General features: G+C 47.5%; 6 protein-coding genes and 2 pseudogenes across 11 annotated transcripts; 7 read left to right on the top strand and 1 right to left on the bottom strand.

Annotated features, from left to right (window-relative positions):
* Positions 1–30,687: 30,687 nt before the first annotated feature.
* Positions 30,688–39,728, bottom strand: SLC2A10 (solute carrier family 2 member 10; the record flags this gene model as incomplete). The annotated part of the gene is given in 5 exon segments (XM_082669984.1): positions 30,688–32,823; positions 36,441–36,576; positions 37,798–37,920; positions 38,356–39,685; positions 39,687–39,728. Coding segments are annotated over 5 exon segments (1,710 nt in total). The 3' UTR covers positions 30,688–32,744.
* Positions 39,729–51,027: 11,299 nt separating this feature from the next.
* On the top strand, positions 51,028–53,666 carry TP53RK (TP53 regulating kinase). The gene is made up of 2 exons (XM_082671242.1): positions 51,028–51,313; positions 52,904–53,666. Exons 1-2 carry the CDS (start codon positions 51,031–51,033, stop codon positions 53,380–53,382), a joined length of 762 nt encoding a protein of 253 aa, XP_082527368.1. The 5' UTR covers positions 51,028–51,030; the 3' UTR covers positions 53,383–53,666.
* Positions 53,667–71,949: 18,283 nt separating this feature from the next.
* SLC13A3 (solute carrier family 13 member 3) lies at positions 71,950–145,212 on the top strand (the record flags this gene model as incomplete). Of its 2 annotated transcripts, XM_082671240.1 has the most annotated exons (13): positions 71,950–72,060; positions 100,961–101,226; positions 103,898–104,058; positions 111,791–111,857; positions 114,562–114,747; positions 116,957–117,082; positions 121,602–121,697; positions 122,673–122,777; positions 127,123–127,220; positions 132,424–132,536; positions 140,938–141,099; positions 143,610–143,747; positions 145,036–145,212. In XM_082671240.1, 13 exons carry the CDS (start codon positions 71,950–71,952, stop codon positions 145,210–145,212), a joined length of 1,806 nt encoding a protein of 601 aa, XP_082527366.1. The 2 variants fall into 2 exon arrangements, with proteins under 2 accessions (XP_082527366.1, XP_082527367.1); XM_082671241.1 differs by lacking the exon at positions 111,791–111,857 and having other exon boundaries at positions 117,040–117,082.
* Positions 145,213–152,307: 7,095 nt separating this feature from the next.
* OCSTAMP (osteoclast stimulatory transmembrane protein) lies at positions 152,308–157,524 on the top strand (the record flags this gene model as incomplete). The annotated part of the gene is given in 4 exon segments (XM_082670745.1): positions 152,308–152,351; positions 155,035–156,037; positions 157,136–157,493; positions 157,496–157,524. Coding segments are annotated over 4 exon segments (1,434 nt in total).
* Positions 157,525–157,760: 236 nt separating this feature from the next.
* On the top strand, positions 157,761–203,365 carry LOC309832777 (thyrotropin-releasing hormone receptor-like; annotated as a pseudogene). Its single transcript has 5 exons — positions 157,761–157,883; positions 164,801–165,569; positions 191,652–191,778; positions 201,120–201,184; positions 203,330–203,365. The product of its transcript is annotated as a thyrotropin-releasing hormone receptor-like (transcript).
* A 3,785-nt stretch (positions 203,366–207,150) lies between these two features.
* LOC309833003 (methylsterol monooxygenase 1-like) lies at positions 207,151–208,045 on the top strand (annotated as a pseudogene). The gene has a single exon. The product of its transcript is annotated as a methylsterol monooxygenase 1-like (transcript).
* Positions 208,046–223,442: 15,397 nt separating this feature from the next.
* Positions 223,443–261,849, top strand: ELMO2 (engulfment and cell motility 2). Of its 3 annotated transcripts, none has more exons than XM_082670657.1 (21): positions 223,443–223,512; positions 234,555–234,678; positions 235,017–235,057; positions 235,517–235,589; positions 235,964–236,014; positions 239,619–239,800; positions 241,350–241,443; positions 242,549–242,700; positions 245,204–245,282; positions 248,452–248,502; positions 252,380–252,502; positions 252,818–252,952; positions 253,550–253,654; positions 253,745–253,853; positions 254,193–254,329; positions 255,741–255,904; positions 256,017–256,129; positions 256,318–256,425; positions 257,185–257,267; positions 259,106–259,183; positions 260,360–261,849. In XM_082670657.1, exons 2-21 carry the CDS (start codon positions 234,601–234,603, stop codon positions 260,558–260,560), a joined length of 2,157 nt encoding a protein of 718 aa, XP_082526783.1. In that variant the 5' UTR covers positions 223,443–223,512; positions 234,555–234,600; the 3' UTR covers positions 260,561–261,849. The 3 variants fall into 3 exon arrangements, with proteins under 3 accessions (XP_082526783.1, XP_082526781.1, XP_082526782.1); XM_082670655.1 differs by having other exon boundaries at positions 241,344–241,443; XM_082670656.1 differs by lacking the exon at positions 223,443–223,512 and adding an exon at positions 230,661–230,751 and having other exon boundaries at positions 241,344–241,443.
* Positions 261,850–263,515: 1,666 nt separating this feature from the next.
* SLC35H1 (solute carrier family 35 member H1) lies at positions 263,516–275,604 on the top strand. Its single transcript, XM_082669616.1, has 10 exons — positions 263,516–263,550; positions 267,208–267,589; positions 267,976–268,126; positions 268,993–269,056; positions 269,712–269,784; positions 270,313–270,481; positions 270,558–270,641; positions 272,939–273,114; positions 274,233–274,362; positions 274,695–275,604. The coding sequence occupies exons 2-10, from the start codon at positions 267,311–267,313 to the stop codon at positions 274,826–274,828; spliced, it is 1,260 nt and encodes a 419-aa protein (XP_082525742.1). The 5' UTR covers positions 263,516–263,550; positions 267,208–267,310; the 3' UTR covers positions 274,829–275,604.
* Positions 275,605–287,180: the final 11,576 nt, after the last annotated feature.

Below are 287,180 nucleotides of genomic sequence, written 5' to 3'. Positions count from 1 at the left end.
ACCTTTGCCTATGTCGTCCCTGCCTCACTTACCTGGTTAATTCCTAAACTGTACGCAGAGCTTACTTGGTTCATGCCCCTCTTCTCCTTAAAGTTCCTAGAAATTCAGAGAAAAAGAATTAGTGGAAAACTTGTTTTATGTGATTAGCTACCCAAGCACCCCCCAGGTTACTGGACCTTTCCTCTCATCCCCTCTACATACAGAAATGGGAACAGACATGTTTATATACAATGATTCTGCTTCCTGGTCACAGCTGATTGGTCCAAAGGTGGCCTTGGATCCAAACTGGACTAATCAGAGTTCTTCCCTGGGAATTTGGAATGTGACCTAAGGATTTGGAATGTGACATAAGGATTTCAATCTCAGCCTGGATGCATTTTTATGTCTTTCTCTTTTGCACCCTCTTTTTCTTTCTTTATCCTTTTGCTTAATTTCCTCTTTATAATTTTACATGGGTTAGTGTGCAGTTTTTAGTACAGTGCTTGGTTCCCTTGTTCCTATTTCTTCCCACTTTCACCTGCATCACCCCTGTAACCAAACATGAGATTAACCCAGGTTAACACCTCTTAATGTATCATTTCAAAATACCCTGATTTGTCCTTATATTTTTATCTATGTTTATATTTATGTGATACATGCAAATATATGCAAGTGGTTGGGATTTTTTCCAACTATTCTTTGTTGTACAAAAATGGGATCTGCACACTCTTTTCTGCACCTTGTTCTTTTCTCTTATTTAAGAATATCTCATAGAAATCTGTCCAGGTCAACTGATGAAGCTCTTCATTCTTGCAAATGGAGGCATGTTGGTCTGGTTTGAGGATACACCGTAAGGAATGGCTATTATTCTCTGAGTAGAAGCAGAGAAAGTGGATCTAAAGACAGAGAACGAAGCAGGGACTCAGAGAGAAACAGCAAGACAGATGCCTTCCGCGTCTGGGCTGGCATAGACCCGACCTGCCACGAGCCTTCAGATCCGGGAGACCCCACAGCTTCTTTATGAGAAAGTGGCCCTGTCTGGGTTTAAGCCAACTCAGTGGGTATCAATTGGTTGTAACAGAGTCTTAACTAATGCAGGTGAATTAGGCCTGATGCTTTATGACTATTTGGGGCTCGTTTGTTCCTTGGGTGGTGAGAGTGGGATTAGCCAACTCCTCAGTTAATGACATGTTATCATAATTGGTCCAGACCAGTCCCAGCCCTTGACTGACTTGTTCATTTCTGTGTCTATTCACTTTTAGTCCATCCTCCACTTTCACCTCCTACCACTGTCAGCTGTCAGCTGTGCTTTTGTCTTTTATTCTGTATTGATTGTGCCTAAAATATGTAAGCATTGCTTTGTGGGTATGAATTTTAAAATTATATATGTGGCATTATGGGATCGACTACTTTCCCTCTTTTCGTTCGTTTTGTTTTTCACCCCAGGCTCAGAACGCTGGATCAGTCATCCTCCTCAGCTCGTCACATTATCATCCTTGGTTATGCAAGGTCCAGGTCTTGTTCTAGAAATCCATTTAGTGCCTCTCATCTCCACCCTTTCCTCCCTTTAGCATGTTTGAATGTACCCTGTTTGTATGCGTGTTTTGGCAAAACATGTGTGATTGCTTCGTGTGCATCTATTTCCAACTTCTGTAAATGGTATTGCAGCGTGATTTTAGACCTCCCTGTGCTGTGTATGCACATCCGGGGCATTGTTTGTAACTGTCTCATCATCTTCCTTGGTGTGTATCTGGCATATTTTCCTTACTGTCAAAGAATAATTCAGAGACATTTAGTTAGTGAGTTGCCTGCTGTTTAATTCTCACATGAGGAAGACTCACATTCGTAGAGGGCTTCAAGGAACAAAGGCAAAAATGGAATTTGTAAGAGAGAGGAAAGAAAACAAACTGCAGGCAGACTGGAAACAGTGATTCTTGTTTATGAGAAAGAATCTCGCAAGAAACAGTGACTCTTGCTTTTGCAGGGGCAGTGAGACATGGATTATTATCTGGCATCTAGTGAAGGGGTTGGTTTGTTTTCCTTTTCTTTTTTTTTTTCGCTGTGCCACACGGCATATGGGATCTTAGTTCCCTGACTAGGGATCGAACCCGTGCCCCCTGCAGTGGAAGCATGGAGTCTTAACCACTGGACCGCCAGGGAAGTCCCGAGGTCGGTTTGAAATTGTCATTGAGTTGTCAACTAGAGGAAGCAAAGAGCCATTTTGGCTGCTCATGGATTTTCTGAAAACCTGGAGAGTATGATTGTGGAGCACCTGTGACAGGCTGTCTCTGACCTCGAGCATCTTTCCATCAGCACCTCCGTCCTGTACGGCAGGGCAGCCACCATCCTCCCACAGTCACGGGGGAGGAACACTCAGGTCCCATCTCCTCAAGCCATGCCGACACATATATACAAACATGTGTGTCCTGTACAAGAACCTCACTGGACTATGCATTCTCAATAGGTGTGATATTTCCCCATGGGGGCAAGAATTGATTCTTGGGGGGGCTGGAAAAATATAACTCTTTTAAAACTCTGTGCTAAAATATACATGGCACAAATTTACCATCTTAACCTTTTTTTTTTTTTTTTGCAGTACGCGGGCCTCTCACTGTTGTGGCCTCTCCCGCTGCGGAGCACAGGCTCCGGACGCGCAGGCTCAGCGGCCATGGCTCACGGGCCCAGCCGCTCCGCGGCATGTGGGATCTTCCCGGACCGGGGCACGAACCCGCGTCCCCTGCATCGGCAGGCGGACCCTCAACCACTGTGCCACCAGGGAAGCCCCCATCTTAACCATTTTTAAGCATACAGTTCAGTGGCATTAAGTACATCACATTATTGCCCTACCATCACCACCATCTCCAGAACCCTCTTTATTTGGTAAAACTGAAACTGAATTCCCTGGTGGTCCAGTGGTTAGAACTCCGCACTTCCACTGCAAGGGGGCACGGGTTCGATCCCTGGTTGGGGAACAAAGATCCAGCAAGTTGCACGGCACAGCCAAAAACAACCAACAACCCTGGAACTCTATCCCATTAAACAATAACTCCCCAGCTGCTCCCTGGCACCTACGCTTCTACTTCCTGTCTCTATGAGTTTGACAGCTCTAGGTACCTCCTATAAATGGAATCATACAGCATTTGATTTTTTGTGACTGGTTTATTTCACTTAGCATAATGTCCTCGAGGTTCATCCGTGTTGTAGCCTGTGTCCGAATTCCCTTCCTCTTTAAGGCTGAGTAACATTCCATTGTAGGTCTAGACCACATTTTGTTTATCCATTCATCTGTCAATGGATGCTTAAAAGTCTTAACTCTTTTTATGTATAAAGCACAGCTATACCTACAGCACATAAACTCATATAGTATATATAGTATCCCTGTGGTATTAAAATTTCACGGGGGTGGGCACTTAGGAAAAATGCCCCAAAAGGCTCCTTAGGGAATAATAATGACTATTGACATTTGGACCAGATAATTCTCTGACGTGGATGACTGTCCTATGCATTGTAGGATGTTTAGCAGCGTCCCTGGCCTCTATCCATTAGATGCCAGTAGCAGCCCCCTGCCCACAATTATCAGAGCCAAAAACATCTCCAGACATTGCCACGTGTCCCCTAGGGTACAAGACTGTCCTGGTTGAGGACCCCTGCTCTGGGCTTTCGCCACGGGGCAGGTTGCTCTGTCCGAGAGCATGTACACGCTTACGTTCTCGGAGTGCCGCCACGTGGCTCTCCGAGTGACCATCCTGCGGCCAGCAGAGCCGAGCATCGCTGTTGGGGAGAAAGCTTTGCAGAGGAGGCTGGCCAAGGCGTATGGTGGCCCCGAGGCTGGAGGGCAGAAGCCTCATCAAGTTGGGCACAAAAAGCCCGGACTTCTTGGCACAGAGTCCCTGTGGCCTCTGGGTCACCTTTCCCAGCCGTGTGACCAGGGCCGGCCAGGGCCCTCTTCCTGTTCCTGGGTGTCAGGCTCCAGAGTGCGCCTTGAATGGACAAAGCTCAGGTGTTTCCTTCTAACAATACCCGCCACTCCTCACCAGCCACTTTCTCACCCTTTCTGAGCACACCTGCCCTTCCACACCCCCAGGCCTTTGTAAATATACATTCATTCCTTTAACCAACAAGTATTTATTAAGCACCTCTTAGGTGCCAAGTACGGTGCTCAGCTCTGAGATATGATCGTGAATAAGACCGGCCAGCTCCCCACCCCAGCCCCACCCAAGAGATTTCAGAAGCCTGTCGGTGCTCGGAAGGCTGCACCCCATCCAACTTGGGCAGTCAGGGAAGGAATTCTAGAGAAGGGACGTTGAACCTGACATCTCTGGTGTGAGTCCAACCTGCTTCCACACCCTCTGAATAACGGCGACAATTATAACGACAATGGTGTCACCCTTGGTTGACTACTTACCATCTGCTGCCACTTCTTCTTCCACCTTCCAGTGGGTCCCTGCTCGCTGGAGGAGAAGCCAGGGTCCTTGGCGACTTCTAAAGTCGTACGTCATCTGCCGCTGACCTCGAGTTTCTCCTAACTCATCTTCTAGCACTTTCTTTTCAGTCACTCTGCTCTTTCAAAAAATCACTTGCTGATCTTTCGAACACGTGAAGCATACTTCTGCTGCAGCGTCTCTGCACGTACGTTTCAGGTCGCCCCTTTCCTCACCTCCATCAGCTGAGGTGCTCAATCGTCACCTTCTTGTCATTCTATCCGCCATCATAATCCTTCTTGCCAATTCCTGTCTGGGAGCACTGCTTTCTGCTCAACCCTCTCTATCATATCCCATGTTTTATGTATTTATGTGTGTATCTTGTCTGTTGGTCTCTCCCTGTAGAGATTAGATTCCAGAAGAGCCGGGATTTACGGATCACGTTCCCTGATGTACTCCCAGCATTTGCCACAAAGCCTGGCACCTAGTAAGTGCTCACGAAATGTGTCTAATCGATGAATTGCATGTCCTCTTCACAAAAGCCCTAGGAGTTCAATCAATACTTCTTAAAATTTAACATGCATACAAATCACTTGGAGATCTTGTGAAAACACAGATTCTGGATCGGTGGGTCTGGGCTGGGGTCCAAGGTCCTGCATTTCTTCAGACTCCCAGGCAGTGCTCTGCTGCTGGTCCTCTGCCACATTGTGAGCATCGAGGACTCAGCTACGATGACCGGCATCTATGCTACAGATGAGTAAAACCAGCTCAGAGAGGTTAATTACATCGCTAAAGGCGCCCAGCTTTGAGAGGTAGGCTGGGTTTGAAGTCTGTCTGACTCCCAGATGTTAATGGATCACCCTATCATACCGCAGACCCCAAGGTGGAAAAGTGTCCCCCAGGTGCTTTCAAAACTGAACTTTCCCTGAACACTGCACGTGAGAATATTGTGGGTACCAACTCAGGACCAGCACGGTGAGGCCTGTCACGTGGTGTGACCCCCAGCCTGAACTGGGATACTTTGCTCTCTCTCCATGCTCTCTGTAAGCTCTCACTTGTGCTGGGATTTGGGGTGTGTGTGTGTGTGTGTGTGTGTGTGTGTGTGTGTGTTGGGAACCTTCCAGAGAACTCTCTTGGCTTATTGATCATGAAGGGAGCTCTCTGCAGGCCTAACCTTGCACTTGGTTGAGTGTAAGCTGGTAAACTTGATAAGCAAATTGGGGAGGAGGGGGGAACTTGCAGCATCATCTCATCAGAAGGTCAAGGGCCCTGATCTTCTCCCTTTTACTGGTTCCCAGAGCTCCATCGGAAACCCCGGAGAGGAAGGCAAAGGTGACCTCTAGTGCAGAGCCTTCTGATGCTTTCGTGCTGTCTAAACTCAATATCGTAGAGACTTTTCAATGAGACGCTCTCACATTCTCGCTCAGCTCTTACTGCCGGCTGATTCCCGAGGCCGCTGATTCCCAAATCTATCTAGCTTCACCCACGATCAAAGCACAGTCTCTCTCGTTCGGTCAGATCTGTACCACAGCCCGCCTCCTGCCCTGGGACCCACCCCAGCCGCGAACTCCTGGGCCATCACTGCTTTTCCATTCCCTCCAATATCGACGCCAGCCGAGCTCTCCCCCCAAACCCGAGAACAGGATCCTGGTTCTGGTTTCTCTCACGAGCAGGCCCATGGTTAAAGGCAGGTGAAGTCTGGAAGATTTGAGAGGTCATAAACTCAATGCCTAACGGAGCCAGGCAGGTAATGTAAATAGCAAATGTGGCTTAGGTGGGAGGGTGGTCCTGGGAGAGCTCGGGTCAAGCTTCTAAAAAGGCAGCGGAGGCCAGAGCTCCACGTGAGGGGAAGCCCTGTGTGGCCAGATCTAAACTCCTGTGTGAACACATATTCACAGGAGCTCTCCCGATGTTTAAAGTTTGCAGGGGTCAAGTCAGCAGGCGTGACACCCAAGTTCAACCTACGAGGTCCACCAGTTTGCAGTCTGGGCTTAGAAAGCTGAGGATATGGAAGCTAAGAGAGATCTGTGTCAGTCAGGGTCTGAGGAAGAAATGGGGACATAATTAAAGAGGGTCCTTTGAAGGGAGGTTTCTATTATACAAAGCTGGGCAGGGTGGAGGGAAACCGGAAGGCATAGTGCCCCTGACATAGGGGTTCTCTTGTCACCCAAAGGCCTGGAGACATGAGGGGAAGAGAAGGGACGGGAACCTGGTTGGAGAGCCGTGTGCAGAGGCCACTTCCCAGGGCCATGACCTTGGGTAGGCGGAGGCAGAGTAGAGCTCCTGACCTCACTCTCACGTCTCCCTCCCATCCTGCTAAGCCTCCCTGTTGGCCAAATCCAACCGGATCCCACGCAGCTGTGGGAGCCCATTGGCAGAATCCATGCAGGTGGGCCTCTTGGGCAGAGAGTAGGGTGGACCAAGGTGACGTCATCTTAAGACCCCATGCCATGGTCACACCTGGCAATTACCATAGCCAAGGCCATGCCCTTTGACCAGAGGAATAGAGGCCTCTGTGTCAATGTCACCTCTCAGCATTTCTGTATCATTTAGGCTTGTGTTGCCAGCCTATTCTTGACCTTCAGATGTGGCCCATTCTGTGTCTTCCCAGCTGCCACCTTGGATCCTTTTGACCTGGACTCTGATTTTTAAGGTGCTACAGAAATAGAAATGAGCTTTGATGTCCAACATCCCGAGTTCAAACATTGGCTCTGCTGCTTACCAGCTGTGTGATGCTAAGTGAATCAGCCAGCTTCTCTGAGCCTCAATCTGACTTCTGTAATGATGCTAAGGGAAGAGAAGGAGCCCTTCCTTACTGGTCATTAAAGGCTTAGAGATGATGGTCAGATGGTACTAGTACAGTGCCTGCAACTTCACAGGAACTCAGTCAATTTAGATGCTATTATTTTTAACATTACTATTACTCCTCTTTATTTGCTCCAATGTATATCTTGGTTAATATCATCTCTCTGTGACCTATACTTCCACCTGGCTCCTCCCCAGTGCTCAGGTTGCCTTTCCTTCCAATTTACCCTGGGCTCCTTTCTCCCTGGAATGCCCTCCCAACTAGAGGGCATGGTTCCGAGCTGCAATCTCGAATCCCACTTCTAGGACAAAATCTTCTTTCTTGCAATTACTCACTTAGTCAGATTACTGACATCAATTCTCTCACTTGCAGAAATCTCCCTGATTTTGACCCAAGGAAAGAATCTGAAATCCAGCAAGAGTCTAGTACATGAAGCTGTTCATTTCTGTGTTATTCATCATTCTGAAAAATTAGAAACAACCGCAATGTACAGGCATATGGGATGGGCTGAGCAGGATACAGGATGAGGGCATATCTTGGTGGCAGACTATTTAGCCTTTAGAGGTAATATTCATGAAGAGTTTGTAATAACACAGAAAATGAATACAATATAATGAAGTGAAAAAGCATAATTTGAAATTGGAGTTGTATGTGAGGGAGCTGCATGTGCGCCCATTATATGCAAGTAAAGTCACCTATATTCTCTTAAAAAGGGGTCTCTTTCTGCTTTGCAAATAAGTTCATATGTATCTTATCTTTTTTAGATTCTACATATAAGCAATATCGTATGATATTTGTCTTTCTCTGTCTGACTTACTTCACTCAGTATGATAATCTCTAGGTCCATCCATGTTGCTGCAAATGGCATTATTTCATCCTTTTTTATGGCTGAGTAATATTCCATTGTATAAATACACCACACCTTCTTTATCCATTCATCTGTCAATGGACATTTAGGTTGCTTCCACGTCTTGGCTATTGTAATAGTGCTGCCATCAGCATTGGGGTGCATGTATCAGAAAGAGACTCACAGACATAGAAAACAAACTTTTGGTTACCAAGGGAAAGCGGGGGAGGGATAAACTAGGGGGTTGAGATTAACATATATACACTACTTCATATAAAATAACCAACGAGGACCTACTGTATAGCACAGGGAACTATATGCAATATTCTGTAATAACCTGGAAAGAATATGAAAAAGAGTATATATATACATATACACACACATATAGATAACTGAATCACTGTGTTGTATACCTGAAACTAACACAATACTCTAAATCAACTATACTTCAATAAATAAATAAATAAAAAGGAAAGAGAAAAAACTTATTTAAAGAGTGCAGGCAATTCCTCTAATTTAATGACAATTTGCCATTAACTGAGTGTGGAGTGAGAGGTGAAACTCTGGGGGGACAGCTTTCGGTCCCATTTCTCCTGAGAGCATCTCCCCCTGAATTAGCATCACAGTCTGGCAGCTCAAGATATGTAATTTCCAGGCAACATGCGTTTTAAAAGCAAGCCAGCTACTCCCTGTGTAGACAAAACCATTTGGGAGCAATTTAGCAGGTTTCATGGGCATTTTTGCAGTTTCTCTCCAGAGGCATTTTTCTTGATAACCTAACCCCTGTGTACAGGATGACTCCACTGCAGAAATGAAAACAAAAGCCAATATATACCAAAAAAATTTAAGCAAGTACACCAAAATACTATCAGTGGTTGACTATGAAGGAGAAGTGTGGCTGATTTTTTTCTACCTCCTTCTTTCATTCATTGACAAATATTTACTGAGCATCTACTGAGTGCCAGACCCTATTCCATGCACTGAAAAAAAAGCAGTGCATAAAAAATTGCAAAAATCCTTGATGGGTAGAGACAGTCAACGAACACCTAAGTTAAGTAAAATATAGAGCAGGTTGGGGCTTGGCACGTGCTTGGGAGAACCAAACAGAGCCAGACAGGGGGACAGGAAGTGCTAGGTTTGGGGTGGGGGGTTTGAAATCAGGTAGGGTGATGAGAAGCCTCATTGAGAAGGTGACCGCTGATGGGGAGGAGAGGAGGGAGTGAGGATATTTGGGGAAAGAAGGTTCCAGGTAGAAAGAGCAGCAAGTGCTCACATGTGTAAAAACCTGCCAGGGGCCAGTGGGACTGGAGCAGAGAGCATCAAAGCTCATTTCTTGGACCTTTGCACTTGCAGTTACCTCTGTGTGCGATGCCTTCTCCAATTGCCCTCCTCTGGCTTTCTCCTTCTCAGTCTTGAATTTCAAAAATCAACTGGCTTGCTGCACTTCCTATGTTCTCTCTAATGAGAGTATAGAACTTGTACCATGGAAATAAAAGCCCTTTATTATCTTTACAGGAAGTGAAAAAGAGAGAGGGAGGGAGAGAGGGAGGGAAGACACCTCTTTTCTGGTCCACGGACAGCTGATGGTTTTCTCTTCCTGATCAGTTCTGCATCTGCACAGTGGACCACTTGCCGCGAGACTTGAGCATCCCTTCGAGTCGGCCCTTCCCTGGGTTATCACGTGGTCAGTGTGGGAGATGCCTCCGGGCTCAGGACTGTGGGCTGCACCCCCTCCTTCTCTCAGCCCGTCGCCAGGAGGAGCAGCAGAGACGAATGTGAGCACCTCACACCCTCCAAGGGCACCTGGGGGTGATGCCAGCCCTGGGAAGAAATCACCAATAAAGATCTAAGGCGCTGGGCTTCCCTGGTGGCGTAGTGGTTGAGAGTCCACTTGCCGATGCAGGGGACACGGGTTCGTGCCCCGGTCCGGGAAGATCCCACATGCCGCGGAGCGGCTAGGCCCGTGAGCCATGGCCGCTGAGCCTGCGCATCCGGAGCCTGTGCTCCGCAACGGGAGAGGCCACAGCAGTGAGAGGCCCGCGAACCGCAAAAAAAAAAAAAAAAAAAAAGATCTAAGGTGCTGATAAAGGAGGGTTAATCCGTAAACTTCACCCGAAGGGAAGAAAAATTGTTTTCAATTACTGGTAGCAGAAAACAAAATAGTGGGAAATCACAAATGACAATCTTTTTAACGCAGCCCTGGGGCCACTTCCAGCTGACCCTGTGCATTATCCTGGCAGGGAAATTTTTTACTCTGCTGCTCCCTCCCGTGTCCTTAATAGCGTAAAATAAAAAGATTTTAGATAAGATTTCATTCTGTGAATCAGTTGGCAAACCACATGAGGCTTCCTGGGGCATTCTGGCCTCAACCTGATGGAAATTATTATTTTTTAAATGAGAAGATCGATACTGAATTGGATCCCATAGCAGAAAGCGCGTACAAAGGATTTCATTTCAACTGGAAATCTCTGGCTTCTTCTGTGCTTTGCTTAACCCAGTACCGGCCAGTGTCTCAAGCAAAGGATGGGAAACAAAATTCAAAATCCTTGTCATCGGGCTTCCCTGGTGGCGCAGTGGTTGAGAGTCCGCCTGCCGATGCAGGGGACGCGGGTTCGTGCCCCGGTCTGGGAAGATCCCACATGCCGCGGAGCAGCTGGGCCCGTGAGCCATGGCCGCTGGGCCTGCGCGTCCGGAGCCTGTGCTCTGCAATGGGAGAGGCCACAACAGTGAGAAGCCCGCGTACCGCAAAAAAAAAAAAAAAAAATCCTTGTCATCGCTGCACAGCCAGGAAGTTCTGGCCTCTCACTAGTTTTCCACATTGGCCTCTGTTCTGTTCCTTAAACCGAACTAGGGCAACCCTTGGACCTTTGCACTTGCAGTTACCTCTGTGTGCGATGCTTTCACCAATTGCCCTCCTCTGGCTTTCTCCTTCTCAGTCTTGAATTTCAAAAATCTTCAACTTCAAAAATCACTTACTCAGGGAAGCTGGACTTAACCACAACCTTCTCCCATTGTTCACCCTCTCAGGTCCTTCATGATGTATCACCAACCATAATTACATTAAAATGTGTTCAATGTTTCTGCTACTTCTGCAGAGTCGGGGCACATAAATGTATAGCCATCCCTCAGTATCCTGGGTGGGCTGGGAGTGGGGGAGCGTGGATTTGGTTCCAGGACCCGCTGTGGATACCAAAATCCCCAGATGCTCAAGTCCCATAGTGAGCCCTCCAGATTCACGGTTTCGCATCCGCAGATTCAACCAACCTTGGATCCGGTATTAAGTTTGCTATCGGCGGTTGGTTGAATCTGCGAATGCGGAACCGTAGATACCGAGGGCTGACTGTATTAGTTAATTTCAGTCTCCACTTTAGTGGCGGCCGGTTGTTCTAATCAAGAATTTATTCTCCACAGGTGATCCTCTATCGAGGCCTCAGAGACCACACTCCAGAGGCAATGACTTTGATCAATACCAGAGACTTTGCTAATTGACACCATGAATGTTAGACGTAAGCGGTCATGGGTGAAAGTCGTGGCTGATGATTAGCAAAGTGGATGTTAGAATGTGTGCTCTTCAGTGACTTCAGTGCTACTCAAGGTAAGCGCATTGGAGAAAATATTTTACAGTAGCTCCCTGAGCTTGTATGAACAGGGTTTAAGAATCCAGGGCTGTGCTGATACAATAGCTACGAGCCACACTGTGACTATTTCAGTTTCATTGCGAACTAACCGAAGTTTAAACAAAATCGAAAATTCAGTTCAGTTCAGTTACACCAGCTGAATTTCAAGTGCTCAGCCATGTGGCTGGGGACTAGTGTATTGGACAGCACAGAATAGAAGATTCCTTTGCTGCAGAGAGTACTATTGGACAGAGTTGATCTAGGGGGTGGTACCCTTTACCATCCTAAGTCTGATCCCTAAATGGCTTTGCTTCTGACCCCCATGGATGTTAGACAAACCTGCTGCTGGAATATTGTTGCCTTTGCCCCCGTGAGCCTTTTGTGCAAAGCACTTTCTGAGCCTCAAAAAGGACAAGGATCCGGCAGTCCATCAAGCTTCCAGACTGGCTTGTACGACTATTTTCTGCTGCCTGTTAATACACAATAATTTGTGTAAACTGGCTGTGGTCTGAGATTTACTTTTATCAAAACCTGGATGCCAGTTGCCAGCTGCTCCATTTATTCTTGTATTCATTCAGTAAAGATTTATTGAACATCTACTATGTGCCAGACACCTTTCTGGGTGTTGGAGACATGGCAGAGAACCATACAGTTAAGTCCTTGCTCTCATGCAGATTACATTTTTGGTACTGCAGGGGTGGTATAGACAACAAGGAAACCTACAAATGAATATCCTCTTGTCAGCTGGCGATAAGCATCTTGAAGACGGGCAGCCTGATGACGTAGGAGCTGGATTGCCAGGGCAGGGGTGGAGAGAGTATTTAGTGGAGCACACAGGACACTATAGCAAAATCGCTGTCCTTGATGCTGGATTTCCTCCACTTAAAAGCTCCCTGCTGTCCCCTGGACTCCCAGGCTCCCAGACATCCACTCTGGAAGGAAAGTGGAAGTTCCTTTCCCCTGAACTCTACCACTAACTTGCTGTTACCTTAGCAAGGTCACTGGCCCTCCTTGGGTCCCCCTGAGTTTCCCAGTCTGTAAATTGAAGGCGTTAGACCTGCTGACTTTGAAACTGTGAGCTGAGACCCATTGAATGAGTCACACGATCAAGTTGGGGGTTGTGACCATCATTTAAAAAAAGGAAATAGAAAATAGCGAGTGTGAATAGCAGAGCATGGAGAAGGATGAGTATAGTTTCCTATAACTTTCGTGTGCCCATGTGCTGGAGCAGGTACTGGGTCACCATGTAAATTTTAGCTCTTGTTGTGGGCCGCCGTCAAAGAATTTGGAAAGTTCTGCACTAGATCACCTCTCCTGGCCTTCTGATTCCAGCAGACTACGAATCCAGCGTTCTTAGCCCAGGGGACCAGACAATTTAACAACATGCTCACGGGCAGAGTGGAAATTGAATTGGGGAGTGTGTTCTGAGCAGACATCGCCTACACTTTTATGACTCCCAATATGCAAAAATCACATTAAGGCTGCATTTAAAAACCAGGACTATTGCAGGAGGCTCGGTATTTCCTGGGGATCTGTTCCTGCACTTCCACCCACCACGGTCTGAAACTCTGAAATCCCTCTCTTGGGGGTCCAGCCTCTCAGCCTCCCTTCCTCCCATGCTTTCTCTCCAGATGAGTTCTTTCCATTGTCCTCATTCATTCATTCACTCACTCACACACTCATTTATTCGGCCACTGAACTCCTGTTTCTTGAGTGCTGCTACGGGCCACACACCGTTTTAGGTGCTGGCGATTCAGGTGGAGAACAGAACGATGAGATCCCATTCTCGTGGGGTTTATGGTTGGGTTTGGTGGCGGGTGTGGCCGGTGGAGGGTGAGACAGACAATAATCAGGACAGCAAATCAATGACGCCCTTCAGGAGCTATGATAGAAATCAACAAGATGATGGAGGCAAGGGTGACAGGAGGGGAGGGGAGGCCACTTCTGACAGGGTGACCAGGGAAGACCTCCTTAGGGAGATGATATTTGACTTGAGACTTGAATGATCAGACGGAGTCAGGGGAGAGGGACAGTGCAACAGAGAGAGGGGACACAGAGTGCAAAGGCCGTGAAGCAACCCCCACTTCTCCCACCTGGCTCCCTGACTTCCCGGTAGCTTTGTACCGACTTCATCTGCCTTTCTGCCTAGACTAGATCCATGGTGAGTCATTTGAAAGATGGAACTCAATGGCCCTGATCCCTCTCCATCCCACGGCCTTTGGGACTCTTAATATATGTTATCTTGTTAATCCTCTCAATGACCCTGGGAGGCAGCTCTTATTTATCCCCATTTTCCAGATGTAGAAACTGAGGCTCAGAGAAGACATTTGATTTGCCCAAGATTATACAGTTTATATGGTGGTGGAACTGGGGTGGAAGCCAATTCAGCCTGATTTAGAAGCCCATAGAATAGGTTTCAGCTGGAACCTAGTTGCTGGTTGACAAATCCTTAGTCTCCTCTTATTGAACCCCTGTGCCTGTTGGGTTTATCTCCTTTGCCTGTTCTGATCAATTCCTCGTGGTTGCTGGAAGCTCACTGTTGACAAGAAATGGGAAGCTGCCCCTGAGTGCAACATTCATTCACTCAAGAAAGATTGTTAGGCCCCTACTGTGTGCCAGACCCTGTTTTAAGCATTGAGTGTTCCCTGGCAAACAAAACAGTCCTCGTGGAGCTGGCATTCCAACGAAAAGACATAAACAATAAATTAAATTAATAGGGAAATCATAATCTATGTTAGAAGGTAAGAAATGCAGCAAGCATGGAAAGGGGAATGCTTGTAGTTGTAGATAAAATAGTTAAACCCGATTCTTCCCATGGCCAGCTCCTCCTCAGCCTTTGAATCCCAGCTCAAGGATCACCTCCTCCAGAAAGCCTTCCTTGACTGCCTAACGTTGTCTGCTGCCTTCCCACACCATCTGCCTCCCCCAGTTTTATTTTCTTGCCCTTATCAGACACAATCTATGTATTTGTTTATCACGTGTGCTTACCCTCGTTAGAATGGAGACCCAGTGCCTAAGCTGTGCCTGGCACGTAGTATGCGCTCAATAAAAATATGCGGAAGGAAGGGAAGAGCTCTCAGACGAGGAGGAAACAGAGGCTCAGAGAGATGTTGTGATTTGTGTGCTCATACAGCCAATAGGCAGAGGAGCCAACTCAGCTGTGAACTTCAAGCTGTCTCAGTGACTTGAGGACAGAGGCGCTAAGGCGCTCAGCCTGGTCTGGCACACACAGCGTCTCCAAAGTGCACGCTTGGACTCAGCCTAGACCTCGGGAGCCCAGCAGATCCCAGCGCGGGGCTCAGGCTGATGATTCAGCTGCCTGTAATCCCACTTCCCTGCGTCCAGAGAAATGGTTAAGCCCATTTGAGAAGGGCTTAATGGTCCCTGCTAATCAGCAAACCAAGGAGTCGGCCCTCCTGGCCTCAGCACTAGCGGGAGGCCCAGCCAACAGCACAGGGAACCGAGGCATCTCTGCAGACAGACTGGCTGGAGGGCCTGGAACATCACAGATGGCTGGGCTCTGCCCCAGAGCTTAGAGTTCACTGGGGCCCAAGAACTCACCTTGCCAACAGGGGCCCCGGTTGATGCTAAAGCTGCCGTCTCGGGACCTGACTTGGAGCAACACTGGCCTGGAGGATGGATGAATTGAGGCAGGGCCTGTTCCCGAGCACAGGGGAGAGAACCGGGCAGGCTCAGACAAGGCCCGGCCCGGATGCCTCGGCCATTTTGCTGGGTCCCTCCTCTGCCGGCACTTTCTTTTTCTTTACCGTGAACAGTACCAACTGCCCTCCAGGGCTGGGAACCACTCCCTCTGGGGCCACTTGGGTTCCTGCTGATTCAAGGGAGTTTGAGACACATAAGGCTGCTAAGAAGGTCTCGTGGAGGACAAGCATCCTTGGTGGCCCAGCAGAGCCTCGTTCCTCCACGGAGGTGCAGCTTCTAGCAGGCCGCTAGCCTGGAACTGTCTCTGGAGCTGGGCCCTTTCGCAGATGGTCGCCATCCTTGGAAGAAGAAGAGAGGTGGGTCATGGGAGACAGGGTCACATACGGTGGTTAAGTTGATCCTTAAGCCTAAAAGATAGAGTTCAAAGAATCCCGATGCTCACACTTCCTGGTTGTGTGACCTTAGGAAGGTTACTTTATCTCTATGAGCCTCAGTTTCCTCATCTGTAAAGAAAGGCAATAAGAGCTATTTTCTGTGTTAATCATCCTGTTATAGAGCATCTACTCTGGGGCAGGCAGGGTGCTGGGCACACGGCACTGAGCGAGACAGACAAATATAGCTGCCCTTGAAATCCCACTTTCTAGTGGGAGAGAGGGCAATTTTTAAAAAGAATTAAAGTATAATATTACGATGTAAGGAGGAGAAAAATGCTATGAATGTGGGAAACACTAAAGGACAAACAGCTCATTTTCTTCAAGAGAAAAAAACAAGCACACACAAAAAAGAAGGGGGAACCTGTAGATTAAAAGATTTAAGGGGCAGATTAGCCATTCACAATATTTGTACTTTTTTGAATACTCCTTTGAACAAATAAACTGTAAAACTAATTTAGACTATCAGGAATATTTGAACACTGGATTTTTGGTGACACTACGGAATTATTCGTAATGTTTGAAGTCATGTTGATGGTCTCGAGGTGATATTTTAAAAAATTCTCATTTTGGTGATATTTACAAAATGTTTATGGGTGAAATGACATGATGTCTGTGGTTTGCTTCAAAATCACCCAGTGGGGTAGGTGAGGTGGGCCATCAATGAAGGCAGCTGGACCAGGAGTTGGGGCTCAGAGGTGGGTATGTGGGGTCGATCTTACTGTTCTCTCTACTTTGCTTGGGTTTATAAGAAAATGTTTACAGAGAAAGAAAAGTCCTGCTCTGGATAAAGCTGAGATCTGTCCTCTCCCCTGACCATGGTCGTCTCTTGCTGGGCGTCTGCAGCAGCCTTCTGGCTCGTCTCCTCCTGTCTCCACAAAGCTCCAAGGAAAAAACGTAAAGAGCACGTCACCGCTGTGCGAAGACCCCCAGAGACATCCCCCTGCTCTTAGAATGAAGCCGGGCCTCCCCTCTGCGGTCCCCCGGGGCTCCCCTGGTCTGGCTGCCGCCGGCTCTCTTCTCGCCAACGGGCCTCCAGCCCACTGCCCCTTCCCAGCCCGGTCTCCAAAGGTGCCAGGCGTGTTCCTGGCGGAAGCACTCATCTCACTGCTCCTTCTTCGCCAGCTGACTGCTTGTGGACATCCAGCTCAAGGTCCCATCCTCGGAGACGCCGTCCCCGGACATCGCCCTGGTTGTTCCCCTCCCCCTCCCGCACTGCTCCGGATATGAAGGGACCCTGGGTATCGTCTATCTTCCCAGACCTTGGCCTCCATTCCCCCCACTGTGCACAACACAGCCTGGCACACAGTAGGCGCTTAAAACCCGATGGTTGAGTGGACGCCTACATCCACCCCAACGCCGCCACTCAGCGCCTACAGGTGGTATGGGAGCTTGTTAGTGGAAAAACCTTCTGACATGACCTTAGGTGAAAATCCAGGCCACAGGGTCATGCCTCTGGGGTGATTACACCTGTGTTGGAAAACTAACAAAACAAAACAAAAAACGTAAACAACTTTGCTCGAGAAAAAGACAGAAGAAAGTACTCACTATTGAAATTTTAGCTGCTGCTGGAGGTGGGACTATGGATAGTTTAGATCTCTTTGTTCTTTTTTGTTTTGGCCGCATTTTCTTTAAGGCACGCCTATTTCCTTTATCAGGAAAAAGCTGTTAGTGGAGAGGCAGCAAAGGACCTCTTGCGCCCTCTGCTGCTCATCATTGGATACTGCCGTGCAGCTCGCGGGTTCTGCCCGAAGTGGCGCATTTGGGGGTGCTCCACCGAAGTTCGGAAGCAGGTAGAAGTGGATGAGAAGAGGGATCGTGACAGACTCGGCCATCCCCTGGGAATCTCTCCAAATTCCCTGGTGCCCTCACCGTCTGTGCAAGGTCCCCAGGACTCCACCCCCCACCTCTCACCCCTCCTTCAACCTGAATGAGCCCCTTCCTCCAATCTCCTCCACCTTCCATCCCCTGATGAGTCCAATGGCGGGAGGCACAGGAGGGTAGCAGGATCAGGCTTTCTGGGCTGAAATCTTGACGTGACCCGTCGTTCCTGTGTGTCACTGGACATATTAATTAACCGCTCTGGACCTCAGTCTCATCCATACAATGGGACAGTGATAAGTCAGGGTTTCTTGGCCTCAGCACTATTGACATTCTGGGCCAGATAATTCTCTCTTGCGGGCGCTGTCCTGTGCGCTGGAGGAAGTTTAGCAACATCCCTGGCCTCTACTCACTAGATGCCAGCGGCACCCCACCCCCTAGTCACAGCAACCCAAAGGGGTTCCAGATAGTAACAAATGTCTCCTGGGGCCACAGTTTCCCCTGGTTGAGAACCACTGCACTCTTGGTTTCTATTATTACACCCAACACCTTGCTACAGTTCTCTGCTGGTAGAAGGGGCTCAGAAAATACCAACATGAGTTACTAAAGAATAATTTGGGGATTATCTGCTCTAATAAGAAAAAGAGGGAAGAAAGCATCTAAGACTCCCTCCTCCCTGCCTGTATCCCCACCCACCCCAGCTGGCTGCTGCATGCATGCAAGGTGAGCTCACATTCCTGGTCCCCCAGAGATGTCCCCTGCCCCTGCCTGAGCCGGCCCCAGGCTGCAGAGGTGGGCTGGGCCTCCCAGACCCACTTCGCGCCGGGCCTGTTGTGCTTGGCGCCATCCGCGGGCCTCCATAGCAAGGAGAACGTATTCAATTAACCTAGAAAAACAATAGCAGAAAGGGTCAGAGTTATTGTGAAAAAGGAAAAGTGGTGAAAAGATTCTGGCGAACAGGTCCCCGGTGGGCGTGGGTGGATAAGAGAGGCCAAACAGCTTGACTAAACTGGGAGAGCCCTCAGAGGTGCGGAGGCATTGGTGTCCCCCTCCAGGGGACAGGGACAGCTAGGAAAACAAAGACTTGCTCCATTTCCTGGCCTGTGGGCCTCCCATCTTCGAGTGTGGAGGCAAGAAAAATACAGTGGGATCCAAGTCTCCCTGGGTTCCTCCCAGGCTGGAGCAGAGAAAGCCAGGAGATGGGCTCAGAGAGTGCTCGCAGGGTTGGGGGTCCCGCTAGGGGTCGGGGGAGTGGGATTCTTACCTCCGCAGTTCCTGGGGCGAGATCTTTCTTTTCTCAAAGCCTGGAACCAGAGATTCGAATAGAGGAGCGTTCTCACTGGAGCAGCCTCCTGCTGTGGGTGGAGGGGTGCAGGGACCCTGGCCCCAGGGAGGGTGGCCTCGGATGTTAACAATTAACAATGACTCTCAGGTCCTGAGTGCAGATTAAAGGGCCCGGTGCTGTGCCAAGTGCTTTACAAAATGATCCCATTCAATCCTCAAAACCCCTTGGTGTGATTGCCTCTAGTCATCCATTTATTCATTCGGCAAATATTGGTTGAGCACCTACTGTGTGCTGGGTTCTATGCTTGGAAGTAGAGATACAATAGTGAGAAGAAAACAGATGTAGGGATGCAGAGCACCTGTTTTGTCTCCCACACTGCTGGTGGGAATGCAAAATTGTGCAGCCACTCTGGGAAAAGTCTGATAGTCTCTTATAGCTAAACATACTCTTACCATACAGCCCAGCAATCCCACTCCTGGGAGTTTCACCTGAGAAATGAAAACCTATGTTCTTGCAAAAACCTGTACATGAACATTTGGAACAGCTTATTCATAATCACCCAAAACTGGAAACAACCCAAATGTCCCTCACCTGGGGAATGGATAAATAAACTGGCATATCCTGACCTTTGGCCAGTCTGCAGCCTTCTGCTCTAGACTAAGAAATAGCTGAGACCAAAAGCAACTCACAATAGGGTGCTCTGAGCTTGTTAGAGATGCAGTTCTTGGGCTCTGCCAAGGAAGCATCTGGCATGTGCCCCACTCGCTTCACACAAGGCTTGTATCTTCACATGTACTTTTGGCTGCAAGTAACGTATCATCTAGAAGAGGTGTGAACTGTATTTTATAGAAAGTGTGCACGTAACAAGTAGTCCTGAATTAGATGGTCCCAAGTTCAGTTAATTCAGCCTCAGTTTTGTCAGACAGGAGGATGGGGGCCCCTGCACTCCCCCTGGGCTTTTCCTTGTGGTCACAAGATGGCGGCCACAAATCCAGACATTCTATGTTCAAACGTAGGACAGATGAAGAGAAGGTTCTCAAGGGTCTCTCTCTTATCACACAGGAAAAACCTCTCCCAGAAGCCTCTGTGAGACGTGCACTTACATTTCATTGGCCAGAACCAGGGCATCTTCCCACCTATAAACCAATGGCTGGCAAAAGGGAATGATTTAGATCAATAACAATTGTCCCCCTGGGACTGGGGATAGAGCATCTCTCCCTTCAGCACACTGCCATCTGCTCTGTGCTGGAACAAAGTGGACGTTCGCTCAGCCAGGAAGAAGGGAGAACGACAGTCTGTCTGCTGCAGGTCCCAGCATCAGCGTTTATATGTGATCTTCATATAACGTTATACCCAAGTCACAGAGAAGTACTGCCAGAACTGATCCCAGAAGCGATCATAGAAAATCATCAAACTTGGGTCCCACTATCAGACCACGTGAATTACTGTTTTAAAATAAATCCCATCCTCTCTGTCTCTTCCCACTCCCGTTAGGTTGCTGTGTGTGTGCACGCACGTTAGAGGCTTGAGTTTTAAAATCTAACCTTGTAACTTCAATTTTGGTAACTCCATTTCGGACTTTTTTCCTTTTCTTTCTCTTTTTTCTTTCTAATTTTTCACTATAGAGAGAACTAGTTCAGGCTTCTTTTGATCTCTGAGAGTCCCTGCTTGATCCTCTCAACAGCCCTGCAAGGGATTTACTGTCCCCATTGCACAGATGAGAACACTGAGGTCCAGGGGTAGGAAGAGCTCCCGTGTGCAGCTCCAGCTTCGCCTGCTCTCCTCCCCACCACCTACGGAGAATGGACTCTCACCCTGATTTCCATCAGGAAAGCGCTCAGGAAATGAGCCCTTATATTCCATTGACAAGGCTGGTAGACTGGACCAAGATGGAGTCAAGAATCGCCCTTGTCACTTATAGGAGACCCCCAAGATGTTTTCCCACACCACGCCTGGTGGTCCAGTGGTTAAAGGGGGCGTGGGTTCAATTCCTGGTCGGGGAGCTATGATCCCACGTGCCACGCGGTGTGGCCAAAAAATAAAATAAAATAAAATTTAGAAAAAAATAAAATGGAAAAGCCAAGGGTGTGTGCATATGTGTATGTGTACACATATATTTTTAAAAAAACTTACAGCCTCCAAGGACTGTGGCTACAAAAACACTTCTTTAGTAGATGTCTGGCGCACCCTTGTGTGTCTCTATGGTGTAATAACATTGCAGGGTTTTCAAACAGTACATCTTTAAAAATAGTAACAACAATAATAATGGCTGATGTGCCGAGCAATGTATTAAGAAATTTAAACCCACCATCTCAGTTTTGACATAAAGTTCTTCGTTGGAATAAGTTTTTTTGGAGTAAGTTTTATATGACTATGATAAAAGGAAAAACTTCACACAATACACAAATGTAGACAGTGAAAAGTTATCTGCCTCTCACCCCCATCCTCCATGATGTGAAAAGTGCCCCCTAATGTCGGGCAGGGCACAACCTGCCCAGACTTGCACTGTGGCCCTGATATGGGTCTCTGTGCAAATGTATCTGTGGGATGAATTCTTAGACATAGAATTGCATGTGTATGCAGCTCTTTCCAGAGGCAATTTGCACCATTTTGAATCAGCACTGGCACGAGGTGCAGTGACAGACATTTTTCCTATTATTTCCTGCACTTGATAAACTATTACTGAGCACCTACTGGAGGCAAGGCATTGTGTTAAGTCCCATGAAAGATTCCAGGATGACTTGGACTCACTGAGTGACACGGGCATAATCTGAAGGCTATCCAAGCAGCAGAGAGGCTGCTGCCTACCCTGCCTTGCTGGCCTTGGTCAACTGCCCGGGGATTTCAAAGCCTGTGCCCTCCGGATCCAGAAGCTCATTTCTGAAATGTGATCCAATAAGCAGCCTCACAGAGCAGCCGGTGAAACCTGATGGGAAAGCACATGGGGTCAAGACCCAGCTCTGACATTCCAGTGTGTGACATCAGGCAAGTTTCATGTCCTTACTGACATTTGAATTTTCTTACCAAAAAAATATGGATAATAATACTTACCTTGGGTGAGGGAGGTGTCAGGGAAACCGAAGTCCTTCAGAAATATTTGTTGAATGAATGGACTGATGAGAATCTTGATGTGAGTTTTGCTAAGGAGACATTTAAGATGAGGTATGTCTCAGATTAAATGCTTAATCATTTCTCCTCCTGGAAGACAATTCCTCCTCTTTCTGTATCGGTCACGTCTCTTGACTGCAAGGGAAAGAAAAAATAACGTGAACCGGCTTAAAAGAACAAAAAGAAATTTACCAACTCACATATCTAAAAAGTTCATGGATGGGTCTGACTTCGGACATGAGATGCTCAAAAGATGTCATTAGGAATCTATTTCTCTCATCCTCACTATGCCAAATTCTGTCTTGGCCTCATCCTCAACCAGGCTCTCCTTGCTGGTAGCATGAAGGCAGAAACAGCTCTAGGCTTACCTCCTATTCCCTCAGAAATCCAGTTTAAAAAGAAAAGAAAAAAGTCTCTCTTACAGGATTTAAAAATTATTCCCAGTTTGCAGTATTGTTGGCTCTGATTGGCTTAAGCTTTGGTCACGTCCCCATTTTTCAACCAATCACTGTAGCCAGGAAGGTAGGGGACGGCATGCTCTCATTGGCCAGGCAGGAGATGGGATGGTCCCCAAGGAGATCATCCTCACGAGCCATCTATTGAGGGTGAGTAGAAGTGGACAGTGTCCAAACAACAGATGTCTGCTTCTGCTGCTGTATCCTTCACAAAAAATCTACTGGACTCTCTGCCTTCTTTGAGTGATACCGTCAAGAAGGGACAAGAGAATTAAAAGAAAATGTAGTTCTTTTCTGTATTGGAGTTGAGGCAGGCTGCAGAAAGCCACCAAAGCTTCAAGGCAGAGAGTGAGAAGTGGAACCTTAATATCCAGGCAAGTGTTGAAGGGATAAATGAATGCAACGGGGTGTGAGAACGGGATGTGAGAAAGGGTCTCTTTCTGCTTCCAGTTTGGTGGAAGCCGCAGAAGCCAAGGGTAAGCCAAGCGCCCACGGGCAGCACGTGTCCTCCCCTCCATCTTTGCAGGAATTGCAGAGGAGGTGGTCAAGACTGGTTTCCAGACCCTTCGCCCAGTCCCTACCCTGAGGAGGATGGAGAAGCTGACAGACAGAGAGGACTGGTTTTGGGGAGACGCTGCTTTGGAGAAAATGCTGTGGCATGTCCTTGCTGCCAGCACCCCAGCTCTGTGGTGGAAAAGAGGATGTACCAGCTCTTCACCCACAGCCAAGCCGGAGAGATGCGGGGGAACTACCTGGGGAGTCTGCTCCCGTCTCCTGGACAAACCAGTGCCAGACCCAGGCCTATAACAGTCTACAGGTTTCAGATGGTGGCCGCTCAGCCTCCGCAGGATGAGGGATTACTGCCACCTGCAACAGGAAGTGGCTCCGGAGTGGATCAAAGGTGTGAATTTCTTCCAGGGGACTGGTTCTGAGCCCCACAGAAGCAGCTGGTAATGGGATCGCTTGGGATTCTCAATGGCAGGCCCACCTGGAAAGGTGAGGGATCCAAGGGGAGGTGACAGACCACGGTGCCAAGGATCTGCGTCTGAGGAAGTGCATTCAGAGGTCCCCAGTGGGGGAATGGCCGAGAACCCACGCACGCTCCCCAGTAAGAGAAGGAATCATCTGCAAATGCCCACTGAGTCCAGAAAGCATGATGCCGCGTCCTGACAGCGCCAGCCAAGTAAGGCCTTTCCTGCCTCTTATCTTTTCGGAGTCCGGTGAGGGGGGATGGGGAGGTGAAGGAAGAGTCGGGGAGGGGAGAGATGTAATGTGAATGAAATTGGGAATTTTGACATTACTCGACGTTTTTTTAGTAAATTTATCTATTTTTGTCTGTGTTGGGTCTTCGTGGCTGCGCGCGGGCTTTCTCTAGTTGCGGCCAGAGCGGGCCACTCTTCGTTGCGGTGCGCGGGCTTCTCATGTGGTGGAGCATGGGTTCTAGGCGCACGGGCTTCAGCAGGTGTGGCACACGGGCTTAGTTACTCTGCGGCCTGTGAGATCTTCCCGGACCAGGGCTTGAACCTACGTCCCCTGCATTGGCAGGCGGATTCTTAACCACTGCGCCACCAGGGAAACCCTGGACATTTTAATTACTGAATTTAGACTGTTGTTACACTTGGAAATGACTAAAAGACATTTCATTGTTCTCATCATATTGTTATTTATCATTATCTAAGAGTGAGCAGAAAAGCTGTGGGATCTGCCCAGGTAAAGAACCCTCCCACTAACAGTGCGCGGTTTAAGTGTGCGGTGGGAGGGGAAATAGAGTTGATGGTTGCACTGCTGACTTCCCCATTTTCAATGTACCTGAACGTGTCCGCCCCACAAGCAAGTTCAAAGAGACAGTGGTGGCAGGTGGGATCATTATATGGAATGAGGCTTCAGATCCGGTGTGAGAAAGGGTGACCCCGGAAGCCTGGAAATCTCAGGTGCTACCATGGGGTCACATTGTAAATGTCCTCAAAATATGAACGCACGGTGGCATTAGAGAAGTTAGTATGGCTCTTGGTGCTTTAAATGCCCTTCAGATCTGAAGATATCAGTGAAGGGCAAAGAAGTGTTGATTTGGAGCAAAAATTTGCCAAGAGTTACCTGATCTGGTTCCAACTGTCAAGGATATAGTGAGAACTTATTTTGTGCCCAGCGTTGTGCCAGAAGCATTTCAGGGAGAAGGCAGTGAAAGCTGGCGTCCAAACGCAGTGGCACTGCCAAATTCTCCCACCTCGTGAGTTGACATCTGATTGAGAGATGACCTCAGAACGAGCTTTTTGGATTGTATCTCGGTAACCACCGACCCTGCCTGTCAAACCCAGAGACTTAGGATGGCATCGGACCCCAAATCTGGAAGAACTTAGCAACTTCACAGTGCCAGATCCAGGGAGAAAATATGCACACAGAGAAACCAGAAAAGCATAGGATGATGGGGAGAAAGAAAGAAAATGAAAACACTCTGTTTCCACTGGCAGAAATCAGTCTTTGCCAGGAAAACTGGAATGCTGACTTGGTACGCACATAATTCAATTTTCTACATGTTCAGAAGTAAAGAAAAAGCGAGACATTGGGAGAAATTGCTGATAAAATGTTTAACATTGGCAAAGGCAATATGTACATGAACTCAGCCCCATGTCAAATGCCTGATAATCTAAAAAGGTACATGCCACCACATTGACATACAGTATGATCTCAGTGATGTGAAAATACCTATCAAGATGTCTGTCTCCATTTTTAACTAGCTTGAGCTCTCATCATAGGCAAAAGATTCGATGAACATATGCCAAAATATTGTTAGTTACTAGCAGGGCATGGGCAGTTTTTATTTTTGATCTCTAGATGTTTCAGTGCTTTGCGATTTTGCTAACGTAAAAAAATTTTTTTAATGATTTTTTTTAACCTAACTAGTCCCTTCATTATTGAAACAAGACACATGTACCCGAACTCACATGAATATACATAAAGCATAAAAGGTTGAAAACAGGGGGATACTCTCCTCTCCCAACACTCCCAAGCCCCACTTCCTTGAGATAACTACTGTTAAATTTTTTTTTCTTTTTTTTTTTTTCTTTTACGTTGTTACCATGAAATATTTATACCAGGAATGAAAACCTGGATGGGGTGTGTAGCCAACTGCGGGTTCAAAGCCACATCTAAAGAGAATGGCTGCTGTTCTGTGCCACCTGGTGGCTGGACTTCAGAATGCAGGCCCATTGTGGCCAGATCTCTTTCAAGAAAAGGCAGAAGTATGGAGTTATATGTGAAACAACCCAAATTTCAAAAGTTGGCACTATCTCAAAAAATTTAAAAGCAATGTCTGGGCCAAATAGAGTACATGTGAGGACCAATTTTTAGAGCATTGAGGCCTCTGTTTTAAGAAATAAACATAGAGTGCTTTTCTTAAATTATTACCCCTAAACAATGTCTAGTGATGAGAGAGACGAGGAATTTTGTTCATCTGCATTCCCTCTGCTGCACCTTCTTCCTTTCATTTGCTTGTTTTTATTAGTATATTATGGCTTATATTATTATTCTATCAGTGACATTTATGACTTTATATATTATGCTCCATTAAAAAAATTGTATCAACTTTTTACAGCATCTATAATGTAAGGAGAAAAGCATTGTTCTTTAAGTCTCGGTGCTAAGAAACATCCTTTATTCTGTATCTGCAACATTCCAGGCACTTTACATTCACTTGTCCATTCACTCCTTCATTCATTCAGTCCATTCATTCCTTCAGTAAATATTGAGTGTCTACTTATGTGCTGTTCTAGACACAGGAAATGCAGAGGTAAACAAAACAGGCAAAATGCCTTGCCTTTGTGGAACTTACATTCTTGCAGGGGACATGGATAATAAATTAACAAATAAGTGAGCTACACAGTCTGCTGGAGAGTGACAAGGGCCAAGGGGAAATAAGGAAGCAGGGAAGGGAGAATGCGAAGTGTCAGTGTGTGCGTGTACATGTACGTGTGCATGTGTGTATATGCGTGTGTGCATGTGTGCGTGCACATGTAAGAGTGGAATTTTAGCTGTGGTAGCCAGGGAAGGCCTTCCAGAGAAGACGGCTTTAGAATAACACATGGAAAGGAACTGGGCCGTACAAGTATCTGTCGTGGGCACATTCCTACCACAGGGCACAGGAAGAGCCGAGGACGGGAGTCCGAGTGTACATGTGTTAGAAGTGATTGAGAAAAGATGAGGTCTGAGAGGAAAGGGTGGGCACCCCACAGAGGGCCTGAGAGGTGGTGGTAAGTGCTCCACTGAGTAAGAGGGGGAATCACGGGGAGATCAGATCAGAAGAGTGACGTGGACTGACTTAGGTTTTTCTTTTTAATAAATTTATTTTATTTATTTACTTTTGGCTGTGCGGGTCTTCGTTGTTACGCGCGGGCTTTTCCTAGTTGCGGCGAGCGGGGGCTACTCTTCGTTGTGGTGCGTGGGCTTCTCACTGTGGTGGCTTTTCTTGTTGTGGAACACAGGCTCTAAGTGTGTGGGCTCAGTAGTTGTGGCACACGGGCTCAGTAGTTGTGGCACGCAGGCTCAGTAGTTGTGGCGCACGGGCTTAGTTGCTCCGCGGCATATGGGATCCTCCCGGACCGGGGCACGAACCCGTGTCCCCTGCATCGGCAGGTGGACTCTCAACCACTGCACCACCAGGGAAGCTCATCACCCATTTTTTAATTGGATTATTTGCTTTCTTGCTATAGAGTTGTTTGAGTTCTTTATATATTTTGGAGATTAACTCCTTATCAGATTTATGGTTTACAAATATTTTCTTCCATTCTGTAGGTTGTCTTTTCAACTTATTGAGTATTTCCTTTGCTGTGAAGAAGGAGCATTTGGAGGGTGAGTATGAGGTTCGAGTTCCTGGGTTCCAAGTGAAACCTGTTTGTCAGGCTCTCTGACCTTTCTGCCTACGTGAAGCAGGTTTGTACATTAATCCAGCATTAGTGTGACTAATCTACAAGACGGTGTTTGCAGGGATTGATTCTAAGGTTGGGATATGGGATCTAGATTGGACAAGAAGGAGAATGAAGCCCATGAGCTTCTTGACGGATTTTGGAAAAGCAAAATCCCTGGGGTCAGGGATCTGCATTTAGAGGTGAAAGATCTCAGTGAGGTCAGAGAATTATTGCCTTGGGGAGCATTCGCGTATTAGGAGAAAAGTTATTACGTGGTGACCAGGAAGTGGGATGTTTGATATAAAATATTAAGGGTGAGTAGTGCTTGAGGTTGACCATGTTCAGGACGGAGCAGGTAAAGTGCAGCAGGAGGCCGCTGGGATGGCAGGTACAGAGCCTGGCAGAGCTGTGCTGATGAGGGGTCATCCAAGCAGATGCGGGAGCTGGAGAGGAGAGGGTCAGTCATCAGCCTTGTAAGCCTTGGTTTCCTAACCTGCAAAGTAGGGGTGGAGATTTCCTTTCCAGGTCTGATGACCCATGACCTCAGGCACAGGCTGTGTTTGGTTTCACATCTCGTCCCATGAAAGGCCAGCCCCTTGGAAGCAGCAGGCAGATGCTAAGTGGGTGTACACAGCCTGCTCCTCTCCTGCAGGAACCCATCCCCCCATCCCTTCACTCCTCCTTGAAGGACACATGTTGTGGGGACCTCGCTGGTGTCTCACTGGTTCCAGGCTGACACTGCCAGCGCTCCTCTCCAGGAGGGTCTGATGTGAGAGTAACTGAGGCCCCCTGTCTCTTTCTTGGTGCTTATGGCTTCCTTGATCATCTCACCGTAGCACTGCATTAACCAAAGACTGAGAAGCATGTCGCCCATGGCACTGGAAATGTCTTTAGATGGTTCACAAACATCACATAAATGTGCTGTATCACATCACTGTTCTTTCAATCCAGACACAATCTTAGGTCGGTGCTACACCTCGCTCACACTTGCGAAGCCCCCTTTTTCACCACAGAGGAGGCCTTAAGTTCAGAGCCCTCAGTAGATGACAGTATTTCGTAAGAATTCAGTGAAACTGGGTTTCTTTCTACTTCTGTTATTGACATTCATTTATTTTTTGGTACTCACCAACATCACCAACAAAGGGTATTTGACGGCATTAAGTCTGATCGTGTCAGTCCACTGTTCAAAGTTCTGTGGTGGCTTCCTGGTATGCTTAGAAGAAAGTCTGAAATGCTTCTGTTTTCTGGAAGCTTTTCATGACCTGACCCCTGCTGACTTCCCCCTTGTCTTCTGCCATCACTCTACCCTCCACTCGCTCCTCCTTGGCATTCCTCCAAGATGGAATCTCAGTCTTACCTCAGGGCCTTTGCACATGTTGGGCCAGCTGCCCAGGATACTCTTGCCCCTGATCCTTCCATGGCTTCCTCTAGATCATATAGATCTGTGCTCAGGCGCCACCACCTCAAAGGGGTTCTCTCTGATAAGCATCACTAACTGACGCGCATCTCTCTCTCTGTTTTTCTCTCCTTCCTTCCTTCCCCCTCCCCCTCCCCCTCCCTCCTTTCCTTCTTTCCTCATTCCCTCCCTCCTTCCCTCCCATCTCTCTCCACCCACCCCATTTCTAGCTCTTGTTTCCAATCTATCTCCCCCACTAACATGACCGCTCTTCGTCTTGTTCCCTGCTGTGCCCTCAGGGTCTAGAACAGTGTCCAGCACACAGCAGAAGCACAATAAATATGCATTTGAGTGAAAAAATAAATTAATATAGTTTCCTTTTAAAATCCGTCTATTTAAGTTGAAAAGCAAATCACTTTAGAGCGTTCAGTAAGTAGTCTGTGTAGTGCAATGTGAGAAACTACAGGAAGGTGCTAGGTGATGGACACACACGTGAAACGCTCTGCGTGAGAGTAGGATTTGGGAAAGGCTTCCCTGAAGTGATTCAGGGATTATCTGGGAGAAGGAGAGCTACCCAGTCCCCACCCTGCAGATCAACGAACAGATCACATCACTTTTCTGGTTGGTGCTCCCAATTTCTGACCACCTAGTAGGTACCCTCAAATTGTAGATTTCTCTGATGCTCTTCCCCTTTCTGAACTGCCCTCACTGTTCTCCCCACCCAGGGCCAGATGCCCCTGGAGGCTGCTGGGGCACTTACTCAGCCATTTTTGAGCACCTGCGATGAGCCCAGCCCTGAACTAGTGATTGACAGGTATCATCTCTGTATAGTGAGTAGTATCGTCCCCATTATACAGATGAGCAGTTACTCAAGTCACACACCTAGTTGTCCCAGGGTAATATGTTTGCGATTTCAACCATTTTCCCCTTCATGTCTCTTTCCCTTCATGTTCAGTAACACCCCTCCCACCTATTCAATTCAAGCTGCTTGGCTACTCGGCTACTTGGCTACTTGCTTTGCTCTGATTTAAGCTGGGATCCTCAAAAACCCAGAAGAAAAGAATATCTCACAGGACATCAAGGACTGAGGGACAAACTAAAGGCTGTGATTTAGCCACAGGTGTGTTGAGTTGAGCTTAAAAAATGATTTTTTCAATTAAGAATCAGTTGCCACTATTAAAAAATCAGGAAATTTTACACCAAAGTCTGAATTACTGGATTTTTTTTTTTTTAATTCAGATGGTCAGGCCACAATGGGCTCACATTCCTTCATGGCAGGCACCAGCTGCACTTGAGTGTCAGTCATCCCTGATAGAGAGGCCTGTGTTCACCTGTTTCCACAGACCTCACTACTTCCTATTGTCTTACCACAGTGGACTTCACTCACCTACATCCCCCACCTGATCTATGAGTTTATGACCCTGAACAAAAAAGAGGAGAAACCACCCTAAGACCAGAAGAGCATTCTCCTAGGCTGATAGGAAAGGAGAACTGAGAAGGTTTGGGGATCCCTGGGTAGAGAATTAGATCTGAAGGGGCCAAAAGGACAGCTGTAAGCAGTGATGGGCTGGTAAATGTTTAATCACTGCTCTCCAGGGAAAAAATGTGTGTGTGTGTGTGTGTGTGTGTGTGTGTGTGTGTGTGTGTGTAAATTTTACTGGAATAAAGGATGTGTTTGTTGCACAAAATTGACAATTTGGGCTTCCCTGGTGGCACAGTGCCTGGGAGTCCGCCTGCCGATGCAGGGGACGCGGGTTTGTGCCCCAGTCCGGGAAGATCCCACATGCCGCGGAGCGGCTGGGCCCGTGAGCCATGGCCACTGAGCCTGCGCGTCCAGAGCCTGTGCTCCACGACAGGAGAGGCCACAACAGTGAGAGGCCCGCGTACTGCAAAAAAAAAAAAAAAAAAAAAATTGAAAATTTACAAATAATAATACTTTATTGTAAATACTCTTTATTGTAAATGCCATCTAGCCAATTAATTCTCACAGAAATGTTTTTGTTGATTTTTCTGCCAACCTCTTGATTCCAAAGCCAACTGTCACTGCAATTTAGCCACGATTTAACAAAATTAGACCACGAAGAAATGCTTGACAACAATATGACTCAGCAAAGAAGTTGCTGACGTCACTGACGCATGAATGCAGTTCTGACATGAATGCTAGTTGAAATGTTTGTTCCTGTTAATGAATAAGACAAAAGTAAAACAACAAAGACTTGTGTCCAAACTCCTTCACCAGTGACATGAGTCACCTGTTGGCTGCACTGGATAATAATCCCCTCCATTTTTTGTGCCGTTCACAACGTATCAACTACAGGCAGAACACACTGTTAAGTTTAATTTACATTATTAACATTGTATCCATCACATTCTTAAGACTGGACAATCAACAAAACGACAAATCAAGCCCTGATCTGTGGTGTTCCCCAGTCCCTGCGGTGCAAATGCACTCCCCGTGGGTCACTGAAGGCAGACCCGGCAAGGGATGGGCAGTGCCCTTACCCCACGTTCCTCATGCGAGGCAATAGGTGTAAATTACCTTAAGAGCACAGATGAGAGCAAAATGGAGTAAAATAAGGAAGTGATGAGTTTTTAGTATGTATTACCTCGGTTTTAATATAATTTATTTAAGTATAAATTTAAATAATTTAATTTTTTAGCAGCTGTGTTTAACAACGAGCTTGCAAAACTCCTGAAAATTTAACAATCAGCTCTCACAAGCCAGCACAAGCCGGCTCCAACACACCACTGGATCTAAGGGAAGTAGCTAGAAATGAGAGACAAGGACTCAGGGGAGGCCAGAGTCCTGTGGGAGAGGAGCTACTTGCTCAGTCTCCGTCTGACTCACCCCTTGGCGGGGGTGGAGGGGGTGGCCCTTTACAACATCCCAAAGGTGGGGACCTGGGTATTGAGGGTGAGCAGAAATCCCGTCCATCCTGACCAGCTGAATGGGACCACATGAAGACCCTCCTGATGGGAGACAGAGGTTAATTACACCCCTGGGGGCATAGTCATACCCATTCTGTAGATGTGGAAACTGAGGCTTCAGGGAGTTGTTACTTATCCAGGGTCACTAGCTGCCGAGAGGTGGAGGCCACACCGACAACCAGGTTTGTTAGCTTCCGACCCACCTCCTTTCTGCAGAGTCCGCCAGCGCCATCCTGGAAGCAGCTCCTGGAGCTCGTGACCTGCACTAGGACGGTCCTTGGATTTTAGTGCACACAACTCTGGAATTCTGTTCACCGTTCCCCTAATTAAAACCTATGTCCCTGAAAGAGATGACTAGCAACTTGAGAGCAGGACCCATGCTGAATATCTGTGGTATTGCCGGCACTTAGAATTCCAGCTCATTGGCATCAGAAGAGATCTTAAGAACCCCCTGGGTCAGAGCTCCCATTGCACATACAGGGAAAGCTGAGATCCCCAGTCCGACAGCAAGAACACCAGCAGCCTCAGGCCTTGAACTCAGGACTAGAGCTCCTACCAACCATCTGAGTTGCTGGTGAATGACAAATATTCCAGGTAAGAGAATCAGAGGGGTTGAACAAAACGAGATCTGAGAGCCAAAAAGCAGGCTTCCCCCTCCCCAGAAAGTCCCAACCAGATGGAAAAAGAGAGCAGAGAATATGGTATCCTCAGCTGGATTTAGGGGTGATTCCAGGAGAGACTTCCTGCCAGGGTGGTACCCTCGAGATCCTTTGTGAAAGCCCATAGAGCAACGAAGTCTCCATAAGATGTTCTCATCATAAGTTCATTACTGCAGAGATGCGCAGAGTCAGTGGGGAAACTGAGGCAGGAAGGCAGAGCCTCAGGAACCCTCAGAGCCTGAGACTCCACCTGAAGACTTCTGAGTTCTCAGATTTTCATCCCTTTTGCCCCAGCAAAACAGACCTCTTCCGGAGCAGGGGTGCCTCTTGAAGGACCAACTAGGACTTATGCTCTGGCACCCAGGCAAGCAGGAAGCTGAAGGCTGTCTGCTAAAGCCATGGTTCCAGCATTTTCCAGATGGACTCCTCAGCAGGCCGCAGAGACCTCAATTCGGCTGTACTGGATGCCAGCCGAGCTCTGCCTGTGGCCAAAGCTCAGGGCGAACCTGGAGAGCAGAGAGTAAGTGGCGTCAGAGGGTGGCGGGGCCTGGTGGCCTTCCCTGGGGGGTGATGGGAGTGGACCACACCTGGGATCCCCATCCCATCCCCACCCCACTCCTACCTGACCCTCCCTGCTTCCTGCCTTAATGCGCATTTCCATCTTCTGGACCACCCAGCCGCTCCCCCCCCCCCACCATCTTCCTGTGTCCACCCACGCCTCCTACAGCCGGTTCTCCTAATCACAGGACTGACCTTTCTAAGCACAAGACCAACTCCTGTCACTCCTGCTGAGAAGTGACGTCACTCACAGCCTCATGTCCAAGCCCCTCTCTGCAGCTGGCCTCTCCCGTGTCACCGCCCTCCAGTCCCATCTTCCCATTCCACCCCGGCCACATGGGTCTCCTTCTTGCTCTTCAAAACCCCCAGCTTGTTCCCACCTCGGGGCCTTTGCTCTGGCTGTTCCCTCTGCCTAGGACACTCTCTTCCAGCTCTTGGAAAAGATGGCTTTTTCTCATTATTCAGGTCCAGCTCAATTGCCACCTCTTCGCAGAGGCCTTCGTTGAGCATCCTTTCATTCATTCACTAGAGCTAGAGTCACTGCTGGCCTGTCATGGGCCAAGCACTGTTCTAGGCCCTGGGAATAGACCAGTGAACATAACAGGTACACAAAAATGTCCTTCAATGTCATGAAGAGCTCACGATCAACTTGCGTCATTAATGTACCCATGGTACACTTGGACCCTAGCTGAAGAGATGGAAAGCTCCACACTGCCGCCAAATCCACTGTTCGCCCTCTGACAGTTAACCTGCCTTATTTTCCTCATGATATAAACCCCACTCTCATTTATCTTATTCCTGCATTTGGGTGTTCTGTAATCCATCTCTCCCCTTTGCATTAAAATGTAACTTCCTCCTCATTCCAGAGACACGGTTTCTCTTGGTCACAGGTTTGTCCCGTGAGCCTAGTACAGTGCCTGGCTCCTAGCTGGCACTTGGAAAATATTTGCTGAAAGTGAATGAATGGATTCCTGAGAAAGCTCTTTTGGTGATCATATCACCCTGGGAACGGAAAGGTCTCTTCTGAACCCAAGTACCCTGATGTGAAAGGGAAAGGAACATGCTTATGGCACTCAGTGGCCACTGATGGCAAGGGCGTCTGAGCCCCTCGGTTACTGATGTCTCTCTAAAGGAGCAGAGGAAATAGACCGTTAAGCTGCAGGTCCCCATTTCCAACAAGCGCATCTGCGGCATGAGGACACGAATAGAAGTAAACCCCACAGCAGCAGACGGTCGCTCCATCCAGCCTCCATCCTCTCGTCTCCTTGGGGATCTAGGTCTCCTCTGTTGCATGTGATCTTCGTAGGACTGTCAATAGAGGCGGCTTGCCCTATCCTGGCCAATTTGGGGGTTAGGGGGGTGGGCACATAAACCAGGCTTAGCCAATCAGACTTTCTCCTGGGGATGTGATTCTTGTAGGGAGCAACACAGCACTGAGAACAGTTGGTGCTGGAAGAAGGGTCCCATTAGTGCTTGCTTGCAAGATCTCTGGAGCTTCCCGTGTCCCCATGCTCCCCACGGGTGAGTTTCTTTCTCTCTCTGTGGCCTGTGATATCAGGGGCCCCCTGAACGGTAAGGGCTGGAGTGATGGCTCACCCAGCCAAAGTTGGCTCCGGACCCAGCCAAAGCCCCTAACTTCCTGTCTTTTCCTGAGGCTGGAGAAGATCCAGCCTGCTTTCCCCAAGGTCTGGCCCAGGCTCCTGAGTCCCCAGGTCCAGCTCAGTGTTCCCCTGAGCTGCAATTCCCTCCTGCCTCACCCTAAAGCTGGCTTCTGCCTGCCTTTCTGCCTCCTTAGCTTCTTATTCCAGAGGAGGGGTCTGGAATCTTCTCCCAAGAAAGCTGGTATAGCAGAGATTCCAGGTGGCTCCTAGTATCTGTCCCTCCTTTATGTCTAGTAACAGCACCCTCGATGTTTAGGTGAGCACATGGCACCCAGATTAAAGACCATGTTTTTCAGCCGCCCCTGCAGGTGGATGTGGCCAAGTTCCATCCAAAGGGCTGTAGGTGGAAGTGACGTGTGGATCTTTTAGGTTGTGTGTCCTTCTCTTCCCCTTCCCTCTTTCAGGGAGGTGGTGGCCCCCATGGGCCATGCGGAAAAGTTTATACTGAAGAGAAGGCAGAGCAACAAGAGAGAAGGAGCCTGGGACCCTGGATGACCCCTTGAAGCACAGCTTCAACGCCAGCCCCGGACCCCCTATATTCAGCCTATTCCAAGCAGCCAAATCTGTCTCCTAACTAATATGGCTGGACTGCTGAGGGCCCCGCAGGTGTCATGCAACAAACTGGGAGTGTGCGACTGGCAGAGAACACTCTGGGCGGGGGTGGACCAGGTTTGAAGTTTTACATGGACTCGTTCTGCATCCCTTTGGGGGCCAGGTTGGGGCTTGGCAGGAAGCTGCAGGGAGGCAAGTTCCAACTCACCATTAGAATGATTTACCGTTTTAATTTGTTAGGGCCTCCCAGGAATAGAACGGGCAGTCAGACGCTGGTGACTCCCTTTACGACAACAGGCAACCTGGGGCACTTGCCAAGGATGCTTAGGACTATGGTGGTTTCAGGTCCCTTCTGACACCCCCCCCCCCAGTACTCTTTATTTCAACAGCCCGAGGTCCCTGATGCTAAGGTTTTGAACCCCTGTCTAGGACCTACAGACCTTATGTGATCTAGCTCCTACCCACTTGGCCAATCTGATCTTCTCTCCTCCTCCCCTCCCTCCTTGCTCTCTCTGATCCAGCTACCCTGGCTTCCTTGTTGTTCCTTGCATATGCCAGATACACTCCCAACCTCAGGGTCTTTGCACCTGCTGCTCCCTCTACCTGGAAGCCTCGCCCTGCCTCATCTTTACGTGGCTGCCTCCTTCTCATTCACTTAAATGGTACCTACTCAGGGCATCCCTCTCTGACACCCACTCTGATTTAGCCACAACCCTGTGCCCCTCTGTCTCCCTCTCCACCAGCCAGACCCTCTCAATATATTTTGCTCAGTTTCCTTTTCTTCCAGCTACTCATCACTAACTGAAATGCTTTTGTTTCTGCATTCACTGGCTTATTTATTTTCTGTTCCCCTCCCCTACTAGAATGGAAGTTCCGTGAGGACAAGGACCTTCTCCATCTTATTTTCAGACACATTTCCTACGCCCCGAACACTGTGTGGCATATTAACACCCACTGAGTGAGTAGATTATGCTCAGAGTTCTTTGTGTGTGATTCAAAAGGCCATGATTATAATATTTTGTTTCTCTGAGCTTCCATGACTCTAAGATTCTGTGGTTTTAGGATCTAACTATTCTAACCTCCTATGAGTCCATAACGGCATGATTTTTAAATTCCTATGAGCTGAGCTCAAAGTCAAATAAAACTCTGCTGTAGGAAGACACAAAACAACTCAGGGAAAAGAGTTCATGTTTGAAGACAGGACAAAACTCACTGTATCCAGGCAGTAAGAACACCAGGAAGAGAAGAAAAACACTCTTTTGCAAAGGGAAAGTGTAATGGCTAAAATCCTGAAGCAAAGTGCTCAGGGTTTGATGCCACTCTTCCCCCTAGGCTAGCCCTGGCCCCCTTACCATCTCTTCTGGAATTGCTGGTCTATCTCTGTCAACGACTGGCCTTTTGTTTCAGGGACAAATAAATAGATGAAGCCCAGGCCGAAGACAGCAGTCAGCCCGTAGAGCAGGAAGGTCCAGGACAAGCCAACGGCACCTGGGAAAAACGGGGTGGGAGTGTGGACAGGGCACAGCCTGGGCCAACTCCTCGAACACTGAAAATCAGTTCACCCAAAGCAGATCCTCTAGATGGTAGATTTGCAGTATGCCTAACACGCTGTGAGATAAAAGTATCTTAAAGCAGGAGTAGGACTGGTTGTCCCAGAGGCAGGCAAAGGGCCGGGGCCCAAATCCACCAACATCTTGGCCATACACTAACCAGAGGTGCACCCTTGGCCCCTGAAAATGTGCATGGAGGGAAAATGACATCCACCTCAGCAGCACGACAGCTGCGGGGGCAGCCTTGGCAAAGCTCAGCTCCGAAAAACCATCCTCAGAAACTCCATGAATCGGTTTTTCAATGAATCAAGCATTCGGCCAATTTGGCGTGTGACTGGTTTGCGAGAGAAGGCAGAAGCCTCGGCTCCACCCAGAAGGCTGTGGAGGCAGAAGCACTAATGACGTTTCAGACACCATTCTCACCTCCAACAGCCAGGGCCACACCGCCTCCGAGCAGCCACCCTTCACCAGCTTGACCTCCACTTAATCCTTATTCCAGCAGGGAGAGTGCTGGGCTGGGAGGAGGAAGACTGGGTTCTAGTCTTCTAACTAACTGCCTGGCCAGACTTGGGAAGGACGTATTTCCCAGTCTGTGAGATGGGGATGATAGGGATATGATACAGTTCTAATAAGCCCTCCCTCCGTCCCTCCTCCCCTCTCTCCCTCCCTCCCTCCCTCCTCCCCTCTCTCCCTCCCTCCCTCCCTCTTTCCCTCCCTTCCTTCCTTCCCTCCTTCCTCTCTCTTTCTCACTCATTCATCCCACATAAAGGGGATGCTTGAAGACTGAGGCACCAGGGAGAAGCTTGGATTCCCAGAGACTGTGTATGGGAGACAGGCATGGTGGGTGGGTTCTTCTGCCAGTATCTCTCACAGTCCCCCAGGGCTCCTCCTTTGAAGAGGAAACACTTGGGTGCAGGAAATGGGAAAACAACTAAACCCTAAGAACTGTGCCTTGGGGCCCTGCAGGGAAGGAGCCCCGCCCACTCTGGCCTCGATGACCCCTGGCCTTGGGTCAGAAGCATCTCAGAGACCCTTCCCTGGTGCTCTGGGGTTTTCTGTGACTTATACCTGGACGATATGGAGGCCCAGGCTCTGTCTGGAGGCAGTTGTTTCTGGATCTTAAAGGAACCGGGCCAAGGGATTAGGTCAGAGGACTCACCAATGAGGTCGAGGAAGGAGAGGCTGATGAAGAGGTTGGCGGCCCAGTTGAAGCTGTTGCAGAAGGCAAAGGCTCGCCCTCGGATCTCCACGGGGTAAACCTCGCTGAGGACAAGCCAGGTCACTAGGACAGGAGAGCAGGGAGGACTCTTAGGCTGCAGCTGGGTCTGCCCAGAAAACTGAGGGGTTTCCCGGGACATCAGACTTTCAGTGTCCTGGGCAAACCGGGATGGTTGGTCACCCTATTCATTAAATTCCTTTCCAGCTAAAACCCTTCCGAGTGAGCTATCCAGGGGCACATTCTGGTTTTATGAGGCCTGAAGCTTAGGGGCCTTTATTTGGGGCCTTTATAAGAAAGAAAATATTACAAACATAACTTAGGCCTCTGCCCTCGGAAGAAGTACCTTCAGAGAAGCAAGGAGCCCTGAAATCTGAGTTCATTGTTCTCATGGTCAAGCCACCTCTAGTCCCTCTGAGACCCTGACGGATTCGGTCCCCAGCCTTCCCGCTAGGAGAGGTAGAAGGCTCCAGAGTTACCTGCAAGAGAACTTCCACTTACCTGGTCCAAAGCTAAAGGAGAAGGCGCTCACAAACAGCATCATGCAGACCAGTGCGGTCCAGTGCAGCAGGGCATGCTCAGGGGCAGGAGAAGGGCGTGCAGCGGGCATGATGCTTAAGGCTGGCAGAGGAAGGGCAGTGGGGTCCCCAGCTCCCGGATGAGGCTTGGTTTTCTCAGAGGTTGACAAGACTGGCCGCCCTGGGCTCTGGTCGGTCATTGGCCGCAGAGGCGGAGCCAAGCCACTGGGCAGGCCAGAGTCTCCAGGGAAGCCTGACAGCCGAGTGGCATTGGGCACGGCCAGGCAACTTGGGCCTGAGTCCATGGGCACAGCAAAGCTGACAAGGCCTATGCCGCTGACCGACAGGGCCATGAGCGCACAGCCAGCGATTAACAGGGCCCTGCGGCCCACTCGGTCCACCAGCCCCATGGCGGTCAGGGTGGCTGCCACCTTCACGGCGCCAAGCCCCACGGAGGCCAGCACAGCCGAGGAGGCCCCACGGAAGCCGACTGAATGGAAGATGGTGGAGGCGTAGCACAGCACGTTGGGCTGCCCTGTTAGCTGCTGGCAAAGCACCAGCCCCAGCCCCACCATGGTCCGGCCTCTCATGTTATCCCTGGTCCTGAAGAGGTCCAGGAAGGAGTATCTTGGCCTCCCCAGGCCCAGCTTCGTGGCCTCGCCTCCCTGGAGGGGGATGAGGTCCCTGTGGGCTGCAGCATCAACTGTACCAGGGGGGAGGAGGAGGAGGCTGAGGGACTGCAGGAGAGCAGGCGCAGTGGCCCAGCCGAACATATGCCTCCAGCCCCAGAGGGCACCGGCCAGCACGTAGTTGAGTGCATAGGAGAGCAGGATGCCCACGGTGATGCCTGCCTCGTAGAGGGACACCAGCACTCCCCGCTGCCGTGGCCCAACCAGCTCTGACACGTAGATACAGCAGGCCATGGAGGAGAGGGAGATGGCAAAGCCAGCCACTGAGCGGCCCAGGACCAGCCAGGCCAGGGAGCTGGCCAGGCTCAGGCTCAGGCTGCCCGCCAACAGCACCAAGTTGCTCCCGAGGATGGCTTGCTTCCTGCCATAGCGGTCGATGAGGAAGCCCCCTACCAGGGAGGCAAGGAGAGCCCCCAGGAGCAGACTGCCCACCAGGAGCTCCTGTTCCGAGCAGCTTAGCCCAAAGTCAAGCTGAAGTGGCAGTAGGGCACCCGATATGACTGCCAGTTCATAGCCAAAGGTCAGGCCGCCCAGCAAAGACACAGAGGCACACAGTGCCAGGAAGAGTGAGGGTCGGCCTGGAAAACAAAAGTAACAGGGACAGAGTCCAGAATGTTTCCTGCCAGAGCGTCCACCCAACCTCCTCTCCCTCTGTCCACCCCTCCATCTCTCCATCTATTCGCTCATCCATTCATGTATCCTTCTACTACATCCATCCATCTATTCATGTATTCATCCATCCATCCATCATCCTTTCAACCACTTCTTGCTTTGTCCGTCCATCCTTCCAACTGTCTAATCCATCCATTCACCCATTTATCCACGTACCCACGCATGCATGCATCCACCCATGCGTTCACTCCTTCCTTCATTCCATCCATCCATCTATTTATCCATTTATCCACATACCCACGCATGCATCCATCCATCCATTCATCCACTTCTTCCTTCATCCATTTCTCCCTCCATCCTTCCTTCTGTCCATCTACTTCACCCATTCATCCATCCATCCATCTACCCATCCACTTCTTTCTTCATCCATCCACTCCATTCATTCACCCATCTATTTACTAATCAATCTATCCACCCAGCCCTTCATCATTCACTCCTCCATCCATCTATCTACTCCATCCACCACATTTTCATCCATTCATTGGCCCATTTATCTTCCCCTTAATTCACCCAAACATCCATCCATTTTTTGATCCATCTATCCACCCATCTTTGTATTCCATCCCTTATTTACCCAGACACACACCCATCCATTCATGCATCCGTCCAATCACTCCAAAATTTATCTGGCATCTACAACACACCAGGCAGTGTTCTTGGGGCTGGCAATACAATGGTGTTTTCAAAGATCTGACATTCTAGTAGAAAAAGGCAAATGATAAATGAATTAATATATAATATAATTTCAGGTGATGATGGGTGTCGTTTAAAAAAAAAAAAAGGCAGAGAAGGGAATTCCCTGGCAGTCCAGTGTTTAAGACTCCACGCTCCCATTGCAAGGGGCCCGGGTTCGATCCCTGGTCAGGGAACTAGATCCCCCATACATGCTGCAACTAAGAGTTCGCCTGCCACAACTGAGGAGCCCCTGAGCTGCAACTAAGGAGCCCACATGCTACAACTAAGGAGGCGGTGAGCTGCAACTAAAGAGCCCTGGAGCCGCAACTAAGGAGCCCACCTGCCGCAACTAAGGAGCCCGTGTGCTACAACTAAGACCCGTGCAACCAAATAAATAAATATTAAAAAAATAAAACTACTTTCTGTGTATTCTTGGATTGAGTAAATGAAGAAATATATTAAGAATGATGGAAGCTACGTTTAAAAAAAGTAAAATAAAATGTGGCCAATGTGATTAAGGAACTGCGTTTTTAATTTATATTTAATTTTAATTGTGAAAATAGCCACATGTGGCCAGCAGCTACCATATTGGCAGAGCAGTTAAACGGGTTGCTCTTAATTTTTAATTCACATACATAAACAAATATTTCTGGAAGCGTCAGGAGTAATCCAGATGTATCTGTCTCACCCATCCCCACCTGGACCTGACAAGAACATTCATAACATTATAGCCAGATTTATGCAGTGTTTGATCTGGACCAGGCACTGCTTTGAGCACTTTTAGTGTAATAGCTCATTTAATTCTCACCACAACTTTATGAGGTGGGCTTTTGTATTATTTATGAATGAGTAAACTGATCATCAGAGACTTGCCTAAGGTCAAGAGTAGTGAGTAGCTGTGTCTAGATTCAAAGCCAGGTGGTCTGGCTCCACAATCCCTGCCCCTAACCACTCCGGTATTATACCTTGGCATAATAAGATTTCACCCTGTTCTCTTACTGCTGCCTCGCTCCATCTATGTTAGGCAATTTTTGTGCTGGGGGGAGGAGTTTCATGGGTGGAGGAATCACTCCCCACTTTCTGCTCACCTTTCTCCCCATCACCTCTGCCCCCCAGGGAATAGCCTCCTACCATTCCCTGGCTGGCCTTGCCCTTCCTCTTCACGACCATCAGTAAATACTCTGGGGAGATTATGCTGCCCAGGTCCTGCCCCTTCTTCACCTCCCTCTGCCCCACCTCCCTCGGTTTCTGGAGTTTACTGCCAGAAGGGAAGGTTCTTCCAGGCCATGTGAGGCAATCGAGTGAAAACACAGAATTTTCCTGCCATTTCCTGGGCTCTTCTTGAGGTGAATGGGAACCCAGCCAAAGGGCTCACAGGCAAAGCTGACTGTCCACGGGTTCTGCTGGAAAATGCAGCAGGACAGGTTCAGGTCACAGTGGTAAGAGCAGAACAGCAAAAATAAAAGTGAGATCAAACTGTAATAATAACAAGTGTCATTGATGGAGTATTTCCTCCCCGCAAAGACTTTAGGTGCCTTCTCTCAATTTATCTTCGTAACAACTCTAGGTGGTACTGCTACAATTATCCCCATTTGACAGATGGGAAAACGAAGGCTCAGGGTGTTCTCACAGCTGGGAAGCAACAGGATCAGAACTCAGACGCTGACCCATCTGATTCCCAAACCCATGCACTTAAGAGCTTTGCTGGATTGACTTCAAGCAAGAAGGGCCGATCAGAGATAGGTGGGGTGTGAGAGAGAGCAGGGGCGTAGGGGGCAGATGTGGAGGGGAAATAAAGTTCTCAGGAAAATCCCAAGTCACAAAGCATGGTGAAGTGCTACTGACCCATGGAGCTGTGAAGGACAGCCTCAGATGAGTCAGGGCCGCTAGAAAGATGGGGGAAGAGGATTCTCTTCCTTAAGCTTTCCAAAGCTCCCACCACGTGCTCCATTAAGTCCTAACTCCTTAGCATGACCTCCCAGGCCCTTCACGAGCTGGTGGCCCCAGCCCAACTCCTTGGTCACCTCTCCTCCCCACCCCTGTCCCCACCTCTCCAACACACCCTGCAAACACTGGTTCCCTGCACACACCGTAGATTTTCATGCCGCTCTGCCTCCGCATGTGCCTCCTCTCCCTCTCCTGCTCCACCCGTGTTTCCCAAATGCCCACTCATCCTCATCCCGGGGGGCTTCTGATAATACACGTCTGTTATTTGGCATGAGTCTCGCCGGCTCTGTGGGGAGCTGCCCTTCCCTGTCCCGTCTTCAACTCTGCCTCCGGATCGGGGGTAGAGATGACCTCCCTACTCCACCCCCACCATCCAGCTCCAGAGGTGTGTCCATGACCCAGATCTGATCAGCCAGCAGGTTCCCCGGCCTTGGACAGTGGTGAACGTCACGTGGCTGAACCTGAGCCAGTGAGAGCCAGTCCAGTCCAGGGTGTTTGCTTACTTGGGGTACTGAGCTGGTAGTTTACCTGCCTAGAGCAGGTGGGGGCCATCTCCCCTTGGGAGGGATTCCTGACAACCCTGCCTGAGCCCCTAGATCCAACCATGCCTGAAGCTGTGGACTTTTCAGTGACCAATAAATAACACCCCACCTTTTTTTTTTTTTTTTTGGTTAAGCTACTTTGAGGGAATCTCTAATTCCTGTACGTCTTCCTCAACTTTCCAAGTCATATTTTTCACTTCCAACCAACTCTGCTCTCTCCTGCATTTGCTCACACCAAGTAATTGAATAAGTGATGTTTACCTTATTGAACTGAGCAGGATGGGGACGGAGACTTACTGTCTCTGTGCCTCCAGGGCTCCAGCCCCACCCTGACACCCAAGATGGGCTCAATAAAGCTTCTACTGAGTGAACAAATGACTGAGTCAGGGTCCAGGGCGGTATCTCCACGTCCCATTCCAGGACTGTGTCAGATACATTTGAACTTAATCTACTGCTCTAGAGCAGCTGGAGGAATCCTACGATAGCCCAAGTCAGACCACATCATTCTGCTCAGAGCCCTCCAAGGCTCCCACTTCACCCTGAAAAAAAGCCAATGTCCTGAGAGTGGCCTTCAAGGCCCTGTAGGACCTGCCTCCCTTCACTGGGCTCCAGCCACACCAGCCTCCTTCCGGTTCCGCCTCACTCCAAGCCTGTCTCATCTCAAGGCTTTTTATCAGGTGTCACCTCTGCCGGGAAAGCCCTTTCCCTCCATCTCAGAGGCCCCAATCCCCCTTCCCTCTGGTCTCTGCTCAAACGTTGCCTTCTTATGAGAACTTCCCCGGCCCTCTACTTAGAACTGCAAACTCCCGTGGCACCCAGCACTTCGTATTCCCTTCCCTACTTGTTTTTCTCCGTGGTACTTTTCATCATCTGAAATAACTATATGTTTTACATATTATTGGGCTCCCCAAGCAGAATGTCAGCCCCAAAGGAGCAGGAATTGTTTGTTTGTTCTCAGTTGTCTCCTGATGCTGGGGACAGTTCCTGGCATACAGTAGGCACTCAGTAAGTACTGGTTGAGTAAACAGATGACTGAATGAATGAATGAACTCAGGACACAGGGAATCCAGAGAGAAAGGATCTTGGCTTTTGAGCATCCTGGGGTGGGGGGGCAGTAGGGTCCAGAGCCTGGAAGGGAAGTAAATCCTGGCCTCCAAATTAGAGTGGCCTAGCCTGGATTTCGGAACCACTCTTCCTTTCTATGGGTTGTCTGTCTAAATATAGTATATGAAGCTGTCCCACACTGGAGGAAACCCCTCAGTTCTCTAAGCCTCTCACTGTGGCAGGCAGAGCTGCCCAGGGAGAGAATCAAGGGGCAGGCGAAGCGGAAAGAACTCAGGTTTTGGGTGCCCATATCACCAGCTGCAAGTCCCAGGGCACCCTCAGTTGGTGACACTAGAGCAGCATTTCAACCAGAGTCACAATGTATTGGGTCCCTCCCCCACCAGAGACCTGCCATGTCTACCCCTGAAACTCCAGGGAAACACCAGGTTTGAAACTGAACCGTGCAAATATGCTCACCCAGAAGGCTGGCTTCCAAATATCCCAGCAACAGGTGATACTTACAGAGCAGCCACTATAGCCAACCTCACATCCTTTTCCAGAAGCCATACCTGTGTCAGCTGCCTTCATTCCTACAGCAACCCTGTAACACAGGCACTGGTACCATTCCCATTTTACAGATGAGGCAACTGAGTCACAGAGAGGTAAAGATGTTTGCCTATGGTTGTGACAGAGCACAGAGTGACAGAGCAGGCTCTGAACTCGGGCAGTCTGACTCCAGAATCCCAATGTTGGGTGTGATAAAAAAATAAAAGCTCATGTTAACTGACCATTTACCGTGGGCAAGTGGTATATGAAGTAATTAAGTTCATATTCTCATGTCATTCACATGGCTTCCCTGTGATAGGGTGTTTTATGGGGACCGTTTTGTAGATGAGGAAACTGAAGGTCAGAGAGCTTAACTACACTGTCCCAGGTCACGATGCACCTGGGAAGTGGGGGAAGGAGGGCTGGTACCCTGGTCTTTCTGACCCCAAAATCTATACACAGGGCCACTGAGTCCCCGAGCCCTAAACCAATGTCTGCCACGTAGTAGGTGGATGAATATTGACCCTTTGATGCTTCCGAATCCAGAGAGAAAAACAGAAACCTTAGTCCCCTGGAGCAACAAAGAAATTCCCTCCCCGCCTCCCCCCACCCCATCTCCCCTCTACTGAGTATCTGGAGAGTAGAGGTTTTGTCTGTTTTGCGTAGGCCAGCATCCCCGGGCCTAGAACGGTGCCTGGTGGGAAGCGCTCCGCGAGTGGATGAATAAATTTGCTCCCTTCGGAGCCTCCACTTCTTCATCTGCAGAATAGGAACAATTTCACTGGCCTGTTGGACGCTGTAAGGCTTAAAGCGGTCAGGAAAGGGTCTGGCCCCGAGTAAGCGCCCAGTATCAAGTAAGGAGCCCTCTCAGGTCACTTTTTTTCTGGGCAGAAAGGAGCATGGAAGGAAGTGGGCCCACGTCCCTTCCCAGCCACCAGCCAAGGCCTGCTGTCCCGGCTGCCACCCGAGTGGGCTGTATCTGGTCGGGGAGCTGCAGCTCAGGGCAAAGAGTGCGCGCGCAGGGATGGGGTCGCCGGCCTTCCCTGCCCGCAGCGCCGATCGCGACTTACCCATGCTGAGCAGGACTCCGAGGCGAGCTGGGGGCTCTGGGGACCCTGCCGCGCATCCCCCGGCCGAGTCCCCGCCTCCGCCGCCAAACTTTCCGGCCCGCCTCCAGCCTCCGTCCCTCCCTCCCCGCCTGCCCGCCGGCAGCGCAGCTGCCACGTCGGCCAGCCCTGGGCCCCTCTGCCTGGAGGCGGGACAGAGGTGCGCCCTGGACGTCCCCAGTCTGGCCCGGCCTGGCTGGCACCCCACCCACCGTCATCCCCACTGTGGGGAGGACCCCACAAGTTGTCTTTCCCTGTCCTCCCCGCGGGAAGGAGACTTCCCAATCACTGTGGTCCTCTAGTCCGGCCTCAGACTAGGCCACTAGTCTGGCCTCTTCAGCCAGCATGTGTACACACACACACTCATGCATCTACACTGACTCACACATACCCACTTCAGCCACTCACTCTCCCACATTCATCTTCCATTCACTGGACACTTAGGTTTGGACACGTCCCACCTGCGCTCAGGCAGGGTCCTAGGCCTGGAGGATGGGCTGGGAGAACCAGACAGATAATTAAGTTTGTTCCTCTGGAATTTACTTTCTGGTGGAGGAAGAAGAAAGATAAATAACCAAAGGAACCAGAGAAATACCAGCTAGTAGTGACAAAGGCCAAGCAGAGAATTAAGCTAGGATGCTGGGTTAGGCAAGCGCAGTGGCTGCTTTCGCTGGGGGTGGGCTTGGGAGGGGATCTCTGGGAAGGCTGCTCTGGGGAGGGGATATCTGAGCTGAGACCTCAGGCTCCAGACAGAAGGGAGACCAAAGGCAAAGGCCCTGCAGGAAGGAGCTTGGGGAGCATAAAAACAGAAATGAAGCCATAGTGTCTGGAGCACAGGGGTTGACAGGGAGGGTGGAGGGAGATGGGGCCCGAGGCAGGGGTTGGCAAAGCACAGACCATTTCAGTCCTTGGGAGGCCAGGGTTAGGATGGGATTTTATTCTAACTGACACAGAAATAATTGGGGAGTTCTAGCAGGTTATAGGGAGTAAGGGTGGAAACAGGGGACCACTTGGGAGGCTATTGCAAGGTGAGAGGTGAAGTTGATTTGGACTAAGGTGATAGCAGTGGGGCTGGAGAAAAGTTGGCAGATAGCAGATAGACTTGATAAGGGCTGACAGACTGAGAGAGGAGCAGTCTGGGGTGGGAAAGGAGATGTGAAGTTCTGTTTGGGCTGTGTGATGTTTAAGATGCTCATTAGGCATCCAAGTGGAAATAGATGAGCAGTTCCACATAAGAGCCTGGAGTTCTGGAAAGGAACCAGGCTGGGGACACGCCCACTAATTCTCACCATCAGGCAAAAGCACAAATGCAGGCTCAGCACTCAGATGGTCAGAGGCTTCTCCGGCCTCTCACTGCGTGTTCACACGTAAACATGTGTGTTCACATGTAAACACTTTTGTTCACATGCGTCAGTAGCCACACCCTCACCCAGCAGGAATCGGGTGCCACTGACACAGACAAGCATCTCGGCAAAGAAGACAGCATCGACATGACCTTCCGAGCCAAGGGACCCGTGTACAGTTCTGAAAATAGTAATAGCTGGGGCAGTTGGAAAATATGGCTCCAAAATTCTTTGTTCCTTCCCTTGAAATCCGGGTGTGCTTGTAACTGCTTTGGCCGGTAGGTTGCACAGAGTGGCATCGTGTGATTTCTGAGGCTGGGTCACTGTGACACTGGACACAGACCTGGAGCTCTGAGCCTCTGAGAAGTCTGACTACTCTGAGCCTGCCATGCTGTGAAGAAGCCCAAGGCACACAGAGAGGCCACGTGTGGATCCTCCTGTGATGGTCCTAGCCTTTGAGTCTTCCCAGCATGTGCTCCAGAGCCAGCCTTCAATGATTCTGGCTCCCAACCCTCAAGTCTGTCCAGCTAGGCCCCAGACGTGGTGGAGCAGAGACAAGCCATCCCTGTTGTTCCCAGTCTGGATTTCTGACCCACAGATTCCATGATTATAATAAAATGGTCGTTTTGAATTTGAAGTTTTGGAGTGAATTGTTATGCAGCAACGATAACCAGAAACAACAGTTTAAACTATTGAGGGGTAATTGATTTAAGCATCTTATGTGTATTTACAACTGCCTAATGAGTAGGGATTATTAAAATGAACCCCCGTTTTATGAGTGAGGCAAAGGGAAGTGAAGTAACTTGCTTGCATAATAAACAAATAAATAAAAGCAATAGGGCTGGGACTTCCCTGGAGGTCCAGTGGTTAAGACTTTGCCTTCCAGTGCAGACGGTGAGGGTTTGATCCCTGGTCGGGGAGCTAAGATCCCACGTGCCTTGTGGCCAAAAACCCAAAACATAAAACAGAAGCAATACAGTAACAAATTCAATAAAGACTTGAAAAATGGTCCACATCAAAAATAATCTTAAAAAAAAATCAATAGTGCTTAAGGACACACACTAGCATACATCTGATCCGGAAGTCAAACTTATGGGGAAAACTGGGCTCTTATCCATCACACTCTACTGCCTTTCTGGCATGGAGAAGAGCCCAAGGAGGCCCCTTGGCCATTGCCATGTGACAATTCCTCCTTCATATGAGTATCTGGAATTGTCACCAGGAGACCTGGTACAGAAAGGCCTGGGCTGTTCCATTCCTGAGATAACCTATAGAAATCATATGATGAAAAAGGGCATGAAGTCGTTGATCTTTGATTTCTATGGCTTGCATTAAGTCAGGAAGATGTTTGCATGCCTGCTGTCAGGTTCTATCTCTCCTAGAGAATAGAGAATCCCTCTTCACTGGTTGTCCCAAATGAGAAAGGAAAAGTTCTAATTGGGCATTTTGGTAGGCATCTTCAAAAATGGCTTCCCTTGAGGGTAGGCAGGACCTAGTGACCCACTTCTAACAAATAGAATACAGAAAAAATGATGATTGTTATTCTAGAGATCAGGTTATAAAAGCGATTTCCATCTTGCTCACCCTCTCCTGATCTCTTCTTACTCACTCAGTCTGATGAAGCCACCTGTGTGCTGTGAGCTGCCCAGTGGAGAGTCCCACGTGGCAAGAATTGAGGGTGGCCTCCAGGCAATAGCCAGGAAGGAACTAAGGCCCTCATATTAACAGTCTGTGAGGAACTAAATCCTGCCACTAATCAAATAGTCATACAAACAAACAAAAAGGCAATGCAAAAGAGGAGAGATTCACAGGGGCACCAGGAATTTTCAAGGTTGTTTTTTTCCCTCCTATGAGAAGTCAGGGAGGGCTTCCCTGAGGAAGTGGCATTTGAGCTGAGAATGGAAGGATGCCTAGATTGGTCTAGGCAACAAAGAGAGGGAAGAGCACTTCTGACATGGGAAATAGCAGGTGCAAAGACCCCATGGCAGGAGGGAGCCTAGCAAGAATGAGACTGAGAGAAAGCAAACGTGTGCCCTGGGACTTGCAGAGGGGAGTTTGGTGGGAGATGAGTCTGAAAGAGGGACATAGGGCCTCATGCACGACCTCATGGATCTTTATCTGAAGCACAACAAGGAACCACTGAAAGGTTTTAAATAGGCTTCCTACCACAGAAGCCAGAACCAGTCTGACCATAGCAAGCCTGGGACTTGTAAATATGTTTGCACAGTGGATTTTCCAAGGAGGGTGTTGGAGGTCGGAAGGAACGAAAAGTACCCACCAAACTGAGAAGGTTTCTGGAGAATAAAAAACGAGGTAGGCAGCTGCATATAATCAATAGATCAGTTTATTATAGGGTAACTTACAGGGTAGGAACTGGTGGACAGCAATCCACCCAGTGCATCTGCAGCTGCACTCTGAGCCTTCAAGGGGCCATTGGGACAACTTTATAGCTAACCTAGGGTATGGGGGCACATGCTTGGAAACAGGAAGTGTATTCCTAAGTCAAGATTTATGAATGGGTAACTAGTTCTGTAGGTACTAGGAGTACGTCAGCAAAGGTCTTCATCATTGTTTGGAGGCTAATGGAGCATAGAGGCCACCTGGACTTAAAGATCATTAAACAACATCTATTAACTACAAAGCCCTTGATGACAGAGAAAAGATTTACTATGCAGAACAGGCATAGGTAGGGTCAGTGGAAGGACAGCAGGAACTGTACGGACTCAAGATGGCATCAGTTATGCTAACAGCCATACAGAGGGGTTCAGACAGATTTGGTAACCGTGGAGATGATCATGTGGACACTAACAATTATGATAATGAAACTACAAACCTGGGAAACTGGGCACTATAAATAGAATTGTTTCTGGGTGAGCTTTAAATATGCTGGCTGATGAAAGGTGCTGGAAACCACATTATGTCAACACAAAGGGTCTGATGATGGAAAAGGTGACCTACCCTGTGCATGAATGAACGCAGGGACTGTGGAGCTGAGGGTTGGTGTCAGTCGTAGCAACCCTCAGACCCAAGGACCTTTCTTCAATATTTCAAACAGGGTCTCAGTGATGGGGGAAGGAAAATGCACACGTGAAGTGTATGCAATCCACCAGGTACCCTCATGAGCAATATCTTATTTAATTTTAATAAGCTATTGCTAAAGTAAAACTAATTATCTTCTTTCTAAAGATGATGGATCTGAAACTCAGAGAAATAATGTTTGTTGCTGCATCACACAGTGTGACAGGCACTTGAGGCTGCCTCCACTATGTGTGAGAGTGAACACATATACATTAAAAAAAAAAATCTGGGAAGAAACGTTATACAATAGTTGACGGGAGGGGCGCGGATTGATGACAGGGATAGGGGTTCTTCAATTTTTCTTGTGGACAAAACTGTGTATTGTAAGAATTTGTTATAGCCTGTATTAGGTTTGCAAATAAAATAAACAGTAAAAGTTTATTTGCTAATCACTCCCAGCTCGGCTTGGGTTCTGTCTCCTTTGAAAAACTCCGCAGCCTGATTATCCCCACCACCCTCTCTGACTCTCAATTACTATTATTATTTTTCTGTAAGATGGGCTTTCATCATTTAACTTTATTCCTCCTGAATGCACTCAATAAACACTAGTGTAAGCTGCTATTGGGGGGCAATTCAGGAGCCCAGGGACGAGGAGTTCCAAGAAGAGAACTCCTGGGGGTGCAGCTTTCCGGGATCCATAAAGACTCCTGAGGAGAGCAGATTCCGAAAAAGTTTTTCCTCGAGAAGCACCGAAGCTTTCCGAAAATAGCCGAAGAGCTGGGATGCAGGGGCCAACAAAGCCGACCGCGAGAGTCACCAAGGGCTTCCGGAAAGAGCCGAGGAGTGGAAAGAGCGGTTTACCGAGAGTTTACGGAGATAGCCGAAGAGCAGGGAGGCGGGGCCACTAGGCTTCGAAAAGAGCCGAAAGGTTGGGAGGAGGAACCAGTTCCACAAGGCGGAAGTGTCGGCGTTCGAGTGGCCGAAGAGCTCCGAGGATTTCCGGAGCTAGCCGAAGAAGCTCCGACAGTTTCCGGAGAGGGCCGAGGGTCTCCAAGCGGCTATGCCGAGGCGCAAACATGGCGGAGGTAGGTCGTGTTGACGGTGAGCTGAACGAGGGGCTGGCGCCCGCGGCCGAAGCACTGGTAGCGGCCCGGGAGCGGAGCAGACGCTTCTTAAGCGGCCTAGAGCTGGTGAAGCAGGGCGCCGAGGCGCGCGTGTTCCGCGGCCGCTTCCAGGGCCGCGCGGCCGTGGTGAAGTACCGCTTCCCCAAGGGCTACCGTCACCCGGCGCTGGAGGCGCGGCTCGGCCGGCGACGGACGGTGCAGGAGGCCCGGGCGCTGCTCCGCTGTCGCCGCGCAGGTGAGGCGGCCCGGCTTGGGGGCGTGGGGGACGCGGGTAAGGGGCTCCCCTGCGCTGCGGGCCGCGATTTGCCTCAGTTTCTCTGTTTGTACCTTCTGCATGGCTTTCCGTTAAGAAATGTGATCCTTTTATCCTTCTTTTCGTTCATTAACTCTTCAGAAGCCGCTTGGCCTTGCAGCGACTAGCATTTGTCCCGGAGCCATTGGCGCCTGGTTCAGTTCTGGCTCTGCCACTCTTGCTCAGCGTTGCGCATGTCATTTAACTGCCCTGAACCTCGGTTTCCCCATTTGTACCGTCTCAATTTTCGATCGTCATCTTTTTTTCCTTTTAAGAAGCAGACGTAATTACAGGTACTTGCCCAGGAGCCAGGCTCTCTGGGTTCAAATACTCCGCTGCTTCATATATAGCCTTTCAGCAAAGTTATATAACCTCAGCCTCAGTTTCCTCACATGTAAAGGGAAGTCATTGTAGCTATATCCATCTCATAGGGATGTTGTGGCCATTAGACGAGATGTGTATGCCATGTATTATGTTTGAACATAGGACTGACTTGTGGCGCTCAGTAAACATTAGATTTCATTCAACTGTTTATTTTTTCATTAAAACATCATTGCACCATGACCGTAAACCTTGTCCTCAGATGAGAAACGTAGGCTCAGAGGAGTAACTTGCCCAAGCGACCCAGCCAGGCTCTCAGCCCATATCCCTCTGACCCAGAAACACTGGCTTTTCACTTTTACACTTCCTACCTTTGTTTCTGTCATTGGTGTTTTTTAGGTGTCTGCTGTACTCCAAGACACTGTTAGGTGCAGGGAGATCTGGAGGAAATTCAGTAGCGGACAAGCAGATGCACCTCTGCCCTTGATCATATTTAACGACATTATTCACGTGTTCATATTTTCTGTTTTCACCCTCTCCAAGATCTAAGTTCTGTTAGGCAGGGATCATGCCTGCTTTGTTTTCTGCTGTATCCCAACAGATTTGTCTCCAGTATCTAGAAGTGTCTTGAGGGTGATTGACATTCAATGAAGATTCATTGAATCTTCAAATTCAGAGAAGTCATTGAATTATTGGAAGTATTGATCGCATGTTATAGAAGCAGAAATGGCAGCTTAGAGAAATTAATGTGACTTTAAAGTTATACGGCTAATAAGGAAGGGAGCAGGGATTTAAACTTGTCCTTCCTCTCTATAAAGATGAATCTCTAAGCCGGCACGTGGCTTGGCCTCCTGCTGGTGTCCTTGTCAGGTAGAAACGGCTCTGACTGGGCTGTGCTTACCCTTCTGGCTCTTTATTTTGTATTGTATTTTAGCGAATAAGTATGACAAATGAAGTCCAATCATAAAGGGTGGAAGGGAGGAGGGAGCTTTGGCTCTGCTCACCTTAGCTATGGGGTGGTCTTAGCACAGTCCTGCAGGGGAAACTTCCAGAGAAGTTAAGCTCTACCATTCTGCAGCATTCCTAAATCTTTTTCCCGAAATACGCAGATACACACTGTAAAAAACTGGCTCAGTCTTTGAAAATTAAGCTTACTATTTAAAAAAAAAAAAGAAGTATCTAATTCAATGACCCCTTATGTCTTGGTTGCAGGAATATGTGCCCCGGTTGTCTTTTTTGTGGACCATGCTTCCAACTGCTTATTCATGGAAGAAATTGAAGGCTCAGTGACTGTTCGAGATTATATCGAATCCACTATGGAGACTGAAAAATCTCCCCAAAGTCTCTTTGGCTTAGCCAAGGCAATCGGACAGGTTTTGGCTCGAATGCACGATGAAGACGTCATTCATGGTGATCTCACCACGTCCAACATGCTCCTGAAACCTCCCCTGGAACAGCTGAACATCGTGCTCATAGACTTTGGGCTGAGTTTCATTTCAGCACTTCCGGAAGATAAGGGAGTTGACCTGTACGTGCTAGAGAAAGCCTTCCTTAGTACCCATCCCAACACCGAGACTGTGTTTGAAGCCTTTCTGAAGAGCTACTCCGCTGCCTCCAAAAAGGCCAGGCCAGTGCTTAAAAAATTAGATGAGGTGCGCCTGAGAGGGAGAAAGAGGTCCATGGTGGGGTAGAAGAATTCTGTGGCGACCACAGACGGTCAAGCTGTTCACAGTAACTCTGAAGGAATGCTCTGAATGTGAGATTCGACCTAAATGAAGGCGGTGGGATATCTTTAGGTGCCGTCTGTGATCATGCTCCTTAGGCATTGTCGTCTGCGGTTGACTGTTCTCAAGAGCTTACTCTGTACATAAGACATGTCTGGCAGAACTGGGCATTCAGAATAAATCTCAGGCTTTCTCTGCAATTGTGCCGTGTACACCTCAGATCAAGGGCATGGCGTTACAAAACAGTGAACCACATACTGAGAACCTTATTCTGTTTTCAGTCCTGGTGAGGCAAGGACAGTCTCAGTTGGTGACAGTATGTCTTTATCAGCCCTCTAACCCAGCCTTTTTTGTTGTTGTGTTCATGACAGACTCCTCTTTGAAACCAGTACAGTGGGTTACAACCAGCATTTTAAGAAAGAAATGGAATCAGAGATTAGAAAATATCAGAGCACATTACATGTAGTATTGTAAGTATTGTTTTATGAAACTTGTTTGAAATGTGTATATAGACAATGGTATGTACTAGGTTTTGATGTAAAATACAGTTCTTTTTGAGGGTCATGGTAAAAAAAAATGATGAAAAATGCCGCTTAACTCCAATTTCTCCTTTTTAAAAAAAGCAGGCTCATAGCTTTCAGGCAACTGAAATTTATGTATTTCTGTACAAGACTTTTTTTTTTTTTTTTTTTGCGGTACGCGGGCCTCTCACTGTTGCGGCCTCTCCCGTTGCGGAGCACAGGCTCCGGATGCGCAGGCTCAGTGGCCACGGCTCATGGGCCCAGCCACTCCGTGGCATGTGGGATCTTCCCAGACCGGGCTCAGACCCGTGTCCCCTGCATCAGCAGGTGGACTCTTAACCACTACGCCACCAGGGAAGCCCCTGTACAAGACTTTTTATTTTTGTTGCTCTGTGTTTTTATGGCTGTCTTCTAATTAAGAAGTGATTGGTATAAATTTCCTTTTAATTTCTATAGGTAAAAAAGCCGGTTTATATCAAAGACAGTAAGTAGATTGAGCAAAGATAGTGAAGTAGCTTGGAAATGACTGAAGTTTGATAAAACCTGGTTTAAGAGAAGGTGCAGGAAAACTGTATTAAGATGCAAAGTACCGCGAATTAGCTCACACTTATCCTTGCCCAGTTTCTTCCCCCAAAGAATTTGTGTGTGTGTTGGGAGGGAGGTGGGTATAATAAAACACTTTCTTCCTGTAAGCTCTAACTAGCAAGTCAATATTTTGAGTGTGGGCACTGTACTGGGTACCAGGTGCAATGATGAGCAAGATGGACAAGCATGTTCTCATGGAGTGAACATTCTGGAGCAACTTGGACTGTGTCAGTTTTGTTCACCACAGTTATCACTCTGCACACGGCAGATGCCCAGGAATGAAAGAAAACTTCCCTTTCTGGGTAGTGGTGACTGGTTGAGAGAACTGACATCATTGTTTGGTTACTACACGTCAGGCATTGAATCTAAAACAACGCTAAATTAGGTATTGTCACCATTCGATAGAGAAACGGGCTCAGAAGGGGGGGAGCTTGTCCAAGATGTCACAGGTAGCAAGGAGTACTTTTCCCTGGCTCCAAAGCCCGTATGCTCTCCACTGATCCTTTAAGAAATGAGATGCATTTCAATATATGACACATATTATTATAATATGTGTTGGCATTATGTTACACTATTTTCAAATAATTCCAAGGCCACAGGAGCTGGCCATAATTTTTTTCAATGAATATTCTCAACGTGGCTGAGGGCTTATTCCCCAGTTTCCTCATATACTGTACAGCTAATATGGCTAATCTCTACCTCGTGGGGAGAATGGTTGAGCCACGCGTGCAGCTGTTAAGTCAGCGGATACCTAGCGCTCGCTGTGTGCCAGGCACTGGAGATACAGAGGGGACACGAATGTCTCTGGAAACAAACTGAGTCCCTAAGACAATTTCAGACAGTGATGAGGGCTGTAAAGCAGCGGCCCCCAACCTTTCTGCCGCCAGGGACCGGTTTCGTGGAAGACAGTTTTACCCGGGGGTTGGGGATGCTGGTTGAGGCGGTCCTGCCAGCGATGGGGAGGAATGGGGGGTAGCAGATGAAGCTTCGCTCGCTCGCCCGCCGCTTACCTCCTGCTGTGTGGCCCGGTTCCTAGCAGGCTACGGACCGGTACTTGGTCCTGATCCGAGGCCCGGGGGTCGGGGACCCCTGCTGTAAAGGATGCTGAGATTCTGAGTGACCTCGAGTGGAGGGAGAGGGAGGAGTGGTCAGGGAAAGCCTCGATGAGGTGACCTTGGGAGTAAGACGTGACGGAGAACCAGGAGATGGGGTGTGGGACTCCAGGTACCGAGTTGGTGAAGGAGGAGCATCCCTGAGGGACAGCAAGGCTGGTGGGGCTGGTTTGCCACCGAGCAAGGAGGAGGAGCAGGAAGTGAGATCGGAGAGGTGGGTAAGTGCTGGGTCACGCAGGGCCGAGTAACAAGGCTGGGTTTTTATTCTTAATGCAGCTCAGGAGGTTTTAAACCAGGAACATCTGATGTACATTGTGAAAGGATGACATTGGTAGAAAAAAAAAAACTGCAAGGGGCCAGAGTGGAGGCAAGAAAACAGTGAGAAGGTTAGCCTGTGATGAGGATAGACCAGGGTGGAGGTGTCGGCAAGCATGCCGCAAGCCATGTGGCGGTCACCGGGGTATGTGACACGGTGGCCAGCGGCTGTGGGAGTGGCGGCAGCAGCAGCAGGGAAGCAAAAATGACCTCTGCAGGCATTAAGAGGGAGAGGGAGACGCCGGAGGCTGGAGACACTTCACACGTGTTCCCAGCAGGAGTATTTCCTGTCTTCATACTCAGCCTGTGGCCAGGGCAGGGAAATAAGGATTAACAAGCCTTCCTAGGGGAGCAGTGGATTCTTCTCCTAGTTCAGTGTCTCACAGAGGGCTAAGGAACCCTCTGCAATCCCAGATCCCTCAAAGTCCACAGGGGACAGACAGCCTGTGCTTTGCACCGATGAGCCAATGGCACCAGCAGCAGCATGTGAATTCCCACCGGTTATAACAAGGGTTATAACGGATGAGGAAACACTCTTAGCAGTGAGAAGTAGGACGTCCTAGGGTCACAATAAGTGACAGAGCTGGCATTCAAGCCCACATTTTTAACAACAGTTTATTGAGCAGTCACTAAGTTCTTTGTGTGCATTAACCCATCTTACAGAGGAGACAACTGAGGCACAGAGAAATTCAGTCTTGCCCAAGGTAACACTGCTAATGAATGGCAGAGCCAGGGAAATGTGATGTGGCATAGATGTGTCCAACACTGAAAAGGACACAGGCCCACATCTCCTGGGAAATTGTGGCCAGTCCACTGGCCACAGAATGCAGTTACCCAAGCCTGGCCTACTGAGTGCCCCGTATAGGCGTGCTCTTATTAAATGATCTGAGCTGGCCGAGAGGAGATGGGACCACCTGCACTCATGAGGCACGTGGGCTGTAATCTCTGCCATAACTGAGGACGTTAGCCTGAATCCTGATCCTGGTTCCAATACAATCTTATTTACAAAAACAGGCAGCTGGTTTGTGGGCCACACTTTGATGTTTTAAAATATTACATTAACATATTGGTCTCAGTTAACTGAGTTTTAGGGGCCCCCTTAAGTTTGTGCCCTAGGCAGGTGCTTCTCTTGCCTTGCCAGAGCCCTGACCCTGCCATCACCAACTGACAGAGCCCCTGACAGTGAGTGCCCACGTCCTTACAAGGGCCTGCCCCAACCCTCTTTCTGGAACTGGGTATCTCCTCTTTTGTCTTGAATTCAGGGCCCTGCAACTCCAAAGGACTGAATTCCCCTTTCCCCGAACCCAGTGGAGTGGCTCTCCTTCGCCACCAGAGGTCGCAAGTTACCGTCATTCTCTGTGCAAAGAAGTCAAAAAGAAACTTCCCTCCCCTTCCATCCTCTTTCACTTCCTTCTCTCCTCCCCTCCTCTTCCTCCTCTGTCCTCCTCCCCTCTGCCTCCCTTGTTCTCTTTCCTCTCCTTCCCTCTCCTCTTGCTGTCTCCCTCCCTCCCTCCCTCCCTCTCTCCCTCTCTCCCTTGAACTTGTTCATTTATTCACTCAACACCTTAGCTGAGTGTCCAGATGTGGTGGGCACCATGCTTATCACTCAGGATCCTGGTGAGCAAGACAGACCACACGTGGGGACGTCTAGTTCCCTCCTGCCTTGATTTTGTCATGCGTTCTCTCACTCACTTGCTCACTCACTAGGCATTTAGCAAGCGTGTTGGCTGTGTCCAGCTCAGTGCCAGATCCCGAAGAAGCTACAGTGACGAGGAAGTCCCCCTACCACCATCCCAGTGCCGCTGCAATCAATGGTTTCCCCACTGCTCCCTGTCCCCCCCCGCCCTGCCCCACTTCTGCCCTGGACCCCCCTGCATCCTTCCTCAGCAGCCAGAGACACCCTTGTAAAGCCAGAGGATGCCACTTCCCTCTTCAGAAGTGTGACGGCTTCCATCCCATGTCTCCTTGCTCACCAGCTGCATGGCTTGGGACCCCCTCACTGTACCTCTGAGCCACAGTGTCCTCATCTGTAAAATGGACTAACAGTGGTGTCTACCTCGTGGAGCTGCTGTGAGCACTCTGCTGGGTCGGAATTCCCAGGAAGCACACTCAGCGATGCAGTTTAGCATGTAGGATGTTTATTAAGGTGTCAGCCTCCAGAGAAGGGAAGGGAGGGAAGGAAGCAAGGGAGAGCGGGGGCAGAAGTGGGGCTGAGAGGCAGACCCAACAACAGCCTCAGCCAGCTTCCCCGCCCGGTGGAGGGGGGTGTCTGCAGCTACAGTGGCCCTGCAGAGATGTCCCAAGTTGGGCAGAGATGGCCAGGCCTTCATAATCTCACATCACCCAGACATGAGCGGGCCACCCCTGGAAGGGTGTGGGCTTGGATGAGGCCACTCTGCTTGTGACTCGATTCCTGAAGGGGAGACATGAAGGCTGCCTGCTGACTACATCTGCATCTGGGGCAAGCGGTCCTTCCTTGTAGAGGAACTGGGTCTCACATCAACGCCCCCATAAGCATTAATGAAATAATGTACGTAGAGCCCTACTGCAGTGCTTGGCACATGGCAACAATTAGCTGCTGTTGTTATTATTATATAATTTACATTGCTACTACTTTTAGAGACCAACAAACAGGCAATTATAATACAGCATCATTTGCTTCACTTTATAAGCCAAGAATACACAGGTGCACATTGCCTGGCCCCAACCCTAATCTCTCTGAATCAAAAGGTCTCAGGCTGGGCTGAGAATTTTCATTTCTAACAAGTTCCCAGGTGATGCTGAGGCTGCTGTTCTGAGACCACTGCCCTAAGGGAAATCAAGGTGTTTCACGGGAAGATCAGGAAATGGATGCTGGTAGGGCAGAAAGAATAGTTCTTTGCTCTACCCCTTTTACAGAAGAGGAAGCTGAGGCTCACAGATGCTAAGCACCTTGCCTAGAGTCATCAGCCTGTATGGTAGAGACTGTGCTAGACATTGTCTGTTGCCTACTAAAAGCCAGCCCCCTTGTTCCTTTTGGACAGAGCCTGGATTTGTCCAGGTATTTATTAGGTGCAGATGACTTTATCTCAGAGAAGCCCAGATTGGTCCCTGATATAGGGGTGGGCATGTGACCTTTTTCTGGCCAGTAAGATACAAGAGAAACTTGCAAAGTTTGCTTTTGGGGAAGATTTTGCTTCTTACAGAAGGTGAGAGAATTCCAATCCAAGAGCATGGGATATCTTTCTGACCCCCTCTTCTCACTTTGGGCCAGCCACACGGTTCTTCCAATAGGCAGTCATGCTCCCATCTCAGGGCCATTGTACTTGCTGTTCCCTTTGCCTGTCACACTGTTCCTCACACATCCTCACATGGCTACCGCCTTCACTTCCTTCAATTCTCTGTCAAACACCACTTTGTCTTCCATGAGCACCCTGTATAGAAGCTAACACCCCCAGCCTCAGCCCTCCCCATCACCTCCCCAGCTTTGTCTCCATCCCATTCACAAGCACCTACTACCATTTATATTCACTTGCTCATTTGCTTCTTGTATGCTCTGGGGGGCAGAGGGTCCTGTTTGCTGCACTGTCTCAGCCCTTGTTTCTCTATTGGTGCCTGGAAGGTAGTGGGTGCTCAGTAAACATTTACTGAATTGAGTTGGATTCCCTTATACAAGCCCAGCCTGCTTGTTGGAAAAAAAACCAAGGAGCTACGTGAGCCTTCCTCCCCTATGCCAAACACACACACACACACACACACACACACACACACACACACCCCACCTACCCACAGTCTTCCCTGCTGGAGGCAAAGCAGAGTAGGGTCCTGGCCTGCAGCTTGGAACAAAAAACAGTCAGAAGCCTGGGGGTTTGGTGCCGATCAAAGGCCTCCTGATGTTTGTAAACCTTTGCTCTCTGCCCGGGATAGAGGGGGTTAGGGGATGGCCCAGAATCCAGAGTTAGTTGTAGCTCCAGGCCAGGGGAGTCCGGGCCCTGCCCCTTTCCCCGTAGAGAGGGAAGGCCCTGAGAGGTCAAGTTGCTTGACTCCCTCCCTCCAGGGTATCTCAAGGGGTGACTTATCCCCGCCCCAGCCTCAGCCCACCTGCTGAGACTTGCTTCAAAGCCAGTATTGCTCTTGGAGCCGTAGAGGCCTTGACCAAGATGTCACGCTGAAAGATGCTGACCGTGGTACGGGCCTCAGTGAAGGGAGTGGGGGAGGCACTGAGAGTCCCTTCCGTGCAGGTGAAGTGGAAACTGGTGCCCATACTCTCCCCTCAGGCCCTCTCCCCTCTCCCTGCTTTATGTTCCTTCATAGCACTAAGCACCGTGTGATGTGCTATATATGTCACTCATGCATCTCGTTACAGAGCTGCCAAAATAAAACCTCTATGAGAGCAGAGGCTTTTGCTTCATTCGATCACTGCCAGAGCCCCAGCGCCCAGAAAGATGCCTGGTACATAGTATGCGCTCAATTCATATTTGTTGAACGAATGATATGCATGATTCTGGTCGATGTTCATAGTAATAAAATACACTTTATTTAAAGCATGTTCAACTATTCAATAGTTGATTGAACCCCTGCTATGTCCCAGGCACTGGGACTGTAGCACAGTACAATCTGGACTCCTTATTCTCATGGGGCTTCATCTAGGAGGGAATAATTTCAAATGGTGAGTCATGCTGTGAAGGAACAACTGAGGGGATTTTATACAGAGGGAGTGTTGTAGAGTTGAGGAAGGCTACGTTTCATTAAATTAGGTAGTCACGGAGGCCCTTCTGAGGAGGTGACATCTGAATTGAGACCTGAGTGAGGAGAAGGAACCAGCCACTGTGAAGGGATGGTGGGGAAGGAGTGGGGAGGAGAGATCCAGGCAGAGGGAGCAGTCAGTGCAAGAACTTGGCTTGTTCAAGGAGCAGGAAGAAGGTCACAAAGAGGGTGGCACCCAGTGGTTGAGGGGAAGGCAGGTGGGACATGGTGTTGAAGTATTAGGCAGGATTCAGTCATTCATGTAAGTGACCAGCACAGTGCTTGGCACATAGCAAGCCCCTTAGTAACTGAGCTGATGTGTATAATTAGTGTGCGTGTATATACACACACACACACACACACACACACACACACTTTACAGAGGTTGTAATTTGCGTATTAAAAAGGGGGGTAGTGGGCTTCCCTGGTGGCGCAGTGGTTGAGAGTCCACCTGCCGATGCAGGGGACATGGGTTCATGCCCTGGTCCGGGAAGATCCCACATGCCGCGGAGCAGCTGGGCCCGTGAGCCATGGCCGCTGAGCCTGTGCGTCCGGAGCCCGTGCTCCGCAACGGGAGAGGCCACAACAGTGAGAGGCCTGCGTACCATCTGTCCAATGGGCATACCAATGGGAATGAAAATAAATGGTAGTCAAACCATCCTCTGACTGTGGAAGTTCTTTAAGAATTCCCTCCCCCGACACACACAAAAGATAAAACACACCAAAAAAAGGAAAAGAAAGAATTCCCTCCCACACTCTACTTTCTTTTCAGTGGAAAGGGGGGAAGAAACAAAGGCAGGGAGCTAATTAGTGGGTCCAGCCTTGGAGCCCCCTTGTCCCCTGTAGAGTTCTAAGTCATCCAGCTAGAGGCCTCATGTCTGCACTCTCCTTCCTATAAGAAGCTCTTCTCCAGGTGAGAAAAGTAATAGTGGTGGTAACATTTACCTATTGCTGTGTGACAAACTGCTCCAAAACATAATGGCATAAAACAACCATTTATTGTGTTTGCAGATTATGTGGGTCAGAACTTTGGACAGGGCAACCCAGGGATGTCGTGTTTTTTTTTTTTTTTAACCGAGGAATGTCTTTGATCTACCACATCTGGGGCCTTAGTTGAAAGGCAAAGGGCTGGAATTATCTGAAGGCTCATTCACTCATATGCCAGTTAGTTATTGCTAGTGGCTTCTTGGGTTTCTCTCCATGTGGTTTTACTGCCTGGTTTAGTTTGAACTCCAGATATGACAGCTGGGTTTCAAGGGCGAGAGTCTCAAAGAGTGCGGGAACCAGGCAGAAGCTGTACCCACTTTATGGCTCAACCTTGGAAATCACATCGCATCCATTCTGCCATGTTCTGTTGGTTGGTGCATCACAAGCCCCCACCCACTTTCCAGAGGTGGGGACATAGACCCCCAACTCTCAGTGCAAAGTGTTAATCACATTGTAAGAGGAGCATATGGGATGCACACATAGGATGGAAGATATATATTGGTGCTGTCCTTGGAAAATCTGCCACAAGCAGAATAACAATGGCCAATTGTTGCACACTTACTGTATGCAAGTGCTGTGCTCTACGCTCGCCTGTTAATCCTCCCAACCTCCCTATGAGTTACATACAATTTTTGTTCTCATTTCAGATAAGGAAACTGAGGCCCAATGGGTTGCATAACAAGCAAGTGGTACAGCCAGAATTTGAGTGTTGCTTCATCCAGTGCGGTGTGACAGGCTCAATAAGGTAATGAAAATGGATTATTATAAGGATTAAATAAATTAATACATGTAAAGTGCTGCAAACAGTGCCTCACACATAGTTAAGTGCAGTATATGTGCTTGCTATTATTAATGCTATCATTATTATTATTACTACATTTGAGTCACCAGATTGAAACCTCTGCTCTAATAGAAGATATTTGTACTCTGAATCTCTCAGCTGGTTCCAGAAACAGGGAGCCAGTCCAGGGGCGCTGGGTGCAATATACCCTGGTCCCAGTTGCCTCCGGGCTTTGGGGAATGGACTTGAGTTTCTATGATGTCAGCTGGTCCAAATCCCCAGGACTCGTTTTTCCGGTTTGGAGCACCCCATCCTCCCACACCCAGGCCTCACATGTCCAAAGTGCTCTCTGCAGGGCCTCGCTGACCATCCCAGGCTGTCTGACACTAACCTGGCTAGAACCTTTGATGAAGCCGACTATTGGGCTGGCTCAAGGTCAGGTCTCCAACTTGAAAGGACATGGGAGAGGGTTTCATCACAGCCTGCAAAGGGTCCATTGGGAAATAACTTGCCCTAGGGGTTTACGGGAATCATGGCAGCATGATCTGGATAGGAAGTGAGCACTGCATCTCTTCCAGGGCCTTTCTCTTGCCATCTCTTGGTTTCCCAAATTTCAGATCTTTGCATCCAATTTTTGGAATTTTGCCATAACCATGCACTTCCCATACTAAGAGTTACTTAGTGTTTTTCTTTGAGTTGCTTCACATGGTAAACTTCAATAGATTTAACTTAAAATGAGGATTGTTTTAAAATCATGGGCTTTAGTTTAAAAAAAAGAAAGAAAGAAAGAAATCACTTGTCCTAAGTCAAAAGTAATTAGAAGAATGAATAAAATAAAAAGAAACCAGTGCTGTCCAGTCGCAGCAAGATGTCGAAGTCTCTGGCCTTGAAATCTTCTTTGGCTGTTACAAAGAGAGTTACCAAGTGATGAGATATTAAAGGGACACTAACACCCAGCCGAGGCCCTCTCCGTGGTGTAATGAAGAGTTAAGGAAAATTGACACAGGGAATAACTTTCACTCTGTGGGATTAAATGTTATTTAAATACCGTCTAGTACAACATAAAATGATCTGTGTTTCCTTACGGGTCTGCCTCTCAGGTGTTGAGAAACATTCCACCATCTAATTCGGTCTCAATGACAGCTCCTTTCTGTCCCTCCCTCAGAGATCTGAAGACATGTCCACAGAAAAACCTGCACACAAATGTTCATAGCAGCGTTACCATAATAGCCCCAAAGTGGAAACAACTCAAATATCCATCAAGTGACACATGGATAAATAAAATGTGGTATATTTATACAATGGAACATTATTTGGCCATAAAAATGAGAGAAGTACTTACACATGCTACAGTGTGGGTGAACCTTGAACAAAATCATGCTAAGTGAAAGAAGCCAGACACAAAGGACCACGTATTGTATGATTCCATTTATACAAAATGTCCAGAATAGGCAAATCTAGAGAGACAGAAAGTAGATCAGTGGTTATCTAGGGCTTTGGAGGTTGGGGGGAGATTGGGCGTTGGTTGAGACTGTTAATGGGTGTGGGGTTTCTTTCTAGGATGATGAAAGATTTCTATAATCGATTATAGTAATGGCTGCACAACTTTGTGAGTATACTAAAAACTCTGGACCTCTTGGCTTTAAATGGATGAATTGTATGCTATGTCAGTTATATCTAAGTAAATCTGTTACTAACATAATGAAAGCAGCATCTGTCACTCTGCTTAAATCCCTGCAGTGGCTGCCCTTGTCATTCAGGGTAGAATGCAGAATCCTTACTCAGCCTTTCAAGATCCTGTGTCTTCTAGTCGCTGGCTGCCCTTCTGATCACACCTCTGTACCCAGTTCCTTGATGACTCTAAGCCAGGTCTTGCTTGCTCTTGCCTCAGAGCCATTGCACTTGACTTTTCGTTCCTCTTGGAATGCTTCCTTCACATACTCAGAGGGTCCACTCGCCCACTTTCCTTGGGTCTCTGCTTAGCTTAAGGCTCTTAGTCACCTAGTCATCCAGGGCTTCCCTGACCACCTTATCTGAAATGGTACCCCCGCCCCCCATCACAAGCCATCTCCCTCTCCTGCCTCATTTTCCTCCGTAGCACTTGTCATCTTCTCATCTTTATGCCATAATACATTTTACTCATTTGTTTATCATTTGTCTCCTCCAACTCCATCCCCCGCCAACTAAATGAAAGTTCCAGGTAGGCAGAGATTTTAAATTTTTGGTCTTATTCATGATTGTATTCATAGCCTGGTATATAGTTGCTATGCAGTCAATATTTATTGAATAAAAGGAATAATGAAAGGTATGTATGATTAGCCCCAAGTTGACTGGTGCGGAAAACCAAGTCTGGTGTTTAAATAGTCATTTAGTAAACATTGACAGAGCACCTACCACAGACCACGCCCAAGCCCTGGAGATATTAAGTGGCAAAATTTTGGTAGAACTCAGGAGGGCCATGAGAACTGGACTGAAGTCTCTACATATGAAGTTGTAGAAGCCAACTCAGATTTTGCATCAGGGAAATGATTCCACCAGAATCTGACAAAAGATGGATTAGCTTTTAGGGGTGTGGGGAGTTGGAAAGCAGTGGAGTTGTTCCAAAAGTGGCTCTCAACCCCAGCTGCACATTAGAATCTGCTGGGGGCTCTTAAAAATCCTGATGTTCAGACCACATCCCAGACAATTAAATCAGACTCTCTAAGGGCAGTGCCTGGGCGTCAGCATTTTTAAAGCTTCCCAGGTGATTCCAAGTGCAGCCAGGGTTGAGAACCACTGTGTTAGATGGTTAGAGGAGTGTTGATGACCCTTGTTATCTGATGGTACTGAGTATTAGGAAACAGCTTCTTGAGTGCATACGCTCAAATTGTTGACAACTCTCAAATTTTTGAGGGGATGAGGTGTTATTTTACTTTAATGTTCACCGTAAAAGTCATATTTCTCGTATCTAATAAACACATCTAATGAAACGTATCTAATAAAACATATACTCTGAGTCATTACTATGTCGTGGTTAGGCATGGGGACTCTGGAGCTAGACTACTGGGATTTGAATCCTCCTTAATAGCTGTGTGTCCTTGGATAAGCTACTCAAGCTCTCTGTACCTCAGTTTCCTCCTCTGCAAAATGGGAATATATTAGCATCTACTGCATAAGGTCATTTTTGTGTTCAGTGAGTTAAATCATATAAAGCTCTTAGAACAGGGCCTGGCACAGAGTAAGTACTCAGTGAATGTTGGCTGTTATTATTCATTAATAAGTAAGGTATGAAGACAACATTCCTTGAGCATTTGACATAGATCACTAATTTGATTAAATTCTCTTGAACAGTATAAACTGCAATTATACATTTTAGTAAATCTGATTCTTTTGAATGGTTCAAGCATATTAAACAGTAGACCAGGGACTTCCTTGGTGGTACAGGGGAATGCAGGGGACGTGTGTTCGATCCCTGGTAGGGGAACTAAGATCCCACATGCCGCGGGGCAACTAAGCCCGCGTGCCACAACTATTGAGCTCATGTGCCTCAACTATTGAGCTCACATGCCTCAATGAGAGAGCCCGAGTGCCGCAAACTACAGAGCTCATGCGCCCTGGAGCCCGCGCGCCACAACTAGAGAGAGAAAACCCGCATGCCACAACTAGAGAGAAGTCCGCGGACTGCAACTACCCGAGCAGACCGTGAGCCATGACGCAAAGATCCTGCGTGCCTCAACAAAGATCCCGTGTGCTGCGACTAAGACCCGACACAGCCAAAAAAAAAATAAGGAAAATAAATAAATTAAATAAATATATATATATATATAAAAACTAGTAGACCAAGTATATACAGATTCATTGTGGATGAAACTCATGCATACTCTTACACCAAGACAGGTTACAACAGTGCTGACCCCATGGAATTTAGTTTATTTCTTATTCATATTTTTAGAAAATCATAGTTTTAAAAAATTTATAGATAGAACTATAGAAATTACATAATCTGAACACCAGAGAGAAAATAGACTGAAAAAATGAACAGAGCCTCAAGAATCTGTGGGATTATAACAAATGGTCTAACATTTGTGTCATTGGAGTTCTGAAAAGAAAGGAAAAAGAGGAAGGAGCATAAAAGTATTCAAAGAAATAATGGCTGAAAACTTCTCAAATTTGGCAAAAGAATAAATGTACGGACTCAAGAGGCTGAATTAACTCCAAACAATATAACTAAAAGAAACTACACCAAGGCATATAGTCAAACTTCTGAAAACTAAAGACAAAGAAAAACACCTTGCAAGCAGTGAGAGAGAAATGACATCTTACCTCTAAAGGAAAAGCAATTCAAATTACAGTGAATTTCTCACCAAAATTCATGAAGTCCAGAAAAAAGTGGCATAACGTTTGTCAAGTGCTGAAAGAAGAAACTGTCAACTCAGAATCCTATATCCAGTGAAAATATCCTTTAGGAACAAAGGGGAAGTCAAGACCTTCTCAGATGAAGAAAACCTAAGAGAGTTTGTTGCCATTGGACCTACTCTAAAAGAATGACTAAAGGAAGTTCTCTAAACCAAAAGGAAATGATAAAGGAATATTTGAATATCAGGAAGGAAGAAAGAACATAGCAAGCAAAAATATAGGTAACTGCAATAAACTGTTTTCCTCTTGGGTTTTCTAAATTATGTTTAATGGTTGAGGCCAAAATTATGACATTGTCTGATGTGGTTCTAAATGTATAAGGAGGAAATACAAGATAATAATACTATAACAGGTAAAGTAAAGGGACATAAAGGGAGATAAGGTATCTATACTTTACTGAAATTGGTACCAGTAGACTGTGCTGAGTTATGTACATACAATGTAGTAACTAGGATAAGCACTAAAAAAATCCATACTAATAAATGCACTCAAAATCACTATGTAAAAATCAAAATGGAATTCTAAAAAATGTTCAAGTAATCCACAGGAAAGCAGGAAAAAGAAAACAGAGAAATAAGAGAGATAGAGAATAGATAGAGAACATATAGAAAACAGAATGGCAGATTTAAGCCCTAATATATCAACAATTATGTTAAATGTAAATGGTCTAAAAACACTAATTAAAAGACAGAGCCTAGCAGAGTGGAGTTTTTAAAAGCATGACCCAACTGTATGCTGTCTGTAAGAAACTCACTTCAAATATAGGGCTTCCCTGGTGGCGCAGTGGTTGAGAGTCTGCCTGCTGATGCAGGGGACACAGGTTCGTGCACTGGTCAGGGAAGAACCCACATGCCACGGAGCGGCTGGGCCCGTGAGCCATGGCCGCTGAGCCTGTGCGTCCAGAGCCTGTGCTCTGCAACAGGAGAGGCCACAACAGTGAGAGGCCCGCGTACCACAAAAAAAAAAAAAATGATATATGCGTATTGAAAGTAAAAGGATAAAAAAATATATATGGTAAACGGTAGTCAAAAGAAATCATAAGTGTCTATATTAATATCAAAGAAGGTAGACTTCAGAACAAAGAAAGTTCCCAGAGACATAGAGGGACATTATATAATAATGAAGGAGTCAATACACTAAAAAATTTAGCAATCTTAAATGTGTATATGCCAAGCAACAGAGCTACAAAATATGTGAAGCAAAAACTGATAGAACTGAAAAGAGAAATAGACAAATCTACATTTATAGAGACTTCAACACCCTTGACTCAATAATTGATAGAATAAGTAAATAGAGAATCAGCAAGGCTATAGAAGAACTTGACAATACCATCAAACAACAGAATCTAGTTGACGTTTATAGAACAGTCCCCCCAGCAACAGCAAAATACACATTCTTTCAAGTGACTATAGAACATACAGAAAGATAGTTATGCTGGACTGTAATACAAACCTCAAGAAAGTTAAAAGAATTGAAATTATACAAGGTTATGGTTCTTTGACCATAGTGGAATCAAATTAAAAATCAATAACAGAAAGATCATAGGAAAATCTCCAAACACTTAGAAACTAAACACCTCACTTCTAAATAATCCACGGGTCAAAGAAGACATCTCAAGGGGAAATAAAAAATACATTGAACTGAATGATAATTAAAATACACCACATAAGATTTGTGAGACACAGCTAAACCAGTGCAGAGAGGGGGAATTTTTATCATTAAATGTATACATTTGAAAAGGTGAAAAAGGTCTCAAATCAATAATCTAAGCTCCCACTTCAATGTCCTAGAAAAAGAAGAGTAGAAAAAAAGAAAAAAGAAAGAGAAGCATGGAAAAAAGAAAGATAGGCCTAGAAATCAATGAAATTGAAAACAGAAAAACAACCTCCAAGCATTGGTTCTTTGAAAAGAGGATTAAATTTAAAAATCTCTAGTAAGACTGACAAAAAGAGAGAGAAAAGATGCAAGTTACCAAATGAATGAATCAGGAATGGATGAATGAATCAAGGATATCACTATAGAACCTGCAGACATCAAAAGGGAGTACTAGAAACTCTACATGCAAACATTTAACAATTCAGATGAAACAGACCAACTCCTCAGAAAATAAAAACTACCACAATGTACTCAATATGAAGTAGATAATTCGAATAGCCCTATAACTATTAAGAAAATTAAATATAAAATTTTGCAAAAAATAAAAAAATCTATAGGCCTAGATGGTTTCACTGGGAAATAATACCAAACACCTAAACAAGAATTAACACCAATTCCATGCAGTCTCTTCTAGAAAATAGAAGAGAAGGGAACAATTCCCAATTCATTTATGAGGCTGGTATTATCCAGATACCAAAACCAGACAAAGGCAATAAAAAAAGAAAAACTACAGACAATATCCCTCATGATTATAGATGTAAAAATCTTTAATAAAATATTAGCAAATAGAATTCAACAAAATATAAAAATAATTATACATCATGATCAAGTGGCATATTCCCCAGGGATACAAAGCTGGTTCACTACTTGAATACCAATCACTGTAATCCATCATATTAATAGGCTAAAGAAGAAAAATAATTTGATCATATTAATTGATGCCCCCTCCCAAAGCATTTGATAAAATTCAACACTCATCCATGATAAGAACTCTCAGAAAAATAAAAATAGATGGGAACTTTCTCAATTTGAAAAGGAGCATTTACAAAACACCTACAGCTAACATTATAGTTAATAGTGAAAGACTGAATGCTTTCTCCCTGAGATTGTGAATCATGTAAGAATGTCCTTTCTCAAACTCTTATTCAACCATAGTGCCTGAAGTTCTAGCCAGTGCAGTAAGGCAAGAAAAGTAAATACAAGACATACAGATCTGAAAGGAAGAAATAAACCAGTTCTTATTTGTAGATGACATGATTGTCTATATAGAAGTCTGAAGGATTTGAGAAAAAAAAAAACCTCCCAGAACTAATTAATGAATTGAGCAAGATTTTAGGATATAAGATAAACATACAAAATTCAATTTTATTTCTATATATTAGCAGTGAATATATGGATCCTGAAAAAAATAGAATACCATTTACATTGCTCAAAAATGTAGTACTTATGTGCAAATCTAACAAAACATGTATAGGACTTTTAGGCTGAAAATTATAAAATGCTGATCAAAGAAATCAAAGAAGATCTAAATAAATGGAGAGACATACCACGTTCATGGATTAGAAGAGCCAACAGAGTAAAGATGTCAATTATCTCCAAATCGATATGCAGGTTTAATTTTTGTAGATATAGATAATATTCTAAGAATTTACATAGAAATGCAAAGAAACCAGAATATCTGAATCAATTTTGAAAAAGAAGGATAAAGTGGGAGGAATCACTGTCCCTATTTTCAGGACTTATTATACAGTTACAGTCATTAAGACAGTGTGGTATTGGTAGAGGGATAGACAATTAGATCAATGGAACAGAATAGGGAAACCAGAAACAGATCCACCAAATATGCCCAATTGATTTTTGACAGAAGTGCAAAAGCAATTCAATGGAATAAAGATAACTTCTTAAACAAGTGAAGCTGCAGCAATTGGTAGGCAAATTGATAGGCAAAAAAAAAAGAACCTCAATCTAAGCCTCATACCTGATATAAAAATTAACTCATGGACTTAAATATAAACATAAAACTATAAACTATCAAACTTCTAGAAAAAAATGTGAGAAAAATCTTCAGGATCTAGGGCTGTGCAAAGACTTTGACACCAAAAGCGTGATCCAAAAAAGGGAAAATTTGATAAATTTGACTCCACCAAAATTACAAATGTTTGCTCTTTGAAAAGTCTGTTAAGAGGATGAAAAGCCAAGCTATAGACTGGGAGAAAATTTTTGCAGACAACGTATTTGTCAAAGGACTGGTATCTAGACTGTATAAAGTACTCTCAAAACTCAACAGCAGAAAAAACGGTCCACTGAGAAAATGGGCAAACAACAGGAGGAAATAATTTCCCCCAAAGAGGATATACAGATGGCAAAGAAGCACGTGAAAAGATGTTAAACATCATTAGCCGTTAAGAAAATGCAGATTAAAACCACAGTGAGGGCTTCCCTGGTGGCACAGTGGTTGGGAGTCCACCTGCGGATGCAGGGGACGTGGGTTCATGCCCCAGTCCGGGAGGATCCTGCATGCCGTGGAGCGGTTGGGCCCGTGGGTCATGGCCGCTGGGCCTGCGCGTCCAGAGCCTGTGCTCCGCAGCGGGAGAGGCCACAACAGTGAGAGGCCCGAGCACCGCAAAAAAACCAAAACCAAAAACAAAAAAACCACAGTGAGATACCTCTACACCCCTATCAGAATGGCTAAAATAAAAAATACCACCCCAGTGCTGGCAAGGACGTGGGGAAACTGGCTCACTCATACGTGGCTAACAGAAACGTAAAACAGTGCTAACACTGGAAAATTGCATGGCGGTTTCTTCAAAAACCAAGGGTGCAACTACCATACAATCCAGGATTGTACTCCTGTGCATTTATCCAAGAGGAACAAAAAGACTCCTCGGGGCTCCAACCCACAGATGACTGACCCACCGTGGGAGAAAATAAGAAAAACGATCTCAACAGCAATAGCTGCTAAGAGACCTCTTGTCTAGCAGAGACCATCACTGGCATCGCCCCCACTGTGTGGTTGAGAAAACTGAGGCTCAGAGGCAGTTGTCAAGGCCACGCAGCTAGTATGTGGCAGAGCCAGTACCTGAACCCCTTATTACTAGTAAGTGATTTAATCTTCCAGTTGTTATGGCCCTTTTCACGGGAGAGTAAGGAAGAGTTCGGCCAGTTGCCCCAGGCCACATAGCTGGAAAGTCAGGAGGTTTAAACCGGAGGCTACTCTGCCTTCTGGGCTGGAGTCCTGTTCCTTAGTTCTAGGGTCGAACTTTTCCTAACTTTCCCGGGTCTCTTTCGCCCAGTCCCAGGGGAGCAGGCACCACCCTTTTCCTCCGGGAGGCGCAGGGAGAGGGCGGGCCCCCAAGCGCAGTCCCCTCCCCAAACCCTCCCCCAGGCTATAAGCCGGAGCCGGGGGGCCAGGCGCGGGCAGTCCCGGACTGGCCCGCTCCGCGGGGCGATCGCGCAGATGGCGGCGCTGGCGACAGTGGCTAAGAAGGTGTGGAGCGCGCGGCGGCTGCTGGTGCTGCTGTTCACGCCGCTCGCGCTGCTGCCGGTGGTCTTCGCCCTCCCGCCCAAGGTAACGCCTCCTTTGCCTGTGGGCCCCCCGTTCCGCGCCCTGGGCGGCCGTGCAACAGGCAGGACCCTCTCCTCCCGAGCCTCTGAGGCGGAACACCGCTGAGGTCCCAGTCTAGACAGATTTCACCAGACCCCCTCGACCGTCCCCCCTTTACCCTGCCTTGGCCTGCTGTGAACACCTCTTGCCGCAGTTCCCCTTTTCTAGCTGCTCCTTAGAGCCTGGGTCCCACCTAGCCTTCTGGATCTTCTCACTTCTACAGGCATGATTTCTTTTTATTGAGCTCTAACTATGTGCTTGGCGCTGTGTTGCACATTTCACTTGATAATCACAAGGAACACTTGATGAATGCCAAGCTGTGTAACCTGGGGCAAGTCATTTAACCTCTCTGAACTTCAGTTTACTCATTTGTAAACATAGGGGAAACGATAGTGCCAATCCACTTGGTTGTGGTGAATATTAAATGAGGCAAGCTATGTAAATCTCTTAGAACTGAGCCTGATACACAGTCAGTGCCTAAGAACGCACAGGCTGGTCTTATTTCCACGCGCCTCATATGATGGGGACGGCCAAGATTTAGTAAACGCTTGCCGGGAGCAAGGTGCAGTGCTAAAATTTGCTTTATGTGCATCATCTTATTTAATCCAGACTGAAAGTGCCCCTCAGAGGGGGAGGATCATTTGCCCCATTTTCCAGAGGAGAAAACTGAGGCTCGGAGAGAAGTGACTTGCTTACAGTCACACAGCAAACAGCTGAGTGGGATTCAATCCCTGGCTTATCAGAATCCAGAACATGACCTGTTTCTAGACTCTCAAAGAAAGTAATCCCTAGAAGATCAAAGGCTGCAGACTGAGGCCAGGAGTGTCATGATAAAAGTCACCACCAATGGGAGCTGGAAGGAGATGGTACTGCAGGTCCCTGTTGGGTCCCTCACCTCTGCTCAGCCCATTTGCAGCATCATGGGAGGGCACTAGGCTCATTAGACAAGGCTTCTACCTCCAGGAAGTTGTTTCACTATCCCTCAATGAGATAGTAAATGTTCATAAAAGTAAAAGTAAAGAGAGTGTGTAACTTAGTGGCGGATTACCCAGCACCACCAGCAGAGGCCAGGGGAGCTGGGAGAGGTGTTCAGAGAGGGATGCCTGGAGGAAGGAGCCCTCCTTGGGCCCAGGGGGTGAGGAAGTGATACGAAGGAGATGGTGTCAGGAGATCCAGGGCAAGTTCTTTGGTGTGGAATTATCCAAGCAATTAGACTTTCTTGACATGCAAGAGAAAAACAATAAATCCTGGTGTAAGGATTAGGTTGCTTATTCAAAAACTAGCCCACCCCAGACCACTCGCTGACTTCAGGACCTTGGACCAATCTCCTTTCTTCTTCGGGTCTCCCTTTCTTTGTCTATAAAATGGAGCGATCTCCATGCTAGCTTCTGAGATTTGACGCGAGGGGCTGAGTAAGGAAGTTGCCTCGCTGTGTGAAGCATCACCCGTGGAAGGCTGGATGGGTCTGGGAGGTCCCAGGCGGAGCTCTGGGGAAGAAGTGATGAAACACAGAGTCTCTCTCCTCAGCAGGGGGTTCTGAAAGCTTCTCTCCGCTCTGCCCTCTAGCAAGATTTGTGAACCCAGGGGCAGGTCCAAGTGTTACGGGGCCTGAAGCATGTACTATTTAAGGGGCTCTCTTTAAGAAAAAGCATACAGATTTACAGATACAAAATTCAGTACAGGGTTTGGGAGTGGCTCTGAAGCTTAAACTTCATTAGCTTCACAGAGAATCCACTTCCATATGGTCCCCAGTGTGCACAGGTAACAGCGAGTGCCTGACCCTCTGCGATGGTGGTGAGCATAATAAATAAAGTGTTTCACTGACTGCTTCGCTCTTCTCATGTGCCAGGCTCCATGCTAAGAGCTTCTCAGGCCTTGTCCTATATAATGTCCACATAATCGGGGAGGCAGCTGCTGTTAGCACCCCTATAGTACAGGTGAGGAAATGGAAGCTCAGCAGGGTTAGGTGACTTGCCCAAGGCCACACAGCCAGTACAAAGCCAGAATGCAGTGTCTGTACTTCTAACAGCTGCATTTTATACTCTTTCTTTCGTTATAATTGACTAAGAACCTCTCCTGTTTCCCTACAGATCCCTGGTGGGTACTCTTGGTGTGGCCCTAGATGTCACTACCTTTTAAAGTGGCTGATAAGCCAGGGCCTCCTCCCAGGAGGCAGGTCTGACTTCTTGGGAGATCTTATTAGCCTCCCTCAAAATCTCTGTCGGCACACTCAAAGCCCCCTCCTCCGTGTAATATGCATGTATTTATCATATTATATTATTATTCTATCCTTGGATATTAATAACTGACATGTCTCTTAATGTACAGTGTGAATAAAAGCATCCTTAGAGAATAATGAACAGAGAAAATCGCTGTTTTTATTGATCTGTGACATACATTTAAAGCAAACAGAGTGGGTGTGCTCTGCACACATAGTTTCAAGACAATTCCCGTAATCGTAACCAGTTTTAATCCCGTGATAACCTCCCCAAACAAAGGCTGGCAGTCTAAAAAAGCATTGCGCTTTCTGTGCAAATGAAGCTTCAAGGCAAGTGTCCTCCGTGTCTACCCCACCCCCAACATCAGCGTGCTGCTTCTAAGCCGCTCTCACCTGGAAGCTCTGGAGCCACCAATGCCGGGCATAGGGTACACCTGGGTTCCCAAAAACTTTTGCAAAATTGTAGGTATCGGGAAAGAAGTTTGAGATCCTTGGCACTGATCATTTGCCCCTTGCTGGGTTCTGTTTTTCCAGCTTCATAAGGTCTACAGGCCATTGCTGCTCTGATGTTCTAGAAGTCTGTGTGATCGAAAGGGTTGGTTCTCATACACCTGTCCCCTGGCGACTGGTGAGGGAGGCTGCAGGGAGGCTGGGGTTAATCTGAAGGGTAGAGCCAAGGGGTGGGGATGGCAGGGGATGGGAACAATTCTTACATTATGTCCTCCTGGCTTGGAACCCTGTCAGCAGGGGTGAAAAGGAGTGGGATGCCCTTCTGGAATGCAGTGGCTGCAATTCCAGGGCCACTGGGGATCATGGCTCTTGCCACAAAGAGTGCCAGAGACTAAGGAAGTCAGGACACTGCCGGAGGGACCACCTCAGAGTTTTCCAGGAATGGGCATCTTGGGAGGTGGATATTAGAGGACTGGCCTTGGGCAGCTGGAGGGGATGGATGAGACTATTAAATCAGGCTTGCAAATCTGCACCAGTCCCTTGTGTTTGCAGAGAAATCTTGCCTCCTTTCTCTTCCTACACCCACTGAAAGCAAATTTAGCTGGACTGACCATCTGGCCAAGATGAGTTCTTACAGTGGGTACTCACAGGTGACTCTTTCTAAGGATGCTTTGAGGAGGAGGAGTTTGGGGGAGGGGGTGCTCTGGGCAGGACTGCTGCAGAGTGTTCTACAGGCTGTGCACTGCACAAGGAGACCTGAGGAGGCAAAATGAGACTGAACCAACCTGCACTCCACATGCTGAGCTGTGTACTCTGGTGCAGTGCTGGGTCCACCTGAGGAAGAGCCCCTTTTCCCAGTTTGCACAAAGTCTGGCTAGCAGCACACTTGTTCTGGGGCGGTAGTACATCTGTGAAGTCAGAGGCCCACTTTTTTTTGCATATGCTTAATTCTTGGGTGGGGGAAATTCAGGTGGGTGGCCAGGAAAATGGTTATTTCATTCCCAGTTTTGAGTCTTTGGAATCAGAACTGGATTCTCATTCCACATCATTGCTCAGTGACCTTGGGCAAGTCATTTGGCTTCTCTGGGCCTCAGTTTCTTCATTGATACCATGCCCATAACATCACCTTCCTCCCTGGTTATTATTTGGGCCCAATGAAATCGTATATTATACTTGCACCATAACTTCTTACTCTTTTATTCAACACTCAAGATATTTTTAACTCTCCTATTTTGCAGATGAGGAAACGAGACTCAAGTAAGATGATCAAAATAGCATGGGCCTTGGAGCTGGGAAGACCTGGGTTTGGGTCTTGGTTCTGAAACTGTGAGTCAGGGAGCTTGGGTTGGAGATTTCACATTTCTGACCCTCGGTTTCCTCACTTGTGAAGTGGGGAGAACTCACGTGCTTCCCATAGGGCTACTATGGGACTTAATTAAGAGAAGATACAGAAATTGTCCAGTGCCGTGTCAAACGTGGTGGGAGTTTATAATACTAATAATTGATAAAAATTTTTTCTATTTGCCCCACACTGTTTTACATGCCTTTCACATTTTAGTTCATTTACTCTTCACATCAGCCTTAAGAAGTGGGAATAATGATTATCCCCATTTTTACAGATGAGGAAAGTGAGGCCCAGAGAAGGAAGGAAGTTGCCTGAAGCCTCACAGTGAGCTGTGAGTGGCAGGGCGGGGATGAGTGCCTCCATCTCCCTCTTCTTGTCCAGTGATTTCCCCCATCTCAGGCTCCCAGTCATCACTGTTTTATTCTACCGACATTTCAATTAATCTCTGAAGCCTAACTTCTAGATTAGGGATGCGGGGAAGCAGAGGTCAAGCTCCCTTATTTCCGTTCAGATTATAGTAAGCCCTCAAGAAGGGATAGGAACAGCTAATATTTATTGATTACTTACTAGAAGCTCAGGCCCCCTCTCTCCCTCTGCACCAGCCACACTGGCCTTCTTGGTGTTCCTTAAATATCCCAAGATTGCTCTCATCCCAGGGCCTTTGCACTTACTGTTCCCTCTGTCTGAACTGCTCTTCCCCCCAGGTGTCTGCAAGCCTTTCTCCCTCACTTCATTCATCTTAGTTCAGAGATGAACCTCCTCAAAGGCCTTCCCTGGCCACCCTGTCTAACATAGAATACAAAAAATCCTTTACACTTTCTTCTCTGCCTTATCTTACTTCATGGTCTTCATCACTATCTGCCAATATATTATGTATTTAAGGAACGGACAAGTCAGAGTAAGCAGACTTAGGACTGGCTAGTTCAAATAATTTCAGTGGGCTTTGGGACATAGAGACTGTCCCTAGTTGTTTGGTCGCTGGCCCTGGATGATTACAGCAGGCGAATTGTGGCCTGGAGTGAGAGAGCCCAATAAAAGAGGTGGTTGGGGGTGTGGGCTCTGGATTGGCTGGTTTACATTTGAAAAACTGATGCACAGGTGAGTTGTTTATTATCTCTAGGAATTAGCTAGCCCTGGGAGAGGCAGACACTCCAGGTATAGCAAGGTCCCAAGATGCCAGAGCATCAAATTCAGAAACTTGCAAACATGGTTGTTACAATCTCCCATACTCCTCTTCTCTCACTATGGTCCAACCTCATAGGCCTTCTTTTGGTTCTTTAAACCTGCCAAGCTTGTTGCTGCCTCACGGCCTTTGCACTTGCTGTTCTCTGCCTGGGATGCTCTTGCCCCTGATCTTCCACAGCTGGATCTGTCTGGTCATTTGGGTCTTAGCTCCAAAGGCACCTCCTTGGAGGAGGTGCCTTTTCTCAAGAACACTTACTCTCCTTTTCTCAAGAACACTTACTCTCCTTTTCTCAAGAACACTTACTCTCCTCACCGCACCTTTTCTCAAGAACACTTACTCTCCTCACCGTACAAAGCACTCTCTTAAACAGCTTCCTATTTTTTTTCTTTCATGGCATTCATCCCAATCTGAAGTGTTCATCATCTGTTCACTGTCTGCCTCCACCACTAGGCTGTTAGTGATGTAAGGGCAAGACCCGTGTCTGTCTTGTTCCCTGCAGCATCCCCAGTGCCTAGGACAGTGTCTCACACATAGTAGGTACTCGGTAAACAAGTGAATGAATGAATTTGCATTTGAACTCAGGTATCTCTGATTTAGAAGACATGCACTTTCTAAAACCCCAGACTGCTACTCATTTGTGGAAGATTTGAGCTGGAATCGGTGTTTCCAGCCCTTTCGTTTTTCAGTTGGGAAGACTGAGGCCCAGAGGGCACATGGAGGGACTTTCCCAGCCCCTCCCAGCCAGGTGGTCCCAGAACCCTCATCTGTTCCCCATCCATGCTCTCCTGCCAGGTTTCACCCGTTGCCCACACAGACCCCTTGGCCTCGGAAACGCTCCTCTGAGGTCCAGCCAACTTTCCACTTTCCCGGAGCTCCTGCCAGGTGTGTAAACAGGCCAGTGTGATTCCTGGTGATGCGGCGGGGAGCAAGATTGTGTTTCCTGACCTAACTCGGCAGGACAATGCCCTCTGGACTGATGAGCAGGATTTCAGACACCCTCAGACCTTGAAGACACAAAGTCAGCATCCTAGCTAGGCTGGACCTGGCCAGGGCCTGGAACAAGTGACACAGGTGTGCCCAAACTGCTCTCTCCAGCGGAGATGCACTAGGGATGAGAGAGATACACAAGGCCACGCCATCTCTGGCAAGCCTCCATTTCCTCATCTCAAAAATGGGCATAATGAAACCCACCTGCTTGGAAGACTTGACAGTGCCTGACATAGTAGGTACTTGATAAAGAATTGCAGCTCTTTCTATTATCTGCAAAATAGGGGTACCAGGCTCTCAGCTCTATGTACTTGTCCCTGAAATTCATAGGGGGAGGGGCAGCCAATGGGAAGGAGCCTGTGCTGGGTCGGGGCCGGAGGAAGGCAGGAGGACTGATACACAGGACAGAACAGTGATCCCCAGTCCGATGAAGACATTGGAAAAGGTCTGGTGAGGCCAGCATGCCCCTCCTGGCCAGCCCAGTGGTCCCCCTGTCCAGTTCCTTTTGCTCTACTCTCCTGTGGGGTCCTCTCTCAGTCTGGGCTGAGAGAGGGATTTGATTTCAGCTGTATTAAGCTCTCTTACAGGAATGTGCTGGTCCCTGGGAGGCTCAGGAAGTGAATTCAAGTTTGTTGATGTCCTGGGCCACATGCCTTATTCATACTCTCTCCTCTGTCCCCCAAGAGGCCTCCAAGAGCCATAGTCAACACCTCTCTAGCACTTATGAAGTGCCAGGCACGGTTCAAAGCACTCAAGATATGCCTGCTAGCCGTTTATGCTCGCCCTGGCTCTGGCGCAGGTGCTGCTGTTATCCACGTTCATAGATGAGGAAACCGGGTCACAGAACGGTTCAGTCACTTGCCCAAGCTCCCACGTTTTGGATGTGGCAGAGCTGGGATTCCGACTCTGGCATTCAAGCCCCAGAGTCTGTGCTTTTAGTTGCTGTGTGACGCAAGGGTGATGGACCCATTTTACAAATGAGAAGGCTGAGGCTCAGAGAGGTGAAGTCACCTGCCACCTCACGGCCATTGAATGAGTAGTGAGGCTGCCAGTCGAGCCTACGCCTGCCTTGTTGAAAGCCCACACTCCTTCATGGTTCAGTGGAGGCAACGGGGAAAGGAGTGATTGTGCTGGGTGCGGTGGGGGACATTAAGAAAGGCTTCCCAGAGGAGAGACCTGTCACTCTGACACTGGGGCGGGAGTTTGGAGGTCTCAGAGGGACCTGAAGATAGGAACTAATGTGGCTGGTCAAACATGATAGGTAGGAGCTTGGATTTGGGTGCTTGGGTTCAAATCCTGGCTTTTTAATATGCTGTGTGACCTTGGGCCAGTTACTTAACTTCTCTGTGCTCAGTGTCCTCATCTGTGAATGGGTATGATAATAATTAATGATGCTTGTAAAGGGCTCAACAGATGTTGCCTGCCTTCATGCATAAGTCACTGCCTGTGTCCTGGGCTCTGGGAAATCCTTTAAATCAGGGTTCTTAAGCATTTTGCTCCCCAGGAGACATTTGGCAGTGCCTGGAGACATTTTTGATGGTCTCAGCTGGAAGGAGCTGCTACTGGCATCTAGGGATGCTGCTAAACATCCTACAGTACACAGGATGGTCCCCACAACAAAGAATTCTCGGGCCGCAAATGTTAGTGGTGCTGAGGTTGAGAACCTCTGCCTTCAGTGCGTTAGTTCGTTTCATCCCCCAGCAGGCTGTGAGGCAGGCACAGTCAAGTCCAGTTTTCTGTCAGGGACACTGTGTCCCAGAGAGGGGAAGTGCTTGCCTGTGGACACACAGCCTGGCCACAGAAGGCCTCCCAGGGTGGAGGGGATTTGGAAATGGAGGGTGTTCCAGGCAAGACAAAACACCCCCTGGCCCTCCAGCCCCGTTCCGGGCTCTGCTGCATGGAGCTGACCCGTTCCCTCTGCCCTCTGGGCTGTCAGCGGGCGGGAACAGCCTCCTTTCCCTTGGTTGGGAGAAATAACAAGAGAGGCCCTTGTTTGCTGCCACCCACAGCCCGGATTGTCCCCTCGATTTCACATGCCGCTTGCACCTTACTCTCATGACAATCCACTTCGCTGGCTGGCTTGGGAGGCCTGGAGAGTGGGAAAAGGAAGGGAAAGTCTTCCTGCTCCTTTTAGCCATTTCCTGCCCCTGTCTGGAGCCCCCTTGGATTTCTCTGGAAAGGGCTGGGACTCAGCAAAACTTCTCCTGGTACTTGAGCAGGGCGTTTTACAGCACAGAGTCCAAAAAACAGAAGTGTAGGCAGTTTCCTGAGACATGAGTCCTGGGAACGTGGTCTGCTGTGCCGACATCTGGGACTAGAATGTGGGGTCTCCAGGCCTGGGGGAGCTGGCAGAGGCCTGATGCAGGGCCCTGCCCACGACCCAGCTCCCACCTCTTGTTGGGGAAACTGAGGCTGTCCTGAGAGGCTCTTCCTACCTCCACTAAACTGGCCATCTACCTGGGAGGCCTGGCTTCCTTTCCTGCTCCTGATCTTCTATGGGATCTGGACCTCCTTCAGACCTTGGCTTTCCTCCTCTGGACAAGGGGTCTGCCCAGAATCACTGGGCTGGTTTGTCCCCCAGAATCACTTTCTGAGGGGGAGGGGGCAAGATCATGAGAGTATGAACTCTAGCACCAGATTTCCTGGACTCCAGGACAACCACTGCGCCACCAGGGAAGCCCTCCCTTGCCATTCTTATTCTTGCCCTGAAGCCCAGAGCCCCAAAGGCCTAAGAAGTGAGGGATTGTGGGCAGTGGAGGGTCATTGTCAAGAACGGCTTGGAAACTCCACAGGTCAGGCCTTAACAGCAGGGGTCAGCTTTCCCATCCCCCACTGCATCAGCTCCCAGGATGTCTGGGGCAGGGCCAGCTGGACCAGAGTGGAGGTGGGATGATGGTAAACGATAGAGAATTGAAAATGTCGTGGGCAGGGAAGACCTCAGGGCCCAGGAGAAGTTAGGCTAAGTGGTGGGCACACAGGATGCAGCCTCAGATGATCCAGGCTGGATCCCTGCCAAGAACTTGCTCTGTGGGGGGAAGCAAGACACTTCCCTTGCCAGCCTCAGTTTCCTCATCTGTCTCATGCACCCGCTTGCCTCATGGGGCTGTGGGGAGGAGCCAGGGAAACCAAGCACTTTGTACACAGTGAAGTACCCTGCAAATAGTAAAGTACAATTAGGGATCCTGCCCATCTTGTTCACTAATATACCCCTAGCACTAGGCAAACAGGGTGCTTAATAAGTATGCCCAGAATGAATACGGAATCAAAACAATATTTCTTTAGTGTTTCCTGTGTGCCAGACACTGTCCATAAGTGATTATTACATTGAGTTTAAAAGTATTAATTGAGCACCTGCTACATGCCAGCTACTATTCTAGAGGAACATGGCAATGAACCAAATAGTCACAAATCCTTATACTTAAGGAGCTGACATTTTAGAGGGGTAAACATTAAAAACAAACAAACAAAAGCAAGCAGATAAGTAAGATCTATAGTATGTCAGATGTTGATAAGTGCTGTGGAGAATAAAATCAGAGAAGGCAGGGAGCCTGGAATGGGGCTAAGTGCAATTTTAGAGTCGGAAAGATTTCGAGAAGGGAACATTTGAACAAATACCTGAGGGAGATGACATTGGAGCAAAGACTTGAAGGAGGTGAAGGAAGGAGCCCTGAGCGCATATAGAGGAAGAGCATTCCAGGTGAGGGGACAGCAAGTCAAAGGTCCTGAGGTGGGAGCATGGAGAGTGTTCAAGAAATATCAAATGGTCTTCCTGGGTCCTCGTGACAGCCCTTCCAGGAGACTGACCCCTGAACCCCTGAACATAGGGAAGCTAAGTTGAAGATCTTAGATGGGATTTAAAGGCAGATCCCACCATAATGCCTTCAGGCTGGATTTTACTTCAAGCAGAGAAAGGCTTCCTTCCCACACCAGGCCTCCAAAGGTGTGGGACAGGCTGTCAGGAGTGGCGAGAGGTGGAGAAGCCCTGAGCGGGCTTTAAGCACACCCGCCACCCATGTTGGGAACTGAAGGGCCCTTTGCATAGATGGGGAGACTGAGGCCCACAGAGAAGAAGAAGCTGCCCTCCAAGGTCACACAGTCAGTTGGCCTCTTTTTCAGAAGAACATGTTCTGTCCTCCTCTGGCAGAGCCAGGCCGCTGGGGACTCCAGGGTCCCATGCAGCTGCCACCCTGCCCCCAGCTGCCTGTCTGGCTCATGAATGATTAGCGAGGCCTGGGCAGCAGTGGGGTGTGAGCTGCTCCAGGAACGCTTTTAATGAATGGCTCGAAGAACTTTACCTTGTGACAACACCTGCTAGTAAGTCCAGGGGTCTAACACAGTCCGTTCCAGAGGAAAGGGTAGGAGGATAGAGTGGCTGCCTCAGAGGTCTCCGGGGACAAGTCACCCCCTCCACTTTCTCCTCTTTCCCCCATTGAGTCTTGAGCCCAGATAGACACAGGTGGCTCCTAACTGCTTTCTCAGAAGAGAGGGTAGGAGGGAGCCCTGCCTGGAAATCAGAGACCAGACCTCTGCGCTGTCTCAACTATTTCCCTCTGGGTCACCCTGGGCTAGTTTCAGTCTTAACCCTCCATGCCTGTCTCCTCCTCCAGAAGGTGGGCACTAAGATCAGCCGGGCTTATCCTCAAGACTGAACAGATCCAGAGAGGATGGGAAAGGGCCTGTAAAGTGCTTTGCTGTGGAATATCTGTCCTTCCATTTCCAGAAACTACCAGAGTGTGGGAGGAGCAAAAGTCACAATAAGTGTAAAAGGCTTAGCTCAGCACCTGTACCTGGTGAGTCTCAGTAAATGCTGGCTGTTACCATCACTACTGTTACTCTCCTCGCTGAGCCCAGGACCAGGGCCCAGGGGATCAGGACCACGGCCCTGAGCTCGGACCACTATGCGGAAATCACGGCTTCATCCTTTGCTAGAGATGCACACGTGGATGAAGAAGTTGCTGGACCTCTGTGTGCCTCCAGTTTCTCATTTCTAAACAGGTTGTGAGACGAGCAGGTGAGCTAGCGCAGGCGAGGCTTGGCGCCTGGTCATAGTAAGCCCTCAATGAACGGTGGCTTTACTATTCTCACCTGTCATTCACACTGAGGCAGTGTGAACTTGGGCCAGTCACTCAAGCTCTCTGAGCCAAACGGAACAGCGGTCGTAGCTGCCTCGTGGGGCTGTGGGTAGAGTTGAATGAGGGAATCCACGCACCATGCCTGGCACATAGTAAGTGCTCAGTGTGGGCAGCCGTCCTGAATAACAGTGCTGCTGTCTGAGCCCATGAGGGACAGCTGCTCGGGAGACCGCGGAGAGAGCTGCTGCCAGCGTTGCGGGGCTTCCAAAGAATGGCCACATCCATCCATGCTCTCTTTGATCTCCTTCCCAGCTCTCTCAGGATGGCGTAATAAGCATCCTGGTTTACGGATGAGGACGCAGAGGCTCAAAAAGGCCACCGGTCCTTCCAAAGCTTGAAGCTTGTAGGTGGTAGACCAGGATTTGCACCGGCAACTCTGTGACTCCTAGTGGCCGTGCACCCAGAGCCTCAGCTGGCCTTACTTAACTCCCTTTTTGCAAGTGGAGGCTCATGCCTCAGTGCCTCTTGGCCTCAGCGGAGAGGGTTTCTCCTGGGTTGTCTCGTCTTGCTGGGTCCTTTGCCTGGGCCTGCTGTGTGTGCTCCAAACTCCTTTCCTTTTGGGGTCAATATCTACCTAGCATCATTGCCTTCATCCCCACATGGCAGACTGGAAGTGCTTTAGGGATCACTGAGATGAAACTCCTGATATGAAGAGGGCAAGAAATGTGCAAAAGTAAGAGATTCCATCAGTAGGAGGCAACATTTTATATATATTCCTTACTCTACCAGCACTCTGCTCGCAGCACTCAACCTACATTCACTTTATTTAATCCCCATAGCAATAACTCTATGAGGTTGAAATTCTTATCATCATTATCATCATCCCCATTTTACAGATGAGAAAACTGAGGCACAGAGTTAAGTCACTTTTCTAGGAAGCGGTAGAGGCAGGATTCAAGCCCAGGCACCCTGGCACTGAAAGCCAAGCTCGTGACTCAGGCTCCTCTGCTTCTTGGCATCAGGTCCTGATTTCAGCCCCCGTCTCCTAGCTCCCTGTCCACTGCTCTTTCTGCTGATCCCAACAGCTCCAGCTTCTCGGGAACTGGTCATCTTCCAGGTGCTGTACCACTGTGACTCTGAGATGCCATCGTTCCTGGGTTATCTGTGAGCAAACAGCTCCGAGCCTGCCCAAGGCCACTCACACCAGTCATGGATGCCTGAGCCACCGTGTTTCAAGCCCTGAGTGGCCCCAGGGGTTTTGACCACTGTGTAGGCCCAGCCTTGGGCTGGGGGTGATGAGGGGATACTGAGAGGTTTAAGGCATGGCTTTGGCCTTTCTAGAGTTCAATGTTCAGGGCTTCCCACAGCCCTGGCCCTGGACACTCCTGGGGAATGGGCCTCTAGTGGGCAGCAGGAGGGCACCACTGTGGGCAGCTGGCCCTGGTCCTGCTCCCTGAAGGGCCTGGCATGGAGCCTCCAGTGCCTGCTGAGAGCCTGGTCACAGCCCAGTGCCTTGACAAAACCTCAACCCAGCAGGGAGATGGGGCACAGGAGGGAAGGTGGTGGTGGATGCAGTTTCCGGACAGCTCCTGCCCTGGGCTCAGAGAACACACCATTTCTCTTTCTTTCTTTTCCTGAGTGAGGGGGGCAGACTTAGGGGCAATGGGGGAAGGTTGCCGTGTGTCTGCCTGGAAATCATTCCCCAGCTCAAAAGTTAACCGCCTGACACGGCACTTTCTTCTTTCTCCCCTGCCACCTCTGCGTGTTTTGCCTGCAGACTTTAATCCCCGTGGTTATGGATTGGCTGAGCCTGAGAAGCTGGGATTTCTTTGGTGGGGGGATTATAAAGCTTCCTGTAAGAAATGTCTGGATTGGGTTGGCATGAATCAGGCTGGTCAGGGACTAAGGGGACCCCTGGCCCAATTCTTGCTCCCAACCAGGGTCAGGACTAGGGAGGGCCAGGCGAGGCACCCTGGGAACAAAGTTTAAGGAGGGACTCACTGTCAGGGTCATGCACCTGCCTTACCCTGGTCCCAGCCCAGCTCCCAGCTCCTGCTGTCTGATAAACCTCAGGGCGCAATGGTCTTTCCATGAAACAAGATAAAACAAGTCCTTACTTCCGACTTGCTGTGTGACCTCAGGCAAGCCACTTTCCTTCTCTGGGCAGTCATTGTATTAGGGGTTAAATTAGACCAGGGTTTCTCAGCCTCAGCACTGGTGACATTGATCCTACTGGGAACAAATGATTTTCTGTTGTGGGGCACTGTAGGATGTTTAGTAGCATCCCTTGCCTCTACCCACTAGATGCCACTAGCATCATCCCCTCCAATCACCCAAAAATGTCCCTTTGTCCCCTGGAGGTCAAAATCATCCCTATTGAGAACCACTAGATTAAGTAATCTCAGGTTCATTCTGGCTCTGATATTTTAGGATTTATTTAAAGATTTAAGAACAATGTATTTGAAGCTCAGCATTTAAGGAATTAAACTTGTATTATTAAGAATAAAGTAACATTAATATATGATTTTTAATAATTATTACAACGTAACAATAGGTCATATTTGTTGAGCATTCCCACGTGTCCATCACTGGGTCAGTGGTTATGTTATATGAAATAAATCACTCTACGAGGTAAGTACTATTATTATGTGCCTACAGCACACAGGGAGACTGAGGGTGAGGGCAGTTAAATAACTAGGTCACACAGCTAGAGTGTGGAAGGATTGAGTTTATAGCTCAGGATTGTCTGATTCCAAAGCCCATACTGTTTCTACAGTGCATGTTTATTGAAGGAAGATTAGAAAATACAGATAAATAAAAGGAAATATAGTACATTCTGATGACAAAATCATTAGGTGGAAGGCACTTCTGGTTTAAGTTGCTGGAGTCCAGACTTTTCTATTCCATTCACCTTTCTGAAGCAGTCTGAAAACAGCAACAAAAAGCAACAAATGGAGAAGAAAATGCCATCTCTGATGAAAGAAGGGCAGACCACAATCCCACCCTTGCTTTGTGAAGACGAGCCGACAATGGTGGTGGGATTTGGACCAAATTGCAGGAGGGAACCAAGAGCTTCTGCAGCCCCTGGGCAGGAGGCAGAATTCTCCAGAAGTATTTTTCAACTCTATGAGCCCTTCCTAATCCCAGCAAAGCCTGAAGCATGCACACGGGAAGGGAGAGTCGCTGAAATGCATGTGACAGTTCAGAGTTCAGATGAACTGGATGAAGAGGCTCGAAGACCATTGGTAAGAAGCAGGATGTTAAAGTGGCAGGTGAGAGAAGGATGGATAACGATCAACCATATGGTTGTGAGGGTTCTAATTTTCTCTCTCAGTAAGTCGAAGAGACTTACTCAAGGAGATACTGAAGAACTGTGACATTCTTGGGTCTTTACACTTAATCTCCACACTAAGTCTATTGCTTAGAGTAGAGATATATTTCAGGGCAGTGGTGGTGAGAAAGGGTTCTGAGATAATCCACAGGGCTACTGCATAGACACCTGCTGCCCCAGCTTCCTCCTAGCCCCTCTCCCCACACTTTCTTTTAACAAAGAACTGTGATAAGTAGCCAGCATGGGACCTACAAAAAGACTGTGTGAGAAATAAGAAGAAAGGGAACATCAAATGAATAGTAGACAAAGAATAAATACTGGAAGAGTTGTGTAATGAAGAGAAACTACTGAACAGACATTTCTCTGTGAAATACACAAAAAATTAAAGAAATGATGGCTTTCCTAAAATAAATCTCAAGATGAGAAATAAAAGGGTCAAAGAAGGGCTTCCCCGGTGGCACAGTGGTTGAGAGTCCGCCTGCCGATGCAGGGGCATGGGTTCGTGCCCCGGTCCAGGAAGATCCCACATGCCGCGGAGCGGCTAGGCCCGTGAGCCATGGCCGCTGAGCCTGCGCGTCCGGAGCCTGTGCTCCGCGACGGGAGAGGTCACAAAAGTGAGAGGCCCTCATACCGCAAAAAAAAAAAAGGGTCAAAGAAGAGATAATAAAAAGTAGACGGAGATGAAAAAAGCAGTCTTCTGGAAGTGGAGGGAGGAGAAAAGTGAAGCCACTCTATTATAAAAGCTCTTTTAGAAACAGCAAAATGGAAAATATTAAAAACATAATCAAGGACATGTTACACAGGCTAAAGAAGATTGAACAAAATGAAGTGGGAAAGAAAGAGTAAGAAAGGATGAAAGAAAAATGATCAATGGGGGGACAAAGGAAATCCAACTTCTGCATAATTGGTATTGCTGAAGAAGAAAGAAAAAGAAATCAAACAAGTAAAACAGAAAACAATATTGGAATCTTTAATAGTAGAAAACGTCTCTGAAACCAAACAAACTTAAAACATATGCAAATTTTCTGTCTCCTAGAAAAAAACTTATACTCATCGACACTGAGCTATATCATGGTAACATGAATGAACTTGAGGATTCAACCAAAAAATCTTATGGCTATCCAGGCAAAAATATGATGAGCTGTAAGAGGGAAGAAATCAGGCTGGCCTCAAATTTCTGCACAGTGAAATATCTCCTAATTCTCAGAAAAAGAAAGCAAAACCCCAGAATTTTACAGATATATTAACTGTGTATTCAGGGAACGTCTACTTTAAAAAAATACATATTTATTGTTGAAATTTGGAAAAGCAGAGGATATAATGAACACATTTATTCATAATCTCACTCCTAAAATAGTCTGCCTTTCAAGTACGTATTTTAAAATGCTTTCACATGCATTCATTCTCATGGGATCCTCTGTGACGTAGACATCGCAAAATTATTATTTCCAATTTGCAGATGAATGAACTCAGTGACTTGACACAAGAATTCAGTGGCCAAACCACTACACCCAGACTTCCTGGCCCTCAGTCCCAAATTCTCTAGAGTAGCTCTGTCCAACAGAACTTTCTGTGGTGATGGGGATGTTCTAGATCTGCTCCATTGAGAAAGGTAGACACTAGTCTCACATAGCTGTGGGACACTTGAAATGTGACTCGTGTGACCGAGAAACTGGAATTCTAAATATCATTTAACTTGAATTAATTCAAACTTACATAGCCACAGGTGGCCCGAAGCTACTATATTTGGACAGCCCAGCTCTAGAGATTTCCTTGGCATTCTTTTCCCTTCTGAAAAAGAAAGCTGACCACTTTCCATTTCAGCCATCTCCCAAGCACATCCACATCAAGTTCTTCCAAATCCTGGCCTCTGGGATCAATCAGCCTTCATAGTGAGGACAAGCCTTCTGGCTTCTGGCCCCTGTCTTCTCGGGCTGCAGTCTCCTTCGGGCTTGTCCACCCCTGGAGGTTTTAGCTGAGTCACTCCAGCTTCTGCCGGCAGAGGGGACAGGCTGGGGATGTGAGAGATGTTTCACCTGGAGCCACGACTCCGTCTACCCTGGGCCACCTCAGCGAGATTCCCCTTCCTGAAGCTGAGCCTCTGGACAGAACAAAGTGGCAGACTGCTGACTCTTGAGATGACCCAGAAAGTGAGCCTGCAAGATCAGACACTTTCCCCCACCTCTGGACTCCAGAAGTTAAAATTCAAAGGAACAGGGTCTCGGGATCATGTGACTCTAGCCTTCTACCCTCCTTCTACCCTAATCTGCCCTTGAAGGATCAAAGGAAGATTCCATTCTGCAGACACGCAGACTGACTCTCCCTGTGTCCATGTGGCTGCTCTGAGTTCACCAAACAGGGGGCCCAGAGGTGGAGGTGGGTCAGACGTGCTGTGCACTGGAGTAAAATCATGGATTCACTGGACCCCACTCCCTGATCCACTATTTGGACCGGGAGCCATGAGATCTTCTCTTGTGCTCTGTGTGGTCCTGAAGAGATCACTCCTCCTGTGACCTCAGTTTCTGTACCTGTAAAATGGGGATTTTAAGACGGAGCAGGGATTTTTCACAGAGCATCCTGATTCCTAGTAATCTGTGAACAACTTGACATTAGATTCCAAGTTGTGTATGTGTGAGCCCTTTTCTGGGATTTTCCACTAATTAAAACCACTTAGATGAGAGGTCATAAAGTGGTGACCATGGGTCTGATGCACTTTGCAGATGTGTTTTTTGGCCCACACTTTCCTTTTAATAGGCAAATCATTTAAAATGGTGAGATTTCAAATAAAAGCACAATTTCAAGCTTCTCTTGGAAAAACAGGAGCTCTGGCATCATGGGCCCCACGTTTCCCCATGGCAACAGTCAGGAGCTGAGCAGCAGTTGCTGTTTCCAAGGGGCCTATGTTCCCCACTTCACCACAGTCCCCACTCCTCCCTATTGCACCCACGACACTAAAGCCCAATGCCAGCTGTAATTTATCATTAAACTTGGGCATTTTTTTCCCTGCTAAAAGGATGGTTTTCTGTACCCACAACACTGTCAGAATTGCAAATCAGACTTGAGAAAACAAGGTGATATTTCTTATGCCAGCCCACTTCGTTCATGAAATTGTCCCTTGCATTTGAGTTTGTGATGCCTGATTTAGAGTACTTAATCATTCATTTACCAAATGTCCATCGAGGCCCTGAAGATAGAGGTGAACAAACACAGACAAGGGCCCTGTTTGTGTGGAGCTTACAGTCTGGTGGGAAGAGAGCCAATGATAAGTGAACAAACAAGAAATACTTCGGCCATTGGTAAGTGCTTGACAAGAAGGCTGGATGGTGGAGATCAGACCACAGACAATAGCGTGGTCTGTGAAGAGGAGACCTTTGAGATGAGGCCAAACAACAAGAAGGAGTGAGCTGGGCAGAGATCAAGGGGCCAGAGATCAAGGAGTGAGGGCCAGGCGGGCCAGGCAGAGGAGACAGCAGGTGCAAAGACCTGGAGGTGGGAACGGGCTTGGCCCGCTGGATCTCTGAGAGCCCACCGCTTACTGTCCACAGGCCAGCTCTCTGGTCCCTGCCTCCATGCCTCTTGGGAGACTTTTGCTCTCCGGAAGCCAGTTTTTGTCCTTGAGGCCCGCCGGGGTGGAGGGGTGGGGGTGAGGGGCAGTAGTACTTATTAATTCCTCACCAGATGTCTGGCATCCAGATGGCAGTTCTGAATCCAGTTTGCCCACAGGAAGCTCAGCTGGGGCAGGGAAGCTATTTGGGGTCACCTCGGCCCTGCTGCAATCCCTAACCAGCAAGGTAATGAAACACTCTTGACCCACTCACTGCCCAAGCCCCGTGTGGGCCAAGGATCGACTTCCCAGCTCTTGCCATTTCCCTCACATCACCTCCCTGGCTGACACATGCTGTATCTGGAATCATTCCTCCACAAAGGATTGATGTTGACATCCCGGCAAGAGCACCCAGAGAGCGAGGAGGGAACAGGAGGGAGCGAGAGAAACAGAGAGAGAAAAGAGGGGAAAGAGGGAAAGGGAGAATGCATGCCTGGGACTCAAGGCCTTTGAAAGGCAACACTTGCAGCCAGAATTTACCAGCACTTCTCCCCCTCCCCCCCATTCTATAATGTGCAGAATTAATACATTGCACTAAAGAACTGGCAGGATGTCACCCCTGAAGCAGAAGTCCTTGAATATTTACAGCAGCTTTATTCATAATAATGCCAAAATGGAAACACTCCACTTTCCACCAGCAAGAAGATGTACAAAGAAAGAGTGGTATATTTACAGGATGAACTACTATGCAGTAGTAAAAAAGAATTAACTGCTGATAATGCAACTTCATGGATGAATCCACAGGCATTATACTGAGCAGAAAATACAAAAGTACATCATTTCATTTAAGTAAAGTCCAAGAACAGGAGAAACCAATCTCTAGCAATGGAAAGCACAGCAGTGTTTTGGAGGAGGTGTGAGGATTGACCTGAAAGGGGCTAAGGGGAACTTTCTGGGGGATGGAAATATTCTATACCTTTTTTTTAAACTATAGTTGATTTACAATGTTCTGTTAGTTTCTGGTGTACAGCAAAGTGATTCAGTTATACGTATATACATATATATATTCTTTCTCAGGTTCTTTTCCATTATAGTTTATTATAAGATATTGAATATAGTTCCCTGGGCTATGCAGTAGGTCCTCTATTTTATGTATCGTAGCTTGTATCTGCTAATCCCAAACTGCTAATTTATCCCCACAACCTTTCCCCTTTGATAAGTTTGTTTTCTATGTCTGTGAGTCTGTTTCTGTTTTGTAACTAAGTTCATTTGTATCATTTTTTTAGATTCCACATATAAGTGATATCATATATTTGTCTTTCTCTATCTGACTTACTTCGTATAGTATAATAATGTGTACATCCATTCATGTTGCTGCATATGGCATTATTTCATTCTTTTTTGTGGCTGAGTAATATTCCTTTGTATGTGTATTTCTTTATTGGAAATGTTCTATGTCTTGATTGGGATGGTGGTTGTGTGGGTACATACATTTGTTGAAATGCAAACTGTACACTTACAATGGACACATTTTATTGTACGTAAACTATAGCTCATAAAGCTAATTTTTTTTTAAAGTCATGTTTATTTTTCTCTACAGCTATTGCTCTAAAATGTATTCAGTAGGGGACATTCTTCCCCTATAATCTGGACTAAAACTCCTGCAGACCATGACCTTCCCCATCACTCTTGAGAAGTAATTAAAATCCTCCAGTTACTTGAATATACAAACATGATCTCTATTCCGCAAGTCAATGTTCAGTTCCAGGCAAGGATCGAAATGTGGAACTTGGTTCGAAGAAGTCTTTTTCCCTCCCCTACCTGGGTGCTCCACGGGCTGGGAGCCACTGAGAGAGAGATCCTTCTCTCCCGGACTCCCCCTTAAGTTTTTCCTCTTCCTCGTGTTCTAGAGCGAGGTCTCTGACATCCAGTGTGAGAGAAGCCAGAAGGGCAGGAGGCGCCTGGGGAGCAAGTGAGTGCTTGCTGGCTCCTCTGTTCAGCTGGCTTCCCCCACTGGGGGCCTGGTACGTCCTCTGACACATTGTCTTGCGAGCATCGCAGGAGGTGGGGGAGTAGAGCGTCCCCATTCCAGAAACACTTTCCTTGTGGGATACATTTTATCTGATAGGCTGCGCCCTTCCAGTGCCTGGTTTTCCATTGGTTTGCTGTGTATGAAATTTTGGGGGGGTCCTAGATAGAAGCAGACTTCTTAGGATTTAAAGTGGCCCTGGTGACCCACCTCTGGTCCTCAAGGGACACTCGGAATTTTCCTCCTCACATCTTTGGAGTATTTGTCCAGCTAGGGTTGCCAGATAAAATACAGGGTGCCCAGTTCACTTTGAGTTTCAGATGAACAGTGAATAATTTTTTTAGTATAAGTATGTCCCAAATGTTACATGGGTTATACTTATGCTAAAAAATTCATTCATTGCTATTCATCCAGATGCTGATTGGACATTTGGAAGTAACCTGCTTAGCTTCTCCCCACCTCCTACTTCTGTACTGACGTAATGCTAAGTGGAGGCCCCGGAACCTGCCTGTTTTATCCAGTAGGCTGCCCTTGTGACCTTGGCCAGGTTACTTAATCACTCTGTGTATTAGTTTCCTTATCTGTTAAATGGAGATAATCACGGGACCTACTTCATAAGGCTGTTGTGACAATCACAACTAAACTGAGATAACGCAGGGACAGTAGTTGGAATGGTGTCCGGCACATAGTACATTCTCAGTAAATGTTGGGTCTTAGTAGTCTTATTGTGGTTGTGGTTGCTATCCTATGAAGAGAGGGAGGACTATAGCTTTCAGTTAGATTATTTTCTAGAGAAAAGGAGCCAAAATGGAAAGAAGAATGAGGCTCCTGGATGGGAGAATTGGGAGGGGACATGCTGATTATTAAAAGCATGCCCTTTGGAGGCAGTGGGGGCCCAGACGAGAGGCGATGGAGGGACGTAGATGGCAAGGCCAGGCTTGAGAGGGTTTCTTTTGGTCTAGGAATGCGAGAGATTCCAGGGATGCTAGAGAGTTAGAGGCTGCAGGAATGTGGCAAGGGCACCCATGGATCATGCAGAGATGCAGAGTGGTACGGAGTGCAAACTCTGTAGTCAGATCGCCTTGGGTTCAAATCCTGGCTCTGCCTCAGCATCCTCGGGCAGGTTACCTGACTTACCCTCTTTGCCTCAGTTGTCCCATCGCTAAAATGGAGACAATAATATCTGCCTCCAAGCGTGGCTGTGGAACGGAATGAGTTAATGCATGTAAATTACTAGGAAAAGAACCTGGCCAGTTGTAAGCACTTGTTCATTAACTCTCATTATACTCGGAGCCCTTTAAATGTTTAGGGGAAGAGAGTTTAAAGATTAGAATTTCTGTTTAGATATGCAGTTCATGAGCAGCAACACTACCCTGGGACCGAATTACCTGGGTCATAGCTTTACATGCATGACTAAATCGATGTCATTTATAATCTCCTCTGAAAAATAATAGGACCTCTCATTAAATGAATTAATACATGTAAAATACCTGGAACTTAATAAGTACTCAAAACACGTTGGTGGTTTTGGTTGTCATTGTTATCATAATTATTCTCCTACATGGTGATGTGAGGCAGGATAGAAAAGGCAGCTCTGAACAGAGCTTCTTAGGGTTCGGATTTACCAGGTGGCTTTTCATGCCACTGACCGCGACCATTATAATATTCTCTTTTCTTTTCTTTTCTTTTCATGCCCTTGTAAGGATAACTCAGGTAGCAGGGTTACCGTGGCCTCACAAAATGAATTGGGAAATGCTCCTCTTTTCTCTGTTCTCTGGAAGGGTTTGTGTAAGATGGGTATTACTTAGTCCTTAAATGTTTAGTAGAATTACCATGGAGGTCAGCAGGGCTTAGAGGGGTTTTTTTGTTGTTGTTTTTTTGAGGGGAGTTTTTAAATGATTGATTCTCTTTAATAGACAATGAAATATTCAGTTTTTCTTTTTCTGATAGTTGAATAAGTTATATTTTTCAAGAAGTTTTTCTGTTTCCTCTGAGTTATCAAATTTATTGGTATAAAGTAGTCCATACTATCCATTTAGTATCCTTTCAAAGCTGGAAGATTAGATTGGTTCATGAGGGTGGGGGGGGGGCCCATGATGGAATTATAGCCCTTATAAGAAGAGAGCTTGTCTCTGCATGCCTGGCACCAAGGAAGGACCACGTGGGGACATAAGGAAAAGACAGCCGTCTGTAAGCCAGGAAGAGAGCTCTCCGCACAACCCAAATCTGCTGACACCTGGATCTTAGATCCTCCAGTCTCCAGAACTGTGAGAAATAAATGTCTGCCGTTGAAGCCACCCAGTCTCTGGTATTTGCTTGTAGCAACCTGAGCTGATTAAGACAGACATATATTCTTCAAACTGTCAGGTGGTGCATAAAACAGGATAGTTGTGTCTTCCAAAGCCAGCAGCAAGTTTCCAACTTTGACAGCAAATAATTGTATATGTTTAAACAATGGATGCATTATGGAGCATGATACCACACATGGGTTGAAGAATGTCGAGTTTGCACCAGAATGTGACCCAGATTCCTTGGGGGCTTTGCATGGATGTTCTGCCTGGAGGCCCACAGAGTGACTGGAGCCCATGTACTGGCTCACGAGACCTAATGGTTACATTTTCATGAATTTTGCTAGCTAGTTGTTAAACATAGATACTATTTAAAATGAAATTTTATTAATTGGGGTTTAAAAATTATATCAAAACAAAGGTAATAGATAGTCAAAACTCATCACTTCCTAGTTGTTTTACTATTATCTATGGTCTTGAGGTTATTTGCATCTACTGTTATTTACATCTATATGTGCGGAGGAAGTACTGTGGAGTGTTGTGATACAGTCCATCTCTTTCCAACACTGTGCTCAGTGATGGAACTTGGTGGCTTGAAATCAGCCATGTGGGCATATTTACACCATAGAAATCAGTAAACACTACAAATCAGGGCTTAGCTCATTGTTTGGTTGCTTGTCTAGACTTAAGAAGGTAATGGGAAAAGTTAGTAATACAGATCACACTTAAAATGTGTTGTCTATAGCTGTAATATTGTGACTAGCACAAAAAATGGGGAACTATTCTTCTGGTATTTGAAAACCATCATTTGATTCAGTAAAGAAGACACACCATTGGTAAGCAAGTGGCGTCCTGACGTGTTCCTTCATTGTATCTGTTTTGTCTTAATTAATGTAAATTAAAACATAACCGACATTCATAGGGGAACTAAACTCAGTGGTCAATGACATGAGTGGCTTCTTAGCTGAACTGAATAATAATCAAGAACTTTTACACACACACACAAACATATACACCCACAGTTTTTTCAGAGAGCCAGTTGTTAAACATTTACCAGCACACCACTTGAGGGATATTTGGTGGGTAGAGTCTGATAAGGTCATTTGAGTTTGAGGAGAACTAGCCATGGAGAATGGTCCTATGATTGGCACTGTCAGATCTCCTGGTAAAAGTGCCATGACTATGTCTCAGTCATTTTCGTAGTCTCAACTCCCAGTCTGGTGCTCAGCACGTGGTCAGGAATAATGTTTGCTGAATGGATGATAGTGAACATGTTGTGAGCACTGTCTGAGTTGCAGAAGCACGTATTAGTTATTCAATAAATATTTTGGGTTCCTACTATGTGCCAGGCACTGTTCTTGGCTTCAGGGACACAATCCCTGCCCTCCTAGAGCTTACATTCTAGTGGAAGAGAAAACCAGTAAAGTACAAACTCTGCTTTCAGGTTAATTTTATGTCACCTTGACTAGGCTAAGAGATGCCTAGTTAGTTGGTGAAACATTATTTCTTAGTGTATCTGTGAGGATGTCTCTGGAAGAGATTGCGTTTAAATCAGTAGACTGAGACCTGCACTCACCAATGTGTTGGGCATCATCCAATCAGCTGAGGACTTGAATAGAACAGAAGGGTGGAGGGAGGGCAAATTCCCTTCTGGTCTATCTGAGCCATCCATCTTCTCCTGCCCTCGGACATCGGTGCTTCCGGTTCTTGGGCTTTTGGACTCAGATTGGAACCTACACCAGCAGTCCCCTGCTTCTCAGGGCTTTGACCCTGGACTGAATTACACCACCAGCTCTCCTGGTTCTCCTGCTCGCAGATGGAAAATCATGAGACTTCCTGGCCTCCATAACTGTGGGAGCCAAATCCTATCACAAATCTCCTCTTACATGTATCTAGATATGTCCTATCCATTCTCTTTCTCTGGGGGACACTGACTAATACAGGTGGCAGCAATTGGTTATATGAAGAAAAATGAAGCAGGATAAGGGGATGGAGACAAGTGGTATCACGCTTCTGCCACACAAGGAGCCAGGACATGGCCTTCTACTTAAAACCTGGCTCCATCTCTAGGAAGCTGTGTGTCTTCAGAGTAGTCACTTGACCTCTCTGAGCTATGAAAACTGTCTCTAGCTGATGTTCGGGTCCATTTGTGGACTCACAGGTTCCAAGCCCTAAGAAGACCTTGTTGGCCACATTTGCTTTTTTGTTGCCTGAACCTTTGGATCCATTGGCTTCCAGGGTGGTCCCTGAAACTCCCCTGGCAGAACGTGGGCATTCCAGAAGCTTCTGTAAATGGGGTGCTGTTTATTGTGCTGCCACTTTCCTGCATCTTTGTTTGCTGTACTAGGAGTACCTGGGTTGGGTCTGCCCCTTTGTTTGCCTCTGTGGAACCCTGGAACGATGCCTTTTGGCTCCAAGCACCCATTGAGACAAAGAGGTCCTTTTCTATAACAGATGCAGCGCAGGATCTCAGCTGCCTGGGAAACCCCAGTTTGAGATTCTAGAAACATGCCTGACACCTATCTGTTGCCTCTCTGGTCTCAGTGTTCATATCCATAAAGCAGGGGGCTTGGCGATGGTCTGACCGTCCTCCATTGAATTCCTGGATCAGGGAGGTATTAGGTTTGCCAGGGTAGGTGGGAGGGAGGGAGTGAACAGGGGGCCCAGTAGGGAGCTCCTCATCCCACTTCTCCCAGAAAAACTCCTTTTAACTAAATTTTACTCTCAAGGTTTGTCTGTTTCATATTGTGATTCAATATACAATTTTGCTTGGACAAAGGGCTGGAAGTTATAAATACTTATAAATCTGTGATTATCTAAGATCTCTCATCCCTGATATGTAGGAATCTGCCTGGTATAGGAACCAAAAAGATGTTAGGAAATCAAAACTTAGGCAATTTTTAGTCGTGGTATTTGATTCCATATTATTGCTTTTGCTTTTGATCTTTAAAATGTGTGTCCAATAGTCTGACCTCTTAAAATATTCGTTTCAAGCGGTTTTGATTTGTTTTACAATTATTCTTCCCTGACCCCAACAACTCAAAACTGTGAGAACTAATAAATGAAGTCAGCAAAGTAGCAGGCTACAAAGTCAACACACAAAAATCAGTTGCATTTCTATACAATCTAAAAAGGAAATTAAGAAAATAATTCATTTACAATAGCATCAAAAAGGATAAGATACTTAGGAATTAACCAAGGAGGTGAAAGACATGTACAATGAAAACTACAAAACATGGCTGAAAGAAATGAAAGACATAAATACAGATCTTCCTCAACTTGCAATGGGGTTATATCCCAATAAACACATTGTAAATTAAAAATATCGTAAGTCAAAAATGCATTTGATACACCTAACCTACTCAACATCATAGTTTAGCCTAGCCTACCTTAAATGTGCTCACTTACATTAGCCTACAGTTGGGCAAAAATCATCTAACACAAAGCCTATTTTATAATAAAGTGTTGAATATCTCATGTAATTTATTGAATGCTGTACTGAAAGTGAAGAGCGGAATGGTTGCCTGGGTGCAGAATGCTTATAAGTACATCGGTTGTTTACCCTCATGATGGTGTGGTTGGCTGGGAGCTGGGGCTCGCTGCCACTGCCCAGCATCAGGAGAGAGGATCAGACTGCATATTGCTAGCCTGGAAAAAGATCAAACTTCAAAATTCTACTGAATGCATATCACTTTTGCACCATCATAAAGTTTAAAAAATTGTTAAGTTGAACCATCAGAAATAGGGGACTGACTGTAAGTGGAAACATATCTTGTGTTCATGGGTTGGACAACTTAATATTGTTAAGATATCAATACTACCCAAAGTGATCTAAAGAGTCAGTGCAATCCCTATCAAAACCCCAGTGGTTTTTTGTGTGGAAATAGAAAACCCATCCTACAATTCATGTGGAATCTCAAGGGACCCCAAATAGCCAAAACAATCTTGAAAAACAACAAAGCTGGAAGACTCAGAAGTTTTCCTGATTTCAAAACTTACTACAAAGCTGCAGTAATCAGAACAGTGTGGTACTGGCAAAAAGACAGATATAAACCAATGGAACAGAATAGAAAGCCCAGAAATAAACCCTCACGTGTATGGTCAAATGATTTTTGGAGAGGGTCCCAAGACCATTCAATGGGGAAAGGACAATCTTTTCACCAAATTGTGCTGGGAAAACTGGATATTCATACGCAAAAGAATGAAGTTAGACCTTTATCTAACATCGCATACAAAAATGAACTCAAAATGTGCTCATGATCTAAACATAAGACCTAAAACTATAAAAATCTAAGAAGAAAACATAAGACAAAAACTTCAGGACATTGGATTTGGCAATGATTTCTTGGATATGACACCAAAGGCACAGGCAACAAAAGAAAAAATAGACAAATGGGAAAAGAGGATTTGTTTTACAAAAATTCCCACTGCAAGAGACTTTTTGTAGGTCTGTAAATTGCATGAGAGAATGTAAACACTGGTACAAAAGCTAAGGCACTTGGGAAATGGAAATTCTCCTATGTTGGGCTTGTTAAGCAGAGTCTCAGGATGTGTTTTCAAGGTTTGGAAATGGATGTAGGTGTGTCTTACAGTCTTCCCTCTCTCAGTAAGGGACAACCTCATTCTTCCATTGAGGCCAACAACTAGAATTACCCTGGGCTTCTCTCTTTGCCTTACACATCATAACAGATCCTTGGCAAAGCTATCTTAGAAATAGATCCAGAATTTGACGACTTCTCATTACCTCCACTGCTCCCATCAGACCCTAGCTGCCAGTATCTGTTGCTTGGATTATTGCCAAAGCCATCTCATTGGTCTCCCTGGACCATTGGACCTTGCCCCTTTAGATGGATTAACTAATTGTAGTGTCTGCACATAGTTTGATGCCTGTCCTGTGTAGCTGAGGATATGTTCTATTAGGATGGTGCTTGTTAGGATGGAATTCAGTTCAGTGTGCTGTGGACCCTGAATAAAGTCAACAAAACCTACTATGAGTAAGAAGTAAGAAGAATAAATGGCACCAGACAGCACCAAATCCAAGAAATAGTCTGTCCATGCAAGATCATTGCCTTGAGAGAATATAAGAAAGCAAGGTCAGGGCAGTAGGCAGTTTTATTTAAATAGTGACTATGGGAATAATAAGACACTATTTGTTATGGATCCTGTGGGACACTGATGTATCAGAAGATGTTACCATTACTGCGCTCTTGTTTCATCAGCAGGTGAATAGTTTCACAAGTTTTGACAAATGTACAAACCCATGCAACCACCACCCCAATCGAGGTCTAGAACATTTCTGTCACCCCAGTAGTTTCCTTTGTGCTTCTTTGCAGCTCCCCCCGCCCCCGCAAAACACGAACATCCCAACCCCAGCCTTGGCATCCACAGATCCGTTTTGTTTTGAATCTTTGAAATTGCATTGTCAACCTGAATGCATAGATTCTAGCATTCAGCTGATAGCAGCTGTGGGGTACTTGGTTAAGAGAGCTGGCTCTGGAGGTAGACTGTCTTGTTTGCACAACCATTGCCTCGCTACTGACCTCCTGGAATCTCAGTTTCCCAATCCACCAAATGGTCATAATAATTATACGTACTTCACTGGGATTTTGTGATGAATAAACAATAGCAGGTACCTACTAGCCCAATAAATATCAGTAATTATTATTACTATTTATAGTGTGGGTACCAAGTGTTGGACGTTGTGCTAAATGCCACGTATGGATGCGGCAGTTGCTACTGGTGCTCTGTCCACATCCCTGTTGGCGGTTACCGTTCTGCACATGCCAATAGCTTCTTGCAGAACCCTGGATGCTCTGCATGAACTTGTTAATTTGGCTGCTGCACAGGGCAGGTCGAAGTGCTGGAGAGTTAACGCTCCCATGAGCAGCCCTCCACCAGTGATGAGCAAGAGCTGGCAGATAAATAGCAGCTTCCTTGCCTCCCAGGGGGACTGCTCTGAGGCACGATCTCCACTGTCTTCTAGGGTCCCCATCAAGATTGAGCCCCAGCTGCCCTCCGTAGTAACCTTCTTGTTAATACACTGTCTTGGCGTCCTTCTCTGTTTCACTTCCTCACCGCCCTTCCAGAACTTACTGAGATTCCCTGTCGAGCAAACTACTTTTCCCTCTCATGCTCATCTCAGGGTCTACTTCTTAGACAATGGGGTATTTCATTTTATCGTCAAACTAAAATGGACAGATATAAAATGGACAGATATAGCTTCCCCATTTTATAGTTGAGCAAAATGAGGCTCAGATAGGTGACACCACCGGCTCAAAGTCTGAGCCTTGGGCACTTACCCTCTCCACTGCCTCCCCGAGGAATGGGCCCTGATGGGCCCTGCTCCAGGACCTCTTCTCCCTCTGCCACCCAAAGCTCTGCTGACCCTCCTGGGCCTGCATCTCCCCCCTGCAGGAAGGTCGCTGCCTGTTCGTCATCCTGCTCATGGCGGTGTACTGGTGCACAGAGGCCCTGCCCCTCTCGGTGACGGCCTTGCTGCCCATCATCCTCTTCCCCTTCTTGGGCATCCTGCCCTCCAACAAGGTCTGCGCCCAGTACTTCCTGGACACCAACTTCCTCTTCCTCAGCGGTCTGATCATGGCCAGCGCCATCGAGGAGTGGAACCTGCACCGGAGAATTGCCCTCAAGGTCCTGATGCTCACTGGGGTCCAGCCGGCCAGGTAAGGCCAGGTAATGGGTCCAGCCCAGAGGTGGCGAGGCAGAGGGACCACATCTCTCGGAGCCTAAACCCACTCTTCCTGCTCTGGTCATCCAGGGCAACAAACTCATCATGTCCCACCATCCACTTGTTTATTCATTTCTCAAATATTTAGTGAGTGCCAGACACAGTGCTAGGCCCTTGGGCAGTTCTCGAAAGTATGTAAGAATCACATGGGAATCAGTTGAAATGCTGATTCCCAGACCTCACCCCCAGGTATTCCTGTCCAGTAGTTCTAGAGGGGGCCATATTAGCAGTTTGACTCACTACTTGGGGCTGAATCCCACCTTTCCTGCTCTGGGAGGTGACTTAGGCTCTCTTTGCCTGTAAAATGATGATACAGTAGCTTGGACCTGCACAGTAAATGCTGGCTGTTATCATCTTGGTTTTCTATTTACCAGCCAAGGTGACATGGTGGGTGTGGAGTGGATGGAAAGATGGCCTTGGAGAGGCAGGGAGGTAGGGTCCATTCCTAAGGGCCTTGGGCCCCCTAGCTAGGATTCCAACTTTTATTTTAAGATGATTGAATGGCCTTTAAAATAAGGTCATTGTTGTTCTTTTAATCTTTTTTTTTTGCAATTTGTTGAATCTTAAGGATTCCTTCCCAGTAATGTTTTTAAATTCATAAAGCACAACACATAGGATTTAAAACAACAACCACAACAATTACAGCAAAATGCACTTATCCAAACAATTTTTTAAAACCACACAAATTTGTGATAGAATACTATATGTACTTCTTATTAACACAATAAATGATGAGATCTAGCAACAGCCTCATAACTGTAGTTTTGAGGCAGTTCTGAGTGTCAATGATATTCCAAGATGTCTCAACTATTATAATGTGATATGGAAGTGTCTGTGATCTTTACTGGTAACCAACAACCCTTCTAACAGAGAAAAAAATTTTTTAATTAATTTATTTATTTTTGGCTGCATTGGATCTTCGTTGCTGCACGCGGGCTTTCTCTAGTTGTGGCGAGCGGGGGCTACTCTTCGTTGTGGTGTGCGGGCTTCTCACTGTGGTGGCTTCTCTTGTTGTGGAGCACAGGCTCTAGGCGCGCGGGCTTCAGTAGTTGTGGCATGCGGGCTCAGTAGTTGTGGCTCATGGGCTCTAGAGTACAGGCTCAGTAGTTGTGGCTCACGGGCTTAGTTGCTCCTCAACATGTGGGATCTTCCTGGACCAGGGCTCGAACCCGTGTCCCCTGCATTGGCAGGTGGATTCTTAACCACTGCACCACCAGGGAAGTCCTCCCCTTCTAATAATACTGAACTTTTTTGCCTATGTTTATCACTGAAGGAAATATTTAATTTCTATTAGATGTTAGTAAAATAGAGGTATATTTTCCCCTATCATGTTCATTCTGAATTATATCTATGGCCCCCCTGGTTATCAATCTCTGCTTTAAAGAATTCTAAGCTGGGGAGTGACATGACCAGATTTGCATTTTTTAAAAAATTCCTCTTGGCTGCCATGAGGGGATCAGATGAAGGTGAGAAGACGGATGCAGCCCAGGTAAGAGACTGTTCTGGGGATCCAGACGAGAGATGGTGCCACCTTGGACTAGGGTGGTGGCAGTGGAGATGGGCTGAATGGATAGGTTTGCGAGCTCTTTTTGTGGTGGGGATGGGGGTGGCGATGAGGGAGAAGGAGGTTCTGAATAACTCATGGTTTTCTAGCGTTTGCTCTGGGCCAGGCATTCTGCTAGGCTCTGTAGCTGTTTCCTCATGGAGGAACTGTCAGTCCTATGGGAGAGATTCCATCTATAAAACTGATCCCAACACAGAACAGAATTTAATACCTAAGGGACACATGGTGCAATATGAGCCCACATGAGTGATATAGGGTGACTTCTTGGAGGAGGTTACATTTGGCCTTGAAGAATGGATGAGGCTGCTGTCAAACATGTTTTAAAGTTACAACAATGAAAACGGTATGACACTAGCTCAAAAATAGATTTTTAAAACACAGAATAAATAATCTGGAAGAAATTGAAATCCGTGGGAAAGGGAAGGATTCAAGAAGTGGTGGGTGTTGGAATAATTTGTGTATTCTTTAGGAAAAAATTCTACTTAGATCCGACTTTGTTCTATACAACTAAATAAATTCCAGGTGGATTAAGAGTTCAATGTAAAGAAAAGCAAATCACTAAACTTAGATTCCTGTTGGTGGGAGGGACCAAGCAATGGCAGGCAGGCAGGACATCAAGGCGTGTTTGGGAGCTGGCGAGAAACTCAGCAGAGCCTGAGCAGGGGTGCCTGGGAGGAGTGGGAAGGGAAGGGGGAGAGAGGAGGCTGGGAAGGCCACTTAGGGTGAAACAGTGGAGAGTCTTGGTGCCAAACCAAGACACCTTTATTCTGCAACGGGAGCTATCCAGGATTTGTGGGCAAAGGAGAGAAAATGTCAGGGTTGGTGTGTCTTTAGAACTAATTTACCTTGGGCACCTGAGGTCAGTTCACTTACATACACTGAGTCAGTTTCCTTAGATCTAGAATAAGCGTGGTGAATGGATTTGGTTCCCACTTGGTCACTAGCTTGTCCTCTCTGGGCCTTAACTTTCCATGTGTAAACAAGTGGGATACAAAGCAGAGGCCCCAGTTCTAGATCGGCCTCTGACTCCCTCTGTTCCCAGGCTCATCCTAGGGATGATGGTGACCACGTCCTTTCTGTCCATGTGGCTGAGCAACACGGCCTCCACTGCCATGATGCTGCCCATCGCCAGCGCCATCCTGAAGAGTCTCTTTGGCCAGGAGGTTCGTAAAGACCTCAGCTGGGAGAGTGAAGAGAAAGCAGGTGAGTCTGTGGGAAGGGACTGGGAGGAACTCCACCAAGGTGGAAGAGTGAGAGTGGGGACATCCAGAGGGTGTTGGGGAAGGCCAAGGGAATGCACTTATTGAGCACCTACTACGTGCCAAGTTTAATAATAGTAACTGAGAATTCACTAAGTCAAACCATGGTACCTTTTTTAAAAATTTACATTTATTGAGCATTTACTGTGTACTAAGCAATGAGTTAAACACTTTACATACATTAACTCCTTGGCCTCTCAAAACAGCCTCATGAAGTAGGTACTATGCAACTTGAAACAATGATGAGATTTATTTCAATGAGATTGGCAAAAATAAGAAAGCTGGATAGTGCCCAGTGTTGGCAGGAATGGGAGCCATTGGAACTCTGTGCGCTGCTAGACAGTGTGGACAGTCAGCCTTTCTTAAGGGCATTCTACAAATATTTGATCAAATTAAGAGTGCGTATACCCTGGAACCCAGAAGTTTGGCCCTGAATGCAAGTGCTAAAGGCATTCTGACACGGGTTCATGAGGAGACACATGTGACCATGTTTAGTGCAGCATTCCCTGTGGTATGCTGGTTAGGGTTCAGGTTTGGGTTAGGTTTAGGGTTGTGGTATGGCCACCATCGCCAGTAAAGGAGGAGATTGAGTGTGGTGGGTGCACGTCACCGAGCACTATGCTGCTTTTAGGAACAAAGAATTAGAGGGACATATAGTTATAGAAATAAATCTCATAAAACCTAGTTGTGATTGGAAAAGCCAGAAGGAGATATAGAACACAATATCGTTATGTAAATTAAAAACACTCACAAAAGACAAAACGTTTGCAAGAACATAAACAAAGGAAAAGCTACACATTAAATGCATCCCAGTGGTTGCTCTGGGAAGGATGGGATTGGGAAATGGGGATAAAAGGGACCAAATTAATAAATAAAACAAAAAGAGTGGCCTTGTGCAACAGATAGTGAGAATGTGCCATGAAATGAGAGATTGGATTCACTTAAATCTCTGAAACTGTGTTCTAAAGAAAACAAAACACAAGTAGCTGCCATGTTTTTAAGTGACTAAATGAGAGCTCAGAGAGGGGAACTGACTGCTCCAGGTCACACAGCGAGCAAATGGTAGAGCCCAACTTTGCACCCAGGCAGTCTGGCTGCAGAGCCCACTCTCTTCCGCATGAAATCAGCTGCATCAGTGAGAATTCTTTTGGCTGCAGGTAAAAGGATGCCTGTCTGCCAGTGACTTAAAGAACAAGGGTTTATTTTCCTCAAATGTCAAAAAGTCAGAGAAGGGCAGTTCCAGGGTCATTTCAGAGGCACAAGGATGTCAGGGCTGTTCACTGGTATCTCTGTGATTCCCTTGGTCTTTCCCTCGTGGTTGCAAAATGGCTGCCGCATCCTGAGTCTTGGGGCTGCCAGCTGCCCCCACTTTACCTACTTTATACCCTGAGCTTCCAAGTAACAATCACCGATGTTAGTACTGAGTACTTACTTTTATGCAAGGTCTCATCTAAGGGCCTTACATCTGAATGACATGGAGCTAGCTTTGACCTCATTTAGAGCAATGGAAATGGAGGAAGAAATTTAAAAAGTGGTTAAAGTAGTCCCCAAGGTCACATAATTCCAAAACAGCAGCTCTGGTATTTTGAATCCAGGTTGGTTGACTTTAGCGCCTGTACTCTTAACCTCTGTTGTTCTGCCTCCCATAGAAGATGTTTTTTCTAAGAGTTTAGTGGCAAAAAAAAAAAGAAAAAAAGGTATGAAAGCCAGTTCCCTCATTATATGAATAAGATGAAAAACCTGAGACTCGAGAAGGGGAAGGGACTTGCCCAAGGTCACACACAGCGTCATGCGAAATCCAGAGTCTTTCCCCTTATGCTGCAGGATGTCAGGAGGCAGGAGACCCTGGGAGACTGGGGCAGACCTCTGCTTTCATAGGCGGCGGGATCAGAGATCGGGGATTAGTTAATGATCAGCCCCAAGACCTAAAACGGGTAATTCCAGTGCAAAGACAGATGTTCTCTTTCATCCAGTTTCTGTGCTCTGCCCTGGTGGCAGGAGGTAAGGACAGGAGTGGAGGGAGTGGAGACTCTGTTTATGGGCCAGGATAGGGGCGAGGAGGCTCCTGGAGGCTTTCCTGGAGGCTTTAAGTCCCTGAGGGACACCCAGAGCAACAACTATAAGGATGATGTGAGCTACCATTTCCTGAAGACCCACCCTATGCCAGACACTGTGCTAAACTTTTCATACCCATTAGCTGATTTAATCTTCATAACAGTACTATGAAGTAGATGACACCCATATTACAGACGAAGAGACTGAGGGTCAGAGAGGCAAAATGCTTTGCCCAAAGCAACATGGTGAGTTAGTTGCTGAGCTTTGTCTGAATCTGGAATCTGTGCTTACAAGCCAGAACAAGATAGAGCCTGGGGCAGGACGGGGCTCGCTGGACAACACCCTAGGGATCCTCAGCCTTGGAGGGCAGCCCTGCTGCTTCTCTTCAGTTCTTTTACACACTCTGCTCCTTGCACTGCCTGGGGGACCAGGGCCACATGGGTGGTGGCTTCTCCTTCTACATGCATGTTCTCATTAGATCCTCCACTTCAGCCCTTCAAGGGTGGCCCTGGCATCATGCCTATTTTACAGAGGAGGAAACTGATGCACAGAGTGGTGAAGTATTTGCCCAAAGTCCCTCAGCCAGTAAGGGGCCCATTTGGCTTTTGAATCTAAACTCTTCCACTCTCCCCCCTCCTTTTTTCTGCCCAGAGAAGGCTAGGCTGCCACCCGTGCCTTTCCTTTAGGAATGCCCAAGACGCTCTCATTCCAGAAGCAGTCTTGTCAGCTGAGTTAAGCATTGTCCTCCTCTTGCCTCTTCATTCATGAGGCTGCGAGAGGGGGCCTCTTCCTGAGGCTCTTGTCTCATCTATAAAATGAGGACAAAACCACCCATTTCGTACATATCGTTGTCAGGCTTACATGAGAAATGAGAGCCTGGCACATAGACATGGTTAATACGTGGCAGTGATACTATTGCTATTATATAAAAACCAGTATAAGAGTTCCAGGAATTGGAAAGAGTGGGTAATAAGACCCTACACCTTGATTCAGGTTGAAGTTTCCTATGACTGCTAGTTGAGAAGGATTTATTACCCGTCTCCTCCGTGGACTCCAGGTTCCATGGGAGCTTGTGTCGGTCTTTCTCATTGCTGTGAACTATAGTATTGTTCACCTAGAACACTGTTTGGCACGTAGTAGATAATCAATAAGTGTGTGAAATAAATAAATAAATAAACAAACCAGTTACTGAACTGTTCTATGCCTGTTTCCTCATATATAAAATGGGGATATTAATCCTTACCACCCAGGTAGTTGTGGGCACTAAGTAAATTAATGGATGTAAAACTGCCTATCCTGGGGACCTTTGACTTCCCCTGGGGTGCTATTTACCTAATCTGATACAAGAACTCTTTCCTGAGAGCCTTCTGTGTGCCAAACTTCAAGAACATTTCAGTCATACCAGGGAGGTTCAATTAGAGTTAGCTGTTCCAGGTCAGAGCCAGGTGGGTGCCTTTGGAGGTGGGGTGAGATTCAAGGGGTGGGGAATCAGTAGTCCTGGGAACAAGCCGACTCTGCCATTTACCCAGTGGGTCATCTTTATCCCACGCTTCCCCCGTGTCTCTGGGCCTCAGTTTCCCGAGGTGTAAAGAGGAAGGTAATAACCCCTGCCCAGCTCTCCCAGTCTGTTCTGAGGCTGCCGTAAGATGACAAATGTGAAAGTTCTCAGCTCCCCCACCCGATATAAACTCAGGGATTGTTATTATTTGAATAAGATCTTACGTAAACACCGAGCTCCTAACCAGCCTGCGATTTCTGGACCCAGGGAAGTCAGAACCTTTGGAGACTTTGGCCTGTTTTCGTGTGGTCACTTGGGTCAGTGTGGTCACAGGAGGTACAGGGATGACCCGGGATAAATGGTTAAGAGTAGCTGAGCTGCTAGGGGCTGAGTAGCACCTTGGTTTTCCAAGTTTTTTTCAACTTCATCTTCATTGGTTTTATCATCATCATTAGAAAAAAATAATGCTTGGTATCAAATTTTTTCACATTACTAATTTGCATAAAGAAAAAGTGAAACTCCTTCCTAATTTTAATTACTACAGATAATTACTGTTCATAGCCATGTGCATATGAATAGCTTCCTCTGCCTCGTCTATAGCACGTACAGTTTTGTATCAGGGCTCTCCAACTCCGATGCTGGCAGCAACCAGCTTCCATGGCTGAGGACTGTGGCAAACTGGGGAGCACTCACCCCCTCCAAGGTCATGGGCAGCCACTGGAGGCTTCAGTTCCCCATCTCTAACTTCAGGGGAGCCTTCTCAACCCTGCCTGCCCCAAAGAATGACCTACAGAGCTTTTAAAAATACTGAGTCCCCAGAGCCTCTAAACCAGAACCTCCAGGGTGGGACCTGGGCATTCTCAGCAAATTCTAATGTTCATCCAGGGCTGAGGAAGGTGGCCTATTGTTATACCCGAGATGCTGGTGAGCTCTGCGGACATCTGATGCTCCGTGACAGTCATTCCCAACCCGGGTGAGAAGGGTACAGAGAGAGCTAGAGATGGGTGGGGGGTAGGGAGTCACTGGGTTAGGGTTCTTCCTGTCTGGCCATCCCCTGGGGAGCGACTTTGCCCACCAGCATCAGTGTCCTATTAACAGTCCTTCACTTCCTGCTTCAGTGCCCCGGCCTCCGGCCCCGTGCGTTGCATGTGGACGTGTGTTCCCATCACGGGAGCCCTGAAGCCCTTGTCCCCACGGCCCAGGGTGAGCTGATCTGAATTTAGCCTTCCGACCCCTGCTGGTGGGTCAGCCTCAGGCACAGTAAAAATGGCCCAGTCAGCCACCATGGAATGCTGCTCCCTCGTGGGACCAGCAGGAAAAGAACAGCCCAGAATGGAGAAGGGAAGGGACTTCCCCAAGCCCCCTGGTGAGACAGAGAAAGAACTGAAGCTGGAGTCTAGACCCTTCCACCCAGTCCACGTGGCCAAAGCCCCCCAGGAATACATCTGTAGTTAAACAGGTTGAGTTTGTTATCGTTGCTGCAGTGAGGGAGAACACACACCACGGGCGACTACAGTCAACTCAGAGGGTGCTAGAAAGCACCTCTCATAGGATTTGGGCTTTGGTTGGGTCATTTTGGATGGGGATGGGGGCTAAGAAAGTAGGGTTTGCTCTAGATTGGGTGCTGTCAGAGACTGGTGACGATTCTGTGATTAGGCAAGAAGTAACCATTTATTTAGCAAGAGAATTGGAAGCTTGATATTTTGTGGGTGGCAAGTGGCTTTGCACTTAAACGAGATTATGAGGTGTCCTTGCTCTGGCTCATTTTATCAGTCTCAGAGTGACTTTGTCTGAAGTCGGTGATGTGTGAGATTGTTTAGGTCCAACAAGAGAACGATGTGTCTGTCGTATCTGGGTCAGACAAGTTCCAGACTTCAGGGACCACTCTTTTATTCTTTCTTGGTAGTAACCCACATTTTCTAAATCCCCACTAGTGCTCAGATTCCTGTTAAATTTTTAAAATCAGGGGCTGGCAAACTTGGGCCCACTAAATCTAGCCTGCTGCCTGTTTTTCATGCAGCCTGTGAGCTAAGCATAGTTTTAATGTTTTTAAATGGTTGGATAAATCAAAAGAAGAAGAAGATTTTGTGACATGTGAAGATTATATGAAATTCGGTTTCAGTATCCAAAAATAAATGTTTAGTCACACTAGTCATTTCTGTATTGTCTACGGCTGCTTTCATGATATCATGGCAGATTTGAGTGGTTACAACAGAGATCATATGGCTTTTCATATTTACTACTGGCCTTTTACAGAATAAGTTTGCTAATCCCTGCTTTAAATGACGTTTTAGTTGTTCAGGTTGCTATGACAAAAATACCAGAGACTGGTATTTATTTCTCCCAGTTCTAGAGTCTGCAAAGTACAAGATCAAGGCGTCAGCAGATCCGGTGTCTGTTGAGGGCCTTTTTCTGGTTTGTAGACAGCCATCTTCTCACTGTGTCCTCACATGGGGAAAAGGCAAGGGAGCTCTGTGGGGTCTCTTTTATAAGGGCACTAATCCCATTCATGAGGGCTCCTCCCTTATGACCTAATCACCTCTCCAAAACTCCACCTGTTAATACCATCACATTAGGGATTAGGTTTCAACATATGAATTTTGGGGGTGATGAAAACATTCTGTCTCTAGCAAATAAGTCAACTCTAATCCTCTTCATAACCCTAGGGGAATTATTACTTCCATTTTATGAATTAAAGATGTTCAAGGAGATCAAGGGATTTATCTAAGCCAGAGTTTCTTAACTTTGGCACTATTTGACATTTTAGGTAGGATAATTCTTTCTTGTGGGGGCTGACTTACGTCCTGTAAGATGTTTAGCAGCATCCCTGACCTCTGACTACTAGATACCAGTAGCACCCCAACTCCCCCCATCCCAGTTGCAACAACCAAAAATGTCTCTAGACATTGTCCAATATCCCCTGGAGGCCGAATCGACCCCAGGTGGGAACCACACTGATCTAAGGTCGCAGAGCCAGTGATGGAGCTAGGACTTGAACCCTGAACCCATGTGTTCAGCTACCAGTCACACTTCCAATGCCCTGGGATGGATTCTTTTGCTCTTGGTGATGGTTTCAGCTGCCGAAACTTTTAATCCCTTCAGTTGTCTCCACGACACTCCAAGGCTCCTCCGGGGAGACTGGCCTATCAAGCAAGGGCTTCTTTAAAAACGAAGTCAGATCCTGTCCTGACTCTCCTCTGCTCAAACACTCCCCTGGCTCCACTCCCATCTGGCTCAGAGGAGAAGCTAAAGTCCTTACTGTGAGCCCCAAGACCTCTGTGTGATCCACACCACCTCCTGCCGCCTCACTCCTGCCACTTCTCCCACCTCTCCTCCTCCTTCATCCCCCTCCAGCCCCACTGATCTCCTTCCTGCTTCCCAACACACCAGACACACTCTCACTTCAGGCCTTTGCACTTGCTGTTCCTGTTGCCCCCACCCCTCTTCCCACAACTCTTCAGATGATTGGCTCCTTTTTATCCTGAGGTCTCAGCTCAAGTGCCATCAGCTCATATGTCTGCTCTGTTGACCTGATCACAATAGTCCCCCTGCTCCTCCTCCCCACGCTGCAGTCACTTTCCATCACATTGCCCAGTTTCATCTCCTCTGTCACTTTCATCACAACTGGAAGTTTTCTTTATTTGGTTATTGTCTGTCTCCCTTTCTAGAATATAACTTTCATGGGAGCAAGGACACTGTCCTGTATTATTCACTGTGTACCCCAAGCTCATAGTCAATAGTACACAGTAGGTGCTCAATAAATGCTTTTTGAAGGTATGGCAGACTGGGGTCACCCATCCCATTGCTGACCCATTACCACTCAGAGCTAGTCTTTCCCAAACATCCCTTTGACAATGACAGCTCAGGTTAGCCTAGGCTTGAGTTATGGGTTGTCAAGCAGCCTTGCAGTGAACTCCCTGCCCACGGGCCTGAAGACTTCTCCAAAAAGGGATGGGTGGGACAGGAGGATGGAATTTTGAGTATCTTTTTTTTTTTTTTTTTTGGATCCAATGACTAGTATAGGTCAGGACCTGAGGAAGCACTCTGATTGACTGCACAAGAATGGGACACTCCTGTCCCATTTACTACATCACACTAAAGACATCGTGTTCTTTCCTCCTAGCTGCTGTGCGGAAAAACGGCCTGCATACTGTGCCCACGGAGATGCAATTTATTGCCGGCACAGAAGAGTGAGTTCCTGGTGAAATTCACAGAGGAGCCAGTGCTTGATCCAAGGAGATGATGAACAAGAATTCAACGCTCCAAGCAATCCTCCGCCTACCCCCCCGTTTTTCTCCAAATGACCTAATGCCCAAGTTTCCACCATTTATAGCTTTGGCTCCAGGCTCCTTGAAAAAAGCAAATGTGGGAAGGGCAGGGGAGCATATTAAATCCCTAAAGGTCTGCTGAGGTGCAGGGTCTAGAAGGAGGGACCAGAAGAACAGGAGGCACAAGCCACACGACAGTCGTGGAGGAGAGGGTGTACCAGGCCAAGCGGCTCCAAAGACAAAAATATCCTGAGACACCCTTTGCACTTGTGTGACTTGAGAAGTATCTTGACACTGACAGCACATTTAGTCTTTGGTGTCTTTTGTATATGGCAGTGTGGATAAGATCTGGGTGCTTAGAACCAGGCAGACCTGGCTTTGAAGCCTGGCTTTGCCGCTTACCGGCTCTGTGATTTGGACAAGTCACTTAACCTCTCTGAACCTCAGTTAGTTTCATTTACCAACTGGACATGATATCAGAACCCACCTTATAGGGCTGTTTTGATATTAAATGAGAACATGTAGCTAAAGCAGGTTTCTGGGCCTTCCATGTACGGATGGTAATGCTTGTTGTTAATGGCATTGTTATCTCGATTTAATGATGATGAAACAAACAGCAGGAAGTAAAGTGACTTGCTCAAGGCATTGCTGGGCATCGGTCAGGTCTGTTTCATTCATTCAACAAATTTTATAGAGAGCTTACGATGAGCCAGGTACTGTCAGGGATACAGCAACAAACAAAAAAAAACCCTGCCCTTGCGGAGAAACAAATACACAGTAAAATCCATAGTGTGTCAGAAGGTTGGTGAGTGCTATGCAGGAGAACAAAGCAGGAAAGCAGGCTAGGGATGGGGTTGGGGTAAAGGGCACTTTTTAAATGTGTGGTCAGGGAAGGCCTCACTAAGGAAGTCATTCTTGAGCAAACGGCTGTGGGAGGTGAAGGATCTGTGGGAACAGGGTTCTCAGCAGAAGGACCAGCAGGTGCAAAAGTCCTGAGAGTTCAAAGCAGCCAGAAAGCCAGTGTGGCTGGACCTGGGGGTCAGAGAGATTGCTTGTGTGGCAGGATGATAATGGTAGGGGGCAGAGCATGTGGGACCTCATCGGCCATTGAGGTAGCTTTGACTTTGAATGAGATGGGAGCTGGTGGAGGGTTCTAGCAGAGGAGGGACCTGATTTTACCTGAGTTTATCTTATCCCATGGCCTGCGCTCCTTCCTGGCACCTTGTTTGGGGGCTTTGAGTCCAGCTTTGAGATATGGGTTCTATAGTTGGCCCAGCTACTCACTACCATGCAACCTGGGAACCACCTGCCCATGCAGAGCTTGTACTGAGTCTTTTGGAAAAGAGCTGATCCCCACTCTCTGGAACTCCGTGTCCACTGGATGCAGTCCCCAGCCCCACTCCGGGCCTCCGTTTCCCATCCAAACGAGGGAGGGAGTGAATGAGACGAGCGTGAGGGCCCTTCCCCTCTCTCATTCTCCTGTGAGGCTCAGTCTGGTTGGGGCCCCAGGTCTGAGGGAGGCCACAGATTCCTGACCAGGCCTCTCACCCTGAAAAGTCAGGCCAAGGCATCTGTCTCCAGCTGCTTCCAGCCGTTGTCTTCCTTTCAGACCCAGATCACATCCCCACTGCCCTCTGGGGAAGGGGCCCCTCATGTTAGTAATTAAGGCCTGAAGATATTTGAACTATCTTTCATTCTTTAAAAGAAATTGATTTGTTACGCAGGGACAATTCTTAGTTTTATTCGCTTATAAACATTTTATAATTGCACAAGTAAAAAGAAAAAAAACTCTTAAACAAAAAGAAAAATGTGCTCAGTATCTCACTCCCGAAGATAGATTAGAACAGTTAAGTAAATACGATTCTAGACTGTTTCTTGATCTCTCTATATATACACAAGTGCATTTCTGTATTTAAAAAAATTGATCACGCTACATATGCCACTTTATAACGCATCATCTCACTTAATGGAGTGCAGTGGACATCTTTTCACCTCAATAAATTTGTGTCAACATCATTATCTTTTAACCATATAATTAACAATTCTTAATTTTATTTTTTCCCCAAACTCCTCAACTATACCAGGAAAATAACCCAGATAGTACAAATAAAAACTAAACGAGGGAAAAAATCCATAATTCCGTCCCCAAGAAAGGCACCAAAACAACTTTGTGTATACCATTCTAGACTTTTATTAATATTCATATATTCATGAAATATGTGCATATTTTTAAAATAAAAAACTAAGTAGTGCTGTTTCCTACCTTTTCACTTTATATAATGGACATCTTCCATTTTAATAAACACCCATCTACATCACCATTTTTAATAGCTGCGTTGGTATTCCATCCAGAAAGAGGATCATCTTTTTTAGCCAATCCCTTTTTGATGGATGTTTAGGTTGTTTTCCATTTAAATTATATTTAATACCAATTATTACTTTAGGACAACTTCTTAGAGTAGAACACTTAAGCTGAAGGGTTGCACATTTTTAGAGGTTTTTGGAGCCTGTGCCAATTGCCTTCTGGAAAGTTCACTTAGCTCTCCCGTCCTGGGCAGTGTGTTTCCCCATAAGGCCAGGAATTCTGAGTGTCTTCTGAATGGCTTCTCTTTGGATTTGTTTAAAGCAAAGACTGTCCTGAGGAGGCGGAGGCTCCAACGGATCTGCAGGCTAACTCTAAGAAGGAGGAGGAATATCGCAGGAACATCTGGAAGGGCTTCCTCATCTCCATCCCCTACTCGGCCAGCATCGGGGGCACCGCCACCCTCACGGGCACGGCCCCCAACCTCATCCTGCTTGGCCAGCTCAAGAGGTAAAAGCCAGCGCCCCACCCACTCCCCAGCACTGGGGTTTCTTTTCCTTCTATTCTTCTCCTCCTCCTTCATCCAACATTCAGGGGTGTCTGTTGAATGTCTTCTATTGGCCAGGCTCCGGGGACCCAGCGATGCACAAACCCCAGCAAAGTCCTTACTCTGGGGCACTTCCATTCTGGTGGGAGAGACAAGCAATACAGGAAAAAGCGAAGGAATATATAATATGTTGGTGTGACAAGTTATGAAATAAAGCAGGATAATGGAGTAGAGGTGACAGGAGTGATGCTGTTTTATGTAGGTTGGTCATGGTTGTGTGATCTCTCTGATATGGTGACATTTGAGCAGAGACCTAGAAGTGAGGGGATGAACTCTGTGGACACAGGAGGGAAGAGCAACCCAGACAGAGGCAATAGCTTGTACAAAGGTGGGACTGTCCTGGGGAACAGCACAAAGCCCAGCCAGGCTGGGGTTCAGAAGGGGATAAGGTAAGAAGAGGCCAGACTAAGGCAACAACTGTAAGGACGCGGCTCTTCCTAAAAGTGAGATGGGGAGTCAGAGGAGAGCTGAGAGCCGAGGGGTGACACGATATGACATCTCCTTCTAAAACCAACCCCAGTGGGAGGTGTTGGTGTGTGGCTGTGATGTGCCGTGAGAAGCTTTGCAACCAGCCACACGGGCCAGCAGTGGAGCGGATTCTGCCAAGAAGTGAAATCTCCCCATCGCTGAAACTGTTCGAGCAGAGGCTGGGTGGCCGTCTGTCAGGGCATGAGAATCAGAGAAGGATTCGACAAGGTGGCTTGTCGTTGATTCCATTATTCCAAACCTCTTAGTCTGAAGATTTAAAAACTCCTTAGAATCCTTCAAGATTCTAAGTATTTTCAGATTCCAGGATTCTGAGAGGTGGGGTTTCTAAGATTTCATTGCAGTGGAGATGCATTTAATCTATGATTGTAAGTATTTGACAAACAAACAGCAACAAAACTATTTGATATTCAACATGGCCACACGTGCTGGCCAGCTTCTTTATCTGGTATTCAACCAAAGAATCAAGGACTTACTGGGATGATGGAGGGAAAGCTCGTTCGGTTGGTCTTCCTGAGAGCGGGCTTGGTGTACATAAATCAGTACTATACTTGCGGGTAGTCAAAGTTATTTTCATGAGAAAACTTAAGTACGCCCATGTCTTACCTCATGAACCAATTTTAAAACCTTAACCCTGCACCATATTCTCAGGTTCTCAAATCCTTTGATTTTAAGAGTATGATGAAAAACAGTGATTCTCAGCCATGGGTGCATTTAGAGTCTCCAGGGAAGGTGAAAAAAATATGCTTGGATCTCAGTTGCAGAGATCCTGATTCAGGAGGTAGCAGTATTTCCCCAATTGATTTCAGCCCACTGCAAACCTTCGGTGTCTTTTCGTCTCCATTCTTTGAGCAAGACTTGGCTGTGAGACTGGAAAACCAGAAGCCGAGATGGCCCTGCTTCAGATGTAGGGACGATCCGGGCTGACCCTTTAGTCTCCTCCCTTAGCAGGAAGTGCCGGCAAAGGGGCAGTTGACTGGGAGGACAAAGCAGAGTCTTGGGTATTAGTTCTTGCTGGAGCACATCCCCAGGGCTGGACAGGAGAGACGTGGACTCTGGGGGCCTCAGGGGCTGGTCCTGAGTTGGGGGTTGGGGAGAATGGGAGGGCATTTGCTATCAGAGGGTTTTTAGGCTGCCTGTCCGCTCTGATGTGAGCAAGCCTTTGTTCCGACTTGAAAAGAAATTAGGGGGAAAATGCTGGAGCTGTAAGTAAAAGTATCAAACATGAAGGATTTTGAGTAAAGTGCACGCAAACTACATGCAGATCATATACAACATTTAATTGCACAAGCTAGGACCTCCTGGTCAGGAAGGAGGGTATTTGAAAGGAATATGGGGTTAATATGGGGTTCTGAATCCCCATCGGGGAACCTGGGGAGACAGGGAAATGGCTGCCCTGAATGTTCTCCATGGCCTTTGCTCCCCAAATACATTTTATGAGTTTATTCTGATCATGCACGATATAGACACATTATAGAACACTCAGAAAATACAGAAAAAAATTTGAACGACGTTCAATCCCACTGTTAATATTTAGCATACTTCCTTTAGTTTTCGTCTGTAAGTATATGTGCATCCACTGGCGTGGCTGACCTCGGCGGGCTCTCACCTCCCTCTTTTCTCCAGTTTCTTCCCACAGTGCGACGTGGTGAATTTCGGCTCCTGGTTCGTCTTCGCCTTCCCTCTTATGCTGATGTTCCTGTTGGTGGGCTGGCTCTGGATCTCCTTCCTGTATGGAGGGATAACCCTGAGGTACCCTGGTGTTTCACCTGAGCTTTGCGGCGGGATGAACCGTGCTCAGTAGCGAGTGGCCGTCCTAAGTCGTTACAGTTTCATGTCAGATGTGGCGCCTGTAGTCCTCCTCGCCTCCCAGGGATGTGGGGATTACAGGTGCTGTGGGAACTCGCCTGCTAAGCCCAGGCCCTCAGTGAATGTCGCTCACCATCAATAATTACTAACAGTGTTGTTACTTAAGTAAGGTACACACTCATATCAGAGGAGCAGGTGTGTAGCGTTTCCCATTTCACAGGCCCTCAGTACAGGAGAGAGTCTGGGGGGTCATGAGGACAAGGTATCAAATAACATTGACTCAGACAGTGAGAAAAATATTCCTTTATCGACTCATGTAGAATCGATCTGCTTATGCTGGGGAGAAAGTCTCAGTAGGGTGAGGAAAAACTTTAACTCTCTAACCTTTCCAAATTAGCCTTTTAAAAAAGAAAGAACAAGCCTCAGGCCCAGAGACTAAAGCCAGCAGTGGTATCTAGCCATTTTGCTTTGCTTTCATGTCTTTATTTTTGTAAGTACTCTTTTTTTTTTTTTTTTTTTTTTTTGCGGTACACGGGCCTCTCACTGTTGTGGCCTCTCCCGTTGCGGAGCACAGGCTCCAGACACGCAGGCTCAGCGGCCATGGCTCACGGGCCCAGCCGCTCCGCGGCATGAGGGATCTTCCTGGACCGGGGCACGAACCCATGTCCCCCGCATCGGCAGTCGGACTCTCAACCACTGCGCCACCAGGGAAGCCCTGTGGGTACTTTCTATGTATGACAAGTGATTCTTGTTTTCTACGTATGGGAGCGATAGAAAGTTTTCCATTTAAATACATTTCTTTAATTAAAATGCTGAGTCTAGTTGGAGGAAAATGTTAAGGAAACACGAGCCCCGTGGTGTGTGGCTATACGAACGTTTGTGAAAGTAGGTTATGAATGCCTGGAGTTTGGGGAATACTAAAATAGGAGCTGCAGCTCAGGGCTGGGGTAGCAGGCATGTCATAAAGTCATTCTCTGATTCAGTCCCGTCACCTCTCTGGGCCTTAATTTTTCTCATCTGTAAAATGGGACCAGTAAGAGCTACTCTGGATCAAAGAGATGTGAAAACACCTTGAGAATAGAAAGGCTCTGATCGTGGTGTTCCTTGATCCCTCAGAGCAGAAACTCAGGGTTCAAAGCCCAGCTTAGCCTAGAGAAGCAAGCCCAGACATTGGACTCAGATAAACCAGAGTTCACATCATGGTTCTGCATGACCTTGAGCAACTCTGTCACCTCCCTGAGCCTTTGGTTCTTTAATTTCTTCACTTGTAGATGGGGGATAATAACGAGCTACGCCTAAAATAAAGTCTAAATGAGGGAGAGTGCGAAAACTGCCCAGTGCTGAGCCTGAAACAGAGCCCCTTTCTCCTGTCTGCCTGTTCCTTGGACATCTGCAATACTTGGTCTCGGAGGAGGCTGTGATGAAGGAAATGCAGGTGGAGGGAAGCCCAGTGAGAGAGGTGTTTCTGGGTGGGTAGCAGGAAAGGTTCCGGCTAATCCCATGACACCAGCTTCCTTCAGCAAGTATCCACCGAGCATCTGCTACATGCCTGATGCTGTCACACAGGTGCTGAGGATGCAGCCCCTGGGCAAGACTGAGGCACTCCTGCCCTTGGGGAGCTTGCAGTCTAGGTCGGGGGAGACAGACGGTGAACAACTAATCAAAGCAGAAATACCAGTCATGATTAGTGCTGGGAGGGAAATGGATGGTGAGATCTGATGGTGCACGCTAGAGGGCTCTCACCTTACTGGGAGGGCAGGAGAGCTTCCTTGGGAAAGTGCGTTTGGAGCAGGAATAGGAAGAGTGAATAGATTAACTCAGTAAAGGGGAGAAGGAGATGGGGTGATGAAGAGCATTCCGGGCAGATAGAGCAATGAGTGCAAAGGCCCCCAGGCCAGAGGTAGCAAGGGGTCTTCTGCAAATGAAAAAAGGTTAAAGGGACTGAGTTCAGGGTGTGAGGGAGATTTGTGGGCGATGAGGCAAAATGATCAACTGGGCATGATTTTACCTCCCCCCACCTCACCCCGACCCAGGGACTTTTGGCAACGTCTGGAGACATTTTGCTTGTCACAGCCAAGGAAGTACTCCTGGGGTCCATGGGGTAGAGGCCAGAGGTGCTGCGAAACATTCTACAACATACAAGTCAACCCCCTACACCAAAGAATTATCCCACCTCACAACAAAGAATGATCCTGCCCCAATATTGTCAAGAGCTCCAAGACTGAGAAACCCTGGGTTAGATCACTGAGGGCCTTGTGGGACATGGATCTTCACAAAAAAGAACCGTTGTGAGTTTTTTAGAAAGCATTTATTTTTTTAATTTGGATAAGCAACACATACACACGGTTCAAAAATCAAAAACAATACAAAGAGGTATGCAGTGAGAATTCTTCCCAACCATGCCTTCGATTACCCAGTCACCCAATACATCCCTCCCAAACAGGTATCCACTTTTATTGGTTTCTCGGGTAATCTTCCAGAGTTTCCATAAGCAAATACAAGCAGATACTATATATTTTCTGGTGACTGGTCTCCCTGACAGATACCATTTTGTATAGTAACAGGTATTTTTGTAAGGTAGATTTCCATAGGAGGGAGTTCTTTTTTTTTTTTTTAATTTATTTATTTATTTATTTTTGGCTGCATTGGGTCTTTGTTGCTGAGCGCGGGCTTTCCTCTAGTTGCGTCGACCAGGGGCTACTCTTCCTTGCGGTGCGCGGGCTTCTCATTGGGGTGGCTTCTCTTGTTGCGGAGCACGGGCTCTAGGTGTGTGAGCTTCAGTAGTTGTGGCACGCGGGTTCAGTAGTTGTGGCTCACGGGCTCTAGAGCGCAGGCTCAGTAGTTGTGGCGCACAGGCTTAGCTGCTCCGCGGCTTGTGGGATCTTCCCGGACCAAGGCTCAAACCCGTGTCCCCTGCATTGGCAGGCGGATTCTCAACCACTGCGCCACCAGGGAAGCCCCATAGGAGGGATTTCTGGCTCAGAGAATAAACACTTTATTTTAATAGATATTGTCCAGTCGTTCTCCATAGGAATTGCACTAATTTGTTCCCCCATTTACAATGTATGAGAGTGTCTGTTTCCATGCAGCAAAGTGGATTTTTGCCAATCTGATAAGAGAAAAATAATTTGCGTTTATTTTAGAAGCAATTTTGAGAAACTTTTCATATTGAGGAGCAATATGAAAACTTTTCATATATTCATGGGAGACCCTGGTATTTCCTTTCCTGTGAATTGTTAAACTGTGTGTTTATATCTTTTGTACATTTAAAAAATTGATTGCTGGTCTTGGTTTTATTGATTTCGAGTACTCTTTCTATATTGAAAGATGAGTGCTTATTTTGAGTATGAGTTGCAAATATTTTTTCCTGATTTTTTACTTTGATTATAGTGCTTTCTTCCATGCAGAATTTTTAGAACCATTTTATGTAGATGAATTTATCAATCTTTTCTTATGTGTCTTCTGAAGTTTCAGTTACAGTTAGAAAGGTCTTTCCATTATAGGAGTTATAAAAGAATAATCCCATGTTTTCTTCTAGTATTTTAATATTTTTTATGTTTAAATTTTTTATCTATTTGGAGCTTATCCTTAGGGTGCAGTGTAAGGATCCAACCTTGGGGTACAGGTTTGGATCCAACTTTTTTCTTTTGTTCCAGATGGCCATCCAGTTGTCCTGATACCATTTACTGACACACAAACGTTTTTAATTTTAATGAAGTCAATTTATCTATTTTTGGTTGCTTGTGCTTTTCGTATCACGTCTAAGAAATATTTGCCTAATCTGAAGCCATGAAAATTTACCCTTATGTTTTCTTCGAAAAAATGCTACAGGTCTAGCTCTTCTTCTATTTAGGTCTTCGATCCATTTTGAGTTAAATTTTGTATGTGGTATGAGATAGGAGTCCATGCTCATCTTTTTGCATATGGCTATCCAGTTGTCTTAACACCATTTGTTGAAAGACTATTCTTTCCCCATGGAATGGTGTTGGTACCCTTATCAAAAATCAATTGACCCTAGAAATGTGGGTTTATTTCTGGACTCTCAATTCGATTCCATTGATCTGTATGTCTAACATCAATGACTGAATAGGTCATCTTTTCTACACCAAGCTGGGATACCAACTTTATCATAGATTGAATCCCCATTTATGGTTTTGTCTATTTCTGGACTTTCTATTTTATTTCCTTGGTTTATCTGTTTATTCATGAGTCTGTTTGACCCCCTAAAGGATTTTAAGCCTGGGAGCCATATGATCAGTTTCACATTTTTAGAAGACTATCCAGGCTATAGGTGGGCAGAACAGATTTTAGAAAGGGAACATAGAGGCAGGCCGACCACTCAGCAGGCTGTTGCAGAGTCTCCAAAGCAGAGATAGTGAGACCTGGCCAGATGGTGGTGGGGTAGATGAGACGCCAGTTAGACTGCAGTGGCCACTCCTAACCTCCCCACTTTCTGTTTCAGGGGCTGGAGGAAGAAGAAATCTGAGATCAGAAGTGATGCAGAAAGTAGGGCTCGAGCCATGATTCAGGAGGAATTCCAGAACCTGGGGCCCATCAAGTACGTGGCACAGGGGTTCTCAGGGTGGGGAGAGAGCCAGGTACTAGACTTTCAAGACAGCTACCTCTTGACTTAATCCCTGACCCCCTTGGAGACTGAGTCCCAAGGGGATTTCAGGACCAACGGCCTGGGAGCCTAGAGATGGAGGGTAGGGAGATGACTTACACAGTCAGCTCTTGCCCTGTCGCTGGGGTAGATACCCTGAGGACCAGTAAGCCTCTCAGGTTGAACTTGGAGGGGGAACCTGTCACCTTTCCGCCTAATGCACACTTTCCTTCCTGGTTCATGGAATACCGGATGCTGCCTTGGGTGGCTTCCAGAAGCTTGTTTCGCTCATATTTCTAACGTAGTGAAAATAACTAAGAGTTAGCAGGCCTTCACACAAGGTCTGACTCTGCCACTAATTTTTTGTGTAGCCTTGGGCAAGGCACTAACCCTCTCTGGGCCCTGCTCCCTGATCTGTGAAATGGGCACATTGGGTAGATATTTGCTGCAACATTTAGGGATTCTCTCTTTCTGCCTCTGTCTACCGCTCTCTCCATGTCTGTCCCTCTCTGTGTCTGTCCCCCTCTGTATGTATGACTGTTCCTCTCTCTTTGCCTACCTCTCTGTTTCTGTCAGTTTCCTTTCTCTCTGCTTTTCCGACTCTGTCTCTGTTTCACTTCTTTCTCTCTCTGGATTGTCCCTAGGACTATGGGAAATTCCCAGCGGGAGTGATATGAATGGTTTGTGGGGAGGGGTGCCTGATGCTCAGGAAGGATCCTAGGGCAGCATGGGAGCCCCAGGAAAGGAATCACTTACACCTGGGACACCACTCCCCTCACTCTCGGGACCACCTGGGGAGTGAACTACTTCCAGCTTTCAGAGGTAGGGCCTGGCCCAGTCACACCCAGTGGGCCCCTGCCTGAGGGCTTCCTGTGCTGTGGTCCAGCCACAGCCCACAGTCACAATGGTGTCTGCATCTCTGTGCCACAGGTTTGCCGAACAGGCCGTGTTCATCCTTTTCTGCATATTCGCCATCCTCCTCTTCTCCCGGGACCCGAAGTTCATCCCTGGCTGGGCCAGCCTCTTCACCCCTGGGTGAGACTCTGGGGACCCATGGGATGGAGTCCAACAGGGAAGACTCGGGGCTGGGCCGCCGGAGCTGAGGAGGCAGTGTGGCTGGGGAGAACTGGGCTAGGTTTCCACCTCTCTTCCCATGTAATTATTAACAGTCCCTTCTTTTGCCCTCAAAAGAGTTTAGGTTTGGATGATAAAACATTTAGCGTCTCCTGTGTTAAGAGCTTTGCCTTTGGAATCAGACAGAACTGGGTTCGAATGCCAGCTCCGCCACTTACAAACTGTGCAACCCTGAACACGTCATTCATTCATTCATTCACTCAAACAACTTTTATCGAGCACCTATTTTTTGTTAAACATTATGCCAGCAGCTGGGGACAGAGATAAAAACAAATAGACAACAAAATAACTGCAAATTGTAATGAGTGCTGTGAAAGAAGGAGTGAGAGGGTTATACTCTCAAAGAATGGACTGGGGGGCATTGACTTTGGATAGGTTCTGGAAAGAACCAAAGTTTAGGAAGAGTAAAAATTAGAGACACACTGGGAATATCTACTAAAAGCCTGAGGTGGAAATCAACATTTGAAGAACTGAAAGAAGCCCAGTGTAACCAGAGCCTGGTGGGAGGGAGGAAAATTGGCAGACATGTGACTGGAAGGGCAGGTGAGGACCAGACCATGAAGGGTCTTGTTGGATATGCTAAGAGTTTTGGTCTTGTTTTTTTTTTTTTAATGGGAGATCAGTAGCAAGCTATTGGAGGGTTTTAAGGTACTTAATCTCTCTCTGCCTCAGCGTTCTCATCTGTAAAATGGTATTGTAAATAGTCCAATTCTCATTGAATTGTTCTAAGGAGCAGTGAGTTAATACATGTCAAGTGATTAGACTGGCACCTAGAAAGAGCTCAATCACATGTTAGCTGTATTTATTAGGGAATGGATAGTGGGGGCAAAATATAGGTGGGGAGAACAGTTAGGAGCTATAGCACCACCTAGATGACCCCAGCGGTCGTCAAACCAAGGCTCATGGACCAAATCTGGTCCACCGCTTGTTTTTGAAATTTTTTTAATGTTTTTAAGTGGCTAGGGGAAACATTTTGTGGCACATGAACATTATATGAAATTCAAATTTCAGTATCTACAAATAAAGTTTTATTGGAACACAGCCACACCTATTCATTTACGTATTGTCTGTGGCTGTTTTCATATTGTGTGCCCTTTATAGGAGATGTTTACTGAACCCTGGTTGAGGATGAAAGCTTCGATGGCTTGAATGAAAGTGGGGGCAATGGAGATGGAGCAGACAAGATATATTTCAAAGTTGGAAATGATAGGACTTGCTACTGGGTGGGATTTGGGGGCATGAGGGAAAAAAGTACCTGCATAGGTGGGTAGTTGGAGAATAACATTTCTTTAGGGGGTTGGGGGCGGCTTATCAACAATTCCATTTTGCAGTTGTTTTAGACGTGTCAAGTCTAGAATGCCTTTCAAATACTGCAAAGGGTAGTTGGATGCGCAAGCCTGAAGCTCAGAGGAGTCAGGTTGAAGATATAAATCCGGGGGTCACCATATAAATTTCCAATTTAAATCCCTAGGAATTGATGGGCTCAGCCAGGGAAAGCATATAGGAGCGTAGAGAAGACTCTGAGGAACCCCAACGTTTAGGAGCTGGGTAGAGAATGATCCCATTAGAGAAAATGGAGAAGAAGCAGTCCGCGAGGTAGGGGGAAAACACTGGAGCAACGGACTAGCGCAGGTCAAGAGAGGGGAGTGTTTAAGGAAAGAGTGAGTGGGCAAATGTGTCAAATTCTGGTGTGAGTTAGAACACGATTAGATGGAAGATACGTCCTCTGGATTTGGTGAGCTCTGATGATTTTGATCGGCACCATCCAATAGAGATGTTATGTGAACCACAAATGTGATTTTAAATTTTTCAGTAGTCACATAAAAAAGTAAAAAAACCCCAAACAGATGAAATTAATTTGAATAATGTATTTTATTTAACACTATATCATTTCAATATGTAATCCATATAATAAATTATTGTTGAGCTATTTTACATCATTTTTTCCACACTAAATCTTCAAAATCTGATGTGTGCTTTACACTTGCCACATTTAGTCTTGTCACATTTCAAGTGTCCAATAGACACATGCGGCTCATGGTGACCATACTGGATAGAGCAGCCCTACACACTTCACCCTCTGAGCCTCACACTCCCCCCACCCCTGGTAAAATGGGGGATACACGTTCCAATTTCATGAGGGTTCTTAAGAGGAAGAAACAATATAATATCATGGAGCCAAAAGAAGTGGCTCTTATTACCATTCTTTTATTTTTCCAAAATGTAGGTACTTTGGGTTTTTTTTCAAATGAAATCTGGTGTTATAAACATTCCAACAATAGTGAAAGTCACTTAGAACCTCAGTCTGCAGTTCTGATGTATGTCTTTTTTCTGACTTAAGAAATGCCTGTCTGGGAACTGTTCTACATCGTGATCGCATTGGTGGTTATAAGACCGTATACATTAGTCAAAACTCATTGAACTATATCCTTAAAATGGGTGCATTTTATGGCATGTTAATTATACCTCAATACAACTAATTTTAAAACACATGCAAACTCACTAAAAAGAAGCCTAGCAAACACAAGAATTTTTTAAACAGAAATGTGATTACAGTAAACATAGTATTTGTTGTTTTTTTTAACTTTTTATTGTATATTGGAGTAGAGTTGATTAACAATGTTGTGATAGTTTCAGGTGTACAGCAAAGTGATTCAGTTATACATATACATGAAACATAGTATTTGTGATCCGCTTTTTTCTTTGTTGTTTAGTTACAAAATTATGCTCATTATAAAAAACTCAAACAATGCTAAATTGAAAAAGTAAAAGTTAGTTTTCCTTCATTCCCCAGAGATTATCACAATTAACAGTTTGGTGTATAACATTTCAGATACACACACACAACCCATATTAATATATACACACATACATATATGTTTACATATAACAAAAAATTGGAAAATACAATAATACAATCATAGACAACCTGCTATTTCTGACCCACTTCATTCTTTTTAAACAGTGCATTGTAGTCTATGGAATGGGCGCATCTTAATTTAACCAATTAAATCCTTTTTGGATCGTGTCCAATACTGCAGATAAAAACTTGCTTTTTTTTTTTAATTTACAAGGTAACTTGGTTGTATTTCCATGTCAAATGTAACAATTGATAATATCTTCTATCCTTTTTTTGAACAGCTGAGGGGTATTTCATTATATATATTGTAATACACAATGTATTTAAACATGCCCCTACTAAAAATCCTCCATTTTTTTCTAATCTTATCAATAAGGAACATCCCGGTACATAATCTGTGTACAAGAGCCCAATTATTTCCTGAGGATAAATTCCTAGAGGTACAGCAGCTGGATTAAGGGATATTCACATGTAAAGTTTTGAAATGTATTGCCAGCATGTGTTTCTCAACATCCTCATTAGATATTATCACCCTCTTCACGTTTTGCCTGTCTGTTAGCATGTGTTTTGATCTGTATTTCTCTATTACAGTGATATTGACCATCTTTTCCAGTTTCTTGGCTGTTTGAATACTCTTAGTCCCAAATATGTGGGCTGAAGGCCCTTTTGTTGGCACTTGGCTCTGTGCCTCATTGAACTTGGAGCCAGATATATCTGAGTTCAAGGCCATCTCCTCTACAGACTATGGTCTGGCCCTGAGCAAGTTGCTATTGCTCTTTGAGCCTCAGATTCCTCATCTGAAATGGAAGATGCCTGCCCTCAAGGGCTGTTTCTGAGACTTCTGTGGGCTTAATGTCTCCATAGGACATGTTGTGGATCCTTGGAAGGTGGTAGTGAGGTTTTGAGGGGCTATGAGGTGGGCTCCATCTGAGCTCTGCTGGTGTGAATGGGCTGCCTCTCCATGTACTAAGCTGCCCATCCCAGGAGGAATGCAAGAAGGAGCTGAACAAATACATACAGGACTGTTACAGGAGCCCCGGTTATGGTGACGCATGGGGGTACCAGAGACCCCAACCTTCTGTGGCTCTCAGATTCTCCCCTCTTTGATCAAGTCCCTCTTCCTAGGGTCCTTGAAATGGGAGGATAAACATTTGTTTGGCTCAAGCAGAGTCTAAATGCCCCAGGGAGCAGTGGATAAAGAGCTTCTGCATCCATGGGTGGTTGCATCCCTGCTGATTGCAGTGCAGAACAGAATCCGGTGGCCTCCGACAATGTTCCCTTCACGGTGGGCCTAATTCCCTTCGACAAATCCTCATTTGCAAATCTGCCAAACCTTGGCCTGCTGAGATGCCCAGGGTCACATGCTCTGGGGCCTTGTCATTGTAGGTTTATTTCTGATGCTGTCACTGGCGTGTCCATTGTCACCGTCTTGTTCTTCTTCCCGTCCCAAAAGCCATCTCTCAAGTGGTGGTTTGACTTTAAAGGTAAGGTGGGCAAGGCTGGGGTGTCGGTGGCCTGGAGCGTGGTAATCAGTGGCCTGAAGGTGGACTGACAGCCCTATTGTACCAATCACGTGGTGCTGCTTCTTCCCTTGCCCTGTCTGAGCATTTACCACGTCTGGGTACTCAGTGCTGCCAGAGGTGACAGTCCAGGGCAGGGATTAGCAATTATAGGCCATGGGCCAAATCCAGCTGGCTGGATGTGCTTATACCGCCTGTGAGCTAAGAATAATGGCTTTCACATTCTTAAAATGGTTGAAAAGAATCAAAAGAAAAATATTTCATGACTCGTGAACGTGGCATGCAATTCAAATTTGTGTCCACAAACAAAATGTTTTTAATTTCTTCAATAAGAGGTTTGTGGACATCTATTAATATTTTCTTTAGTCATATAAGTACCTATACAGTAGCCTCGACTTTGCCCAGAAAAACTCTGGGCCCAAAGCAGGAGTTGCAAGTCAGTTGCCTAAGGGCCCGGAGATGAAAACCTCAAGCTGGGTTTAAATGGATAGCAAGTGGTGGGGGAACTGAGGCAAAACTGGCTATAGGCATTCAAATTCAGCCTCGGGGAATCACTGAGCCCTCCACACCAACCTGCCTGTAGGCTGGCCTTCAGATCACCAATCTGTGACCCCACCGGAATTCCAGCCGGTGTCTGCAGAAGAAGGTGCCAACGCCTGCCACCTGTGACAGAGGCTGTGACTGGCCCATCTCCATCTGGGGTAGTGGGATGAGCTCTGGACCAGGAGTCAGGAACTAGGAGGTCATAATCCAACTATCTTCTATTGTTGGAAAACAATAGCGTATTACACAGGACAGCTCCGGTTTCCAGGAGGAGTGGGGTTTTGTGTGTGTGCAGTGCGGCGTACAGACCAGTAGGGAGCCGATTTCCCAGGGGCGCACAGACTGTAGCAGAGCTGGACCTCGAGGAGGCTTAGGCTGTGGCCCCTGAGGCTCTGCCACTGAACGGGATTCAGTTTTTCTCTTCCTCTCTGCTTCTCTGTCTGTGGCCAACCAGCTTTCCTCACCATCCACTCTCGGTATCATTTCTTGGTCCGTTCAGAGTTTCTACTGCTTCTGAGTTGTGGCATCTCGGTGGCTTTTTCTTCATCCGAGTTCCCGCTTCATTGTAACTGCTGTTCCCTTGTGGGGTAGTGCCCTTTCCCTCACAGTACCTAATCCCACTGCTCCGGCTACTTCCTGCCTCCTGTTTCTGTCTCTCGAAGCATGGAGTCCCACACACCTTCTGCTTCCTCGTAGCAGCTACTCTCTTAAAGGCTTTGCTCCGTCTCCGGGTGTGTCTGCTCCCTCCAGCCACTGCCCCCTCACAGTACCTTTTTCCTCACACGTTCTGCTTCCTCGGAACTCAGCCCGCTCACGGCCTCCATATCACCCGGCCCTCTCTCTCTGTCCGCTCTCGCATCTTCAGTTATCACTTCTCTTCACCGAGTTGTCTCTCTACTTCCTACTGATGCTTCTGAGTCAGAAACTGCTTGGTCCAGCTTGTTCTTATAAAAGCAGATCTCTTCCTACTGTGTCACCTCGTGGCTTCATAGTTTCCTGGTCAGCCTGTGGCCTGGCTGCTCTAGATCAGGTGCCCAGCCATGGTTCTGTCACCTGTGGGTGGGCTCATAAGGCCCAGAGCTTCCTCTCAGCTGGGACTGTGGGGAGGGCACTATGGCATACATGTGCGGAATCCCAGCTCTGTTACAAATTTGCTGGGTGACCTTGAGAAAGTTCCTGTACCCTCTGGGCCTTGCTTTCCCAGTTAGGAAGTGAGTGGGGCCCTTAGTCACTTTTCACCCCTGGCTTTAGCAGTTCTCTAGGACATGTCCAAACGCAAACGCCACATAACATTTTTGTGTGCCGCTGATTGGATGCAGGAGAATGTGTTTGGTGAAACTTGGCCCTCCCTGTCCATCTCTCCTTTCACATTTTTGAAACAGAGGACAGTTTCTGTATTACAAGGAAAACAGCAGCAGAGGATGATGGTAATTGGCAAGACCTTCAGTGTCAGAGCCTGGTGGGATCTGTGGAAAACAGCCAAGCCAACGTCCAAATAAAGGGAGCAGCTGTTACTCAGTCTCCCTGACTGTCCCCGTGTAGGAAGCACGACTAGTTTTGCCAGATTTGCTGATTTTTTAAGAGAAGCAAAGAATCTGGAATTTATGAAATCTCCCTGATTTTAAACTTTGGCAGCTAACACTGGAAAACGAATACTATGTGGGCCCATCCAGTAGTGTTAAAACACATCTCTAGGTTGGATCCGGCCCATGGAGTGTAGCATCCTGCCTCAGCTGAGGGTTCTTTAAACTGGAGTTTTCAGTGTTGCCCAGTGGGTGGGGAGAGGGAATTCCACCCACACTGCCCATCCTTCGGCAACCAGTGGGCCCGTGCAGACTTGGCCGAAATGATGCTTTCTAGTACTCAACACCCATGTCTTACAGGCAGCCTTAGAGAGTGGTCAGTCAGTTTCCATGGAGAGAAAGTGACTTGATCAAGGTCACACAGCTAGTTAAAAAGAGACAGGAGGTGGAACCCAGACATCCAAGCCAACCTTGATTTTCTTATCTTACCCACTGTCTTCCATTCTTCTATGGATCTGAGTTGCACTTGCAACTCCCTTTATGGTCACTCAGCAAGTATTGATGCCCTGCCTACTATGTGCCAGGCACTGTGCTTGTGGTTGACGATGATGATGATGACGATGATGTTGATGATGATGATGACGATGTTGATGATGATGACGATGTTGTTGATGATGACAACGATGTTGATGATGATGACGATGTTGTTGATGATGATGATGACGATGTTGATGATGACGATGTTGATGATGATGACGATGTTGATGATGACAACAATGTTGATGATGATGACGATGTTGTTGATGATGATGATGACGATGTTGTTGATGATGATGACAATGATGTGGATGGTGATGTGGACGGTGAGGAGGAGGAAGAGGAGGTGGAGGGTGTCGTTGAGGAGGAGGAGGAAGATGGCCACCATGTGGATGATGACAGCTTCCATTTCCTCTTTGCCCAAAAAGCTCTTCCTCCAGATATCTCCAGAGAAGCCTTCTCTGACTACACCATCTATTAAAAGCACCCCTCCTTTGTCACTCTGTCCCTTTCCTGTATTTTCTTTTTCTTCATAGCACATACAGTGTCCCAACATTATACATTTATTGATTTATCACCTGCCTCACTTATTGGAATATAAGTTTTCCAGTGAGCGGGGTTTTCTCTGTTTTCACCACTCCCATATCCGCAGTGTCTAGAAGAGTGCTTGACACATGGTAGGTCCCCAATATACACTTGTTAAATAAATGACCGAGGACGTGCTCTGGGCCACATCCTGGGCTGAGCCCTTTGCATACATGGGCCCGTGTCATCTTCCCAGCTGGTCTCTGAGAAGGTACTGCTGCTCCCTTTCGCAGATAAGGACACTGAGCCTCAGAGAGGCAGAGCCACTAGCCCAAGTCACATAGCCGAACGGCAGAGCCAGGATTGAATTCTTTCTAGTTCAACCTCAAAGCCTGTGCCTTCAGCTCCTGCTCTAGAAGGCAGCTGGCATAACGTGGAAGTGAGAAATTTAGACAGTTAGAGGCTGCACGTATGAGAAATAGTGGCAAGGGCATGGTTGGATGGGAAAATAATAAAGGCAATAACAGCTAACGTTAATTGCCATTTCCATATGGTGAGCAGTCTTATAAGCACTCACCACTTAACTCACTTCACCTGCATTATGTTAAACTCATCTCAGGGCCTTCTGCCTCCCCTGTCTGGCCCTGAAAAGTGAGTCACTTTACTTTTTCAGACCTTGGCTGTGTCTTTAATGAAATGCTATTTTATTGCCTGAAGGCAGAGGGCTGGGCCTCCTGACACCTCCAGCTGCCTCTTCGAGTTCTGGGCTTAAATCATACATTGTGTTTGGCCCAAGAATCCCCTGGCGGTGTGTGACGTCAGAACCGCCTGGGTACACCCAAGGGCTGCAAATTATCTAGGGGAGGGCCTTTATTAAGTAGCTTTGATTGTCTTTATTATCCAATTATTAACTTTTGTTTTAGAAAACCACGGTGTACAATTTTGAAAAACACTGAAAAGGGGAAACAAAATATCAATGGGTACTAAACCAGGAACTGTCCTGATAGAGGGCGAACTGCTGTGAATGGGCCAGACCCATCCTCCTCCAGAGAGGCCGCTGGCAGCCCGCGGTGAAGAGTGCCAGTTCAGGAGTGCTTATTCGGCACCAGGCACTGGGCTGTGTGAGTTGAATATATTATTCGACAAGTACTTATGGAGTGACTTCCAGGTGTCAGTCAGGGACACTGGGATACGGCTGCAAACTCACCAGAAACGTCCCTCCACTCACAGCTCCCTCGTTGCTTCATCAGTGCCCACGAGAACCCCCAGGTACGATTATTGTGTCGGGTACTGGCTGAGGATATGGGGGCTTAGAGGCAAGGTCACGTTTCAAGGGCACACAGGGAGCCAGGGTCCAGGAGGATGCTCTCAATGCAGGGATGACAAACTATAGCCCGTGGGCCAAATCGGGCTGCCACCCACTCTGTCAATAGAATTTCATGGAAACACTGCCGCACCCACGTGTCCGTTTTGTCTGTGGCGCTTTCATGCTACCGTGGCAGCCTTGCTGCAACAAGGCCTGCAAAGCCTAAATTAGTCACTCTCCAACTCGCTACGGAAGACATTTGCCGACCGCTTGTTCTAACTCCTGCAGACGTGGCTGCTTCTGAAGAAATACAAATCATCCTGTACTCCCGTGGACCAAACATTCCCTTGGTTTCTATTCTCCTGCATTTCCTTCCTCTTTTTTCCCTCCCTGTACACCTTCAGTTACAAAGAGGGCCTTTTCTCTTGTAAATGAGAGTGAAAATAGTACTTACCCAGAGGGGCTTGTCACGAGATTTAAAGGATGTTCTGCGTGTGGACTGCCCAGTTCCAGAAGATTCTCAAGCTGCATTCTGAGTAGAGCAGACGCCCCAAATCAGACGCTGGAGCCAGATTGTGGCTTCCTGGAGACCCCTGAGTGTCCCCACCAAGATGGGGCTGCTGGGGCCGGTATCTCCTCCTCCGGCTGACTGTCCTGAATGTGTGTTGGGTCCCCTCCCTGCCCGGAGGGGAAGGGTGTCCCCTCCCAGGCTAAGTGTCTTCTCTCTGCCCAGCTCCCAACACAGAGACAGAGCCCTTGTTGACATGGAAGAAGGCTCAGGACACGGTGCCCTGGAACATCATCCTTCTCCTGGGAGGGGGCTTCGCCATGGCCAAAGGCTGTGAGGTAAGAGCAGCAGGCAGGCTGCAGCCTGGGGAGGTGAGTGCCGGTCCCGGGGCAGCCGCAGGTGCAAAAGCAGAGGCAGCAGACTACACGGGCCCCGCGGGCACCACAGATTCCCCATCTGCCACATGAGGGTCATCGTAGTTGACACCTCACAGCTCCTTGCTGTGCCTGGCGCTGCCCAGAAAGAGAGAGAAAAGGTACGATGTAGAATCTCAAGGAGCTTGCAATGAGCATTACACTAGTACTACTACTAATATGACTAGAGGGTCCTGTGGGCACAGAGGAGTAACACCCTAGCAGGCTCACCCTGTACCAGGCACTGTTCAACGTGCTTTACACATATCTCATTTAAACTTCCCAGCAAGCCTATGAGATAGATGCCATCGTTATCCCCATTCTATAGATTAGGAAACTGAGGCGCAGGGAGGTAAAGTAACTTGCCTGAAGCCACACAGCTATGTACTCAGGATAAGAATCCAGGTAGTTTGGCTCTAGAGCCTATGCTCTTGACCGCTATGTTAGGTGTTGTGAATATTAATTACTTGGTGTTACTATTAATGTTATTCTAGAGGGCTCTGTGAGCACAGGGGCAGAGCCGGGACTAGACTGAGGCGAGTGAGGCACTGACAGAGCAGAATTTCCGGAGGCACGCAGTCTCAGCACAGCCAGCCCTGCTCAGAGGAAGTGCAGCTTCAGTGTCCAACATGTGTCATAACATATTATCTCATTGAATCCTCACACTGGCTCTCAGGGTTGGGGAATATTTATTTTTTTATTTTTTTTTATTTTTGGCCGTGTTGGGTCTTTGTTGCTGCACGCAGGCTTTCTCTAGTTGCAGCGAGCGGGGGCTACTCTTTGTTGCGGTGAGCGGGCTTCTCATCGCGGTAGCTTCTCTTGTTGCGGAGCACGGGATCTAGGTGCGTGGGCTCAGTAGTTGTGGCTCATGGGTTCTAGAGCGCAGGCTCAGTAGTTGTGGCGCACAGGCTTAGTTGCTCTGCAGCATGTGGGATCTTCCCGGACCAGGGCTCGAACCCATGTCCCCTGCACTGGCAGGCGGATTCTTAACCACTGCACCACCAGGGAAGTCCCGGGAATATTTTTATACCCATTTTCCAGGTAGAAAAACCGAGGCCTGGAAAAATGAAGCAATTCTCTTAAGGTCATACAGTTGCCCTCTGCTTAAGGGGTGGGGTTCGAACTCCAGTCCATCTGATTTCAGAGTCCAGCCTCCTAACGGCTCAGTCTTGAGAACTTCCCAAGTGCCAGGCACCTCAGGAAGCACTTTGCAAATACTGACTCTGTTAATCTTCAAAGACACAGTTGAAGTAGATACTGTTGCTGTCCTCATTTCCAAGATGAGGAAATGGAGGCAACTCGAGGCTAAACAAGTTGCCTACTTTTGTGCAGCCAGAAGGCAGAGCTGGGATTTGAACCCACAGCTCATGAAGCTGGGCCCCACCCCACCCCCCTAAATTTCTCCATGTAAGCCGAGGTATGAGAGGCCACAGCCAATTAAGGGTCAAATGGGAAATTAAGGTAAAGGAAACCTGAAATTACTTCTCAAATTGCTTACTTTTTAAAATTCGGTTTTGTGTTTGCACGGCAGAAATAGAGACACAGATGTAGAGAACAAACGTATGGACACCAAGGGGGTAAAGTGGGGTGGGAGGGTGGGAGTGGTGGGATGAATTGGGAGATTGGGATTGACATATATACACTAATATGTATAAAATAGATAACTAATAAGAACCTGCTGTATAAAAATAAATAAAATTCAAAAAAAAGAAAGGAAAATTCAGGTTTTTTTAAAATTTATTTTATTGAAATAAAGTTGATTTACAATGCTGTGTTAGTTTCTGCTGTACAGCAAATTGATTGTTTTATATATATATACACATTCATTTTCAAATACTTTCCATTATGGTTTATTACTGGATATTGAATATAGTTCCCTATGCTATACAGTAGGACCTTGTTGTTTATCCATTCTCTATATAATAATTTGCATCTTCTAATCCTAACCTCCCAATCCATCCTTCCACCACCCCTCTCCCCCTTGGCAACAAGTCTGTTCTCTATGTCTGTGAGTCTGTTTCTGTTTCGTAAATAAGTTCCTTGTGTGTCATATTTTAGATTCCAAATATAAGTGATATCACATGATATTTGTCTTTCTCTTTCAGACTTCCTTCACTTAGCATGATAATCTCTAGGTCCATCCATGTTGCTGCAAATGGCATTATAAAATTCAGTTTTAATTATCAGTTTCAAATAGTGTTACGGAAACCCAGGCTTGGGATCTGAGTACCTGGATTCAAATCCGAGCTATCCTACTCCTTGCTGGGGCCCTTTAGGCAAGTTCCTTAACTCCTCTGGGCACCAGTTTTCTCAGCTATGAATGGGCTTGAAGTTCTTACTCTATGGGGTTGTTGGGAGTAATTAAAGAAGAGAGTAAATGAAGGGATACACCGCTAATAGGAGCCAAGAGCTCCCTGTGTGTTCTCTTGAAACATTCACTCCATGGTGATTGCGGGTTCAGCTTCCAGGAGGCTGACTCTGAGGCGGGGATTAGTGAGCAGGCATTAGGCTGTGCCCTGTGAAAGGGAGGGAAGGAAGCAGGAGAGGTGGGGAGACTCCGCCCCAGGAGTGGTATAACCTCGGGGCAGGACAACTTCCGGTCTGAGCCGGTCCCTCAGGGGCTGACAGTGAAGGCCGTCTGCTGCCCGCACTCCCTGCGCTGGGACAAAAGGCCTTCAGAGTCCCGAGAGTGGAACCATCACGCTATGGACCCCACACCAAGGCCACACTGAAGGGGGACCGGGGGGCACATCCAGCTTCTCTACATAGCTACTCTTTTTATGTGAAATGTGTTTTTATTTTGTTCATTTTTTTCAATAAATGACACATACAAAGGTACAGACTTCAAAAGGAACAAAAAGATGGATGAACAAAAGTACTGTTTTTGTCTCCATTTTAGGAATCCTGAGGTCCAGAGAGGTTAAGTGACTCGTGCTAGGGAACACAGCTCATAGGTAACAGAGCTGGGCTTTGAACTTGCATCTGTCTGACTCTTCTCACTATTCTCACTATTGCCTCCTACTGGGGATGTATCAGGGAAGGCTTCTGGGAGGAAGTGGCATGTTAGCCATGGCCTTGAGGAGGCCATGCAATGCAATGGTAGAAAGCATGGGTGGTGGACCCAGACCATCTGGGTTGGAGTCAATCTTTCACCTCTGAGCTGTGTGCCTCCATTTCCTAAATCTGTAAAATGGGCATAATAATGGTGCCCATCTCATAGAGTTGTTACACTTATTAAGTGAATTAATACATGTGGAGAACTTAGAACATAGCCAGACATAGTTGTTTATTATGATTAGATATTATGGAAAAGGGGAGGTTCTTGCCCTGAGCAACTCGGTGGAAATGATGCCATTTATCGAGATGATATGAACCTCGCCTCACGCTGAGCCTGACCTGCACCCCAAAGGCTTCTCCAAGCTCAGGGAGTGGTGGACAAAGACTGGCTCTCAGTGGGCCTGGCTGCAGGACCGCTGAGCATGCCGGGAGGCCAGTCTGGCTCCTGGCCCAGCCTTGGGCAGCTGGCCGCGGTTTCTGTTCAAAAAGGACTTTGTGTGACAGCTGCTCCCTCCCCCAACCCCTGCTCGTACCATCCCCCCCACAGGCGGCCTGCTGCAGGAGGGACCAGAGTGCTCAGGGCATGTCCTGCTTCCTAGCCCTGCCCAGTGCCCTCGCCAGGTCACAGCCAGGCCTCCTGGGGCTTAGAGGCCTTTGCACTGGGACTGGACTCCCACCTGCTGGTTCTGAAGGGCTGGAAGCAGATCCCAGTGCTTGCTCTAAGCTTGACCACTTGATGTCCTCACTGCAGGTTTCTCCTGCTGCAAAACTGCCCATATAATTAGACTCTAGTCTGATGGCTTGACTTGGCCTACACACCACAGCCCCTGCCTACCTTCCTGATGTCAGCTCTTACCTCTATCCCCTCGTGGGCTCCCCTCCAGTCCCATTGGCCCCTTAAAGTTCCTCAACCACACGACTCATTTGCACCCCAGGACCTTTGCATCTGCTTTCTCTCTGCCAAATGCTCTTGCCTGAGATCTCTGTGTCCTTACCCTCAGGTCTCGGCTCCAAGGTCACGTCCTCAGAGAGACCATCCCCGACCACCCTGTCTAAAGCAGCATCCGCCCTTCACAGTCACTCTCCCTCTTATCACCCCACTTATTTCCTTTACACCATACCTACCCCCAAGTTATCCTGTTCATTTGTTTGTTTATTGGCATCTCTGTTACTAGAATGTAAGCTCCACAAGGGCAGGGACCATACCTGTCTTATCCATTGCTGTTCTAAGCATCTAGAAAAGTCCTAGTACATAACATGACCGTGTAATAAATATTTGTTGGACAAGACCTACAATATGGGCTGTTTTGAGGACTGATGACATGATGGATGGCAAGTACCTAGCAGAGGGCTGACACAGACCAGGTGTTAAAACCAGCAGCCTATGTCAACCTCACCACTTTCCTTGTTATTATAATTTTACTGTCTCATAAAAAAAGGTCTTATTCTGACACCTTCACTTATATCTCTTTTAATCTCTACCCACAATAAACTTATCTACAAATATATTCAGTGATACAAGCTTGGTATTAAATCAGAGTGGAACAGACCCTATAGGCAAGTAGAAACGTGTATTCTCCTGAATCCCTCATTTCCTGCTGGAGAGTTATCTTATTATTATTGTTGTTGCTGTTGTTGTTATTTTATTGACAAGGTAGACTGATGAAGTAAGAGCCAGATCCTGGGCTCAAAATTCCAAACTTAATTGACTTATCTGGGCAAATCACAACCTCTTTGTGCCTCAGTTTCTTCAACCATAAAATACAGATAATTATACTACTTACTTCATGGAGTTGTTTCGAAGATTAATAAGTTAACATTAACAAAATACTTAGAAGAGTGCCCAGCACAGAGTGAGCACTATATTAAGTGTTTGTTAAGTTAAATAAATAATAATAAGCTCTATTCAGTACTTACTGTATAGAGGAATCGTTTCTACCTGTACTCATTTAAGCCTCACCACAACCCCTTGAAGAAATCAAGGAACAGAGATGTTCATTAATTTGCCCAATGCCACACAGCTTGTAAGTATTACAGTGGTTTGAATGTTCACACATGTGCGTAAAGTCTTCCTCCTTTCCTTTAATCAAATTGACTGGCTCTCTCTACCTAAGAATTCTTATACAGAGTTGTACACACACAGCTGAGCCTATTGTGTTTTATGAGGATTTTAAAGAGATTTTCAAGGGTTTTCTATTGAGATTTCAACTTTTTAAAAAAGAATTATTTATTATTTATTTATGGCTGCGTTGGGTCTTCATTGCTGCGCGCGGGCTTTCTCTAGTCGCAGCGAGCGGGGGCTACTACTCTTCGTTGCGGTGCGCGGGCTTCTCATTGCGGTGGCTTCCCTTGTTGCAGAGCCGGGCTCTAGGCGCAACGGGCTCAGTAGTCGTGGCTCACAGGCTCTAGATCGCAGGCTCAGTAGTTGTGGCTGGCGGCTCTAGAGCGCATGCTCAGTAGTTGTGGCACACGGACTTAAGTTGCTCCGCGGCATGTGGGATCTTCCCGGACCAGTGATCGAACCCGTGTCCCCTGCATTGGCAGGCGGATTCTTATCCACTGCGCCACCAGGGAAATCCCAGAGATTTTAACTTTAAACATTCCACTTGTACCATAACACCCTCCTTTAAGATCTGACCCTACTATATGTCAGAGAGATCAGGGAGAGAGGACCTCCTGGAACTGGGAAAGGAGGAGGAAGAGGGGGCAGCTCAGCCTCTCCCTCCCATCCTGCGATGTGGCCTCAGGTACCTCTTGGCAACTGTGGGGGCTATAAGGAGCACAGTTTGACAACCACAGCCTGGGGCAATTTCTGAGTGTTCCGCCACCTCTGACATCTCGTGACTTGATGCCACTAATGGCAGCTGGCATGTTTTGGGCACTTGCCCGGTGCCCAAGCACTTTTCTAAGTGCTTTACAGATTAGCTCCTTTTATCCCAACAATAACCCTCTGGGACAGGGACTGGTACATCTCAGTTTACAGAAAAGGAAGTGAGGCACAGAGAGGTTAAGTTACTTGCCCAGGATGACACAGCTAGAATGGATTAAGGTGGGGGGACAAACTTAATCTGATTCCAGAGCCCTTGTCCTCACCCCCTGGGCATGCTGCCTCTGACCTTGCCTGTTGTTGGTCCTGGAGTCCCTGGGAAAACCATGTGGCTGTGTGTTTCCAAGGAAACAGAGCTTCTGATTCGAAGGGAATGGGAAAGGGCAGGTGAAGCCCGTTCGAGTCCCCTTGAGAGCAGCTGGGGGGTCTCCTCTCTCTGGAAGCTGCCAGGCCTCCCTCCGGCTACGGAAGCTGAGCCAGGGCCCTGAGTGGCTGCTGGGACGCTGGCTGGAAGCCTGGCACCCAGAGGCCCGGCTACAGGGAAGCTCTTGGCTTCTCATTCATCCAATTCATTAATATTCCCTCTCTCCAGCCGCTCTCCATTTAATTGCACACACGCTGTCGGCCTCTTTGCCAGAGCTGTGGCCTCTGGGAAAAACTAGTGGACCCATTTTTCCCTGCAGTGTTCCCTGGGCCAGAGGAGGGGCTGGGGCTCGACTCTGCCATATACTATAATTTCTAAGCTATCAAACAGTGCAGATATGAAAGAAGCACCTTAATTTTATAAGGTCTCTTCTAGGGAAAACTAGCATGTATTATTCATTCCTTGAAGGTAACTTTTAAGTCATATCGTAGCGACAGATGTATTATTTTATTTATGTAAAAACAGAATACTGCATTCTAGAATCCACTATGAAAGCTTAATTTCTGGAATAAGCAGCAAATTTTCTATTAAATACAAAAGAGCATAAATTGTCTCCGATAAACCGGAGTTTGTTGGTACCAAAAGATACTGCGTAGACATACAAGTGTATGTCTACCATAAAAGGGCTATGGTAGACATACACTTGATTCTAAATGTTAGGGGTCTAATCCAACTCTGCCCTTGATCAGCTCCTAAGCCTACAGCTTTGTTATCTTTGTTAAGAAAACGACCTACAGGCAGCGCCCTTGCAGCTTTAATGAGATATTACTGCATGGCACCACCAGGGGGCAGCATCGAGCACAATTTTACATCAGTTTTTCCTCTTTGGGGTTTTAATGAAGGTGCATTGGATTCCGGGTTGTTAAGGATACATTTGAAGTGGTGAGGACAGAGGTGGGGGAGAGTATCATTATTAAATACTCGTAAGTACAGTAATGCCTGGAGAACTCAGCAGAGAGAGAGCTCGGAGGTAATTCTGCAGCGTTGGTGGCAGGTGTAGTCTGGAGCCAGGGAGGAGACAATCGACCTTGTCTTTTTTCTGTCCTGGAGGGCAGTGGTCCGCTCTGGGCACTGCCCTTCATTAAGAGGTGCAGTGACAGTCTGGTGTATCCAGTGGAGGGTGCCCAGTGACAAGGAACTTTGCAGGAGAATGTTAGTTTACTGACGTACGTGGCCCTGAGTGCAAAATACATCTTAGTCACTTTTTGGGGACCTAGAGCAAATCACAAAAACTTTGCCAAGTTAGGGTTCCTTCTCTGTAACACAGGGAGGAATGCTTACCTTGCTGGATGGTTGGGAAGAGTCAGGGAGGTAATGCAGGCAGGTGCCTGACACCCTGTAAAGCCTCAATGATGGTGATTCTTATGATAAGGAATAATGTGTTAATAATGTTAGTGTTTGTGGTACCATCATTGTAATACTCATTATAAATATCCTTATTATTGATAATCCTATTCATTGTGTTGTATTTGATATATATCTGACACGTTTCCTATTATATATGATATATATAATATCTTGTATATATTATATATTTGGTATGTATTAATACATAAAATTATAAAATTAATATTGAATATTTTGTATAAATGTGTTAATATTTTTGTAATTAGCAACCATCACTGGAGGAATGAGAAGATTTAGCATGCAGGGTCCAGTTCCCCTCTCCCACTCAAGTTTAGGGGGTCCCACAACCAAATGGATTATTTGGAGAACCAGATGGATTATTTGAGGATCCAGGGGTTTGGGCCCTGGGCCTGTAGAGTATGGAGTACAGAGCAGCTCAGGAAGCAGAGAAGCTGGCTGAAGTCCAGGCTGGAATATGTGACCTTGAGCAGGTGACTTACCCTCTCTGAACCTCAGTCAACCCGTATATGAAAGGGTGTAATTGCCATCGCTGTGGCCAACCCTAACCCTCCCGCCTTGGCCCAGGCTCGGCGGTGGGGGGGGGCGGGGGGCGGGCAGCTGTTGGAGGGCTGGGGGGGTGAAGAGGTGTCCTTGCTTCCTCCCCTCTGCAGGAGTCGGGGCTATCCGCATGGATTGGTGGGCAGCTGCACCCCCTGGAGAAGGTGCCACCAGCGCTGGCCGTGCTGCTCATCACTGTGGTTGTCGCCTTCTTCACGGAGTTTGCCAGCAACACGGCCACTATTATCATCTTTCTGCCTGTCCTGGCGGAGCTGGTGAGGGTCCATATAGGGTCCTGGGGCGGGAGGGAAACACCTCTCCCCAACACACGTTCAGAAATCTCTTTCTCGCTCCTGGGAACTCCACCAGGAGCCACAGCTGGTCATTGCTCTCGTCCAAAATGCATGATAGCGTCAGAACCATGATATATATTTTTTAAAACAATACTGTTTTTTTCTTTAAGAACTGCATAAACAGAGTAAATATTTTCCAAATGCACCAAATTCCCTCCTGTGGGAAATTCCCTCCTGTGGGAAAAGTAACCCATGGTGACATGGAGAGTTTTCTAGGAAAATAGGAATTGCCAAATATGGATGAAGAAGAAGTAGAAAATCTGAGTGGACAGATAACCTTAGGAGAAATTCTAATGGTAGGCAAAGCTCTAGCCTCCCTCTAAAGCAGGGTTTCTCAGCACTATTGACATTTTGGGCCAGAGAATTCTGTTATGTGAAGCCGTCCTGTGAATTGTAGGACGTTTAGCAGCATCCCTGTTCTCTACGTACTGGATACCAAAGGCATCCCCCCTAAATTGTGACAATCCAGAATGTCTCTAGACATTGCCACATGTCTCCTGGGGAGGCAAAATTATCCCCGGTTGAGAATCACTGCTCTACAGATCACTAGCCCCAGAGGGATGTCTGAGGTGAGAGCTAGCAAACCTTCAAGGAACAGATAGTCCCCACTTACCCCCAGTGTTCCAGAGCACAGAAAGATTGAGAAAGCTGTGCAATCAAGGTACAAGGTTAGCAAAACCCTGACACCAAAAACAGAAGGAGAGCAAAGGAAAAGAAAGTTATAACTCAATGTCGCATGTAAACAAGGATGCGAGTAACAAAATGGATCCAAGGTCATATGAATTCTACTAGAAATTTCAAAACTGATTAACAGACACTATCAGTATAGTTTTATATTTAAGTAGACTAAAGAAGACCAAACCATATGATTATCTCGATATAGACCAAAGTGATCAGATTAAATCGATGTTGCAAGTATATGCTTTGTATGCAAACAGTGATGTGCCAGGCACACTCTCTGAATCACTTTTTGCTTTTTATTTGTTTATTTATGCATCAATTTATAATGGATATCACACTGTATTAGCACACACAGATACACTTTACTCTTTCTCAATGACTAGAGAATATTCCATTATGAATCCATAGTTGCTGATTTTATTTAAGCAATCTTCTACTGATGAACACAGAGGTTGTTTCCAGGCTCTGCTATTTCCCAGCAATGCTGCCTTGGCCTCTCCTTGTCTGAGCACCTTTTTATACGTAGATACATCTAGATCTCCAGAACTGAGATCCCTGGGTGAAAGAGCACGTGCATTTACAATTTTGTAAGAGATGGACAAATTGCCCTCCCAAGTGTGGGCGTGCCATTTCCACCCCCACCAGCAGTGTGGGGTAGGGGTCCCCGTAGCCCTGCTAAGTGTGATTGGATTTAATCACACCCTTCCCCAGGATCTGATGGATCGGGCAATTGAGAGAGATGGGGGTGCTCTGGGAGGGAGGAGGGAGAGCAGACCCAGTCAGGTCTGCAGGGGCAGCTTTTGCTGAAGAAGATACTAGTAAATGATTTATTCTTCTAAACGTTGCTTATCATCAAAATCAAAACATTTTACATGCAAGGGGGTGATCTTAGTGCTTTTTGAGAAAATGTATATGCTTTGGTTCACAAAAATTCCCTAGAGGGGCCAAAAAATCCTTACCTTAAAATAAAATGCTGGCGAAGTGATCACCATGAGTTACTGGTGGACGTGTCATTCGGGGGAGGTGATGAACCGGTGGTCTGCTAACTGAGGCCAACCCCCAGACACCTTTGATCCACACGGTCTTAGAAATCTGGAAATGAGTGCCGACGGTGCTACCGTGAGCTCTCTTTATCTCTGAAATCCAGTGAGGCCCCAACAAAAGGTACCCAGAGGCCAGCTGTTTGGATCGTTAGGCTGAGAGAAGGACCAGGCAGGGGACTTGAGGATTTTTAGAGCCGTGATTCTCCAGATGTGGTCTCTGGACCAGAAGCATCAGCATCACCTGGGGGCTTGTTAGAAATGCAAATTCTTGGGGCCCCCTCTGCCCTAGACCTGCTGACCCAGCAACTCTGCAAGAGGTGGTGCGAGCGCTCTGGGGTTTAACAAGCCCTCCAGGTGATTCTGATACGCACTCCAGTTGGAAGAGGGAGTGTTCTAGAATAATCTCCCCAGCCCATCCTCCCTGATGAACCTGCATGTGCTTGGAATGTCGCTAACCTAGGAATGTTCTCTCCATATCTCCCTCGGTCTGGTTCTCTTCTTGTCTGTCTGTCTCTATGTCTGCCTGTGTGTCCGTTCTGGCCGCATTTCTCTCTGTGTGTCTTTAAATCCATCTTCCCGTTTGTTTCTCTCGTTCTCTCTCACTCGCCAATCTCTCTCCATGCATCTCTGTGTCTCCACCTGTCTCCATCTCCCGTGTGGCTTCTCTGTGTTTCTCGGCCTCGGTCTGTCCCGCCCCCGCTGGCCCAGGCCATCCGTCTGAGGGTGCACCCCCTGTATCTGATGATCCCCGGCACAGTCGGCTGCTCCTATGCCTTCATGCTTCCAGTCTCGACGCCCCCCAACTCAATCGCCTTCGCCTCTGGACACTTGCTGGTCAAAGACATGGTGAGTCTGGGCACTTTCTAGCAGAGGTCCAGGGAGGTGGGTGGACACCAGGGGTGGGCAAGGCAGCAAGGCAGGAAGGACCTGTGCTTCCCCCAACATCCCGCAATTTCTGAATAGGTCCTTCCGAGTGGGACCAGAAATATACCTTTTAGCAAACACTCTGAGATGATTCTTATGCTTAGTCAACTTCAGGAAGCGCTGCCTCGGCGACTACTTTCCAAAGTTTGCTTCAGAGACTAGGGGCTTCCCCTCTCTCTGGGCAGTGCCCTGTCTTCTGACTTGTTTGGCCAAGCGCTCTGTGCCCGGTGGCGGCGTCTCTAGGAGAGGAGCAGTGGACCACACCTGGGACTTAGGGCCGGGCCTCGGTGCCCAGCCTGCTGGAGAGGAGACAGAGGCTGAGGGTCGTGGCAGTGGCGGGGGACCTCCAGCTTTCAGCAGGGCCCCCCGCCAAGGCTCCCCTGCTGAACTGGCTCCTGCCCCCTCCTCCACCTGCTTCCTGCTGCCCTTCCCCCTCCACTGGCTGCCTGGGGTGTCTGCACCGTGGGTGCTCAGGGACCTAAGCTTCGGGGTCCTAAGCTGGTGCAACTGAAATGGGGGAATCTGCTTAACCAGTCCTCAACCCACGCAGGCTCTCCAGGCACAGAGTTCCCCCAGGACAGATGGAGACAGTGAGAGGCAGAAAGAGATCACAGAGCAAAGAGACAGTAGGGACCCAGGCAGACAGACGTTCATCCACTGTGGGTTCATTCACTGCACAGCTATTTGCTGAGCACATTCCATGTTCTGGGCAGGGGGCTGAGCAGTGTAGGGGAGACACAGGCTTGCCTCTAAGGAGGTTGCCTTCTATGAGGGAGACAGTAAATGAAAAGCAGAGGGTATGTTTACTGATCAAAGCAGATTATTTTCAGGTTGTGTGATCCTGGGTGAGCCCCGTTCTCTGAGCCTCATTTTCCTCTTCTGTAAAATGGGAATAATGATGATGGTGATAACAGCCCTCACAGGGTTGCTTTCAGGGTAAATTACATAGCTCTGTGACAACTGCATGGCACAGTGCCTGGCACCTAGAAACCACTCAGTGAATGGGGACATTTTCAGCTCCTTGAGGGTCAGCCTAAGGCGTGTAAAGACGGAAGGGTCTTGGGTATCGGCCAACCTGGGTTTGTGTCTGGCCCCATCACTTCCCAGCTGTGCAGTCTTGGGTGAAGGGCTTTCTGACTCTGAGCCTGGGCTTTTCCAGCTGTATAATGGGCCTCGAGCAGACCCCCCCTCACCCTGGGCTCCATTGCAGGCGCGGACGGGACTCCTGATGAACGTGATGGGCGTCCTGCTGCTCAGCTTGGCCATGAATACTTGGGCACAGACCATCTTCCAGCTGGGCACCTTCCCGGACTGGGCCAACATCCACCTAAGCAATGTCACAGCACTGCCATCCACCTTGGCCAATGACACATTTCAGACCCTCTGAGTCCCCCTCAGGTACTCTCTTCGGGCTGGGCTCTCATCTGCTGCCAGGACCCTACAGGATGATCAAGCAATTCTTCTCTGTGATCCAGTACGCAGCAAGCGAGGGTGCGTTCCAGTGGTCCACTTGGGTCCACAGTCTCGTTTTCTAGGATACCTTCTCCTCTGTCATGCAGTTCAGGGTGCAGCTACCTCCCAGATCTGCTGCCTGAGCAACAAGCTCCTTTATCTCTGAGCTGTTCTGTGGTTAGGATGCAAGAAAGCCCAATTTCAGCAACAAGAAGCAAATCTGGAATGGCGTTTGTCTTGAATAGGTAGGGTGGGAAGCACAGCTAGCATCCCTCACTGACTACACGAGTTACCATCTGGAGAGACCATCTTGCCTTTAGAGATCACCTTCCTTCAAGAGACTCTGGGGCTGCTGTGTCCCAGTCCAGCTGTTCCAGCAGTTCACAGCTGGTGTGCGCTCTGCTTGGTGGGGGCCAATTCTCTGCCAGTTATTCAAATATCACCCCTGCTGATACCCAGCAGCCAGGGGTATTTTCAATCCCTGGATACAGGGGGAGGGACAGATGACATCCTGAGGACATGGAGATCGTGCAAAGCCTCCTTGCTGCTTCTCCGGGCTCCCGAGCGCACAAGAGGAGTTCTAGACCTTTCTACCCAAGCTTATTAGGATTTTCCTGTTCAGTCTGATTCAGTGTGGCCACAGTTCCAGGGTCAGGCCAAGTCTGGGCCATGCCCTCTCACAGGTGACCCATGGCCCCTCCAGCCAGGCCCCTTCCGCACGTGGCCCACAGGGGCCTTCGTGACTGCAGGCTTCTTCCTCTTCCAGGAGCTGGTCTTTACCTCCCTGCCCCGACCCGAAGCGGTAAGCATGTTTGATTAGCAAAGGCCACATTTTCAGGGGTGAGAGAAAAGTCAAAAGATAAATTGGGGCCTTGTAAGAGGTCAAATGTCTCAGGCAGGGAAACACCATAATCCTCTTCTACAGACGAGGACAACTTAAGACTTCCCCTGAGCCAGTGGCTGGTGGGGCCTGTCCTAGAGGATCTGATCCCTCCTTGCTTCAAGTAGGAACATCTCGAAAAGGCACCGGCTGAGGGGCCCAGAAAGCTCACCTCCCCGACTTCCTATGCCTCTGAGGGATGAGGTTCCCCAAGCAGCTCGGGCTGGGAAGCAGCACCCAGGGACTGAACTTGTTCTTGAAACAGCACAAGTGAGTCATGGATATTCCCCTGGGAGCAGTGGGGAGGAGGGAGAATGGGCTCCCTGTCCTTCCCGTGGGGTTACTTCAATATTTAGTCACAGTTACAGCCCTATTGGATGGGGCAGTGGAGAAATTCATTCACAGAGAAACCCAAGGGGCTTATAACCGGATGAATGGTGATTTCAAATACTTCTGATTGAAAATTCTATAAAATAAAGAATGTTAATCAACCCTGGGCCTGGAGATTATTTGCCTTTGTGGCCATAAAAGAGCTTCAAAGCCCTAAGTTCTGGAACTGGGGGTTTCACAGAATTGACCTCCCTGACCTCACTTCCTTACTGCTCTCCCCTCTCCACTCTACTCCAGCCACATACTCAAACTCTCCTGCCTCTGGGCCTTTGCACATGCTGTTTCCGTTACCTAGAACACTTTGCTCCCAAATATATGCTTGTTTCTCACTTTATTCAGGTCTCTGCTCAAATGTCACCTCCCCAGAGAAGCTTCCCTGACCATCAAGTCTAAAATATCACCCTCATTACTTTTTATCCCCTTATCCTGCTATATTTTTCTCCTTAATATTTAGTCAGGACACTGTATTATTTACTTTCTTGTTTATTAACTTTCTCTCCCTCTAGAAAATAAACCTATGAGAATACAAACTTTATTTTGTTCAGTGTTGTAACTCCAGTTCCTAGAACAGTTTCTGGCACATAGTAGATGCTTAGTAAACATTTGATAAGTAAATCTGTACTAGAATTTATGAGAAAGCAAACTCACTCTTCAATCTGGGGTCTGTTTGGCTCATTTCTTTATTCACTCATTCTTCCATTTATTCATTCAACAGTATTTATTTAGAATCTGTTACGTGCTAGTCCACTGTCCCCAGCCACATGGAAATTAGCCCTGGAGACAGGCAGTAGGCAGGTAAACAAATAGGTAAAGTGACTCTGGGTCATAACGTGGGCTAAGAAGAAAATGAAACTGGCCAATGTGAGAAACCTATGGCTATGTTAGCTATAAAGGCTGTGTTAGCCAGGGTGGTCAGGGAGGACTTCTCTGAGGAGGCAGCCCTGGGCTGAGACCAGTAGGAGTCAGCCATGTGCTCAAGGTGGTGTGGGAGGAAAGGAGATGGCAGGGGTGGTACAGAGTCATTAGAAGTTTACCAAGGACTCATCTGGAATACACAAGGAATACCCAGAAGCCAGAAGAGACAAAAACAAAACACTTACCTGAGGCTGCATAACAAATCACCCCAAAGTTCAGGGCCTTAAAACACAACACATTTCTGTACTTGGTCAGAGTTCTGCAGGCCTGGTTTTGTCTCTGCTGTACATGGTGTGGCTGGGGCCACTCAGCTGGGGGTTTAGCTGGCGCTGGAAAGTCCATGGTGGCTGTGGACCCTCCAGGGTCACGTGGCTCCTCCAGGAGTCCAGCCTGGACCTCTGTACGTGGCAGTGGGCTTCTCAGAAGGCAAAAGCAGAAGCTACAAGTCCCCTTAAGGCGTGGGCTTGGGAGTCCAAGAACGAATGTCAATTCTGCCACATTGTATTGGTCACATCAGGTCACAGGGTTAGCCTGGTTCAAGGGGAGGGAAATAACTCCGCTCCTTAATGGGAGGAGTGCCATCCACATACAGGGCAGAAGATGGCTAGCCACCAACTTTGGAAGCCTTCCACCATAACACCCAAGAGAAAATGGGGTGAAAGTTACGAATATGCCGTCCTGAAAAGAGATATGTGAGTGGCCAGCGGGTTTATAAAGAGATGCTCAGACCACTTGTAATCAGGTAGGTGCAAGTTAGGCCACGGTTCGACAACATGCCAATCAGACTGACGAAAACTAGAAAAGTGGACAGTGAGTGATGGTGAAACGCGAGGACACAGAAACCCTTGTTTTCTGTTGGCGAGACAACTACTACCGTCAGCCTGGCAAGCAACTTGGTAGTAATTGGGGATTCATTGTCTGCGTTCCTATGGCCCATCCTGTTCTTGGGCTTATATCCCAGCAAAACTATCCCATGCGTCCCTAAGGAGACAATGTAGGAGGATATTCATGCCACAGTTGTCTGAGGTACCAAGGAGCTGGAGGCCACCAAGGTGACCATCACTGGGGAAGAGGGGCATTTAAATAAAACATGGAGGAAGCACACCGTGGAAACATGGCCACAAGCAGACGCGATGAAATGTGGAGTGATAGCATGGACACGGACAGACTCCGGCACAAACGTCAAAGAGAAGCGCAGGATCATGTGGGCAGAGGAATGGAAGCTGTGAGGGTAAATGGGGGGAAAAGGTGAGTAATACTCACTCCTCGTTGAGCGAGGAGTTCAGTAAGCCGCATTGGACAGCCAGCTCCACCCATAACATCTGTATGACCTTAAGCAGGCCCTTTACTGTTTGGACTTTGGTTTCCGCATCTGAGAGATGAGGGTCTAGTTACAAGGTGTGGGCAGGTGGTCACTTATGGAAACCACAAGAGAAAGCATAGACCCTGGTGGTGAGAGGAAGGGCTAGTCATGGAGAAGCACCTCTCAGCCCGGGGTCTGCAGGACAGCTGCTAACCTGGAGCTGGCAACTTTAGTCCAGGGACACATCCAGCCCTTGATGACTTCACAGGGAAGTAGCTGCCCTGGGTCTTCCTCCCCTCTCTCTCTCTCAGCTCTCCTGCAGGGGCTCCCCAATGGGGAAACACAGCTGTGTTGATGAGGATTCTCCAGAGAAACAGAACCAACAAGATGTGTATGTATGGAAAGAGTTGCAGTTCGAGCCCAAAGGCAGCCTGCTAGCAGAATTCCCTCTTGCTCAGGCAAAGTTGGCCTTTTGTTCTTTTCAGGCCTTCAACTGATTAAACGAGGCCCACCACGTTATGGAGAGCAATCTGCTTTATTAAAACTCCATTGATTTAAATGTAAATCTCATGTGGAAACACCCTCACAGAAAGATCCAGAATAATGTTTGATCAAATATCTGGATACCATGGCCCAACCAAATTGACACATAAAATTAACCGTCATACCAACAGAAGCCAGAATGTAAGGGAGTCCTTTGATGCAGCCAATCCAGGTCCTCCTTTATCATTTTTTTGTATTCATTACATGTTAAAAGGATAATATTTTGGATGCATTAGGTTGAATAAAATATTAAAATTATTTTCACTTTTTTAATGTGACCACTAGAAACTTAAAAACTTTCTATGTGACTCACATCATTTCTCTAAGAGAGCACTGCCTATCCGATAAGACTCTAGCCACCTCTCCACATTCTGAAGCCAACTGGACGGTGGCAACATTCTACCCCCACAAGCTGTAAACTTCAATGACTCTAATATTCTATGGACCTCTGATTGTGATTCTAGAACTGAAGACTTACCACTTCCTCTTCATGTTCTGTCTTATGGCTCTGAATCCTCCACCCAGAATTCCGCTCAGCAAAGCTCATTCTATTTTTGATGATTCAGACACTCCTTCCGGATGTTGTGGGCTTAGGCTCAGGTCAGCCTTATATAGGCAGAAGTGACTGCCTGTATGTGCTGAGAAAAGCCAAAAATATCTTCTGCCCTTTCCCTCCCTATTCTCACATCCTCCCAGATCTTATGCATCCACTAGAGGCCCTGGGGAAATGACCAACATGTTCCTTAACCAATCAGCTCCCTTGTGCCAGTGCAGTAACAAAGCAAATGCCGGTGTTTTCCAGGACTTTTCCCTCCGACCAGCACAATGCCCTGAAGTTTCCCGTGTGATGGGACCCAGGCCACGGGATCTGGTCCAGTGGGCATCATAGAGGCCTGTAAGATCTGGTCTGAGAAGCCTGGGGCTCACTCAGGCCAAACTATCAGTCCAGGTTGGAAAGAGCTGGCCTGAAGCATTTATATATTGTTTACTGGGCACTGAACATACATTATCACATTGAATTCTCAACCCTAAGAAGCACGTACTAGTATTCTCCTCATTATAGCAGAGTACATCCAAGTTCAGAGAGGGACAGTGTCTTTCCCAAGGTCACACAGCACAGCAAGTGGCATAGCTGGCCTTTGAGTGAAGTCTGCCACCTCCACCCCAGGGACCCTGCAGATCAGAGGAACAGCTAGACTGCTCCCTGCATCAGTCCTACTGAGGCCTCTGTCAGAACTTGTAAACTGGTGGCCTTTATGCTGGCTTTGCCCCACAGACCTACCAAGATTGGCCTGCACAAGGGTCTTTCACTTTTTAAAAATACTGGCTTTTGAAACTTGGAGGCGTCTACATAAAATTGGGAATGACTGGCATCTTTGGAAAAACTGGCCACCCTGGTAATGTTGGGCCTCATTTTTGAGGGGCTTCAACCCCTAGCTGGAGCGGAGTGGAAGCTACCCTTTTTGAAGGGCCTCCACATGGCAGTTCACCGCTGTTTCCACCTGGCCCTCTGCTCCTTACCTTAGGTGGCCCCTGCAGATGCCTGCATTTCCTGCTCTCCGTCTACTCTGTGTGCCCAGTTCTTTGCAGACTTGACAGTGGCCTGGCTTCCTAGAGCGGCTTGTGATCCAGGAAGGGTGTTAAGCCCTCTGAGGACTACAGGTGTCTCATCCAATTGTGTGACTATGAGAATGCCACTTCCCTTATCTGGGCCATGGAACACGCTCCTTCAGGCCTGAGCAAGTGACCCAGGCAATGTCCTTAGAAAGGAAACGACAGGGAGTCTGGAACACCGCCTAACTGTGCCCCCCGCCCCAGTCCATCCTGTAGGGTGGGGGGCTGGGTGCTCAGGAGAGGCCTCCTGGCGGAGGTGGTCCTGCTGGCAGTGATGGGGCACAGAGACACTGGAGTGTAGGGGGGAGGAGGGTCTGCTTTCCAGGAAGGGATTGGCTTTCAGAACAGCCCAGAAGTGTACCTGCAGGGCAGTGACTGCGGCAGAGCCCACAAACAGAGAATTCACGTTCACTGAGTGCCTGCTCTTGGCAGTGCCAGACGCATCCCAAGAACCTTGTGAATTCTTCCCTCCCCACCAGTAGGGCCCAGTGGCTGACCAGTAAACTCTGGAGCAAGGATGCTGACTATAAATCGTGGCTCTACCTGTTACTACCTGAGCGGCTGGGTTAAGGGACTTAAGTCTCTGGATCTCAGTTTTCTGAACTAAAGAATGGAAATAACAGTCCTTGCCACAAAGGGTTGTTGGAAAAAAAAGATTCAGTGAACGCCAAGAGAAGCTATGTAGCAGAGTGCCTGATACTTAACAAGGGCTCGATAAATGTTAACTGTTCTTATCCTTACGCTCTTTTAAGAGGAGAAAACTGAGACAGAGAGGCAAGGTCACCTGCCCAAGGTCACACAGCTAGGGAGGGACGGAACTGTGATTGGAAGCCAGGTCCATGTTGGGATAAAGACAGGAAGGGAGCTGAGCGGGAGACCAGAGTCCCTGACGATTGGAAAGTCATAGCAGAGGTCCAATTGTCTCCTGTGGGTTTCCACCCCCTAAGAGTTAGAGATCACGCTCTTCTGGGGGCACATAACTATGCAAGGGGAAGGAACATGAAGCCGAGCTGAGTTCTAGCCCCAGCACTACCGCTAATGAGCTGTATGGCTTCTCTGAGCCTCAGTTTCTTCCTCTGTAAAATGGGACTAATTCTACCTTCCTGCTATCAGGATTAGAGACTTTGCTTGGAAAAGGCCTCTTCTCTCCTCCCACACCTTCCACTGGCTCCTGCCTGCCGGAAGAGGATGAGTCAGCTTGCCCACCCCCCTGGGAGGTGGGCCCAGGCAGGGCGGGACAAGGCCAGCAGAGGTACTTAAATCAGGGCAGAAAAGCAGAAGTGACAGTTCTGGTCACTTTTGGAGGACGGAATTCCCCCCACTTCCTCTCCACTTACCTTCGCTGCCTGAGCCCGCCTGCCCAGATCCACTGCTGTTCAGGGAGCATGAGGGCCCCCCAGGAGATAGCTGAGCATCTCGTCAGGACCGGGTAGGTCTGGGGACTTGGACACTGGGGGCCACAGGCAAGAAAACAGTCAGTGGTCAGGCCTGATGGGTATGAGCTAGGTCTCAGTCTCTGCCATTCCCTGGCTGTGTGACCTTGGGTAAATCCTCACCTCTTTGAGCCTCAGTTTCCCCATCTGCGAAATGGGAGTAATGATAATGTCTACGAGACTGTTGTGAGAATTGAATGAGAAAACGCATGCTCAGGGCTTGCCGTCATGCTCGGCTCAGAGTAAGCTCCCAACGAATGGCAGCAGGTTCCTTAGCATTTACAACATTCAGCACAGACCTTGGCACCCAATACGATTTAGAATTGGTTTTCCATTCCAATGTCATTCAAATTATTAGCTATCACTTTAACAGCGACCATGTTTCAAATATGAATTATACAGTAGAAGGGAGTTTAGTCCCAAACTAAAATGTCAGCGGGACTGGGAAGACCCTAATTCATCACCTCTAACCTCAAGTGGGTCCTCAATGCCGCCCAGCGTGTATATAACTTCCCGAGTTCATTTACTCTCCCACTTTCCTGGCCACCTATGTTATACCTTCTTCTTCGCCTTCAAATTTCCATCATCTCCTCTAGCATCCTCACCATCAGTGCTGATCTGCCTTCCTGCTACCCTGAACAAACAGAAGTAAACATGCTACAGTCCACAAATATTTACGGAGCACCCACTATACATCAGACACTATTCTAGGTCCTTGGTATTTATCAGTGATCAAAAGAGACCAAGTCCCTGCCCTGGTGGAATTGAGGCTCTAGTGACAGGTAATAGCTGACATGGTACTTCCTATGTGCCATGACCCTATGAGGTATCACTTTTATGCACCATTTTACAGATGAGAAAACTGAGGCACGAAGAGGTTAAGAAACTTGACCAAGGTCACACAGATGGTGAGTGATGAAGCAGGGATTTGAACCCAAGCAGTCTGGAGGTCACGCCCTTAACTATTGCTCTGTTCTGTGTATACTGGTTGATACCGATACATTAGTACGCACACCTTACCTGTCCATTCACCATCACCTGTAACCATTTCCTGTGCCTTCCCACCTGCTACTAAGGATGAACAGCCCCTGCTCCTTTCTAAGACCAGCCCCAGGTTTCATGCTCTCAATCTCACCCATGCCACTCACTGAAGAGTGTCACACCAGCAAGCCTCCCTTCATCAATGTCTCCCCTCTTGATTGGATCCCCCATCTGCAAACATGCTCAAGTTCCTCCATCCTAAAGGAACTTGGTTCCGTTTCCCATGTCAACTACTACAACATTTCTCTGCACCTTTACTGCAAAAATGACCTGAAACCGTTGTCTGCACTCGTGCCTCAATTTCTTCTCCATCCAGCCTCCCTTGGGTCCACTCTAGTGAACAAGCCACCCAGCTGCCCTGGTCCAGGTCACCAGTGACTTCCACGTGGCTAAATCCAATGGTCATTGCTCAGCTCTCATCCTTCTTGACCCACCAGCAGCACTTGACACGTTTGCTCACTCCCTTCTTGAAACATTTCATTGACTTGGCTTCCCAAGCTCCACAGTGCCTGGCTTCTTGGTCTCCTGGGCTGGTTCCTCCTCATCTCCCAACCCATGAACCCTGGAGTGCCACTAAGCTCTGTCTTCGGAGCTCTTTCCTTTCCGTCAGCACACGGTCTTAAGGAATCTCATCTACCCCATGACTTTAAATACCGTCTATCAATCCACAACTCCCAGCTTTATATCTCCAGCCTGCTCTCTCCAGATTGTTTCCAATCACACATTCAGCAACTCGCAGCTCAAATTTCTGACTGCCAGCTGAATTCTTCCTCTCCCCCCTCCACCCAAACCTGTTTCAACCACAGATTTCCCATCTCAGGAAACACCACCTCAGTGCTTTCAGCTGCTCAGACACAAAACCTCATTGTCATCCTGAACCCCCCTCTTTCTCTCACACTCACAACCAATCAGTCTGCCAATCGTGTTGGCTCTTCCAGCAAAACGTATCCAGAGCCCAACCTCTTCTTACTATTCCTCTGCTATCACTCTTCCATGGAAGCTCTATGAGGCCAGGAATTCTCCTCTGTTTTATCCATTCCTGTTTCTCCAATGGCTAGCACAGAGTAGTTGCTTAGTAAATATTTGTTGAATGAATAAATAAGAGTACAATAGAGGAGAAAAGTTCCTCAGAGATCAGCTGGTCCACTCTTCCCATCCTCTAAATTATAGAGGAGACACTGAGATCCATAAAGAAGGAGTGTCCAGGGTCACACTGAGCTGACCAAGACTATGAATTCAAGCGAAAAAGCATCTCTCCCCATTTCTCTCTCTCTCATCCTCTCTCTTTCATTTGTGCTTCTCTCTCCATGACTCTTTCATTCCCTTGCACCAGTTGCCCTCACAAGACACAAGCAGCCCAGGTATTCATCCTCTCATCCTCAGGAACTGCATGGAAACTAGTTCTTCCCTGACAACTCAGTGAGAATAATCCTGGGGAAGGCTCTGATTGGCTCAGCTTAGGTCATGTGGGTTTGGGGTGGGTTACTCTGATTGGCCCACCTGGGAGGAGTGCCCACCACTGTGGCTAAAGGGGTGGAGCCTGTTGGCAGTTGATGAGTTTGTAGGGCAGGGGCATTGGGCAGACACACAATGCCCCAACCCTCCTGATAGAGGCTCCCCCTATTTCCTTGTGTGCAGGTGGAGATTCTGGTACCTGGGGCTCCACAAGTCCCTTGCCCTGCTGCAGGCCGCCTGGGTTGTCTTCTCCCAGCCTGTCCCAGCCAGCTGTGGCCAGCTGCTGACCCAGCTCCTCCTGTGCGGTTCCCTGGCCATTGCTGCCGCGGGTCTGACCTACTATGGGCTGGTGTCCCTGCTACTTTATCCTCTAGGGCCCTCGGCCATGGTGGCCACTGTCTGTGGCTTCCTGGCCTTCCTGGGCCTGGGACTGGTGCCCCCCGCCCGCTGTCTGTTTGCACTCAGCGTGCCCACCCTGGGCACGGAGCAGGGCCGCCGCCTGCTCCTATCCTGGAGTACCACCACCCTGGCCATTGTCGTGGTGCCCAACATCTTGGCCAACATGCACGCAGCTGGGCAGGTGCTGAGGTGTGTCACGGAGGGCTCCCTGGAGAGTCTGCTCAACACCACTCACCAGCTGCACAGAGCCTCCCAGGCTCTGGGCCCTGACGGCCAAGCAGGCAGCCAGGGCCTGACGCTCCAGGCCCAGGGCGATGGCTCCGCCTTCCGGCTCCACGTGTTCAGGGTCACTCAGCAGGTCCTGGAGGACTTCTCCGGCCTGGAGTCCTTGGCCCAGGTGGTGGCACTGGGGACCCAGCGGGCAGTCACAGGGCTCTTTATGCTGGGCCTCCTGGTGGATTCAGCCTGGTACCTCCATCGATACCTGACTGACCTGCAGTTTGATAACATCTATGCTACCTGGCAGCTGGCTCAGCAGCTGGCAGAGATCGGGGCCACGCACCTGGTGGCCTCCCCACCAGCCTGGCTGCTGTGGGCGGCCCGGCCAAGGCTGTCCCAGGGGGAGCTGCTGAGTTGTCTCCTAAGGCTGGGGCTGCTTACCCTGCTCCTGATGGCCACAGCTGTGACAGTGGCCGTGGACCACGTGGCCTTTCTCCTGGCGCAGGCAGCCGTGGGCTGGGCTCAGCAGCTTCCCGCTGTGCCCGTCACGCTCACCATCAAATATGATGTAAGTGCCGTGAGAGGAAGGTGGGCACAGAGTCATTTCCTTGAGGGAGAGGATAGGGTTTGTTAAACCCTTGACTCAAAATTGAATTTTACTTGCCTTCGAGTCGTGGTGCTTGGATACGCTGTGGGATCCAGGGGCTTTGGCAGACGAACCATGTAATTCTCACGACAGCCTGAGGCAGTGGGTTCTGTTTTCACCCCTTATCGCAGGTGAAGATACTGATACCCAGAGATATTAAAATAATTTGCCCCCCAAGGCCACTCTTCACACGTCGCAGCATATCCCAGCCTCATTTTTCTCACTTGTACAAACTGGATCAATCCTCCTTACCCTACAAGGTTACTGTGAGTCTTAACATGCGGTAGTCTCTAGAAGTACCTAGGCGGCCCCATACCACATGGGAGATGTTTAATAAATAGTGACTATTATTAATAGCTCACATCTGTAGATAACAGACTGGAGGAAGCCTTGGGAACAGCCCACGGGCCAATCCTGCCAGCTTCCTGTTTTGTATTTTTTTTGCGGTACGCGGGCCTCTCACTGTTGTGGCCTCTCCCGTTGCGGAGCACAGGCTCCGGACGCGCAGGCTCAGCGGCCATGGCTCACGGGCCCAGCCGCTCCGCGGCATGCGGGATCCTCCCGGACCGGGGCACGAACCCATGTCCCCTGCATCGGCAGGCGGACTCTCAACCACTGTGCCACCAGGGAAGCCCAGGTTCCCGTCTTTTAAATGAAGCTGCTCATGGACTCATCCTCATAAAATTGTGCTTACTTGATGGACTAGAACATCTGAAGTTTCGCTACGGGCTCAGAAAAGAGTAAATGCCCTTAAGCATGAATTGGTTTTCTCTAAAGTGTTCCCTGCAAAGAGTAATAACAATATAAATAGCATTTGTATGGTGCTTTTCATTCCGTAAAAAGCCTGTTGATCCTGATCTCAGTTGACCCTCCTCAAAACGGTCAGATTTTGCACCCATTTTGCAGATGAGGACAGGGAAAGCTGGACCCGTCCAGACCCAAGAGCATCCAGATGTGGTGGGGGGCAGGGAACGGCTGGGGTGTCTCTCTGCTGACCTTGCCTTTTTCTCCTTTCTGAAGGCTGCATACACCATCCTGGGCTTCATCCCTTTCCTCTTCAACCAGCCGCCTCTGGAGAGCCCCTTCCTCTCTGCCCACAACTCCTTCCAGTGGGAGCTGCGCTTCATCGCCCCTGGCTGCCCGCTGCTGCCCCCCCGGCGCCCGCACACAGCCGCCCACCTGGCTGCAGGCGCCCTGCAGCTCGTCGCTTGCTCCACGGTCCTCCTGGAGACCTACGCCCGGCGCCTGAGGCACAGCATCGCTGCCTCCTTCTTCAAGACCCAGGAGGCAAGGAGGGTCCACCACCTTCATGCCCGGCTCCAGCGAAGATATGACAGGCACCGAGGCCAGCAGCTGGCCCCGGGCACTCCATACTGCTCCTGAAACCCGGGCTGGCAGCAAGCACCTAGAACGGCTAGACAGACCTGCTGGATACCTGGAAGGACAGAGAGCAATGGCGCCGAGAGGAAAGCACTTTGGAGTTGCCCAGACCTGAGTGGTGACCTTGGCCCTTCTGCTGCCTCCCCTGTGTGACCTTGGGTAGGTCGCTTCACCTCTCTGAGCCTTGGTTTCTATATCTGCATAAGGACTGCGTAACAACAATCAGTGTGACCTACTTTGCACACGGGAATGTGTTAAGGGCGGAATGAGATACTGGGCAGGAAAGGCCTGGATAAACAGAAAAGGACGACGCAAAGTGAAGACAGGGTTCCTCCGGCCGGTGCCAGGTGTCTGTCCAGGCTTCCGTCTGCATAGGCTGCTGTACCTGGTAGGTGGAGACTTTGCACCCTGACGGTGTCTAAACGCCCCTGGAGCTTATTTCTATGTCTCTGAATCTTCTGAACTTATTTATAGTCATTAAAATTTTCTTGATTTTATAAATAAATGTATTTATTAAATTCTAAATTAGATTGTTATTCCTTTGCTTCAAATTCCTTCAGGGTTTCCCCATCTAGGGTTGCCAGGTTTAGCAAATAAAAATACAGGCCACCTGGTTCAACTTGAATTTCAGATAAACAATGAATACGGGTTTGGTATAAGTATGTCCTGAGGCTACTTATACGAAACCCGTATTTGTTGTTTATCTGAAATTCAAATTGTTGGGTAATCCGTATTTTTTGGCAACTCCATCCCTATCGAAGTTACAATAAAATCGCAACTCCATACTCTGTGGGCTTGGTATTCCCTGTTTTTCTCTCCAGGTCGTTCTCTGCCTTTCTCTCACCTGCTCTCTTTCCCAGGAGTCTGACATTTGTGGTTCTATCACCCTGGTTCCCTTGACCTCTGACTCCTGGTTGGGCTCAGCCAATGGGAGGCACCAGCAGGTGATTTAAAGTGGGAAGAGAGAACGAGGTCAGGCTGTTGATCCCTGCGGCCTTCTGGGCATTTATTTGGCAAAGGCCACGTTCCACGCTCTCGGTGACCTCGCTCCCACTGCTACAGTTCCCCCTGCGTTCCAGAGAGGCACAGCTTCCATCTACCAGGTACAGGTCTCTGGGGATGTCGTTATCATTCCCTTAACCAAGTCCCCGCCTCTATGCCTTCATTAAATTCTCTTTAGGGAATTCCCTGGCGGTCCAGTGGTTACGACTCCGTGCTTGCACTGCAGGGGTCACAGGTTCAATCCCTGGTCAGGGAACTAAGATCCTGCATGCTGTGAGACCAAAAGGAAAAAAAAAAAAACAAAACTCTCTGTAGTTATCCCTTTGAGAGCTCTTTCCTGGGTCACAAAACCTTGACTGAGCCAGCCTCTTCCTCCCTCCCTATGCCCTGGCCGCATGGACTTAAGCTCCTCAGAGGCTGGTTTGCACCTCGGGGCAATGCCTTTGCTATTCCCACATCCCGGAACACTCTTCCTTCAAGTCTCGGCATGGCTGACTTCTTTGCGTCACTTGGGCATTAGCTCAAATGTCACCTCCTCAGAGAAGCCTTCCCTGACTATTCTACCTAAAACTGTCCCATCCCACCTAGTTCTGCTCTATTACAGGAGTCAGCAAGCTCCAATCTGTGGGCCAAATCGGGCCTGTTTCCATGAATAGAGTTTTATTGGACCATTGCCACACACATTAGTTTAAGGATTGTCTCTGACTTCTTTTGCTCTGATGGGAAATTTGAGTAGTTGAGACGTGGCCTAGAAAATCTGAAATATTTACTATCTGGCTCTTTAAATAAAATGTTTGCTGACCGCTGATCTATCATATTAAGTTGTTTTACCATCTTTATACGTACCCTTATCAATATCCTTCATTCCCTATGCATTTGTATGTTTAGCTGCCTTTTTTTTTTGTTTGTTTATTTGCTGGTGTGTTTCATGTCATCCCCACAAACATGTAAATCCCATGCTATCTGTCTGGTCCTCCACAGTTTTCCTAGCATCTAAAGCAGAACCTGAGCAAGGGCTCAGGAACAATTAGTTGAATGGCCAGATATCTGGAGGTAGAATTGCGCTTTCTCTGGTCTGGGCTCCTTCCTGAAGATTCTGGGCTTGCAGAAGGGAATAGTCAGGCACTGGAAGCAGCCTGCATCAGGCCAAGTTTGTGGCCAAAGGGAAAGATACAAAGCACTAAGCAATACATCCCCTAGGGAGGGTGGGAGGGAGATGCAAGAGGGAGGGGATATGGAGATATGTGTATACGTATGGTTGATTCACTTTATTATACAGCAGAAGCTAACGCACCATTGTAGAGCAATCATACTCCAGTAAAGATGTTGAAAAAAAAAAAAAAGGAAAGAAAAGAAATACATCCCCAGACAAGAGTTTCAACTTAAACAGCCAGTACATTTGAGAGAATCACATCAGGCCCCAGGAAGTGCATCAGCTTTGCCTCCTAAGGCCAGCTCCCTCGTACCACACATGTGGTAGACAGAATAATGCCCCCAAAAGCTGTCCATACCCTAATCCCCAGAACCTGTGAATATGCCACCTGACATGACCAAAGGGGTTTTGTGGATGTGATTAAGTCAAGGGTCTTGAGATGGGGAGATTATCCTGGGTTTTCTGGGGCGTGTGGGGAGGCAATATAATCACAATGGTCTTTATAAGAGGGAGGAAGGAAGGTCAGAGTCAAAAGGAGGGAATGTGATGACCAGAACAGAGGTTGGAGTGACGTCATTGTGAGGAAGGGGCCCTGAACCAAGGAATGTGGGCAGCCTGTCCTGAGCTGGCAATGTAGCAGAAAGATGGTCTGTGGATTCTCCGGGGCCAAACTCACCTCCCTCCTCTGCTCCCCTCCAAATTCTGGCTAGAGTGGACTGGGGGACCATGAATCCTGATTAATTATTGTAAAACCCTGAGTTGTTTTTTTTGTTGTTGCTTTCAACAATAGGGATGTAAAAAACAAAATAGGAGTTTACAATCTTTTCATCATTGCCCCTATACTTCTCAAAAAGTAAGCTTTCTTGCTCACTGGGTCAGCTTCTAGGGCTTTCTTCACGTGCAATCTGAGTAAGGGGTAGATAAGGAAGCAAAAAGAAATATGAAACTCTAAGTTGATCTAATTTAGAAAGAACTAATGTGGGCTGAATTGGGTGTCCTATCAGTCAGGGTTTTATTACAGATAAAAGAAATTTCTTTAGATACTTTAAGCCAGGAGATATTTAATACAGGGAATGAGTCCCTACAAACGTTTGGAAGCGCTGGAGGAGGGGACCTCCAGGAATGAGAGCCCAGAACTGTCTTAACCGGGGAGCTCAGCTCTGGGATAATCAGGAAGGTGAGAAACAGGAAGCACCATTCAGATAGCTGGCTCTCAGGATGCACTGTCTTAGCTGTGTCCATGGATGAGAAAGATGCCTCTATGACACCATCCAACTCAAACCTGGAATTCAGCACCAGGGGCCTTGGACAGCTCCCCAACCTTATGTTAAGAGAAGGTTTCTTCCTGGCCTTAAATTAATCTTCTAGGTCAGACTTGCACTGCAAACCCAGTCTTATTTTTCCAGCTGAGCACCTGCGTTTAAGTCACAGCTTTGCCACTTCCTGGTGGTGTGACACTGGGAAAGTTTTCTTCTTTGACTGTTCTGAGCCTTTATTTAATAAGTTCATTTAACAAATATTTATTGAGTTCCTATCATATACAAGGTACTTGTCTGGGTGTTGGGTATGTAGCTGTGATTCTTATGTAGTCTGCTTCTGTTAGGATAAGAAAGATAACAAATAAATATTCAAATAAATATTCAAAGAAATCTATAAAATAATTTCAGAGTGGTAAGTGCTATGAAGAAAAGTAAAGGAGTTGTGGTTCACAGTAATTCAAGGGAAGTGACTTTAGGGTGGTTGAGGAAGGCATCTCTGAGGAGACAGATCCCAGTGGAGACCAGAAAGGATGATATGAAACCAGCCATGTGATGACCCAGTAGAAGAGGTTTCCACGTAAAGGGAACAGCAGGTACAAAGTTTCCAAGGCAGGAAGGAGCTTGCCACATCTATTAGCTTTCCAGGACTGCTGTAACAAATTCCCACACACTGAGTGGCCTAAAACAAAAGTTTATTGTCTTCATTTTGGGAGGCTATACGTCTGAAATCAAGGTGTCAGCAGAGCCCGCTCCCTCTGAAGGCTCACGGGAAGAATCTTTCCTTGCCTCTTCTTAGCTTCTTCCTTGGCTTGTAGTTGCATCACTTCAATCTCTGCCTCCGTCTTTACATGCCCTTCTTCCCTGTGAATGTCTCCTCTGTGTCTCCGTGTCTGAATCTCCCTCTCCTTTTTTCTTATAAAAATGTCATCCATTGGATTTAGGGCCACCTTAATCCATTATGACCTCATCTTAATTACATCTGCAAAGACCCAATTTCCAAATAAGGTGACATTCTGAGGTTCTGGTGGACATGAATTTGGGGAGGATACTATTCAACCTAGTATACCACGTAAGCCAAACAGAAAGATGGAAGCTATGGTTGAAGCATCATGAGTCAGAGGGAGAGGTAGAAAAGGGCCACATCACAGAGGGAATTCTAGGGCTTGTATAAAGTGTTTGGATTTGTTTTAAGTGAAAAAGGATGCTGCTGAAGGGTATAAGCAGGGGAATGGTTTCTATTTTTTAAGGGATCCCTTGATGCTGTCTGTAGAGAGAGGAGCAAGAATGTAGCTGAGAGACCCGCTAGGAAACAATTACAGTTGCCCAAACAAAAGATTATGGATAAATGAAAGTGTTGGTAGAGAACATGGTGGTGAAATTTGGATTAATTTGAGGTCCATTTTGGGGGTAGAATTGAAGAACTTGCCAAAGTATTGGATGTCAGTGGTGAGGGAGAGAGAGAGATAATAACTCCCAAATATTTGGTTTTAGCAACTGGGTGGATGTTTTAGCAACTGGTGGCTTTGCTAAGATAAGGAAGACTAGAAATGGATGAGGTAGGATATGGGAAATCAAAGAATTCCACTTTAGACATATTTAGTTCATTGCCAAGTACTATGCCTTGCTGCTGGCAACTGAACAGCTCGATTAGGCAGGAGAGAGAGAGCTGGCAGGCTTAGAGAAGTCCGGGAGCCACTTGCAATTAATATGGCTAAAAGGATTGCTCTGGACCACATTCAGGGAGGACTGCCACACCTGGAGCGGGGAGGAGGCATCCTGGACTTAACTGGCCTTTGCTACCTTAGAAAGAGCTGAGCAAGGGACAGCTGGGATTGGAGTGGGGGCAGGGTGCATAAAGTTGGGAGTGTTGGGGTTCTGCTTCTGTTTGGTCCCTATTGTCTGCATGACATTGGAAATTATTCCTCTCTGGACCTAATTTCCTCATCTATAAAATGGGAATAATAATACCTGCCTAGATAGGGCTGTGAGAAATAGACATAATGAATGTAAGGCACCTGCCGTGGTGTTCGGCTCCAAGTAGGATGCTTTGCTATTGCTACTGATGAAGATCGCAGAGAACACTGCTGAGAGGTAGCATAGCATGGTGGGTAAGAGCATGGACTCCACAGTCAAGCTACTGGGCTCAAATTCTAGTACTCCGCCCCCTTACTAACCTATGTAACCTTGAGCATGTTATTTAACTGCTCTGGGACTCAGTTTCTTTGTCTGTAAAATGGGCATCTAATAATAGTTTCCCTATAGGATGTTGTAAGTATAGAATTAAATCATACTTGTGAAGCACACAGAGTATCACCAGGCAATACTAGGTGTTTCATATACATTAGTCATGATTTGTTACAAAGACTGACAATGGGGGGCAATAGGACCTTGGCTGGTGCCCCCCAAATACTCCCCTGCCAAGTTCCCTCTCATTAATTTTTTTGTCCATTTATCAGATCTGTAGGCAGAGCAAACTGCTCAGACACACAGAGAAGTGTGTATAACTGTAATTACCAATATATTCACCCCTTACTACAGCCAAGCACAGCTAAGCATTACATGGATTTTCCCCACATCAATCATGTGAGCCTCCCGAGGACACTCTGAGGTGGGTTCTATCATTATTATTCCATTTCACAGATGAAGAAATAATTTTTAGAGAGCATAATTGATGGCTCGTCAGCAGTGAATAATTCCTCAGCATCTGCTATGTGCAGGCAGGAAGCTAGGCTCCCTGGAAAGCAGCCTTTATGCCTTTTATGAGGCTTAGTGCGGTCCCACCTTCAGGACGCTTCCTCTAGTGAAGAAACAAGTTTTTTCCTTCTTTCGACTACCATTAAGCACCTTTTCTGTAGCAGGAACAGAGCTAAAGATTCCTAACAGGTTTGTGCCCTGTGAGTGGCACAGTCTTAGAGATGGGAGAAACTCTTGTGGGAAGGTGGGGCACACCCTCCAAGAATTTACAGGTTTTCTTCAGGAGGAAAAAAAAAAAACAACTGGGAAAAGTAAGCAGGAGAAAGTGAAAAGGTGACAAGGAGGACACAGGACCAACTCAAGTCTAGATGGGCAAATACTTTTCCTTCCCCACAGCTCTGGGCCTTGGTTCCCCATTTGTCAACAGTAGGGCTGAAGTCTCTGCCAGGGAAAACACGACAGGATCCCAGGATTGTGTTGGGAAGCCAGCGAGTCGCGGACTCCTCCGCCCTTGCCCAGTGGAGCCGCTCCTGTAGAGAAGGAAGGGAGGGAACGAAAGCCCAGGGCAAAGGCGCGCAGGCAGGGCGCCAGATCCCACTGCCCCTTTTAGGCATCCGTTCCCCAGCGCACCCTGCATCCTCTACCTGACCCCGTGTGCAAGCAGAATCAGACAAGTGGCATCAATGGAGAGGACAAGCCAAGTCCGGCAGAGGAGCCTGCCTGGGGTGGTCGTGAAAAGCAGAGAGAAGAAAAACGCTAGGGAGGCGAAGATCGGTCAGTACGCACCGCGCTTCATTGGATACCCGGATTTAGAGTCCTGAGCTTCGCGAACCTGGGGAGGGGAGGTAAGAGCTGAGAGCGCTCCAGCAGTCGCTCCTGTAGGAGGCGGCAGTCGGGTGCCCGGTCCACTGCTAGAGCGCGACCCCACAATCCAGAACGAGCCCCTACAGTAAACCCCACCCCGGCAACGATCGCGCCAACGCCGGCTACAAGTCGTCTTGGAAACGGAGCAGCACGAGCCTAATTCCTGATTCCTCGGAGTCCCCAGCGTCCGCGTAGTGAAATTGAGACCCTGCAGGGAGCTGAAGAAACCAGTTCAGCTGGAGACCAGCTGCGGGACCTGCAGCTTCCTGCACGGAGATTCGCCGAGGACACCTTCGCACCCGGGAGTAATTCCCTAACTCGCTGCTGCCTTAGGAGTACAGCACGGACAGGGGCGCATGGAGAAACCCACCAAGCACCCTGAGCGCGCGAGGCCTGGGCCCCATTCACCACCCTCCATTGGCTGTACGGGCCCTGTACCTTGACCCCGGTGCCCCTCGTGTGCGCCGTGCGTGTGGTGGGCAACGCCACGGTGGTCCTGGTGGTGGTCCGGAGCCGCCACATGGTCACACCCACCAACTGTTACCTGGTGAGTCTGGCCACCGCGGACCTGCTGGTGCTCCTGGCTGCTGAAGTGCCCACCGTGGCCGAGGCGGCATCTGCGCGGGTTTGGGTCTTCGACCACGCAGGCTGCCTGGGCATCACCTACGTGCAGTACGTGGGCATCAACGCGTCCAAGGTGGAGCGCTACCTCGCCATCTGCCGTCCTCTGAGCGCCCAGGTTCTGTCCACCGCGGCATGAACCAAGCGCACTGCAGCGCTGGTGTGGCTGGGCACCGGCGCCTACGCGCTTTGGCTCTTCCTGGTGGGCACGCGCGAGACCGCGTAAGCCGACGGCGTACAGGAGCAGTGCAGCTACCGCGTGTCACGCTCTGTAGTCGCCCGTCTACTTCCTGGACTTTGCGCTCTTCTGCGCGCTGTCCCTGGGCCTGGCCACCGTGTCCTATGCACTCATAGCACGCGTCCTCTTCGTGGGGCCGCTGGTGACTGGGGACGATCGGGCTCTGTGCACCAGGGCGGCCCCGCTGGCCAAGGGCGCTTCTCCTCCCGCGGCAGGAGGGGTGACCTCAACTCCCGAAAGCAGGTAGGGACGTCCCTCCTCATTCGGACCCCTGTACTGAGCCAGCAGCAGATTGGTGGATGGAACCTTGGGCCCTCCTAGAGTCAAGCTCAAGTTCAAGTCCAGGTGGTGCCACTTACTCGGCTTGTTTTTGGCGACATCACTTCTGAGCGTTTCTGAGCCTCCATTGCCTCTCCTGTTGTATGAGGTAACGGCACAGAAATGGCATGATTCATTTAGAGTCAATGTCACAAACTAAACGCTAAATTCATCTTGGTTTGTTATTAAACTTCCTCAGTGAGTCCCTACACCGTAGCTGTTATTCTCTTTCTTCTACTGATGGGGAAAGTGAGGCTCAGAGAGGTGAAGTGACTTTCCCAAGACTATACTACGCCATCTGGCGCTAAAACTGCCCCAATGGACCGGGACAGTCTGAAAGCCCAAGAGGATGGGTTCTGGGGAGATGGAGAGAAATTCAGCATTTATTAAGCACTTACTGTGTTTCTGATTCTCTGATGGTTCCTGATAGTATCCCTATTTGGGAGGTTTCGTACCTATTTTTATGGACAAGTATACAGGCTTAGAGGGGACAAGGGAGCGACAGAGGCGACACTGTAAGGGAGCTGCGTGCAGGAACGCATGTGTCCAGGCTCCTCGTTCCCCCCCACCCCCATTCCAGCAGTGCAGCCTCCCAAGGGTTTTCTAAGAATGCAGGTGGGAGGAGCGCTCTCTGGGCCCAACTGGCCTTTATCTTCAGCCTTCCACCCCCAGCCTTCCTGGATATATACTATAGAAGGCTTTCTCACATTTAAAATGCTCATTGGGTATACTCCCCAGTGTGTGTTCTGATGCTGAGCAGGAAAAACAGTAGGAAGAATAAGGGACTATACACCTCTGGTGTTCCTAAGAGAAGTTTAGGAGAAAGATAAGGATTTGGGAATCATTAGCATTTTGGTGGACACCTCATAGTCTGTAATCTTCGCTTCTCATCTATAGTCTTCGGTGAAATTCAAATGCACCTTTTCTTTTTGTATTAATGGTTCCTAGCAATCAACCAAGCTGAGTAAGGACGACAGAGGCTCCTCTAAGGAGCCCTCCGTTGTGGGCGGTGGCCGCGGTGTCTTATGGGGAATGTAGTCCGGAAAAGCTTCGACCGCCCTTTGGAAAACCTGGGAAGGACGGCCCGGCGGACTCTTCTGCGCATGTGGGGCCTCGGCTTTCTACGTGGGCGCGTCTGCTTGTTCTCTAGGCTTTTCCCGCGGCGGGTCCTGCAGCCTACGGGGCGCGGCGTTCCGTGGTCACCTGGGCCTGGTGAACTGGGAGCGAAGCGGGTGCACCCACAAGTTAAATGACTGGCGGGGAGCTCCGAGCCCTCGGGGGCTGGAGGGGAAGTGGCTGGGCGGAGCTGGCCTCGGTCCTCGGAGAGTGGATGCGCGCTCTCCCCGCATCCCTCTCCAGGGAGGCCCGGAGCCGGGTTTCCCATGGTCCCCGAGAAGGGGAGCGAGGGCCGGGCTCCTGACCTGCAGGCCTCATGGCGGGCGCTCCCTGCAGCCCTTCATTGCCTGAAGAAGGTGCTCTGTGGAGGTGCAAGGTTTGTACATCCAAGTGGCTAAAATCTGATCCCCAAAGTTCCGCTGAGGCGCTTGGATCTGCAGCCTGCTGGGCTGGGTTGAAGAATACTGGAGGACGTTAGGGAAGGGAAGGAATATTTATAGAAACAAATACGGTGATCATTATATTAGTTACTTTATACTAAGCATTTATTAAAAGAAAGATGTGAGCTTCAGTTGAAGAGAATGGCCAGGGTGTAGATATGACTGGAAAAGATTTCAGGGGGCTGGCGCTGGGGGGTGTTGTCTGCAGCGCTGCATGAGGTTTTAAGAGCCTGATGTTTGTGTTCAGACCAGGTGCTGCCACAGAACAGCACTGCATCCCAGGGCATGTTATTTCATCCTGTTTTCTCATCTGTAAAATGAGCCTAGGAATAATATTTGCCCCATAGGGTTGTTCTGAAGTAAAAAGTAAGCCCAGAATATAATACACCCTCGACACGTATCCCTTGCGATCAGTGTTACAAAGATTTTTAGATATCTCCCTCAGTCCTCCCAACCAGGCTGTGAAGTCGGCATTACTGCCCCCTGTTGGAGCACATTTTAAAACCTCATTTACAGAGAGCTAAAGTGATTTATTCTCTGGTGACTGAGTTGATTTTAAAATGAAGTCTATTTTACTCCCAGTCTCATGATCTTTGTAATATGCATTCCCCTCTGCCTACACATTGGGTTTTTTCTGGCATGATGACTTGCCTTCTGTGTGCCCTAGAAAGCAGTTATACTATGTATTTTGATAATCAAACCATTGGACCTATTTTTCTTAGGTCACAAGGCGTAATCGAGGCTTCTAGGCTCTTTCTGCCTCCTGCGGTATTGTCTCACTTCTCAGCAGCCTTGATTGGATTTTAGGAAAGGTCCAGCTCACCAGGCACTTGAACCTTGGGACCCCAAGTGCAGATTCCAGCTAATGGAAAAGTGACCGCTACGCCCAGGTGGAAACAAAACCATCCCAGTGAAGGAAAAAGCAGAAGGCGCCAAGGACAGAAATCACACCTGGAAGAACATGTTTCTGAAGTGAAATCTCTCCCTAGGATTTTAAGGCCAAGACAGAATTCCTGAAAGGAGCATATTCAAGAGTTACTGGACCAGGGGCTTCCCTGCTGGCGCAGTGGTTGGGAGTCCGCCTGCCGATGCAGGGGATGCGGGTTTGTGCCCCGGTCCGGGAGGATCCCACATGCCGCGGAGCAGCTGGGCCCGTGAGCCATGGCCGCTGAGCCTGCGCGTCCGGAGCCTGTGCTCCACAACAGGAGAGGCCACAACAGTGAGAGGCCCGCATACCGCCAAAAAAAAAAAAAAAAAAGAGTTACTGGACCAGAATTTTCCTGTCCAGGGTGAGCAGAATCTGGGTGATCATACTATATTCAAAGACCATTGATTATTGTGACTCAGCAAAGCCTCAATTCAACTTTCAGAAGAAAGATGTGAGTTGCAATGGAAGGGGAAGGGCAGGGTACAGATTTGTCAGGAAAAGACACTTCATTGGAGGATTGGTGAGGCTGTGAGTTGGAGGCAAGGGGTACCAGGCATAGCTAAGGAGATTACTTCCTAAACACATACTTGTCATTCCCTGCAATCTCCACTCTGTCTTTTTTTTTTTTTTTAAGATTTTATTTTCATTTATTTATTTATTTTTGGCTGCACCAGGTCTTAGTTACGGCATGCATGCAGGATCTAGTTCCCCGGGTAGGAATTGAACCTGGACCCCCCTGCATTGGGAGCGTGGAGTCTTCCACTGGCCCACTAGGGAAGTGCCCTCCACTCTCTGATTCTGAGTTGCTGGAACCACGGTTCTCACCTGCTCATGTCATTTCAACACACTTGATGCAGTCTGTGTCTGCCGCCACCACACTCATGAATCTGTTCTAGTAAATATTTTCAAATCTAGTGGGTATTTTCCAGTTCATGCTTTACTAAACTCTTTGTTGCATTTGACAGTTTGACCACACCTTCCTTGAAATGCATCAGTGAGAACGTCTGTGAAGCCACAGATAAAGATACACTTAGAGAGTTGTCACTTCCCCCCCATCCCATTCTACTCCATTTCTGTCGCCCCCATTCTTTCCAACTATTCCCACCTGTCCCCTGAAGGTAACCAGTTTCTTTGGTTTCTGGTCTACCCTTTCTGTATTTCCTTTTGTACACATAAGCAGATACATGTGTATTTTCTTACATCCCCTTTCTTACATAAAAGGTAGCATACTATAGATACTCCTTCTCACTTACCAATACAGCCTGGGAATCACTCCATATTGGTCCATAGAGATCTTCCCCGTTATTTATGCCTTCTAATATTGCTTTTGGTCACCACTCTCTTCTGAGCTTCAGAACCAAATATCCAGCTGCCCACTGGACATCTCTACTTGTATCCTTCACAGACTCGAGCATGGCATCTGAAACAGCAATGCATCAGTTTCCTATGCTCAATTCTTTTTCTTTGGTTTTGGCTTGTATTCCTAATCTCAGCATATGATGCTACCAAAATGATCCGGAACAAAATAATCTGCACATTATATCTCCCATGCACAACCGATTAGTGGCCAACTCCTCTGGCTCCTCATCATGGAGGATTGATTCCCTCCTTCCCACCCCTACCAGAGCTGCCTGTGGTCATGGCTCACCATGGCGTCCTAGTTCTCTTCCCCTCTAATCTGATCTTTAATCCATTTCCCATTTTTCTAGAGTTGGGGACAGCAGACATTTTCTGTAAAGGACCAGATAATAACTACTTTTGGCTTTGCCGGCCCTATGGTCTCTGTCAAATCAACTCAGCATAGCTGCTGTAGTGTGACAGCAGTATAGATGACGTGCAAACAAATGGGCATGGCCGGATTTGGGTCTTAGTGGGTTGGATTAGGCTCACAGGCTGTCGTGTGCAGACCCCTATGCTCTGGAGCATTGCTTCCAAAACGCAAATTTGATCACAAATCTTAATAGTCCTTGCTGACAAACATCTCTATGGATTTCCATGATCACAACAGTGGTCTCCAAAGTGGAGGATGGGGGCACCCCAGGGATCCACTGGGCTTCTGTTCACCTCAGACTAAACATATTCTTTCAGAGATTGGTTTCATTCAAGGACCTGACTGCGGACTTCACCCAGGAGGAGTGGCGGCACCTGGACCATGCTCAGAGGCTCCTGTAGAGGGATGTGATGCTGGAGAACAACCGCATCTCAGTGGGTAAGTACAGCTTCCCTGTGTAACTACCAAGAGATGTGTTTGCTCTGTGTTGCAAAAACATGTTGAATTTCATTATTTAGCCTTGAGTGTCAGGGGAGAGAGATGATTAAACCCTTTGAGGCAATGTTAGCCTTGTGCTTGGGCTCACTGCCCTCCCTCCGCCCTTCCCCTGAATGTTCTAGCTCTAATGACCTGTTGCTGGACATCTTCATCACACAGCTTTTGAAGCTGTCTTTCTTCATCCTTCAAGTTCCCAAAGTCCAAAGGGTCCAAGTTCTATATCATTTTAACAGAGTATCAACGTTAGCAAACCAGATGTGATCTTCAGACTGGAGCAAGGAGAAGAACCATGGACAGTAGAGGAATTCTCAAGTCAGAACTACTCAGATGAGTGATAACTAAGCAGGTGGAAACCAGCGGAAATGAGAGTTCTATGGTGGTTAGTGAGCGTAGTTGGCATCTTTGCAGTGTTCCTCAGGAATCTCTTTTTATAGGCCCCAGACCTTGGGAAGTAACTGAGGGCAAATGACTGTCATGCTATAGATACTTAAAAACATTGTCCCCAAATAAATGTACTTCTTTTTTTTTTAATTTTTATTTATTTGTTTGCTTGTTTATTTATTGTTGGCTGTGTTGGGTCTTTGTTGCTGCGTGCAGGCTTTCTCTAGTTGCGGCGAGCCGGGGCTACTCTTGGTTACCACACACGGGCTTCTCATTGCGGTGGCTTCTCTTGTTGTGGAGCACAGGCTCTAGGCACGTGGGCTTCAGTAGTTGTGGTGCACGGGCTCAGTAGTTGTGGCTCGCAGGCTCTAGAGCACAGGCTCAGTAGCTGTGGCACACGGGCTTAGTTGCTCCGTGGCATGTGGGATCTTCCCGGAGTAGGGCCCGAACCCATGTCCCCTGCATTGGCAGACGGATTCTTAACCACTGCACCACCAAGGGAAGTCCTAAATGTACTTCTTTAATCGAAATTTATAAAGATTTTTGCTGCTAAGTTATCCATCCCTGGTATACAGACCTTCTTTTAGCGTACTCTTAAATTTAGTTCTGTGGCATTCTCTTTTGCCTACCTGACCCCACCTTCCTTTAACATAGACTTGCTGTATATTCAGACATTCATAGGTCAGTCTTAAAAAAATAAATCTTGCTTGATTTACACAATCTATTTGCAAATCTAGTTGCATTCCACGTTTCTCTCCATCCTTTAACTGAGAGATCAGTTTCACTCTCCACGCTCAGCCCCACTGCGGGGGGACTAGGGTGAGACAACCAAGGTGCCTCAGATACAAAACTTAAGAAGACACTCACTCTTGGGGTGGTGCAGGTGCCCTAGAGGTCACACCTACCTCACCCTACTTCCAGCCCTGCTCAGCCCACAATCTTTCTTTCTATTCTTTGTATTTGTGCAAATTCTGAAGTTCCCATGTCGCTGGCAAAATTTGAGACTCACCCCTTCCTCTGTGTCTCTTTGTAACTCTGACCATCTCTCTGAAGTCTGTTCTGCTGGTCTCACTGTCTCTGAGTGCTTCTTTGAGTCTCATCTGTCTTATTCAATACTGTGTCAGACACACTTGCAGTATACTTTGTGCTTACTGTTCCTTGTGACTGTTTTCCTTTTTCCGTGGCAGAGGTACTCGTATTCTTTGCTACTTTCCTCTTCCTTTCATCCTGTTAAACAGGCTGGTGTGGGTGGGCTGGCTTCTTTTCTATTGTTTGTTTTTTTCTTTCCCCCAAATCAGTCGGAGATGTTTGTATTTGACATTTCCTTAATCCTGAAGAGCTGGGCCAGTCCAACAAGGCATTTGTAAGGAACTCTCATTTCATAGCAAGTGTGTCACGGATCACAAGTTATTATTAATGGTACTTCCTCCTAGAAGCTGATGATGCCTTAAAGCAGGACAAGGAAATCCAAGGCAAACATTTGAGGCAAATTGTATTCTTCTGCAATAAAACACTGATTACAGAGAGAGCTACTGTATTTGGGAAAACATTTAATCTGGGCATGAATATTGTTCCCTCAAGAAAAACACCCTACAGATATCCACGTGGAAACAATTTAAAAACTAATTCAGAAGTAATCGTTGCAAAGAAAAGCTACTTTAAAAAGGTTCCTGATGAATACAGTAGATGTGGGAAAACGCAACTCGTTTCTAAGCAAGAGGAAAGTCGTTCTGGAATGAAACAATACAAATATAATCCAGTTAGGAAAGCCAGAAGTCAAAATGAAGATTTGATTCTGCACCAGAACATTCAGGCTTTGAAGCGACCTTTTGGCTATGGAAAATGTGGGAAAACCACTTCAAGAGGGCAGTCCTCTTCACATAGAAGAGGATACATTCTGAAAGGAAACCAAGTTAATGTAATGAATGTAGGAAAACCTTTTCTAAGAAGTCCACCCTCATTGTACACAGAGATTTCATACAGGGGAGAAACCCTATGTTCGTAATGACTGTAGGAAAACTTTCCGTGTAAAGACGAACCTTACTCGACACCAAAGAATTCATACTGGAGGTCGACCCTATGAATGAAGCGAATGTGGAAAAACCTTCACTGACAAATTGGCCCTCGTTGTGCATCAGAAGATTCAGAGGGGAGAAATCCTATGAGTGTCATGAATGTGGGAAGACCTTTTTTGGGAAGTCAGCCCTCACTGAACATTTCAGGTCACACGCGGGAGAAACTTTACGAATGCAAAGAATGTGGGAACACCTTCAACAAGAATCTTACCTCGCTGTTCATCAGCAAACTCACAGAGGAGAGAAACCAAATGAATGTGGGAAAACCTTCTGTCATTCAGCCCTCAATGTGCATCAGAGATCTCACACAGGAGAGAAACCCTATGAATGCAGTCAGTGTGGAAAAAATTTGTGTACTAAAGCAGCCCTCACGGCACATTAGATAACTCATAGAGGAGAGAAATCTTACCTATGTAACAAATGTGGGAAATTTTTCTGCCATAAGTCAACACTCACTATACATCACAGAACTCACACTAGAGAGAAACGCAGTGTGTTTAATAAATGTGGTAGAACATTCACTGTGACGTCAAACCACAGTGAATATAAGAGCGTGCACACAAAGGGGAATCTTTATGAGTGCAACGGACGTGGACACGCCATCAACAAAAACTCACACATCAAGCATCAGAGAACTATATGGGAGAGACCATATGAATGTAGCGAGTATGGGAGAAGCTACTGCCGGAAGTCGGCCCTCACTCGCCATCAGAGGACACACACAGGAGAGAGACCCTATGAGTGTAATGAATGTGGGAAAACCTTCCACCAGAAGTTCTCCCTTGTTCAACACCAGCGAACTCACACTGGGTAGAAGCCGTATGAATGTGCTGAACGTGGGAAATCCTGCCATAAGTCAGCCTTCAGAGTACATCGGAGAATTCATATGGGAGAGAAACCCTAGGAATGTAACAAGTGTGGGGAAGCCTACCATCGGCTGTGGACTCTCACTGAACATCAGAAAATACACACAGGGAGAAACCCTATGAGTGTCACGGATGTGAGAAAACATTTTGCCACAAATCAAACTTCCTGCTACATCAGAAAACTCAAAAGGAATGAGCTCCGAGAAGGCGGTGATCAACAAAGGAACAAATCAAGTAATTTACACAATGCTAAAACTGTGGATAGGCATAGAGGAGTGAATTGTATAAACACAATTAATGTGAGAAAACTTTCAGCCATAAATCAAACCTCATTATCACATCAGAAAACTCACACAGGAGAATAAAATAGAGTGTGTTTAATAAGTGTGTTGTAACATTCACTAGGCACCATGAAAACGTTCAACAATTCAAACATTATGCCACGTGTGCCTCCCTTTTAAAATAATGAAAGAGATGATGTTTAAGTTAATCTGTTCCTTTCCACATTGTTGTGTGACAGTATGTTTGAGGAGCTAACCTTATTTCATTCCACATCAAAACCAACTGTTCCTATGATAATTTAGTAGCTTATAATTTCCTAATTTATGGTGCTTTAAATTCTCAGATTGAACAGGTTGGGTTTTGTCTTCTAACTCTGTCTCCATAGCCTTCTAGTAATGGACCCAAATCCCTTCATCTGCAGAGGTGGTAATAAGGGGACTAACCGTGGTATTCCATCCTCCTGGTTCCACATCCTGCCTGCATGATGGAACCTCCATAAAAACCCCAACAGTATGGGGTTTGGAGCTTCCACATGGAGGTGCTGGGAGAGTGGCTTCCCCAGGAGCTGCATGCCCCTTCCCACATACCTTGCCCTACGCATGTCTTCCATCTAAATGTTCACCTGTATCCTTTATCATATCCTTTTATAATAAACTGGTAAACAGCAAGTAAACTGTTCACCTGAGTTCTGTGAGTTGCTCTAGCAAGTTAATCAAACTCTAGGAGAGGGTCACGGGAACCTCTGATTTATAGCCAACCTGTCAGAAGCACAGGTGACAACCTGGACTTGGGATTTGAAGTTGGGGTTGAGGGGCAGTCTTGCGGGACTTGTACCCTTACCCTGTGGGATCTGACACTATCCCCAGGTGGGTATAGTCAGAAATGAGTTAAATTATAAGACACTCAACCAGTATCACAGAATTGCTTGGTGTGGGAGAAAACCCACACATCTGGTGTCACAAGTGTGAATGTGGTGGTAGTGTGGGATAAAGGAGAAACACAGGAGAACTGAGTTTTTCCTGCACACAGGGGTTAAGACTTCAGTGTATCTTTTGGAGCGACTCACATCAACCTACAACACCCTGTTGGATTCTGTCCTCAAACATGTGACAGTGGATTTAAATAAGGAATTAATTATTAAAAGCAAAAAAAGGAAGTTGTGCACACTATGTTAGTGTTTAGATGACATTTTAAGCCTCTATATAAGCATTTCTATCTTCTCTCTCCACTTATCATACCGACAACTCTATTATTTGCTTAATCAGTAGAAATATCTTATGTGTTTTAATATTAAAATCCGATAGGAAATTAAGATTTTTCAGCTGAAACTTGCCAATGAGAATGTCTTGAATGGCCTAACTTTTGCATAATGACTATCCTTTTATCCTTTTTATTTTCATATAATTAGAGACTTTTGGCTTATAATTAGTGATAGTTCCCAGGAAACATAGCAACAGATATAAAAAGAATATGTTAGACGTTGCTTATTGGAATCTAGGCTTCTATTGAGTCTGGTGTTAGCAAATTTGGAATACTAGACTTTTCAGTACAAGCTGTTCTGTTCTATTAAGCTTCTTTCTTTTCTCCTTATAATACAGACTTTACAGTTAGGGGCCATGTTGGAAATTCTTAATGTTTTTAAGCACATAAAATAATTCCTGTTAAATTTGACTCTAAACCAGAATTTTAAGGACCAAAATTAGGAGTAATTGCCAAATTTTCCCCTCCTTATTCCAATAACCATTTTACATTTTTATAATTGTATTTATAACATTTATTTTGCACTCATTTTAAAACATTTCAGTTGCATTTTCAGCTCATATGTAACTTAACAGACACATTATAGTTTTATAGGTTATTTGCAAAAAGTGAACTTATGTACACACCTTTTCTTAGAGATAAAAAGCACACAAGGAACGATCTTGAGACGAGGGGCCACATCTGGGGATTACAACAATTTAGCTCTGTGGTAGCCACTATTATACTCTAATATCTGGGAAAGCAGAGGTCAGAAAGATGAGAAGATGACCCTCGAAGAAACAGTGTTGTCTTTCCATCACTTTCTATGGATTGAGGCCAGTCCTAAAGAGACTTGTTAGACTACGCCCATCCCACTTGGCCGAACGGGGTTAAGCTGCCACCAATGATTATGGGACCCAATTCAGGAAAGTGTAGATTTCTGACACAAGACCTGATTGTATCCAGCCTTACACACCAGTATTAGCATGCACTAGAAAACTTATGAGTTAGTCATCAGGGAATACAGGAAATCAACTTATTACAGATAACACTATGAGTCATAAATTCTCCAAGTCCTGAATCTAAGTCCTAGAATTGTTGCAATCTCTCCATCTCCTCTTCGTTCTCCAGATACATCCAAGAATTTGGGGACGCTGGGTGTCTCCGAGTTGTTTTCATTTAGAACAGGAGCAGAAACTGTCTTCTCACCACTGACCCACAAACTTTGGATTTCTCATGTCTACCCTCTTAACTCTTTATCCTTTAGTTTTTTAAATAGTGACCCACTTTTTGTTTTTCATTGTTCACTGGCAAAGTTTCTTCTTCTCTGAAGTTTTAATTCCAAAGAGATGGCTTTTTTTCCCCTTACTTACACTTAGGTTAGGGTTGCATCCTCTCCATACAAAAGTTTACACTTTTAGAGAGCTACCTCTATTAAAAATATGACTTTATTCACCCAGTGAAAATAGATTATGAACAAACAGCAAAACGAATCTGTTCTTTTTACTACACCCTTTGAGCTGCCTCTTAGCCTACTTCCCATCATAGGAACTGCCTTATTCAGTTTCACGTTTTGCTTGAGCATGTTTAACTATTTTTGCTCAAAGATTTGAGTCAATTATAATATAGAAAGTACATCTCTGATCACATCTTCCCGTTTCTTCAACATGTATTTAAATTTCTAAAATATTCCATACAGGATGAATTCATGCAGAAGAATGGGCTTTGGTTAAAACCCTTTCCACATTGATCTCTTTGGTTTAGATTTTTGATTTCTAGTAAAAGGTAAGTGATTTCTAAGTGCCTTCCTGCATCTTCTATAGTCTTAGGGTTTCTTTTTATTATGAGTTTTCAGATATCAAGAAAGTTTATAGAGTTTAGACTGAAAGCTTTTCCACATTGATTACATATGAAGGGTTTCTCTCCAGTATGGATTTTCATATGCTTACTAAGGTTTGAACTATGGTTAAAAAGCTTTTGACACTCACTACATTTATAGGGTTTCTCTTTAGTATGCATTTTTTTATGTCGGTTAAGATCAGAGTAATAGCGAAAGGTATTTTCACATCTGTCGCATGTAAAGGGCCTGTCTTCAGAATGAATTTTCTGGTGTTTAATAACATTTGACTGATGTTTAAAGGTTTTTTCACAAACATTACATTTGTAGGGTCTCTCTCCAGTATGAGTTCTTCGGTGTCGCGTCAGATCTGAGAAACGGACAAAGGTCTTTTTACAGTTATCACAGATGTAAAGTTTCTCCCCAGTGTGGATTTGTTGATGACGATTAAGATCTATGAGCTGGGTAAAGATCTTCTCACATTCATTACATGAAAAGGGCTTCTCTCCAGTATGAATTTTCTGATGTTTGTTAAGATTCGATTGGCTTTTAAAGGATTTTTCACAATCATTACATTTGTAGGGTCTCTCTCCAGTATGAACTCTTTGATGTAAGAGAAACTGAATATGGATTGAAGTCCTTTCTGCAGTGATTACATGTGTAATATTTCTTTCTAGTATGAGTTTTTTGGTGTTGAATTTTTTCTGAGAAACTGTGAAAGGTCCTTCCACAAAATGTACGGACAAAGAGTTTCTTTTGTGGAGGAATTCTTTGATGCTGAGTCAGATGTGATCTCTTGCCAGCATGAAATCTCTGATGTGTAATAAGGGATGAAAGAAACCTGAAGGCCCTCGGACACACATCACACTTGTGTGGTTTCAGTCCGCCGTGTGTGCTCTGTTGTTGAATAAACATTGAAGCCCTGTTAAAGGTTTTGCCACATTGGTTACATTCAAGGTGTTTATCCAGAATGTAAATTCTTTGGACCACTGTAAATGATGCGGGATGCCTAAAGTCCTTTGCATTTTCATCGTATCTGTGGGCTTTCTCTACCTTGTGAATTCGCTGGTGTTCAGTAAGTTGTGGCCTATAGCTAAAAGCCATGCTGCAGTCACCACATTCATAACGCTGAACAAAAGTGGAAGGTTTTTATACTTTGCATGGTGAGAGCTTTGCCTGAAGGTATTCATAGATTCATAAAGGGCATGATAATTCACCAGTGATGGTTGACATGCTAATGGGAAGACAGTATGAGAAAAAGAAAATTAAATCCAGGCATCACAACAAATGAGATCACTAGTTAGTGGGGTAGCAGGGAGAGAAGGGTTCAGTGACTGAGGACTTTGGAGGGGTAGGAGGAGAAGTTGGAGTTTGTCAGGGGAAGAATGAGAGAGGAGTGTTCTCCAAGTACAAGGATAATTTAAGTGAGCAACGTGTATCCAGTGAAAAATTTCTTTCAACTTGAAATACTTAATATTGTAACTGAAAAATGACTCGTTGAAATTGTAATCACCAAAACAGAACAATTTAAAGACTCTAAAAAGAGCCACATGAAATTCTAAGCAAGGATTAAAGTTTTATTTTCACTAAGGTCCTTTAAAATCTCTCTCTATAGATACAGCAATTTGTGAAAGTGATTATACTTTAAATACTTTGAACAAAAGTGGGGATTTCTCTATGAGTAAATATTAACCTGGTTTATCAGTTTTACTAATATTTAATATTTTACTTTATGACAGGGTTATTATTGATTGGGCCAGTGCTCTACTTGGATATTTGAGTTCTGTTTATTTTTGTTGTTGCCGAGAACACTAAGAACAATCATATATACACATCTTTTTTAATTTGTTGAAATGTATTCTAGGCATAGATTCTTAGAAATGAAAAGGAGTCCTATTTTTTTGTGTATACACACACCACACTCAAGTAAATTCTTATATTGCATGAGCACATCTTTACTTTCTAGTATCTTGATAACCCTAGACTCTATCAAACTTATGACCCCACAGTTTGACAAAAAGATAATTTCTAGCATTTATTTTTTTGGGTAATAAAGAAATCTAAATGAAAATGGGTTAATTGCTAGGAAAATTTTCTAATTAAAAAGGTTAATTAACAATGGAAAACTAGCATGTGTTTCTTTTACCCTCATCATTCTAGATCTTAAAATGCTACGGAAGTAATTAGAAAATGTATGGCTACAGAGGAATAGTTTAAAGATATACATGACTAAAAAAAAAAAAGATATACATGACTAATACTGTCTAAAAGACATTGCAACATAAGATGAAATCAGGTGGTAATAAAAAAGAACAAAATGAAAATTGATTTGAAGATATAATATTTAGATAAACCTAATAGTTCACATGTATAGAAAAATCGTATGGCCAAAGACCAAGTTATACAGAGACAACACAGTAACCTGGGAAACCTGGTTGGAGAACCCAGAGGAAAAAGGACTGAAGAAATGGAATATGTAACTCAAAAGTAAGAACAGTCAGGATTAAAAGAGAAGTATCACCATCCATTAATATAAGTCGCATAAGGGAAAAAAATGTGAGAAGATTTGCCAACTTCAAATGGCTTAATATATGGGCAACTGGAATCTCTGAAAGAGATGAGAAAGGGAGATGGAAGGACCAGAAAGAAAACTATTTAAAGAAATAATGGCCCCAAAATTTCCAAACACAATGAACACTATAAACTCACAGATCTAAGAGGCCCAGCAAAGTCAAGCCTAGGAAACTTGAAGAGAATCACAGCAAGGCATATCATAATCAAATTGCTCAAAGTCAGTAATAAAGAGAAAACTGTAAAATCAACCAGAGGGGGAAAAAATGCTGTGCATGAAGATAAGGATGACATTAGATTTCTCACTGGAATACTGCAAGCAAAAAAAAAAAAAAAAAAAAAAAGGAGGATCTTTAATGTTTAAAAGAAAAAGAAAACAAAAACCTATCAACCAGAATTCTATGCCCAGCTAAACCCTTTCAAAAATGAAAGCAAAGGAGCTTCTCTGGTGGCACAGTGGTTAAGAATCTGCCTGCCGGGCTTCCCTGGTGGCGCAGTGGTTGAGAGTCCGGCTGCCGATGCAGGGGACATGGATTCGTGCCCCGGTCCGGGAAGATCCCACATGCCGCAGAGCGGCTGGGCCCGTGAGCCATGGTCGCTGAGCCTGCGCATCCAGAGCCTGTACTCCGCAACGGGAGAGGCCAGAACAGTGAGAGGCCCGCGTACCGCAAAAAAAAAAAAAAAAAAAAAAAAAGGAATCTGCCTGCCAATGCAGGGGACATGGGTTTGATCCCTGGTCCAGGAAGATCCCACATGCCATGGAGCAACTAAGCCCATGTGCCACAACTACTGAGCCTGTGCTATAGAGCCCACAAGCCACAACTACTGAGCCCATGTGCCACAGCTACTGAAACCCGTGAGCCTAGAGCCCGTGTTCCACAACAAGAGAAGCCACCACCATGAGAAGCCCGTGCACAGCAACGAAGACCCAATGCAGCCAAAAATAAATAAATTAATTAATTAATAATAAAAATAAATTTAAAGAAATAATTTTTTTAAATGAAAGCGAAAAAAATCAGACATACAAAATTTGGATTTAACCAAAGGAATAAAAAACACAATCATAACTACATGCTAAATATGTAAGTTTGTTTAATAATGATAAAGAGGTCAATTAATCAGGAGCATTGTTTATGCACCTACAGAGCTTCAAAATACATGATGCAAAAAGAACGTCAAAGAGAAATAAATTCACAATTATAGTTGGAAATTTCAATACCCCACTCTCAATAATTGATTCAAGAGGTAAGCACAATATCAAATATAGTTGAACACAACTATCAATCAGCTTCCACCTTAAAATCTTTTTTTTTTTTTTTTTTTTTTTTTGGCGGTACGCGGGCCTCTCACTGCTGTGGCCTCTCCTGTTGTGGAGCACAGGCTCCGGATGCGCAGGCTCAGCGGCCATGGCTCACGGGCCCAGCCGCTCCGCGGCATGTGGGATCTTCCCGGACCGGGGCACAAACCCGTGTCCCCTGCATTGGCAGGCGGACTCTCAACCACTGCGCCACCAGGGAAGCCCAGAGGCAGCTTTTTGAGTATTATGTTAATATTATTCATATTCATATCTAATAGGAAATACAGGTATTCTGATTTTTTTTTAAGTCCTGGCTTTTTTCCTAGGGTTTTTTTTTTCTGTTCTTCCAGATGAAATTTAGATGTGTTCTGTAAAGTAAAATAAAATTAAAATTAAAGGAAGAAACCACATCACTCAACTTATTGAGATTTTGATTGGAATTTTGTTAAAGAATGTTGTCTCCCTATCTAGGAAGACAGTACATATCTCCGTTCACATTTTAATGTCACACAGTTAGAGTGTAATAGTTTCTTTTGTGTAAGTTCTGCCCAATTCTTGTTAACCTAGTCCTAGATACTGACTGCTACTGTGACTGGAACTTATTTCCTATTACTACTATTGGCATAAGAGAAACAATTGATATAAAAGTACGTTGACCTGCACATCATCTTAATCACGGAATCAAAGTTAATATTACCAAAAGTGGGACAAACTGACATCATGTGTGTGAAACTCATCTGGTGTAATTTACTGAGAAGAACATAACATCCATTATGTTATGCCAAGAAATGTATAACCTGAATTTAATTGTGGGGAAACAGTCAGACAAATCCAAATGAAGGAACACTTCAAAACAAGTCTGTCCTCTTCAAAGTTACCAATGTCATAAAAGACAAAAAAGGCTGAGGAACTAGATGAAAGAGGTCTAAATGACATGACAACTGGATGTAAGGACTCTGAATCAGTTGCTAGATCAGAAAAAAAAATAGTTATAAAGGACATTATTGGTACAACGGGTGAAATTTGAATATGGTCTACATATTTGATAATAATAGTATATCAGTGTTCACTTTCTTGAATTTGATTTGTGGTGGTTATGTAAAAGGATGTTCTACTCTTAGAAAATATATGCTAATTTTAGGGGTGACAGTTCGTGTTTGAACTTACTCTCAAATGCTGAGGAAGATGAGAGAGAGGAATTGAGAGAATGCAAATGTGGCAAAATAACAATTGATGCTAAGTAAACATTTTACAGGTGTTCATTCGTAATGAATCATTCCTGCAACTTTTCTGTTAAGTTTGAAAATTTTCAAAATAAAAATGCAAAAAGAATAAGAAAATTATTAACCACTTGTTTAATGACAAGGTCAAAATAACACACCACTTTTAGGGTCCTATTTTAATAAAGGTATCACCTAACATGGTCATTTCTGGGAGAGGAGATTATGAGTACTCTCCTTTGATCAAATCTTCGTTAGATTTATGTGTATCTGCCGTTTTAGCCACAGTTTCGGTGTATTACTTTTGAAATCCAGTTTTGAGTGGAGGTGGACAAGTTATCCAACTCACCAAGTAAAGCAGGAACTCTTCTGACATTCTCTAAGGAAGGGGACGCTGAGACTTATGGGAAACGGAGTCCCGAATTTGATGGATTACCGGGAGGAGAGCGCAGGGAACTGGCCCCTCACGGCTCCTTCTGCGCATGTGCATTTCTCCTCATTGTTCGCCCGCTCCCTGGTCTCCAGCTTCGCGCGGCAGATAATTCCGGAGCCTTCGGGTCTACGCGTTGCTCAGTGAGGGGTCCTGCACGAAGGATGTGCGCTACAGGTGAGAACCTAGTTTGGAGGGGTTTTTTTGCTGAGCTTGGGGTAGGTTTTGTGCCCACACCTGGTGGAAGCAAAAACTTGCGCGAATCCCACGCAGGCTGAGACCCTATATAGCACTTGTTCCTGAGTCTGGTCTGCATTTGCCGCTAAAGAAAGCCAAGTGACAGAGCAGCTTGGCTACGGACCTACAGGTTCCACGAAGAGGCTAAGGGAGAAGCGCGGGTTACTAGGTCAGAACGAAGTGCGCTGAGAAAAAGCATCCTAATGGTAACGAGCTGTTTCCAGAAGCTCCTCGAATTTGCATGTGCCCTGGCCAACCATTCATTATCGAGTCAAATCCAGGACACCGGCGGGGGTGAGAATAAATTCTGATAACATTTATTATGTGCAGGCTGATTTAAGAGCCTGAATTTGAACTAAGACAAGTTCAAATTCTAGCCTGGCCACTGAGTCTCCATGGACAAAATGACGAGCCTCTAAGTCTCAGTTTCCCCATCTGCCAAAGGAAGTTATTCCAAAAACCTGTCTCAAAGTCGTTTTGAGGATTGAATTAAGAGAACCTGTAAACACTCAGCAGCGGTCCTGGCATTCACTAAGCACCCGGGAAATGTTAATTGCCTTTATCACTGTTGTTTTCATTAAGATCGTTATTGGTTCTCAAAGACCCCCTGGAAAGTCAGTATTACCCATCCCATTTTAACTGACAAGAAAACCAAGACTCTGGTGGGGAAGTCTCCAGGCCAGTAATTGAAGGAGCTGGGATTACAAACCTCAAACAGTTTTATTTCCAAATCCCATGCTGGGTTTTGTCTAGCAGCACATCCTTCACAGGACTAAGCAGAGTGGCCTGTCCCTAAGAGCCACAGGGAAGGACCTGGAGTGTACAGGGACTGAGTCTTTTCCAGAAGCTCTGGAGATTTTCTGGGAGTGGTTCTCAAGAAAGTATGTATCAGAAACAGCTGAAGGGCTTGTTAAAACCCAATAGCTCTGTTGGGCCTCACCCCCAGAGTTTCTGGTTCAGGAGGTTTGGGGAGGGGCCCAAGAATTTGCATTTCTATCAAGTTCCCAGGTGACACTGATGCAACTGGTTGGGGACCACTCTGTGAGAACTTCTGTTGTAGAGGATGGTGAATTCATTGCAAGAGAGAGTTGGGACTGGGGCTGAAGATTCCAGTTGTTTGAATTTACCCTCCCCCCGCCCCAGCCAGGTACAAGTTTTCCCTGGATCACACAGCTCTTGTGAGGAAAGAAGGAGGGGGTACCAGGAGTAGGACTCTTACCTGGGAGATCCTCATGCTACCCGGACACGCTCACCACAGCTGCAGGGCAGAGATCCGAGAAACAAGCAGGTTCTCTATTTGCTTGCTTGGAAGCAATTCCTGATCCTTCTGCCCTGAGTAACACTACGACACCAGAGGTTGTGGAGAACCATTGGTCCGTGAGGTGTGGGCCAACTTTTCAAAGGGAGGGGGAATTGGGCTGAGGGTGATGGGCAGGAGGCAGGCTTCTCAGGAAGAGGAAATTCTGAGGACGGTTGATGAGGACATGTCTGGGAGGAGGGCTAGGGAGGCACTCTCTCCACTCCTCCCAGATGCCCTTAATTCTCCAGCCCCTCTTCCGGGATTTTGCACAGCCCTCAAGCCACGCCCACCATCACATGAATTTAGAGATATGCCCCGCCCCCCATCCCTGACTATCCAGGTACAGGAAGAGTTTTCAGGAGTTCAATTGGGGGCCTGAGGAAGTAATTAGCGTGGGGTTAAATACAGGGTTTCTGGAGCCACACCGCCAGGGGTCAAAGCCCAGCTCTACAGCATTACTTTAACTTCTCGATTTCCTCATCTATAAAATGGGATAATAATAGTACCTACAGCTTGCTCTTTAAAAAATTTTTTTAATTGAATTGCTTTATTTAGTTTGTTAATCCTTGTTAGGATTTTTGTATCTAAGTTTATACGGGGAAACAAGTGGCTAATTTTTTCTCCACTTATCCTAAACTGACATTGGCCTCAAGAGTATAGGAGCCATACAGATTGAATTGGGGAAGTTTATTTTTCTGTTTCTGGCATGTATTCTGTAGATTATTGTTTTTCTTGAAGATTTGGGGAAAATTGCTTACACAAATGGACTTGCAATTTTGTAGGTGTGTGTTAAATTTTTAATTTCTGCTTTGTTTTTTTCTATTATATTTTTTTTTTATTGAAGTATAGTTGATTTACAGTGTTGTGTTAGTTTCAGGTGTACAACAGAGTGATTCAGTTATACATATATATATTCTTTTTCAAATTCTTTTCCCATTATAGGTTATTATAAAATATTGAGTATAGTTCCCTGTGCTATACAGTAAGTCCTTATTGTTTATCTGTTTTATATACACTGGTGTGTAGATGTTATTCCCAGATTCCTCATCTTGCTCCATTTAAGGAATAAATGAGGTTAATATATGTAAAGGACTTAGAACAATGTCTGTTACATAGTAAGCACTATGCAAGTATTGTTGGTATCACTAATATTATTATACCCACATTCTTATAATCTAGCTTTGTATTATTCCTAAGTGGTGGAACCAAAAGGCGCGTCCAGGGCCTCTGCCTCCCCAGCCACTGTTCTGCCCACCGCATCTCAGTTAAGTCAAAACAAGTGTCTTAGTAAAACATCCTTTGAAGACACTGGAACCAAAGGAGAATAAATCCCTTTTAAAAAAAATAGACTTGTTAAAGCACCCCTATCCCTGTTGTCAGAAGTTCCTATTAATTCTTTAACTTCACGGAGTTAAAAATATCAGTAGAATTTCTGTCAGGTTTTGGTTGTTGCATCATTTTATACACTTTTTAAAATGGAAATATTCAAAACATACAACAGTAAAGAAAATAATATGACTGTATATACTTGTCACAGCTTCAGCAATTATCAACATATATATCCTCCCTGCCACTAACATGCACGCACGTACGCACACGTGCATACACTTTCCCCCTCCACCTTCTTCTACTGGATTATTATTTTTTTTAATTAATTAATTAATTTAATTTTTTTAGCTGCGTTGGGTCTTCACCCCTGCGCACTGGCTTTCTCTAGTTGCAGTGAGCGGGGGCTACTCTTCGTTGCAGTGCGTGGGCTTCTCTTTGTGGTGGCTTCTCTCGTTGTGGAGCACAGGCTCTAGGCGCACGGGCTCAGTAGTTGTGGCTCGCAGGCTCTAGAGTGCAGGCTCGGTAGTTGTGGTGCACAGGCTTAGCTGCTCCACGGCAGGTGGGATCTTCCCGGACCAGGGCGCGAACCCATGTCCCCTGTCTTGGCAGGTGGATTCTTAACCAGTATGCCACCAGGGAAGCCCTCTACTGGATTATTTTAATGTAAATCCCAGACATCAAAAACTTCAGAAATGTAACAGGTTTAATAATAACCAAAAGCACAGCATGGCATGCTTGCTATTGCTATCTGGGTTTAACCAGGTCTTTCTTAGTTGGATCTTACCTTATTTTATATTTTATATATATTTATTTATATATATAAATATATATATATTATATATTTATATATATTATATATATAATATATATATTATATATATAAATATATTTATATTTTATATATATTTATTATTTTTTATATTTATATATTGTCTGCTATTAAATCAAAGAAGGCTATAAATTGTAAGAAACCAATAAGGAAAAAATATTTACTCTCCACCATGAAAAGCCTGCTTCTTTTAGCTCCCCCTGGTTATACCAGGGTTGCAAGAGTCCCCTCAGCATGCCTGCCCCTTCTGAAGGGTCAGAGACAATCTCCCACCATGTGACTGTCAGCTAATACGTGGGGATTTCTAGGCAAGTTGCTATAAGGACCTTCAAGGTTGATCATATTTCTCACAATTTCTTTGCTCCCTCCCTTTCCTTCAGCTCTGCCTTCACAGTTCTCTGAACTTTTCCAGGAGCAGGAGAAAATGAACACAGCCCAGGTGAGCTGTTTACTTATTACTCAGTATTTTTCAGTGACATCTAAGAGTTGCTTTGCGTTTAATAACTTTCTTGTCAATTGTCCTTCCTCATCTTTTCATTTCCCAACGTTTTCCTGTTTTATTTTATTTTCTTTCTCTCTTCTTCTACTGGTTTTGAAGGTCTACATTTTATTTTTATTCCATTATTACCTTTGATGTGTTTAACACATATGTGAACACATTTTTCTACCAACAGCAGGAACATTTTCATCTGTAGTTTCATCCAAATGAGATACACTCCTCCCTTACCTTGGGCTTTGTGGAAATGCACAAAGTAAAGAGAAAGGTAAAGACCTCATTAGATCAACGTGGGCAGCCGATGTGTGATGCGCGACAAGTCTGTTTCCTTGGCAAGATTTTCCTCTGAACGAAAGGACTGACTTGGGGCCTCTTATACGGATTATTGGGTTCTGTGTACAGAACAGGCTTCACTTAGGCTCTCCAGAGAGGGACAAAGCTTGAGGGGACCCCCTTCCACCCGCCAAAAGGGGTAGTGCCTTACCTGATAGCAGAGCATGATAGTCTGTCTCCCCAGAGTTGCCTTAAAACAAAAGCTGTGACCGAATCAGGGGACTAAGCATAGTACCCTGCTCCTCTCTTTGGATGCAAAGTTCACGCAGACACCTAGAGGCAGTTCCTTGCTTTTTTTTTTTTTTTTTTTTTAATTTTACTTTATACTGGAGTAGAGTTGACTAACAATGTTGTGTTAGTTTCAGGTGTACAGCAAAGTGACTTAGTTATACATGTACATACATCTATTCTTTTTCAGATTCTTGTCCCATATAGGTTATTACAGTGTTGAGTAGAGTTCCCTGTGCTATACATCAAGTCCTTGTTGAAGTTCCTTGCTTTTTACAGGGAACGTTCTCCTGAGTGTTAACCCTCAGCCCACTCCTTCTGGGGGTCAGGAGTGTGGCAGCCCTTCCGTGACTCACGTTCACTGTTCTTCAGCCCAGAGCCCATCTCGGCTTCCAGCTGCAGCTGCTGCTGAGCTGGGAGGTCTCTCCGGGCTCTGAACAGAACTTGAGACTTTTGCACGTTCTATGTTTGCATTAAGGGGCGAGCACAATGCCTCCAGTATCTGCCTCCTACTCTATATCTTCCAGAAACTTCCTCTGCTCTGAGAAGTATATTGGTGTTTTTATGACTCTCCCTGCTCTACTTTTGGAGGCAGAGGACGTTAGGTTGTGCAAACAAATCTTTTTCTCCTCCGTGAAGCATACCCTGAAAAAACTGAGATTTAACCCTCCTCTCCCTTTGTGACCTCACTCTACCTCGTACACACATTTTTTCATGGTTCCTGTAAGTTATTACTGCATGTCTATGTTCATGTAGAAAGTCCCATCATTCTGTAAACTCCTTAAAGACAGAACCAGTGTCACACATATACAATGGAATCCTACTGAGCCGTAAAAAAGAATGAAATCATGCCATTTGCATCAACATGGATGGACCTAGAGATTATCATACTAAATGAACTAAGTCAGAAAGAGAAAGACAAATACCATGTGATATCACTTATATGTGGAATCTAAAATATGACACAAATGAACTTATCTGCAAAACAGAAACAGACCCACAGACATAGAGAACAGACTTGTGGTTGCCAAGGGGGAGGGGGAGGGGGGAGGGACGGATTGGGAGTTCGGGGTTAGCAGATGCAAACTATTAATATATAGGATGGATAAACAACAAGGTCCTACTGTATAGAACAGGGAAGTATATTCAATATCCTGTGATAAACCATAATAGAAAAGAATGAAAAAGTATGTATATATATGTATAACTGAATCACTGTGCTGTACAGTAGAAATTAGCACAACATTGTAAATCAACTATACTTCAATAAAATAAATTAAAAAAACAAAAAACAGGACAAGTGTCTCACCTTAGCATCCTCTATGGCTAGGACAATTGTAGGCCTGTAGAGGAACTCAAATTGTTTTATGAATCACCAACTAAAGATAGAGGCAGAGTATTTCTGGTATGATTTCTCTTTCTCCAACAAAATACAGGCAGACTTCATTTTATTGTACTTTGCTTTATTGAGTTTTGCAGATACTGCATTTTTTTTACAAATTGAAGGTTTGTGGCAACCCTGCATCAGGCAAATCTATTGGTGCCATTTTTTTTTTTTTTTTTTTTTTTTTTTTGCGGTACGCGGTTCTCTCACTGTTGTGGCCTCTCCCGTTGCGGAGCACAGGCTCCGGATGCTCAGGCTTAGCGGCCATGGCTCACGGGCCTAGCCACTCCATGGCATGTGGGATCTTCCTGGACCAGGGCACGAACCCGTGTCCCCTGCATCGGCAGGCGAACTCTCAACCACTGCGCCTATTGGTGCCATTTTTACAACAGCATTTGCTCACTTCGTGTCTCTGTGTCACATTTTGGCAATTCTTGTGATATTTCAAACTTTTTCATTATTATTGTATTTGTTAGGGTGATCTGTGATCAGTGATCTTTGATGTTACTATTATAATTGTTTTGGGGCACCACGAACTTTGCCCATATAAGACGGCAAACTTAATCTATAAATGTTCTGTGTGTTCTGACTGCTTCACTGCCAGCTCTTCCCCCATCTCTCTCCCTCTCCTTAGACCTCCCTATCCCCTGAGATACAACACTATTGAAATTAGGCCACTTAATAGCCCTATGATGGCTTCTAAGTGTTCAAGTGAAAGGAACAGTTGAATGTTTCTCATTAAAAATCAAAAGCTAGAAATGATTAAGCTTAGCGAGGGAGGCATGTTGAAAGTTGAGACAGGCTGAAAGCTAGGCCTTTTGTGCGAAACAGTTAGCCAAGTTGTGAATGCAAAGGAAAAGTTCTTGAAGGAAATTAAAAGTGCTACTTCAGTGAACACGCAAATGATAAGAAAGCGAAACAGCCTTATTGCTGATACGGAGAAAGTTTTAGTGGTCTGGATAGAAGATCAAAGCAGCCACATTTCCTTAAGCCAAAGACTAATCTAGAGAAAGACCGTAACTCTCTTCAGTATTATGAAGGCTGAGAGAGGTCAGGAAGCTGCTATCTAGGACTTTCATAGCTAGAGAGGAGAAGTCAATGCCTGGCTTCAAAGGACAGGCTGACTCTCTTGTTAGTGGCTAATGCAGCTGGTGACTTGAAGTTGAAGCCAATGCTCATTTACCATTCTGAAAATCCTAGGACCCTTAAGAATTATGCTAAATCTACTCTGCCTGGGCTCTATAAATGGAACAACAAAGCCTGGATGCCAGCACATCTGTTTATAACATGGTTTTCTGAATATTTTAATCCCACTGTTGAGACCCACTGCCCCCCCAAAAAAAGATTCCTTTCAAAATATTACTGCTCATTGACAATGCACCTGGTCACTCAGTAGCTATGATGGAGATGGACGATGACATTAATGTGGTTCTCATGCCTGCTAACACAACATGCATTGTGCAGCTCATGGAGCAAGGAGTAATTTCTTTAAGAAGTACACTTCATAAGGTGATAACTGGGCTTCCCTGGTGGTGCAGTGGTTAAGAATCCGCCTGCCAATGCAGGGGACACAGGTTCAAGCCCTGGTCCAGAAAGATCCCACATGTCGCAGAGCAACTAATCCCGTGTGCCACAACTACTGAGCCTGCACTCTAGAGCCCGTGAGCCACAACTGCTGAGCCCGCGTGCCACAACTACTGAAGCCTGCGTGCCTACAGCCCGTGCTCTGCAACAAGAGAAGCCACCACAATGAGAAGTCTGTCACCACAATGAAAGAGTACTCCCTGCTCGCTGCAACCAGAGAAAGCCCACACACAGCAACAAAGACCCAAAGCAGCCAAAAATAAATTAATTAATTAATTAAGAAAATAAGGTGATAGCTGCTGTAGATGGGTATTCCTCTGATGGATCTGGGCAAAATAAATTGAAAACGTTTTGGAAAGCATTTACCATTCTAGATGCCATGAAGAACATTTGTGATTCATGGGAAGAAGTCAACATATCAACATTAACAAGAGTTTGGAAGAAGTTGATTCTAACCCCCAAGGATGACTTTGAGGAGTTCAAGACTTCAGTGGAGGAAGTAACTTCAGAGGTGGTGGAAATAGCAATAGGATTAAAATTAGAAGTGGTGCCTGAAGATGTGATTGAATTGCTGCCATCTCATGATAAAACTTTAGCAGATGAGGAGTTGCATCTTTTGGATGAGCAAAGAAAGTGGTTCCTTGAGATGGAATCTACTCCTGGGAAAGATGCTGCAAAGATTGTTGAAATGACAACAAAGGATTTAGAATATTACACATACTTAGTTGATAAAGCAGTGGCAGGGTTTAAGAGGATTGACTCCAATTTTGAAACAAGTCCTACTGTGGGTAAAATGCTATCAAACAACATTGCATGCTAAAGAGAAATCGTTCATGAAAGGAAGAATCAATCAATGTGGCAAAATTGTTGTCTTATTTTAAGAAATTGCCATGGTCACCTCAGCTCTCAGCAGCCACCACCCTGATCAGCCACCAACATCACGGCTAGACCCTCCACCAGCAAAAAGATTACAACTTGCTGAAGGCTCGATTGTTAGCATTTTTTAAGCAATAAAGTGTTTTTAAATTAAGGCATGTACATTGCTTTTTTAGATATAATGCTATTGCACGCTTAGTAAATAGCATAAATATAATGTTTATATGCACTGAGAAACCCCCCAAAATTCGTGTGACTCAATTGCAGTAGTCTGGAACCAAACCTGCAATATCTCTGGGGTCTGCCTGTATAACATGATGGAAGGTATGTGGTAGACGACCTTTATAACATTTTCTGGGCAACTCTTTACAGTGAATACGGTAGGATCAGTACCCTCTACATATTTCCCGTGCCATCTGGTCTTGAGCACTGCAGACTGAGCAGCCTTGGGCTATTACAGGGATCGGTGTTGTTCGAGGATGTATCATTGGACTTCACCCAGAAGGAGTGGCAGTTGCTGGACCGTGCTCAGAGGCTCCTGTACAGGGATGTGATGCTGGAGAACTACGGGCACCTGGTGTCCCTGGGTAAGCCCAGCTTCCCGTGCAGCTCCCAACAGCATGCATTTCCTGTCTTAGGAACCAAGTCACTGTGGCGCATCATGCACATGAGGTTTTGGATTCAAAAACCTTTTAGGGAACTTGAAAGGATATTGTATTCTCACCTCCCTAGTGAAAGGGTCCCCATCATTCTACAGCTCCTAAAGCTTCTCCCTTCTGATTCTTCAAAGGGATTGACTCCTAAGCAACTTTGCCAAGTCCCATGTCGTTTCCCACAACAGGTCACTGTGTTTCCAAACCTGAGCTGATACTCAAGTTGGAACAAGAAGAAGAACCGTGGATATTAAAGGGACAACTCCCAAGTGAGAGCCACCCAGGTGAGTTAATGCGGTCACCTGGAAGGCAGCCAGGGGAAACTGGATCCAAAGTGGCCAGTTCAGGGGGTAATATCTTTGAAATGGGTTTTAGGAATCTCTTTTAGAGGCTCCAGACTTTTAGGAGTGACTAAAGGCAGATGACGACCATACCTTAGATATTAAGCCTCCATATATCACTCTCATATATAAATGCTCTTTGTTTTCTGTTTGACTTTTATAGAGAGAGATTCGCTTGGTTTTTGTAGAATCCAGTTGCTGCCTTCCTCATCCTAGACCTTTATTTCTCTGTTTTTCTCTCTGTGCAATAATGGCTATCCTTTACGTTCCCTCCTGTGCCAAATGTTCTGTAAATATGCATTTGTTGATGGATCATTTGATTCAATAAATATTTACGAAGCACCAGCTATGCACCAGTCATGTTCTAAGTCACAGGAGATACAAAGCAAAGTCTCTGCTCCTGTCAGTAGATCCAAATAGCAGATCCATATGTAACATGTCTGGTAGTAATTGATACTCTGATAAATTAAAGTCAGATGAAGGGGATGGAGACCGACAGGGAGTCCTTTTTCAAAAGGAAGTCAGGGAAGGCCCCTTTGAGGAGGTGGACAGTTGAACAGGAGAGTAGAATGGAGTCTTGAATGAAGGGATGGAGTGAGCGACGGGTTATCTGAGAGATTCCAGATCAAGGAACAGCAGATGCCAAGACTGTGAGACAGGAGCATGCCTGGTGTAGTCAGAGAACAGCAGGGAAGTTGGTGGGACCGGAGAGGGTTCAGTGAGGAGAAAACAGCAGATGATGTCAGAGAGTTAGCTAGAGGCAAAGCTTTATAGGCCTGGTAAGACTGAATTCTACTCTGAGTAAGATAGTAGGTAAGAGAAGAGGTCAGGGACTGCACCCTTGAGCATTACATTTGGAGGTCACGGAGACATAGGGCTCTAGCAAAAGAGACCAAGAAGGAGCACCCACTATGGTAGAGGGAGAATCAGGAGTCAGGGGTTTCCCAGGAGCCACGTGAAAAAAAGTGTTTTTTAGAAGGAAAGAGTGAATTCCCAATATGCAGATGCAAATGTAGTCAGCATCGCCCCTTTTTTCCCCCTGCAAATTATCCAAAGGCCACAAGGAAAAAAAATTTAATGTCAATTCCATTTTTCTTATAGGTTCGAGGCAGCTGAAATCCCAAACTTTAAAAAAAAGTGGAAAAACTGCCAAAAGCAATTAAAGTCAGGCTTGTTCACAGAAATAGAGAGAAAGTAACGTAGCTGTGGAAATAGAGTTAGAACATATTATGCAGACAGTATTTACTTGGCGATTTTACCACAAATGGAACTTAAAGTGTTGAGATTTTTTTTTAACAGTGGAATAGTAGCATTACTCTGAAGGATATCTAGGTTCTGAGTAGAGCTAAGGACATAATATGTGCTAAGTGAAGACCATGAGAGTGTATTTGTTGTTGGAAACACACAATTGATGGAATTAAATACCCTGGTCTGATAGGAGCTGACAATACTGTAGGCTTGTGGGATGATCAGTTGAACATGTGTTGTGAATTTAGGTATAAAAATCTAGTATAAAGTCTAAGTATGAAAATCCAATATCAGATTTTTCTTGCTAGCATATCGGCCTCTATTTGTTTTATCTGCTACAGAGAAGTCTTAAGTTTTTAAGCATATAACCAATGTTATTGCATAAAATGAAAATAGTAGAAGATAATAATAATCACTCATAGCCAAAAAATTTTAAGACAAAGATTAATAAAGGTCCTAAGACCAAGTCGAATAGCCAGGTGCTTGAGTTCTCACAAAAAAAGAGAAATCAGAGAGGAATAAAAAATGATGTGAAAGTAGAATTAAACAACAAGGTTTTACTGTATCGCACAGGGAACTATATTCAATATCTTGTATTAAACTATAATGGAAAAGAATCGAAAAAAGAATATAGGTATATACATATGTACATGCATAACTGAATCACTTTGCTGTACACCTAAAATTAACACAATATTGTAAATCAATTATACTTCAGTATTTTAAAAGTGAAATTAAAAATTAGTATTGTGACAGGGCACAGTCATTTGGTACAGTACGTCAGCAGATTGAAAGAGGGAAAAGTAGAGTTGTCAGTCAAGACAAATAACTATTGATTAGCTCTGATAGAATCAAATGATATGCAAACATGGCTTATCCTCTATCTTTGCCCTGACCCTTCCCTTGATCACCCTTTAGTCTTCCTTGTCTCCCTATTCAGTGTCCCTTATCTTTGCCCCATTCTTTTAATACCCTCCATCCTTGGATCACTTGTTTTCCTGACATCCTTTGGACTCACTTCACCACTCCTTGTGTTTTATTTCAAACTCTCCATCCATTTTGAGGTAATTTTTGTAACAAGCCGAAGCTTCTAGTATTAATTTTCAGCTTTCTCTCCCTTTTTCTACTGCAATATGTATTTTTGTTTTTGTTTTCATGTACCAACTAAAAGAGTAGGATAAATATGTGCTTAGAAGTTCTTTCATCCCAGGAGACTGTGTCTGAAACCTAAGAATTAACTTAACTTAGGGCATTTGTATACAAGCCTATTCCTTAAGAAATGTGTTAAGATTTATACTGTATGTTAATTTTTTATATTTCTATAAGTCCAAAGAACCAATAACATGGAAGAGATAAACCAAGAAAATGAAGACAAGTATTTGAGGCAAGGTTTATTCATCAACAACAAAACATTGACTGAGGATAGAAATAAGACCTTCAGAGAAACACTTAATATGACCACAAATCCAGTGCCCTCAAAAAAAATATCCCATCAATGTGACCCATTTGTAACAAACTTGAAAAGTGTTTTTGAATTAGTTATTAGTAATAGAAGCAGTGTGAGAAAAATATCTAATGATTTCAATGGATGTGGATTCCTTACTACTGTGAATGAGAAAACCCATACAGGGAACAAGCCCAGTGAAAATGATCAAAAGAGGAAATCCCACAGACAAATTGAGGACTTTATTCAGTGTCAGAAGAATTCAGCTTTGGAGCAATGTCTTGAATATAATCATTGTGAGAAAGCTTTTCACAGAAAAACAGCCTTTGTTGCATGTAAGAGAGCTCATACAAGAGAGAAACCCTCTGAAGGTAACAAATATGGACAAGCCTTCCTCCAAAAGTTAAAGCTTGGTGCTTGTCCAAGAACTCTTAAGGAAAGGAAACCACACGAATCCAGTAAAAATAGGAAATCCTCATGCTTGAAGTCAAAACGTGCACATCAGAGAGCTCACTGTGAATGTAACAAATTGGGGAAATCTTTTAGCGAGAAGTCGAACCTTACTCAACATCAGAGAATGCACACAGGAGGAAAACCTGATGAGTATAACAGAAGTGAGGAAGCCTTGCAGAAGTCATCCCACACTCAAAATGAACGAACTGATACAGAAGAGAAAATCTATGACTGTAACCAGTGTGGGAAATCCTTCCACAAAAAGCCACACCTGACTCAACATCTGAGAACTCACACAACGGAAAAACCCAGTAAGTGTAATGATAGTGAGAAAGCTGTGAAAAAGGAGTCCTGCCTCGCTCTAAAGCAGAGAATTAACACGAGCAAGAAAAGCTTTAAAGGTAGTAAGTGTGAGAAATCCTCCCACAAGACGTTGAAACTCAGTCAACATCAGAGAATGTGCTTGGGGGAACCAAATAATGAGTGTAGTGAAAGTGGGAGGGTCTTAAATAAGAAATCACACCTCACTCAAAATCAGAGGGCTCACAAAGGGAAGAAAACCTATGACTGTAATAAATGTGGGGACAGCTTCCCTAAGAAAACAGACCTTTCTCAACATCAGAGTGTGCACACAGGAAAAAAGCCCTATGAATGTAGTGAATGTGGGAAGTCCTTTTTTGTAAAGTCCAACCTCACTGAGCATCAGAGAACTCACACAGGAGAAAAACCCTACAAATGTCGTGAATGTGGAAAATCCTTCTGTCAGAAGTCAGCCCTCACCGTACATCAGAGAACTCACACGGGAGAGAAACCCTATAAATGTAATGAATGTGGGAAAACCTTCTGTGTTAAGTCAAACCTTACTCAACATCAAAGGACCCACACAGGAGAGAAACCCTATAAATGTAATGAATGCTGGAAATCTTTCTGCGTGAAATCCAACCTCATTGTACATCAGAGAACTCATACAGGAGAGAAACCCTACAGATGTCCCGAATGTGGGAAAACCTTCTATGAAAAGTCAGCCCTCACAAAACATCAGAGAATTCACACAGGGGAAAAACCCTATGAATGTAATGAATGTAGAAAAACCTTCAGCCAGAGGTCAGCCCTCACCAAACATCAAAGAAAAAAACATAAGAAGAAAACTCCCACCAACACTCTCCACGTGCAGAAGCCATCCTCTGCAGTTCATAGCCATTGAACATCAGCAAAATCATAGGACAGAACCGCTTAGATGTCAACACATGTAGGAAAGTCTTTATCAACAGGTTAGAGCTAATTGGAATTACAGAAGTAACATAGGAGCGAAATAGGAGCTCTCTATGTATGCTTTGATTGTGTGAAAGCTCTCAAGAAGTATTCAAAAATATGGAGGGCAAATGTATTATTTTAAGGGATATGGATAAAAATGTTCTTGTGGGAAAATGTTCTTGTGGAAATAGAAGTCGTATTTCAGATGTGATACCAAACTTGTTACAAAAAAAGATAATAAAATATTCAGTTCTTAATAGAATGTGAAAGTGGAGCTTTTGTCGGGAATAAGTTAAGGTCATTGGCACAGCAGTGTTAAATATATATGTGAAGACCTTCTGAAGTATATGGATAGGTATATAGTGCATGAGTGTGTTATATAACATGAATTACGTGTATGTTGGATTTACATAGGGAACCCACCTCTCTCTGAATCTCAACAATACAGTATGTAAGTGAAAATTGAACAGTGACATAATGTGTGCCTCAACAATTGTACTTCTAGATACATACCCTAAAACAACTGGGCGTTCTAAAGGGTGTTTGGAAATACTGGGGTGATTCGTTGTCACTATGACTGAGGGTGCTTCAGGCATTTAGTGTGTGGGAGGACCAAAGATATGCAATACCCTGCACCATGTCAGAGAAAGGACAGGAGAAGGGGCTCATCCAGGATGCCAGCAACTCCATCACAGGAAAACCTTGCCCTAAAGAAACTCTTGCACATCTGCACCAACAAACATGTACAAGAAGGTTCATTGCAACCTTTCAGGGTTTTGTAATGACAATTGAAAAAAAGAGAAAGTAGCAAATGTCCATTAACAATAGACTAGATGAATATTGGTATGTTTATACAATGGGAATAACATACACCAATGAAAATGAAGCTCAGTTATACACATCATGATTGTTATCTTAAAACAATAATGTTTAATAAAAAAAAATATGAATACCATATTATTGCATTTATATAAAGTTCAAAAACAAAGAATTCAACAGTACACTGTTGAGGGATACATATATAAGCAGTAAAACTACAAAGGAAAGCCAGTGGCTGGTTAACAGAAAATCTAGGATAGCAGTTACATCTATGGAGGATGGAGGGGCTTACAATTAGGGAGGAAGCTTTATTTGGGAAATAGACCCACACAAATATGCCCAACTGGTTTTTTACAAAGGTGCAGAATGAACTCAGTGGAGGAGAATAGACTTCAACAAATGGTGCTGGAGCAGTTGGACAGCTATAGGTGAATAAATAAATGAAACTCAACCTCCTGAGGAGGAAAGTATGGGCTTTGGATTCAGACAAACCTGACTTTGAATGCCAGCTTTACCACTTACCACTGTGTGGTTCTGGCTTTAATAACCTTTTCTCATAAGGTTATTAAACCTTGCTGAGCCTCAAACCCAAGCCTAGAGCTCATCAATGACACGTTAGGGATGCTGGGGAAATAAAAGGTAAATGAATGGGCTACATTAAATTTACTAGGGTATGTTCCCAAAATGGCCAGCAGAGGGCTCTAGTCGCACATGAAAGACTCCACCACGTCTCTGCTCCGGCTGAAAGCGGTCTGCCTTCCAATCCCCACTCTCATTTCAGCCACCCATTTTCATTAACCCACATTAATGCACAGTGCTGGGGAGACATTTTTCACAGTTACGTGTGTCACTGCGTTTCTGTCAAAGAAACATACCAGATAATTTAAATTATAATACTGCTTTTTTCCTGCCTGCTTTAGTTTTTTCTTAACGGAATAGACATGCATTCTCAACAGGGGCAATATTGCTCCCAAGGGGGTGAAACTTTGTTCTTGAAGCCTGAAAAAATTCTTAGCTATTACAATGGTTTGTGGCCCTCAAAGGACCATATTACATAAATAGATCTGCAGTATATCTGTGGTATTAAATTTTTATGGGGAGGACAATTAGGAAAAATAATATCTAAAAAGTCCCCTTGGAGGAGCTATAACTTAAAAAAATAAAGGTTGGGAAACACTGGAATAAGGGGAGATGAATGAAGAGAAGATGCCATCATTGTACCACACCTGAAGTTAGGGACACGTAGCATAATTCTTTCTCCTATAATTTGGGGACTGCCATGGCAGTGTCCAACCTCAACAATTCCTAACTGGAGGTCTTGTCATTGTTCAGAATGTCCCTCTGCCCCTTTCTGACTCCTCTGAGAGACACCACTTTCAGTGATTCAAAAGGAGTCTCTCCTGGGAGGACTTCTTCAGAGATGCCGCATGCCCTCACCCTCCCACCGGAGTTGCCAAGATTGAGCAGAGGAGGGCCAGATGGCACAAGCAAGCTGAGTGAGTAAGCAACCCTGACCCCCATTTCATCCACCTGTTGCCTGCTCCTTGGCTTAAACCTATGGCTGAGGGAATTCCCTGGCTGTCCAGTGGCTAGGACTCCACGCTTCCAGTGCTGGGGGCCCGGGTTCAATCCCTGGTGAGGGAACTAAGGTCCTGCAAGCCACTTGGCACTGCCAAAAGAAAAAAAAAAAAACTTATGGCTGTATGCAGTGGGAAGTGGGTCCCTTATGACCAGTTGACAGAGGAGGAAGAAGCCTGAGCTTGGTATATGGAGGAGGTGCCCAATTTTGATGGTAGATGGACATATCCATCCATCATGGCCTCAAACTGAGAACAGCATAGTTACCAGGAAGGGCTCAGATCCCTTAGGAATGAGGGTTGAAGGTCACACCACCAGGTAAGCCACCATATCCAGCAGAGGTGCCAAGGGTGAGGGGAATCTAGAATTGACAGTAGAGATTAGAGCTTTTCTGAGCAGCTGCCCTAGCTCTGCGCCTACCTCTTGTTACACAAGGAAAAACAAATTTCTCATATGTTTAAGCCACTGTGATTCAGGTTTCTGTTGCACGCATTTCTGGCTGATACAGGATTCCTAACAGTAGCATATGCCTGGGTTTTGTTCTCTAATCCTATTTAGCACACCTTGCGTTTTAATAGGACAATTCAGTCCCTTTGAGATTACTGTAAAAATGGATATATTTTATTTTATTCCTTCCATTTTATTCGAGCTTACTATTTATTTACTTTGTTATTTCTCTTCCTTTTTCTTGTTTTTCTGGCTTGATAATATGGCCATTTATTATCTGTTTTTCTTTTATTTTTTTTAAAGTATAATTTACATACAACAAATTACACACATATTAAGTATACAGTTTAATGAGGGTTTTTTGTAGTTGTTGTTTGGGGTTTCTTTGGCTGGGCCTCACAGCTTGTGGAATCTTAATTCCCCAACCAGGGATTGAATGCGGGCCCTTGGCAGTGAGAACATGGAGTCCTAACCACTGGACAGCCAGGGAATTCCCTCTGTTTTTCTTTCAGATTTTGGTGTTCTATAGAGCTAGCAATTACCTTTTCTTTTTCATATTCAGAAAAAAAATACATAATCACAATTATATAATCTTCCATTATATGAAAAACACCATCTATTTCTTCACATTAAGATGACCGATTGGGCTTCCCTGGTGGCGCAGTGGTTGAGAGTCCGCCTGCCGAGGCAGGGGACACGGGTTCGTGCCCCAGTCCGGGAAAACCCCACATGCCACGGAGCGGCTGGGCCCGTGAGCCATGGCCGCTGAGCCTGCGTGTCTGGAGCCTGTGCTCCGCAATGGGAGAGGCCACAACAGTGAGAGGCACGCGTAACGCAAAAAAAAAAAAAAAAAAAAGATGACAGATTGTAATTCTTTTACATCATGCTCCCCAAGCCCCAAAGAGATTTAAATGCTTTAATTTTTTCCTCTCCACCTGCCCCTCCCCAAGTATCAGGCTGAGATCCTTCAGTATTTATAGTCCCGTATTATTATTAGTCTTCCTTTAGGATTCCCTTTTCCCCTCAAAAGTCTGTAGATATTATTACATCATCATTTACTTCCAGTATTGCAGATGAGAAGTCCAATGCCAGCCTCACTGATTTTCATTGTAAGTTACTTATTTTCCCTCTCTGGAGGTTGGTAAGCTTTATATGTATACTTGGTGTTCGTTTTTGGGGGGGGGTGGGGAGAAGCTCTGTTTGGAATTCAGTGACCCCTTAAAATCTTCTGATCAGGTCTTTGTTGGAAAAATTTCAGGGAAAATTTCCTCCATTGTTTTGTTTCGTTATTGCCTGCCTTCCACTTCCTCCATTTGATGAATTTCCGTTTTTCCAATAATAATTCCAATATTGAATAATTCAAATAGACAGGTATTTGGTTGCCTCCATCATCCCCCCAACCTCTCTGATTTCACCTCATCATTTCCATCTCTTTAAATTTTTGATATGTGTTTTATTTCTTCATTTGGTATTCCACATCCAGTTGCACCAGTAACCTTCCTCTCCTTTGATTCATCTCCTGAAATGTTTAGTCTGAATATGAGATTTTCCTTCAATCCAGAACATGAGTGTGTGTGTGTTTGTGTGTGTGTGTGTGTGCACGCATGCACGTCACACTGTATCTGTGGATCCTTCGGGTGTCATTTTCATCGTCAGTTTCTGTTCAGATTACCTTCTCTCTTCTCCTGTAGGTTTGTACTGGCTGTTCTCTGTGATACACCAGTTCTCTCTCTTTCTCATTTCGAAGACCCCGCAGGTACGTTGGTATTTTCCTTCGCTGACTCCCCGGGGTGCGTGTTCAGCTGCTGGGGATCTGCGGCAGGTCAGGCTCTTGAGTCATGGACCGCCCAGCAGTCTTTGCTCTTCTGGGTCAGCAGTGCTCCGGCTGGTGGGTCGCTGGTCCCAGAAGGACTCCCTCTGCTCCTTCGTCTCCTCATCTGGCATTTTCCCAGGGTAGAAAGGATTGAGCACACCGATTTACTCCCCCTCGGCTTTCTGAGCACTGGAGCAGTAAGACTGAAGAGTACTCACAGGGGCAGGCACACAGCTCCCTCAGGAAGTTCTTGGATTTGCATAAGTCAAGTGTTCCCAGATGTTACCTCTTTCCTTCTGACCGTCCCTACTGGGTCCTGGGCCTCTGGTGGCCCGGCTCTCACTGAACTCAGACTAGCCCCCAGAGATCACTAGATCTTGCTTCTACCCTAAAACCTCAAAAAATGCTGGCCTCAAAAACAAAAAAGCTGCTGGCCTCAAAAAATGTTCAGTAGCTGGTTTTAAATTGAAAGATGAGGGCAGCAAGGATGTATTCAAGCAACTGTTTACCCAGAATTCATAGGACACTTCCGTATACAGTAAGTCCCCTACATACGAACCTTCAAGTTGAGAACTTTCAAAGATGTGAACATGCGTTCCATCAGCATCAGGCATGAGTGAAATTGCAGCTCACCTTCCTCAGTAATTCTTCTTGCCCGTTCACTTGAAGCCAGCCCCTGTATGCCAGCTGTTGTGCTGTACTACTGTACTTTTCAAGGTACTGTACTGTAAGATTAAAAATGTTTTATTTTTTGTGTTTGTTTTTTATGTACTATTTGTGTGAAAAGTATTATAAACCTATTACATTACAGTGCTGTATAGCCAATTGTGTTAGCTGGGTATGTAAGCTAACTTTGCTGGACTTACGAACAAATTAGACTTATGAACTTGCTCTCAGAATGGAACTCATTCGTATGTAGGGAACTTACTGTAGTCAAAAGGCAGAAATACTATAGGCCATTTCACAGACTATAATGCAATGAAACCAGAACACATCAACAAGAATAGCCAAAGAAAAAACAAAAACCTCACCACCACCAAGATCCCTATAGACACGAATATCCAAAATTCACTCTTTTAGCTACCATCAGGTTAGAGAGAAAATCAGAATAGAAATTATAAATTATTTTAATGAATAACAATGAGAACACAAAATATCAAAATCTTTGAAGTGTGACCAAACAAAAATTCAAAGGAAGAATTACAGATTTAAATAACTTTATTAGAAAAACAAATAAAAGATTTAAAATAATGAAGAGGTCCCAGGGAAAGATAGCAGATGGAATATTCAAGTCTAATTTTGGTCCCACTGAGACACCTATTAAAAATAGAGTAAAGGGATTTTATTTTCACCTTTATATTTTGTAAAATTTCAAATCCCCAGAAAAGGCAGAAGAATGCTACAATAAACATCTCTATACGAACCATTTAGATTCACCAATTGTTATGATTTTGCTGTATTTGCTTTATTTCTCTCTCTCTTTTTATACATATATACACATTTTTTTCTGAATCATTTGAAAATAAGTTACCAATATTGTGACCCTTCACTCATAAGCATGTATCACTTAAGAATAAGGGCAATCTACAAACTCAAATAAATAAATGTTTCTTCAAATACAGAATGTACATTTTTATACATACATGAGCATTTACTAAAATTTATCATCCACTTGGCTATAAGGAAAATCTTGAAAAATTCAATAAATTAGATATTTCATAGGCTATCATCTCTGCTCATCATTCAATAAAAATGAAGTAAATAGTTTTTAAAGTCACCAAAATATGCTAACTACATGGAAATTAAATCTAAGAAACACACTGTTTGGGAACACTTGAATCAAAGGAAAGAAAAATGAAATTACAAATTATCTAGAAAACGAAGAAATGGAGAATTCTTCATTGGAAAACTTACAGGAGATAGAAAAAAATTCAAAGGAAATTTTTTAGCCTTAAGTAACTTCATCACTAAATGGAAAGAACTTGATACTTTATGTGATTCGATTTAAGCATTGCTCAGATCCATAGCCACACCCTACACCGTACTCTTCTTCCACACCTGTCACCCCCTCACTCTCTCTGTCCCCAGGCACTGCCCTGCTTCAATGAACAGCTACCACCTTGAAAGACTGACTTATATCTTCCCTCTTAGAGAAGAAATGAGGGCATTTTGTTGTTGTATGTGCTCCATAGGTTACAAGAGGGTGAAAGCAGATCTGAAAGGTGCAATGGGTAGAATTGCTAGCCTTAGGTTATGCACCACTGCAGATCTCTGTGGCATTCCCCCCTCAACCCCACTACTCACCAACCTCACCCCTAAATCATTTGCCTTAACTCCTAGATGGAGAGACTCTACAGGGAACAGCAAGCTATTCCCTGGTCATTAAGCCAGGTCATGGCCTCTGCCATCGACTGCACTACAGGCTGAGGAGCCCCACAGTAGCACAGACAGAAAGGGAGAGACAGACCACTATATGCGGTGGCCAGATTGGTCCAGGAGGCTCTGGCTTCCCCAGAGGCCAGGTAATACTGCCTGGATGCATCAGGTTAATGCCCTGTGGGGCAGACTTTGAACCATAGGAGATGGGGGACAGGAAGGACCCAATGGATAAATTCTTCTCACCTTCTCCTCCTGAGGGATGCTCTAAGACAGAGGAGTTCATACAACCTCTCTGAGGATGTACTGTGAGCCCAAAGAATTAGCCACACTGGTTACAAAACTGTGAACCTCTCAGGAATGCAGCCTCTTACCTTTGCTCTCCTCCCTCCCTGCCTCACTTTTTCCTTCAACCTGGTTTCTGTTGTTCCACAAACCCAGTGAAGTGTTAGCATGTAAACTTTTGACACAGGCTCTATTTTCTGGGGAACCCAGGATAAGACAATAGTCTCCTTGAGAAATAGAAAAAGAACAAGAAAATAAGCTGAAAAAAAGTAAGAAGAGAGAAATCATTAAGATGGAAGATATTTTTTAAATAGTAAGAAAAAATAAATACCAAATCTCTTCTTGGAGGAAAACCATCCCAGTATACCAGTCAGGGTTCTATAGTGAGTTCTATATTGCAAAAGAAGCTGATCCTGATGATTCAGGAGCAAGCAAGTTGTTTAAATAGATATCGAGTAGCTCACTATGTCATTGTGAGGGCTGAAAAGCCAGACTGAAGGTTAAGCGATGCCCCGAACCATACCCAGTTCTGCCCGATGAGGAAACTGCTGCTGCTGTCACCACCCTCCCAAAGCCAGGACCTTGACCTTGAAACTACTGTTGGGACTGCACTGTCAAAGCTCATTGCCTGTGCCATCTGGACCCATGGAAATGGAAACTCCATGTAGAACCTGATTCCCCGTGTAGCTCACTTCCCATTCATTCCATGAAAGTCAAATACACACATCCTGATGGTGAGGGAGGCTGGGAATTTGAGTTCTGATGAATAATTTCTCCAAATATAAAAGAGCTATTCAAAAGATGATGGGAAGTGATGAATCAAATGTCTACGATAAGCAATAAAATAGATACATCTCTCAGGAGGCAGATAAAAGATAAGTGAAAGAGAACAAAAATATTTTAAAAATAGTTCTGGCATGACCGATGATCTGGAATAGTGCTGTGCAATAGGAATATAATGTAAGCTGTGTATGTAATTAAAATTTTTCTCTGGGACACATTAAAAAGTAAAAAAGAAATATATGAAGTTAATTTTAATACTTTATGTAATCCAATATATCCAAAATATTATGATTTCAACATGTAATCAATATAAAAGTTATTAAAGAGACATTTTTCATTCCTTTTTCTTATATCAAGTCTTGGAAATCCGGTGTATATTTTAAACTTACAGCCCATTTCAATTCAGACCAGTCACATTTCAAATAATGTAATTGTCACACGCAGCTAGTGGATAGTATAGCCGATAGTGTAGAGATTGAAGAAATAAAATCAGAACCCTATTTCACATCGTTTAAACAAAAATAAATTCCAAATGAGTTAAAGACAAATCTAAAAAATCAAACCATTAAAATCTTAGAACACCTGTAACACTATACCTACTTAGCCCTCAATCAGATCTTGTGACCCATCTGCAATGCAGATGACAGATAAAGGGTTAATATCTATATATACAAAGAGCATCTGCAGATTAGTATCAGCATTAAACTGGCTAGACACTATCACTAGACTATTCATAGAAGAACAAATCCAAATGGTGAATAAACCTAAAAAGATGTTCAACTTCCCTAGGAGTCAGGGAAATGCAAATTACATAACAATGAGATATCACTTTACTCACATCACACTAGCAAATCAATCGGGAGCATGATAACATCTACTACAAGCTGGGAAGGGACTCTCTTCACCACATTCCAGTAGCGATGACCTTGTTGGAGAGCAATCTGGCAAAATGTATATCAAAGTAAAACAACTCCACATACTCTTTGACCCAGCAATCTCATGCCCGGGAATCCATCCCATTGAAATCAAAGCACCAGAATATATGTAGCGGTGGTTATTCACATCAACAATCAACATGATTGCAATAAAAACAAAGTGTATACTCAGAAGAATAGTTGAATACTTTGTGGTACATTTATATCATGACATGTCGCACAGCCATTAAAAAAGAATTTCTTAAACCTCTATCTAGTGACTTGAGGGAACTTCTATCTTTCATCTCTGCAAGATGCAGAGAAATGTACTATAAACTGCGGTTCGATTTCTGTAAGAGATACGGACAGAAATCTACATAGGTATATACATTTGCATCTGAGTTTATGAGCATGAAAAAATATAGAAGAATATAATACATCTGCTAGCAAGGCTACCTGGGAGGAGGAAAAGCAGATGGTACAGATGGAGAGACAAACAGGAAGGGAGGAAAGAAAATATGAGAATAGGAGAAAAGTGAGAAGGGGGGTTAAAAGGAAAAAACTATTATTTCAAATAAGGACAATTTTTGTAAAAGTTATCATGCGTGTGTGAACAGGGAAAACGTATCTCCATATAAATCTATTCTATACATCTTGTTAATCACGGTAACACCTTACTTGATTTTTTGACTACTCGTTCTGTGGATTTCTAACAGGTAAGTTAAAGTTTCTCACAAAACTGTGGATTTGTTGTTTTTTCTTGTAATTCTATCAGGTTTAGTATTATATATCTCAATTCTATGTTACTAGGCACATATAAGCACAAAGACTAAACTTATTTGTAGATTAAATATTTCATCAATATCTATTTTTGTCTTTTCAAATCATACTGATTATTTTTGCCTTGAAATCCATTTTGCCTAATGCTAAAATTGGTGCTTTCCCTTTGCTGACATTTGCCTGGAATACCTTTTTCCATCTCAGTATTTTCAGTTTTTCTATATTGCCCTGTTTTTGCTGTCTCTTATAAAACATCACACAGTTTGACTTTTTAAACTCAAGAGTCTTTGTCTTTTAACAGTGAATGTAATAGATTTACATTTATTATGGTTATTGATATATTTGCACATGTTCTACCAATTTACCATGGATTTTCTATTGCATATGCTGTTTTCATGCTTCTCTTTCACCCCTGCTTTTTGGTTAGTTGATAGCATTTTGTTTGTCCTCAATTAATTTTTCTTCTGATGACTTGGAAAATGTATATTCTGTTCCTATTATCTTTATATCTTTGACGCACATAGTTAAGCATATTCTTAATCAACATCTAGAGTTAATTAACATCTATATCTTCCCACTAAATAAAATGAGAATCTTAGCATGCTTTTACTTTTCTCTCCTACCTCCTTCCCAGATTTCATACCTCTCAACCCCATGTTATCATCTTAGCTTTTAGTTAATTATTATAAGTAAAGATATTTATTTAAACTTAAAAATAAACCTTTCCCAGCGGTGCGCAGAATTATAAGGATGTCTGCAGAGATTTGAAAAATGGCAACAAATGAAAGTATCAGCATCTTTAGTTCAGCATCCTTGGCTGTGGAGTCACTTTTACCTGAGAATCCTCTGCAGGAACCATTTAAAAATGCTTGGAACTACATGTTGAATAATTATACAAAGTTCCAGATGGCAACATGGGGATGCCTCATAGTTCATGAGGTCCTTTATTTCTTGTTCTGTTTACCTGCATTTTTGTTTCAATTTATACCTTACATGAAAAAGTACAAAATTCAAAAGGATAAAGCAGAAACGTGGGGAAATCAATGGAAATGTTTTAAAGCACTTCTCTTAAATCACTTTTGTATCCAGCTTCCTTTGATTTGTGGAACCTATTCTTTTACAGAGTATTTCAATGCTCCTTATGATTGGCAAACAATGCCAAGATGGTACATGCTTTTGGCAAGATGGTTTGGCTGTGCAGTGATTGAGGATACATGGCACTACTTCCTGCATAGGCTCTTACACCACAAAACACTATATAATCATATTCATAAAATTCATAAAAATTCATTAAAAAAATTCATCATGAGTTTCAGGCTCCATTTGGAATGGAAGCTGTATACGTACATCCTCTGGAAACCCTAATTCTTGGAACTGGATTTTTTCATTGGAATCATGCTTTTATGTGATCATGTTCTTCTTCCTTGGGCCTGGGTGACCATTAGTTTGATAGAAACTGTTGATGTCCATAGTGGTTATGACATTCCTCTCAACCCTTTAAGTCTCATTCCTTTCTATGCTGGTTCTCAGCAGTCAGGATTTCCACCACATGAACTTCATTGGAAACTATGTTTCGACATTTACATGGTGGGATAGACTTTTTGGAACAGACTCTCAATTTACTGCCTACAATGAGAAGATGAAGGTTGAGAAAAAGACTGAATAAACATCTCACATAACCCTTCCTGAAGACACACATTTCCTGAATTGAAGCTAGTAGCTAACATTGCTTCTGGGGAGTGGAAATAAACATGTCTTGGTTGCTAAGTGATAAAAAATACATTAACAACTTTTAATTATCTTCCTAGTGGGAACTTTTATATGTTTAAGTACAGTTTCTCTGAGGAAGCTTTAAAGGCCATGTTGCTAACCTCACAAAAAGGATTTAAGTAATGGAAGGAGTATTAATGTAGATCTTTTCCCCAAGTTGTACTATAGGTCTGAAGCGGAAATTGGTCTTCAAACCTTTTATTTTATTTTATTTTATTTTATTTTTTAAATTTACTTTTATTTATTTATTTTTGGCTGCATTGGGTCTTTGTTGCTGAGCGAGCGGGCTTTCTCTAGTTGCGGTGAGCGGGGTCTACTCTTCATTGTGGTGTGCGGGTTTCTCATTGTGGTGACTTCTCTTTGTTTTGGAGCATGGGCTCTAGGCGTGCGGGTTTCAATAGTTGTAACACATGGGCTCAGTAGTTGTGGCTCGCGGGCTCTAGAGCGCAGGCTCAGTAGTTGTGGTGCACAGGCTTAGTTGCTCCGTGGCATGTGGGATCTTCCCAGACCAGGGCTCGAACCCGTGTCCCCTGCACTGGCAGGCGGATTCTTAACCACTGTGCCACCAGGGAAGCCCTCTTCAAATCTTTTAAATATATAGTGGCCATTTCAAGAACTCTTAGTAGCATTGAACTTTAAACACTTCTTTGGAATTTGCTTAAAGATCAAATGCCATGGGTTGAACCACACCAATCTGTACAGTGTGAGGGAGTGCTAACGCTGAAACAGCCAGCACTGGGAATTTCTACTCTTATCTGGAGCTGGCCAGTTTGGGGTGATTCTCTTTCTTTGAGAAGTCCTTTTTGATTACAATGTACTACTCTTATCTATAAATTAAGGCATTTCTGAATTGATGAAAGACTATTTTAGTCTAAAAGTTTTCAGGTTACTTGAATTTTTTAAACACTGGGCTTTATTTCTGCTACGTACCCTTTCATTTTTGCACATCAAGTTTTCATTATACTTAAAGCTGTATCTTGAAACTTTGTGTACTGACTTGCTGTATTTGCACTTGGAGCTATTGAAACAAATGATTTTGTTTGATTAAATAAATAAACCTTTCTGGTTTCCTTGCTTACCTGTGCTTCTTATATCACACATTTTCTTCCTAAATTTATTTTCTCTTTGTTGGAGTATATCTTCTACACCAGTGGGCTCTCAACCAGAGGCTATCCTGCACCCCTTCCCAATGTAGGGGTGTTTTGTATTGTCATAGTGATTGAGGAGGAACGCTACTGGCATTTAGTAGACGGCAGTGAAAGACACTAAGCAACCTGCCGCGTGGGGATCCGTCTTACACGATGAACAATTGTTCCACCCAAAATGCCAGCAGGACCCTGTTGAGAAATGCCATTCTGTATGGACTGTGAGTTGCAAACTTTTTTAGTCTGCTTGTGTCTTAAAATGTCTTTATGATGCTCTTACGTTTGCTTGATAGCTTGGTTGGGTAAAGATTCCTAAATTCACAAGTATTTGGCCAGAGAAATTTGGAGATATCATTCTGTTGTTTTCTTGCTTACAAAGTTGCAAATGAGAAGGCTGATTATTGTATTCTCATTCCACCCTAGATAATTTTATTTCACTTCCTTTTTATCCTTGGTGTCCTGAAATTTCATCATGATGTAATTAGTTGTAGGCCTTTGACAGTCTTCTTATAAATTACAGGACACAATTCCTGTGAACTGTAGAGGACCTAAACTAGGTCCTCTCAATATAAGAGCTCATGTATTTAAGTTTTAAGAAAATGGCTTGAATTATTGCCTTGCTTCAGGGATTCTCTCCTTCCTTCACTTTCTTCTCTCATTCTGTAACTCACGTTAAGCAGACAGTGAACTTGTGCATCTCTTTCTTAATACTTTGTTCATACTTCCCATGTATTTCTTCTTTTGCACTGCATTTTGGGAGACTTCCTTAGCTTGATCTTCTGGTTTACTAACTAACTCTTCAAACTATTTTGCCCTTCAACCCATCTATTGAAATTTTTATTTTTAAAAGAATTATTAGTTTTATTTTAAAAAGAAAAAACTTTTTCATTTACAAAACTTTGGGGTGCTTTTGAAAAACATTGATGTGATAAGCTCTCTCATGTGACCAAGCTTTTCATGATACTTTTCCTATAGTCTGGTTCTATTTGCTTTCTTAACTCTGTTTCATCACCTGTTAACCAGGAATAATAATACCTACCACTCCATTTCATTGTGATGATTAGAGTTAACATAACATGATGCCTGGTATGTAGTGAGCTAAATACTTGTTGGATGAATATACAAAGCAGAATAATAAATGTAAAAAACCTGGCACATATATAGTAGGCCCTCATTAAATGGAAGCATGTTACCATTATTATTATTATCCCTGTTAGTATTTGCTGAGACAGTGGCATTCGAGGATTTTACATTCTTGGTTTCAACCAGGTGAGAACACCGCCACCTCTCCCACGCCCAGATCCACGACACGGACTGCTTTGTAACTTTGCCGAGGCACGAACTTGAACTACAAATTGGCAGGCTGGTGAGTGGGAGTGGGAATCTGCCCAGCATCTGTCTCCCAAAATGGCTTCTTATGTTTTTATTTAATATGTGAAGCCAGTTAACCCTCACCACCACCCTGAAAGGCAGATGTCATTATCCCCGTTTTATAGGATGATAAACCTGAAGAAATTCACAAGGCAGTGGTTTAGGCTTCTGCGCTCAGCAGTCAGACAGATGGGGTTCTTTCTGACTCAAGAAATGGATGCTCTGGGGCTTCCCTGGTGGCGCAGTGGTTGAGAGGCCGCCTGCCGATGCAGGGGACACGGGTTCGTGCCCCGGTCCGGGAAGATCCCACATGCCGCGGAGCGGCTGGGCCCGTGAGCCATGGCCGCTGAGCCTGCGAGTCTGGAGCCTGTGCTCCGCAACGGGAGAGGCCACAACAGTGAGAGGCCCGCGTACAGCAAAAAAAAAAAAAAAAAAAAAAAAATGGGAAGACCAGGTCCTTTTCCTCTTCCAGGCTTGCAGCTCCTGTGAGTACTCCCCCTTCCCCTTAGCAGAGACTAGAATGGGGCTGCTGGCAAAGCCGCAGTGCAGTTCTCAGAATCCCAGTGCCAGCACCGCAAAGCAGCGTGTGGAAAGGTGGGTTTCAGCTGAGAGACAATAGCTTGATAACTGAATAGGTGACATTCTATGCTCCGCGGCAGGTGGGATATTCCCGGACCGGGGCACGAACCCGCGTCCCCTGCATCGGCAGGCAGACTCTCAACCACTGCGCCACCAGGGAAGCCCTTCCCCATTTTAAAAAAAATTTATTTTATTTATTTATTTTTGGCCGCGTTGGGTCTTCGTTGCTGCGCGCGGGCTTTCTCTAGTTGTGGATGGTGGTGGCTACTCTAGTTGCGGAGCACAGGCTCTGGGCACGCGGGCTTCAGTAGTTGTGGCTCGCAGGCTCTAGAACGCAGGCTCAGTAGTTGCGGTGCACGGGCTTAGTTGCTCCGTGGCACGTGGGATCTTCCTGGACCAGGGCTTGAACCTGTGTCCCCTGCATTGGCAGGCAGATTCTTAACCACTGCGCCACCAGGGAAGCCCTCCCATCTTCTTTCGTGGGATTCCTGTGAGCATCACCCCAGCATCACTCATTGACCTTGGCAGTGGCCATTTCTTCCTGTGACACCAGTTGAATCCAGTTTGCAGGTTTTTAAACACTATCAGAAGGCTTCTTATGCCCCTGCAGACACCAGCACCTGCTGTGCAGCACCCCGTCGTCAAAGGTCTGCATCCCACACTCATAGCCCCTCCTCTGAGCTCAGACACCAGCACAAGCTGGCCAGGAACCCCTCCTCAGAGGTTTCTGAAACCACGTCTAAGTTTTAATAACGCCAATGTGTTTCCTTTGTTCCTTGAGCCTTAGAGGTGGTAGATGGTTCCTGCAGTCACTGCCTCTGTGACAACATCGAGTTCTTTTGATCCTTTTTTAGTTTTCTACTTAACAACTTTATACCTAGTTAATAATGCTTTATATTGATTGATCTCTTTTAAATAACTGGTGTGGTTTCTAACTCCTGACTAGATCGACCCTGACTCATACATAGCCTGGAAGGGGTAGACCATCCCCTAGGCCAAGATGTGACCGTACATCTAAATGAAGACATAAAATCTCCAATGGAAGTGGGTGAACTTCAGAAGAGGATTGGTCAGCCATTGAAGACTGGACCAGCGAGAGCCAGCAGCACAGACCCCAGCAGGACATCCTCAGCAGTGGCAAGAGGACAAACCATCGTCATCCGCAGCCTGGATGACTGTAAGGAGCTCTGTTGGAGGATGAGACCACGACTCAGGATGGCGACCAGGTAGATTTAGTGCTTCCTTATGTACAGGAGCACATGGCTGCTCAGCATAGCCTCATGAGCAAAGCAAACGGTTAATCTTACATAGGTTTGGGGAAGAGTTTGCTTCGGGATTACATTGGTTCCAAAAGCGGGAGTGGGGTGATGCCAGCCTCAGAAGCATGTTCCTTTCAGTGAATCCACTGCAGATTAGCTGGTTTTCAAAGCACAGACTGTCACTGATTGGTTGGTTTCAGAGGCAGGATCAGTGACATGAGTTGCCTTTGACCTGTTAGACAGGTTTAAGACCAGTTCTCTTATTTATTTATTACTAGGACTATAGAAAAATCAGTCTTTTCCTAGGAGTGCACAGGCTTTTTAATATTCACATCCCATTTGGTCCTCCTGCTTCCATCTTTGAATCCTACCAGCCATTCTCAACACAATCTGATCACAGCACCCAAGAGATCTTTTTGCAAAACTCAAATTGGATCGTGTCATTCCCCTGCTTCCAACCCTCTCATGGATTCCTGTTGCACGTAGAACAAAACTGAAACTCTCCACAGCAGAGCTGACAAGACCTGCATTAGCTGGCTTCTCCCTGCCCTTCTCTTCCCTTTGTTTGATCTAACGACCCAGTTCAAGTCAGGATCTCTCCTACCTCCAGGTCTTCCCACATTGCTGGCCCTTCTGCCTGGAACACTCTCCCCTTCACCCTTCACCTGGAAAACTCCTATTCATCCATCAAGTCTCAATATAATCATCACCTCCTCAGAGAGGACCTCCATGACTGTGCAGTCCTTCTGCTTTAGTTGCTGAAATGTGGGGAAATGAGCCTAATCATTCTCCTATAACATTTATCCCTGTTTATAATAACACATTTTTAAATTAATTAATTAATTTAGTTAGTTATTTGCTTGTTTGTTTGCTGTCTATCTCCCCTGCAGGGCTATGAATGCTCTGAGGGCAGAGACTGCGTTTGTTTTGCTCACCACTATACAACCAGTGGCTGGCGTACACCAAGCACTCAGCAAATATTTGTGGAAAGAACAGATAAACTCTCAAGTAGGGGAGTCTTCCTACAATAAACAGGAGCCCCTCCACATGGTCTCCTCCCCTAGCCAGACCTCCACGGCCAGGCCCTCTAGCAAGATTAATTTTCTGGCCATGGCATGTGGGATCTTAGCTCCCTGACCAGGGATCAAAGCTGCGACCTCTGTAGTGGAAGCATGGAGTCTTAACCACTGAACCTCTAGGGAAGTCCCAAGAGTGGGTCTTCATTTCTTCTACCATGGCCACCTCAGCTTCTCAAGAAACAGGCACCTGCTCCAGACAAACCAGGCCAGTTCAATAACACTCATGGAGGAGTTTAGGGAGCAAAGGAAGCATCGGCCAATACAGGAACCCTCACCCCACACCAAGGCTCTGATCTCTAGGGCTGGGCTTACAATTAGAGGGATGAAGACAAGGGATGATGAGTCAAAGGGGCCCTGGGTCAGCAAGGCTACCTCACTCTCCCCCCACACCCAACACACACACACACACACACACACACACACACACACCCCACATCTGTTTGGCCATTAATAACAACCCCCAATGACTGAACGCCTACTCAGAGCTACAAGCAGAAACTTTACTTGGTTTTACCTCATATAACTCCCTCACCAGCCCCACGAATCAATTTCTAGTATTATCCCTATTTTACAGATGAGGATAATACATTTCAGAGAGGTCAAACAAACTGCCTGAGGACCCACGGTAAACATGGCAATACTCAGCCTGCATAGCCACAGCAATCGTCAAAGTAGTGAAATTCTCACGCATTATTAGCTGGTAAATAGTAGACGCCTCAAACCCCTGAGCGTTTTCTCCACTCCCCCAGCAGCCCTGACCTCTCCTGCCACCTCTAACCCCTTCACCGCCCCACATTCCAGTAACTAAAGGGTTAAAGCAAAGCGGCCCTGGAAGGGGCAGAGAAACCCTCTAGGAATCTTCTCCAGCAGCTGTCTGTTCTGATCCGTCAGTAGTCATGCCTCACTGGCTGCTAAGTATTTCACATTATTATTTAGGATGCTCTGCTTCTGTTGTAACTAAGATCTTCCCGCTGGAGAATTAGATCCAGGGAGCCCAGCTTCGCGTTGGTCAGGGGCTCATTTCCGGTTTGGAGGGATGCAGTGGGCTGTAAGAGCAGTCCCCCGCCCCCTTCCCCGCCCCCGCTTGAGTCCAGAAAGCAGCAGATTCACCACCAAATCCTAGTATGCTTGCCATTTTCTAAGAAATTATTGAGCCATTGCTGTGTGTCCTCTCTCAGTGAAGCCATTTACAGGGTACTTGCCGGGGCGGGGGGTGGGCAGGGCTCTCCGGATCTAAAGAATGGCCATTTGGTGGTTTCCAGGGCATGGACGCCAAGGTTAGAGTCCACTTGTTCAAGCCCCAGATCTGCTACTTAAGAGCCATAGAGCAAATGACTTAACCTGTCTGTGCTTCAGTTTCCTTTTGTGAAAAATGGGAGTAATAATAATAATAATTCTGACTCCAGCGGGTTGGGGTGAAGGTTCAATTAAATGCAGTATGTAAAAGTCCCTAAGAGTAAATAAAATTAATGTAAAATCCTTGAAACAGTGCCTGTCCCTACCCTAATGCTATATTGGTAAGTGGTAGCTATTAGTTCTGTTTACTAGGTGTGCTAGCCATTTTGCAAATCTCACTGAATACACTGAATACGGTCCCCTGATGCCCTGCCGCAACACGCGCCCACGCGCGCGCACACACACGGAGATACGGATGCTGGCAGATGATTTCCTACGCCAGCAGAGGGCTCCGGGCTCACACAAGTGGCTGGAGCAGGTCCCTGCCGGGGCTGACAGCTGACAGCTCACCAAGGTCTCCACCTCCCACGCCCTGCTCCGCTTCCGCTCACACACATATAAGGTAAGCCCCCAGTTCCTGGAGGAACGATCTTCGCAAATTAAGTTATCGTCCGTTATGTGAACCCCCAACCTGCAAGAGCTGAAGCTAGACTTGCTGTCTGCCTCCTGCCCTTTGCTTCCCACTGAAAGAACCAAGTCACCATGACTTCTCTTAATGACGCTTTAGTCGCCTGGTTTAGTCTTTTTTCTTCTCTTTCTGAGGCAGAGAGATGTCTTAAGGGAGACAGCGCAATGTTGCAGGAGAGACCCAGGTCTTGAAATTAGAATTGGATTTTAATATTGGCTTCACCCCTCCACCAAATAACCCTGGGCAAATGGCTAACTCTCGGTGCCTCAGTTTCTTCATTTGTATAATAAAGGTAATAAGAGTATGTACCTCATAGGAATGTGAGGATCGAAGGAGATAAATCATGTAAAGACCTTAGCGCAAAGTCTCATATGTAATCCCGGCCTAACAAGTGTTTGACGAAAAGAGTGAAACGCCCAGGTGTATTGTTTTCAGTGATGAGTATAAAGAGAAGGTCATGTACTGTGAGGTAAGACTGACTTGGGTACAAAACAGGCTGTGTGCCAAGTTTCTTTGCATCTCTAAACCTCAGTCTTCCTCATCTGTAAAATGGGCACCCTGGGGCTTCCTTGGTGGTGCAGTAGCTAAGAATCCACCTGCCAATATAGGGGACACAGGTTCGATCCCTGGTCCGGGAAGATCCCACATGCTGTGGAGCAACTAAGCCCGTGTACCACAACTACTGAGCCTGCACTCTAGAGCCTGCGAGCCACAACTACTGAGGCTGTGTGCCACAACTACTGAAGCCCGTGTGCCTGGAACCCGTGCTCCGCAACAAGAGAAGCCACCACAATGAGAAGCCTGTGCACTGCAACGAAGAGTAGGCCCTGCTTGCCGCAACAAGAGAAAAGCCTGCACACTGCAACGAAGACCCAATGCAGCCAAAAATGAAATAAAAATCATAATAAATAAAAGGACACCCTAGAGCTCCATTGAAAATTGGCAGTTTGTATTTTTTTAATAAATTTATTTATGTATTTATTTTTGGCTGCATTGGGTCTTCGCTGCTGCACACGGGCTTTCTCTAGTTGCAGCAAGTGGACTACTCCTCATTGTGGTGCATGGGCTTCTCATTGCGGTGGCTTCTCTTGTTGCGGAGCACGGCCTCCAGGCACACGGGCTTCAGTAGTTGTGGCTCACGGGCTTAGTTGCTCCGCGGCATGTGGGATCTTCCTGCACCAGGGCTCGAACCTGTGTCCCCTGCATTGGCAGGCAGATTCTTAACCACTGTGCCACCAGGGAAGTCCCTAAATTTCGCAGTTTTAAATGAGATCATGTATGTAACAGTCCCCAACATAAGTCTTGGCACATAGTAGACCCATAATAAATATGGGTTCTATTTCTTTTAGCAGATAAATGTAGGTTTCGATTTTTATGAGCCACCATATCAGAAATCCTTCTGATATGGTGGCAGGAATTGTATTTCAACAATAATTGTTTGTGAGAAGGGACATGCTTAACTTATGAGTGTTTAGGAAGATTCAACCACAGCATGAGTCAAGTTCATAGAGACCAGTTATCCATGGTGTCTTTTTGTTTATTTGATGGTGCAATACATAAGATCTTGACCATGTACTGTGTACTAGATACGCTCTAGGTGCTGGGAATATAGCCAGGGACACGACTATCAGCATCTCTGCTGTCATGGAGTCTATAAGTAACGTGGAAGTCAGAAAACAAAGTAGTCATATGACATCAAGTGCAATAAAGGAGACTGGAGCAGGATAAGGAAACAGAGTGGGGTTGGAGGGGCTGGATCAGAGAAGATAGGGTGGTCAGGGAAGACTTGCCTAAAGAGGTATTAGACCATGACCTATTGAATAAAGTGAAGAGTAAGCCATGTGATGATTGGGGAAAGAGCATTCCAGGAGAGGGAACAGCAAGTGCAAAGGCACAGAGGTGGGAAGAAACTGTGTTCAAGGAATGGGAAATTAGAGCTGTAAGACTCAAGCAGAGTGAGCTATGGGAAATTAGAGCTGTAAGACTCAAGCAGAGTGAGCTACGGGAGCGTGGAAAGTAGTCAAGTGCCAGACCATCTGAAGTCTTTTAGATGATGGCGACAATATTGTCTAAGCCCCCCAGCACTCTAAAGATGGACCACAGTACGGCATAGGTGGATGCTGATAGGAATAACCAAGGCATCGATTTGTAGGGGAGAGGGGATGAAATACACCTGCACCTATAGGATTGCCCTTACAGAGGATCAGAGAAGGTGCATTTGTAACAGGAGGAGACGCAGAACACTCAGGCTCTGATGCAGGTAGATTGGTGGATTTGCAATGAGAAGATGAGATTGTTTTCTTCTTATTGTTTCTTTTCCCTTCTTTATTCTTTCCTTCTTTTCTTTTTTCTTTTTTTTTTTTTTTGTCAGCGAGATAAGAAGGTCATCAGTTAAGAGTAAGGAGTTGAGGGCAGAAGAGAGAAGATTCGAGATAGCCTCTGGGTGAGTGAGAGTGAATTGGCCAGGGATTTCCCCATGATGGGGAGGACCCATTTGAGGGTCTGTATTTTCCTCTGGCCCCAGTTAATTGCTGAGCACAGGTGTGACATGTGGTGATTTAGGCTTAAGCAGAGTTGGGATTCTGCAGGTGAGTAGATGGAGAGAGAAGGGGGCACGGGAGTTGAGGGTGAACACAAGGGCATGATGATAGTGAAGAACAGGGTAAGGCGGTGAGCTGGGTAAGGGGGGAAGTGAGGCCACAAAGGGCAGACTACACAAATGTGGAAGTCAAAGGATTGGAGAACTGGGAGAAGTATTTTGATATGCTCCAGTTTCAGATGTGGTTTTAGAGGAACTAAGAAAATACAATGAATAGTTATTGAAGGCCTGCTGTAATTATTAAAAGTACATACAATTTATTGAGCACTTATTATGTGCCTGGCACCCTGCTAGGTATTGGACATTTACTGTATCTCATTTAATTCTCATGACAATCCATCAGGGTTGGTACTGTTATTATCCCCATTGTACAGATGAGGAGACTGAGCCTCAGAGAGATCTAGTAACTTACCCAAGAACGCACAGCTGGTAAGTAACTGTATGGTTAGGCCATTCAGGATGGCTGTTTTCTTGCTCTCTCTACATCCCCTGCTCAACCAGGTCCTGCTTCACTCACATGACTATCCAATTCTCTTAATTATAGGGCTTAATTAGTCCCTGGTAACTGATGTGCCAATTCCCCCTATAAACAGTACCCTCCTTCTCCCCCAGGTTGCAAAGGGAGACTGCTGCCATGTCTTGCCCACCATCTACCACACACAGTGGGGTGTCACTCTGGAACCCTTTGTGTAAGAGACCCCTGCCCAATAAGCCACTGATGTCTCTGTCTCTGTCTCCGGACTCTTTCTTCGGTCTTAGGGGCCTGCGAAGAGCAGTCCAACAGTTACAAAGGGCTCTGTATACTTACAAGGCCGAGGGATCATAACTATTTTGCCACACCAGCTGCCATACACTGTGCTGGATTCGTATAATGATAACATTCAGCTTCAGGTACATCTCTTAGCTGATCTCAGCCTGAAAACAGGGCATCTGGCCTCAGTTGCCCAGGGGTAGCAGCTGGGAGTGGAGGTGGAGGGATCTGGAATTCTTGTCTTGTGTAGTAGTCTTGGTGGAGCTGTCAGTCTGGGCACCTGCCTTCCTTAGCTAAGGGGAGGGCATGTTACCTGAGCTCAGCCACCGGACTCTTGCTCCAGGGACCCTGACCCTGATCAAAGAAAGGTCTGATCTGATGGGCTTCCCTGGTGGCGCAGTGGTTGAGAGTCCGCCTGCCGATGCAGGGGACATGGGTTCGTGCCCCGGTCCGGGAGGATCCCACGTGCCGCAGAGCAGCTGTGCCCGTGAGTCATGGCTGCTGAGCCTGCGTGTCCGGAGCCTGTGCTCCACAACGGGAGAGGCCATAACAGTGAGAGGCCCGCGTACTGCAAAAAAAAAAAAAAAAAGGTCTGATCAAGAAAGGGGAGAAAAAACCCAATCCAAAAATGGGCAGAAGACCTAAATAGACATTTCTCCAAAGAAGATATACAGACTGTCAACAAACACATGAAAGAATGCTCAACACCATTAATCATGAGAGAAATGCAAATCAAAACTACAATGAGATATCCTCTCACACCAGTCAGAATGGTCATCATCATAAAATCTAGAAACAATAAATGCTGGAGAGGGTGTGGAGAAAAGGGAACCCTCTTGCACTGTTGGTGGGAATGTAAATTGATACAGCCACTGTGGAGAACAGTATGGAGGTTCCTTAAAAAACTACAAATAGAACTACCATATGACCCAGCAATCCCACTACTGGGCATATACCCTGAGAAAACCATAATTCAAAAAGAGTCATGTACCAAAATGTTCATTGCAGCTCTATTTACAATAGCCCGGAGATGGAAACAACCTAAGTGTCCATCATCGGATGAATGGATAAAGATGGTGTGGCACGTATATACAATGGAATATTACTCAGCTATAAAAAGAAACGAAATTGAGCTATTTGTAATGAGGTGGATAGACCTAGAGTCTGTCATACAGAGTGAAGTAAGTCAGAAAGAGAAAGACAAATACCGTATGCTAACACATATATATGGAATTTAAGGGAAAAAAATGTCATGAAGAACCTAGGAGTAAGACAGGAATAAAGACACAGACCTACTAGAGAATGGACTTGAGGATATGGGGAGGGGGAAGGGTAAGCTGTGACAAAGCAAGAGAGAGGCATGGACATATATACACTACCAAATGTAAGGTAGATAGCTAGTGGGAAGCAGCCGCATAGCACAGGGACATCAGCTCGGTGCTTTGTGACCGCCTGGAGGGGTGGGATAGGGAGGGTGGGAGGGAGGGAGACACAAGAGGGAAGAGATATGGGAACATATGTATATGTATAACTGATTCACTTTGTTATAAAGCAGAAACTAACACACCATTGTAAAGCAATTATACTCCAATAAAGATGTTAAAAAATAAAATAAAATAAAATAAAATAAAAAAGAAAGGGGAGAAAAGAATGGAACTAATGCATTTTGCTTACCTAAACGCCCAAAGCATCTCCAGCCTTTTCTAAGCCTAGTCCTCCAGCTTCCTGTCACCTCTGTGAATTAGCTACTAGCCTGCCAATATACTCCTTTTCTGCTAAAATTAGCCAGAGTTGGTTCCTGAAACTTGCAATTAAAGAACCTGCACTGGCAAATCAGGGGGGGAAAGAGACAAAGTATTGTAAAGCTAAAGTGAATGATTTATTCCTTGGATAAATGTGTACTGAGCAGGGCCAGGACTAGGGTGAAGCAAGTGAGATACCCAGGGCACAAAATTTAAGGAAGCTTTCACTCAACCCCCTCTCCCCCCAAAATATCAGTGGCTTAAAGAACAAGGATTACTTCTCTTTCACATGAGAGTATGAAGCGATCTAGAATGTTCCAGGTCAGCAGGTAGCAATTCTGCTCCATTCAGGGACACTGGTACTTTCTATTTGGTGATCCTATCATCCCCTAGCACATTATCATCATCACAAGGCTGGGAGAAGGGGTTTTGGCGGACAGCTAGCAGACTCCACGGAAGTCATTGCCCACGTGGAGCCTATTTTCCAGCAGATTCTATTCTTAGTAATAAAAGGCTGCTGGGGAAACATACTCACAGACTAGAGAACGAACTTATGGTTACCAGGAGAGGTGGGGGGGAGAGTTAGAGAGTTAGGGATTGACATGTACACACTGCTATATTTAAAATAGATAACCAGCAAGGACCTATTGTATAGCACAGGGAATTCTGCTCAATATTATGTAACAACCTAAATGGGAAAAGAATTTGAAAAAGAATAGACACATGCATATGTATAACTGAATCACTTTGCTGTACACCTGAAACTAACACAACATTGTTAATGAACTATACTCCAATGTAAAATAAAAAGTTTTTAAAAAGTGATAAAAATATAAAAGGTTGCTTGGTATAAGCCCTTGGGGGTTCAGGGAGGGAGAGGTGTTTATGGGCTGCAGTAAACAGGGAAGGCATGAAGAAGTGGGAGAATGTTCCCGAAGAGAGGAATTACAGGAGTTACCCCTGGAGCCTGGGAAAGGTAAAATGAACTTGGCCTGTCATCTTGCAATGGGGCAGGAAAAAGATCTGCTAGACGAAGGTGGAATTCTCATGCCTTCTCACAACCCAGTTTTGTAGTCAGAAGATGAAATTGGAAATGAGGAAAGCTGGACCTGAGTTCTAGTTCCTGAGTTGACCTCAGGTATACTCCTTAACCTTGCGAAGCCTTTGATTTTCCTTTGTAAAATGACGAGGATGATAACATCATCAACAATGATAATTCGGGCTTCCCTGGTGGCACAGTGGAGAATCCGCCTGCTAATGCAGGGGACACGGGTTCGAGCCCTGGTCCAGGAAGATCCCACATTCCATGGAGCAGCTAAGCCTGCGCGCCACAACTACTGAAGCCCGTGCTCCGCAGCAAGAGAAGCCACCACAATGAGAAGCCCGTGCACCACAACGAAGAGTATCCCCTGCTCGCCGCAACTAGAGAAAGCCCGCGCGCAGTAACGAAGACCCATCGCCGCCAATAAATAAATTTATTTTTAAAAAACAACAATAATTCATTAATAATTAAAAAGAAGAGTATGAATAATAACAATGTTGCTGTGAGGATTCCACAAAGCAATGGTCTGTAAAAGGCTTTGGTAACCAAAGCACTGTAGACTGGGGGTGGGCAACTTACAGCCACAGGCCAACGCCTATTTATCTTGTAAATAAAGCTGCATTGGAACACAGTCACCCTCATGGGTTTACATTGTCTGTGGCTGCTTTCACACTGCAACAGCACAGCTGAACAGTTTTGACAGAGACTGTATAGCGAAAAGCATTCACTATCTGGATATTTATGGAAAGTTTGCTGGTGACTTCTGCAAGGGCTGTAGTGATGTTAGCTATTACTAAGCCTCAACCTCCGTGAGCATCGTTGTATTCACCAGTAAAAGAGGACTAATAAATACCATCTTCAGTTCCAAGATGTTTTGAGGATCAAATGAAACAATATATGTAAAACTGCTTCTCAGATGCTTTGCAGACTGTGAAGTGCTATTTAAATGGCAGTCGTTATTTAGTGTCTTTGCTGAGTATCAGTTTCATTACTGAGTCTCTCCCTTGAGCATCTATAAAACGGACAACAAAATACCCACCCCTCGGGGTGGTTGTAAGGATCTGTGAGACAAAATGGTTAGAGCATAGACTTTAGAATCAAACAAGCACAGGCTGGCCTCTTGCTCTGCCCATCCCTAGTTGTACGATCAGGGGACCCACATAACACCTACATCAGAGTGGCTGTAAGTGTAAAGGGACGTGGCACGAGTGAGGCGCTGGCGCAGTGCCCAGCCTTGTTCCGATCTGCAGGTGCAGTGACGAATACCACCTCCCACGGGTCCCTACCAACAGTACAGCTGAGCTGTACCCCTCTGCCTCTGCTCCGCGCCCACGGTCAGCCCTGGGTGCCGGTATAATTAGCTCCGGCTCGGTGGTGAGCAGCCGCGGCTGCTCAAAGCCTCTGACACGACTGTCACCTCCCACTCAGTTCTCCAAACCACAGTTATCCCACCGTTGAGTGCGTTACATGCGTGCTGGGCACCGGGCTGAGTGCCACCAGAGGACATCTGAGCCCTCAAAACCTCTGATTTATCACAAGGAACACGGGCTGTGCCAAAAGAAAAGTTTCGGGGAGCGATGGGGGATGGGGGGAAAGAAATGCAGCCTCTTGCGTTCGCAGACAAATCCCATTCTTCCAAAACCCATAGCCCGCGGCGGGGGAGACAGCCTGTGTCTTTAAGAGGCCTCCGCTAGCAGGGCGGGGACCGGCGGCTCCTCACTCCCAGCCCCGGCAACTGGTCCCGCCCTCTTTTGAGTGACAGGCAACCAATCCAATTGAAGAAGGAGAATTCAGCGTGACGGTGAAAGGGAGCAATAGGAGCCCGGGTCGGCCTGCGTGGGGCGGGGCCCCGAGAAGGCGGGGCCGGCGGAGGCTAGTGAAGCGGCGGCTGGGAGACCTGGGCGCGGGAGCTGGGCCTAGGTCGGCTCCCTGGTGAGTGTGGGACGCGCCGGGGGTCTGGGCGCGCCAGGCCGCAGGGAGGGCCCTGGCCCGAGGGACGCGGGGCGGAGAGGCCGGGCCGGGAAGTAGGCGGAGGGCTGCGGCCTGCTTCTGCCCAGGGGCCTGGGGGGCTGGAGAGGGCCGGCCTGGGATGCACCGCGCAGGTTCGACAAGCCCCTGAGGGGTTGCGGCCCAAGTGGGTCCGCCGGGCCAGAGGGTCACTGGGTCCCGGACCCAGAAGGGTCGACGACGGGTGGGGAAGAGGGCGGACCAGGCCTAGAGGAGCGGGGGCTGGGTCGGGTAGGGGTCGCGGGGTAGGGGAGGAGGAGGGTGGGAGGATGAAACCCGGGGGCGAGACGGTGCGGGGAGGGAGGGTACGGGAGAGGGACCAGATGGGAGAGGGCTCGATAGGAGCCCAAAGAGTGTTTGGGGCTGGGTGGCACCCATCCGAAGCCTCGGAGTCTCCCTTGACATCGCCACCCCCTCCTACACACACAGACACTGCTCATCACCCCGCCCCGTCGATCCGGCCGGCTCAGTGACCCCCCAGACCGTCTACTTGCATCTCCGCCGCTTCCCCCTCAGTTCAGGCATCTCTCGCCTCTTACCTGGATTGATGCAGTGTCCATAACCGATCTGTACACAGGCACTTGCGCCGCTCCCCAGCGGGCTTCGCACCGTGGTCAGAGGGATCTTTTCAAAATACAGATCAGAGCCGGACGCTCGGTTGCTTGTAACTGGCTGGCTTCCACCTCCTGCAGGGCCAGCCCCAGATCCTCACCCAAGCCCTGGAGATGGAATCCCACCGACCTCTCCTCCCTAGTCTCAGTCTACTAACCCCTCTTGCCCAATTCTCTTGTCACACTGGTCTTTTCGTGTTCCTTCTACATACCAAGCCCTGGCCCAACTCAGGGTCTTCACCCTCAGCCTTCCTGCTCCCTGGGCTTATCTTCCCCGCCTGGCTTATTCCTGTCAACTCCCCTTTATCTTGGAAATCTCCACTCAAGTATCACTTCCCCAGGAGGAGTCCCTGGTCCTCGATTCCCCCACCCAGTGAATTCCCCACTTTCATCACCCTCTGTACTTCTCCTTCACGACACTTGAAGAGCTGCAGTTTTACATTTATTTATGAAAATATTCATGTCTGTCTGTTCCCACCAGATAATAAGGTCCACTAGGAAAAAGATAGTGTCTGCTTTTGCTCCTTGTATCTCCAGCATCTTGCCCAGAGCCAGGCACTGTAAATATGTACTAAATGAATAGAGGACTTGGCTCTGGTAGGAGGAACAAGGTGTGAGTCGTCTCTGATGTCCTACACAAAAACTGTGCCAGGCTCTGTGCTAGAATAATGCTGTCCGATGGAAAGATAATGCAATATCTGTAGTTGCAAAATTTTTAGTAGCCACATTAAAAAAGCAAAAGGAAACAAGCGACATTACGTTTTGTAATATATTTTACTTAACCTAATAGATTCCAGAATGATATTCTTTTGACATATACTCAATGTTAAAAACATTATTAATATTTCACATTTCTGTGTGTGCACTAAGCCCTTGAAATCTGGCCTGTGTTCTACACTCAGAGCCCTTCTCAGCTCATGGTAAACACATTACAGGTGCTCAGTAGCCACACGTAGGGGCGAGCAGTGCTAGAAGCTTTACATACCTGTGGCATTTAATTGCCTTTAACCTTTGAGATAATTATTGTTGTCTGCATTTTACTAGTAAACATGATGAAGCTCCCAGAAGTTACGCTGCCTGCCAGCAACCACCCTAAACTTTGTGAGGGGAGGAGGCGAGGTGAGGACCAGGCCCTCCATCTGTTCATGTGGAGTTTGGTCCTTCTGTACCCTGTGCTGCCTCGACGAGGTGCCAGGGGAGTCTGGGGGTGCAGGAAGTGGGGGCTAAACTTCTAGAAAACAATGGCACCTGTGGGTATATGCATATTCGGTTTCATCCATGAAGAGACAGTGTGTCTGAGTGCATCAGTACCACCTGCCTAGGTGGCTCAGGAACAAGTGGATTTGATGCAGTTGAAGAAAAAACCTGCAAGGCCAGTGCTTCTTGATCCAGTCACCAGAGCCCAGCACATTCAGCACCAACTCAGCCTGGTCCCAGGACCTGGGTAGAAAAATGTACCCAGGCCGCAGCATCTTGTACAGGGCCTGAGTTAACAGTCTGGCTGTTCAGTTCAACAGTTGCTCACTGAGTTGAGGTCCCCACTCCCGTGGGGCCAGCACTGTTCTAGGCCATTTAGGGTGGCTGGGGAGTATAGATCACAGCCCTCATCTTCAGGACGCCTACTGGGTACTTGGAAAGACCAGACCAGACCACAGAATGATTAGATGAGGTGCAGGACACCGGGCGCTGTAATGAAGAGCCGGAAACAGTGGTGTGCAGAGGCTGCAGTGGCTGTCTAGGCCACGCTGGGTAATGTGTTTCCAAGTGCGGATTTGGATTCCTCTGCAGGGGTAGGGGGGTGCTGCGTAGTTTGCTGCGGTTCCCACATAGATGCTGCTTGGCACGTTTACTTACGTGTCTGGCTGCTTAAGCAGCCAGAGTTTGTAAACCCATTAGACATAATGGTTTTAATTGAGTCACTAGAAAAGATTTGTTGAGCACCTGTTATGTGCCAGGCATTGTATAGGCCACTGCTCTGGAACTGACTGTGAAGCTCTCCAAGGTTCTTCTGCTAGGAGAAAAATAATAATAAGAAGAAGAAGAATTTTATATTGATTTTCCTCCCCGATTGCCTTCACATATGTTCTCTCATTCTGTCATCAGTATACTAAAGCCTGGCAGGTAGGGCTCTTTTATGCCAGGGAAACATGGTTACAGTGCTTTTGCAACTTCTTCAAGTTCACACTGTTGGAATTCTGCTTACTCTGTGTCAGGTATTATGCTTAAATGATTTACGTATATTATCCCACCCAATGTTCACAGCAACTTTATGGAGTAGGGTTGATTCGAATCCCCATTTAACAGATAAGGAAATTCTTAGAACTGGGATCCAAACCTAGGTCTGTTCCACTCCAGAACACAAGCTCCTTACCTCGTTAAGTTACTCTGCCTCGCTAGAAGGTCAAGGTTGGACGAGACCTCCTCATGCATATCAGGACCTGAAGTCCAAAGAGGCTTGTCCTCATGGCAGAGCTGGGCAGTCAGGTCTCCTGTGCTGCAGGGGCAGGACTAACCCAGAAGGGAGCGCCGAGGCCTTCTTTGGTTCCTGACTGCTGGTGTGGCCTTGCCAGCTTCTCTGGACCTCAGTTCCCTTATTTGTAAAATGAGAGGCTTGGCCTGGTTTTGCAGTGAGAACAATGCTGTGTGGTTGGGGTCAGTACTGAAGGAGTCGGGCCCCCAGCCCGGGGTTTCAGTCATAACCCAGGGCTTCTCAGCCCCGCGCACCCCGTCCCCACACAGGCTCTGCCTTCCCGCGGCAGCCGCGGTCCCGTGAAGGCAGACAGTACTTCTGGTTCATCTGTGTTTTCCACTTCAGTTTCTGTTTCAGTTCCAGAAACTGAGGCAAGTGGACTGGAAACACAGACCCCCTTCTACGTCCATCTCGATGACTGTAGGGCCGTGTGGAGTTCTAGGCAATGGCTCGTCCTCTGTCATTAGAGTTTCTGTTCTCTTTTAGAGGCGGTCAGGTCTAGGGGCATCCTGGAGGGTATTTTTGGTGTGGAACTCTGTGGGCACAGCTGTGTGCCAGGCACTGTGGGCAGGGGAGTAGATGCGGACTTGATGAGTCCCTGCCCTCAGCTAGCAGCCCCTGAGCTGTGGCTCCCAGCCCTGGCTTCCCATTAGATTCACCTGGGTGGGGGGGCTAGGGGGGTGGTTTGCAGTGACCTGGGTTGGGCATGGATGAGGCACAGCCAGAGCTGAGACCCACTGGTGTAGAGTCTGCACCTGGGGATCTTGTTTGAAGGCAGGTTCTGATTCAGGGGGTCTGGGCTGGAGTGGGTGATTCTGTGTTACAGGCTCCCAGGCAACATCGGTGGTGCTGGAGTGCGGATCACACTCTGAATAGCACGAGGAAAGGCTGCACATAGACAGTTATGAATCAGTGGGATTGTGACAGTGTGTGTAAAAGACGGGAGGGCAGATGAGGGCGCAGTTCATTTTGTCTGAGGGGAGAGGACCAGGAAGGCCACACAGAAGAGTGACTGAGCTGGGCCTTGAAGCTTGAGTAGAAGTTTGGCAGCTGGACCAGGTGGAGGGAGTAATGGCAGAGGCCCCAGTGAGACTTAGAAGAGCCTGATGTTTGGGGGAACAAGGTGGTCTGCAGTGACATTCGGAGTATCTGCGAGGGCGGTCTGAAGGCCATGGTGGGCCTGGAAGGAGCTGGTGCTCTCCTGTGGAGTCTAAGCTCAGTTGTGCAAGGATAGGGACCTTGCAGAAGGTTTCTAAACCGAAGAGGAGAGCTGAGTGCTTCTTAGGGTAGGTGTTACGTGAGAAGAAGCCCAAACAGTTACCCTGTTCCCACGCCCTTCCTCACTGCCCTTGTGGCTCTAAGTTAGTGGCTTTTAACTACGTGTTCGGGTGAGTCTTGTGTCCAAAAATTTCAACAGAAGGGAGAAATCTCAGCTGCCATTGGTATGATGGTCCTTCTCGGTGTTTCTAGCAGTAAACGTCAGGACCTGAATCTTCGAACCCAGCTTCCCTCCCTGTACCTTAGAGTCTCACCCGCATTCAGGGGTCCGAACTAAGGGAAGTTAAGTCACTTCTCACTGCAGAAGATTTCAGAGGGAGAAGCCTCTGTTGAGATTGTGCTCTCGATTAGAAAGAGGGTTTGACCTCTGGTTGCCTTCCTGGAGCGGTGCTTTCTCTTGCAGGAAACATAAACCAAACTCACCCATGCCTCCCCCACCGAATCAGAAGCAAAAGAGCCGAACAAAAGCACCCGTCAATCCTTATCCTTAAAGGAATGAGGTGGGGAGAGTGCGGAGCTGGAGCCTTCTGGCCTTCCTCCATCTGAATTCCTTACTAATGGGGAGGGATTGTCTTCCACTTCCTTTCCGCTGGGCTCAGAATCCATCTCCCTGGAGCCGTCCCTGCAGGGGCGATTGATTGATGGAGCTCTGTGGGGCCTTTTGTAACTGTGCTGATTTTATAAGCACACCTTCCAGAAGCCACTTAAAGAACACTCATTGGAGACACGGAAGGTCCTGTTTTTCTCTTGTTTCCCCGACTTTGCCTTTGAAAACCTGAGCTTTCATCTTCCTGCCTTAGAGTATAGGATTATCTTCGCCAGATCAGTGTGTGCCTCTCTCCTGTTTGGAGGCATGTAGAGCTTTCCCAATCATCTTTATATCTGTAATACTTGGAAGGGGGTGGGAGGGTGGGATGCAGAGTCGTTTAATCAGAAGGGGTTGATGACTTCTTCGCCTCCTGGGCCTGGATGTGGAACCACCGCTCCCTCATCTTGGCTGTTTGCTCTTGAACTCTATAGTGACGCTGAATGGTAGAGCGAGAGGCTATTTATAACCCTGAGAATTTTGCAATGTTACTGAATTGCTTCAACCTAATTCCCACTTCCTTTCTAAAGTGAAAATGAAAAGAGTGAGCAAATGAGAGCTGAAAGGGCTCCCCACAAGGAGATCCTTTATCTGGGGACCGTTACCTGGAGAATAGTATTCTTCTAGTCTCCTATCTCCCGACGTTTCCATAGGGAGAAAAGCGGAGGGATGTTTTCCGCCATCTTTTAACTAGAGTCAGGGGTGCTAAATCTGATTTTCCAGTGAGACACGTCCTAATGTTAGATGTGAAAACAGTGAAAATGCTGTGGAGTTGGAAGGTGGTGGGTCGAGGAGGGAACACACAACCAGAGTGCTTCCTGCCTGTCCACTGCCGTGTGGAGCCGGCCCTGGTTTGTAGGAGTTGAGGAAGTCAGAGCTGTTGGATTTGAGCAGATGCTCATGGAACCGTATCCGTGTGCCAGGCGCTGTGCCAGCCGATGAAGCTGCAGGGTTGGCCTTGCCCCGGGGGAGGAGAGAGCTGTGGGAATATAAAACTGTAATGGGGTGGGACAGGAGCCGTCACAGAGCTGTGGACAGAATGCCACAAGAACACGGGCCCGTCCTGTTTCACTTTGCTAGAGAAACGGGGGTGGCGTGAGGAACTAAGACTGGTACAGAGAGGAAGTGACATCTGAGTGGGGCTCTGAAGCTTGAATATGAGCTCTCCTGACAGTCGAAGGAAGGAAAAACATGCAAAGATACAGAGGAGGAGGAGGAACGTGGGCTGCCTTATAGAAACAGCAAGTAGTCCAGGAAGGTCTGGCTAGACTGTGAAGGGCTGAGCACCACACAGGGGAGTGGGGGTCACCTTCTTTAGACAGTGGGCTCCGTTGTCTGTCACAATGGTGAGCTCTTGTCGTTGGTCTCTGAGCCTCGGTGTGCTTCATCTTCAGGTCCAGGGAACCCAGATCCTCCACTGAGCGCCTGCTGTGGGAACCGTGCCACCTGCTTTCACGTGGCTTTCAAACAGCCAGACTGGCTAGGGTCAGATTCTGGCCGTGCCGCTTACTAGCTGTGTGACACTGAGCACAGTACTTAATTTTTCTGCGCCTCTATTTCTTTTTAAAATTTTATTTATTTATTTATTTATGGCTGTGTTGGGTCTTTGTTGCTGTGCGCGGGCTTTCTCTAGTTGTGACGAGCGGGGGCTACTCTTCGTTGCGGTGCGCGGGCTTATTGCAGTGGCTTCTCTCGTTGCGGAGCACAGGCTCTAGGCACGCGGGCTTAGTAGTTGCGGCACGCGGGCTCTAGGGCACAGGCTCAGTAGTTGTGGTGCACGGGCTTAGTTGCTCCGCAGCATGTGGGATCTTCCTGGGCCAGGGATCGAACCCACGTACCCTGCATTGGCAGGCAGATTCTTAACCACTGTGCCACCAGGGAAGTCCCTCTATTTCTTGTCTATAAAACCAGGATGATGCATCACACAGGGCTGCTGCGTGGATTAAATGAATTAATCTGTGTAAAGCCCTTAGAACAGTGTCCCAGCACTGTGTAAATGTTAGCTAATGTCATCATCCTCAGCAAAGGAAGTATTATGTAGAGGGAAGAGAGCCCACTTTGAAATCCTAACGCACAGTCCTGAGACCCAGTTCTGATGTGATTTCTTTCTTTCTTTTTTTGTGGGGAAGAGGTGGGAAGGAGACACGTGGAAGATACGTTTCTCATCCCATGTGAACTTCAGTTGCCTCATCTACAATGGGATGACTTCCAGGGTGCGGGTGAGCATCAGCGGTAATAATGCTACAGACGTGTGATCAAATGTACATAGGCTGTCTGCACATTGCTGTTACATACAGGATGACTTGCCATAAAGTCACCACAAAACTGAACTGTTTTAAACAAACCACTTATCTAAGTGGGTTTTGCTCTTCATTATTTCAGCCAGTGTTAACCAAGGGCCTGCTCAGTGCTATCATCTTGTGCCTGTTAGGCTGCTGTCTCTTCAGCCCTCCATGTAGAGCTCCTTCAAAGCTGGGGGGTCACCCTTATGCTTAGGCTTTTTAGTTGCAATGAGTAGAAACGCAGGCTAGTTTAATTGAAAGGAGTTTTATTGGCAGGAAACAGGGGAACTTCAGGTACCCCAACTGTAGGAGGTGTAGCCGTGGAGTCTGGAAAGTCTTCAGACACAGGCTTTTTCCACCTCTTTCTGGGACTTTGTGGTTTCTGGTTTCTGGCCTCCACTCATCCACACATTTCTGGATTCTTCTTGCTGAATAGCTTCCTCTGCAAGGCTCTTGGTTTTTGCTTCTTGGTATCTTTGGCTTGCCGCGGTACCTGCTCTGAGGCTGACTGTGACCTTTCTGCTCCAGGGCCCGTTGTCATCCATCTTCTTTAGTCTGTGTCTTTAAGCTCAAGAGAGAGAATTGGATTAGTCCAGCTAAGGTTGAGTGTTCACCTCGGTCCTGTTGGCTGTGGCATGGGTGGCAAGAGTGCCAGGACACATGGGCTGCCTGGGCATATTGGGAAAGGGCAAAGTCACTGAGAATCAGGGCTTATAGTATCTCTGGAATAGTCCTGGTGGTTGCAAATCCCCGTGCTTTAAAATGGATATGAATTTTTGGAACATACAAGAATCACTCAGGGCTGACTTTTATAAAGAAAGAGATAGGGACTTCCCTGGTGATCCAGTGGTAAAGAATCTGCCTTCCAATGCAGGGGACGTGGGTTCCATCCCTGGTTGGGGAACTAAGATCCCACATGCTGTGGGGCAACTAAGCCTGCGCGCCACAACTACTGAGCTCATGTGCCTCAACGAGAGAGCCCACATGCCGCAAACTACAGAGCCCACACGCCCTGGAGCCCGTGTGTCACAACTGGAGAGAAACCCGAGCAGACTGCGCACCCTAACGAAAAGATCTGTGTGCTGCAACTAAGACCCGATACAGCCAAAAAAAAAATAAGGAAAATAAATAAATATTTTAAAAAAGAGAGATAATCAACCTAGGAAATGCCGTGTGGTGTCACAGTAAAGTGGAACTGTAAAATAATGAACTTTAGCTTTGTTTATCTCCAAAGACAGTATCCAGAAAGGAGTTCTAGGGACTTCCCTGGCAGTCCTGTGGTTAAGACTCCGCTCTTCCAATGCAGGGGATGCGGGTTCAATCCCTGGTCAGGGAACTAAGATCCCACATGCCACGCACAGAAAAAAACAGAAACAAACAAACAGAAGAGAGTTCCAAAAAATATGATTTGTTTCTTAGCAGCACCACTGAAATAAGGGTGTAACTTCTTTTGGAGAGGGACATGTGTACATCACCCAGACACTCAGTGTTGGAGCTGTGACTAGGTCCTGAGTCCTCTGGCTCTGAATCCAGATGCTTCAGCAGGGAAAATCATCTCAGCCCAGTGCTCTTCCTCTCACACCTACACTGCCTACTTATTTTAAGAAGAAGAAGAAACTAAACTAAATAACAAATGGTCTTAAAGGCCATATTGTGCATTTCCACATATATGAAGTACAAAAGCAGGCAGAACAAATCCATGGTGTTGGAAATCAAAAACAAGTTGCCTCTGGGAGGGCTGGCAGGTGCGGGGTTGACTGGAAGGAGGTAGGAGGGAATTCTGGGGGTGTGAAAATGTTCAGTGTCTTGTTTTGGGTGGTGGTTACAGGACGGTATGTGTATTTCTATTTTGTATATATATTTATATATACATATATACACATAAGCTCTGCATTTTATTATTTGTAGATTGTATCTCAGTCAAAAAAAACGATCTCACAACTGTACAGTCATGCCTCCTAATTATGGCAGATTTAGATAAGGATGGGGACTCCTGCCCTAGGTATCCTGAGATTCACGGTACCACCCCTGCTTTGCTGTGTCACTGGAGCAGAGCATCTCAACCAGGACTTCTTCTGATGGGCCCGTTTCTTTTCAGAGGTTTGTTGTGTGTCTAGGCACATAAAAATTACATGTGAGAAATTCTGCCCGGAGCTGCAGAAGCTGTGGAAGCTCTCAGGGCCGTGAGACCGGCCCACTTCACCTTTAGGCTTGATTTAGTTGCAGTGAGCAGAAATTCAGGCTAGCTCAGCCGGAGGTGGGGGTGGGTTGGGGGTGGGTAGCACTAGTCAAAGTCAACTCCATGTTCTGTCACCTTCACTGCTTGTGCGCTGGGTGAATGGGGCACCTTAACCACACTGAGTTTCAGTTTTGTTGTCTTCAAATGGAGGTAATCCTGTGCTGCCTACTTCACAAGGCTGCTGAGGGGACTCAACAGAGTAAGTGATGGCACACTGAAAACCATCTCTTCTGTGCTGCCATGTTCTGGAAGTGCTGGTATTTTTGACAGTCGACTTCTGAAGCACCCCATCCTGGTCAGGAAATGGCTGGGAAAGCTTCCCTCTTTCTGAGACCTGTGGGTTTGTAGGGGAAGGGACTTGTACCCCTGTCGCCAAAGAGGTTAGTACTTACAAGGCTGTGAGAAATAACAGCTGTGTTTGGGCTGAAAAATTGATGGCCTCCACAAATACCAGCTCAGCACAGCTATGCCGCATGTTCCAGGAGAGGCGGGTGGTCTCCATTAGTGAGGCGTGGATTGTGGGCAAGTGGCTAAACCTGGGGGTGCAGGAGAAAGGCCTCTTTCGTGAAGAGAGAGACCTCTCCTGAAGCTGCAGGCATGGAGTGTAAACAACATTGAAATAATCCATCAGCGGGGTGGCTTCCCCTCATCAGACCTTGGAGAGAGAATGCTTTAGCTACTGCCTGGAACACCACTAAGCTCACAGAGTTGCCTAGGATACCAGTCACGTGGGCCCATCTTCCAGACTTGTTCAAAATGATTTATTTTCCTTTATTTTGGAGAGCAGTGGGTCAGAAGTACTTCTGAAGCCTTGTCCTCCGATAGTTGGTCCTTTGTATGAGGGTCCTTACCTCCCTATACTTGTGCTCTCAGCAGCCCTTGCCTTTGGCAATTGGGACTAAAATAGCATTTCCTGTCCCGCTTCTCTTCTCCATTTTCTGAAGTCTGTGTCATCCCACACGGTGGAGGCTCCGCGTTGTGTCCCTTTGCGGAGGGAGGAGTGGCAGCAATAAGTAGGGAGGAAGCAACAGAGCATGTGGCCAGGCCCTGCTGACTCTGGAATCTTCCCGGGATGACTGCAGAGCAGAGCAGGCTGGCTGCTTCAGCTAACTGCTCCGCCAAGGAAAGGCTGTGTCTGTCCTTATCAGTCTCAGGGCATAAGCTTCTCCCTCTCAAGGTCCCAGGACAGGACTTTGCAGTAAATGTTCTCCTCTACTCCGGGGTCCTCCTGGCCCTTCACCTGAAGTGTCACATTGGCAGATCTTGCGGCTGGCTTATCCGCAGTTGGTAGATAGGTTTGTCCCTTTTCTACTTGCTGATTTAATCTAAAGAGACAAAATGTCCAAGGAAAGGTTGTGGCATGATCTAGAAGAATTCAAACCAAGGAGTTCTACATGTTTCTTTGGGCACTCTCTGTCTTCTGATTTTCCAAAATGTATAACAAGAGTGAAAAATGAAGGCAAACTCTGACTTTTTCCTTTTTTCTGATTCTTTTCCCCAGGCAGCTGTGTCTGTGTGTCTTGGAGAAGCAGGGCCCATTGGGAACGATGCCACCACCATCAGACATCGTCAAAGTGGCCATCGAGTGGCCAGGTGCTAACGCTCAGCTCCTCGAAATCGACCAGGTAAGCTCTGGAAGGGAGCAGCGACGATGCAAGGGGAAGGATCCAGGGAGTGCGTGGTGGGGATGTCTTTAGGGGCGGGGACCACTGGCATTAGGAGTAAGACCAGCAACAGGAAAGCCAAGCCCTGTCCCACCCTGTGGAAGGCTAGTCATCATGGCCTGGGAGAGACTTCCTCTTCGAGAAAAGCTCTCAGAGAAGAAGTCCGTGCTCAGGCCCCAGGACGACCCTGCCTGGCCGACCCTCTCATCAGGACCTTGGTACTAGCAGGCTGTGGCTCCTGGTGAAGGATCTCTCTCTCTCTCTCTCTCTCTCTCTCTCTCTCTCTCTCTCTCTCTCAGAAACGGCCCCTGGCGTCCATCATCAAGGAAGTTTGTGATGGGTAAGTTGAAACTGCCCCTGTTTTGGATGGTGACAGGCTAAAAACAGAGGAGCATTGCCAGACCTTGAAAGGAATTCTGCCCGAGGATCTGCAGTTAGTCGGGTCCCCAGTCCGGGGGTTTTGTGGATCGTTGTCTTACGAAGAAAGTGTAGCCGGTGGGGATGTCCCTGAGACCTGTCAATCTTCAGGTTTTCCTTTACGCCCAGGAACGCCCCACCTGAGGTCCTGGTGGGGTCTGAGACCTGCGCTGAATTATATGTGCCGCCTTCTGTGGTACCAATCTTTACAGGGGCTGAGGAGGGTACTGTTCAACATCTCAACCCAAAGCTTTGGGTTTTCTTCCCCTGTACGTCAAACAGACCATCCCTCAGTCAACTCTGTTGAAAATTATTTATTTACAGCTTCTAGACAGGCCCCCCGGCATGGCCACACAGGCTGTACTGTTTTTCTCTTACATAGGTGGTCACTGCCAAACCCGGAGTATTACACCCTCCGTTATGCAGACGGTCCCCAGCTCTACATCACCGAACAGGTTAGTACAGGGAGAAGCCAGACCAACACAGGGCTCGCTCTGGAGTGAGCCATCCCGGGGGCCGGCGCTGTTTGCCCTCCTTACATCCAGGGAGCTTCCACTTCCTGGGTCAAGAGCTGCTTCCTGGGCAGATCAGGGAGCATCAGCCCTTGTCCTCCTCTGGTGGCTGGAAAAATGTGGCTTCTGCTTCCTGAGAGGCACTTGAAAAGCATCTTAGAAATTCTTTGCCAAGAAACAAGCAGGAGAGGAGGCCCTGACTGAAGAGTCTCAGTTACAGCTACTTTAAAAATGACAGAAAGTTCTTGTTGATTCAACTTGCTTGCACAATTTTAATATTTTATCTTAGCTACTCTTTTTTTCTCTTTGCTACCCAGACTCGCAGTGACATTAAGAATGGGACAATCTTACAGCTGGCTATCTCCCCGGTAGGTATTCGGCCTTCCTTAGGAATTCCTTTATTTGACAAGCGTCTGTGAGCACCTACCATGGGCCAGACTCTGTTCTAAGTAAGGCTTGGAGGTTAAAAAGTCAATCTTTGCTCTCACAGCCTGGTTGGGAATAAACAGACAAATATAAGGCCTCTCTCAAGGGTCCTGAAAGAAGGTTGCTTAGGGAACTCAGAAAAGGGTCCACCTAACTCAGACTGAGAATTCCCAGAAAGCCCTTCCAAAGAAGGGGGACACTTGGCTCAGATGTTGAAGGATAAGCAAGAAGCAGCTGAAGAAAGAAGAAAAGGAAACGTATTCCAAGCAGAGAGATGTGCTTTGTTTAGGGGAGGCAGGAGTGATGGGTGGCCGAGGGCCTGTAGCCATCAACCAGAAGCCAGTGAAAGGTTCCTTGGCGGCCTGCTTATGGGTCGGACTTTATCCAGAAGGGAAAGATCATAGTGGGGACGTTGAAAGATTTTAAGTAGGAAGCTATATTATGCTTAGGTTTATGTTTTATGAAGATCACTTTAGTGACAGTGTGGAAGATGGGCTTGAAAAAGGAAGGTTGGTGGTAGGAGGAATCTTCAAGAAGCTGATGAGCAGTGTCGACAGCCCGTGAAGGCAGTGGCCGTGGCGATGAAACGATGGGCAGGAAAAGTATTTGCAGGTGAACTTGGCGAAGAAGGCAATACACTGGCTGTGGAAGCAGTGCGAGAATGCAAGCTGGCCCCCTGATTCCTGCAAGAGCAGCCCTTCCGGGTGACTAAGGAGGCACCCACAAGGGTAGAAAGAAAACAGGCGCTAGAAATGGCTTAGGAGCTGAGGGCAGGGAGAGTGTCCGGATGGAGGACGGGTTGGTCTGCAGTGAGCAGAGAGAAGGTAAACTGAGGACAGAAGAGCGGTCCGTTGATCTGGGAGGTCAGCCGGTTGCTGGGGCAGCTGGGTGGCAGCCAGATCGCAGTGGGTTGAGTTTAAGAGGTGACAGAGCGAGGACCTTGTGTTTGCCATGTTATCAGGAAGCTTGGTTTAAAAGGAAATAGATAGAGAAGGTACTAGCTCGGGGATACGGAGTTGAAAAGATACGCCTTTTAAAAAGAGGTGGAAGGGTTCCCTGGTGGCGCAGTGGTTGAGAGTCCACCTGCCGATGCAGGGGACACGGGTTCGTGCCCCGGTCCGGGAAGATCCCACATGCCGCGGAGCGGCTGGGCCCGTGAGCCATGGCCACTGAGCCTGCGCGTCCGGAGCCTGTGCTCTGCAACAGGAGAGGCCACAACAGTGAGAGGCCCGCATACCACAAAAAAAAAAAGAGGTGGAACATTCACGTGTGTTAAAATCAAAAGAGTTTTACAAAGATACAGTGAAAGGTCTTCTCCCACTCCTGTCCCTCACTTACCCAGCTGTCCCCCTCCTCTGACCCTTCACAGTTGTTAACTTCTGTTGCAGTTTTTTATGTGTCCTTGAAAATACGTTAAGATGCAAGAGAGGAAGGTTGCCAGTGCGGGAAAGGGGGGATGAGTGACGGGGGCAGGACCTTGCTGCCCACAGGACAGGGGGAGCCCACAGCCCAGGGGAGGGATTTGCCCCGACGGCTCGGCCTGGAGCAGGACCAGTGATATGGGGGTAGCGTAGGTAGGTTTGTAGAAGGGCTGCCGGAAAACGGAGGGCATGCTGGCCCCGTTCTCTTGATGAGGTGACAGGCTGGTCCATCTGAAAGGAAGGGAGGTGTGGAGTAATAGCAGCTACATTGGCTGAGCGCCTGGATTTTGCAGAATACTTTCCATATATGGTATCACTTAATCTCGACAAACCCCATGAGATGAGTACTCTTGATAGCCCCATTTTTCAGACCAGGAAACTGAGACTCAGAGAGACTAAATAACCTGCCAGTTGTCGACAGCTCAGAACGCGGCGCAGCTGCCTCTCAAACCCAGGTCTGGGCGACCCCAGGCCAGTGTTCTTGGCACTGCCTGCTCCTGCCCTCCTCCTCAGCTCTTCTCGTCCTAAGGACTTCATTTCTCCTCCCCAAGCTCGGCTAATTTAACGAGATGGCCTGGGAGCTGCGCGCTCTTACAGAAGTGCCGAAGCATTTTACGGGCCTCGCGCGCAGCGTAGCTGACTTCCCCAGAAGCAGGAGGCGCAGGAGGTGGCCCGGAAATGCTGTCCCGGGAGGAGAACTGACATTTGGAGTTGGAAGGCTCCCAGTGTGATGCAGACCAGCGCTCTTCAAATCGTTCCGTCCTGTGACCTTTTCTCGCAGCGCACGCGTCCCTCACCGTGGAGGTGAGGGAGGGTTTCTGTGTCCTCGCGAGCAGCGTGCCGTTAAAGGGGAGAGACGTGGGTAGGCCCGACTCCTCTGCAGCAGCAGTACCTGGGCTCCGTCGCTTGCTTAGCACTGGAAGAAAAACGAAGACCCCCCCGGGGCGCTTGTGCTCTCCAGATTCTTCCATTCCAACCGAGAATATTAAAGTAACACACGAGAGATAGAGAATGATGGAACGGTAAGCTGTGAGGCACAGACTATAGAGTGAGTAAGTTCAGCAACAGGAAAGACCAGTGAACATGAGAGGAGGGGTGTCAGCCGCAGTTGCAGGAAGGATGCAGGTGCTCCCATGGGAAAGGTTCACGTGCTCGGGGGAGGCTCTGTCACCAGCCGTCATTTTCGAAAAGCCGTTTTGAAATTAGCTGCTTCTAGCCCCTTGGTATTCTTAGTTTTCCCAGGGCTAGCACTTTGAGGAACAATGATACGGACTCTGAGGGAAAGTGAAAAAAACGCGTCAGGCTGATCACAGTTTCAGATTGAAAGGGTCCTTAGAGGTCATCAGATTTCATCCTCCACCCACATAGGAGCCCCTTCCACAGCACTTTGTACAGGTGCCCGTCCAGTCTTCCTCGATTGCTTCCAGTGACCGAGAGCCCAGCATTCAAGAGACAGCCTCTTCCACTGTCTGACGGCTTTAGTTAATATCAATAGAAAACTCTTACGGTTACCAAAGGGAAAAGGGGGTGGGGGAGGGATAAATTAGGAGTGTGGGATTAGCAGATACACACTACCATATATAAAGTAGGCAAACAACAAGGTCCTACTGTATAGCACAGGGAACTAGATTCAATAATCCTGTAATAAACCGTGATGGAAAAGAATATGAAGAAGAAAATATACATACACACACACACACACAGACACGCATATATGTGTATAACACTGCTGTACACCAGAAACTAACAAAACATTGTAAATCAACTATACTTCAATTAAAAAAAAAAGAAAAACTCTGATATTGAACTAATATCTGTTTCTTTGTGACTTGCCCTGGTTAGCGGGTTGTCATCTCCCAGATCTCTCTTGTATTCCCTCGGTGGGAATTTTTTTATTCCATAGACCAGGGTGGTACAGAAAGGATACACATACACAGACCGGTCTCATCGTACTGGTGATTCCCTGATTGATCCAATAAACATTTATTTAGCAAATCTGAAGCAGTGTGAAGAGCTACTTCTGTCTCGGGCTTGGGAGTCCACAGAAGGGCCCCTGTGAGCTATTCACAGAGCAGTAACCTGCCACAGGGAGCAGATGGCATGTGTCTTGTCCCTGGTCCCGCAGTCCCGGGCCGCACGCCAGCTGATGGAGAGGACCCAGTCATCCAACATGGAGACCCGGCTGGACGCCATGAAGGAGCTGGCCAAGCTTTCTGCGGACGTGACCTTCGCCACCGAGTTCATCAACATGGATGGCATTGTTGTGCTGACGCGGCTTGTGGAAAGCGGAACCAAGCTCTTATCCCAGTGAGTGTTGCTGAGGTCTCGTTTGGGAGCTCTCGAGAGATTTACGACACGGCGCAGGGCATCCTATGCTCATTTCCGTTGAGTCAAATGAGCTTATTGAGCTCCTTCTGCATACAGAGCAGCGTGCCCAGCACCAGGGTCCACACAGAGGGGTATAATTCACTATTGTGGTCCTGAATCTTGTAGTCTAGTTGGGCTCTCACAAATTCAGTGACGGTACAAAACAGTACTATGCTGAGTGACGTGAAAGTCGGGGCTCTAGAAGTCAAGAAGAGAGAGGTCAGCTCACGGCTGAAATCATTTCCGGAAAATGACCGGCTTGATGGAAGTTAGCAGACTGTCCATTAGCAAGTAGAACAGGTGTCTGTGTGTTCTTAATCGCACCCCTGCGTCCCTCCCTCTCCAGTCACCTCCCCACTCCACACACAGGCTCCTTATACAGAGACGCGCACGGGCCCTCCTCTGTGTTTACCGGGGCGTATTCCCACCCATCCGCTGTCTCCCTGTCACCCATTTTCACGGGGGCAGGGGGGCGTCCGGAACTTTGCGACGCACTGCAAGTGGCTTTGTGGTACTCCAGTGCCAAGGTGAACGTGGCGGGAAACTGCCATGCCATTATCAGCAGTGAGTAAACAGATGTTTAGTTTGTCTTCTAAGCCCACAGAACCTAAGCTGGCAGAGAGGGAGTCAGAAACCTTTGAGTTGATGGATCAGCTACTGAAATTTTTAGCCAGACCGAGCAGCTAGTCTTGGGTATTTGTTTTAAGTCTTGGATTCTCCGGCTGCACGGAAATCTCGAAGCCTTTGGCTGCCATCAGCACTGACCCAGACGTTCCGCAGTCTCCCGGGAGTGCGGGGTTGGACTGGCCTTCGTCTCCTCTTTAAAGTGGAGGTGATACCTCCCTTGCCATATTGTCATGAGGAGTACTGTGGATGAGAATGGGTCAGAACATGCTTTGCAAATGGAAATATAGTTTGTAAATTATAGAGCACTGTACAGATGTATAAAGGTTGACGTGTATACAGAGCAGAGACAGAGGGGAGAAAACATTTCAGCCCTCATTCTCTGTCAGCTCTGTGGTAGGGTTTCGCATGCACTGTCACCCTGCCCTCACCACAACGCCGTGAGGTTAACGCTGTGAGAGGAACTCAGTTTCACAGAGAAAGAAATAGAAGTTTGAACAGATAAAATTTGCACAGTTAGTAAGTAGTTGAACCCATGGCCAGAGTTCATCCTCTTTCTCCTGTGCTCTGCCGCCTCCCAGCCTAAAAGTGAACCTGGGATGTAAGCTCCCTCGGGTACCCCACCAAGTGCTGGGATTTGACAAGGCCAGACCCAGAAGCCTTTCCTTTGGTGATTCCAGGGAAGAAGCTGCTCCACACCTAGCTTAGGTGTGTGCCAGGCGCTGGCTCACAGTGGCGTTCGCTGATTTCTCAGGTGGTGCTTACGTTGAAATCCGTCCCTATTGTGGCTGCCTTCACACCTGTGCTCCCCAGTTCTGAATCTTTGTATTGTTTTGTGTGTGTTTTGCACATGTCTCAGCTACAGTGAGATGCTGGCATTCACCCTGACTGCCTTCTTAGAGCTCATGGACCATGGCATTGTCTCCTGGGACATGGTTTCAATCACCTTCATTAAGCAGGTGAGGCCTCCAACATTCCGTCTTTCCTCCCTCCGTCGCCAGTTGTCCTCTAGGCTTGAGGGGAGGTGCGGGCGACACAGCTGCTCCAGCGAGGGCCGGCGTTCGATCCCCGAGGCCAGGTGTTTCATCCTCAGGCTCCGGCCTTCCTGTGGCTCCTGGAAGGTGTACTTTGTTACACTCGCAGGGCCTGCACTGAGAAGATGGAACTGGACTCCCGGAACTGATTATGGCCAAAGTGGAATTGGATTGTCAGTGAGACTCGGGATAGCGTGCCGCCAGCCAGCCAGTACCATCCCTAAGTCTTCTGACCTGCTTCCTGAGCCCTGCCTCCTCTTTGGATAAAAAAAAAAAAAAAAAAAACCGTTCATTTCATTTGCCTTCTATTTATCAATCTGCCTTCTGTTTACAAATCTGCAAGGTAGACTGTTTGATTGTCAGATGAACTCAGTGGGGGGGGAGAAGATACTTCTAGTTTTATCCTCCTTTCTTCTAGAAGAAGGGGCAGTATCACCTCAGAAAACTGAACTAAAACCAATGAATGCTATATCTGCTGACCTAGAATTACACCTGTCATTGGGTTGGGACATTGAGAACTTCCCAATGCTGGAGATACTTAGGCACAAGTGAAATGACCATGTGTCAAAGATGTTATAATGGGGATTGAGAAAAGGGATTAGATTATAAGACTTTGAGGTCCTTTCTATGTCCCCGAGTCTGCTGTTCTGCGTGTGTATAGGGACAAAATGTATGTCCGGAGTACAGTACATGGAGAGCAAATGAGATCCCAGCATCAGTAAAACCCTCTGCTTTTTACCCTCGGCTTTTTCATGCCTGAACCCTTATTTTGAAAACAAAAGATTAAGCCCTTAGGTTTAACGAAACATAGTTGAGTGGATGCTGTAATTTGAAATTGAGTTATCCATGCCTAGGAACTCCCTGGCACATTGGCCAACATAGCAGATACCATCATCCACCTGGGGACAGCTGTCCAAACGTGGGCAGCACACCTAAGAGGAGAGTCTGGGGGCGGCGGGCGTCCAAAACCTAAGCCTTCAGCTCTCTCGGGCCCTGAGCTTCCTAACTGACTTGCCCTCTCTGGCTTTAGATCGCAGGGTACGTGAGCCAGCCCATGGTGGACGTGTCAATCCTGCAGAGGTCCCTGGCCATCCTGGAGAGCATGGTCTTGAACAGCCAGAGTCTGTACCAGAAGATCGCAGAGGAAATCACTGTGGGACAGCTCATCTCTCACCTCCAGGTGTAAGTAGAGACCCTGCCCCAGCCTCCCTTCCCTGCCTGTTATCTTCTCCCCTCTTACTCTGTTTAAGTCTTCCAATCCTACTGCTTTGCTTGTACTCTGAGATGCTGATCTGCTTGTTCATTCACTCATCACCTCTTCCACACTACTCAGAATTCCTCCCGTAATTCAGACCTGGTCATGTCATGCTCCCGCTTGAAATCCTCTGTAACTCTCCTTGCCTCTCAGGATAATGTGAAGTTTTTCCCAATCTTCCTGTACCACCATGGTACCAGAAAGAATTAGATGCTTTCTCCTCTGTGGGCCAAATAGTTTCTGTTTGTACCTATGATAATCATATTTATATAAAATACTGTATTTTTATTATCTGCCTCCCATTTTAAACTTTGAGCTCTCTGGGAAAAGGGGCCAATCATTTTTGTATCCCTTGATTTGATTTAAGTAGAAGATCAATTAGCATTTGTTGAATGAACTCTTGCCGAACTAACAGTATGCTGGTGGGGGTAGCAAGAAGTATTGTATAGGATGTGAATTCTAATCCAGGATCTACTGCAAACTAGGTCTCTGCCCTCAGCAAATTACCTAATCTCTTCTGGCCTAAGTTTCCTCGCCTCTAGACTAAGGTTAATCATCCCCGCCTCTCAGACTTGTGAGGATCAAAGAAGATAAAAGGTCCAGCATAGGGGCCAGCATAGGATAGGTATTGAGGAGGTTTTTTTGTTTTTCTGTTTTTTGCTTTTGTTTGTTTTTTAAGAAGCTTATCACATCCTAAAACATTAAACAGATAGTAAACAAAAGCCAAAGACAGATAAAGCCTTTGGAGCACTGTTTGTCTCCTCCCCATTCTTTATACTTCCCTTTCAACCATTCCACACAATTTAAGGGGACTGGACTTCGCAAAACAAGGATGGGGACACTGCTGATTCCTTCCTAACCCTTGCTCCCTTCCAGCATATGGGACATTGACAGAAGGCCCTGCCAGTTCCAGGGGAAGCCAGAGCTCCCAGACTTGGTTGATTATAGCAGCCTTGTCTTCACTCAGCTATGCTCTCAGCCTGTACCTTCCCACTAGTCCAAGTAAAAAGGAAGCACAAGGAGATTTACAGCTCTGACTTCTCCTTGTCACTTCTCTAAGGAATTCTTCAGCCTCTGTTTTCATGCCCAAAAGCCAAAAATGTTGATTGAAGTCAGGGGGACATTGTAAACTCCAGGTGGAGAGTCCTGATTTTCCTGACCTCAGAGTTACCTCTATTTCTTTGTTTCTGAATTGGGAATGAACCAGTTACCTCCTTAGAGATGATAGAGGAGCGTGGCATTTCTTAGGGGTCAGTCTATGAACACTTTCAGCCCATTGCTGTCCCCAGAAGTCATGTCCTCTGCTGCTGGGCTGAGGGACAATTAGTAGCCTCCACCAGACCTCCAAGGTGCCCCCGGCCAACCAGGACACCCAGCAGCCCCTCTGGAGAGAGCCACAGAATGCACTTATGACGTGGCAGGTGGAGAGCTCTTGTCAAGTGCCAGGATTACAAGATTCCAGAGAAGCGTTGTAGTTATTTTATTTGTTTAAAATAAAATAAGTTCATAGTCAGAGATTTTGAAAATACAGAAAAGCACAAAAAGGAAATCATTTGCCCATTATCCCCCCTCCAGACATAACCACTGTTAACAGTAAATTGACTGTGCCGCTGGGTTTTTTTTCTATGCATATTTTTAAGAAAGTTGGAATCTTACTGTACATGCTATGCGTGCCTTGACTTTTTTTATGGACTAATAGTTACTGAACATTTCCCATGTCAAAGAACCTTCTGAAAGGGTAGTTCTAAATCTTGTGCAGGAATTCCTTGCCGGTCTAGTGGTTAGGACTCCAATGCTCCCACTGCCGAGGGTGCGGGTTCGATCCCTGGTTGGGGAATTAAGATCCCGCAAGCAGTGAGGCCTGGCCAAACATTAAAAAAAAAAAAAAATGTGTATATATATATATATATATTTTTTTTTTTTTTTCCACCCCATATGCCTTTGAAAATCCAGTAACAGTTATAGACTCTCACCTCCCTGGAAAAAAGTATCACATAGTCAGCCAGCTACAAGGAATAATGGCTACACCATTTCTAGGGTTCCCAGACACTCTAAGCCCATCCCTAACCCCAGGCGAAGAACCTTTATGCTAAAACAGCATTTTTAATGACCGCTTAGGATTTGAATATATATGAACAGAGTCGCTACTGTGGACATTTGCATTATTTACTGTTCTTGATTTTTTTTATAGTACTTGGATGAAACACCTTGCCAGTAACTCATGCACAGCTCTCTGATGACTATCTTTGGGTAAATTCCTGTTAGTGGAATTGCTGGGTCAGGGAGTCTGCCCACTTTTAAGCTTTTGAGGCTAAGCCTCTGATTATTATTTGATTACAGTGTGCAAGTGATTGTTTTAAAACATCTCTAAGGATCGTCTTGCTGGTCAGTCTCCTAACCTCTCTCTGCCTTCTTTCTCCGTTGACACAGCTCCAACCAGGAGATTCAGACCTACGCCATTGCACTGATTAACGCACTTTTTCTGAAGGCTCCTGAGGACAAGCGACAGGTCTGTGGTGGCCTTTTCAAGCTTTTCATCTGGGCTCTCCCAAGAGAAGACTTATCCACCCAGTCATTTTCCCAAGAGTCCCTCCTCCTGCCCCTCTGCAGCCAGAGCCCGTCTGAGTGGCTTTGCTAAGGAAGACCCGGGGAAGAGCTAGGAGGGAAACCAGCTGGGTCCTAGGTCAGGGCAGGGGCCTGCAAACTTTTTGCCCTCAAGGACGAGTAAATATTTTTTTGCCTGGTGGCCCTTGTGGTCTACGTGGCAACTATTCAACCTTGCCGCTGTAGCCAAAGCAGCCTCAAACAGTAGGCAGACAGGTGGGTGTGGCTGTCTTTCCACAAGACCTTCTAGACACAAACAGGCAACAGGCCTCATTTGGCCTTACTGCGACTACCCCTGGGTTAGAGGAGCAGGGAGCAGGGAGAGGAGACCCGCTGGGCCTCCCTGCCGGGTCCCAGGAGACAGAAACAAACGCAATCCTTGCTTAAGGAAGCAAGAGTGGAGGGACTTAGCTTGAAGTTTCACGTATAAAGATCCTCTGATCCAGGTTCTAAACTTTTTTCTTCCCTATCAATCAGCTGTGTGACATGATGCAAATCGCTCTGCTTCTCTAAACCCCAGTTTCCTCACCTATAACGTGGGAGTAACAACATCTGCCCCATTCACTTCATAAGGATGTCATGAGAAAAAGCCATATTTTACAAGTGAGGAAACCAGGGATCAGCTGGGCAGTGGAGCAAGGACTGACCTAGGAGGCCAGGGTCCGAGGCTGAGTACTTTTCCTGCCACTGCTGGGCAAGTGCTCTAACCCCCCTGGGTCTCCGTTTCCCTTTCTGTAAAATGCAAGGGCCAGATTAAAGATCGCTCTGAGCCCTTCCAACACGACTGTTCTAGATTTCTCTGGTCAAATCCCAAGTGATGTACAAAAGCAAGACTTTGTAATTCTCGGTCAATACCGTGGGCTCAGTAAGTTGTAAATCCTGTGGGATTATGTACCAAGTTCCTGGAAGATTCTGGTGGGAGGACCAGGAGCGTCTGTGGTTCTGTCTGTCCTTGTCTTTCTTGGATGGCTGGCTCTGTTCATCTCTTCCTCCCTAGTCCTGTTTTGAATGTAAGCTGAAGGCTCATTCTTCCATCTGCTTCTCTCTGTGCTTTTTGCTTTCTGCCGGCAGGACAAGCATCTTAATCCTCTAGACCTCCCTGTCACTGTAAGTAGCGCTGCCATATGGAAAGGGCCCCGCTCTTTTCCAGGTGGGGAGGTTGAAGCTGGGTGAGAATCTCGTGATCTGATCTAGTTGTTCAGGGAGCTGCAAGACACAGGAAAAGGTTGTGTGCTGTAAATCTCATTTGTCAGGACACTTAGCGAAGTACCACGGATCAGAGTCGCATAAAGGATTAAGGGGACGCCTGCCCTGGGGAATGTGGCCCAGTCTCTCCTTTGTAACCTGCCTTCACATGGGTCTGTGGTTCAGCCAGGAAGATCAGATTCAGAAATAGCCTGTGGCTTTCATCTAGACGATGCCAGATGCATCACATTCCAGCTTGCTGTAGCCAGGAGTAAAGGTACATCCACGCCCTTTTGGACGCTTCCTAGATCCTAGGAATTGGAAAAGCTTTAGACAGTTGACAGAAGGGAATTTGGATACTCGTTTCTTAGAGGGAGGGTTTCTTAGAGGATTAGAGGGAGCTCAAAGAGGTCAGCTCTATGAGGATATGAAAAAGGATGAGTGCTTCCCCCGGCACCGCAGAGAAGCCTTTGGTTGCAGGCCTTTATATTCCAGCAGCAGACCACTGTCAGTTAGCAACTTCATGAGTTGTGGACAGCAAGATTTAATCGTGAGTTGGCCTCCCATAGCTACAGAGAAGTTTCTAGTCCACCTTCCTCCTTTGCCAGTTAGTGTGTGCTCAGGGGACGCAGAGTAAAACTTAATATTCCTGACAGCGTCAGCCATTGGAATTTGGCTAGAAATCTAGAAGCGAGAGACAAAGGCCTTCCAGCTCTGAGAAAAATGACAACACTCACGGATATTGCCCCCTAGGAGAGGTGTGACAGCTCCCTCAGGCCCGTTGATTTAGAATTATCTATGAAATTAAATTAAGGCAGCAGTTCAGGAAGTGAAGTCATACTAATTAACATTGTAAGAAGTGGTGGCTGACATTGGAAGGAAGAGACAGAAGAATTATGAAAAGCTGTCAGAAAACTGAAAAGCATAGTAATCTGGGACCATTTTGTTCAGGGGAAAATAGCTTCACATTTCAGAAGCCCCGTAGGGTATCACAGTGCCACAGCACAGAATAATAACCGATGTGTTTCTTTGTTCCTGATGAAGTCAAGTCCTTGGCAGTGATTAACGTATTATAATCATCGTAGTCTCTTCAGAAATACAGGAAGTGTATATATTTTTAGAAGATTAGCATAAGAATGGTCAAAATAACAGTTCTGAGAGGACCCTTAAAGCTTCATTCCCTGGAAGATTGACTTAACGTAGGATACTTTATTTCCTGAGTGAGCTAAATAAAGTGTTACTGTCAAAATCTGAACCAAATAAATAAAAAAGGTGACCCTGTTGTGAAAAATCACTCCAAAGCACCCAACACCTTGTTCTCTAAACTGATCAGAAGTGAATCGTAGACCACCTGCTGGTTCAGAGCATCCCACCCCAGCTCCGTCTGCTGGTGTGGTGCTGGGGCGGGGGGGCGCAGTGGAGGGGGATGCTGGAGCCCAAGCCCTCTTGCTCGGTTTGGAGTCAGTGTTCCATTAGAGTCCCTCCCAGCCTTGGCAGTGGTTCTGGCCTGGCGTGGTGCATGTGGCTTGGGAACCATCGTGCTGCTCTGTGGCCTGTGCTTGTTGTCCATCTCCTGGCATCCTTGTAACACAAGTGTCTCGTCCTGAAGCAGCCTTTGTCCCTCTTTGAAGATGACACGGTTGATTGTACCATTGGGAAAGGAAACCCTGTTTGCATTAATGTGTACTCATGAAAGAAAATGTATGGGAATTTTTCAGAGTATAAAATACGTATTTGAAGGTCTGTGAATTTTTTTTCATTTGCCCACTTTTCATTTTAAAGGAAAAAAATTAAGGGAAAAAGCCCCAGAGCTATGACATCACCTTCCTCTTGATAGTTGTCACAGCTGCATGCCTGCCACCTTACCTTATGTCGCTTCTTCTTAATAGGATATGGCCAACGCATTCGCACAGAAGCACCTTCGGTCCATAATCCTCAATGTAAGTTCCCAGACAAGCTATGTTTTGTTACTGTAATTGTTTTGTTACTATTAACTACAACCATCACTATTATTATAGCTGTATTATTATTATTGAAATCACTGTGGAGTGGGATGGGCACTCAGAGGGTCCTTACCGATAGGTACTAAACACTTCCTAAGCTGGAAAGCTTATGGTTTCTGATCCACTGTAAGCAGGGTTGTCTCTAGGAGGCTGTCCCACCAGGAGCTGCAGAGCCTCTAAGGAGGTACTTAGCCAGATATACTGTTTGTTGCCTCACAACCCCACAGACTTTTATCCAGAGGGAGTGTGTTAAAATAGGCACAGAAGAGGAATTCACTCAACTAACACCAGTCATAACCCTGAGTTGTGCGGGGCACCGGGAGGGATGCCCAGCCTGGGAGATTGCAGAGAGGAGCTGTCAGTCCTGCCGCAAAGGAGAGTTGTCTGGAGCCCTTAGAGGCGGGTCTTCAGGGAAGGCTGAGGATAAGCCAGATGACCAGTCAGAAAAGGAGTTCCTGCATGGGGAAGGGGGCACCTAGGAGGAGTGTGTGGTCCGGTGGAGCTTGGGGTCAGAATTTGTGACAGGCTGGAGAGGTAGCAAAGACCAGATCAGGTAGGGCCTAGGTCTTTCTCCCAAAAGCAACTGAGGGGCTTTAATCAGGCTCGTGAAATAACCAGGCTGGCGTTTTAGAAAGGTCACACTCCAAGATCCGTGTTTCCTGAGGGGTGTGTGAGGGAGGAGGGTAGAGCGGGAGTTGGCGGGGGAGGGAGGCATCTGGAGGGAGGTCTCAGTCCCTGTTCTGCAGTGGGGATGTGGGCGGGGAGAGAGCTGAGGTGGGAGGTGAGAGCGGGGAAGGAGAGTCAAGGAGCTGGGTTAAAAGGCCCTTTTATCAGTCGTCCAAAACCAGGTGCACCTGGGAGACCACAGTGTAGGGAACAAAATGAGAAATCAAGAGTCAAGTGTGAAAGGCTTCCTAATTCTGAGCATGAACTTTGGAGTCGGCAGCCCCCGCTCTGCCTTTAACCAGTCCTTCATCTTGAGCGGTTCACTTAACTCCTGTGGGCTTCAGTTTGCTTATCTGGATGTGCGGCCCACATGAGCTGATACATAGACACAGGGCTTAGCAGGGGGCCTGGCACTTGGTGAGCGCTCTGCTCACATGGGCAGTTCCTTCACCGTAAACAAGATACAGAGGTGACAGAATTCAAGAAGTAACCGTGGGCACCTGTGAGGTGGAGCGATCAGCTGCTCTAAACAGGCAGAGCCCACCGGACTTCACCTCGCAGAGCGAGCTCCTGCCTGCGGGCCACCTCCCTGGTCACACAGCCCCGCTGCCAGCCCGGCAGGAAGGACCTGGCCAGACGCTTCCGCCCTCTGCCTGCCACACAGGTCCCCACATTCTTGTCTCCCGTGTCCGAGCGGTTGTGTTGGGCGCCATCCTCTGCATGTGTGGGAGTGGGTGCCCTTCTCAGAGAACTTTAATGAATTTCGAGGCTTATCATTTACCTGAACGAGATTAGACGTTCATCTCATTTCTGGACAAGCCTGGTGAACAAGCAAAGATTCCATCCACTATAGAAGACAGTTTGGTGTCAGGACTCAGACTGAACCGGTCTGCTAGAAGGTTAACGCGTGCTCACTTAAGTCCCGGGATTGAACGGAGTTGAGCCAGGGAGCTGAGGCCTCGAGGTACTTGCCAGTTAAATAAGACTTCATCAGACTGGCACTGTTCTTCTTTAAGCCATTGATGACTCGAGGAATTACCCTCCCACTCTGACATCTCTGAGATTGAGAAACGGGGATTAAAGTGAATGGAAACCAGTATCACATTAACTTTAACCTCTCTTCAGAGTGGTTTTATGAATTCTGGAGAGAGGTGAGGAGAGAGGAATAGGGGTAGATGGGTAGGGAGAAATCAGAGTGACAGAGGGAGGGACGCAGAGAAAGGAAGAGGCTCAGAGTGAGGTGGAGGGGCAGAAGCAGCCTAAGCGGAGAGAAGAGACTGGAGGCGGAGGAGGGGCAGAGCAGACCTTGAGAAGGAAGCTTGGGAGGGGCGAGGAGGCTTGGTGAGAGAGGTCAGGCCGCGGAGAGGGCTCAGGGAGGAGGTGAGCAGAGCGGCGCTGTCCCCTAGAACCTGCTGTAGCTGGGGAGGTGTGTGCAGAAAGGGTGGCCCAAGCCACGTATGGCTGTTGAACACTTGAAATGTGTCTAGCGTGGCTGGGGAACTGAATTTGTAGTTCTTTAAAGTTTCAGTTTAAATGCCCACGTGTGGCTTCTGGCTACTGTATTGGGCCTTGCAGATATAGGGAAAGAAAGACAGAGAAAGGAAGAGCTCTCATGGAGTTGCACCGGTGGGGAGAGGAAGTCTAGAGCAGCGCCGTCCAGTGGAAATATGATGCGAGCCACTTGTTTCATTTAAGTGTTCTAGTAGCAGCGTTGACTAAAAAAGGAATAGGGGAAACGAATTTCAATAATATAATTCATTTAACCCGGCATATCTAAAATACTATGATACCAACATGTAATCAATAGGAAAATTGTTAATGAGATATTTTACATTTTCTGTTTCCATACTAAGGCTCTGATATCCAGTGTGCATTTTACATTTACAGCACATCTCAATTTGGACTGGCCACATTTCAAGTGTTCACCAGCCACAGGTGGCTAGTGGCTACCAGACTGGACTGCACAGATCTAAAGAGATTGATCCCGAACCAGAGCAAGCTCTAGAGAGAGCTGACCTAGAGTTAGAAAGCTAAGTATTTTAGAGTACAGCAGAACTTTCTGATATGTTCCATTCTACTCTGTCATTGGATGTAGCCACTAGCCACTTGTGCCTCCTGAGCTTAAAATGTGGCTAGTGCGACTGAGGACCTGAACTTTTAACTTGAATCAATTTTAACTGACTTAGATGCACGTGGCCACATATGGCTAGTGGCTACCATACTGGACAACACGGCTCTAGAGACGAGCTAGACCGAGTAAGAGAACACGAAGGGCACAGAGGGCGGTTACGTGTGGGAAACTGGGCAAGAGTCTCCTTTGGGCAAGAAAAGACCAAGAACGACAGGATTCTAGATGGTGAATGGGACAGAGGGAGTGAGGAATGCAAGGGAGCAGGCAGGAAAGAGCAGGAGGCTACTGCGGGCGAGGGAACAGGACACCAAGGGACAGGACGGGAACCAGCCCGGAGGACAGAGGGGGGCTGTGGCATGTAGAACAAGACAGAGATGGAGCGTGAGAGGTGGAGAAGGACCTAAGGTTGGTGGGCATCAGGGAGGAGGTGGTGAGCTGAGTGGGTGGGGAGGATAGAATTAGAGGAGAGGAGAGGGATGTGGTGTGGGGACATGGGGAGGGGGACATACCCAGAATGAGCAGAGGGAAGGGGAGGGACACCAGTAGGAGAGAAGGGGGCCGGACAAGGAGCGTTAGGTGCCCCTCTTTGTGTAGGTGTCTCGAGATGATTGAAAGAAAATGATCTTTTCGGAACCTCTCTACCTGGTGAGGCCATCCAAAACATTTTATTTTTCTAAGGGAAAACAAAAGAATTGTACTGTCCAGTTCTGCAAGCGACTCTTCACGCACACTCTGTTGTCTGGATCGATTGGAATGAGGTCCAGCGGCTGATCTCCCGCATCGTAATGTTACTTCCCCGGCCAGGGGCGTGCACAAAAAAAGATGGTGCCCTTGAGGCCTGCAGTGAATCATCTCTGCCTGAATCAGACCCATTCATATTCCATCCCCTTCTGGAACTCCCTGTGTGGGGGAGGAAACCCTGTCCCCTGCCCAGCGTACTGTCTTTTCACCAGCATGGATGTGACTCTTCAGTAAAAATCAGTCCAACCCTCTGCTCCCTGCCTTTGCTCTCTCCAGCATGTGATCCGAGGGAACCGCCCCATCAAAACTGAGATGGCCCATCAGCTGTATGTCCTGCAAGTGCTGACCTTTAACCTTCTGGAAGAAAGGATGATGACCAAGATGGACCCCAATGACCAGGTTGGTTCTAAGTGGGACAGAGCTTTCCTGGCTGGCATCGTGTGCTGTTTGATGTGGTGCATTCCGCCCTGTGTATCGAGCACCTGCTGTGTGTCAGGAGCTGTGCTTAGTTGTGTCAGCTTTGTGCCTCACCATGGTCCCTTTCTGCTGGGTGACTGGGCCAAGCCCACCTCTGTCCTGCGATGCTAGAGGTGATGCCTCCTCAAAGATCGATCGGGACCAGAGTTCTGCCCGGAAAAGCTCTACCCACTCTTTCCTTTCCTTGTTTCCCTTGACTAGCCGACTCACCTGCTGACTGTCTATTTCACCTCCCAGGCTCAAAGAGACATTATATTTGAACTGAGGAGGATTGCATTTGATGCAGAGTCTGACCCTAGCAACGTCCCCGGGAGTGGGACTGAAAAACGCAAAGCCATGTATACCAAGGACTACAAGATGCTGGGATTTACTGTGAGTTTCGCAGAGCATGGACACTGGTAGACCTTCTCCCCTGACAGGGAGTCAGAGGGCCACCCAGACAGAACCCTGACAACCCTCTCTCATAACATGATGATGGCCCCGGCACAGAAGACACTAAGGAGCTGGAGGGGCCTTGACACTTGGTTTGCTTTGGCCGTGGCAGGCTCACAAGTTTATGTGCCACATTTGGCCCCTTGAAACAAACCCATCTGTAGGAGGGCCCAGGAGGTCAGCCGAATGAGTGGAGAGGGGATTTCTTATCAAAGCAGCTAGGTTCTTTGAAAATCTGGAGTGGATATGTTGTGATAGGCTACAACTTGAGAATGGAGCTAATTCATTTAAATACCTATTGGGCATCTGCTCGGCACCCAGCAGTATTTAGGCAGGGGGGATGTAAGACGAGTCAGGCACCGTCCAGTGGCCTTGAGCTCACGGCCTCGCAGTAGAGATGGGCACGTGACAAGAGCTACAACAGAGGCAGGTGTGACTTGCGGGCGGCATATGGTGGAGGGGTGATCGGGATCCCCCTCAGGTGAGCTCGCACGCAGTGTCTACCGAGTCTCAAATCGGGTGTGTTTATTTCTACAGAACCATATCAACCCAGCAATGGACTTTACCCAGACTCCTCCTGGAATGCTGGCCTTGGACAACATGCTGTACTTGGCGAAAGTCCATCAGGACACCTACATCCGGGTAAAGGCTGGGGAACAGCTTTCTCTGTGTTGATGCCGCATCGCTTGCCTCCCTGCCTCCCTCACCCTCCCGTTCCTCTTCTGCCCACAGATTGTCCTGGAGAACAGCAGCCGAGAAGACAAGCACGAGTGCCCCTTTGGCCGCAGTGCCATTGAGCTCACCAGAATGCTCTGTGAGATCCTACAGGTCGGGGAGCTGCGTAAGTCTGTGTGGCTGCCCCCTTCCTTCAGCCATTCCTTGTACTCAGGAGCCTGGTGAGACTCGACGGTATAGAGTTAGGTGTCCATGGGACTGGACAGCCTTACTGTACTTTTCTAAAAATCACCGAGAGAGCTGTAATCCGTCTGCTGCTGTCTGTGGGGGCCGTGGCTGTGGCTCGTTGGAGCTGGTGGTTTGGCATGTTCAGTAGCTACGCCCCCATCCACTACCCTTCTCGGTCCTCAGTCTGGTTTTGTTCCTCCAGACTTTGGTGTGGAGGATCCCAGGTTTCTGGACATGGGCTCCCAGCTTCATCCTTTCCGTTTCTCCTCTTCCACAGCAAATGAAGGGCGCAACGACTACCACCCGATGTTCTTCACCCATGACCGAGCGTTCGAAGAGCTCTTTGGAATCTGCATCCAGCTGTTGAACAAGACCTGGAAGGAGATGAGGGCAACAGCTGAGGACTTCAACAAGGTCGGTGTCACAGAGCTCTGAGGCCTGTGGGCTGAGACCCTCCCAGGACAGTCTGTGACAGCTGGCCAGAGCCTGGGGAATACCTGAGCTGGAGGACAGTGTGGTCTGCAGCACTGAGTCACAAGACGGAGGCATTGAGAGCGTCAGTCCCCTCTGTAACCCTGAGCAGGTGTCTCCCTGCTGGGCCCCTCATTTGCCCAGTGGACCAGTACTGGCCCCTCCGGCCTTCCTTCGGGGGCAGGAGGATAAACATAACGGTGATAGCTGTGGGTTACTGAGCACTTACTCTGTGCAGGCACTGTGGCAGTTTTGTGAACTGCAGATGTTATGGAGACATCGGGGTGGATCCGCAGTGAAGTGCATGTCAGGGGTACTTACCAGTAGCCATTTCTGGATGCGTTCTGAGTCCACCCTCTGACAGCACTGCTAGACCCTCAAAAGCTGATTATCTAGGAGTTGGCTCTTTTGAAGCTGCTCATCTCATTGTAAAAAATTTGTGAAATATAAAGAAGAAAAAGTTACCTATAATTCCCCTATCCAGCGACAATGACCATTTTTATGTTTCCCTCTAGTCTTTTTTTTTTTTTTTAATTTATTTGGTTGTGCCGGGTCTTAGTTGCAGCAGGAGGGCTCCTTAGTTGTGGCATGCGAACTCTTGGTTGCAGCATGCATGTGGGATCTAGCTCCCTGACCAGGGATCGAACCTGGGCCCCCTGCATTGGGAGCACGGAGTCTTATGCACTGCGCCACCAAAGAAGCCCCTCTGGTCTTTTTTTTGCTGTAGATTTTTCCTTCGTTGGTGGGGAGCCGACTGGATGTGCAGATGGTGTCCTGCTTTTTACTTAGCTGTTGTTGTTTTAAGGGAACTATCACATATTTTGAACACACTACAGTGTGCCAGGCACTGTGCATCCAGATGGCGTCTCACTCATATGCTTGTGGCAACCTCTGTCGAAGATGTGTCTTCCTTTCTCTAGCTTTAAGGATGAGTAGGTGGGGCCCTGAGGATGTTGAGTGACTTGCTCAAGGAGAAGATTGAAGCACAGAGTTGAGATCTGAACCTACTCCTCTCTGACTCCAGAATGTATGAGAAATAAAGCACTTGTCTGGATGTCCCTGGCGGTCCAGTGGTTAAGACTCTACGCTTCCACTGTAGGGGACACGGGTTCGATCCCTGGTCAGGGAACTAAGATCCTGTATGCCCCATGGTGCAGCCAAAAAAAAAAAAAAATCCATTTGTCACCATCCATCATTTGTCCTACGTAACTGAGAAGAGATAATAGTAGAGAATCAGTGCTCTTACTCGCCCAGTGGATGCCTGTGGTACCCACCGTGCTCAGGACCGCGGAGGGCAGAGCCTGGCATCCGTTTATCAGACCAGGGCTGAGGCGGCCGCCTTCCTCTCTCTCAGGTTATGCAGGTAGTCCGGGAGCAGATCACTCGGGCTTTGCCCTCCAAACCCAACTCTTTGGATCAGTTCAAGAGCAAACTGCGGAGCCTGAGCTACTCTGAGATTCTGCGACTACGCCAGTCCGAGAGGATGAGTCAGGATGACTTCCAGTCCCCGCCGATTGTGTAAATGCCGTGATGGGGCAGGGTGGGGGTGGGGGTGTGCCAGCTCTGCCTCCCTTCAGAAGGCCTGCTGTCCCCGTGACCTTCTCCTTACTCCGGTGCATGTCCACCGCAGGGAGCTGAGGGAGAAGATCCAGCCCGAGATCCTTGAGCTGATCAAGCAGCAACGCCTGAACCGGCTCTGTGAGGGGAGCAGCTTCCGAAAGATTGGGAATCGCCGGAGGCAAGGTGAGTTGAGGGCCTGAGCGCTGGACCGTCTGTCCCTACTGCCCGGAGCCGCCGCACTGCGTGGGGCACCTGCCCGGGCAGTCCCTGCGGGGAGCAGGCAGGGAATGAGTCGTCTTTTTGCCCCTCGTGTGCCCAGGCCTCTCCCGGAACTGTCCTTGCTCACCTGCCTGTCTTCCCTTGTGTTCCAGAGCGTTTCTGGTACTGCCGCTTGGCCCTGAACCACAAGGTCCTGCACTACGGTGACTTGGACGACAACCCTCAAGGGGAGGTGACATTCGAATCCCTGCAGGAGAAAAGTAAGTTCATTTCTCTGTTGGGGTGTCATGGTAGCTGGACTTGCTGTCAGGAGACCTGAGTTCTAGTCCTGGCTGCTTCAAACTGGTAATCTGGCCTTGGGCCAGTTATTTCTCTGAACCCATTTCCGCATTGGTCAGAGGTCATCTCCACCTGGCCTAGGGGTCAAGGGGCTGTTTGGAGAATTCAGTGAGATCACAGGTATGGGTTTTGCAGATTGTAAAGGGTGATACAAGACTAAATTGAAAGGCGGTGGTTAAGAGCAGAAGCTCTGAAGCCTGACTGCCTGGATTCACATCCTGGCTCTGCTGTTAATTCTAATTAATTACAAGTTAATTCTCCCCTCTGCCTTGGATTCTTCTGTCAAATGGGAATAATAGCCACATTTCCCTCATCAGAGGATTGAGTGAGTCCTATATGTAAAGCACTTAGAACAGTGGCTGGCAGGGAGTAAGAGTAATTATTAGCTGCCTTGGCTCTCGTGGCCGTTGTCATCTTTATCGCCACGAAGTGGAAGTGAGGTGAGTGTCTGAGGCCCCCTTCCCTAGGCAGACAGTGCAGAAGCCCTGAACCCACCCCCAGTTAGACTTGACACAGCGCAGCAGGCCAGAGAGTCCAGGCGAAGCGACCACGGAGCGGGGAACCCTCCCTGAGCTCATACAGCCCTGTGGGTCTGGGGGCTGGGCCGTCCCTTCCAGCACTGATGCAAGGACCAACTTGCAACATAAAGCTTCCAGAAACTAATTCCCCTCATTTATCAGTTCCTGTTGCAGACATTAAGGCCATTGTCACTGGGAAAGATTGTCCCCACATGAAAGAGAAAAGTGCTCTGAAACAGAACAAGGTGAGTGGAGAGGCAGCCCAGAGTCTGAGCTGCTGTCACAGTGATACGTGGAGCGTAGTCGGTGGTGGTTGCTTTCTAGGTGCGTGACCTCTCGCCCCCATGCTGTCTCACATTAAGTTCATCCTGAATGTTTTGTTAAGAACAGTTTGAACAGACACCAAGATAGATAGAACCCCCATAGACGCCTCACCCAGCCTCATCAACCAGGGCAAAGTCTACCCATCCACTTGTCCCTCTTCCCTTATTACTTTGAAGAAAATCTCAAGTATTATATCGTTTCTTCTGTAAATATTTAGAATGAATCTCTAAATTATAAGGACTCTGTTAACATGGTCACAGTACTATTTGCACACCTAAAAGGAAATAAAAAGTTGTTATTTAGTATCAAGTATGCCATTGATGTTTGATTTTCCACTAATTGTCTTAAAAATGTCATCGTTTCTCTCTATAAAAATATGTGTATGTGTATTCGCATGCACACATACACACACTCATACCCACTTAGTTTGCTAAATCAGAATCCAAATAGGGTCTCTGCACTGTGATAAGTCTTTTAAGTTTCTTAATTCGTAAGTTCCCCCTCCATCTTTTTTTTTTTTTTTTTTTACGGTACGCGGACCTCTCACCGCTGTGGCCTCTCCCGTTGCGGAGCACAGGCTCCGGACGCGCAGGCTCAGCAGCCATGGCTCACGGGCCTAGCCACTCCGCGGCATGTGGGATCCTCCCGGACCGGGGCACGAACCCGTGTCCCCTGCATCGGCAGGCAGACTCTCAACCTCTGCGCCACCAGGGAAGCCCCCCCTCCATCTTTTGCAGCTCTTTTTTTTTCCCTTCTCTTTGCAGTTTATTAGTTGAAGAAACCAGGTTGCTTGTTTGGTAGTTTCCCAGAGTCTGAAATCTGCTGATTGTCTCCCTGTGGTGTAGTTGAGCCCATTCCTCTGTCCCAGATCTGTAAATTGGTAGAGAGATCTAGAGGCTTGATCCAGTTCAGGCTTGACCTTTTTATTTTGGCCAGACTCCTTCCTAGATGGTATTCTGTTCTATCAAGAGGCACATAATGTCTGGTTGTCTGTCTTTTTTGTGATGTTAGCAGACTCTGGATGCTCAGTGCCTCGTTTCATGAGTAAATTAAGGTTTGCAAACTAGTGATATTCTAGTGCGCTCATCCCTTTTCGTTTATTAGTCGAACTACTTCTCTAAAGAGAAACTTGCCATCATCTATGGTGGTTTCCCAGTGGTGCAGTTTATAAGAAGGGAGGATAAACGCTTGATTCTGTTCTTTTATGTACCTACTTTTAAAACAAGGACTTAGTTCCCTGGTATCATCCAATAGTGACCTATTTTGTGCATGTGTTTTGCTTTGGTTTTTTAGTGGTATTGTGAACTCATGGATTTAAGCCTATTATATTTGTTTCAGTCATTACAGTTATGTTGTTGATGCTCAGGTCGTCCCATTTTTGGCCACAATTTGTTTCTGTTGTGGTGTTTTTTTTAAACTGTTAAGACTTTCAGTTTAATTACCCAGATATATATGTAAGGTAATATACAGTCGTGGACTCTGACATTCAAAGGTTCCGAGTGTTGAGAAATGATTTTTCTCCAATCTTAGAAAGTATCACCACATCCTAGGCATGACTTAGGTGGGTTAGTGAGGGTTGATTACCGGTGCCCTCATCTCCAGCCACATTTGTGCATGAGCCCTGGGACCTTGATGACATCTCATCTGAATCAGCATATTTGGTGGTGGTGCCAAGTCACTAGGACTTTGACCAAGCTCTTGGTATGTAGGGCTCAGGCCATTCCCTTGCTCCAAATAACTGAAGCCCTTTCTCCTTTAGGAGGTGCTGGAACTGGCTTTCTCCATCCTGTATGACCCCGACGAAACCTTAAACTTCATTGCACCTAATAAGTATGAGGTGAGCAGCGTGGCGCCGCCTTGGGCAGCCAGGCCTTCTCTGTGCCTGCAGCTGGAGGGGAGGGGTGGGCAGAACAGAAACATCCCCCTAAAGGCAGGGGCCCCAGAGTGTGACGAAGGCTGCCGACACCAAGGATCTGCCATGCTGGGGGTCCTTCCCCCTGAGCTGGGCTCTCCAGGTCACTCTTAGCAGCAGTGGTAGGTTGTCGTTAGAAAGACAGGATCAACTAGGAATAACTTATTTGCCTGGAACTAGGAAAATGCTCCTCTTTTCAGTTTCCGCGTGGCCACCCACCCAAGTGAGCCTGACAGATCCTCCCTCTCCAGGGCTCTGGGGCATATGTTGTAGTGGATCTGACCTGGGCTTTGAAGCCAGGTGGATCTGGTCCTCTTTACACGGGGACTACAGTTTCAGCTATAGCACTAGAAGATGCTAGATATTGAAAAGCAGCTGTGGTTGAGAGCATACATGTCTGGTGAGCTCTGAGAGCCAGTGGAGGGAACTGGAGGTGGGGCTTCTGAAAGAGGAGACCCTTAGGCAGGGCCTGAGCTGCCAGTGGAGTTTGATTGGGAAGAAGTGAAGAACTAGCAGGTGGGAGACAGGTGAGCAAAGGCAGGAAAAAGATGGAACAGGAGTTAGGGAGGGATGGGCTGAGAATTCTTTGTTATTCCCTCTTGTCATGAGACCCTCTAGTTCAGTTTTTCTAGTACTTATTCTTAACATTTATTGACGGTTGTTTGTTTTTTTTTTTTAACTTTTTTTTGAAACAAAATTGAGATTCTACAGATATTCCTTTTGTTTCCTGCCTTTTCACCTAATATGTGCTCCCCCCCACCAGTACAAATTTCCGGGGCAATTTCAGGTTTCTCTAAAGAGAAACTAGTTGGTGTCCCTGTTCTTAGTTCTTTTTTTGCTGTACTTATTAATTGCATTTTTAAAAATCACACTTCATATTATTTTAGGGAGTTTAAATGTAAATCCCTTATAAAAATCAAAAGGTCTTTTGGGAAAGTGAACAATCACCTCCCAGTTTACCTTTGCTCTTATCCCAGATAAGTCCTGCCTGTACTGAATAGGGCCCAAAGAGGCTGTGTGAGCCCTGTCAGCAAAGGGACTTGGCAGGACCTCCCGCTGACCAGGGTCCACCAGTGACATTTTGCAACTTGCTTCTCACAGTACTGCATCTGGATCGACGGCCTCAGTGCCCTTCTGGGGAAGGACATGTCCAGCGAGCTGACCAAGAGTGACCTGGACACCCTGTTGAGCATGGAGATGAAGCTGCGGCTGCTGGACCTGGAGAACATCCAGATCCCCGAGGCCCCGCCGCCAGTGCCCAAGGAGCCCAGCAGCTACGACTTTGTCTATCACTACGGCTGAGCCCAGAGCCGGAGCCAACGGTACCCAGCAAGGGACTTGCGGCCCAGGAGGAACACTCACAGTCTGGTGCCTTGTCTTTTGCTTGTACAGAATCTATAGTGACCGTGGTGGCCAGTCAATGCCAGTCACTCCTCAGACCCACCTCGGGCCACCCAGAGCTTCCTCTTGGTCCCTGTGCACTCTGAGCCGTGAAGGCAGGGTGCTCTGCCGTCCCCATCACCGGGGAGCCTGGGGTCGGGCCGTGAGGAATAAACAGCAGACGCCCTTGCCTTCCAGGCCAAGAAACTGCTTCTTGAGCCGGAGTTAACAACGGCCACTCACCTTTTCTTCCTGACCCTGCTCGCCAGTTGCCTGGATCCCCAAGCAGGCGAGAGCTGGCCCAGGAAAGGCCGCCCCAGAGGACAGACGTGCTGGGCATGTTGAGAGCCTTGGAGAGGCTGCCTTCAGGTGACCCGAGCCCGTGTCTCAGATCTAAGTGGAAGCCTTGGCCTTTGCTCAGTAGCGGCCTTGCCCTTGCTTTTGCCGTCTTCGTGAGGGCTCACCTGGCCTCGTCCAGGGCCGACGTGCTGCTGAGGTTCATCTCTGACATCTCTGGTCTCCGGAGCCACCGGATCCTCTTGCCCACACAGTTGTCTGGGCAGATGGACGTGTCTCCCTACAAGCTCTGTCTCTCATCCTGGCAAGTCAGAGACATGCAGGCCAAGTCCCACCCTCTTAGTCTCAAGGAAGAGCCCAGATGAAGCCTGGGTCTAGACTGTGGTGAGGTCACTAGATTCCACTCCCCTCGCGCCACATTTATATCTTCTCCTTCCTCAGGGAGAAAGCTCCCAGCTCACCTAATTGCGGCCCCTCCGGTCTGCTTTCCTTTGGCCTTCCAGCCCTCGGGAGGTTAGCCTCCCTTCCTCCCTCCCCCAGCGCTGTGATTTCTGCCATTGGCCATGATTTCAGCCGGCTGGGGCCAGCGGAGGCCACAGCTGTGCCAGTGAGGCTTCCCTGGTGCTGCAGCACTTGTAAACCACACGCACAGCCCGTCTCCTTGGACACGCGTGGACACGGTGGCATTCAGTATTGGTAGCCTAGCATGGTGGGTACTGCCCAATGAAGAGTGTACTATATATTTTCTTTACTATAGGCCATACTTATACAGACATGTATATATATTTATATAAGATCTACCTATCCTAGGATGGAACATTTGAGGGAAAATAAAATGGGAGGCCAAAAAAAAAAAAGGTAAACACTTCCAGTTGTGAGCCAAGATTGTAACCTGAGAGTGGCCAGGAGCTTCCTGTCAGTAACCATGTTTTCAATAAATACTCTTTCACGTACAAACTGGTTCCCATTAACAGCTGTTTCTCTGTACTTGCTCCCTTCCCAAGGGAGCTTTCACCTTGACAAGCGTTCATTTCACTGTGTCTGGGAGACGTTGGAGAGCTCCAACTAGAGCCCTCAGCCGCCTTCCCAGAGCCCCTTCCTCCTCTTCAGCGACTCTGCCCCACCACGCACATGCCTGCACACACACGTACACACACACACACCCCTGCTGGTTAAGGATGCTCACAGATTGTCACACCAGGACAAAGTGCTTTCCACTCAGGCCCGCCAGGTATAGCAGGGAAAGGCATACTGTACACCCCCGAGGACATGGCCTCCCTCTCCTCCCTGCCAGGGACACAGCCAGGGAACAGCTCGAGTACTAGTGCCTGACAAAGAAGACATGTTCTTCACCCTGTGTGTCGCTGGTGCTTAGTGCCCAGCCTGCCAGCTGGTGCTCTACACTGTCTCTGTCGCTCAAACCTCAGCTTAGTAGCTGGGAGGCTTGAATGAGGGCGGTGATGAAGTAGATACTTTATCTTGCCTCTGAAGGAGAAGGGGGCGAGGACAAGCGCTTTCAAAAGGCATAGAAAGTACGTGCAGCCTTGCGGACTCAATAAAGCCAAGAGCTTGGGTGCCATTGTAGGTGTTGGTAAGTGCTGAATGAACGAAGGCCTGGTGATGCCAGCTGGTGGGGGCGGGGCAGCAGCGGTTTGCATAAGGAACTGCTTACACTCTGGCCTTGGGCCTTCTGTTCAGAGAGGCCAGGGAGCCCAGCTGAGTCACTTGCAAGGACTCCTGTTTGCAGCCAGCCTTAGAGCCACAGTCCAGGAGGGGCAAAAAGTCCCAAACTGGGCTTCACTCTGCAACCCTAGCCTGCCCTGGCCTAAATGGTTCTCTCTCTCTCTCGACCTGCTCTGACCCTTTTAATCCATCCTGAAAGATGAGTAAGACCTCAACTCCCTAGCTGGCATTTTGGGGACTACTGCAACTTGGCCCTTGGCTACTTTTCCAACCATGGTTTTTGTTAACTCTCCTTATAAACAAGTGGACTCCAAGCCGGGCTCCAGCCTTCTCCTCGCCTCCTTATTTCCTCTTGTCTGGGATGCTCTCCCCTTACTCAATGAAATTGAGATCATTCTTATAAAGTTTTCAGGCCCACGGAAGATGTTTCACAAATGTTTATTATTTATTCCCTCCCACGGATCTTGTAAGTCCTAAAACTTAATGCCTCTGACATCACTCCCCAGCTGGCTTGAGCTCCCAGAAGAAAAAGCCCAGGAGAGATGCAGCTCGGTGTTTCCATGGTTGCCCAGCCCTGTGTTGGAATACGGTAAATAATTTGTGAGTAGGTAATTGTTTTCTGGCTGCCCGCGATGCGCAGGGCTCCGCAGCAGGCACCGAGGCTCCAGACCGAGACCCTGGTTGAGCGCAGGAGACACAACACCGAACGAGGGGAGTCTCGGCGTCGGGCCCCAGGGGTCTCCCAAGCAGCGGAAGCGCACAGCGATGGGCCCCGCAGACGGCACAGGAGGACCGGCCCCCGACCGCCTCCCCGCCCCCGACACCGCCCCCTCTCGGCCCTCAGCGGCTTCCGGCAGAACTGCCCCCCCGTGGCGACGCTTGGCCTCGCACTTCCGGCAGGAGGATCCGGGCCTGGAGCTTCCGCGGCCGAGGTGAGTGGCCGCGCGGCGGCCCTTCTGCGCCCTCCCGGGGTCGGGGGGTGGACCCGGGCGGGGCTGGGAGCGGGATCCCGGCTTGGCAACGCGCGCCGCGGCTCGGGGCCCCCCGGGGAGCTCGTTATCCCGGGCCTCAGTGTCCCGGTCGTAGAGGGGTCCGGGCCTCCGAGCGCCCGCGACGTGGTCCAGGCGGGCATCACGCGGCCCCGGCCCTGCCCTTGGAGAGGCCGCGTCCCGCGGTGGGGTGGGAGTCGGAGATGGGCAGTGAGCACGTGGACAAACAAGGAAACGTCAGGTAGTGGGAGGTGCCAGGAGGCTTAGGAGGGCTCCCCCTCGCCCAGGACGTTCAGCCAGGCACAGGTCTGTGGAGGAGTGTACCGGGCAGAAGGAACAGCAAATGCAGAGAAAGACACAGACTTGATGTGTTGGACAAACGAGGGGCCAGCGTGGCGGGTGGGCGGGAGGGAAGATGAGGTTGCAGATATGGGCAGAGGCCAGAGGGTGGAAGGCCTTCCTCTTGGGCCTGCTGAGGAGTCAGGGTTAGCCCCAGAGGGCCTGGTCTGCTTTCTGTGCTCAGACCACCTCTGGGGCTGATTGGTGGACTCCAGGCTGTAGCGGGGGAGAGGAAGCAGGGACGCCAGTTAGGAGCCTCCTTGACTTTGAGAAGGTGCTCTGCGTGGGCTGGGATGGGCATGGGGACTTTCTGCAGGTGGGGGACCTGGACTGGCTCGTGGAAGGAAGGGTAGGATTTGAACGGTGGAGGGAAGGCGTGGCAGTGTTGGAGCAGGAACCCCACTGGAAGCCAGAAGGTGCAAGAAGTCGATTCACAGGAGGGTGCAGACTGCCCTGGCATGGGAGCCCTGGGGGAACCACAGGGAGGGAGTGCCAGGAGAAAGCTCCCTTAGTGCCAACACGCCCCGTGGTTGCCTGTGGGACATCAGCAGTCGATCTCAACAGGGAGCAGTTTTGCCCCCAGGTAACAGTTGGCGACACCTGGAGACATTTTTGGTTGTCACAGCTTGGGATGAGGGGGAAGGGATGCTACAGGCACCTAGTGCGCAGAGACCAGGGATCCAGTGCACAGGACAGGCCTTCTCCCAACAAAGAATTATCTGGCCCCAAATATCAATAATGCCAAAGTTGGGAAACATTGGTGTAGAGGAAAGAGCATAGGCCTGAAGTTCTGTTAGATGTAGGTTTGGTGCCCCCGTGCTGCACTCTCTGGCTGGGGGAGAGGAGTCTGACTGTGAGGGCTGCAGGCAGAAGCAGAGAGGACCGTATAGGAGGCCAGTGCATTGTGTAGGGCAGGGAGCATGGTGACTCGGAGGTAGTGGTGGAAGTCAGGAGATGGGACCTTATTGGGGATATTTTTTCAAGATAGAGGAGACAGTATTTGCTGATTGAATGTGGACCGAGGGAAAGAGAGGAGTCAAGGGTGAGAACAAGATTTCCGGCCTGAGTTACCAGGTGATGGTGCCCCTGGCTGAGGTGGGAAGAGGAGGTTTGGACGGAGGGTGGATTACTCCTGGAAAACAGGAGGCAGCCCTGGACAGGCTATGTGTGAGACACCTGGTGTTGGATATTCAACCGAAAAGGACAAGGAGGCAGTTGGATATTCTTGTGGAGTTGAGGAGGTCGGAGAGAGGGATCCACACTGGGGAGAGGTAAGCTCACATGTCAAGGAATGGGACCACAGGAGATCACCTAGCACAGCGGTTCTCAACCCACTGGATACAACACCTTCTTTTGAACGACAGATATTTTGGTAACAATCCCCCTTATTATCCGCAAAGGAAATTTATGGTTAATGAAAATGGCCTACACATAATTTTTTTTAAAAAAATTGACGATCCCCTAACCATAATATAAAAGGGAAATAAAAGGAAAATAATTGATGATAAAATGTTTCAGTATGTGAGTTCCTGGGCCCTGCGGTACTAGAAACTACGAAGAAGCAGTGGGCGCTCTCACCTCTGGTAGAGCCTCTGGGGGTATGAAAGCCACAGTGCAGGTGGCTGCAGCCATGTCGCGTTGGCAGCTTGAAAACCATGCCTGCTGTGTCTGCAGATGAGGTCGTTTTTCCAAACTGGGAACTCGTGGTACCGTTTTATCAAAAACAGTTCAGTCTCCCCTCAGTGTACATGGTATAGGTATTATTGGACATTTTAGTGCCTAGGAGACCCATGGAAAATTTACTTTGTGTTACATGTGAAACAGAGTTGGGTTGTAAGTTCAGGGAATTATAAATAGATCTTTCACCTCTGTGGATGTTGAAGTCATGCAGGGTGCCGAACAGTTCTTAGTTATGTGGACTGTCCTCCCATATTCCCGACTCACTAAAAGCTAGGAGAGTCTCCCCAAAGCAGCACAGGTTTCTAGAGTTTCCTGAAGAGAGCCACAGCCTAGGGTGTCCTCTGGGCAAAACCTTGTGCCAGCTCCCAGTTTGCCTTGGGGGAGGAGACACGGTAAGCCAGGTTCCAGAGTGTAGAACTGATGTGATTTCTCCTTTTAGAAAGGACCAGGGGTGGGGGAGGTAAGGTATGTCTGATCGGATGGTTCTAGGAAGGCTTCCAGAAGGAGGTGGCATTTCATCGGGGGGGGGGGGGAGTGTCTCAGAGGAGGAGATGAGGCAGCAGGTGGGTCACACTGGTCCCGGGCACGCCTGGTCTCCCCGAGCCTGCGAGCCTGCGTGCTCTGGACACTCATTAGGCTCGGCTGGATTGATAGGGAGGCAGGGAGTGGTTCCCTCTGGCAAGACCCTCAGGCAGGCACTGCCTCCATGGGAGTGGTGGTTAGAGGCTAGGGCATGGGAGGTGTGGCTTTTCCGGTTTGGTTTTTGTTTTGTTTTGGGTTTTTTTTTTTTGTCATGAATTTATTTTTCTGGTAAAGGATGTAAACTATGGCATATAGACTTAGCTCAAATTCTGACTGACTGGTAGTCCGCGCCCTAGTACTGACCAGTTCGTTTCCATCTTCTGAAAATCACATGCCCTTTCTTGCATCGAGCCATCAAACCATACAGGGAACGCACAGTGTGCCAGGTGGGGGTGTAAGCTGACATGGGCACTGTGGCTCCGGTGTGCTCGGAGTGCACAGCCCCTTGGGGGACACAGCCTCACACAAACACGATGAAGGAAAAGTAGGGGAGCCGTGGGAGCAGCCTGTATCTCAGGGGGGCCCATGGGGGGGGGCGGTGCTCCCTGAGGAAATGCCATTTGAGCTGAAGATAAGTAGGATCTGCTGAGGAAGGAATGAAGGGTGGGCAGAGCGTTCAGCTCCCTGGGGCAGCAGGAAAGAGCCCGATGTGTTTGGGAAAAGGAAAGCCCTGTGGCAGGACAAGGACACCAAGAGTCCGGCAGGGCGGAGCAGGCCTTCGTAGCCAGGGAAGGGTTTTGGTCTTTATCGTAGGAGCCTGGGAGCTACTGAAGGGATGCAGTCTTCTCTGACATGATCAGACTTACATTTTTAAAAGGTCACTTTGGTGGAAATCCATGGAGAACCGCTTGAAGTGACAGGAGAGTGGACGTGACAGGGAGCTCTGCGTCCTGCGGTCCTGTCCACTTCGCTCCACTCCCCGCGGGCCAGGGCTGGGGAGGACACGTGGGGTAGCCCCCCCCCTCCAGAGCCACCGGAACGGCCTTTTCCTCTTTCTAGCCTCAGCCCTGGGGTCCGGCGAGTCGTGTACGCAGTTGATCATGGAGAGGGTCGGCTCGGGCCACCAGCCCCTTAGGTGAGAACAGAGTCTAGGGCTCAGGGGATGCTTCCCGATCATGGAGGCAGCGAGAGCGCCAGCCAGGAGACACGCTTGTTGAAAGTCGTGGGTCCAGCTCGACTGGCCCTTCCTGCGGGCCCTGCGGGCATCTTCAGGAGAGGTCCGCCCCCACTGACCAGAGCCGGGGAGCTGCAGCTTCCACGGATGGGGAGGTGGGCCCTCGACGTGGCCTTTGTGTGGAGGGCGGTGTTGACTCTGGGGCTGGTCCTTCTCTACTACTGCTTCTCCATCGGCATCACCTTCTACAACAAGTGGCTGACCAAGGTAACGCGGGGGCCTCGCCAGCCCGGCCGGGTAGGAGATGGCTGTGGCCAGGGCTACAGCGCCCCCAGTATTAACAGCAGGGAGGCACGGGCTTCAACTAGTCACACTGGAAGCCACTCACACCAGTGACGCGACAGGGCCATACCAGGGATTCCCCTTAAATATTGGGATGGAGGGGAAATCAGGGGAGGGGGAGACACGCAGGATGAGCTGGGGAGCCGTGGGGTTCCTAAGGCCCCTTGTACACTGCGGCGCCCTCGTGAGCTGCTGAAGCAGCGCCCCGCCACCAGGTAGAGGCGAGGAGGGAGGCGGGAGGCGGGAGCCGGGGGCTGGCAGCAGGCAGTAACAGCACCGCCGTCTGTGCTCTGTGCTTGGGCTCCATACAGAGCTTCCACTTCCCCCTCTTCATGACCATGCTGCACCTGGCTGTGATCTTCCTGTTCTCTGCCCTGTCCAGGGCCCTGGTTCAGTGCTCCAGCCACAGGGCCCGCGTGGTGCTGAGCTGGACCGACTACCTCAGAAGAGTGGCTCCCACAGGTACGTGCCCGCGGGCTGGTCCGGGGAGGGCCCTGGAGGCAGGAGGGAGCTCGGGAAGCCAGAGGCCCAGACCAGAAGGAAGGAAGCCTCTGTGGCTTGAAGCTTAGGCTCTCCCGGCCGCACTGCCGGGCGGGGATGGGGGGGGCCGTGCAGCAGTGGCCGGTCGTTCCCGCGCCCTTGAACACACACACCGAGCAGGTACCAAGGCCTGGACACAGTAGTGAGCAGGGCACAGGGTGCCTGCCCTCGGGCGGCAGAGGGGGCGCCTGGGGGCCACGGGGCACAGGGGAGGATTTCCGGAGCAGGGGCTGAGTGGGCTGAGACCCGGAGGGGGAGTTGACGGGAGGCACTCGTGTGCCTGGGTGGGGTTGCGGCGTGGGTAGGTCTGAGAGGGAACTGAAAGTGTCTCGAGAGGCTGAGGACTCAGCGTTGGTAAGAGGAAGGGGGAGAAAGGCGAACCGAGAAGGTGGCCGGGCCAGATCCTGGAGGGCCAGGTCCTCCGAGAGGAGTGTGTGTTTCATCCTGAGGGAGGCGGGAGCCACTCTGCAGTTTCCAGTCGGGGAGCGTCAGGGTCCGACTAACACCCCTCCCTCCTCAGGGAGATGTTCCAAGCGTTCAACAAGTGGGAGCCGCAGTGGCCGCAGCCAGTCAGGTGGAGGATTGCCGCCCCTCCTCTTTTGGGGGGGCCAGGAGTTAACCCTTCAATTGCTGGGTAGAAAGGAAGGCGGGGAGGACCCCAGAGAAAGGCAGGCCTACAGGCCAAGGCAGGGGGCATTCGGGCGCCTCACGGAGAAGTGTGCTCACTGCGGGCACGCCCGTACGGGCCTGCCCTGGCTGCGTGTCCGGTGGGGCCCGTGTCTCTGCAGCACTGGCAACGGCGCTTGACGTGGGCTTGTCCAACTGGAGCTTCCTCTACGTCACCGTCTCACTGTGAGTACCGGCCACGCCCAGCACCGCCCTGCGGGCTCTCTGTCCAGCACGTGTCTGTGTGCCCGGCCGCCGGGCCAGCCATCACACTGCCCTCTGGGACCCAACCCCCTTGCTCTCTCCGCGCCTCCCTGGCACCCAGCAGCTCACCTGGAAGTCGCCAGCCTCTGCAGCGAGCCAGGCATGGACGGGGTGTCGTGCCTCCCTGCCAGGTGGCCTGGGGAAGCCGGGGGTTCAGACGGAATGGTGACAGGGCAGCGGAGAAAGGGGCACAGAGGGGCAGGCGGAACAGTTATTTTCTTATCTCAGATTTTGCGCTTCAGCGAGCACAGCCTCTGCCTTCTCTCTTTCTCCCCTTCTCTCCTTCTTCCCGCCTCATCCTGGTCTGCACTGAGGGGTCGGTGAATAACAGGACTCAGGAAGCTCAGTTTCTCCCTGGTGATAAGCAGAGGCCTCTTAGGCATAGATTTCTTCCGATTAAAGGTCAGGTATCAGCCCAGATGACTCAGGCTGCCTTACTTTGGTCTTTGTATCCAGATTGCCCTGCTGCCCTCAGGGAAGTCAGGGGTCTCCCCCCGACCCTTTGCAGCCCACTGGTTGTGCTGTGGGTCCGCGCCCCCCGCTGCAGCGGTGTGTCATGGGTGACTTCCCCTCGCAGGTACACGATGACCAAATCCTCGGCTGTCCTCTTCATCCTGATCTTCTCTCTGATCTTCAAGCTGGAGGAGCTGGTGAGGCCCCAGCTTTTCTTGTGTTCCTCCTACCCCCACAGATGCTAAGAATAACAAGGGGAACCTGAGCAGTGGCTTGTCGCTGCGTGTGACCGAGGAGATAAGCCCAGCCCAGGTGGCGCTAACTCGCTGAGGAAAGACCTAGACACAGGGCGCTACTGAGAATATTTAGAAACCGGTATGGCAGGAGCAGTGACCAAAGGAGACAGGGTTCAAGGGGCAGCGGGTCCTGCGGGCTTCCCGCTGTACAGCAAGAGCCCTTTGCTCCCTGGGTCCGGGGGGGCCACTGGGGCCACGTGGGGACCTAGGACAGCTGTAGGGAAGCACTACCGTATTTCAGGATCTCGGTACATGCTGGCTGGATGTCAGCCCTGCTACACCGACGGGCAGGGGCTGGCCAGGACCCCAGGGTGGGGCAGGTAGAAGGGTGTCTCGCCCCAGGGGCAGCCAAGGTGGCTGCTGGCCCCCAAACTCTGGGTGTGAACTTGAGACCCCCAAGGTGGTTGCAACTGCTCCCCATCCTTTCAGCGTGCGGCGCTGGTCTTGGTGGTTCTTCTCATCGCCGGGGGCCTCTTCATGTTCACCTACAAGTCCACACAGTTCAACGCTGAGGGCTTTGCCTTGGTGCTGGGTGCCTCGTTCATCGGGGGTATTCGCTGGACACTCACGCAGATGCTCCTGCAGAAGGCGGAACTTGGTGAGTGCGGGGCCTAGGCGCCAGGCGGGGTGGAGGCGGGCCAGGCCTGATGGCTCGCCCGTGTCCCTTTCTGCAGGGCTCCAGAACCCCATCGACACCATGTTCCACCTGCAGCCGCTCATGTTTCTGGGGCTCTTCCCTCTCTTTGCCGTATTTGAAGGTACGTGGGGTCGTCCACCTCGGGGGCACCTCAGTGCAGCAAAGCTCCCATCCCCACCTCAAGCCTGTCACTGTGGTAGCTGCAGAGGTTACGGAGATCAGAGATGGTGGTCCCTTCCCTAGCAGTGCCTGGTTTGGGGGCTGGACAGACACTTAAACCAAATGGCTGGAATCCAGCACATAAACGCTACGTAGAAAGCGCGTGTAGAATAAATGCACCAGGCGGTGATGACGGTGAATGCAGACAGCCCTAAAGGTATGCCAGGGCTGTTCTGATCAAGTTAAGCGTATGAACTCCTTTAATACTCCCCCAAAGCCTGTGTGCCAGTGCTGTTACTGCCCCATCGTGCAGATGAAAGAAGCTGAGGCAGAGAGAAGTAGAGATGGCCTTGCCCAAGGTCCCGTGGCTCATAAACGCACCTGAATTTGGATCCAGCAGCTGGCTCCGGCGTCCCTCCTCTTAACCATGATGCGTTCTTTCTTTTAGAAGGAGCACAGGGTCATGAATTGCTCCAGGATGGTGGGGTGGAAAGGCAGGTCAAGGCTTCCCAGACAGTGCATTTTGGAGAATGAATGGGATTTTGACAGCCTGATGGGGGCGGGCGTCCCAGGAAGGGGGAACAGTAGGTTCAGACGTGGGGAGACGTGTCGGGGATTGGCCTTGGCCGAGTGCACAATTCTGGGGCAAGGGAGAGGGGGAGGGGAGAGGGCGGCACACAGGAGCCCAGGCAGGTGAGCAGCGTCTCCCAGAGCAGAGGCAGGATGATGTGTCTAGGCTGGGGGGCTGGGGGAAGGGGAGGCAGGGGGCCCACCGCCTTCCTTTACCCAGTGTTTTGGAACGAGTCTTCGTCCCCTATCTGTTTATCCTTCCTCTCTGAGTGCCTTCTGTCCTCGGGGTTATTACAGAGAATTCCGTCCCACGTCTATTTAAGTTCCACGCAGTGAAGTGTCTCAGACCTCTCGGAGAAAATTATTCTGCAGCTCCGCCGTCCAGGAAACTTCTGTTCTGCAGCCTCCTTTTCTCTTCCCTTTTAAAATCTCTGTCCATTCCTTCCTTATGCCCCCTTCACCAAACGCCACACTCTCCCTCCCTTCCTGGGTGTTCACACCATTCCCCGTCTCTGCAAACCCCCACCCGAGAGCCCCTGCTGGTCATCACTTAGCAGAGCTGCAGCGATTTAGCTCCTTTAATCTTTTCTGGTAAATTAATCCCCCAAGCGCCTTCATTACTTATGTTGCTCTTCCCCGAATTCCCTTCAATTTGCCAGCGCCTTTGCCGTACTGCTGAGCCCAGCACCAGACAAGATGTCCTACCTCGGGAGGCTGTTTGCCCGGGGGGACTGTCACTCTGCATTTCTTTGGTGCTTCCCCCCCAAAATCTCACAGGACTCGGCCAGTCTCCTGCTCCCACAGGTGTCCATTTGCTGAGTCGGGGGTTCAGCTTCACGCCTGCTTCTATACCAGGGGCCTTTCCTGCAGGGAAAGGAACTATTCTCTCAGATGGGCAGTGTCGGAGGGCCAAGGGTCCTCTGGAAGTCTAAGCGCAACTTGGTGCATGGAGGCCTGTGTGGGTGTCTCTGGAACAAGGGACCGTGGTTTTGTCAGGTCTTTGTACGCGTGTGTGTTTACTTTTTGAGAACTGTTCATCAAATTATATTCTCCAGTCTAGTCCCAACCCTTTAATTATTCAGTGGGGGAACTGTGGTCCAGAAAGGGGGCATGTCTTGGCTAAACCCCACAGCTTTGTAACTAAATGGAGAAGGTTTGTACAGATAGAGTTTCATCCCTGTTTAGAGGTGACCCACCTGAAGTTAAGGTACTCCTCCAGTGGCCCAGGACATTGACAGTCCTCATGTGATGGGCTGTCCCGTCTCTCTTTGGCCCACTGGGTATCACAGCTGCCAAGGCCACATGAAGTCACCCTCCCCCACCCCTCCTCCCCCAAAGACGGGTAGGTACATGACGTATGAAGGAGCAAGGCGCTTCTGCCCGATTTCCTCTGAAGTGCCAGCCCCCTCTACTCTAGTCCAGAGGCTCAGAGGCCTCCCCATCACTCCCTATAAGGATCTCTGGCTTGTATTGCCCCGGGGCTTCCCTGGTTTCCCCAAGTCTCAGGCCACCTCCGTGGGATTCTCTGACACCTTCCGTCCTTGTGCTCAGGGCCTCAGACAGGCAGCAGGTGCAGTGAGTGTGCAGTGCAGCAGAGGCAAAGCTCACCCGGCTGCTGGGTAGGGTGAGGCCGCCCAGGCAGGCACACTCAGGACATGGCCTCCCGCTCTCTCCTCCCATTGCTTGCAGGTCTCCATTTGTCCACATCTGAGAAAATCTTCCGTTTCCAGGACACGGGGCTGCTCCTGCGGGTACTTGGGAGCCTCTTCCTTGGCGGGATTCTCGCCTTTGGTTTGGGCTTCTCTGAGTTCCTCCTGGTCTCCAGAACCTCCAGCCTCACTCTCTCCATTGCTGGCATTTTTAAGGTACAGTCTTGGAGGGGAGTACAGTCTTAAGCCCTGTCTTAGAGGGGAGACCCCTGAGCTGTCCCAGCTCCTACATCCCAGAGCCCTGCAGAGAAGAGACGGAAGTGCCTAGTTAGGGTGCTGCTCACTCTGCTGTCACCTGCACTCCTTCCATCACCATGGCCCTGTGAGGTGGGGATGCACATCCCTGCTTCACAGATGGGGAAACAGACATGAAGAGCTGCTCGTACCCAAGGATATACAGCTAGGAGGTAGCCGAGTGGGATTCAAAGCCAGGTCTGACTCCACTAGTCCTGGGATGCATTTACGGTTTACCAAGAATGCCAGCTCTGGTCATTTAGCAGTGACCTGGAGCCAGGATTGAGAAGCCCCCAGTCAGACTCATTAGCGTAGAGTTCTGTGATTGATTGGTAATGTCTGCCATGGGCACAGTAAGGGATGGTTTTATCACGCATGCCTTGCATTCGCCAATCCTGCCTTTACTGCTGTCCAGCAGCACCCCTACCCTCTCCTCTCATCACTTCTCCCCTTCCTTCCCCCACCCTCTCTCACTCCTTCCTGCTCAGGGCCATGGACCAGGCAGACACTGATACTGGAGCAGTGTTGCCTAAAGCCAGAAGCATAGGGTTCCCCGAGGGTCTTGCCAACCAAATGATGAGGCATAAGCTGTGCTTCTCAGAATGCATCGTCTGACAGGTCCCATTTGCAGTCAGTGTGTACGAAAAACCCCGTGACCAGTGTGTGTCCTATAGAGCCCAGTGTGACTTCATTCCCCTGTGGCAGCAGAGGCTCTCCATCCGCAGGTGCCTTCTGGAAGGGCAGCTTCCTCCACTCCTGTGGGCATGGCTGTGGGCTTGCTACCCTGTGCTCCCAGCCTGCATTTGTTTGCTAGTCCTGACAGCCCTGTGAAAAGCACCTCCTCCTGCTGCATCTCAGTAACACAAAGGGGGAAAAAGCGTCACAGGCTGGTTCGCTGAGCTTGGGGAGGCTTCTGCCTTTGCCTTGCAGGCCAGCCTGCCCAGGCCCCGGGAGTTTTGGCAGGTCTGGCTCTACCCTGTGGGTGTGCCCGGGGCCCCTGCCCTCCACCTCCTCCTCCTGAGCACGTCCCCTTCCTGCAGGAAGTCTGCACTTTGCTGTTGGCAGCTCATCTGCTGGGCGATCAGATCAGTCTCTTGAACTGGCTGGGCTTCGCCCTCTGCCTCTCGGGAATATCCCTGCACATCGCCCTCAAAGCCCTGCATTCCAGAGGTAACCAGAGCCCGTCTCCTGATGACGTTCTCCCCGCGACTCTTAGCCCCACAGGCTCCCCTCCACCAGCCCTGCCAGAAAGAGGCAGGTGGCTCTTGACTCCCCAAAGCAGTTGCGGTGTGGTCTGCACAGTTCAGCTGCCTCTGCACCGGCTGTCCCTCTCATTGAGGAAGTTTGCCTGGTGATTCGCCACCACCACTCCTCCGAGAAGTCACAGGGACCGTCTCCAGGGGGTGGGGGTGGGGGGGCCTGGGGGCCTCTGCACATGCTCATGTCAGGCCACACCAAGAAAACCGGTACTGGGTCTGTAACTGGGCTGCCTCTGTCCTCAGGTGACAGCGGCCCTAAGCCCATGAAGGGGCTGGGCTCCAGCCCCGACCTGGAGCTGCTGCTCCGGACCAGCCAGCCGGAGGAAGAGGACAACGAGGAGGAGGAGGGGCGCTTTGTGGCCCAGGGGCAGCAGTGATCAGCCGTGGGACAGGTTGGAAGCAGGCCGCTCCCCAGCCTTCACACCTGTCAGCAGCTCGGGGACCCGGGCGGCCCCTCCCAGCTGCTGGGGAGCAGCAGGCCGGGCTCTCCCAGGCTGGCCTCGAGAGCACGTGACCACGTGGTGGGCCAGGGCAGGGAGTTGGTCAAACGGGTGAGCACCAGACCAGCCTCAGACCTGGCCGGAGCGGGGCCCAAGCGGTGCTGGCGTCACAGCCACTTGCCAGGCTCTGAGAGCCAAGGTGGTGATTTCAGAGGTATAACGGGTTTGGACTGTGGGCCAGTTAGGAACGGGAGATGGAGAAGATGGGGCCTCATCGCCTGGAGAGCGTCTTTTCTCAGAGAGCAGATCTATTTATAGTTTGGAAATAAAGGGTTTACGGTCCACCGGCCACCTTGTGTTGCCTGGAGGTATGGGGGCAGGGAGGCGTGGGCCTGACCTCTCCCCTCCTTTCCCTGCCTGGGGCCTTCCTGGGGAGACTGGTCATACTCCAGGCCTCCTATGTCTCTCGTGCTCCTGTTTGAGCCCCAGTGCCCTCTCTTAGGGCCCCACCACACCTGCAGGCAGGAAAAAATAGGTACCGAGTTTCATATCCTGGGGACTTTAATGCTTTCACAGCCTGATTTGAATATTGACTCTGTGACTTACTAGCTGTGTGACCTTAAGCAAATTATTAACCTCTCTGTACCACGGTTTTTTCATCTGTGAAGTGGGGATGATAATTATCTCAGAGTTGTTCTGAGGGTCAAGTCAATATTGGTAACAGATTAAATGTCATTTAAGTATGTATTTTGAAATTTCTTTAACAGCCACAGGACCGAGACCCTAAACGAGCGGCCGTGCTAGGATTCACGGCCAGGACTGTATGCCTACGTGCTTGTCCATGGACCATACACAGAAGGGTTATGGGCCTCTGGGACCTGGGCCTTCTGCTCAACTACCTTGGACAAGTCGCACCACCCCTCTAGACTGAAATCCTCTTTATAAAATGGAGAGGGAGGAGGTGAGATGCCAGCTCTGATGTGCGATGGTTCTGAGGCCTGGTCTGCTCCTGTGAGCTGTTCCCCTGCCTTGTGAGAGCTGCTGGCCAGTGGTCCTTCCGGGCACAAGTGCTTTTAGGCACTCACAGCAGGTGGCGCCATTGCACCATGCTTCGGCTCCTGAAACTGCCCGACCTGCCGCCACTATCCAAACTCAGGCAGGGGTCGTGGGAGGAGGACCCACCCTGGTGTCTTCCGGTAGAGAGACTAGGACGGGACTTGTTGTGAATTGTTCTAATCAGATCAGAGCCACACCAGCCCAGTCCATCAAGCCTAGGAGAGCGTTCATACTTTAGAAGTGGGTCAGCAAACTTTCTCTGTAAAGGGCCAGATAGTAAATATTTTCCATCTGGGGGCCATATGGTCCCTGTCGCAGCTGCTCAGGTCTGCTGTTGTAGCAGGAAAGCAGCCACAGACAGAGATACAGAAGCGAAAGGGCATGGCTGCGTTCCAGTGGAAGCTGCTTATAAAACCAGGGATCAGCTTGTCGGCTGGAGTTTGCCAGCCCCTGCTGTGGAGGAGTCCTTAAGAATGACTGAGTCCCACTCTCCGTCTTACGGCTAGGGAAACTGAGGCCCAGGAGGGCGCAGTGACTAGCCTGAGGTCTCCAGAGCCTCTGGCTCAGGAGGAATTAGAACCAAGGTCTCCTGCTACCAATTCAGCTTCACAATGCAGACTTCTGCAAATGGAGGTGTGACACCCAGGGCTCCCCTGAGGCGGTGTCTTACCTGGTTCCTGCACCTCTGCCCCCCTTGGATGCTGCAAGCTCAGAGGCTAGGATTAAAGGAAGCTTGCGTTCTACACCGGATGACCTGGGGAGAGCCAGCAGGCGGAAGGAGCCGGGGTCCTCCCTGCCCCTGCCAGAGGCTGCTTGGGGTGCAGGATGCTCCGGCAGTGGGGAGAGGCTGCCAGAGCCCCGCTGGCTCAGGTGGATGAGAGCTTCCTGCCTGCTCTCCCCCCCATCTCCCTCTCCTCGCACAGGGAGCAAGGTGTTGTCTGGTGCAGTAATTATAGGGTGCAGAGCGGGGGGGCCCCACTACCTGCATGTTGGGTTCAATGACAGCCCCTCACTTAGCAGCAATTACCAGTCAAGCCTGGAGGAGGGCTCCCTCTCCTCCTCCCCCACCCAGCCTGCCCAATCGCCTGGCCTCCAGGGCCAGACAGAGTCACCCCCAGCTTTGAGCCCTGGAAGCACCCATGCTGTCTGCAGCCATTGCGTCTCAGGGCTGCAGTGTCGCCATGGCAACTCAGTGCTTGCACAGGTTGAAGGAAGCTGAGGATGTGACTTGTCTCTCCAAGGCTGTGGCATCTGTCCCCACGAAGCCTCCAGCTCCAGGGCTTCTGCTGAGGAGGGGGGCAGGGAGGAGGTGCTGACCTCCAGGTTTGAGTTTTAAGTGCTTACATGCCCACCGCCTCTCCCAGGGGCCTCCAGTGGAAGGAAGGTTAATGCCCCCAGTATATGAGCATGTCTGCAGTCGGGGGGCGTGGTGGGGGTGAGAACAAGCTGGGGTTTGCCCGTGGGAGAAAGTTGAGACATCACGCTGGACCTAGAATACCTTCATCCTAATTCTGGTACCTCCTCTGTCAGGAGGGCTCAGGGGACCACCTCCATCTGTTTCTGCTCCGTTCTGCTGAGAAAAACCTCAGCATTCCAGTGGCTTGAGAGCAGTTACGTGACACCAAGAGAATTGCCTTCGTGGTACCGGCCACAGCCCGCTGCATCAGGCACTAGTGACGGACCGAGTGGGATCCCCACCTTGCTGTCCAGAGAGCCCAGATCATCCATTTGGGTCGACAGCATTCAGTGAGCGCTGGCTGTGTGCCAGACACCACCGGCCCAGGGATAGAGACATTTGTCCTTGGAGAGACGGCAAATGGGGCCATCATTCCTTCCAGCCCAGGGAAGCGTTGAGGCGCAGGGGACGAAGGAAATGGGGAGGAGAACAGAGTGGACGTTCACTGGGCACCTCCTGGGCCTCTCACATCGGTTATGTAATCGCTAACAACCCAGTGCCGTAGGAATTGCTTGTACCTATTTCATAGCTGTGGAAACGAAGCTTGTAGACGTTAAGCACAATAGTGCCTAAGAACACAGCCTCAGCACTCCACTGGACCTGGGTTCACATCTCCCCTTGGCCCGGAGGTGAGCTGTGCGTCTTGGGCATGTCGCTGACCCGCCTGAACCTGTGTCCTTTTTTATAAAGATGGAATGACTATATATATATATATATCTCTCTCTCCTAACGAAGCCGTTGAGAAGGTGAAGTGGAATCGTGTCTATAAAGCAGTTAGCACATACCGGGCACATAGTAATAACCATTCAGCAAATGTCAGCCAGCAATGGGGAGGTGAGGTAACTTGCCTGGGAGACAAAGCAAGTGAGAGGAGCAAGCATTGGGGTCCTGGCCTTTTGAGGTCACCGTCCCTGCTGCAATGCCTGGGACGGTGGACACTTCATATATATTTGTTTCATGAAGGAGTTTCCAATAGTGGAAACTAAAGTGAGGGTTTTTCTGGGTTCTGGGGACCAGTCTAACTTCTAAATGATTTGCTCTACAAGAAAAGTCTGTCCCTCACCACCACCCATCCCTGCCACCTCCAGCCTCCCAGCCATCCCCTTGAGCCTCCACCCTAACCACACAGCACCGACATCAGCCAGGCCCCTTTGACCTTGCTCTGTAGTAACCAGTTAGCTTGACCTCTGTTCCCATGGTTAGGTACCCAGAAGCGGGCCCACAGCCCTGGTCCTGCTGGCATCCTGCCAAAGGGTTCATCTTTTTCTCCTGGATGTCTGATGAGAACTCTCCTGCTGGGACAACAGAGGGACAGAACAGAGAAGCAGGAGCAAATGCATTCAAATGCATTCAGTAAATGTTTCTGAAGCATCTACAACACGCCCTGCCCAGTGAGAGCTGCTGGAGGTACAGTAGGCCTGAAGACGCTGTTGCTGTCCTCAAGGAACTTCTGCAGGGCTTTTAAGTCTAATGGGTCCCCTGGGAAACATACTCAGAGGTAAAGATTAAAGTGTAAGATGTTTAGAATATGGTCTTGGGAAAAACACCTGTGGAAGGGAGGCAAAGGAGGCAGGTCTCGGCAGAGGGAGAAGTCGAGCTTCGAGGCAGTTCCGACAAAGGCCTCAGTCAACCCCGTGGGGAACTTTGGAGCTGGGATGACCCTTCAGAGTTGTCCCAAGTTGGGGTGAGAAATTCAGGCCTTTGCACTTCCACATTGATCTGTCTTGGAATTGGGCCTACCCTGGAAGGAGGCATGTTTTCTTCCAATCAAGACAATCTCCAAAGAGGGCTGACAGCTGAGGGCTGCCTTCCAGCCACGCTGGGGTAGTAAGTCTTTCATACCCAATGGGGCGATCTGAACAGCCCATCACAGCATCCAGCACACATAGGGTCCACAGTCTGGCTTCAGCGACGACCAGGGATCCCTGAAGAGGGAAGCAGCATCTGGCACATCTGGCACTTGCAAAAATATATCATTTTACTGGGGGAGGGTTCCTTGACCCCCAAAAGATTAAGAACCACTAGTCTAGGGAAAGCCAGACTTGTCCAGAACTTCAAAACATGATCAGAGGTGCACACTATTGGTGCTCAGTGAATGTGAGTGGGTGGATGGGTGGGTGGATGGGTGGTTGCCACGCAGAAGAATGCATGGGAGGCAGAGAGAAGGGAGCAACCAGTTCTGCCTGGGCAGGAGAGCAAGGACTCCCAGGGGCAGCTGACCCGTTTGAAGTGAGACTTGACTGAATAGGACTGGCCAGGCAGACAAAAGGAGATAGGCATACCAGACAGGGGCAAGAGCAGACGCAAAGACCCAGGTATGAGCGAACATGGGGATGGTGTGTTTCAGCACCGTAGAGATTAGTTCACCGTGGCTGGCCACAGGTGCACTTGGGTAAGAGGAGGGGTAGTGGACGTTTTCGCCTTTGAAAAGCCCACAGGTTCCAAGGAGGTATCCTGATGGGAATCGCTTCTTGAACAAGCAGGTATCTCCCCTCCCCCCACTAACACTTAACAATTGCCCCAGTCTCCAGGTGGGGGGAGGGGGAGGTCCTAAAGATAATCCCACACAAGTGAAAAGCATCTGGTTATCTACCACCTCCTTTCCCATCCTTCTTTGCTCCTGCAGTCCACTCCTGAGAGGTCAGTGTTGCCAGCCGCCCCACTTTCCAGAGGAGAAATGGGCTCCAGGGGCCAGGTGACTTGCCCAAGGTCACTCACCCCCCTGGCTCCCAAGCGCAGCCAGGAGCCCTCTCTGCAGACTCACGCCTCCCAGTGCCCTGTTTTCCACTTCTCTGCTCTGCCGCCCTCCGTTGGAATGCGCACAGTCTCACCTGCCTCCTGGGATTCAGCCCCTCTGGTTAGTGGGGGCAGGGGACCAAGGGTCTGGCGGGGGATGGCGGGGTGGAGGGGGGTGCAGCATCCCCCTGGCCGTGTTTTGCTCTGGGAGGAATCCCCACTGAGCCAGAGCCTCCATCCCGTTCTGGGGCTACCCCATGAATCAAACATGCCCCCGTGGTTAACTCAGTAATGCTTTTATTAATAGTTAATTATTCAGTGCACACTGGGGAAATGAGCCTCACTCAGGCCTTGTAAATTAAGGCAGTGATCTCGTGAAAGAAGCCAGCGGGAGTTCGTTACCCACTCCCGTCCTGCATCTCCTGGCTCTCCATTTAGCAATGCTAAATAATGGGGGGGCTGGGGGGGAGAGTAGGGGACAGGGACCTTCTCCGGTGGAGGTGAGAAGGGGCAGATGAACATCCTCTGGTTTCCTCCGAGAGAAAGGGCTCAAGGAGGGTGTGGCAAAGGATCAGCTGGGAGATGTGATCCCGCACCGTGGCAGTTGTCATCTGCCTGCGTTCCTTGTCACTGCCGGGGACTCAGCACGGCCCCCAGGGACTCGCGTCCAGGGCAGGGCCACCTGTCCCAGGTGTGGGACTCCCAGGCGGAGAGGAGCCCGTCTCAGACACTCCCGTCTCTGAGCCGCAGGCCTCCCTCCCCCACGCAGCCTTTCTCATTTCACCAGTGTCAGGCTTCCTGGGCGAGGTTTTTGTTGTGGCTGAAGCCAATTTCCCGTCCTGAATTTGCAGCTGAGCTGCATAAGGGGCTTGTTCTAACCTGGTTTGGCTTTTCTAAATTTAACTTTCTCCCATGTTTTGTTTCCCTGGCGACAGAAACCCCTCTTTATCTTCCTGGGAAATGAAAGCCAGCACCTGCTTTGAACCTACTGTGTGCCAGGGCCTGTCCCCCCGGTTTATGTTGACTCATTCTAACGTTCAGCTCTGTCTTTGGGACAGTGACTCCGCCTCCCTGGGTCTCCATTTCTTCATGTGAAAATGGAGATGTAATACTCCCTATGTCTGGAGTAATTGTGATGGTTAAATGAAGTAATAGATGTGAAGTACTTGGAACCCTGCTGAACACATAGTAAGTTCTCTCTAGGGGTCGCTGCTATTACTGTCTTCTTCGCAGCTGCGCTGCCATTATACAGATGAGCAAAGTGAGGTTTCCAGTCCACGCGTTGGCTTGTTCAAGGCCTCTTGACCCAGAACTTCACATTGCCAAAGCTCATCACTTTCCTTCCATGGAGGTAAAATGGGGAGCCGATCTCTTCTCCGGAAAAGCACATTGGCCAAGTCCCAGGAGCCAGGAAAGATGTGCCCTTCTGTCCCTGCATGCAATACAGAGCCTCACCAAGGCAGTCTGGGCTGAGACACTGGAGCACTGGGTCCAAACCCTGCCATACCTGCTAGCTGTCACATCGGCCCCTGCAGCCTCAGTTTCCACTTCGGGCAAAATGGGCTCCTGGTAGCACCTACCTCCTTGCATGGTCGTAAGGATTTCTGTTCGAAAGTGCCTGACACCTCGTAGCCTTCTTTGAGCACTCTCTGCACCTGGGGTAACAAAAAACCTCCCCCGCCCCGGGTTGTTGGAGGAACCCTGGAGATGATGGGCGTCCATCTGCCGTCAAGCAGGAAGATATGAAACAGGTGAGCTTCTGGTGCTCTCCGCGAAGGCCACTCAAAGGCAGGGATTTTCAGAGAGCCTCTGGGGGTGAAACACTGCCCCCGTGGATGTGATGGTCTCTGGCCTGACGGGGGTTTTCCTGGGACAGATGATGCAGAGGGTTGGGGACAGATGGCCTTCCCAAAACCCATGCCAGCTGTGAACTGCCTTGCAGGTAAAGGTCGGCTTCTCTGCTGTGACCTCCCCCTCCCCCAAACTGCTAGAGCCACACATGGGCAAAAAGTCTGGGGTGGGGATTGAGGAGTACGGCTCCAGGTTCATCTATAATATGTTGCATCAGATTTAAATGTCACTGCTGCAGGCGGCTGACCCGGGTTCCCACACAATGGGCCGCGAGGGGCGCCTTCGCCACCTCTTCATCTTCCTGGCGGTAGCTGACCAAAGGGAGGGAGATTTGGTTTCTTAAAAAACTAAACACTTGTTGAGCACTCTGGCGTTGCCTGGGCAACAGCCGAGGGGGGAGAGAGAAGCAACTTATTGTTGAAAGTTATTCTTGCTCTATGTCAGAGGGTTGCTCTGAAAAGACCCGAGTTCTCCAAGCGTCCAGACTGGTCTCTCACTCAATCTCTCCCCTGGCCCGGCTGGCCGTGCAATCCCAGCTCCTGTCCTCCCTCAGCCCCCAACCCCACTTCCAGGTCCGAGGCTGTGGGAGGGGTCCTGGCCATGCTGGACATCAGGATCCTGGAGGCAAGGTCCCTCCATACTCTGTGCGTTCACCCCCAGGCCCAGGGGGCTCGTGGAATAAATGCACAAGCAACAGGCCGGCAAGGAGAATCCCTGCTGCCCCACCATGGGCTGCCTTTCCGGCACCCGACCTGGGATATGGACACAAGTGTGGCTCCGTGACTTAGGGGTCAGCTCACAGAAGTGCCTAAACTTGATCGGGGTGGGGGTGGGGGGAGTCCTGGCCATGTAATCCAGAGGTGGGCATCTTGGTCCTCAAGCCCAACCAGGGGCGAGACAAAGGTGACCTTGTGCCAGGTCATTGCTGGGGGGCCATGGCTGAGTGCAGCCGCCGGGATCCTTGGAGACAGTGTAAGTGGCACCCCGTGCCCCTCTACCCGTCTCGCGACACTGTTTCAGAATTGTTTACTCGCCTCTCTTCCCCACGAGACTGTCAGCTCTCTGACAGCAGAGCCGCATCTATTCATCTCTGTGTATTCTTGTAAGCTGCCGCAAATCCTTTCAGGAGCAAGGCAAATTCTGAAAATCCAGATGAGATGTACATATATTTTTAATTAGAACATGTTTACATAGTGAATACATACACATGATGCAAAATTCAAAGTTTAAAAGGAATGAATACCCATGTCTCCTGCTGCGCAGTCTCCTTGTATGGGGACAGCCATGGTTTCCAGCTTCCGATGTATCCTTCCAGAGATATTCCACTCATATAGAAGCAGATGGGCATCAAATAAAATATATTAGTCATATCTCTAGCTCCTGTGTGTAGCACAGGGCCCAGTCTATGGTAGATGCTTGATAAAAGTTTGTCTGATAGATGAACACACAAACAGGTGATGCATGGATGGATGGATGGGTAGATGGATGGATGGGTGCCGCTCTTGTACTGTGAGTTCCCTTTTCACCCAGATGTCTGGGTTCCCCAACAGGGAGTTCCTTGAGAGAAAGATGGAGGCCCAGCATCAGACACGTTCGGTCTGAGGGTCCGTGTTCTTCAGATGGAGACATTTAATAGGCAGTTGGACTGTGCTTGTATCAGGGAGGAGTCTTATTCAACTGCGAATAACAGGGATCCAACTACAATGGTTTGAGTCCATAAAGGTTTTCTTTTCCTCGTGATGAGAAGTTTATAGGGGTTCAGCCCTCAAGGATACCAGAGTTGAGGTCACTGTGATGTCCTTGACCTTTCTCTCGTGGTCTCAAAACTGTTGGGGGAGGGGGCTCCAACCATCATATCCAAGTTACAGGGAGGAAGAAGAGGGGCAAAAGGATGCTTCTACTTCCTATAGGAAACCTGTTCCTGGAGGCCCCACCAAATGACTTCTAATCATATGTCCACGGCAACCCTTAGCAGCAAAGGAGGCTGGGATGTGTGGCTTTTAAGATGGGCATGTTACTCCCCCAGATAATGTTGGGGATCTATTAGCAAGGAAGAAGAGGGAGCTGGATAGAGTAGGCGACTCACAGCCCCTGCCACCCCTGCCCAGGGTGGAGACTCTGGGCCCCGGGAATGGACACAGCAGGAAGGCACATCCCAGAAAAGAGCATAAACTAAAGCACAGAGGCATGAAAGCTCACGGCACATTCGACCTACATCCTGTGGACTCTCGCCTCAAATATCTCCGAATAGTCCCACTTCTCGTGCCCCTCGTCCTGGCCACCGTCATCACCTGGGGGACTGCAGCAGCCTGGCCCCTGGTCTCCCCACTCCCTCTCTGACCCCATGCTCAGCGCTCCATTTCCTGCCCAGCATCCACAGTGACCCCTGCGTCCATAAATCAGAATGCATGGCTCCCTGCTTAACTCCCAGCAGCAGCCTGACTTGGAATGAAACCCCAGGTCCTCACCCAGGCCCTCACGGCCTTCCTTGACATGGCCCCTGCGCTCCCCCTCCTCTCCCACCATCAGTCACTTTGCTCCATCCGCACCCCCTCCCACTGCGGAGCCCTTCTCTTGCCCCCGAGGCCCGGAGTGAATTTCACTCCGATCCTTCCTGTGGCAGCTTCTCTGCCTCCTTCAGGTTGCCACTCATATATCACTACCCCAGAGACCGTCCCCCCAGCCCCACCCCTCTTCTACCTACCCGCCTCTCCTCGCCATCACTCTCTACTCCAGGACTTAACCCATTTGGGGCCACGGACCCCTGGGCCTCTGGAGAAGCCTATGGACCCCTTCCCAGAATAATGTTTTTAAATACATAGAAGATATGTAGAATTACAAAGGAAGCCGATTATATTGAAATGCTGTTTTCAAAATATTTACAAAACAAATGTGTGATACAGCACTATAGGTGCATCTGTATTAACGCATTAGATAACAAGATCTAGCAGCACCTCTATTAACTCCCACGAACTTGAGGCAGTGATGAGTGTCAATGATATTTTGAAACGTCTGCAACCACTGTAATGTAATAGGAAAGATCTGATTTCTGCTGGTGACAGTCACAGGCATTGCCAATACTACACAGTGTGTTGCCAACACTTTCAATTGAGGAGAAATGCTATATTTCAGTGAATTTAGTGAAATAAAAATGTAAATTTTCGCCCTTTGATTTCACTGACCCCCCCCCCTGTGTTCTGTCTGTAGCTCCCTTGGAGGAGTCTGGTTGGTTTTGGTTTTGGTTTTCTTGAAAGCCCCTTTCTCTGCCTGACATTACACATTTATCTGTTAACTTGTTTACTGTCAGTTCCGCCCAAGAGGGCAGGGATTTTATCTCTTCTGTTCTCTGCTGTATCTTCAGAACCTAGAACACTGCCAGGCACGTAAGTAATCAATAAGTATATATTTTTAAATAAATGAACAAGCAAGGGATGAGGCTGGAGAGACAGGGAGGCTGGAGGCAGATCTGGGGGGCCTTGAATGCCACACTCAGGAGCATGAGTCCAGTGATGGACTCACCCTGGGAGGGAGGCAGGGCCTCGGAGAGATCACTGTCCCATGGCAGCTGGGCTGACAGTTGGGATGACTGGGGAGGTGAGAGATGGCCGAGGCCGCCTTCCAGAGGCAGCTTTCTGAGGGAGGCTTGGGCATCAACCACTTAGCATCGTTCGTGAATGTCGGCAGCCACTTCACCCCCTGCCTTCCTGCCTCCTCCTGCCGTCCCCCCCCCCACCCCAGATATTAAACAGGAACCCTGGAGAAGCCATGGTTTCTCAGTTTTTCCCGGGCAATAAAGATGTGCTAGACAACGGGACAGGGCCCACGGGGCTGAGGAGGCAGGCACGGGGGTGGGCGGGTGAGAAGAGGTCCCAAGGCAGCCACTGCGGGGCGGGGGTCCTGGTGTGTCAGACCCTGGGGTCAAGCTGTTGAAGGGTCACCCCTCCCAGACCGTGGCTGGCTATTCAGAACCAGGGATTTTACAGCAACCTGAAAATCCAGGGAAAGACCAAACTTCTGGAATCAGCCGGCCTTCGGCCACTTGTTCCTTAATTGCACACAGTTGAACAGGTCACATATATGCCCCACACCTCCCTCTCCACATCTCGGAATGGGGTGGGGTGAGGATTCAATGGGGAAAGTGATGGATCTAAAGCAGCCAGCTCAATGCCAGGTGCACAACGGTTGCCTTTGTCACTGTTAACCCCTCTACTGCTAGTATTCCTTAACAATCCACTTTATCACCCTGCCCATAAAGGGAGGGGGAGGATGGCGGAAGGTTACCAGAGGAAACAAGTCAGTAGTGGAGAGAAAAAGCAAGTTCTGGAGTCAAACAGATCTGGGTTCAAATCCAGCTGTGTGACTTTGGGTAAGGCGCATCACCTCTCTGAACCTCAGTTTTCTCATTCAGAAAACAAGGATGGTACCTTCCTCTCATGGTGCGGTGAGGATTACTGGACGTGGATGCTGTGTGGAGGTAAGCGCTCAATCAGCAGGGCCGCTGAATACGTGATCACAGCCCCAGCCCTGTGCCGGATGAGGATGAGACAGACAATGGTAATAATCCCCTGCTTTTTTGTCAAGAGGTCTACACTTTCGAAAGCACTCTTTCCCATCCATCATTTCATTGGAGCCTCGCTTCAGCACCTCAGGATGAACAGGACTGAGAGTTTGATCCACATTTGACAAACGGGGACACAAGAGCTCAAGCGGCGTTGGTCTCAGGGAAGCAATCTGCTCAAATGTCACACAGCCGGTGAGATTCCGGGATGGACACGAAGCCAGGCATCTCAACTCCCGTCTCTTTTCAGATCAGCCGCTTAGGTATTCATCCACTCAACAGACAGTCCCTGAGCTAAGCTCCAGCAATAAGGCGGTAAATAGGCAGACACGACTTCCGCCCTCGAGGAACTTGGAGCCTGGTGGCTCAGGACACAGAGACCTTTTCCGAGGCTGCACCAATCACAGGGAAGACCCAGTTCTGCTCAGAGACGCAGATCGGGATGCACCCTGAGTTCAGAGTCATGGCTTTGTGTGCCCACCTTGGGCAGTGAGCAGGCCAGGAATAGAAGACTTCTCTGCCCTCAGGGATGAAATCCACTCGTTAATAAGCCCAGATACTGGGAATTCCCTGGTGGTCCTGCTTCCAGGGCAGGTTCGATCCTTGGTCGGGGAACTAAGCTCCTGCAAGCT

The sequence above is a fragment of the Grampus griseus genome (assembly GCF_964374135.1).
Source record: "Grampus griseus genome assembly, chromosome: 14".
Lineage (NCBI taxonomy): Eukaryota > Metazoa > Chordata > Mammalia > Artiodactyla > Delphinidae > Grampus > Grampus griseus.
Note: the sequence above shows the minus strand (reverse complement) of the source record. Positions and strands in the feature narration are given on the sequence as shown.

Excerpts from the sequence above, each read along its gene's own strand:
- SLC35H1 (XM_082669616.1), top strand. The coding sequence starts at position 267,311 with ATGCTTCCCGATCATGGAGGCAGCGAGAGCGCCAGCCAGGAGACACGC. Across the intron at positions 267,590-267,975 it reads ACAACAAGTGGCTGACCAAG|AGCTTCCACTTCCCCCTCTT; the intron begins GTAACGCGGGGG and ends GGCTCCATACAG. Across the intron at positions 270,642-272,938 it reads TCTCTTTGCCGTATTTGAAG|GTCTCCATTTGTCCACATCT; the intron begins GTACGTGGGGTC and ends CATTGCTTGCAG.
- ELMO2 (XM_082670655.1), top strand. The coding sequence starts at position 234,601 with ATGCCACCACCATCAGACATCGTCAAAGTGGCCATCGAGTGGCCAGGT. Across the intron at positions 241,444-242,548 it reads CAATCACCTTCATTAAGCAG|ATCGCAGGGTACGTGAGCCA; the intron begins GTGAGGCCTCCA and ends CTCTGGCTTTAG. Across the intron at positions 253,655-253,744 it reads ATCAGGACACCTACATCCGG|ATTGTCCTGGAGAACAGCAG; the intron begins GTAAAGGCTGGG and ends TTCTGCCCACAG.
- TP53RK (XM_082671242.1), top strand. The coding sequence starts at position 51,031 with ATGGCGGAGGTAGGTCGTGTTGACGGTGAGCTGAACGAGGGGCTGGCG. Across the intron at positions 51,314-52,903 it reads GCTCCGCTGTCGCCGCGCAG|GAATATGTGCCCCGGTTGTC; the intron begins GTGAGGCGGCCC and ends TCTTGGTTGCAG.